This window comes from Delphinapterus leucas, chromosome 21 (genome assembly GCF_059928025.1).
Source record: "Delphinapterus leucas isolate spDelLeu-1000000601 "Yukka" chromosome 21, BTC_Dleu_Yukka2, whole genome shotgun sequence".
In the NCBI taxonomy this organism is placed as follows: domain Eukaryota; kingdom Metazoa; phylum Chordata; class Mammalia; order Artiodactyla; family Monodontidae; genus Delphinapterus; species Delphinapterus leucas.
In genome coordinates, this window is record NC_143149.1 from 28,350,144 (window position 1) to 28,638,501 (window position 288,358).

General features: G+C 41.4%; 1 protein-coding gene, 1 long non-coding RNA gene and 2 pseudogenes across 6 annotated transcripts; 3 read left to right on the top strand and 1 right to left on the bottom strand.

Moving 5' to 3' along the window:
- Window positions 1-49,006: 49,006 nt before the first annotated feature.
- On the top strand, window positions 49,007-184,277 carry KCNU1 (potassium calcium-activated channel subfamily U member 1). The gene is given in 27 exon segments (XM_089903756.1): window positions 49,007-49,177; window positions 52,381-52,497; window positions 63,047-63,108; window positions 64,212-64,302; window positions 65,814-65,925; window positions 66,881-66,956; window positions 68,670-68,745; window positions 75,175-75,345; window positions 76,288-76,379; window positions 78,874-78,984; window positions 90,298-90,403; window positions 91,451-91,533; window positions 92,638-92,707; window positions 96,004-96,156; window positions 100,178-100,290; window positions 100,661-100,729; window positions 104,198-104,287; window positions 104,427-104,524; window positions 115,573-115,687; window positions 157,496-157,592; window positions 160,861-161,085; window positions 162,599-162,623; window positions 162,626-162,781; window positions 168,514-168,585; window positions 171,561-171,700; window positions 179,636-179,830; window positions 181,864-184,277. Coding segments are annotated over 27 exon segments (3,069 nt in total). The 5' UTR covers window positions 49,007-49,030; the 3' UTR covers window positions 182,071-184,277.
- Window positions 67,279-113,109, bottom strand: LOC149744448 (uncharacterized). 5 transcript variants are annotated; one of them, XR_016391169.1, is made up of 6 exons: window positions 112,334-113,109; window positions 83,327-96,463; window positions 76,877-76,992; window positions 76,205-76,355; window positions 75,247-75,333; window positions 67,279-70,996 (listed from the first exon to the last, which is right to left on the bottom strand). It is a non-coding gene; the product is annotated as an uncharacterized LOC149744448 (long non-coding RNA). The 5 variants fall into 5 exon arrangements; XR_016391170.1 differs by having other exon boundaries at window positions 67,279-75,333; window positions 83,327-83,565; window positions 96,381-96,463; window positions 112,334-112,891; XR_016391168.1 differs by adding an exon at window positions 96,798-96,876 and having other exon boundaries at window positions 67,279-75,333; window positions 83,327-83,561; window positions 112,334-112,890.
- Window positions 184,278-191,548: 7,271 nt separating the features above from the next.
- Window positions 191,549-194,623, top strand: LOC111173614 (exocyst complex component 3 pseudogene; annotated as a pseudogene).
- An 80,260-nt stretch (window positions 194,624-274,883) lies between these two features.
- Window positions 274,884-276,782, top strand: LOC111173615 (MICOS complex subunit MIC27 pseudogene; annotated as a pseudogene).
- Window positions 276,783-288,358: the final 11,576 nt, after the last annotated feature.

Sequence of the window (288,358 nt, forward strand, 5' to 3'; positions counted from 1 at the left end):
CTCTTTAGGTTCGAGCCATGGGCAGGTAAAGATGTGTACTGAAAGCACTGGGCCAGGAAAGTCACCAGGAAGATCCCTGTAAGCTGCATCTTAGGTGAGTATGTGCAAGTAACTGTATTTGAAAGTGCGATCGAGGCTGAATGGTGAACTAAAAGACAAGGAGGAAAGTAAAACTCTACAAAGATTAGGCTTGAAGAACACTGGTGCTTTCAACATCACCAAGATTTTTAACTACACGACCCTGGTAACTTTCATCTTCATTATTTAACCTCAAGATCTTTTGCTCTCAACTTTGTCCTGGCTACCTTATACATACCCTCTATATCACAGTGAAGGGACAAAGGGGGGAAAGGGTGAAATTGATGTCATTTTATCTTTATCGGGTATGAAGTTTACTGCTTTTTGACACTTTCTTAGCGATGCTTTGAATGGAAGTTAAAAGAGAAGGTTGAATTCAGGTTGGATCAAATGGGATCCTTGTCCTGGTATCTACAAATAATCAAACAAAATGCAACTTCAATCAAGGCAGGGAAACTATCTGGTTCACCATTGAATCCCCAGGACCTAGAACATGTTGACCAACTGACCACGCTGTACTTTAAAGAGAAACAGAGACAAAATTCTATTTTACATGCTGTGAAATAGTTATTCATCCACCTCTATTTCAGAAATAGGAGAAATAAGATATAGACTGTAAGTGATTTTACAAAGAACAAAAAGCTGAAAAGTCACAGAGCCAATATTTTTATAAGGAAAACTTTTATAGAAGTATAACAAGTATACAAAAATGCCCACCCATCATTAAGTATCTAGCTGGATGAATTTCACAGATTGAATACATTTATGTGACTGTCACCCAAACTAAAAAAATTTAAAAAACACCTGCACCCCAGAAGCCTTTCTCAGCAAATACTTTTCCACCAATTAACCATTATTCTAACAACTAGTATCATAGATTACTTTTCCTTACTTTTGAACTTCATATAAATGAAATGATATAGTATGTTTTTTTAAGACCAGTTTCTTTCACTCATCATCACGTGTGTGAGATTCATACATGTTGTACGTGCAAGTTTGTTCACTATGCTTGTTGTCTCATATTCTAAATATATCACCATTTATTTATCTGCCTTACTGCTGATGGACATTTAGATTTTTTGCCGTTTGAGGCTATTACAAATAGTGCTACAATGAATGTTCATGAACATGTGTTTATCTCCTGGGTATGTAACTAGGTGTGGAGACGTTGGGTCCTGGGATACACACATATACTCAGCTTTAGTAGGTATTGCCAAAAAGATTCCTAAAATGATTGTTCCAATTTACACTTCTACCAGAAGTGAGAATTCTAATTGTTTCACATTCTTGTTAACACTTAAAATGTTCATTTTAGCAATTATGGTGAGTGTGCTATGGTACTTCTTTGTAGTTTTAATTTGCATATTCATGATGACTCATGAAGTTGAGTACCTTCAGATATATTTATTGGCCATATGGATAACCCCTTTGTGAATTGCCTCTTCAAGAGCATTCCCTATTTTTTTCTACTGAACTTTCTTTCTTATTGATTTGTCTAGCATCTTTATATATTCTGGATGTGAATCTTTTGATGAATTTATGTATTGCAAATATCTCTCTCCACTCTGTGACTTGCCTTTTTATTTTCAAACATATATTTGACAAGTAAAGGTCTTAATTTTAATAGGTTTTCTTCTATAAATCAATTATTTTATGATTAGTACTTTTTTGGTCCTATTTAAGAAATTTTTGCCTAGTCTATTGTATATTGGTTTTCTACTTCATTAATTTCTACTCTCACATTGATTGTTTCATTTTTTCTATTTTCTTTAGGTTTATTAAACTATCTTTTCCCTAACATCTTGATTTTGAGTCTAATTAATTTTTAGCCTTTCTTAAAAAAAAAAGTATACATATACTATGAATTACACTCTAAAGAACATCTTTAGTTTCATTCCACAAGTTTTGGTATGTTGTATTTTTATTGTCATCCACACAGAAGGATTTAAATCCAGAATTTCTAATTTTAATCCAGAATTCTTTCAACTCAAGTATACTACTCTTTTATTTCTTTGTCATACATAAATGAATGGTTTTCAAATTTCTATGTGAAAAACTTAGATACCAAAAGGAATACAATTGCCATTTTTAGTTTGCATAGTCTGTGCTACTAAGTGGTCAAGGTTTTTCTTTATTTATATTTTTATATTTAACACTAACAGTAGCTTGGGGGTATGTACTGTTATCTCCTCTCTACAAATGGAGATTCAAGGAGATTAAGGAGTTGCGTCCATCTAACATGTAGTGGAACCAGGATTTGAAGATATCCAGGATAAACTTCGCTACCTCTAAGGTCTGTGTTCCTTTTCTTTCATGCTCTCCTACTCCATGCTCCTTCTACACACAGACCATGCATTCGAGTCCTGGAATCTAAGAATTATAGCTAGAATGAGCAAAGTGTATCAGACCCTTATATTTTGCAGGTAAGAAAACTACATTCCAGGGAAGCTGTATGGCTCATCCATCCAGATTTCTAGCACAATGATTTTTCTGCCCTTCCAAATTGCTTCACAGCTCACCTTTCAGGATAAGTCAACAGTGCCACACCATCAACGATACTTACATGAGCAGTCAGTTCACTTGGCCGCAAAACTTGAAAGGTAAATTTGTCAGTATTAGTACAAAAAAAAATACAGAACCCTGATACTAGTCCCCATTACACACTTAAAAATATTTTCGTAACTTCTTTAAAAGTTTTCTTGCCTCTCACTGGTTGTCACTGAGGGGAGTAAACACGGAGAACAGAGAATGAGAGCTCCCAAGCTGTCAGCAAGAGTACTTCCTGGGCATGCTCCAAACTGTCATCTGGGTTTAAAATTGACTTTGGGAACAGAGTTCCGGTGTGTGGATTCTATTAAGGCTGATTGATAAAACTCCATCTGCTCGTGTTTTGTTTGTGTGTGTGTGTGTGTGTGTGTGTGTGTGTTTATCTCTTGGCCTCTGGCACTTTTAGCAGCTTACCCCCTTGCTCACCAGGGAATTCTACTAAGGGTACCCAGTGCTTTGATACGAGGTCCCTGTGGGCTGTGATAGGATAAAGATTGTACCTGCATGGTTTAATTTCTCTTCACTATCCAGACTCCTTGCCAGAGAGAATCTCTGTCACATAGTCTAAAGGCAGAGATAAAGCCCATGAGAGAAACTATAAGCTGTAATACCCTATTCTGAGAAAAGACATCATTCCCATGAATGCCTTGTAGCTTTTGCTGAAAGACAAAAAATGTTACTGCTCTACAGTAAGGAGAAATGAGAACTCCTATTCCCAAGGGAGAGAAAATACATCTCCGTGTATGACAAGTAGTTGACATTCTGGATTGCATCTGCCTGGGCTCTTATCATGATGTGAATTTGTTTTCTATTCACTGGCTTGAATAGTAACAAAGTCATACTGAAATGGGAATGAAGCACCAGCTACACACTTTATTACAGCTTCCATGGTAGTCTGACTGGGGGGAAGTTTAGGAGAGCAAAAGCAGAGTAGTTAATCACCTCTAGTATCTGTGCCCTGCACTGGAAAGCCAATCTGTTCACTAGTAACAAGCCAAATGCCTCTTGAAATGAATAATCTTCTAAAGCTTTGCCAACATTATACAGTCGGAGTTTACGTAAAGTTCCTAAAGTGCTAACAAGTACTAACTTGTCGACAAGACTGTTTACCATCCCTTTTGGATGAAACATAAAATGAAGTCTTGGCCACAAGGCTCATAAAAACTAACTTATGCCTGTTTTTCCCCCCCCCCCAGGAGTAGATGTACTAGTTGTGAGGTTCTGGATAAACCTACTTCAGATTTATTCTTCATATTAAACTGCTCAGAGACAGGACTCATAGTTCTTATAAACCTAGTATAGCACATAAGTTTAGGTGAGTTTGAAGGTGTGCACTGACAATGTATGTCCTGGGGACTTTTAAGACTTACGAGATGATAACAAAACTCCTTCTTGAAGTGAACTCTAGCATTTCAAGTGGAAATGGGAGATTTTATTAATTATTTTTAATATTTTATATACATGATTTCCTCAGGCGATGGCCTGACTGTTAGAGAGCTGCTCATTTTTATCATGGGGCTAACTGCTTTTAAGAAGTGGAGATACATGTTTACTCACTGCTAGATTAGATGCTTACCAATCCTTACTTGGAAAAGGAAAATATTCGATACATGACAAAGCCTGAGAAGTGAGGGCACTGGATGAGAGAAATGAACATTCCTAATGTTTCTTCTAAGGATATATCAGAGTCAACATGTCCTAAGGAACTGTAATAAGACCTCTGTATACTGGTGAGGAATATAAGCAAATACTGCATATTTATTTAATATTGTGTGGCAATAACAAAAATCATAATTTCAAGTATTATTCTCCTTAACATATTCAGTTTTTTAAAAACTGGGTGCTGAAAGGGATACCAAATAATGTAAGGAAGTGAGAACATATTATGTTAGGAAAGTCAATACATTTACTGGAAAAACAACACTTTTAAGTTGTTGGCATGAAAAAGGTCAATCCTGAGGGAACCTGAGTGATGGTGGCATCGGGCTGCATGAAACATAAGGAGGGATGAGGTTGTAACACAGGTAATGGAGAGAAGAGCAGAGAGAGAGAGAACAGAGGGAGACAGAGAGACAGAGAAAGAACAGAGGGGGAGAGAGGGAGAGAGAAGAGACAGAGAGAAAGAGAGACAGAGAGAGAGAAAGGGAAGAGAGAGAAGAGAAGACAGAGACAGAGAGACATAGAAAACTGGGGAAAGGACAGGAATAGTAGAGGACTTCAAATGACAGTCAGCCCTGCTATTGGAATTTGGGCAGCTTCACAGATACGCATGATGGCAGGGCGGGATACAGCTGACATTTGGACCATGTGTGTGCAGTATAACAACATTGTACAATTTTGTGGAGATCTCTCTCTCTCTCTCTCTATATATATATATAAATATGTATATATATATATACACACACACTCTCATATATATACATTATATAATCCCTTCACAAATATATATGAAGGGATTACATACATAAGGAAATTACATATATATATATGTTAAGGAATTATATCAAATATTGATATTTTTTGTCTCTCTGGGTGACAATGTTATATGAGATTTTCATTTCTATATTGATCCATTCTTTATTTTCCAAATTTTCTATAATAAATATTTATTATTTTAAAATACATAACTATAATTTTCCTAACAAAGTCTAAAGTTATTGAGTATCTGTAACTAACTTCTGAAAAGGTAAGAACGTGAACACACTTAAATTACATTTAAATCAAGTATCTCGCCTCCCTGCATCTTGCTAGGTGTTTAGAGACTGTACTGCTAATTTTTAATGAAAATAGTAATTTTTACCAGTTAACCAAATTTATTATTCTATTTTATTTATGTCGCTGTCACTGTTATTTCTTGCATTCTTGCTTTTTTTCCTCAGCATTTCCTTTCCTTCATGCTGAAGTATTACTTTTAAAATATCTTTCAGAGAGAGATTATGAATGAATGGTTAACTTTCTTAATCTTTGTCTATTTGAAAATGTCTTCACTTTACCCCTTATTTTTTAAATGATAAGTTATAGGTGGGTATAAAATTCTGAGTTGTCGAGCATGTTTCCTTCAAACTAGAAAGATACTACATTGTCTTCTGCCTTTTATTATACTGTTGAGAAAACTTCAGTCTACTTTTTTTGTTTTTAGTTAGAAATCTGCCATTTCTGGTAGGAATTTTTTAAATTTCCACATTTAAAATATTTCGGATATATCACACATTCAGAAAGGTGCATTAAATATTTATACCTTGTTTAAGGAAGGTAAGTACCCATATAACTACTATCTCAGCCAACCCATAAAATATCACCAGCATCTTAGAAGCTAATGATGTGTCCGGTCCCAATCCCCGTCTCGTCTCTTCTCTCGAGAAGTAACCAATATCTTGACATTTAAGATTGTCACGTTTTGAGGTTTTTTTTAATTAGAGGAGTTTTACCAGGGGTATTATACCTCTGAACAGTATAGTATAGTTTTACCTATTTATGGAAAACATAATTAAATACCACCAAATAGACCAAGACCCCCTTCATCTCCGTTAAGAAGAGAGCCAATTCCCTCTCTTTTCATTCAGTTTTCTGGTAGCTTTTCAACAGGCCCTCTTTCCTTGGTGGTCTGCAGTTTCACTGCATTGTGTCTACAGATTATTTTTCTTCATCCTTCTCATCATACAGAACGCAATTTCAATCTGAAACTCATCTTATTTTAATATGGAAAATCCTTACCCATTATGTCTCCAAATATGATTTCTTGGGAAGCTCCTCTATCCTTTTATTATTAAAATTCTTTCATATATATGTTGGTGTCTCAACATTTGTGCCCCATGCCTCTTAAGTATGCAGTATGTATTTTTGAAAATCTCTGTCTCTCCACATATTCTACATAGTTCCCTTAGTACTACCTCTCAGTTTACTAGTTTTATGCCTGTGTTCAGTCTAGAGTTTAGCTAGTTTTAAAAAAAATATGTACTTCAGTAACTACATTTCTAATTTTTCTACTTGTTCTTGTTTCATGCCTGTGTTTTTTTCTTTTCCATTGATACTCACTATACAGTTAACTCCCTGATTATGTGAACATTTATAGAAATTTCTTAGAATGTTTTATTTGTTTAATATCATCTAGAGAACATTTAGGTTCTGGTTATTGACATTTCGTATTTTTTCTTAGCGTGAATTGTTTACTTGTGTTTGGGATTGTGGTTTGCGGCTACATGTGGAGGGGAGAATATCTCCTTTTTACTCTTCACTTACGCCTACTCTCTAGTTGGCAGTCTCTGTCTTTACTCAGTTTCTTCCAAGCTCTCAGCTCAGAACTTAGTCTTATATTAGTGATCTTAAGATATCATAGATCTCATAACTGTGCCCATGGGTGGTTTGTCTCGAATTTGGTCTTAAGTCTACATCTATGTCCTTTCATCCCCTCTCTAAAGATACAGCGTCATGGAAGTCACAGATTCTGGTAACCATCCGCAGTAGCTTTTCCCAGCTTCCTTTCACAAATGAGTTTGGGGAAAGGAACACTACTTCCCTAGTTCCTAGTTTCAATTGGTAATTTTGTGCTTTAACCGTTAGTTTTAAGTGTTTGGATTCCTAGAGATGCTTTTTTTTTTTTAACATCTTTATTGGAGTATAATTGCTTTACAATGGTGTGTTAGTTTCTGCTTTATAACAAAGTGAATCAGCTATACACATACATATATCCCCATATCCCCTCCCTCTTGCGTCTCCCTCCCACCCTCTCTATCCCACTCTTCTAAGTGGTCACAGAGCACCGAGCTGATCTCCCTATACTATGTGGCTGCTTCCCACTAGCTATCTATTTTACATTTGGTAGTGTATATATGTCCATGCCACTCTCTCATTTAGTCCCAGCTTCCCCTTCCCCCTCCCCATGTCCTCAAGTCCATTCTCTACCTCTGGAGACGCTTATTTCTGAAAATCATGTATTACTTTTATAAAATAATAATAATAATACTATGATTTTGTTTCAAACACCACTGAATGTGGGATGCATTGGCCAATGGTAGTGAAAGTCAATTTTAGGATAACCTAAATACAGAAAGATGATATCAGGACCTTGAGAACAATTTCAGAGATGAAAGTGTCCACAGTTATCATGGGTTCAACATCTTCATTTCAAAACAGTAGGACTGAGACCTAGGGAAACTGTGAGTCGCTTCTCCAACATTTAGATCCCAAGCATGTGGGAAAGACGGACAGAGTGAGATTTTATTCTTTATTCACCAAGGCAAAGTCTATGATAAGACTTCTTTAAGATGAGCTGTTCTGCCTCTTGGAAATGCTGCCCAAGGGCCAAGGGAAATTGTCTGCACTACAGAAGGCAGAAACAAAGAAATCAAATTTTTCTAATCTGCACCACCATACAAACTGCGAGGCTGGAGGAGCAAGGTCAATCAATATGTGTATTATTGCATTTAGTCCTGGCTGGAACACTGTTACAGACAAGCCTTAATTCAGCTTGCTGCTCCTTCTATCTGCAAAAGTCGGCCAGGTCCTCTGTGTTGAATTCTTATTGGTAAGTCTTCCCCCTGCTGGAAAGTATCAGCATTCTGTGTATGGACAAGGCTATTCACATCTATATATTGATTCCAGGATCCAAGTGAGAACCCCTTTCAAGTGACAAGGTCAAATTGACTTAAAATACACACACTGAAAGGATATAGTAACTGGAAAAAAATACGAAGATCTTGCTAAACGCTCTGGGTTTCTGGTCCACTTCAATAAGGAAAAAGTTACTGATAGGAATAATAGAACTTTCCAAAAAGTAAATTACTTAATAGATTTAGATTTCTTCTCCCCCAATCCAGTAACTAAATGTAATATTAAAATCTTAATAATGCTTTCTGGGTTTTACATAACTTATTCTCACTAAGACTATGGGAATTAGTTATTGTAATAGCTGCTGTGGTCCCCACTCAGATCTCCTTGTCAGGACCCATCACCCACTCCGCAGCCACAGGGGAGTATTAGTTCCGGCTGCTCATGGCTGCGCTCCTCTTGCGGCATTGGCCTTGACCTCAGGGAGCTTCCACACCTAAGATTTTGCTTCCTTCCAGAATGTGGCCTGTGGCCACCTCCAAAGAACATCCATGCTATTCATCTGGCAAATGCTTTATTTTTCCTCTTTATCAGAAAAGAGGTTCAGAAACAGATCTTGCTCCCCTGGGATTGACTGACCACAGAATACATTTACACTGCCACTTGTCATCCCTTCCACCCTCCAAATGGCCCTGGACTATCTGGCCTTTTCACAGAATACTACATTGGTCCATTCTATTGATATAATGTTAATTGATCAAAGAGGGACAAAAAATGGCAATGACATTGGGGGCCTCGGTAAGAATGGGCTTCAGGGGATGGAAGGTAAACCCTGTGAACACTAAGGGCTCCCCTATTAGTAATGTTATTAGGGACTTGGTGGTCTGGGTTGTGTTAGGATATTCTCTCCAAAGTAGAAGAAGTGGTACCTTCTATCACTAAAAAGGAAACACAATGCCTGTTAGATATCTTCAGGTTCTGAAGCCAGCGTATTCCCACTTGGGAATACTGCTCCTAACCATGATGGGAACCTAGCAGACCCACTACGAGCCAGGCCTGGGTCAAGATTCCACATATTATCTGAACCACTCTAATGGGGGGCAGGATAACTTTGTACCCCAGATATCAATGTCAGCATGGACCCAGTATCTAACAGTTCTTGAAAGGCCTACGTGCTATTTCTCTTTCCTCTGCATACATTTACCTGAGAACATGGTGGTAGGTCCCTCCGGGGAAGATTGGGTAATCCCTAAGGTATGTTCTTGCCAGTGTTGAGAATCCTTCATTTCGACTCACCTCTTCTCCATTAAATGGATTCTGGACCCAAGAACTGGCTCACATCTGGAAACTGAGCAAGGATGCTGACCATTTAGCATCATATGGGGTAGCTTTCCTCAGCCTCCCGATCGTCTACTCTTGACTTATTTGTTGTATAAAATAGGTATTGTTCTTGGTGGCTGCCTGTCTATCTTGCCCCTAAGAATACTGTGTCCTAGTAACCATTTTCAGAACTCCCCACAGGCCAGGCCTCTCTGCTACTGCTCAGACCTTGAAACTGATAACAACAATTGTGCCCACTTGACTGTACTAAGTGCAGCCACCTGGACTCCACAACATCAGATCCTATTATCCCATTGCTATCAAGGAGCCCAGCTGTGTAACATCTCCTGCTCTTCTTCCCTGGCCTGCAGAAGGCAGAGTACCACTCAGCTTTCCATGAGATTTTTGCCCAATTCTCCAGTGTATTCCTTCTTGCTTTGGGAACTGTAGTGTCTTTCAGACACTCTAGAATGCAGTTGGCCTTCCTCCAACATGCTCATTTCTCTGGGCATTTTGATCCCTCCTTCCACTGTGTGCCATGGAAGTTCTAGTATTTCACTTTAACTTAGTGTGGGCCTTAGCTTTCTCCAAGCTTTCAGGAGCATCCTATCAGGATATTCGTGTCACCTCCTATGGTCCTCACCAGGGCATTAACTACTACGTGTCCATGTCTATAAATTCTTCATAAAATCAGATAACTCTTAAGTCTGCTCCTCTGATATAGTACCTACTGTGTGTGTCAGTCCCACATGTATGCCCCGTGCTCTTGCCAACAAAATCCTTAGCTCCTTCAGTGTATAGGCCCTTTCCTCCCTTACAGTATCCACTTCCTGGGCAGATATCTTATGACTTGATCCTAGTTATTCTACCTCTACCAACGAGGGCTATCAAGGGGCATGACGGGAGATTTTAAGGGGGAGGGGGTGTTGCCATGAAAGACAAAGGTCTCTGTACAGTCTTCAAACAAATGGGGAGCACTAGTCTTCAGCTGAGGGAAGTGAGTCACTTCTGCAGTCTCGGAGCTTTCGAGGCAGTCTGAGGAGTCAAGATTTTCTCTTTCTTATTGAAGTACAGCTGATGTACCTATTATCTTAGTTCCAGGCATACAGGCACATTGCAGGTTGCTTCTCTTCCTGCCCAGTAATGCTTTTTCACTTCCTAAAAGGTATGAATTCCAGGTGTTACTTCCCAGTGAACCTTCAGCATTCAACTGCACATCTCACAGATTGTCTCCAGGGATCCCAATCTAAAAAGTTATTATTATCTTTCTCATTTATACAGTGAGGCTTGCCAGGGGGTAGTCAGCAGAGCCAGACCACTTATCCAATTTTGTTAACATCAACTCAACTCATATCCTGGTCTACCACAACGCTAGCATTTGCCCCCCGCCCTGCACTGTACCTAAGGATAGGATTGAATTTCCCGTTGGCTTTTCTTTGGGCTGTGATGGCACCGAGAGAAGACATTACCTTGACAGATGGAGTAACATGCCCTTCAGAGTAACTAATAACTAACTAACTAACTAGCAGAACACTCAAGAAACCTTTCTGCAATGGCATGAGCCATTCCATATTGATGCATGAATTCACCGTCTTCCTTAATACCTACTGGTATCCCACAGAGGTTGAACACCCAGTTTAAATCCTCAAAGCCTTTCCTAACTGTTCAGGTCACATTTTTCGTTCTCCTTTAACACAGTCATCAAGTCCTCAGTGGTAAGATAAAGTGCCAAGTGTCATTTTTTAGTAGATTCTTGGCGGGGGAAAGGTTTCAGGTCATGTTCAAATTTTGACTCCACTCGTTATTAGCTATGACCTCTTAACAACTTGAGCATGTAATAAGTTCTCTGTGTCTCGCTCACCTCATCACCCATGATCAATCCTGACATCATAGATAGTGGGATGTCAAGCCCCTGACACGCCCCCTAAAGTGTTGTACTATGATGTATAACTTCCACAACAAATAACTGTTGTCAGAAATAATTAACCTGCCCATCGATCCATGTGGTGATGTCCTGCTCTCCCAGGCCGGACGAGGAACGGACGTTCATGGCCAACAGGGCCGCTCTTCGTCCTGTCCGCCGTGGAAGGCGGGGTGTGGCATCCGGCCGGACTCTCCGTCTCCCGCCCCTGCCTCACGGCGTGGAAGGGGCCGGGGTCCTCTGAGCAGCAGGCACTCTCGCTTCTCAACTCCTCTTCAAGTGCCTCGCAAGCGGTCCTCCCCGCGGTGGTGGGCGGGGCGGGGCGGGCCCGCCGCCGCCTGCGCGCCCCCGTTGGTGCGGGAGCGTGTCCGCCCCAGGCAGTGCCCCTAGCACGGTCGCCCCTCTGGTGCCGGGGGCTGAGCGGTGCCTTCGTCCTCTCGGGAGCCCGCTGCGGTGAGCAGCTCCCTTGTGGGGTCGAGACGGTAAGGGAGGCGCGCCTGTCGCTCTGGCGGGGCGGGTGCCGCCTCACCGCGGCCGTCCTCGCCGCGTGCCGCGGGGACTGGCTTGGCCAGGCGCGCGCCGCGTGTCCCTCCTTCGCCGGGTTGCACGCGGGCGTTGGAGCGACCGCGGCGGCCCGGTGACGCGAAGGGGGCCGTCCGGCTTTCCGGACAACCTCTGACCCCGCCCCCGACCCCGGGGCGGACGGAGGAGCCTGAGGCTGCGCAGGCTTTGCCCGGCCCTGACCGTGAACGCGCACGTGGGCCCCACGCTTACCCATGACGCCCCTCATTCACGCCCGGCCGGAGCTGCTTTGGACGGTGTGTATTTTTGAATATCACACATTTTGAATATTATTGGGAACATTTTAATGTGAATTTGATATTAGATGCTATTAAGGAAATATTTCTATATTTTGGTACTATAGTGGTATTGTGAATGGTTATTTCAGGAACTATGCACAGGCTCCGGTCGCGCAGGCTCAGCGGCCATGGCTCACGGGCCCAGCCGCTCCGCGGCATGTGGGATCCTCCCTGACCGGGGCACGAACCTGTGTCCCCTGCATTAGCAGGCGGACTCTCAACCACTGCGCCACCAGGGAAGCCCTATCCTTTTTTTTTTGAGATGTAACCTAAGGAGTTTGGGGTCAAGTGTCATGATATCTGTAATTTGGTTTTAAAAACCTAGAGCAAAATAGATAAAGGCAAAATGTTAACAAATTATTAAACCTAGGTGATAGGTACGTGGATGTTCAGTACATTATGCTGTCTACCTTTTTACATGTTTAAAATTTTTCATTATAAAATCTTTAAATAAATCTTGCCATCTTAATGAGTATAAAATTATAGAGAGGGAGGACTAATAGGGTACAGTGTAGGGTACATAGAAAGTGCTCAGTAAGCGCTATACAATATTCTCCTCCTACTGGGAATTCTCTGTTCTAGAGTGAGGACCCATGTGTTCACTCAGAGTAAGTGATGTGGTCCCTCTGAAATTAGTTTCACTTAGCACTCACCTTTTAGGGTAATGAAGGGGAAATCAATGTTGTTTGTCAAACAAACACTGTTAGCATGAGTACAGCATATGTTAATACTGTTGCAGCTTGATGATAAATGATCGATAAGTGAAGTAGACACCTACAATACCAAATCATCTGTGACTTCCCTGCCATTTGGTATGCATCCATTAAGTGATTGATGCTTATTAAAGGATTGACAGGTCAGCAAATATCTTGATTTTCTGTGCTTCAGAGATGTTCCAGTCCATGAAGATATGATTTCAGGAGGTTAATATGCATTTAGCATATAAATAGCTCACAAAGAGGAAGTTGCATGTTTTCTTACCACCCCATTAGGTTATTTGATAATTTTATATCCTGCAAATTGCTTTCAAAATCTACGAGAGTATAGAAATTATTTGGAACAATTCTCTCATTTCAAAGATGAAGAAACTTAAGTTCAGGGAAATCTAAGGGTTTCCCAGACCAGAAAATAGGACCTTCAGTTTTCAGTTCTGTGTCGTGATATATAAAATGCATACAAAGGGTGCTTTAAAACAAAACTTTGGATGGGACTTTAACATAACGTGGAAATTACTCTGTATTATATTCTCAATTTTCGTTCCATCAAATACATACTAATTGTTTACCATTGTTGACAAGCGATCAGGATGCTATAGGAAATGCACTGTGTTTCTTGCCTTCAGCAAGCTCAGAACCTACTGAGGGAATTAAATGAACAACAGTAAACAAGTCAGCTGAGAGCTGTGGTGACATCAAATAGAGAGGAATGGGTTATGCCAGAGTTGGCCGCGCAAACAGAGTAGCTGTCATGGAGGAACTGGATTTAATCCAGGTCGCAAAGACAATAAACTTTTATTCACTGGATGAAGTAAGAATGACAAGGGACAGTATGAGTAATGACACAAAAACGTAAAAGGGCTTGGTGCCTTCAGAGAAAAAATGAGGCATGTGGTGCAGTTTGGTGTGTGCACTAGGAAGGTGGGGTATCAGGAGATGAAGTTACCTGGGAATGGTCCTCAACTATGGCTTTGTATTAGAATCACCTGGCAACTTTCAAAAAATACTGATGTCCAGGCCCCACTTCCAAACCAAATGATACCTGGATACTTGAGGGTGGCTGCAGGCCCGGGTATTTGAAGTTCCCCAGGTGATTCTTGTGTACGAGGTTGAATACTAGTGAATTCAGGTGAGCTTGCTATGAAAGGAAAGGTTTTTAGGTCAGTAGTTGTCTGGATCATGCTGATCTAATCCAAGATCGGATCCTGAATATTAAATGCCTTTTTGTTTCTGAGCAAGCAGTCTCAACATCAAGACAGTAGCTTGGATGACTCAGGGACCTGACTTTTGCTGAAACTACTAGTCTTAGTTGTTAAAACACTTTCTAACTCTCCATAATAAAATAAAATCTCAGAATCAGGGTGAGATACTCAAAAATTAAAAGATTCTATTTCCTCAAATTTAGTTCCCACTCAGATAACTAGGGACACTAGTATCAAAGAAAGCCCAATGTAGGATAATTTAACTTTCCTGGATTTGCCAGATTCTCATATTACAAACCCAACCCAGAAGTTCTCCAGTGTTGTTTTAATTCAATCATTTAACTTTCATTTATTTAAAAAAATATTTATTGTGTATCTGTGGTGTGCCAGGCACTGACCCAAGCCCTCCAGGCAGAGCTGTGAAAAGACACCCCAGCTCTGTGTCACAGAGCTCACATTCCATCAGAGGACTGCTTTCTTTCATTTCACTTCAGCACGTCTAATTCCACACTCTACTTCTTTGAACAACATAAGCAACTCAGAACAAATTTTGGGTTTGATTAAAATACGTAATCATTTTTTCATCCCTCTTCCTACTGTCCCTCTTCTCCTTTTCTTATTAATCTCTTAAAAACACCACTGTCACTACACGTCACTCCCAGTTCAAAGGCCTCCAGTAGATCCCCCTGACTTATGGCAGTGAATCTGTGGTCAGTTTTTAACCTCCTCTCCCATCCTAGCCCTTTTTTGAGGACCACTGTTATGTCTGCTTCTGTTATTGAGATGAATAGGGCACATTCCCCTGGTGTATCAGGTTGGAGAATAAAGTACAAATCCCTTATGCTAACTTCAGCCACACCTGACCCCACAACTTGATCAACCTTTGATACAGGAACATTAGTGCACTTGGTGTTACTTATTTTCTACATCCCTGCCTGGAGTCTCTTTCTTTGCTCTTTTTCTTCCACTGTAAAGGCCCCAGTGCTTTCAGCATTTTCCACTCTTCAGCAATTACACCTTCTGTTTTCTTCAGATATTTTTCATGTTATTATTTTCATCTCTATTTACTTCAACAAATGAATAGCCTCATGAAGGGTCAGGACTGGAGTTCATAAATACGTGCATTATTCATAGCCCATGAAAGTGCTGGGCACACAGAGGCAGTATAGGATGAATACAAGAGCTTTGGGCTTAGAATCTGACAGACTAAAGAAGAGAAGGAAAAACTATATCGTTTTTAAAAATTGCACATCTGACTCTGTTAACTTGCCAACAAGGGAACGTACAGCAGTGAAGAAACTCACCTAGTTGTTCATCGGATAGAAAAAGAAATAAAGGGATTTTAAGTGCCTGAAAGTCACAGTTAATGGTGGCTGTGTCAGATACTTGTTAACTGAAGACTAGCATTGTAGATAGAACAGAATGAGCCCGTGGATCTAGCACAATTGGTTGAAATAAGCCTCATTGTTCATTTTTATGGACAGTGTCTTCAGTTAGGTCTGTAAGTATCTAGAACACTGGGGACATTCAAAGTTCATATCTTCTATTTGATGCAGCTGTTTAAGAGTTCGGCGTTAGGACACACAACAGTGAATTTTGATACCTCCTCCCGATTTATTACCTTAAGTGGCAAATGTCCTCTATGAAGGTTTGTTTAAAACTTTTAAAATAGTTAACATGTATACATTGTCTAGCATGTTGTATACACTTAATACAATTAATGTGACATTTCTATCAAATAATACTTACTAATTGATTAATTTTTAAATCAGTCCCAAAAGGCATGTCCTTAATTTTTATTATCTTTGGAAGGAATTTGGGGAATGAGGAGAGCTAAATATATTGATTTTAATAAGTATATTAAGGGGTTATATATAATTCATTTGTAGTTGGACAATGCAATCTGAATTAATTTTTCTTTAAATTTATTGATGCTGGATTTATGGCCCAAATGTGGTTTATTTTCTATGAAAATGGATTCTATCCTGATCGTTGGTCATGTTGAGTTTTTCTACATTCATGCTGATTTTCTGTCCAAGCATTTTATTCATTATTAAAAGAAGGGTGCTGATTTCTCCACGTATAATTATGTCTTCTATTTCTCCTTTCAGTTCTATCAGGTTTTCTTAAAATAGACTTTATTTTTTAGAGCAGTTTTCAGTTCACAGCAAAAGTGAGTAGAAGGTACAGAGATTCCCATATATTCCTTATCCTGACACACGCACAGCCTCTCCCTTTATCAATATCCCCCCAAGAGGGGTACATTGTTTACAGTTGGCAAACTTACATTGATACATCAGTATAATCCAAAGTCCGTTGTTTACATATAATTACATATAACACAAAGGTTTTTAGTTGTACTTAGGGGGAATAGGGGAAATTGTCTAATTTATCTTCTCAGAAGTGGGAATCCCAATGCAATATTTAAAAAATCAAAATGTATGCCAAAAATCCATGTAAACAAAATGTCAGAACTTTTAAATAAAGACAGGATCAGTATTACTGAATTTCCTCTTATTTCAAGCTCCAGTATGACCCTTCACAGCACTGTTATTGACATTCTTTATATTTAAAATTTAGGATTTACCTTCATGTAGCAAACAACCAACCAGTGGCTTAAATAAGAGAGAAATTTCTTTCTTGCATAGAGAAAGTCCTGAGTCAGCAGCTCTGGGCTGGGAGAGAGTTCCACGGCACTATCAGGACTTTGGTCTCCTGACTTTTCATCTCACCATTTTCAGCCTATGCTTTTTTTTTCTTGTTTTTTTTTTTTTCAAGGTCACCTTGTGATGTGCATGACTGTGTTGAGTAAGAAGAAGGAGAAATGACAGAAGAGCGCAGAGGGGTCCTCTCTCATCTGAGACAGCACTTTTCAAGTAGCCATTCCACACATTTCCACATACATCTTCTTGGTAAACATTCATCCCTTTGCCATTTCTAGCTGGTAAAGAAGGTTGGGGGTAGAGCCTTTTATTCTGGGCTGCAGTGTGCTCAGCTGAAAATCAGAGTTCCCTATTTAAACAAGAGGAGACCAGATGTTGGGGGAAGGGAATTAGCAATCTCTAACAAACATATAATACCATGCTAGATCCCAAAGTATGAAGGAGGCTGACCCAATTCCTGTTTATTTCATAATGCCATAAATATTGGTAAATAGTGATAATTTTCTTCGGAGGAAAAGGCAAAGTCAGATGCACTAAGTATAGGTTCAAGAATTCTAAGGTACATGCATACTGAGAATAGTTGGGAAATACCAACACTAACAGTTTCGCTCACTATCTTCTTAGGGCTGATTTGGAAGTTCTGCCTTATCATCCGGGTCAGTGTGAATGGGTGTGATTTTAGATCAAGGGGTAATTTGTCCCATTTACTGGGAAAATATATGTGGGTTTTTTTTCCCTTCATGTCAGGCCCATTGCTCTGAATATTAAAGAGGCAAGTTCTCATCAGCTTCACGGCACTGTGGTTGATGTCAATATGTTCTCGCTTCCTGAGCTTAAATCCCCTTACTTCTCACTGCTGACAGCTGTCTAGCAGGGCTGTAAAGTTTTCCAGGGCGACTCTTCAGTCTGGAGCAGCATATCTATTTGAGGAAGAAACTTATATTGTAACAATTTTGAACAAGGTTAATAGGTTTTTTGTTTTGTTTTGTTATCGGGCTGGGAGCTCCACACCAAGTGCTAAAAGGCAGGATTTTATTAGATCTTTAAAGGAAAACACAATAAAGCCATGGATCTGCAATAGGAAAAGTTTTGTTTGTTTAAAGCCCAAAATACATCAATCAATCCATCAGTCACAGAAAAAAATATAAAGCACACATGGAGTAAAATATACCATTTTAGTTTCATTGCTTATATTTACCTGATTTATAGATTTTGATGGAACAGAGCATGTTAAAGACGAATTCAGAAAACATTTCAGTATACCTCAATTTGGGGGAACAAGGGCAGAAAGGAAAGAAAGAACTATTAAAAAGACTTGGTTAATCAGAAAACACTATTCAGATGATAAGAATAGGATGCCGATGTCTCCAAAACATAAGTGATGAACACTTGGTACCATCTCTCAAAGAGACGAAAATGGTCCCTTAAAGGTACACATTGGGAATGAGTCAGAGGCAGGGCTGGAACAGATCTACACCTTCTAACTACAGAAAAACATGCTGCTGTCCAGGTCGGGGGACGTAGCAGGCATGAAAAGTAGTGAGGCAAATGGGCAGCCAGGCCCATGCTTGAGAAGAGCAGAGAGGCAGGAGGGGGCAGCTCAGGGGTCCCCCAGTGTCGTTAGGTCACTGACATGCGCCCTGCCGTCCACTTGAGCTGAGGGTCCCAACATTTCTTTCACCTCTTACCACAGTTTTCTGAAATGTGATATTCCTGCATCACTGTTCATAGTTCTTCAGTTCTCTTCTACTCTTAAGCCACTGAAAGTGCCCACAGTGGTGAATTAGGAGGAACTTGTCCATGGGATTAAACAAAAATGGCCATATCCTCTTAACCCTGGAAGAAAATGAAATTAAGGTAAAGGCCCTTTCCTCTCCTAGGCTGATGGCTTTGCCCTCTGATTTATGGGCTGGTAGGAAAAAGCCATTCTGCACCCCACTCCACTTTACACAAACATCACATGCGTGCAGCGCACAGCCCCATGGAGGGGGCAACAACCGCCCGATTTGTCTTTGGAAAGTTTCTGTCTCTCCCTCCTCTGACTGGCTCATCTCCACTTGCCGATGCTGTCTGTGTGCGGGTCACCTGTACCAGGGCCCTCCTGAGATGGTGACACAGGCTCCTCCACTCAGAATCCATCACTCTAATTTTCCCTTTATCTCTGTTCTATAATTTCCCAGAAAATAGCTGTGTAATTCATTGGTGACTTGCTAGTATTGAGTTGCTGCAATTAATTCTTACGGGAGATGTTAAATTTAAGAAGGGAACCCAGGAAAGAAATCTCTTAGTCCACAGGTACTCGCTGGTGAATAAAATGTCATGGAGAAAATAGTTAGGGCTGTTAGGATTTCAAGTCACTCTCTAGAGATTTCTGCCAGGATTAACCTACTCCCCAGGGGAGAATCAGGAGCTCCCTGGCTACCAACAGCTCCCTGGTTGTCCTTCCAACTTGAAGGAAATGCATGGACCATGGTCATATTCTGTCCTCAGAAGCTCCACTGGACTCTCTAGTCACCTCAGAGCCCAGGGGCTGAGAATGGGAAAGAAGAAACTTACATAATAAGGAGAAATGTCTATTGCTGCAACTTCAGCCTCCTGGATTCCAGAAGATCTGTTCCGTGTTCCACATTGTAATTCAAGACTGCATGAGTAGGAAGAAAATATATGTGGCATAGAAGAAGCGTGAAGTAAAGTTTAAAATAGTAAAGTAATATATATTCAGTCACAACTCTGTAGATAATCCTGTTTAAGGAATGTTTCTTTCCTTTGTTTAATTTAGTCCATCAGATGTCTGTGGCATCATCGTAAGATTTTAAACCAAAGAGATGAGCTCCCTATGTTAAAGGGGAAAAATTCTCTTCAGAAATGTTAGCAAAAATGGGTTGAAATGTTGAATATCATTCTCTCAGATAAATCTGACAGAATACAAATCTCTCTTAATAGGTCTTATCGTCTTTTAAAAAATGCACCGGGAAAAAAATGGTCTCTTCTCTTCACATGCTTTGAATGGATTTAACCCTCCTCATTTGTCTCCTGACTTTGAGCTGCAAAACAAAGGACATGGAAGACCAAGGTAGGAGCTTAGATTCTTGCATAAAATGGGATTTGGGATTTATTCAGGATGTAGCCCAATCCAGAAGAAATCATAACCCAGAACAGTTGCCAAACCAGAAGCCAGTTTTGAGTTTTCCTGTCACCTGATACTTTCTGATCTTGCATATTGTTCAGACTCGGAATTCATTTGGACTTTAATCACATTTGTAGAGTAGTCAAGCTCACAGCATCAACAAAATGCAGTGTATATAGATTTTCTGTTCCTCAGAACATGGGCAGCCCCTACCAGGAGTCGATTCTTGTATTTTTTTGGTGGTGGCGTGAAGGGACTGAATTCAATGATTTCTTCTTTATTAAAGAAATAATACTCAGAACTTTGAGATCACACTGTCTTTGGTTGAGTTATAAGCTTTTATAATGCAGTATCCCTTAATGTTGACCAAATTAATAATTATGTTTACCTCTTCCTTAAGTTTTCTGAATTCTGTTTTTCTAGCTTTATTGAGGTATAATTGCCATAATGACATTGTGTGAGTTTAAGGTGTACAAGGTGATGATTTGATACATGTATATATTGCTAAATGCTTACCACAGTAAGGTTAGTTAACAAGGTTAGTTCACGTAATTACCATTTTCTTGTTGTTGTTTCTGTTGTTATGGTGAGAAAATTAAAGCTCTAATTTCATAGCAACATTCAAGTATCCAATACAGTATCGTTAACTATGGTCACCACGCTGTACCCTGGAGCCCTGGATCTTATTCATCTTATAACTGAAAGTTTGCACCCTTTGACCAGTGTCTCGCCATTTCCCCAACTCCTCAAGCCCTGGCAATCACCATTCCCCTGGTGATATTTATTTAGTTAGTTTTATTCCCGTGGTAATATTTATTTTATTTTATTATTTTGAAACTTTCTGTTTCTATGAGGTCAAGGTTTTTAAGTTCCACATATAGGTGAGATTATACGCTTGATAAGAAGAGTTGGGAACCCCCGTTCATGTCCAAAACAACGAACTCTTGGTTTAAAATACATACATTTTCCCAGAAAAAAAAAGAATTTGCTTTAAGATATTCTTCACTTGAAGTTTAAAGCAGTAAATATTGAAAAGAACAAAATTCCTGAAACCTAAAATGTAAAATATATTTTAACAAGCCAAGGATTCTACTGTATTGATCATATAAGCCACTGGAATAAATCAAATGTGATTCCCTTCTCAAATTAGAAACACTATTTCAGCAAGATAGTCATTGTTGGAGTCAATGTTTGGTAGAGGCCTGTGCTTGCATGTGCGAGTGTTACTGAACCAGTATGATCCAATCACTTTAAAAATTTCTTACATTCCCAGAACTAGGCAGCTTGGGCTCAGTGAGGATTCATGAGAATTGCTCCGTCAATTAACAGTAGAAGAACAGAGAGAGTTTGATAACCTAAAGCTCAGAAAATCTTTAGGACTCACAATGCTGAGATATTTTAAGGTAGAAATCAATCATGTGGATTTCAATTCTAGATTCCTAAGAACAGGTGCAACAGAGGATGTCAGGTGTGGACTGATGAGCCCTTCTTCTCACGGGTTACACAGCGAAACAGGTTATTGAGAAGTAGGGGCTACCCTGAGACAGAGTTATGGTGTCCTACAGTTCATAAGTATGTGTTCAACAACAGGCACTCTGAGTAACACGAAAAAGGCTGAAGATTTCTGGAGAAAACGTGGAATACTTCATGGCTAAGCTAAGTCTGTATGAAGTTTACTAAGAGATGTCACAAGAGAATCATTATAGCATCGTGCCTGTAATTAACAATACTGCATTATACACCGAAACATTTGCCGAGAGGGTAGAGCTCATGTTAAATGTTCTTACCACAATTTTTAAAAACTGATAAACCTATTTTAAAAAGAAGTACAAAGAAATCTTAAACTTTATTCAGTAGTTTTAGACCCGTGGTAATATTTATTTTATTTTATGATTTTGAAACTTTCTTGTGAATATTGTATTATGCTACAAATAGTCATTTCCATATTATATGTCATGATTTCAGTGTATGGGAAAAGAGATGCAAATCTAAAGTTCAAGAAATTAAGTTAACTCTGTTGTTATGTTAAACTTGAAATGAAAATTATATAAACTCAAGATTTAAAAAAAAAATAATGCATTCATGGAAGGGCTGATAAGCAGTAATATCCAAGTAGAACTGAGTACCACTCATATCCAAAGTTTGTTTTCTAAATACTCTTCTCCTCTAAAGGGGACAGAGTTCTTTTCTTAAAATGGCTGCCTTCAGATCTGATAGGGAAAGTACAAGGTATTGGGACATATTTTTGTACCGGAAAGCAAAGAGGCGTTCAAAGACCGATGGAGTTCTGTCACGAGGACCCAGGACCCAGTTGAAAGGGCTTCTATTGACAAAACTTGAAACAATATGAGCAAAAGTAATAATAATAAATGCATTTCATTGCAGCATGTTGAACATATACAGTTTCAGTCCACTGAAACACACACACACACACAGATAGGTAGATAGATATATAGATGTATCTATATTTCATTGTGGATTGAAATTTGAATTTGAAATTGAAATCACACACATTAAAAAACTTTCCCTGCAGATGACAGCTACACCAACTTCTTTAAAAGTAAATTAGCAAGAAAGACTTAATTAGGCATTTATACTTTTAGTGACTATGAAATATCACCAAGTGGCCCTAATTGGTGAGGAAACACTATTTTATTATAAAAGAAAATCAGCAAATGATTATAGATGAAACGACAGGGAGAAAAACACCACCATTGAATAGCTCCAGATAGATACTCGAGTCAGGCGAGGATCATTGGTGAATGCTAAAATCATTAAGTGAAAAGTGGGTGTGCTGAAAATACTGCCACCCTGATGAATTCCCAGTTGTAAAGGAGAAAATGCACCTTTACAATGGAGAAATCTGTTTGTCACTGTCATGAGTAATGAGGCAACTAGTCATTTTGTGCCTCCTGATATGATGCAATATAAAGCACTCAGCATCACCAATGAGTTATTTTGTTAAAATTGTGATAAAATATACATGACATAAAATTTATTGTTTTAACCATTTCTAAGCACACAGTTCAATGGCCTTAAGTACATTCAACATCGTTGTGCAGCCATCACCACCACCCATCACTAGAACTTGCTTGCATCATCCCACACTGAAACTGGGTAGCCGCTAAACTTGACTTCCCGTTCCTCCCTTCCCCAGGACCCTGGGAACAGCCATACCGCTCTCTGTCTTTAAGAATTTGACCATTCTAGAAACTTCATATGTGTGGAATCATTACAATATTTGTCCTTTTGTGATTGGTTTATTTCACTTAGTATAACGTCATCAAGGTTTATTATCCATGTTATGGAGTGTGTCAGAATTTCCTTCTTTTTAAGGTTGAATAATATTCCTTTCTACATATATAAAAACATATTTCGTTTATCCACTCACTTACTGACGGCCATTTAAATGTGAGACTGCCAGTCATGCTCTTCTCTTTCCATATTGTTTTGGGTATTCAGGGTGCCTTAAGAATCCATATAAAATTTAGAATAGATTCTTCTACATCTGCAAGAAACATCATTGGGATTTTTATAGGGATTGCGTTGAGGCTGTAGATTGCTTTGGGTAGTATTGGCATCTTAACAATACAGAGCCTTCCAATCCAGGAACACAGAATATTTTTCCATTTGTTTTCTTTCATGTCTTTCAGCAGTGTTCTGTAGTTTCAATGGACAAGTCTCTTAACTCCTTGGTTAAGTTTATTCTTAAGTATTTAACCTTAGGGATGCTCCTGAGAGTGTAATTGTTTTCTTGGTTAAGTTTATTCTTAAGTATTCTATCCTTAGGGTTGCTCCTGAGAATGTAATTGTTTCTTAATTTCCTCTTTGGGTTGTTCACTGTCCACATACAGAAATGCAGCTGGTTTTTGCATGTTGACTTTGTATCCTGCAACTTCACTGCATTAGTTTATTAGTTCTAACAGGTTTTTAAAAAATCTTTAGTGTTTTCTACATATAAGATCATGTTGTCTGTGAACTGAGATATTTTACTTTTTCCTTTCCAATTTGGATGACTTTTCTTTCTTTATTTTTCTTGCCCAATTTCTCTGGCTAGGACGTCCAGTCCTGTGTTAAATAGGAGTGGCAAAAGTAGGGCTTTTTGTCTTATTCTTACTGCAAGAGGAAAAACTTCGCATCTTTCACCATTGGGCATGATGTTAGCTGTGAGTTTTTCATATATGAATTTTATTATTTTAAGGTAGTTTCCTTCAATTCCTAGTTAGTTGAGTGTTTTTATCATGAAAGTGTGTTGAATTTTTTCAAATGTTCTTTTGGAATAATAATTTTCTTTCTTTATGTTATTGTGGTGTTTCACATCGATCAATTTTTGTATGTTGAACCGACCATGCCTTCCAGGTATAAACCCTTGTTAATCATGGGCATATCTTTTTAACATGCTGTTGGATTCAGTTTGCTGGTATTTTGTTGGGAATATTTGGATCAATATTCATTAGCAATATTGGTATGGAGTTTTCTTTCCTTGTAGCGTCTTTGTCCCGCTTTGGAATCAGGGTCATTCTGGCCTCACAGAATGAATTAGGAAATGTTCCCTCCCCTTCAACATTTTGGAAGAATTTGAGATTCTGTTAATTCTTTTCAAACGTTTGGTAAAATTCACTAGTGAAGCCATCTGGCCCGAAAGTTGTTTGTTGCAATTTTTTTTTAATTGCTGATGCTATATCCTTATTTCTTAGTGGTCTGTTGAGAGTTTCTACTTCTCGATGATTAGACTTAGTAAGTTGTACGCATCTAGGAATTGGTGCGTTTCTTGCAGGTTATCAAATTTGTTGGCATGTAATTCTTCACAGTAGTCCCTTGTGACTACTTTTATTTCTGTAAAGTCAGTATTAATGTCCCCACTTTTGTTTCTGATTTTATTTATTGGAGACTTTTCTCTTTTTTTGTTAAGTTAATCTAGCTAAAGAGTGTTAATTTTCTGATTTTTTTGAAGCAGAAACAAGGATCTTGGTTTCATTGATTTTCTCTGTTGTGTTTCTATTCTCTATTTTATTTCTCTCTGCTCTGATATTTACTATGTTCTTCCTTCTAGCTTTGAGTTTAGTTTTTTCTCCTTTTTCTAGTTCTTTAAGGTATAAAGTTAGGCTGTTCATTTGTGACATTTGTTCTTTTTTAATATAAGCACTTAGAACTATAAATTTCTCTCGGCAGAAAATGTCTGATTTTTAAAATTTGTATATGGATTTTATGTTTTCTAATAGTATACGTATATCTACGTATGTGAGCTGTGTAGCATGTATATATGATACAAATATGGCAAAATGTTGACAATTGTTTGATTTAGGTGGTGAGATATGGAGGATGCTTGTACCGTTCTTCTTGCTTTTAAATATGTTTAATATTGTTAGAAATAAAACGCTTAGGGACTTCCATGGCGTTCCAGTGGTTAAGACTTCACCTTCCAACTCGGGGAGTGCAGGCTCGATCACTGGTCGGGGAGCCAAGATCCCACATGCCTCGCAGCCAAGAATACAAAACAGAAAACAGAAGCAATATTGCAACAAATTCAACAAAGACTTTAAAAATGTGCCACGTCAAAAACAAAATCTTTAAAAAAACATGCTGAAAATTCAAGAGGTTATCTAAGTTGGGTGGGACAAGATTCAAGAGGATTTGGAAAAACCCCTCAGAAGAGCGTAGACTGTGGTGGAAATAAACAGGGAGCTGAAGTAGCTAAACAAAGTTCATTGTGGTTCAGATGCTCCCCACTTCCAGTAACCTCGCAGTCACGTCTCTCTAGCATGTGTGTGTCTGATGGTTATAAGCAGGGTGCTGAAGTTTTTCTTCCCAGTAGATTATAAGGAGCTTGAATATAGCAACCTGATACTCCCTGTAGCACCTACACATTCAGGTACTGCAGTAATTGTAAGTCACCAAGAGACTCATGAAAACTGCAAGAGGGAGATGCTAGATTACCAAAAAAAATGCTATACCCCTCCACTTCGACCTTTATCCATGCCTCTTTGCAATGTGACTTTACAGGACTTCCAGCAAGTGGCAGAACCTATTCCTCAGTCTTTGCATCTGGACTGTACTTGCTTTGACCATAGAACATGACAGGAATGTTGCTCTACCAGTTCTGGGCTTACTTCTCAAGAGGCCCTGCATGCCTCCTTCTCTCCCAGAACCCTCCCAGCCACCGTGTGAACTGACAGAGGCTGGCCTGCTGTGTATTAAAAGATAGTTTCTCTATTGTCCCCAATACCTCAGCTAAGAAGCAGCCAACCCTCAGAAGCAGAGCCTGCTCACTGGGCAAAAGCTGACCACAGGTGCATTAAGGAACCGAACTGAGTACAGACGTGCTGATGCACAGAACTGTAAGCTAAATAAATGTTTGTTGTTTTAAGTTACTCTATTTGGGGTGCTGTTTTGCACAGCGAAAGATAAGTGATGCGAGGGAAGAAGGGGAGGAATAAGAAAAAGAAGAGAGAAGGAGGCAGGAAGGGAGAAGAGAGGACCTGAACATATGGCTGACTTTCCTCACGAAGTCCTGAATCCTGTATTTTATTTAATCAGGGTTGCTGCTGCATTGGTAGCATTCAGCAGAGTCACAAAAGTTATGTTGCATTCCTTCTGTTTTATCAAACTTGAGATTTGAAATATTCATACAGATAAAAGAACACATTACGATTCAGGAGAAATTTCTTCATTTGCCATTAGCTCAGAAGCAGCATCTGGCTTCCAGCAATGGGTAGGTACTTAGTCTCACCGAACAATTTTTCCTTCGATTAAGCCCACATACCAGAACATGATTGCTTTCCTGTGTCTGTTAGGATACTGATGCTTTACTTTTTCAAGGCTGTTGATAGAGGTTTGAGTGAGGTGATGTTTTGTAAAGACATTGACCAGATTCCCGAATCCACAGGAATTCTGGACTCTAATCAGAAACCTCTAATTTCTTTTTATCCTCTCCTCCTTACACCTCCTCTGAGTGCAACAAATATGTACATCAGGAAACACATGTGGGACATTATCCAGTGAAAGCTACTGATAAAGACCTGAAAAGTATTGAGTTTATCAAAGTTTATAATTATCTATTTGATCTACGATCGGAATGTCAGTGTTCTATCTTGATGCTATGCAAAGACCTCAAAGGATATCTGTGGACAGAGGAGCTTAAAGAAAAAAGTAGAGGAGGTAAAGTTAGAGAAATATCAAACCGAATAATCACTCAATTGCTTACCTTCCTGCTGAGGGTTTTGAAAATTTACAAGAAGCTTGGGTAACTAAGAAGCAGAGGTGCTTGTGTTATCAGAGAATAGATTGGAGAAAACAGAGGAGACCTGGGACAGAGACACCTGAGCTGCTTTTGCTTCTGTAATTTTGGCTTCAGCCATCTTTCTTTTAGATCTTGATCTTTTCATTCAGTGGACTCCTCTAGCAGATCAAAAAACATTACTAATGCCAATAAATTTAATTTTATTTATCAGTATTCCTGGACCTGTTAAACAGTCACGTCAATGCACTTCCATGCCCCTCCCATCCCTCCCTCACTCCAGGGTAAGAAGGGCTGGAGGAGACCGATGGTTCCCAACACGTTTGTGCAATGGAATTGTGCTAGATGTTTTAAAACATATAGATGTCCAGCTAGATGGACATCTCTGAGGGCAGGAGCCTGGTCACCTAAATTCAGAAAACTCCCCCAGTTAATTTTCCTGCAGCCATCCAGGTGCTGGTTCATGACCAGATTTTTGGAAACCACTGGACAAGATGAAATTATGGCCAAGAGTCTACGATAAGGTATTTGTAGAGCTTTTGGTAGATTGATTTCTGTAGCATTAGTTTGGGCACTTACGTGAATACGCCATTTGAGTGAGGTTCTAAATCAGAGAATACAAGCATAAATACCTACAGAATGAAGTGGGCAAGTGGAAAGTATAAAAACCTGGAGACCGATGTCCCCTCTAAAAGTCATAGCCTATTCCTGCCATCTAGGAATGAGGGTGCATTTTTTTAAGACATCCAGAAACCCGGATATTTTAAAGTGAAATTTCTTGATTTAAAAAGGTTAAGAACTTATTTTTTACAGCTTAAAACACTGCCTTTGGGCCCAACTTGATATTTCTCTGGGCTTGAACATAACTACCCTATGAGCTACCTTAGGGTATCTGCAAATGCGATGTTGCCTCTGCAGGTGTCGACTCTACTAAAAGTTCTGAAGTATTTCAAGTATCAGAAGACTTTAAGGACAACAAGGAAATTACAGCAGATTGAATGATGACTAATCTTTACAAAACAGAATTTTTTCACCTTGGTATGCATTAGTGAAATATGACCTCATCCTAAAGACAGACTGATGGGATTCCGAAACATCACTCTCCCCACACATAAACTCAAGCATGAGGACTTATTTCTCTTTCAGTGTCTGTTTGTGTGAGTTTATGTACATGGCTTGTTTGTTTTTGGCTGGAGGAAGTCATGTTATACAGAGGCATTGGGTGTAAAAAGGTAATGGAACAATGGCTCCCAGTCTCAGTGTTTTCTGAGCTGCAGTTTTACAGTTCTCATGGAGAATGGTGTTAAAAACCACAGATAAAATCATTATTTCCTTTAGAGATCTTGTGAGGTTCTGAGCCCGGAAAGCACCCAGGGGAGAACGTCTACACAGAGTCAGGAAGATGGTCATTCCCTCTGTTGTTCTCCGGGTTATCACATGGGTCTAGCGCTTGGAGGACTCAAGGACAATACAGCTTCATTTGGCATCTCAAGGATGTGGAAGCTCTTAGTAGGTTGGGTCAGGGGTTCAGCATCTTACAAAGGATGGCACTGAAAGTGACAAATGACCTATTTTGAGACATTTGGAAGCAGGCACCATCCACAAGGAGACAGAGTTGACATAAGCCAACTCATTCCTGCAAATCAGTGAAACCATCCAGGGAATAACCAGAAAATTGACCCCTGCCCACTATAAACCCACCACCATCACCATCTGTGGCCCTACTGAATGCATTATTCACCCTAATGTTATCTTTATTAAGGCTGACCTAGGCTAATCCACTATTCAAGTTGTTAGGTTCTTTTCAGTGAATATTGGTTGCCTCTGGTGATGAGTGATGGTTGGAGCCATTTGTTTTCTCTGCAATGTTATTGCCAGATATTATGTTTTAAAGAAAGCAAAAACTATACCTAAGCACCAATATCGATTAGTGAGCTGGCATCAAGACATGTGAATAATGAGGTCTTGCAGGTCAGGTGAAGTCCACAATCTCCATCCTCTCCACCCTGTTCTCTAGGCACTCCACGCGTCTCTTGAACCAAAGGCTCATCCAGCCACAACAAGTATTCTGATGGCAGAAACAGCTATGTTCCTAGTTTGAGTAGAGCAAAGAATTCTCTCTCAAGTGGGGAACTCTGGAATGAGTGGAGTTCTCAACCTAGGATACTACTCAAAAAATAGGCTGCTGGGATTGTCAGAGTGTTAATTCTGCAAGTGTAGATTCTTCTGTACACATCTTTCCGCCTGACACATACTGACACTATGCATTTCTCCAGTGACATAATTTAATATCCTTTACATTAATTAATAAACCCTCCAGTGCCAAATCAGACTGATATGTGTAAGGGGGACTATACAATAAGGTTTTCAGATTCTAGCCAACCAGTTCTGATATATTCTGAAATGCAAGTTACCGAGCAGCTGACTTCACATGTTATGTGACCATTCCTGCACTCTAGATCAATGTTAATTTAGATATGCACACCTTACACTGCCAAACTGAAGCACTTCAAATAAATTTTAGAAAATAGAGTAATATTCCAAGGAACTCACTTTTCAGTGAATTCACTTTACAGTGAAAGAATGCAAGCCCTTGGGATTCACTGATCTTACCCTCCAGTCCAACATCTAGAAGCAGCTAGTTCTTTTTTTTTTTTTTTTTTTTTTGTGGTACGCGGGCTTCTCACTGTTGTGGCCTCTCCCATTGCGGAGCACAGGCTCCGGACGCGCAGGCCCAGCAGCCATGGCTCACGGGCTCAGCCACTCTGCGGCACGTGGGATCTTCCCGGACCAGGGCACGAACCCGCGTCCCGTGCATCGGCAGGCAGACTCTCAACGACTGTGCCACCAGGGAAGCCCTAGAAGCAGCTCGTTCTATAAGTCAGTAGAATGCCTTGTTAGGACCCAGTGTTAACTAGGGGAAAACACCAAACAAGATAGGGGTGTTGTACACAGAACTGGAATTCACTCCACACCAGCAACCAGAAATGGGGCTCTTGCTCCCTGAAGGCACAAGTGTGGGATCCGAGAGGTCAGAGTGAAAGGATCCCCTCTGCGTTTTACACACACAATAACCATCTCACAGATTTCATCTTGTGCAGTAGCACAACGTATTAATCAACACCCGTGTTCTTGATCGATATTCCTATATCACAGACAGTTCTTTTTGTTTAGTCAGTTGCTGGAAAAGCTCAGGGTAGCCAGGTGTGTTACAGCTTCAGATTCAGTGGGACCATTGCTGAGTCTTTTAGTGGAAGCAGTATTCTCCTGAAATATTGAAACCATAGGAGCCCAGGGTCTGTCTTGATATTGGATAACAAAAGAGTGGTATGTAGCAGTAATAACACTTTCTTCCTGATTATAATTTGAATCTCCTTTCAATATTTGGGGAATTTCTCATATTATGAGTGGAAGAGACGTAGAGCCTACCTGTCGTTCTAGAAGCCCAGGTACTCCCTTTCCAAGCCCCCTTTGTAGTTAGCGCATGGGCACATGATCGCAAAGCCAGTAACAAGCACTCACTCTGGAACTTGAAGAAGAAACTGGTAAAGCAAAAAATCAAGACAGGAGGGAACTTCTCTGAAAGTAGATGTGGGACGCATCCAGTTTCCAAGAGCGCCAACATCTGAAATGCCAACAACAGCATTCAGTTGAAGGTCCTGACTGTTCTGGCGTTTAGAGCTCACATCCGTGTCCTGCTGCTGTGTAACACGTTACAGCCATCTTAGCACCTTAAAGTAATGCAAATCTATTCTCCTTACAGTTCTGTAGGTCAGAAGTCTGGGTAGACTTGACTGATTGCTTCACTCTGGGTCTCATGAGAAAGAAATCAAGGTGGTGTCCCGCCTGAGGCCTGATCTGGAGGCTCCGAGGGAGAATCCGTGTATGGAAATGGCTCTGCCATGCACTCTGCTGATCCTGCAGGTTTCCAGGTAGACCAGGCAGGCAGAGGCTTGAACCACAGCTCATCCGAGCCTTGGCAGAATGCCTGGGATCCTCCCAGAGCAGGAGAGCACGGGAGGGTCGTAGGGAGCTTCTGTGAGGTCATTTCCCCTGGACCTGTCTCCCCATGAGACATTTCCTCAGCACCTCCCGGGTTATGGTGAGGTATGGGGCTTTCTTCCCTGTCTCTTGCCCCCATCAGAATAGATTCGTAGGATATAAAGCTGCTGAGCTGTCGCCTGGAATTGGATCGTCAACAACGAGATGTTGCACAGTTGGCGTTAGAGTCACCCGGCCCCTTTTGCTTAGTGTCATCTTTCTGGTGTGTGGGACGAGGACGGTGGGCAGCCGGAGCCTTTGACTAGTCTTCCACGTGCTGTTTATGTAAGTAATAAACTGTCTGAATCCAAAAGTGGCTCACTGTAACTTTGCCAGGCGAAGCAGTCGGGTCTTGGTCTTGGCCTTGCCTTTTCTTGGGTGTGATTGATGGTCCACTTCTCAGGCTCGTCAGGTTGTTAGCAGAATTCAGTTCCTTGTAGTAGTAGGTTGAGCCCCCCATATTTTGGCCAGCTGTCATCCGGGACCCCCCCTCAGCTCCTCAAGGCCACGTGCACTCCTCACCACGTTGCTGCCTCCGATGGTGTAGAGTCTTACTCATGCTTCCAGTCTCTGTGACTCTTCCCTGTGCCGTATCTCTTCTGCCTCCAGTCAGAAAAGTTCTGTACTTCAGGGCTCATGTGATGAGATGGGACCCACCTGGATAAAATGAGGTCGTCTCTTTATCTTAGAGTCCATTACCTTAAATACATCTGCAGAGCACCTTGTGCCATGTGAAGTAGTACATCTATAGGTCCTGGGGACTGGGATGTGGACATCTTCGGGGTTCCATTTTGCCGACCACAGTTGGCCATGATGTTGGTTTCCCAACAGACCAGATTTGTGGTGCTGTTTGGACTATTGCTTTGGCTGTGTGGTCCACAGGCTTACTTGTCCAGCATTCTCAGCTACTCAAGCTACTGGGAGCAGCTAATATTCTTATATAAATTTATTTTCTTTTTGTCAGAGTCGTTTTCTGTTTCTTGCAACTAAAACTCAAACTGATAAAGATACACGTGATCTTCAGCACTGTTGACGAGTATTGGATGAAATTTCTTGGGACTTAAAATTCTTTTCCAAATTATTGCAGCTCCTAGTCTGGCTTACAGATGACTTCTTTGCAACTCTTCGGTGAAAAATAACAGCTTCCATGTCCTTTTGTTTGTTGAGACAGTTTCACTTAAGACTTGTGCTATCCATGTCTGTAACTCTAGCTTATAAAATAATTCCTGTATTCATGATTGTCTGTTAGAATAGAAAATGACTGAGAAAATACATACCCAGAGACCAGCACCTTGCTTCTCAATCCCAAGGAGAATCTTCCAGCCTGCTCCCGCTCCCTCAGTCCTAGCCCATCGTGACTGTGCTACAGACATCACCTGGAGTTGCAGAGGACAGTCCCTCCACATCATTCCGTTAATTTCTTGGGACTATAGCTGGAAATAAGCGCTCCCCTTCCTTTAGGAGAGCACCAACGATAATCCCACAGCGCCCTGCTTCCCCGCTTACTTAAGCACCATCTCTACTCTGATCTTGTTACTGCTGTCTCCGCTCTCATCCTCTTCCTGTTTGGGACGTCTCATCATCTGGCACGTTCCCCATACCTCCCGGCCCCTGCAGAGCCTCTGCTGTGCACCTTGGATCCCTTTTTCTGGAAACAGTAAACCTTCCTCTAACTCTTGACCTTTACTGAAATCTGTCTCTCTCTAGAGAACTCTATTTCTCCCACATTTACTGAGTCAGAGGCCTCTTATCTCCCTCTCATCCCCGACCCTGCAGGGCAGTGGGGCAGTGTGAGTGTCCTTCCCACTGCCTCTTCCACACCACTCCTCCCTCCTTCCGCACGATCCCAGCCCCTCTGATACTCAGGCCATCAACACAGACCAGAGGTGCCACCCGTCCTGACTGCTGCCCACCCGTCCTGACTGCTGCCCACCCGTCCTGACTGCTGCCTACCTGTCCTGACTGCTGTCCCCCTACAGACCTCTTGCTCTTTCTCATTCCTTCACTGAGGAGGTGACTCTTGTGGCCTCTGCTCAGACGCCCTCTTCTTAGAGGAGCTTTCTAGGACCACCCCATCCGAAGTCAATCTACTTCCTCCCCATTTCTCCTCTAACTTATCACCTTGCTCCTTTCCTTCGTAGCATTTATATTGTAAAACTGTTTATGATTTATTTTTCATTCATTTAGTGTGTGGTTCTCTTGCTAGAATAAATCAGAGTTTTTGTCTACTTATTTCACAGTTGTATCCTCGATACCCAAAACAGTATCTGACACTTTAAGTAAAATTGCCTACCTGAAATTGGGTTAAAATAGCTATACACAAACTTCATAGTTATGTGAAGCTCTACTTCGGTATTTTATCTGAGTAGCCAATTTTCTATACTATTCATAGACTAATAGGCTTCCTCCTCACTCACCTGCAGTGTTTTCTCTATTACACATGACATGCTTACATAAGGCCTATTTTATGATTTTCTACTCTGTCACTTAGATGCATATGCCTGATAGTTTCACCAAAGTCAGTCCATTTTAATCACTGTGAATTGATAAATCTTGCAGCAAATGAGAGGGGCAAGTTATTACTTTTTCCCTTTTAAGCTTTTCATAGAAAAGCTTTTCCAGATGAACACTAGAGTTCAGATTTGGGGGCACCTTCAAGGTAGAATGAAATGGAACAAATCATGAAGGAAAAAACAATCCTAAATTTGTTTATGTAAAAATATGAACTCTGTACACTGGGAAACATCAGTAATGAACTTGGGAAAAGTATTTGCAGGATACATAGCAGTAAATGGGTCGGGGTCAGACTGATGCTGTGATTCCTCATGACGTCGGGTTGTAGCACCCCCTCCAGTGCTCTGGAGGGAACAGCCTTCTGACAAGCTACCCAACTGCCACGGCACATTCAGGAGGGGAAGGGGATGCTCCAGATTGCCTTGCACTTGGAGAGCTTTAGGAGCCAGCCTGAAAGAGAGAATGTGAATATTGAACACGCTGAAATGTGTCTGCAGATCTGACAGATGGACTGGCCAGAAAGGGGGAAATTGTGGAGTATGTCTGGAAGAAAGTGCCAGAACCTAGAGATCAGCGGGGAGTCGGGTTCCAAGAAAAGTGTGAAGGTGGCCTGGCCACCGCCTGCCACAGCACCAGCGTCACACTTGGAGCACCTGTGCTGCCTGCGAAGGGGACACCAGCCTGCAAGATAATTGAGGAATCCGACTACCCTGGTGTGGAAAACTCTTCCAAAGAGCTGGGTAAAAACATAGAGGAACCTGTCAGCTGGCCGGCCAGAGAGAACAGCCCCGATGTTGGCTCGGGAATATGGAGAAAAGCATCAGGCTGGGTGTCAAGGACTTGCAGACAGAAAGAGCAGCCATCACGGAAATGTGTGGATGTCTGATCTTTACGTGAGTTCCTCTCCTTCCCTAACCAGGTTCCTAAAGAATAATGTGGACCCCAGAAGTGCTTGAGTAAAGGGGGAGGCTCTGAACATTAAGACTTGTGGAATTGCAGAAAATCTGTAATCACTGGTAGGTGAGACCAGGACATCTACGGATTACCAACAAAAGAGACAAAGGGTTAATAATATCATTAATATAAAAGGTATTCCTGGACTTCCCTGGTGCTCCATTGAGTAAGACTCTGCGCTCCCAATGCAGGGGGCCCGGGTTTGATCCCTGGTCGGGGAACCAGATCCCACATGCATGTCGCAACTAGGAAGTCTGCCTGCCGTGACTGGAGGATCCTGCGTGCCGCAACTAAGGGTCCTGCACACTACAATGAAGATCCCGCGTGCCATGACAGAGACCTGGCCCAGCCATAATTAATTAATTAATTAATTAATTAAAGAAAAAAAGATATTCCTAACGCTGAAACAGAGATAAGGCTGTCTTTCCAATGGAAAAATTGTCAATGAATGTCAACAGATAAGTTATTAGTGAATAAAGGAAACCAGAATATGTCACCCCAAAATATGCCTCTGTGACATAAAAATTATTTTGAGCTGAAGGCAGTTACGCAGTAAACACAGAAAAAGCCCCCCCCCCTTTTTTTTTTTTTGCCTAAAGGAAGGATATAAATTCTCCTTTACTGGACACAGACTCTTATCAGCACAGAGATGGCACCAGTGGACTCTTCAAACAAACCTTTGTTAAGCCCTTAGCTTCCTAGTTACTTCTCCACCGTTTACTACCTCTGGTCCAAACCCTTTTGTCTTGTCATTTCTTTGCAAATGTATTGATTCTTTGTCTAAAAGGCATAAAAGCTTCCTGCTTTGGTCACTTCTTTGGGTCCCTTCCTTTCTCCTGAAGGCTCCCTTGTGCATGTAAAAATTCAATAAAATCTGTGTGCTTTTCTCTGAACATCTTTGTCAGTTTAATTTTCAGACCCAGTCAGGGACCATAAGAAGGTTGAGGAAAAACATTTTTCTGCCCTGCATGAAGAACTGTGACTTAAAAATGCACGTGTACAAACATTCAATTTAAAAATGAAACAAGAAATAAAAATTAAAATGATAAGATACAGTAAATTATCAACTGAACAGACACATGAAAAATGTTAACTACAACAATGTGGGTGGAAGAGAGAAGACCCAGGAGCTCCGGTGGGAATATAAATGACAGAGCTTTCTAAGAAAAGGTTTGACAATAAATATCAAACATTTTAAAAATGCTCGTGTTGTTTGACATAGTAATTTCATTTTTTAGGATTCAATCCAAGGAAGTCACTCGAGTAGGGGACAGATATATACAAAGATAGTTATTGCAGCATTTTTATAATGAAAAACATTGAAAACCTGAATACCTAGGAAATGGCTAAATAATTAATATAATACGTGTTACACAGTCATTGAAACATGTTTTAAAGTCATTTCAGTGACATGGAAGATATTCACTATCTAATGTACAGTTGAAGGAGAAAAAAATAAAAAGATGCACAGCTGTATATAGTATGATTATCTATGAGCCATAAAATCACTGAACTGTATCTCAGGCATCACCCAGGCCCCTGCAGTCACCTTATGGATAAAGAAGTGTAGGTTCAAAAAAAGAAATTAAGAATCAAAGAGGATAAATGACTTCCCCAAAATCACAGAGTTAGCCAGGAGCAGACCAGGACCAGAATTCTAGCCCTAATTTCAGAAACTCCCCATTATAGTTCCTGGAGTTGGATCACATAAATTTCCTGACTCATGCCGTGCGTTTTTAGGGGTTTCCAACCTCCCACCTGCATCAGCACATTTCTGTCCTTTCGTCAGCATTACCCTTATCAACCTGTTGGGACTCGAGTACCTCAAACTCTCCTGTGTCCAAATCCATAGCTGACAGTGTACAGGGAGTTCTTTTTTAACTGCTTTGCATCCTCTCTTCTCTAAATTTTTTTGTTCTTTTCTGTACCATATCATCAATAATTTAAGAAATACGCATTCCTGTGGGAAAAGGCCTTCTCAAGTCCACAAATTTGAAAATACCACCGTTATCTATCATTCTCTCCATAAAATGCCATAATGTGTAACTTAAAATTTTAAGTGACTCCCTTAGACAATTAATGATTCTATAACTTCAGTACTAAAGTCCTTTATACAGCTATTCAGATTAATCCTGGTGGAAGCAATTGCAAAATAGTTTCACTGATGACCTACTCTTGTCTCTCTGTGGAATACATCATAGTTCGGAGGTGAACTCACCATTTGACTTCTTAATATTTTCTGGCTGAGAAACATAACCCTTGGAGCAGCTTAACTTGTATCCCAAACTTAGTTGATTTTCTCTCAAGGTAGTTTTTCAAAAGATCTAAAATTGTCGGGTTTTTTTGGTCTTGTTTTACTTTGTTTGGTTTTTTGTTGTTGTTGTTGTTTTACTTTTTAAACTTAATCATGAGCTGTAGTGAATAGGTAGGGCCAAGCAGACAACAGAGTTGAGTCAAAGATTAGATATAGGGGAGCCTAGTAAGCTCACCCACCAAGAGACTTGGCATTTAGCCAATTCTAGATTGTCAAGTTCAAATTCATGAGGCCTGCAGAATTACTAATGACTACTGCATGTTCCCCAATAATTGAAATCTTAAATGTTATTCACAAAGGCCAAGAATCCATTGTTTTGTTTTCTTACGGTTCTTGATTCCCAGTAAGATACTTTATCTATAGTCTTTTTAAGTTATTGTTATCCACGACCATCTTATTCCCCTTCCAAATAGCTTAGATAGAAGTCAGTGTTTGGGGATCTCACCATTTTCCAGCCTCTCCATTACAGTAGTCCTGGGTGATGGATGTTCTGATACCTAATTTACTCAAGGATGCTAGTTACCTTGTCTAACATCATAGACCTAGTCAGGGGTAGAAGCCCCGATCTTTAGGTCCCAAAGCATGTGTTCTTTCCTTTAAACTATGTCTCCTCTTAATTTCAGTGCTCGATTCTATAAAAGAGAAACGATATTTTACAGATAAGTTTCTAAAAAAGAGGTCAGTGGGGAAGGGGGGATTCATCATTTTTAAAGCATCCCAGATGATGATAATATGCAGACAGAGCTGAGAACCAAGCTTCCCGAGTGGTCTGGGTCCGCTTACCTTGTTTCTGCTCCCTCTCCCCTCTGCGTACATGTTCATTCTTGCATTTCATGACATGTTCTCATCTGTTTCCTTCATCCTCTAAGTTCTACCCGCTCCTGCTTAAAAATCTTATCCGGTCTCATGTCCCTCTTTAGGGCTGCACCTCTGAGGTTCTAATTAAGTACTAAAAGCCTCTTCATAGTTTCTCACTGTTTTTTCCTTTGCTGCACAGCAATCTCCTCCACTAAACTCATCTTTTTTTTTTTTTTTTTTTGCCGTACGCGGGCCTCTCACTGTTGTGGCCTCTCCTGTCGCAGAGCACAGGCTCTGGACGCACAGGCCCAGTGGCCATGGCTCACGGGCCCAGCTGCTCCGCGACATGTGGGATCTTCCCGGACAGGGGCATGAACCCGTGTCCCCTGCATCGGCAGGCAGACTCTCAACCACTGCGCCACCAGGGGAGCTTAAACTCATCTTTTGAAGTGTGAACAGTTTCTGCAAGATGCAGTGGAGGAGACAAAAGAAGATCTATAAATCTCAGCTGATTTTTTTTTTCATTTATCAAAATGAAATGAATACCCAAGAAGTAAATGCCTACTGCTAGCCTGACCCTAAACAAGGAACTTGCACCTTCAAAGTATATAATTCCAGCTACAAACTTCAAGTACTCAATGGCAGGTGATGTATTGTAGGTTTATATGCCCTGCCCGGTACATTTCAGCGCACTGGGGCTTTTTCCCTGTTCTGAACAGTTTCCAGCGTTGAGACCTCAAATTGAAGTATTTCTACGTGACCTGGGCCAGCCGCCCAGTGTCCTCTCCTTCCTGTCTCCCAGGAGGTGGCCATGCCATTAAAGCATCACACCATCCTAGTCTGACTTCTCCTTAGAAGAGCTGTCCTCCGTGCAGGCTGCAAAATGCTGCTAATTAGGTGTGACTGGCCTCTCCCTTTCAGTGTGCCTTATGTTCCCTTTTCTCCAACCCCCACCCACTTCTTTCCTCCTTAGACTGAAGAGCTCCCCTTAGATACAACATGATTTAGAAATCAGAGCGGTGGAGGCAATCAGGATAGTTACATATTACATAAGGCCATTAAAGATCCTTCATTCACATCGAGTGCCCCTTTGTAGTGAACGGTGAGGCCCTGGGGAGGAGGTTTTAACCTCTCTGCAGGGAAGCAGCCTCAGAAGCTGAAGATTTCCCCGCCCAGGATAAAGGCAGCAGCCTGTATGTAACAGACCAGTCTGTAAGGCAGCATTGCTTCACAGTGATGCAGAGGGGGGAAATGTTTGCTCAATCTTCTTAGGGTCCCTGGCTTGATCTGAAAATTAAACTGACAAAGACAGAGAAAAGCATACAAATTTCATTGAATTTCTACATGTAGATGAGAGAGTCTTCACAAGAAAATGAAGACCAAGAAAGTGACCAGAGCCAGAAGTTTTTATACCTTTTCGACAAGGAAATAGTAAATTTGTGAAGAATTGGAAAGACAAAGGGGTTTGGGCCAGGGGTAGTTAATGGTGAAGGAGTAACTAGGAAGGTGAAGGTTAGTTTAGCAAGGTTTGCTTATACAGGCTGCTTGGCCCTAAATTTTCTATCTCTGGTGTTAAGAAAGTCTTCTTTCTGCCCTGTACAGGGAGGGTAGCTTTCACAGGGGAGTTTTATGACCTGTTTCAGGGAAGAAGGGTGACAAGGCAGGGAAGAGTGACCTTCTTGCTTCTGCCTGTTTTTTTAAAATTCCTTAAGATATTTAATACGCCAAGCTGCCATATTTGGGGGTGACCTGTCTTGAACCCCATCAGTGAGAACACTGATTCTGGAGTCAGCTGGACTGGGGACTGGGCTTTGAATCAACATCACCACTTGTTAGCTTCGAGACCTTGGGCAAATTGCTGAATTTCTCTGGACTTCAAATCTTTCATCTCTGAAGTAGGGGAATTTATATCTATCATACACAGTTGTATGATTTAGTGAGACAGTCTGCATGAAGTGTTTAATATGGAGCCTATGTTCAAAAAATGACAGCTATTATTATTGAGTGTCCAAAGTGCTGTCCCACTGAGGGCTTAATTCTTTAAATTTACAAGGTGCTTTTTCTCATAGTACCTAACGTGACCCTCATGCAATCTATGAGATAGACATTTCCAAGGTAGGTATTTTATCTCCTAGGAGACTTTTTTTCCCAGATCTTGTAAGTAGCAAAGTCAAGACTCAAAGCCATCACTTGAGGGTCCAGGGCACTGACCCCTGGCCACAAAGTACCTCTTGACTCTCCAGGGGAAGAGCCAGCATCTGCAGAGACTGTGATTCCCCTGTGACTAATGAGTTTCTAAATGATGTGCAGTGGTGTGTTGTGGTTGTTTTCATTCCATCTGCTTGATTCAACCAGGCAGCATTAAAGCTGAGAACTCCGGCTCTCAACATGCTGTCAATTTGTTTAATGATTATTCTAGGAGCAGGTGATTTCTATTAGACGGCAAGTGACAGATTGCCTATTAGAAAGAAGTGCATGTTTTTCAAACTAGGGACCCTCAGCACTCAGGGGAGCAGAGCTGGCTCTTGCCAACCTGGAGCTCAGTAGCCAGGTTAATGATGTGATTATCCGAGTGTTATTTGGCCAGGCTGGGGTACTAGACTCTGAGCATCCCTATTGCCAACTGCTGTTTCACTCCAGAAGCAGGTGGGAGACGTAGCATGAGAAAGAATAACAACCGGTGTGTGGCAGGTTTAGAAAAAAATCTGGAAACCAAAAGGGCTCCCAGAAATTTATTTGCCGGTTAGAGAAGGGATTAGGGGAGGACTCACAGAGCCAAGGGAGAGTGTCCTGGGCCATCTTTCTTACAGCACCACTGACTTTCTAGGGGACACTTGTTGAATTTCTTCTACCTTTCTGTGCTTTGTTATCATCTCATTAAATGGGGACATTTTTAAAGATTCCCCTATTTCTTGATTTCTGGGGTGGACCTGGATTGTCTGTGATTGAGATCACTCTTATAAAATGGTCTTTGCAGCAAGGACAGCCCAAGCGGAAGACAGCATTTTGAGCGGAGATGCAATACAATGATTTACTGTTTGGGTTCTTTCATTGTATTTTCTAATCCAAGGATGGTGCTTCAAGGCAAGGATTAACTTTGCAAACATAAGTTACAACTCTCTGATGTATGAAAGTCCAGAGAGGAAAGATACCCAGAGCAACCTTTCCCAGACTACTGAGATTCCTGTGCACAGCCCCAAACATCTGTCCCCCCTCCAGCTTCCAGGAGCTGAGCCGAGGCATTTGCAGACAAAGAGAGAGAGATAGGTTCTCCTTTACCCCCTGTTTCTCAGGACTCCATTTCTTCCCCCTACTCAGAGCAGGAAACTGCAAAGGTGTGATTTTAGAAGGTTTTATTCGTATGTGCCCCAAAGCAAAAAAAAAAAAAAAAAAAAGCCTAACTTTTCCTTTAAAAGAAAAAGGATAGGGGTGCAGGGGGGGGACCTTCAAGGCCAAAGTTAGTCAGTGTTGCTCCCTAGTGGCAAGATTTCCAAAGAGCAACCTTTGCTTTGGTGAGTACAGTAGTCCCTGGGGTCCGGGAATGTTGGTTCCAGGACCACCTCATTACCAGAATCCCCGGATGCTCAAGTCTCATATAAAATGGTGTGATAAAGTTGCCCTCCATAGCCGCCAAGTTCCACATCTGCAGATACGGAGGGCTGACTCTAAGTGCAGTGACACTTGTCACTGGCCCTTGGCACTGGTGATTATAGACGGTATAAATGAGGAGGGGGAGGGGTCCTTGCTCAGCGATGGCCGTTCCACGGAGTTTGGCTTTCTCAACCAGCAAATAAAATCTTGCCACCAAATTGCTTTCTCCTTTCACTGCCTCTTGGCCAGAAAGGACGTGACCCATATCCCTTTTGTAGCACTTCCCGTGCCTCACCCCCCTGCCCAACCAGCAATCAGTTCAATGCTTGTTAGAAGTGAGATCAAAAGGTTTTTTAAAATACTCAGGAGGCCCAGAGATTTTACCGAAGAAGCTGACCATTAGTGCTTGATGACTGCTCACCATCCTAGGGTTATCTTTTTCCTCCAAAACGCTGTGCATTTGGATGGGCGGGGGGCTCTGCTTTCACAAATTGAAGCATATATTCCTCTGCCTTGATCTCGGTTTCCTCATTAAAAAAAAAAATAAGTAGAACTTGGGGAATGAACAGATTTAATGCTCAGTAATTCTTGTACCTCAGTGCTTATCTACATAGTTTTTACATATTCCGAAAGGCCCTTACTTCAAGGACATACTGAAAGAAGAAAATAAGTGTATTCATGCAGTAGCTACGTTGAAACTGTGTATCAAGGGTATTGCTTATAGAGGCAGTTTTTCGACAAATGCAATGAAAATCACAATGCTGGTGAAGAGAGTCAGAAATACTAATAAAGAGGGCAACATTACCCTGTGATGGGAGAAATAAGAGAGCTACGCGAATAAGCCAAGCTCTGTTTTAGCAGATGTTAACCAGTCTCAGAGCATTTCATTTGCTTCGTGCGTGCATATCACTTGTTTGGATTTTCTTTAAAAATACGTAGATAAAAAGAAATTTGGTTTCTAGGAAGTTATTTTGTGTCTCTAGAGATTTCATTTCTCTCCTGACATAATTGGAAAACTGCTGGGTTGTTCCCCACACCAAAGATGGAGCTAAAATCCAGTCCTTGCATCTCCTGCCAAAACTCGCAAGGAGACGGGTATTTGGAGAGGGGTGTTTGGGTTAGCGTGCCAATTAAGCGGGAGCTGATACAGAAAAGATGGCTTTCATCTCCTCTGCTGTCGGTGACAGCTCAGTTTTTCCATCTAATCTCCAAGTTGGATATGATTGCCTGGAGACTCCGACACACAGTTTGTTGAAATTGGGATTTTGGAAACACACTCACACAGCACCCAGAGGAATCATGCAACCAGCTGCTGGGACAATGCTTGGTGATCCACCTTAGCTTGTCCATGGTAGACCAGTAGTTCCAAACAGGAGCAGTAGACAGAATGGGCAAAGCAGTGGCCTCGTGATTCCTGCATTGGAACCACAGCCAGAATCGCTGGTTGGAGCTGCCAACATGAACCTCCCCGTTGTTGCTCTCACACCACTCTTGCTGGTGGGCATTAAGCATTCCAGTGAAATCACCAGCTTCATGTTCAGCTGGGCTGATTGCTGAAGAAGCTGATTGCATTATTCATTCTCGTGAAAAGATTTTTCGGACTCTCAAGGATCCATAGAGATTATATTGAAAAAAAAAAAACCCAAACTCCAGAGTTATCAACAGTCTAATTTATCCTTCTATTCTTTCAAAAGGGACAGAGTCACAGAGGATACGTAGAGAAAGCCTGAACAGAAAATGGGTTTTTGGTGAGTTTAGAAGCCCTGTATTTTGTACAATTTGTCTCTTGGTTTTTGTTTTTCATTTCTCCTTTCTACTTCTTTTCCGGACAATTCTTCCATCTTCTTAAAAACAACAACAAAACCAGAACCAACCAAACAAACAAAACCCTGCTGGTTGCTTATTTCCCTATGAAATACTTCCATCTACTGGCCAAATGGAGAAGGCTCATGTCTCAACTTTTTTGTTCTACTTGTACGAGGATTTATGAAGACCACCCTCCAAACATCTAGTACAGTAATCAGAAATCACAAATCATAAAATTAAGGAGGTTGAGGAAATTCTTCACTTTGAACCTAACAATTCACCCAAGTAAACCTCCATGTATTTGACACACATATGCAGTTTGCAATCACCCAGAATGACGTATAACTCTGCAGTATCACAGAGAGCAAATTAGTGAGAAGAAGGGCTGAGAGGCCAGGCAGAGAGATGGGAAGAGTTGGCCTCTCTGGCAAAGCAGTTAGCATCTTTCTAATCAGATTGCAGGGAACGAGGCTCTGGGTTCAGAAATGGAATCAGAGATTATGGTCTAGGTAACCATGATTCCTCTATGAAGAAAAGTAATTCCGTGAGAGCTGAAAAGAAAGAAAGTTGTGTTCCAAGTTAACTTATCAGAGGGGACACACTTTCAATAAAAAACCCTCAGAAATGATGCTTCTTCCTTCTTGTTCTTTTTTTTTTTTTACATTTCATACCTGTGCTTCATTTATTGTATTTTGCATCTGGAAGTTTGCACCTCTTAATCTCCCTCACCTATTTCTCTTTTCCCCCATCACTTCCTCTTTATCCATTCCTCTATTGATGGGCACTTAGGTCGCTTCCATATCTTGGCTATTGTAAATAATGCTGCAATGAACATAGGTGTGTGTGTACCTTTTCAAATTAGTGTTTTTTCGTTTTCTTTGGCTAAAATACCCAGGAGTGGAATCGCTGGATCATGTGATAATTCTATTTTTAGTTTTTTGAGGTATCTCCATACCGTTTTCCGTAATGGCTGAACCAGTTTACATTTCCACCAACAGTGCACAAGGGTTTCCTTTTCTCCACATCCTTCCTGCTTCTTTTCGATGACAGCCATTCTGACGTGTGTGAGGTCGTATCTCACTGTGGTCTTGATTTGCATTTCCCTGATGATTAGTGATGTTGAGCATCTCTTCATGTGTCTCTTGGCCATCTGTATGTCTTCTTTGGAAAAAATACCTATTAAGATCCTTTGCCCATTTTTTAATTGGGTTGTTTGGGGTTTTTGGATGTTGAGTTGTATGAGTTTCTTGTTCATTTTTTAAAAAGAATCCATATGGGAGATGGAATCAGACAGTGGAATGTGGAAAGGTGTTTACAGTCTATTAGAGAACTAATCTGGGCTTATAGAATCAGAGATTCATAATGTGTCAAAGCTGGTAGGAATCTCAAATACCAGAACAGCCTCCTCGTTTTACTGATGAGAGAATTAGGATTGGAGGAGCATAAGAATCCTGTGGAAAGACTTCTATTTCAGAAGTAAACCAACAAATTCAACAAAAGGTAAAAATAAAACTCAAGGTTTCTGTATGGATTTTCAATACAAGTACATTGTTTGTAATACCAGCCTCTCCAGAGCCGATAATTTCTAAAAAACAAACCCATATGCTCACCAAAGTAGCATGGACGTTCTTCTGGGCTAAAATAACTACCACAGTGGACCATCTTCGGTGCTTTGTCCACTTAGAATAAATGGGGAATGACAGAGCGAAGAAAAAAGTACAGTGCCTTTTTTAAGTACGGTGAGTTTCAATAGATCACGGATCTAAACAGAACCTGTACTAAATCATATTCCCTCAAAAGAAATCTCTCTTTAAAATGGGTTCATCTACTATCTTTCCTATTCTGTGCAACTTTAAGGAGAGGAATTAAACCCAAATTGAAAACTGAAGAAGGTGAAAGGTAAAGATCTGGTGCCTAAAATAGCTTCATGGAAATACCTTGAGAGGCAGTGCAGCATTTCCAAAGTGACAGACATATTAAGTCAACAAGAAGATGCTTACCTCAGACGCAGCTTCCACTGTGATATGAGTGTCCTGGGGAGGTAAAACCATCTTCATCCTTGACTTGAGACCTGATTTTGTCATTGACTAGCTGGCTGAACTGAGGCCTCCCTCGTATGTCTTCACCAGTGTGTTTGACCAATGGTGTAGATGTCCATTGGGGTATGAAGTAAACCCCTGCTTTTTGAAATAGAAGAAGGTAGGGTTAAACCATTAACTAGGATGGATGGTTTTAGGCCGTTAAAAGATACCATTACCACATTACTCATTACTTTCAGAAGCATTCAAAACACACACATTCGTGAGTGCTACTCTGTACACTTTAAAAATGAAGTTCTTACTTTCTCAGATACGGCACGTTTCTTGAAGAGAGCAAATTTTTGAAATGAAACATTTATTTAATCTCATTATAAAGTATAATTTTTCCAGAACATCTGAGTGCCCAGAGGTAAATTACAGAGATGTGTACAAAGTGAAGCTGTTTTTCTAATCAGATCACTGGCATGTTAAAAAATTCATCTGAACTGGAAAATAAATAAATAAAAAGTTCATCAGTAGCAGAGTCTTCATTCCTTAAGCCTAGTCTTAAAGGCACAGCAGTGAAAGGCCCCAATGACCACCGGGAAGTACCAGCCAGAGGGCGGGGCCAGCCTTGACGCCGCCTCCTCCCCACATGCAGACCTGACCCCCTGGACGGACTTCCCTGACACCTGCCCACTCGACTCCACCCAGCAGCACCTGGGTCTCCCCTGGACTAGCCTCCACTCACTCTGACCAGTGTCTTCTCTGTATGGAAGCCAGGACCGTCCTTTCAATCACTTAGCTCCCTTCTTTAAAGTCCTTCAGCTGTTTCCTCTTAAGATAAGAATTTTTTTTGTTTGTTCGTATTTCTTTTTATCTTAAACTGGAACACAAAGGTTCCCTTCTGACACTGCCAGCCTTCTCTTGGGCCACTGCTTTCCAGCCAACCAGCATCTCCAGAAGTGCCATTTCCCTTCCCACCTTCACCCACGAGAATCCCCCAGCCTCACAAGGTTTGTCCCAGCTTCCCGAAGCCCACCGGGGCTCCGGGCCCGGGTAGCTTCTCACGCTTCAGACCCCAGCTTCAAACACGACATACTTGAGGCAGCCTCCTCGCCACCTCTAGGGATCCTCACCTGGGTGAGGGGCCTCCTTCCACTGCTTGGCTTCTTCCCCAGACACTTTGCAAGTTTCTAATTGTAAACGTCTTCCTCCAGTAACTATATCCCCTGGGAGGGGATGAACTAGGTTTGTTCTGTTCACCACTGTGCTTCCAGTGCTTGGAACATAGTAGTTGCTCAGTGCGGATGTACACATGTGCATAGACACACACATCATGTCACCGTGTACACCCACACATATACACACCACACACCACGCCCTATGCATATACACACTGCTGATGGCACTTCCTTCGGAGGACAGTTTGTAGTGAGACGTGGGAAATATGGAGTAGAAAAGTGTGATTAACTTAAGATCCGTGTATCAATAGATTCAGTATTTCATTCAGCTAACAAATATTTTGAAAGATCTATGATTTATCCATTCGGTCACCAGTTATTTACTAAGTTCATGTGATTTGCCTGGTATGTGCTGGGTGTATGGTTGGACACAGGGTACTTGGTGAAGAAGACAAGAGTTGGGATCCCCAAACTTGTGGAGCTTATGGCCTGGCGAGGGAAGATAGAAAATAAACCAGGCAACGAGGAACTAACAGAACTGTAAGTGCTATGACGTGCTAAGGAGGACGGGGTTGGGACGCCGTAACAGAATCCTGGGGCACAGGGCTGGGCCCTCCTTTTGGTAGGATGGTCAGGAGGTCGTGAATGGGCATTCAAATGAAGACTTGAAAGTAGCAGCTGCTAGAGATGGGAGTGGGTGATCCAGGCAGAGAGAACAGCGTGTTGTAAAGGCTGGAAAGAGCAAAGCCTGCGTGTTCTTGTAGCCAAGAGGAAGCAGTGCGGCTGGAGCGCAGTGTGGATGAGGCAGCATCCACAGTGTGAATGGGGTGCAGGGTGATCAACTAGCCCAGTTTGTCCAGGACTGAGGTGTCTCCCAGGGTGTCGGATTTTCACTACTGAACCTGAGACAGTCCTGGGGAAACGGGGATGGGTGCACAGCCTAGGTTCAAGATGAATTTGGAGACTGATTTGAAACCATCCACACATTTTCTGACTCACCACAGAAGCTAATAATATTATCACAATAAAAGAAAATTAGAGAAACAGACTACCTGTCTGTTTAAATTGAATTAAATATTTTTCTGTTCTCATAGGTCGGTTTCCAGGAAAAGGGGAAAAGGTGCCTAGACAGCATCTTGGAAAGAATTTGTAATACTTTGACAATATTCAATCACAAAAGTTAGGAAGTGAGAAAATTTCATTGATGGTGACAGCTATTGTGACTAAAGTCAATGATGTGAATGAACTTTGACTTGGAAACTGTGATCTTATTTTCCAAATACCTATAGGTGTATAGTGTGTATGTGATATAAACAAATAAATCCATCCCTTCCTCCCTCCGTCCCTTCCTTCCTCCCTTCCCTTCCCCTCCCTTCCCTTCCTTCCTTTATCCTCCTGCCTCTTCCTTTCTTTATGATCAGTGCCATTCAGAAAAAGAACTCTAATAGCTAACAGTACCTTTTCTTGTATTGAGTTTTATACTTTTCTAAATATCCCACTACCTTATTGAGTCTCAATGATTCTATCAAGTCTGTATTGTCATAAAATAAGACTATGAAAAATTGAAGCGACTTCATAGGCACCACATAGTAACTTAACAGAAGATAGCTTAATGATGGCATTTTGTGAAAATTACAGGTAAACTTAAAGGAAGGAAATATACCTGTGGTAGCCTTTCTAGGAAATGCTATCGCTACGTCTGCCACTGGTAGCAGAGTCATGACAGACCCCAAAGGACAACAACATTTCTCCTGGGTCTCATCAGCTCATGTCAGGTCATCTTCACAATAACTAAGAGGAACTAGCCCCTCCCTCGGGCACTGACATTTGCCTGCCACTCGTGCACACTGAAAGGCGTGACATTTCTTACATCTTTGAAAACATCAGAGGAAATAAAAGCTATTGCTCTCATTTTGAACTTTACCTCCGCTGGACTAAAGGGTTTGCTGACAGGGTGGGGATAAAAGCAAGAAAGGGGAGGATCCCATAAGGAAGAGATAAGGGGAACAGATTCCTGAGCTCAAAAGCAACCAACCAACGTTCGCCCGGGTGAAATTGCTTTCTGCAGCTCCTGCAGTCTGTACCATGCCTTTCTGACTGAGAGGATATGCAAAACTCCTGAAGTGCTTTTCTCATCCGTCCTTCTGTGGTTACTGAGAATGTGGCATCACTTAGAAGAATCAGCACGTTGACACACGTGTGGTTGGAAGTCATTTCACTCAAAAAGAGTTGTGCTGAAGTTGTTTGCACAAACCAAATAGATGACCCTTTGACCATGGCCACAAAGGATACAGTTTCCGCAGGGTCGTGGAGAAAGTCAGTAACAGCATCCAATCTAGAATTCTGGTCTTCGAAGACCGATGTCGTGGACCTTCTGCCGTTCATTCATTTGCGTCCTGTGAGTTGGCACCTCGGTTGTTACTGGACCCTCTCGCTGTTACTGCACGGGTCTCAGGACTCTGGTACACCGAAGTCCAATTCCTGGAATCATTACCGTGTGATCATGACATCATAGAAGAAGCAGCCCGACAGTTCTGTCTCCTGTTGTGTCTAACCAAGTCAGAGGACGATAGTGGGGAAGCCCTGGGGAAAATGTCTTGTACAGCTGAGATCCAAGCAGCGTTTATTCTTTCCTCCCTTGTGACCTTCTTCAGTGGACTCCTCATCTTATTAATATCCAGGCTGATCTGGAGGAGCATTAAAAAATGGCAAAAGAGCGAGGGAAAAGGAATTTTCTCAGTCAGTTCCCCTGTATGAAGATCGGAGACAGGTTTGGCGTGCGTTTGTGTTTAGAAGACCATGGAGGCTTCACTCAGTTTTCCCGGGTTAACAGCCAGCTCTGATGTGGTGACTTAGAAACGGGTCCATCTTGCTCAGGGGTGGAAAACAGGACCCCAGGCCGCCATGCCAAAGGGTGCAGCTGCAGGGCCAGGCCTCCTCTCCCACCACTGGGAGAAGCAGTGCCTTGTGTGGATGACGATGCATGTGAGCTCTGGAAGCAGATGTCATTGTTTTGAACAAAACACCCGCTAACGTGAGGTCTATGCCTCTATTTCAAATTTTAAAATGACAGTTGTGTTAGGTACCATGAGGAAGGCAGAAAGGAACGTCAGTGTCAACCTCACCTTCATGAATCATTCACGCAGGATGCTCATATACTCACAAGTATACATTGCCTTTTATACACGTTAATACAACACACGGAGTTGTGCACACATGCCGAAACCCATGCATACGTGCACACGCCATCCAGCCACAAACTCAGGGACACTTTTTTACACCCAAACAAGCTTTGCAAGGGTGGGCACTATTGAATAACAACTGGAAAATGATGATGGTAAGAATAATGGTATCCTATCCAGATAAGACTCTGCTTAAGAGAATAAAAACGCTCAAACGTTACATAATGGCTGTTCTGGTACCAATGGTTGAAAGCAAAGATCTGTTCACAGTTTTTCTTTCCCCAATTTTATTTTTCTGATTTCCATAACAGAACACATCAACTGTGTTTTGTAATTAATACTGAAAAGTTGCTTGAAACATTGCCTCTTGATGCTAAACATTGACATAAAATAAAAGAATATATAACTCGGTAACTTTTTAAGGTCATTGCCAGTGTCATCATATGAAATTCAGGTGTCTGCATTCTAGAAGTGCCCAATATGGAATTCTATAGATTTTGTCGCTCAATGAGTTTATGCTATTACTAATTATTTCTAGATTAAAGGCAGTAAGCAGCGGCATAGCGATTGGGGAATGAATCCTGGGGTTCTGATTTCTTAACAGCACTGGCGGTGCGTGAATGGGTACTAGATGTGGTGACTATGCCTTCTGCCTGTTTTTTTCAGTGCACAACTGAATTGGTAGAATTGTTTAATCTCCTTTGACTTCTGCTCCAGGAAATGTATCTTCTTCCCCATTATACTCATTTTTTGTGTGGTTACAAAAATGTGAGAACGCATTTGTCCATAAACATTTGCTGTATTTTTCATTTCATTCTTTTGATATAATTTATATCTGCCCTCCAGTCCAGAGGTACCTTTTCATTTCGAATAGGAAGCAGATGTTACAAAATGTTAATAAGCAGGGTCTGCTTTTAAATCTTGACGAGAGAGTTTCATAATAGTTGAGTGACTTCTTAATAATTTACCATATCTAATTAAATTGAGAGTGTTGTATTTTTCTCTAAGCCTTTGGGAAAGTTGGCCTAATGCAAAATTGTCACAAATCTAAGTACTGTGGAAAGTTCTTTTAAAAATTATTTGGAGGGCTTCCCTGGTGGCACAGTGTTTGAGAGTCCGCCTGCCGATGCAGGGGACACGGGTTCGTGCCCCGGTCCGGGAAGATCCCACATGCCGCGGAGAGGCTGGGCCCGTGGGCCATGGCCGCTGAGCCTGCGCGTCCGGAGCCTGTGCTCCTCAACGGGAGAGGCCACAACAGTGAGAGGCCCGCGTACCGCAAAAAAAATTATTTGGAGAGTCATAATTTTCTCCTTAAATGTGCATTTTAAAAGATATACTACATTCATAGGTATGATTTTATTATATCTTAGGGCCAGTTTGTTTTGCCACAAAAGGCACCTCAGTTTTATAATGGAATTCAAATGAGTGTTCCATATTCATGCCATTGAATATTTTTTTAAAAAATCAATGCCCAGACCACTTCCCAGGCATGCACAGGATGAGCCATAAGTATTAGTGGCAATCATTGATCGAGATATAAACTCTATCAAATAACCATTTAATGAGACTTCTCTTCTTACCATTCAGAAAATACGAATAGAAAAATTAAATCATTTCAAAAACCTGGCTCCACATAAAATGAGCTTTTCTAAAAGTCAGAGAGGTCTCAGTCTGCATGGTGTGGTCAATCCCGGTTCACTTGTGTCTTTCTCAGGGGTAGTTCAAGACTGTCAACAGACACAGAGGCCAGTTCAGACTCCAGACTGTCCTCATTGCCTGCCCACCGGCAGGTCATTTAATTTCTCTGTACCTCGGTTTCCTTATCAATAGAAAATGGATTTAATCTGACTTACTTTGGCTACCTCATAGGATTATTATAAATTTCAAAGACAGTGGTCCCTTTGTGGTTGCAGGACACACCCCCAAAATCTGAGGATGCTCAAGTCCCTTATATATAGCATAGCATAGTACTTGCATATAACTTGTACACATACTCCAGTACACTTCAAATCATTTCTAGATTAGTTATAACACCTAATACAATGTAAATGCTGTGCAAATAGTTGTAAATATAATGCAAATGCTATGTAAATAGTTGTCAGCACCCCATAAATTCAAGCTTTGTTTTCTGGAACTTTCTGAAATTTCTTTTTTTAAATATTTTCTATCCGACGTTGGTTGAATATGCAGTTGCAGAACCCGTGGATACAGAGTGGGAATTGTATAATAAGTAAAGATAGTTTGTAAACTTGAGGAAGGATCATAATTTCAACAGGATGTGATACCAAATAAGGAATAAAATCAACATAAAATAGCAAAAAGTTTTCTTCTTCTTTCTCACTCAAAAAAGCAAATACTTAAGTATCACCTGGAAATCCATTTGTAATTTTTTTTCTTTGTCTGTGTATCTTGACAGAAAAGGATAAGACACTCATTCCCAGAACAGAGAGAAGCACGCTGTTCCCGACCTTGATCATAACAGTAGTGTCAGTGTGAAGGGTCTGGGGCTGAGAGTATGTGAGATGGGCATGGTGAAGACTGCAGAATTCAGAATGAAAATACTGCCGAAGCGCAGTAAAATACAAACCCAGGAAAATTCATCGTGTGAAGTAGGGAATAAGTGAGTCCAGGGTTCCCGGCCTTGGGCAAGGTGTAGTGCGTTCTGCCTGATGCTCCAGCAGGAGACACCATCAACACACATAAAACAGATGACCTTCCCTGAGACCCAGCTTACTCTCTATTTCTTTCTCTTGCTTCTAGGAAGAAACGTCACGTAGCATGGACCGTAAACATTCAAGAAGTCTCACTTTCCAGGGAGTCTTTCGTGATCGTGTAGAAATGTTGCTCTCGGCACAGACCTTTGTGGGACAGGTGTTGGTGAGTACATTTCCAGTGCTCACTTGCTAACGATCTTTAGCCACGAGTGTGATGTATGGTCAGTGTGAAAGCATCTGGTGGCCTTTTCTAAAATACCACTACCTCCCAACGGCTATCTCCTTGTGTCTATGCTCTCTAGTGATGATCCTGCTTGCTTTTCCTTTGGAGTGAATATAATTACTTGGCATTACATTTTCTATTTGTTGTCAGCCTGTCCACTAGAAGAAAGACTTTATTAGGGCAGAGGTTGTGTGCCTTTCATTCTCCTTGCGTGTAGATGGATGTCTGGCATGCAGCTGTTGCTCAAAAAATGTTGGTTTTCAGTGGATTCTCTGCCTTGTGAGGTACAACTATTTTCCCCTCCTTTGATTCCAACAGCTTCCTTTCTTCATTTTACAAACTGGTCTTTTTTGCCCCTCTATGATATTTATCATTTACTTCCTGTTTTAATCTAGGTAAACATGGACATATTAAAACTCAGTCCAGGCATCATCTCCTCAGGCAGATTTTACCTTATCTCCATATTAAGCTAAGAGTCCCCTTCTCTAAGTTTCTATCATTTCCATTGAACGCTGTTAAATTAAAATTATCTGTGCATAAGCCTGTCTACCCTAGTGCACTATGGACTCCTTGAGAGAAAAGACCGTCAGGGAAATGTTCACACCCCATTGTCTGGAAATAGCAGATGCCCTGTAAATGAATATTGCCCCATCGTCATTTCAGTAGCATCGTTTGATCTGACACATTCAAAAACAATCTGTAATTTGAGGGTATGCTGCCATCCCATGGTGGCATGGTGGAAGGGGACGTATGTGAGCTAAAGATTATCCTCTGCTTTTTGTAATTAGTACAAACATCGTTCTTTTCTAGTTAATGTTGTTTAATTACGATCTAACTAATTTTTAAAACTTATCTTAAAGTACATAAGTAAAACTGCTTTGATAAACTCTACAGGGAATACTGAATCATCTGGAAATGTGTCTCTCCGTTTTTTTCCTTCTAAAGCTTTGGTCTCTTTTTTGAAATCCTTGTGCCTATGACCTGTTAGAGAAGGATTTTGTGACTCTCTCTGATTTTTATCAGGGATTTGTTAGTTAGGATCTCTTCAAGTGTTCAAATCATGTTGGATTATATGTAGATAATGTTGGAAATAAGGTAGTAAAGGACCGTGGGGTGAGGCAGAAGAGAACTTCCACCATCTACCATGTAAGCACTGCATATAGGGATTGGGTGGGGAAGAAATGATCATTGACTACATATCAATAAAAATTATTTCTTTAATGATGGAAAAATTGTTCTTTCAGTCTGTTATAGCTTATGATTAAACGGTTGGAACAACAGGAAGCGTGGAGGAAAGGTTAAATTAGAATAAATAGTCTAGCATTGAAACACAAAATTGAGACTCTCAGTGAGGGTTCCAAGCAAGTGTTTTATGAAAGGATGAGAAAGAAAAAAAGTGGCTTATAGATTTCCTTCCTTCCATCCATCCTTTGTAATTTCCTTCCTTCTTTCTTTCAACAGATATTTACTGCTTGCCAACTACACGCAAAGCATATATACTCTAGACATGATGAAATATGCAGGCAAAAGTCTTGCACTTATGGGACTTAAATTTAAATTCTAGTGGGGGTAGAGATGATGAATGTGCACATAAATAGATGAGATAAATTCACATGGTGATCAGTGCTGTGAGGGAATGACGAATGACGTGTTTGTGAGTTTTGGTGGTTTTGGTGTTAGATCACATTAGATACAGTGATCTGAGAGGAAATCTCTGAAAAGGTAAGATTTGAGCTGAGACTTGAAGAATCAGAAAGATAAAAGTGATTGAACAGTGGAAGGAACAGGTTTCCCAATAGAGAGAAGAGACTTGTGGATGTAAAGGGCTCAGATTACTGCAAGTACCGAATGAGGTTCCTGTGCTAGAGGCCAGGAGGGCAGAGGACTCTGCGGTCTGAGTGGAGACAGAACCATGCAGTGCTTTGCACTTTGTAGCAAGGAGCTAGGCTATTCAAATGGAATAATTTTATTCTAGTGCAAAGGGGAGTCACTGAGGGGTTTTTAAGCATGGGTTGACATGGTCTAATTATGTTTTAGAAATTCAAGAGGCATTAAAGTTTGAAAATAAAGGAATTGTCAAAGGCATACTAGGCAAATGACAGTAGTGTGAATTCAAGGCAAAAAAAACAATAAACGAAGCCAAGTAGCCTGTATTAGTTTCCTAGGATTGTTGTAACAAAGTACCACAAACTGAGTGGCTTAAACAACAGAAATTTATTGTCTCACAGTTTTGGAGGCTAGAAGTCTAAGATCAGAGGTTGGTTCCTTCTGAGGGCTGGGAGAGAGAGTCAGCTGCATGCCTGTCTCCTAGATTCTGGTGGTTTGTGGGTAATCTTTGGCATTCCTGGGCTTGTAAATGCACCCAGGTCTCTGGCTTCATTTTCACATGGTATTCACATCATGTTTCTTCTGTTCATGCCTGTGTCCAAATTTCCTCTTTTTATAGGGACACCAGTCCTATTAGAGTCCATCCTTATGACCTTATTTTAGCTTGAATACATCTGCAAAGACCCTATTTCCAAACTAGGTCACTTTCTGAGGCACTAAGGGTTAGGACTTCAGCATACCTTTTTGGGGACACAATTCAACACATAATTTTGTAATGAAAATTTGTAACTAACTTCAACCAAGATATAACATCATGAGTATCATTATACCAAAAATATAACTTCAAGATAATTAATAAATAAAAAATTACAAGAAATAAAAAAGCAATATTAAAGACACATTGGTAGTATGAACTTTTAGTTCACTTATTTTATATCAGGAGACACTAAATAGAAAAGAAGAAGAAGAAGGAGAAGGAGAAAGATAAAGAAGACCAAAGTAAATTAATTAATAACAAAGAACTGACTGAAATGATCAAACCCATATGGTAAAAACATAAATTAAACCTACAAATGTCTACAAACTATTTGTAAAAATTCAGTATATATTAATAGGCCCCCAAAAAACAATCCCAATTAAAAAACTTACGAAGTAGAGGCAGAGGACATAAACTGAACACAGTACAATAAATGGACAGGAAAATAATAAACTCAGAAAAAACAAATAATTTACAGCTAAAAAATTGTAAATATCTCTTTCTAAAATGACTCTTGACTCAGAGAAATCAAACTTAAAATTGCAGAATATTTAGAGAGTAAAGACGATGAAAACATCACATATCCCTTGCACCTACATTATAAGTTGGGAATTGTTCTAAGTTAAATGCATAACATTAACAACTTATCTTGATAAATAAAAAATAATTAAAGTAAATGAATTATCAATGTTGAAAAGTCAGAGAAAGAAAACACATTAAATCTAAGGAGAATAAATAAGAAAGCTAGAAATTAACAAATTATAAAAGAGCTGATTATTTGAAACAAACAGTAAAATAGAGAAGTCAATAGGTAGCCTAAACAATCCAAGAGGGGAAAAGCAAAATATATGGAATAAGACATTAAAATGAGAAAATAAATACAGATAAAAAGGAAATTGAAAGATATATGCACAATTAAGTATGAAAACCAAATGATTCCTTAGGACAACATAAATAAGCAAAACTGACCATGAAAAAAAGAAAAAACCTTAAACAGACCAAATAACTGGAAGATACAAAGATATTGTCAAAGACTTTATCAACATCACCGCCACTACCCTTCTGCCCCTCTGCCTATGGGAGACCCAGACAATTTCAAGGTCCAGTCTGCTAGATCTTAAAATAGTGAATCTCTCTAATGCTAATTAAATAGTCCCAGGGCATAGAAAATACAAGAAAGAATCTGATTTTCTTTTTCAATGAAGGCACAGTATCTATATCAAAACCCACAATGATGGCAAATTTAATAACATCTGTAGACTAATGTCTTAAATACGTGGATACGTGGCCAACAACACAGTGTAAGAAGGAAAAGGAAGGAGGAGGATGAGGAGAGGAAGTTGTTGTTTAAAAAAAAAAAGAAGGATGAAAAGAAAAAGAAGGAAAATGCAAATAGTCAAAGAGAAAGAAAATATCTCCAAAACCAGAGACCTTCTGAGATCCTTCTAGAGATAAAACAAGACAATGTGCTGCTCACCTCTGCAGCATCTTTGGGCTTGTTGCTTTAGTTATCACAAGCATGTTTTTACAGCTACCTGCAGGAGATTTTCTACTGAATTTAGTTCCAAAGAGTCCTATTCCTAAACTGTTCCTTTTTTTGGGTGCTATTAATTGTGTAACTGTGTTTCTCTGTTGTTTTGATAGCTAAAACATTTAAAAACCAAAAATATGGCTCATCTTTAGTAAGTGTATCTACTTTTAGCATCATCCTAGGCACTACTTTATGTCCATCTTCTATTTTTCTGTCTTCTCTGGCAGGATGAGTATAAGCCCAGGTTTTTGCAGGTTGTCCTGCTGTAACTGTTTAATAGAGTCTCTTTCATTCTTAAAAGTGTTATGTGTTGTGACAATAAATGACATAACTGCCTTAGCTTTAAGTGAAAAGTTTTGTTTTTCAAAGCCACAGGACATTTTCCAGGGAAAATGAGCCGTTAAAGAGAATGTAACTTTGAAGTTCTCCTCGACTGCTCCATAGATTCAACTCCACCTTTCTCCTTTGACTAGAAAGTATGATTTTCTTTTTCCTCTCTCTACTCCTAATTGACACCATTCCCCTCTCATGATGGGCCATCTCCCTCCCTTTTGGTCACATGTAGCCTTGTTGGAGATTTATACATTTCATGATATACATATATATATATATATCGTGTGTAATTAATATCACATTTATCCTTCTTAATTTCAGTATCCTGTTGCTAGCCAACCAGGAAGCCACCGCACTGGTTGGCTAGCATCACAGGGACCTGGTAGGAATGGGCACCTTTGAGGACGGGTCCCCGCCCATCCCAGGCTCAGTTTTTCAGTGCCCCGTGGAAGAAGGAGTGCAGGAGTTATATTAGATGGTTGCCTGTTCCTCTGCAGAAGCAGCGTGCTACTTCTCAGGCTGCTTCTTTTTCAGACCTTCCTCATTCTGTCAGAGGGTCCTGGCCAGTACTTCGTTTCCTCCTAAATCATCAGGTTGGTCAATTTCCTGATCACTGGGTTTATTTTCGTCGCTGGGGCAGCTTTGATGAGCTGAGTCTTCCCGAGCTCGCACTCACACTTTCTCCCAGTCAGCTCTGTCGAGGGCTGCCACTCATCTCCCTTGTCAACCTGGGGATACCTGTATCCAGGATCCCGGAGGCTCCACCCAGCCGGGCTCATCCTGGAAGCCGCCGGACAGCACTGCGCCTGCCCAGCGCTAGGTCCCTCCAAGCCTGCGCAGCCTTCACCCTGGACAGCCCTCTGGGCTGGCCTCGTTTTAACAGATTTTTCAGTTGAATTTCATTTATAAAATTTTTTTCCTCAGAGCGCTTCTTTGCTCACATCTCATAGACCTTGGCAAGTAATGTTCTTATTTTTAGTAATGCCCAGTTCGTCTTTAGGTTGTTTTAATTCTGACTTCTTGGTTGATTCATAATCAATTGTGAGGAGTGTTGTATGTTTTTGTTTCCTAGGTGTTGGACTGGCTCTCTTTTCTACTTTGGTGAAATTTATGGCCCAGGAATATCACTGCCTTTATGATCTCTAGTTTATGGAATTTATGGGGAAATTCTTTGTTGCCTAGTACATGATCAATTTTTATTACCGTGTAATGGACTTTTGAGAGAATCTGTGTATATTTTCCATACCCTTAATTATTTGCTGACTGATTGAAAAGGGCACGTCAACATTTTTCATTTATGATTTTATAGTTTTATCAAATATCTTACATTTCTAACATTTTGAGTTATATATTTTATGTAACATCAGTCAATGCATAGAGTTACCTATTATAACTCCTTGGTCGATGGTGCCTTTTACTGATATGAAGTATCCATTTCTGTCATATTGAGTGGGTTGTTGTTGTTGTGTTTTTGTTTTTGTTTTTGTTTTCTTACCCAGGGGATACTTTAGAACATAATGTTAGCCGGTAACATTGCTTTCATTTTATTCATACTTGATTAGAATGTCTTTGCCCAGCCCTCTTTCAGTCTTTCTGTCTTGTTTCCTCTTAAGTGTGTCTCTTTAAATATCATGTAGCTGCACTTTTGTGTTTATTGATTTAAGAATGCATTTATTTGTTCATTTACTGGAGAATTTAATTATTCTCCTTTATGGTGATCTGTTTCATTGGTCTTTATAATATTTAGAGATTGAATTTACTGCATAATAGACTATCTAAATTTCTGTGGCTTAAACCAACAAACAGGGTGTGTTGGTAAAGAAAGGGAGAATGGGTATTGGATAAACAACTAGGACCTTTGTGACATCTTAGTTCCTTATCTTACTGGAGAAGTGGAATGACGTGGTGATTGAGAATTTTGAGAGACATGACCTTGAGCATTGGCTTCTCCACTTCATCTTGAACAAGTTAATCTTCCCAAATTGCACTTCTTTTGTATAATGTGAATAACCTCCTTAAAATACTGTAGGGAGTATTGTAAACCCTTCAAGGGTGTAGTAAGTACTGACCATTCGCTGATATTTGCATTCCTTATTTGTTCCTTTTTGTTAATTTTATGTATTTTCTTTTGTTTCTTTTGACTTGGGATTTTCCATTTTTAATAGAATATCATAGGTATATCAGTAAATGAAATTCAGAACAAACTTCCCACCTGTATTTCTCTCTAATAATATCTCTGCATGTTTTATATCTATATACTGCTCTCGCCTGAGACCTTCGGCATGTTTTTCCTCCACACTACCCCTCCTTCCTTCCAGAAATTGTTGAATTAATCTGAACACTCAGGTGTTTTTTAGTTTTTTTGGCTTTTAGCATTGTACAGATTTCCTTCTTAATATTTGCTTTAGAGTTAAAAATTCCATTAATTTTACCAGTTTTATTAGGCACCATTTTTTCTTACGTAACTTATTTTATCTTTCTAATTTTTTTTTTCTTGAGTACTTGCCATATTCACTCGCAAGGGAAATTGTGGGTGGTACACTTTCCGAATTGTTGAATGTCCCCCAGTTTTTTCCCCTTGCTCTCATAAGTGAACAATAATTTGGTTGGGTTTAGAATTCTTGGCTTGTAATCCTTTTTCCTAAAACCTCTGTAAATGCTGTTCCAAAGTGTTCTGGCTACTTAAGGATACCAAACTCTTGTCTCTCAGCTCCAAATCCACCCTCTCTCCCCTGCTTTGTGATGTGAGGCTAGTGCACAGCAACCACATGTCTCTTTGGTCAGCTCCCTTGTGCTCTAGAGGAGGGGAAGGAACTGCCTTCCTGTGTTTTACATCTAGTTTTTTCAGCCTCACTTCATCAATGGCTTTTTCTTCCAGTAGCAGTGCTTGGTTTCAGTTTCCAGGCTTTTCCAACAGTACCAGGACCAAGCTCACAGTGTCTCTTCAGATGTACCATTACCAGCCAACCCAGGACCCCTCCTCCCAAGTCTGAAGCCCCCTTCCAAAGGGCACCTCTTTGATGCCCTTTGGCATCGAATGTTTTTAAATGTTGAGAATCCCAACCTCCCTTTGTTGATCTCCCAGCCAGTCCTTGGGGGTGCAGCTTCTTGCAGTGACTGCCTCTGTGTCACCCCCATGTTCCTTGGTCTTCCCAGTCCTCCAGTACTATTTAACAGCCTTTTAGAATCTCACCAGGAGCACTGATTGTAATTCTTAGATGTTTAATTACATATTCTATGCTCACTCTTTCACTGGACGTTATTTCACCTATTCTGTGTGCCCGATCCTCCTGTTTTCTTATACCTCCCGTATACCTGGCAGTTTTCTGGTGTCCTCTCATATGTGTGCCCGATCACATCTATTCTGTGTGCCCGATCCTCCTGTTTTCTTATACCTCCCGTATAACCGGCAGTTTTCTGGTGTCCTCTCATATTCACAAGTGAAGATTTGGAGTATTCATAGCGCCCCTTGTTAACTGCGCTGGTGGCTGTTTGGATTCTGAAGACACCCATAACCATCCACCAACTAAACGGGCTTTAAGCCCCATTGTAGAAATCACAGCTCAGGTGGCGGGCTTCCTACCCCTCCTGAATAGACTTTGCCCCTTCCACCCGAGGGAAATTCATGAGTCCTCTCAGAATACCTCCCATTTCTACCTGACTCACCAAACAGCCTTCACAAACTGTTAGCTCCCAGTGCCTTATTTTGGTTTGGTACACATTTTGTTGCTTATTATATATAATTTCTGGATCATCCTTCTAAGGTTTGTGGCATGAAGTTGATTTGTTCTTAGATCGAATAAAACTACATTTTTCTTCTTTTATTTATTTATTTTGTTAACTTTATGGTGTGGAGGACTATAAATATATGACCTTGTTACCATAGTTCTGGAAGCCTGTCAATACATGATTTATAGACGAAGAATCACCTATGGGATTTAGTAAGAGAGAAAAAATATGTAATCATATGTAAGGAGAAGAAAAAAGATTTCATGGAAACTATTAATAATTATCAATCTACTGATATAAATATATATATATGCACACGCATACGCATATCCACTCCCAGCATTTTTCCTGAGCTTCAGACTACATTTGTAACCAAATATCTTCATGAGACCCACAGTCTTAGTGATATCTCCATCGACACTTGATTCAGATGTTAAAATGGAACTGACAGTAAGAGTTGAGACCCCAAGAAAAATAGATGCCACTAACTCCCATTAACCTGCATCATTGCCACTTACAAAGCACTCGGAAGAAGACTAGTTGAAGCTCTTAGCATCTTGACCAACCCCATGTAAATTTGGGTAAGCTGGAAATTGAAGAGGATTTTGGGACAAGCTCTTATTGTGGCAGAGGTATTGGGCGGGGGGCGGGGGGTTCCTCCCCTGCCAAGCGAGGGACCACTTAGAAAGGTCAGCTGGCACCTCTTGGAACTCTGGGGACACAGAGAGCTGATGTCTGGCTCGTTGGTGAAGAGGGATGGCCACAGTGAAGAGAATCTGTCCTTCTAGTGTTTGTTGGGGCAAAGAGTGCTTGACCTGGTCCGTGGGCCAGATGTGGGTCACATGTGAGAGTCTTCTCGAACCTGCCCAGTTAGGCATCCGGAGGGGGAAGAGTTCCAGCAGAATACACGAGTGCAAGGTGCACTGAGAAAAGAGTTGTGAGCAACCAGCGAGAGAGGACGCTTTCACTCAGCTTAAGGGAACCGCAGAGGGGACGCTTAGCAATTAAATATTATCAAGCTGCAGCCTGTCTGCCCCCTCCCCTTGCACTTCTGATCCGTTTAAGCTGCTCTCCTTTATTTTCCTAGCATGCATCTTCTCACATACCACCTAAGGTACATATTAATTACTATTTATTGTCTAGACCATAAGCTCCATAAAGGCAGGGATATTTGTATATGTTGTTGAATGATGTTTCCCAGTCAGCAGAATAATACTTGAGTCATGATAGGTACTAAAGAAATATCTGTTGAATTTGAATATGAATTGAATTGGGAATCTCCAACAACCCAGGAAAATAAACAGTAAACACCTCCCGTGCCTGGAGAGCCCAAGGGTGAGAGCGTAGTGATCTAACACACCAGTCAAGTCCAACATTTCCTGCTATTACCTCCCCTTTCTGTTCACCGCCTGACACTGACTTACAGTTCTCAGAGGCCAGAGGTACCCTAGTCAGTAGGCAGCTAGGACTAAAAAAACAAAAAGGGTTAACAGAGAAGAAACTAATCTCTTTTTGCATACTAGTAGCCTGCTCAAGGAACACCTGAACAGGAAGGGAGTGAAGCTTTAATTGTAAATAAAATACAGTTTTACACAGGACTGAACATATTTTTTTAAATGTTTGGAAACTAGAAATAACTGATTACCTACAGTTGACCTAAAAATTCACCGAGGCTGCAAAATATTTCATCCAAATGTATTGAGGGTTTTAAATGGGTAAATTTCTGATTATATTCCACAGATTCTTATTTTACAGACCAGATATATTGGCAAGTTAAAGCGCTCATTTTCTCTTCTCACTTTATAGCATGTTCCCTCCTGTCAGAATTCTGCCCATCCTTTAGATGGGCATGTTTGGGACTGTTTCTTCTCCAACATCATAGGCAATTCAAGTTCAGAGTCTGTATCCCATGGCCCTCATTTTCTAGCATGTAATAAAGTGCATAACACATATTAAGCACTTAATAAATGTTTGATGAGTGAGTGAATGAATAAACAAAGGACTTCTTGAGCTCAGAAAACCTTAGGAGCAGCAGAAAGGACAAATTGTTTATTCTGAAGTGTGTGAAAGTTAAAATTAGGTAGGTAAAATGGGTAGGTACATGTTCGTTTATTGAATACCCAGTAAAGGTCCAGTCAGTTTTTGTTGAGTGAATGAATGAATGCTAACATAAATAAATGTGTGGGAAAAAATGGCTACAGATATATAGGCAAGGGAAAAAGGTAAAACACAATTTTGTTGGTATGTTTATTCATCTATGTTCATGCTAATAGAATGGATCTGTACATTTGTCTGTGATTTTTTTTTTTCAGGTGATCCTTGTCTTTGTCCTAAGCATTGGGTCTCTTATAATCTATTTCATCAACTCCACTGAGTGAGTAAAATCCCCAGTCAATCTTGTCTGCTCATATCAGTAGCTTACCAGCTAATTTGGAATATTCTGTCAGGAATAATGCTTAATATACTTTCACGTAAACTCACACATGCAAGCTCATAAGAAAAGGATAAGTGTTTAGTTTCCCCTAGGAAGTACTAAACCCAGCTCCACAAACAAACGAAAAAATGCATGAGTTTCTCCTGTATCCTGTCATTCTGCACTGCTAGGAGCTGGGGTGCTGTGCATATGTCTATTCTAGTTTCTGGGACTACAAGCTTCCAGCTGTTGTCTCCTCCTTTGGACCGTTTATGTGGGTCTTACGTGCCTTTGGATTCCTTAGGTGTTAAAGCAGAAGTTCTGTAGTCATTTCAGGGTTTCTCATAGGTTCTAGACAAGTTTGGATGGTCTGAAGAAAGAAAATGCTAGACCTCACCGGGGATGTAGGAGCAAACTATCCTCTGTTCTTCTCTGAAGGCATTCCCTTCTCCTGTGCCAAAGTTAGGACAGCTTCTTGGACACAACCCAACCTAATCTGAACTCCATGCTGATCCTCTGGGAATTTTATTGGATTTCCAGCTAAAGTAAAACTGGGATTACAGGGCCACACAAGTCAGGCAACTTTAGAGATCCTACAGAAACTAGAAGTCTTCATTTTGTGGATTCCTTACTGACATTTTAGGAACATTTCCTTGGAATTTGCTTCAAATCAGTTCATTGGACACACAGTAGCTCTCTATCAGAAGTATACTGAAGCCAAAATTTCCTGGCTGGGTAAGATGGTCTTGCACCAAAAAGAGCCACATAACCTCTGTGCCTCTGAATCCCATTGATAAAATGAAAATGGAACCAATAAACTCTGAAGAGAAGAGCAGGTAATTCTTCTGTTACTTTCAGCTACATTCACGGCCCAGTGGTTTTGTTCATGCATACCTCTACTCCCAAGAGAAAAGTAATTTCCTTGAGATGTGCACATAAGTGTCTGGGTTGGCCATTCATGGTAAATAAATAGAAAATTGCCCACCCGTTCTCTTTATTTGGCCCTCTGTAGCCACAGCTTTTAAAATGTCCACCTTTATAAGCTGTCTTTGTTTCTTTTCCAGCCCTTTTGGAAGCTGTTCTTCATACCAAGACAAAACCATCCCGATTGATTTGACTTTCAATGCTTTCTTTAGTTTCTATTTTGGATTGAGAGTAAGTACCTATTGAACATGGGAGTAAACAGGGGAATACAACCGGCACACTGTAAAGAGATCTGTGTTACACAAAGAGATGCCTTCCTTAGACAATCTGCCTATGCTTTCAGGCTCTAAAGCCAGAGGGTCTGGGCCCTCAATTGTCAAATGTATAACGAGACCCCCAAACTCTCTCCTGCACTTGAAACTGTAAACCAGGTCAACAATTTTAACACAAATGAAAAAGATTCCTTGTTAAGATATCGTCACTCTATCACCCTGTCCTTCTTATTGGCTTCCCACTTGCCACTCAGAAGAGTGACTGGTAATCACAAGAGAGCAGAACCTGAGTAACAAGCCTCTGAAAATGTCATCGGCTCCACTGATGGCATATGTGCCATATAAATCTATAAAATACTCTTGTGTCTTTAATTTTGTTGCATTCATGTATTCAATAGTTCTCTCATTCCACAAGCACTTTTTGAGGGCCCACCCTAGATCTAGATTCTAGATTTATCTATCTCATGTTTGTGAGATAGATATATACACACACACACACATATACACACACACACACATATATACACACACACATACACACACAGGCACATACAGACATGTACGCACACATATACACACATATGCACACGTATACACACATACATACCCATATATACACACAGACACACATATACACACACGTACATATACACACATATACACACGCACACATATATGCACACACACACACACATATACAAACGTATATATACACACACATATATACACATGTATACACACACATATATATACACACATACACAAACATATACACACACAGAGGTATATATATGCACATGTAAGTGTATATGTAATATGTATGTGCGTATGAAAGGTATGGTATGTATGTATTTCTGTGACCTTCCTTCAGACTTACTTCAACCACACTGGCCATCACAGTCTTATTTTTACAGCAGCCCCTCCCTTCTGGAAGCACCTGCTTTCTTATTCCAGATAGGGAAGCTCATAAACACAAGCCTTGGCCAACCAAGCTTCTAGACCTCTTCCATTGAAGACCATCCTAAATCTCGTATCTTCATTGCTCACAAATAGGGGGTTTTACCTATATAATTATATATATATCAGGAAGCTCTAGGAGCAGTAGGAAGGTCAAAGTGATTATTCTGAAGTAGGAGAGTTAAGATCTGGTAAGTAAGGTGGATTCACGTTCATTCATTGAATACCCCCTAAAGTACAATCTTATTATCTATATGAATATATAGGTATGTGTGTGTGTGTGTGTGTGTGTGTATATATATATATATATTTTTATATATATATATAAATGTGTATTTACTTACATAGCTATATAAATATACATGGGCGTATGTATGTATACATTGTATGTATGTAATGGAATGCGGTCAGAGCTTCAGTTGGTGGGTGAAGTGTGCCTGGATAAAGCCGCTCTTGGGCTCACTGTAAACTTTTGAGGGTAACAGTTTGGGGGCCTCTGGTTTCATTTCGTAGCTTTTGGCAGCTGACGACAAGGTCAAGTTCTGGTTGGAGATGAATTCGATCGTAGACATCTTTACCATTCCCCCAACCTTCATTTCTTATTATTTGAAGAGTAATTGGCTAGGTAGGTGAGTTGTGGGAATCAGAAGCAATCTCAGGAAAAACCCCTCAACATGCATCTGTAAGTATCCTTTCATTTTCCTTTAAAGCCTAAATGGCGTTTAAAAAAAATTCCTCCCCATGATTGTATGGTTTTGTAATACATTTTCAGAACCCATTCTTTTTTTTACCCCAGTCCCTGGCGATGGGCCTGATGCCAGTAGGTGTCCGGGGTTGTTTATTGTTTATGGATTATCCGCACCTGAGGGCAGGGCCCCAACATCCTAGCCCCCTGTGGCACCTTTGTGCTGAGATCCCACATGGCTGGGAGAAGTGAAAAGCCTCCCGTGGTCTTTAAAAAGTGTAAATCATCATATCCAGACATGAGGTGACCTGTTAGAGATTTTCTAAATTAGTTACTTTGTCTTTAAGGTGGATGTATTGCCAGTACGTGGGCATTCTGTGGCTTTTGTCAGTTTTTATGTAATCTTATACTATTATTTATTATCTACAAAATATTTTTTACTAGTGTTACTATCAAACTACATAAAGGCAAACAACATGCAAACCCTGGGGAGCGTATCACAGAGACTCTATAGTCAGGAGTTAAAGTGGTTTATGGATCACTTGCTCTCCATTCTAAAGAAGAGTTAAATAGAGTAAAACGTGAGTTGTGCTTATTGCATACTTTGTAATAATAATGCTACTCAGCAACCCTTCGAGGTAGGTATCATTACAATTCCCATTTTACAGATGAGGAACTGGAGAAGCTAAGGGCGTTGCTTTAGATTACGACAGCCATTAAGTGAACCAGAATTTGAACCAGTGCTCAGGTCTTAAACTGATGACATTGTAAGATACTATATTTGAGCATTTCAGGGAAAGAAAGAACGTGAGCAGTCCCAGGTGTGGTATAATTCAGACTGCTCCCTCTGTGACCCTCATCTTTCGTCAGCTTTCTTTCTTTGATTGCTTTGTAGGTTTAAGGTTCTTAAGAGCATTGCGGCTGCTGGAACTCCCTCAAATCTTGCAAATTCTGAGAGCCATCAGGACCAGGTAAATGCCAGCCCTGCCTCAAGTACTACTTACTCACTCATTCGGATTAGGAAATTCAAATGTTAACTGAACCTTCAACTCAGCTCATTTCCCATCAGAAACTTCAGTGCAGAAGTCACAGAATCCCTTACTTTCCAAGATACCATTCGCTTACTTTTCTCTCACTGCGTTAACCTCACACACAGGCTGGAAAGTTTGCAATCATCTTGAAGAGTTTGTTTCTTCTCTGTTTCTTGGACCTACAATGTGTCAGTCCATTTAGGTTTTAATTCTCCCCCCCCACCGAAAAAAAAATTTTTTTAGTCAAAGCAATTCAGACAAAATAGACTTTATAAAGACTGTTACAAGAGATAAGGAAGGACACAACATAATGACCAAGGGATCAATCCAAGAAGAAGATATAACAATTGTAAATATTTGTGCACCCAACATAGGTGCACCTCAATACATAAGGCAAATGCTAACGGCCATAAAAGGGGAAATAGACAGTAACACAATAATAGTGGGGGACAGATCGTCCTGACAGAGAATAAGGAAACGCAAGCCTTAAATGACACATTAGGCCAGATAGACTTGATTGATATTTATAGGACATTCCATCTGAAAGCAGCAGATTACACTTTCTTTCTCAAGTGCACACAGAACGTTCTCCAGGATAGATCACATCTTGGGTTGCAAATCAAGCCTCGGTGAATATAAGATAATTCAAATCCTATCAAGCATCTTTTCTGACCACAACACTATGAGATTAGAAATCAATTATAGGAAAAAAAAACTGTAAAAAACAAACACATGAAGGCTAAACAGTATGTTACTAAATAATCAATGGATCACTGAAGAAATCAGACACTTTGATTCTATACATTCGTTGTCGTGAATCGATCCTCTGCTGTCTAGGAATGTAAGACAATTCCTCCAAGCCTGAGAGCTGCCCAGCAGCAGCAGTGAGCTCTTGCTTACAGAAATAGAGCTACCTAAATATCTCCAAAAAAATAAAATTACAGTTAAAAAAAAATCCAAACTACCTTTAAGCAGAAATCCTGTTAAAGTTTTAGGCAATTTGGTCTAACGTTAGCCACTCACAATCTCCATGCCTCTGAAGTCTCACTAGAAGCGTCAAATAGTACCGGCCAGGTGGGTCTCACTGCTAAGGGTTGATGCTTTATGGAGCATTTGCGATCGGAAAGGGCTGTTCTTGTGTGGTCAGTAGCCTTGCTGAGAACCACAGAGATTTCAGATAAACTCTAGGGCTTTCCTTAGGAGACAGGAGCTTGTTTGATCCTCTTCATTCAAAGATCCCGGTGTGAGTTTAGCAATGTGGAACTACATTTCTGTGACCTACTCAGAATTTCATTTTGCAAGCCCACTCTCTGGATCCTTGGGACACTTCCTTTTTTCAATATAATATTAGGCTAGTGGAGCTCATCAGAACCTAAGCTTTTTGAACACGTGTGTGTGACGGGGTGTGCCTGAGACTTGTGCATCTCCAATTTTAATATGGATACGAAGCAAGCAGGGGATCCTGTAACAATGCAGATCAGTAGGTCGCGGCAGGTCGTGGGATGCTGCATTTCCAGTATGCTCCCAGGGAAGTGTAGCATTGTTCCTGGTCCGTATTCCCACACTTTGAGGAGCGAGAGTTTAGAGGATGAGGTATTTGTGTTGTTTGGGAACCTGTCAGAACCCAGCAGCTCTTTGTCTTTCTTCCCCTAGCAATTCAGTGAAGTTTTCCAAGCTGTTATCCATCGTTCTGAGTACCTTGTTCACTGCTGCAGGATTCATTCACCTGGTGAGCATCTCATCCAACTCCTCGATGTTGGGAGTGAGCATGAATGTCTTTTATTTGAAAAATGCAGGCGAACCTTCGGAGCTCCTGTCTCCATCACTATAATCAGTGTGAGGTTTATCTTTTCACCTCCTTTGGATGGGTTTTCTCCACCCCATACTTCTCACAGATACGTATCTTCTACACTCACGGTATCGATGTTCCTTCTTCCAACTTTCAAAACCTGCTCTTAGGAAAGGGTTTAATAAGTTTACTCTTCTAAGGTATAAGCAATAGGTAAAGTTTTTGTTTTGTTTTGTTTTGTTTTTTCTGCGGTACGCAGGCCTCTCACCATTGTGGCCTCTCCCGTTGCGGAGCACAGGCTCCGGACATGCAGGCTCAGCAGCCATGGCTCACGGGCCCAGCCGCTCTGCGGCATGTGGGATCTTCCCGGACCGGGGCACGAACCCGTGTCCCCTGCATCGGCAGGCGGACTCTCAACCACTGCATCACCAGGGAAGCCCTAAAGTTTATTACTGTATCATCATAGGGGTTCCAGCAACTTGAAAAAGAATAAAGGGTCAGAGAAATGAAGCCAGTGCGAGAATTTTGTACTTACAAAAGCTGGAGAGTTGGGTGAGGAAGCAGTTGCTGAGTTGCAAAAGGGAGTTTGGGGACTTTCTTGGTTCTCCTGGAATCAATCTGTATACATAGCTGCCTCCTTCGCCTACAAGAAAGGTTAGTTCTCGTGCCATATAATCAGCAACATAATAAATGGACTTCAACAATAGGAAAGAAACTCCTGGACTTTATTGCTCCAGGAAAGTTGAAGAGAAATCATTAGAAAATGTAGAAATTGAAGTGGCATGTTAAAAGCCTGCAAAGGCCTTTGAGAAAAGCAAAACTGAACAAAAGAATAGAGCAGAAGTCTTTTCCACTTGAGCCCTTCTCTCAAAATTAATTTAAAAATCACAAGGAAAAGGAAAAAAAAAAAGTTAAAGAAAGAAACTTAACCATGTTCAGTTCATCAAGAAAACTGTCAAACACCAAATTTGTTTGGTGTTTCAAGAAACAGATACAAACTACTATGCATAAAATAGGTAAGCAACAAGGATTTACTTTATAGCACAGGGAATTATATTCAGTATCTTATAATAACCTATAATGGAAAATAATCAGGAAAAATTACTGAATCACTATGCTGTACACCTGAAACTAACACAATATTGTAAATCAACTATACTTCAATTAAAAAAAAGAAAGAAATCTGAAACCAGCCACATCCTTCCTCATCATGCAAGCAGGAGACAGATTTTCTGGAGGAGAAACATCACTGCAGTAAAGGTAGATCCCTGCATCTGGAGGTCTAGCCCAAGGGGCATGGGTCTACACTGGGAGAAGCAGTCACCAGTGTTCCCGTAGAGACCTGTTGGCCATCACACAACGGTAGGCAAGAGGATGCTAAAGGAGAAACCGTGGTAACAGGTTTTGGGGGGATTTTTTTTCCTTTAATAGAGGTTCCAATGAGGGGCCCTCAGGCTGAATGGGGCCTACAGGCATATTTTATTGGACCTAAGATGTTTGTATTATCTGTTTGCTATTTTCGTATTGGTTGATAAGTTTTTTCAGAGAGCTCATATTAAAAAACCTGGATTTCTGGATTCTTTGCAAAAACACAAGGTTCTGGCAACCCACTCTCCCAAGGCCACCAACAGCCCTAGCTGAAGAGTAGCTGCTCCCTGTAAATCTCACAGGCTTCTGGTTTGAACACGGTCTCAGGCCCTTCTAAGCACGTGAACATGTGCTCCTATGGGACGTCCAGTCACCCTGGGGAGGAGACCTCCAGCGAGGATGCGTGCAGAGAAAGAGGGAGAAGCCACCTGATGGTTTTGGACTCAGGGCCATCTACTGTGGGTCACACCAACATCTGAAATGTGAAAAACCTAGAAAAGCTGCAACCCAGAGCAAAAAATTAGTAGATTTTGTTCAGAGGATATTTGAAGTGACAAACCGAAATAAAAGCTATGATTGTCCCAACGGTCCCAAGTCATTCCTTCCCGTACTTACACCGTCCTTCAGCTAAAAGTTGATACCGGGCTTCCCTGGTGGTGCAGTGGTTGAGAGTCCGCCTGCCAATGCAGGGGACACGGATTCATGCCCTGGTCTGGGAAGATCCCACATGCCGCGGAGCGGCTGGGCCCGTGAGCCATGGCCGCTGAGCCTGCGCGTCTGGAGCCTGTGCTCCGCAATGGGAGAGGCCACAACAGGGAGAGGTCTGCGTACCGCAAAAAAAAAAAAGAGTTGATACCATTGGAGGGTGAGTGTCCACCAGAAAGGAATCAACATGGTGCCTTTGCTAAAATTCTGCCCAAAACAGGGAGCGTGTTGGAAAGCAGAGACATCAGCATAACAATTACATCACATAAAGGCTGTCAGAGCTACAATAACAAGATAATTTGCCCAAGGGAACAAAAGAAATGTTAAGGAAAAGCCTTCCTTATACAAGGCTTTAAAAAACTGAAAATGATACTTCAAACAAAATACTTAAGGTTTTAAATAAAAGATTAGTAAACCGTAGCAGGAGTTGGTAAACGGCCCAAAGATACTAGAGAAAAAGAAGAAAAACGTTTTACAGAGCCAAAAACCACATTAGAGGGGACACAAATGTACTAAGTGTGACAGAAATATGCTCAGAAACATGGCGGACGGGATTGAGGCAAAAACATGCCATGGAACAGTACAAAGATACTTAAATGATATGGAGAAAAAACATGAAAGATGGGTCATGTTGATTTAACATACTGTAAAATTCATGCTCCTGAAGAAGGGGACACAAATATGGTATCAGAAAAATGTTTGAATATAAAGTATTGAATCTGTAGTTTAGAGGGTATACAGTATCCCAGGAGAAATAACCCTAAATGAGTCCAACCATAGTTTGGAACAATTACCAACCTTTAAGGGTAAGGAGAGCATCTAAGCAGAACAAAGAAAGGTCTATATTAGGGGGGAAATGAAACTAGCCTCAGATATCTTGCCAACATCAGTCAGTACAGGAAGGTGACAGAGCAGTGTCTGCCAAGGTTGTGGTGTAGCCCATCCGTCATTTTAAGCACATGGAAGAGAGAAGAGCATCATGAATCCCTTTTAAAAATGACCTTGATGATAAAATCCAGCCGCATAGGAGACGAGTCAAAACCAAGACCTCAAGAATGAGGAAACCATGATAAAAAGGAGTGAAGGTGATTACTGACTGAATTGAAAATAGAACAAAGACACGACCAAGGGAATTGTGGGTACAGACTAGAACACACATGTACCATGTAAAAATAATAAAACCAATACAAATAATGGAGAGATAGGCAGGGATGGGAGAGTGTCCTCACGTCCTCCGCCTCCGTAGCACAGCTTACCTAAGGTTGAAACGTAAGGTTTAAAAGTGTAAAGTTTCAGTTTTGAAATGTGACATTAAAAATAGGTAACAATTCAATATATTCACATTGGCCCATAATCCTTAATCTTTAAGTTATTTCCCATCTGGGGCTGAGGGTCGATGCTAACACGGTCCAGGGCAAGAGCAGCGTGGCCAGGTAGACCAGCAGGAGTGACAGGTCTTCGGAGTAGGGAGGGGTTTGAAGCACTAAAGCAGTACTTCCAAAGAGGGTGAGTTAAATGGGAAAGGGTTATTTACTGTGAAGGAGATTTCTAGGTTGAAATAAGTTTAGTTTCAGTTTGTAAAACATGTTGTACAAGGGTATGATGGAAGCCCTGTGCTAAGATGTTTACAAGACACTATGGGGTTTTAGCTTAAAGCAAACTGTCCCAAGCAACACTTCAACTCCTGGGAAAAAAAATATATATACACACATATGTATATACATATATATTATAGTATATATATATATATCATATATATGATTTTTAAAATTGAAGTATAGTTGCTGTACAGTATTATAGGTTACAGTGTACAATATCGTGATTCACAATTTTTAAAGGTTACACTCCATTTATAGTTATTATAAAATATTGGCTGTATTCCCCGTGTTGTACAGTATATCCTTGTAGCTTATGTTATACCTAATAGTTTGTACGTCTTACTCCCCTACCCCTATATTGCCCCTCCCCGCTTCCCTCTCGCCACTGGTAACCACTAGCTTGTTCTCTATATCTGTGAATCTGTTCATTCTTTGTTATATTCATTAGTTTGTTGTATTTTTCAGATTCCACATATGGTATCATTCAGTATTTATCTTTCTCTGTCTGACTTATTTCACTTAGCATAATACCGTCTGAGTCCATCCATGTTGCTGCAAATGGCAGAATGTCATTCTTTTTCATGGCTGAGTAGTATTTCATTGTATATGTATATACCACATCTTTTTCCATTCATCTGTTGTTGCATACTTAGGTTGCTTCCCTATCTTGGCAATTGTAAATAATGCTGCTATGAACATTGGGTTGCATGTATCTTTTTGAATTAGTGTTTTTAGTTTTTTTTTTTTTTTCCAGATATATACCCAGGAGTGGAATTGCTGGGTCATATAGTTGTTCTATTTTTAATTTTTTTGAGGAACCTCCATACTGTTTTCTACAGTGGCAGCACCAATTTACATTCTCACCAACAGTGTAGGAGGATTCCATTTTCTCCACATCCTCACCAACACTTGTCATTTGTGTTCTTTTTGATGATGGCTGTTCTGACAGGTGTGAGATGACATCTCATTGTGGTTAGGATTTGCATTTGATTTGCAACATGATTAATGATGTTGAGCATCTTTTAATGTGCCTGTTGGCCATCTGCATATCCTCTTTGGAAAAATGTCTATTCAGGTCTTTGGCCCATTTTTTAATTGTTTTTGTTTGTTTGTTTGTTTGATGTTGAGTTGTAGGAACTGTTTATATATTTTGGATATTGACCCCTTATCGGTCATATCATTTGCAAATATTTTCTCCCATTCAGCAAGTTGTCTTTTCATTTTGTAGGTGGTCTCCTTCACTGCGCAAAAGCTTTTAAGTTTAATTAGGTCCCATTTGTTTATTTTTATTTCCTTTGCTTTAGGAGACAGATCCAAAAAGCTATTGCTTCGATTTATGTCAAAGAGTGTTCTGCCTGTGTTTTCCTCTAGGAGTTTTATCTGTGTGATTTACACTTGGTTTTCTTACAGTACAGCAGTCTTAGAAAGCAGTAAAGGCTCCAGCTCCGTGGAAGCTGATGAGCAGACTTTGCAACCAAATCTACTACCAGCCCTGAGAGTTAAGCATAGACATGCAATCTCCTTATCTGGGAGTGGAGTATTAGAGGAGCCCACACTCTTAACCTACTCATCCAACTTAAGAAGGAGGCAGCAGTTGGCACACCACTTTAAAAAAGTGATCGGATACCTAAGCAAAGTACATTATTTCTAGTTTTCATTCTGGTTCTTAGCAACAAAACAAAAAACCTACTTTCCCCAGCCATCTCTAGCATTTTACCGTCTCTCGTGGAAAAATGGAAATGGAAAACATCTAGGAAATAAGTATTATTTTGGGAAAAATATCTAAAAACAGAAACATAAGGGAAATTTTGTATATATTCTATATAATTAATGTTTGTTATATATCATAACAAATGATATATATGTATAAATTTATATATATATTCTATAAAGTGTAATGCCATTGCCTAAGTTACTATTTTTGTGTAAGGTAAAAAAAAAAAAATCGGATAAACCTAGGTTTCTTAAAATGTGAAGACTTAGGGGGAAAATCAGAGGAAGATTTTTCCAGAGTTTGTCTTTTTTTTTTAATTGAAGTATAGTTTATGTACAATATTATATGTTACAGGTGTACAATATAGTGAGTCACAATTTTTAAAGGTTAGACTCTGTTTATAGTTACTATAAAATATAGGCTACATTTCCCATATTGTACAGTATATCCTTGTAGCTTATTTCAGAGTTTCCTTTTTATCACTGAAAAGATTTTTGCAGGGAGGGAGGAAAGTAATCTGGAAAACTTGTTTGCTCTTCCTGAGACTCCAGCGTTCATGCGCTTAAGCTCACTGAGATGAAGTGCCCATTTAAGTGCTGCTTTCCTTCATGATGATCCTGATGTGGTGTAAAATGAGGGTGAATAATAATTGCTCAGTCTGACAGCCTCTGAATCCCGTGGCTCCAGGATGGGAGGATGTGCCCACAGGAAAAGAGATGTTGTCAGCCATTCCCCCCATTGAGCATCTCCATTGTGGGCTCAAGCTACACACCCCTCAGATTTGAGTAGTAATCACCATGAAGGGAAACAAGACTTCACAATTACTACCCACAATTTGCAGACCCTTCACAGAGACCTGGGAATCATTTACTCTTTCATTTGGATTGAATTAAATGAAACAAATCGAAAGTTGTGCTTATTCTTTATAAACTTTTCCTTGGATTCAATTCAGAGACCTTTCCTGAGTCCTCTCTCTTTGGACAGGTGGAAAATTCTGGTGATCCCTGGCTCAAAGGTAGAAATTCACAGAATATTTCATATTTTGAGTCCATTTACCTGGTCATGGCAACGACGTCGACTGTCGGCTTTGGAGATGTGGTAGCCAAGACATCCCTAGGACGGACCTTCATCATGTTCTTCACCCTGGGGAGTTTGGTGAAGAATATTTTTATATCTTTTGAATATAGCTACATAAACCAAAAACATTTGTTAATGGTGAGAAACAAAGTGATATAGGTTTGAGAGTGAATGTTGGATTATTCAGAGCGGGTAACAAATGAAAATGAAGAGATATGTGTGAATCCCATATTTTCCAAACTGCATCCCCTGGAGCACATGATGGAATTGTTCGATTGCCAGGGATGAGGGTGGTAGACAAAGGAGAGCAGACGTTCCTAATTAGCCTCTGCATTGATTTGAGCAACCGCATCTTCCTTCATCTTTTGCCCATCGGATTATAGTCTTTCTTCCAAAGAGGAAGGGGATTTGAGATTTGATCTGCAGGAAGTTGTGTTCTTTCCAGCCCAAATGAGTAAACTCTCTCTAAACCAGCATTTTACTACAGATAAGTGAACATCTGTGCTTGGTTCATGAGTGTGTCAAGGATAAAGTAAGCCTCCTTTTCTTTTAGTGACTTTAATGGCAATTCCTTAATAACCATCGCCGAGTTCTCCACTCTACCTTTCTGATATCCCCCTGTCCACATCATTTTTACATCCCCTCATTTCTGTCATTTTCCTTTAACCCTACTCTGTCCCATATGCTTTATTTTTTCCCCAAGCCCCAAATAGTATCAAGTGAAAGCGTCAGAAGGGCAGTTAGAAGTGATGACAGGAAAAAATGGGTGGGGAGGTTGCCTTACTGCTTGTCTTTGCTTTCATCTTTTTGAAGGATGAAAAGCATTTTATTAAATTTTAACCAAATCCAAAGGCTGAAGTAAGGAAGAAAATTGGTCTCCCTTTAAAAGCACAGTTCCCAGTCATGCCCTTCTTAGAAGAGAGAAAGTTTTACGTACCTGCTTTCTCCTTTGTAGTCTTGGAATTTTGGAGTATCCTTGGAAGTAGTGAGACCTCAGGTTTTATTTGCCGATCATTTTAGGTTCTGTTTGCCAACTACGTTCCTGAAATGGTGGAACTTTTTGGTAACAAGAGGAAATACACCAGTTCCTATGAAGTGGCCAAAGGAAAGAAGTAAGTAGCTTTCAAGTATAATTTCTACAGTTTGAGGGATTCTACTAAGTCACTCTCCCTTTCGAAACACTATTGCCTGGCCTAGGTGGATATGTTGGCAAGGTCCTCATTCACTAAAGAGGGCCACGCTGGAATAAATACCATGAGAAGATATTTGCTACTTGATACACACTACCATCTAGATGCTCATAAGAGGATTAAATAAACTAATGACAGATATGTTGTCATTCGGTGTCACATGCTGATTGTGCCAATATTTGTACATTCCTTATCTCAGACTGTTCTCTTATATCCATTACTGATTGTCTTACTCATTTTAACCATGTGGTTGACTCATGGCTAACTTTACATAATGGATCCAATTAAAGTCACAGTTCGAATTTAAAATAATTCAATTCAGTTGTCTTAGCCCAAACTCCCCTAAAGCTCATCCATGGGAAGAGGTTTGCTAGAGTGAGGAGGGGTTTCAGCCTGTCCTCCAGTCCTTCACAGATCACCTGTTTTGTCCACGCCACAGCTGTTTGTTCCCAGGAGCGAAGTGGATTTGGAGTTGTTTTTACTCTACTTCTCTGTGGATGTATGTTACCTCCATTGCCATTATGATTTTTCATACCTAAGAAGAAGATAAGGAATTGGAAATCCCAAATTCAAAGCGATTCTTTTTTATTTAGCCTTTTACCTGCTGTAGAGGAAAGAGGCACAGTGGAGATAAACTCCTTTGGAGTGATGTCTTAACACAGTTGGATAAAAACCAACATTGATCCAGGAGTATGAAGAGGAAGGTAACAAAATGAAATGAATGAAAAACAAATATTGAAAACAATGAAATAAGCTAGATAAGCCAAAGTCTAACCCAGTTCATCTCACACATGCTAAATAGGCCAATAAGGTCTGGAAAATATAAGTTTAACTTAGGCTAAAATTACGCTTTCAGTTTTCTTACATGACTAATGGGAGGAAAACAGCTTCTTTATGTATATGAAGCCTAAGGAAATTGACGGCTATTTTTCACCATAGAAGTTACATGCATAGATTTGTGGACCTGTGCTAGATGTCTCTCCATTGGACTCACTTTTTTTGTGAGTACTAGATAATTTTAGATGCAGAAGATAAACCAAAATAACCTAGATTCTGGTGCTGCCTCAGCCATAGTATTTGACTATGGGAAAACCAGTGAGCCATTCCGAGCTCAGTCGTTCCTCACTGAAAAAAGATGACACCAGCCCATCAGGAGTCAAGTGGCAAATCAAGTGAAATTAACACACGTGCAACTCCATTATAAATTATAAATAACCGAGAAAAATCTAGCAGTTACGATAGTTATCCTTAAATGCCTGAAAAGCTATGTGTAATTCAAATGTGTGGAATCATTCCCTACAGAAATCTTATGCTCCTTTTGTATACTGGAGATGCAGTCCTTGGTGTTTCTAAGTTTAAAATCTAGGTGGAACTTTTTTTTCTTAACATCTTTATGGGAGTATAATTGCTTTACAATGTTGTGTTAGTTTCTGCTGTATAACAAAGTGAATCAGCTATATGCATACATATATCCCTATATCCCCTCTCTCTTGCGTCTGCCTCCCAGCCTCCTTATCCCACCCCTCTAGGTCGTTGCAAAGCACTGAGCTGATCTCCCTGTGCTATGCAGCTGCTTCCCAGTAGCTAGCTATTTTACATTTGGTAGTGCATATATGTCCATGCCACTCTCTCACTTCGTCCCAGCTTCCCCTTCCCCCTCCCCGTGTCCTCAAATCCATTCTCTACGTCTGTGTCTTTATTCCTGTCTTGCCCCTAGGTTCTCCATGACCCTTTTTTTTTTTTTAGATTCCATATATATGTGTTAGCATATAGTATTTGTTTTTCTCTTTCTGACTTACACACCTCCTAACACCATACACAAAAGTAAACTCAAAATGGATTAAAGACCTAAATGTAAGGCCAGACAGTATAAAACTCTTAGAGGAAAACATAGGCAGAACACCCTATGACATAAATCACAGCAAGATCTCATAGCATAGATCTCACAGCAAGATCCCTTTTGACCCACCTCCTAGAGAAATGGAAATAAAAACAAAAATAAACAAATGGGACCTAATGAAACTGAAAAGCTTTTGCATAGCAAAGGAAACCATAAATAAGACGAAAAGACAACCCTCAGAATGGGAGAAAATATTTGCAAACGAAGCAACTGACAAAGGATTAATCTACAAAATATACAAGCAGCTCAATATCAAAAACACAAACAACCCAATCCGAAAGTGGGCAGAAGACCTAAATAGACATTTCTCCAAAGACGATACAGATTGCCAACAAACACGTGAAAAAATGCTCAGCATCACTAATCATTAGAGAAATGCAAATCAAAACTACAATGAGGTATCAAATACCAACTTTTATTTCAAACTAAGTTTAAGCTAATTGTCCATCTCTAAATCTAGACAGGAAAATACTTCTGTTCCTGGGATGAACCACCTCCCATGTTTTCACTTTCTAGGTTCATTGTGGTCTGTGGAAACATCACTGTGGACAGTGTGACGGCTTTCCTGAGGAATTTTCTCCGCCATAAGGCAGGGGAGGTCAATACTGAGATTGTTTTCCTGGGAGAGTAAGTGTATCTGTATGACCCGTGGGCAGGGAATACTTGAAATACGTGTGAATATTTGTAATGGAAGAAAATTGCCCTTGCGGTATTAATTTTTAAAATTCGGAAATAATAGTAAGCAATAAGTAAGGAAAAAGCAGTTCATGACCAGAGTTAACCTCTGAAAATATATCTTGCCAGGTGTTTTTCCCAGTGAAACACTGGGAAATGCCTATTTAATACAAAAAGAGTTTTAAGTAGGCAGCATGGTTTCTAACTGTTCTGTTTTACAATTTTGGTTCCTAATGAGATTGAGCAATTTTTGTGTGTTTTGATGGTTTGTGGGTTTTTTGAAATGGCTCTTCATTTCTTTTATCCTCTTTTCTATGAGGAGGGTCCTCTGTTACTTTGCTGCCTTTTAAGCCTCATTATATTTTTATATTAGCTGCTTTGTGTCATATGTTGTAAATATTTTTTCCTCTCCCTTTGCTTTTTAATTTTTATGCATGCTTTTGTTGTAAATCGAATACAGAAGCGTCTGGTTTACATGAACTCTAATCCATCAACTCTTTCCTTTTGGCTTTCTGCTTTTCTGACATGCTTAGACCCCTCTGTCCTAGAATTAAGTAACTATCTCTCTAGCATTTTTAGTTTTTCATATTGAAATGTTTTATATTTAAGCTCTCTGGAATTGACTTTGTGTAATGTGTAGGGAACTAACTTCTTTATTTTTTTCCAAATGGTCTATCCATTATCCAGACATCGCTCACTAAATAAGTCACCCAGATATGAAGTGACATTTTGATTTTATCCAGGATTGCCTATCACATCACCTCGGCCTTCACGCATTTCATAGTTGAACACTGTACCCTCTTTACATCTGACACCTTCAACCCACCGTTACCTTGGGCTCTCAGGTGTGAGATAACCAGTAAGCATTTTGAATTTCTTTATGGTGCTGTTGACAGACAGCCAAGAGTTCTGCTTCAGGATCATTGTCATGCCTGTCTTTTCAATAATTTGTGTATGACTTGAATCCTTACTTAAAAAATAGTAAACAAAAAAAAAAAACCCAAAGTGCTAAAACCAGTGATAAGAGGCTAATAATTGTAACCCAGCTGAGACAAAGAGGAAGTCATTAAATGTGTGGAAAGTAACTTCTTTTATCTGCTGATGTATTTTCATAGACTGATGTAGGTTATTGTAGGTATTCGTCAAGGTAATGAATGAAATTTCTTAAATGGTACAAAATGTTGGAAGTGTCTATCTAGAATTTTGTCAATTACATCTATACTCTGAAGACTCCAGAATTGATGTCCCCCACTAGACATTCTCTGTGGCTTCATAGTCACACAACTAATTGCTCACTGGGTATTTCCACCCCTGTGTTTCAAAGGCCCCTCAGACTCAACATTTTCAAAAGTAAACTCAAGAGGGAAGAGATATGGGAACATATGTATGTGTATAACTGATTCGCTTTGTTATAAAGCAGAAACTAACACACCATTGTAAAGCAATTATACCCCAATAAAGATGTAAAAAAAAAATCTCAATTCTAAAGAAAAAAAAACAGGTAAACTCATGATTTAATGTCCAACTTTTCCATCTCACAAGGCAAATTAAAAAATTTTTAATTAAAAAACAAGAAGGAAAGGAAACAGCTTTTCCTGCCTCAGCAAGTGGGACCTCATCAATGCCGCTCCTTAAAACAGCAAACTAGGCATTGTCTTTGACTTTACTGTCTCCCTCAAACCCTGTGTACACGTTCATCATCAATAGCATCTCCTACATAAATCCTAATTCTACCATTTTGTCTCCACTCTCACAACCCTGTTCAAAGTTCCTATCTTGTCTCTCCTGAACTTCTGTAAAGGCTACTTTATTGATCTGTTCTTTCTGCTCAGAAGCTCTTCTGCTTTATGTGACTGATTTATTTTCATCTCCCAGCACTCAGAGTCCTTCCCTGGCAACTTATCTAAATTAATGTCTTCTAATCCTCCTATCTCATCACTCCATTTATTTGCTTTAAAGCAATTATCACAGTCTGTGATTGTGGTGGATTTTCCTTTGGTGCAGAGGTTCACATTACCTTTCCTTACTGTACATTCATGCTGCTCCTCTCAGTAAACCTGTGCTGGCCTTTGACTTAACTTGAGAAATAGAATTCAGCAGAAGGAAGACTGTGGTATATTGTTTTTTAAAAGATGGCTACTAGAAACCCCTCCCAAATGTTTACACATATTCTCCTCCTCCTATCAAAGGTGGAGTCTTCTAGCTTCCCTTCTATTGATCTGGGCTGGCCTTTTGACTCATTTTAACCAATGAAACATGTGTAAATGACTGAGCCAGTTAAAGGACCAACCCATAAAGGGCCTATTACCTTCTGTGTTCAGTGTCTTGAAACCCTGGACCACTATGTAAGAAGTTCACCTCCTCCTCCAGGGGGAGGAAGCCCATCCAGCTGTCAGCTCCTCCAGAAGCCCAGCTGAGGCAACAGACCTGTAAGTGATGCCATCTCAGAGGTTCTAGCCCACTAGAGCTCTCAGCTAAACAGAGTCATGTCTCCAACAAAACTGCATGGAGCAGAAGACTCACCCAGCTGAGCCCAGTCAAAACAAAGAATTTCAAGAAATAATAACTCATTATTTTAAGCCACAAAGATTGTGCCAGATTTTTTGCAAACCTAGGTAACTGATACAGAAATTGACACTTTTCTTTCTTTGGTTACTTATTATTTAAAGCAAAACAATATCCAAGATATTATATTATAAAATGTCATAAAGGTAAAATATTAATTTATGTTTCTATAATTCAGGATAACTAGTAGCATCCAACAAAAACTAACTATGGCTAAATTAACAGAAAAAAAAGTTGATATTATGTAGCTCTCAAAACATCCAGAAGACCAGATAACTAGGCTTAGAGAATATACAACAGTGAATAATGATGAGATACTTATTTCCTTGAGTAATTTGTATTGTTATTGTGCCTGAGCGGGTACATAAATATTGATTTATTATTCTTTATATTGAACGCATACATCCTATACACTTTGTATATGTGCAGTTTTTCACAATCAAATGAAAAGAAGAAAACTTTCTAGAGTTGAAAAAAAGATATCAGTTCTCAGATTGGAAAGGTGCAATAATGCTGATCAGGATAAATGAAAATCATGTACACACAGGCACGTTGTCATAACATGTAAGGCAGGGGTCCTCAACCCACCTGTACGCAGCCTGTTAGGAACCGGGCCACACAACAGGAGGTGAGCGGCAGGCGAGCGAGCGAAGCTTCATCTGCCGCTCCCCATCGCTCACATTACCGCCTGAACCATCCACCGCCCCACCTCCCATCCGTGGAAAAATTGTCTTCCATGAAACCGGTCCCTGGTGCCAAAAAGGTTGGGGACCGCTGATGTAAGGGTCACCTAATTCAGCAGTTGAGGGACGGGGCAGATCCGTGTAGGAATCCAGAAGATAGTACTATTCCAGAAAGTAATATAGGAACATAACTTACACATCAAATCGCAAAATACTTATCACCAAATATTTAACCCCTTCCTATTTTTCCAGTCTTACTGCTCAGAGATAACTATTTCTTCCAAGTTTAAATCTGTGTTTTATCACTCTTTTGACTCCTCAGTTGTACACAGTATTTATTCATCACCTGATATTTTGCAGATGTGTATTATTCATCCCTCTGCACCACCTTCCCTTCTTCAGTTGTTCCATTATAGTTATCTTCTAATTTGTAATTACAGCGACAGTGTTTATATCATTATGGCTGATAAATGTTGGTCTTTGATAACAGTACACCTCAAATTTTTTTCTGGTACTTAATGATCGCCTCCTTTTTATATGTCTATCATTAAATATTTTCCAATAGATATATCACATGCATAGCAATAAATATTTTCTAACTTTTTCAACATTAAATAATCTCATAAGAATAAAAGTTGAGTGAAAAATTCCCAAGAGTTGCACAGGAGTCACTGGAGCTTAGAAAAAATATCTTAGAACTTACATTTATTTTTAAAATAGCAAGGTAATAATTAAGCAGCATGTTTAAAACTCTTTATCCCAAATTATAACTCAGAAAGAAAATTACATAGAATTACAATGCACATTAAAATGAATTACTATGAAGTGAACACCCATGTCACTACCACCCAAATCAAGATATATTCTATTGCCAGCACCCCAGGAAAACCCTCCCCAATAATAACCCAATCTTTCGTCCCTAGAGATAATTATGATTTTGACTTTATATCTTACATTTATTAATTGTCCTATCTCCTATGTTTATTTAGAATATTTAAGTTTTTCCTGTTTTTAAACTCACATAAATGGAATATAAATTTACTTACCTCAATAATGCGTTTGTAAGATTCATCCTTGTTGCAGCTGGATGTAGCTGTACCTATTCATTTTCACTGCTGTGTAGTAGAGCATTCCATTATATGAATACACCACAATTTTTCTTAATCCATTCTACTGTTGGTTGACATTTCTCCTCAATTTTGTCTATTATGAAGAATGTTGCTTTGAAAATTCTTATATATGTGTCCTGGTCCCCAGGCATTAAATTGCAGGGTAGTAAATCTTCCTGTAACAGAACTGTCAGTCATTCAAAATGTTTTTTTCTGGTCTGCACTTCCACCAGCAGCCCTGAGAGCTCCTTTCACCATATACAGCCTTACTACCGCTTGGAAATGTAGCTTCCCATCCTACCTAACACTTAGAAACATCAGTCTTTTTAGTTTTAGCCGTTCTTTGGGATAGTGTTTTGCAAGACAGTGTATCTTATTGTGGTTTATGATCTCATTTTTCTGGTTAGTAATGAGGCCAAGCATATATTCATATGTATAAGCCATTTGGGTTCCCTCTTATGAAATGGCTGTTATCTTGCCCATTTTTTAAATTAGAATGTAGTTGATTTACAACATCGCATTAGTTTCTGGTATACAGTAAGGTGATTTAATATATACATATTCTTCTTCCTATTATTTTCTATTATGCTTCTTTTTGCCCATTTTTATCCTAAATTAAGTGCAGATCTGCCAGTGACAAGCTCTTTTTTTTTTTTAATGTAAGGACATCTTTATTTTCTTTTCATTCTTGAAAGATAATTTTATGGATATAGAGTTCTAAGCTGCCACATTTTATCCTTAAGAACCATGAAAGTATTATTCTGTTGATTTCTGGCTTTTGTTGTCGCTATTAAGAAGTCTGTTAAACTATCTTCTTTAATGAATTATCTTCTTAAAAAAATTATGTGTTGTACTTAATGTGAAACTATGTTATTTACTATGACGTGTGTAGTTTTGAATTTCTGATAATTTATTGTGCTTAGTATTCATGAGTCTTCCTGAGTCTCCGGCTTGGTGTTTTCCACCATTTCTGGAAGATTCTCAATTATTCATACATTGCCCTTGTCACTATGTTCTTTCTCCTCCTTTTCTGGGAATTCAATTATGTTAGTCCTTTTTTTACTGTGCCAAATATATTTCTTACCCTCTGTTTTGTATTTCTCCTCTTTTTTGTATCTCTGTATTACATTCTGGATACTTTATTCTGAACTACCTTCCGGATTCCTACTTCTCTCTTTATCTGTGTTTAATCTATTTACAAACTCATTCATTGAGTTTTTAATTTGAGTTATTGTATTTTTCAGTTCCAGAATTTATATTTGGTTCTTTAGCAAATATTCTCTGTTTTCATAGTTTCTTGTGTTTCCAAGGTTACCTTTTATTTATTTCAATAAAATAAACATCATTATGTTGTAGTTTGTGTCCAGTAATTCAATGTCTTAAGTCCTTGGTTTTTCTTGTCGGTTGTTTCCACTGGTTGTTACACATAGTATCTTCTTTTCTTTGTGTGCTTTTTTGTCTTAGATTATGTGCTTATTCTTCTATTAAAAAATATTTACAGAAATAACTTGTAGCCTAGAAAAATATTACATTCTTCCAGAGAGGATTTTTTTAAAATTTTTATTTATTTATTTATGGCTGTGTTGGGTCTTTGTTTCTGTGCGAGGGCTTTCTCTTGCCCCGTTGTGGCAAGCGGGGGCCACTCTTCATCGCGGTGCGCAGGCCTTTCACTATTGCGGCCTCTCTTGTTGCGGAGCACAGGCTCCAGACGTGCAGGCTCAGTAATTGTGGGTCACGGGCCTAGTTGCTCCACGGCATGTGGGATCTTTCCAGACCAGGGCTCGAACCCATGTCCCCTGCATTGGCAGGCAGATTCTCAACCACTGCACCACCAGGGAAGCCCCCAGAGAGGATATTTATTTACTTCTTCCAAGTACAATGGGGCATTTGTGCCTTAGGACCACGTAAATCCAAATTCAACGCTTGATGTTCACTGTACTACCCAGGTGACAAACTCAGAATGAATGTACATCTGAAAACTAATTTATTCAATTTTACACTTCATCTATGCCTGCATACCTTTGTTATGCCAGGTTAAAATTTGGAGAAGTTACTAAAGTCTTCATTTTGTGTGTCAGGGGAGCTGGAAGTTTTTGGACCCCTTACCCTATGACATCACCAGAATGTTAGGTCAGTTTGGTAGCTGTACCTTCTGAATTACTAAATGCTTTGTGGGGTGGGGGGACTGGACTTAACCTCTAAGGCCTTGATTTCTTCTAGATTTTGGCCTGGAAATTCTTCACGGTCTGGTTATATCTTTCATGATTTATTAGATGTTTTTATATTTCATCCAGCATTTTTATATATCCTTAGTAGAAGGTTGGCTGAAATTATCTAGTTTACTATGCCTGAAAACAAAGGCCCCAGCTCTAGTGATGTTTAATATATGAAAACATGCAAAGCTCTCACTTGTTCACATATGTTTTAAGGGAATAGGGGAAGTTTTACTCAAGAGGATTGACAAATTCAGAGAATTTCCAAATATTGCCGTTGATAGTGGGCCAGATAACAAAAGTATTGTATAGTCTATTATAAGGATTTGGCTTTAAGGAAGTTGCCTTTTCTCCGAGTCAGTCCTGAATTCTTGGAGGATTTTCAGCAGAGGGATGACATAACTAGATTTAGTTTTCTTCTTTAGTGTTGGGAAATTAGAATTGGATTTATCGTAATTCTTACAACAACCTTTGTACTTGACTTATACATAAGCACATTTTGGTTGTTTGTTTTTGTAAGTAGCTGTTTTTAATAATGCTCTAAGTACCAGTACATGAACTCACCATCGAGACAAAATTTAAGACAGAACCCGTATCTAACTATATGATCCTACCCACATTTCATACTGCTCTCAGTTGTTTTGTACATCATCATCATTCTTTATCTCTCCTGCAGTTTTATTGCAATTATGTACAGTCTTAAAATGTTTAGCTGTGTTTAACTTTACAGAAGGAAGATCACACCAATGGAATCTTGTGGTACTTAGATTTTCCTCATTTTATATTTCTAAGATACACTCATTTTTCTGAGTGTTGCTGTAGTTAATTGTTTACTGTTATATGATATTTCATTGGCAGAGTAAACCTTAGTTTATCCACTCTTGGTGTGATTTGCATTGTTTCTAGATTTTTCTATTGGAAATAATTTTATTATTAACATGGCTTATGTATGGCTCTTAGTGGACCTGTGCAAGAGTGTCTGTGTATGTGTGTGTGTGGGGAGGGTGGTTTAATGGTGTGAAGAATGTGAATGTTCATTTTTAAGAGACAGTATCATTTTTTACTAGTGGTTGCACCGTTTTTCAAGCTTATCAGCAATCTGTAAGGGACTTTGTGTAGTTGTACATCTACATTCTTTCTAACAGCTGGCATGGTCATACTTGTTAATCTTTGCAGTGGAATCAGTGTAAAGTGGAATCTCATCGTGGTTTTGATTTATAAGCCTCTTATCACTAAGTATGGAGTTTCTCTTCATGTTTATTAGCCATACATGTTTCCTCTTTCCGTGAAAAGCCTGTTCATGCATTTTACCTGTTTTTCTATTGGATTGTTTGTGGGGCTTTTCTTATTTAATTTCTAGGAGTGCTTAATGTATTCTTGACACTAACTGTTCATCAGTGATCTGAACTGTAACTATATTTTTCCAGTTTATAACTTGTCTTTTCACTGAGTATGAGAAGTATTTTGATATTCAAAAGTTTTTAATATTATCATAGTTCAAATTTTCAATCATTTCAATTGTATTTAATGATTTTTTTGGTTTTTGTGTAGGAATTTTTCCATATCCCAATATTTTAAAGATATTTAATTACATTTCCTATTAAGAATTTTTCATTTTTGTTGATGTTTAAATCTCTAATTATACTGGAATTTGTTTTTTTATGGCGTGACGCATGAATAAAACTTCAGCTTCTTCCATAGATAACCATTTTATCAATGCTAGTTATTGAATAAACCCTTTTCCCCTCACTGATCTGACATGCTACCAGTATAAATAGGGCTATTCTGTGTTTTTTTTAATCAATTTATCTCTTACTGCATTAATACTATGCTTTTTTAATTGCTAAAGATTCATAATTAATCCTTATACATCTTAGGGCAGGTTTTCCCTCCGTGCTCTTCTTTTTCCAATAGTTGACAAGCTCTTCTTGGCCCTTTATCTTTCATATAAATTTTATAATCATTTTATCATGAACTATGAAAAACCCTGTGGAAATTGATGGGAGGAATCTAATTGAAACTTTGGTTTAAAATTGATTTTTTGTGTTACAAATTCTTTCTAACTCTGACTATACTATGGTTGTCTACTTATTTAGATCTCACTTAGTGTCTCAATAATATTGTATAATTTCCCAGGCTTGCTGATGTTTATTATATATTATGTAATTTTACATATGTGTATATGTAATAAATATATGTGACATATATATTTATAAGTACTTGATATTTTCTGATATATTTGAAATAGTGTCTTATTGTATTTTCTACTTGTTTGCTTTTGGTATGAAAATCCAGAATTGACCTTTGTGTATTAATCTCCCATTCATCCATATTGTTAAATTAGCCTCTATTTATTTTTCTGTAGTGTTTAGGGGTTTCTATGTAGATAATCTTATTAGTTCAGATAAAGAGAGTTTATTTCTTCCTTTCTAACCCTTACGTGTACAGTGTATCTTTATTTTCTTATTGCTCTTGCTAAGACATCAAATATAATGTTGAGAAAAAAGCAATAGTTGTATCTCTTCTTCATTTCTCATTTTAAAGAAAACTTTTCTAATATTTTCCCACTAAGGCCATCCTTTTTATTTTAAAGATACTCTTTATTTGGTTAAGGATATTCTTTTCTCTTCCTAATATACCATGAGTTTTATTTCTTAACTGTGAAAAGATATTTTAATCAACTTTTTCTGTGCATCTGAGGTGGCTGTGTCAGTTTTAATTTGTTAATGTGATGAGTTAAATTAATAGTTTTGCTATAATGGTTATTTTGGCTTTGTAGTATTTGTTGGGGACCATTCTCTATTTTTAAGGTGTTTGAAAGACTTTGTATAAAAATGGGATTATTTGTTGCTTGAAAGTGTGGTAGAAGTTGCCTGCTAAACCATTTAGAACTGGTGGTTTTAAAAATTGTGTTTAGTGTGTGGGTCTATGTATGTGTTTTGTTCGTTTTTGTTTAGTTTTGAGAGTTTTTAATCTCTACTTTGCGTGTAGGTATTTTTATCTTCTTTCAATATTATGAGTCATTTTTGTCTTCTCTTTTTCTCCATCAATTTTACTACAGCTTTGCCTATTATATGAGTGATTTTTTTTTCAAAGAACCAGCCTTTGTCTTTGTTCATCTTCTCTCTTTTATTTTTCTTTTCTATTTCACTGTTTGCACTCCTGTGTTTATTGTCTCTTTTCTTCTTATTTCTTTGGGTTTATTCCAATATTAATGTCCAAAGCTATAACTTTCCCCTAAAGCAGGCTTTTATTGTATCCAAAGACTTAGATATTTAGTGTTTTCACATAATTAATTTCTAAGAATTTTATACATTTCATTATAATTTCTTCATAGCTCATGAGATTTTTAGCAGTCTGTTTTTCAAAATTTCCAACTATGATGAATATTTTTTAATTTTTTTGTTATTAACTTTTACTTTAATTGTACTGTGATCAGAGGTCATTATATGTACAGCAGCTTTTTTTTTTGCAGTGTGTTGAGGCTTTCCTTATTAGTCAAGTAAATTATCATTTTGGTAAATATTTGTGTGCTGTTGAGGAAAATTAAAATTATTCACAATAGCCATTATATGGAAACAACCTAAGTTTCCATCTATGGATGAATGAATAAAGATGTGGTATATATATATATATATATGTATATATATTTGAATGATATGAAATATCATTCAGCCCTAAAAAAGGAAGGAAGTCCTGTCACTTGCAACAACATGGATGAACCTGGCAGGCATTATAAGCTGGTGAAATAAGCCAGAGAGAGAAAGACAAATGCATGGTGTCACTTATATCTGGAATTTTTTTAAAAAGCCACACTTAGAGAAACAGAAAGTAGAAAGATGGTTTGCCAGGGTCTGGGGATTGGGGGAAATAGGGAGAGGTTGGTACAAAGAGTACAGACTTTCAGTTTTAAGATGAATAAGGTCTGAGGATCTAATGTAAAACATGGTGACTGTAGTTGATAACACTGTATTGTATAATTGAAATTTGCTAGGAGAGTAGAATTTAAATGTCATCACCCCCCCAGAAAGGTAAATATGTGAGGTGATGGATGTGTTAATTAAATAATGGGAGGGATCCTTTCATAATGTATACATACATCAAATATCACGTTGTACACTAAATATCTTACAATTTTAACTGTCAATTTTGCCTCAGTAAAGGTGAAAAAAATTTAAATTAGATATCCTAAATATTGTTTGCAGAATTATAAATATCAAACTTGATGATTATTTTTTCTCCTTGATCTGTCAGTAATTGAGAGAGATGCATTGAAATCTGTCATTACAGTGGGAGGTTCATGTATTTCTCTCGTTTTGTTAAAATTTTTTGTGTATTTAGAAGCTATTTTATTAAATTCATAGTTGTTTTAGAATGCTGTGTCTTTTTGAATAATTGAAATGTTTTCACTGGTCCTGAACTTCTTTGTTCTTAGTAATTACCCCCCCTTTTTTTTTGCATTAATCTGATTTGTATTTTTTCATGTCTCTGTGATTGATTGCCCCTGAGCTTCAGACCCATTTCTGGAATTAGGCTAGTGGTATCCACATCACCTAAGGACGTGGATTAATAATGGAGGATGGATGTTTTCCAAGAGAGGATTAGAGTTTTTATTAAATGCACTAAATAATATAACAGTCTCTAAACCAAAGCCAATCTTCCTTTTCCGTATCTGGCACTATGTTCTTTATCCAGGGTTCCTCCTTCTTTGGAATTGGAAACCATATTTAAGTGCTACATGGCCTATACAACTTTTGTTTCTGGATCTGCACTGAAGTGGGAGGATCTGAGGCGAGTTGCGGTGAGATCTAGTTCTTTTCCTCCTTGTCGTTTTCCTAAGCTGCAGCAATTAAGACGATAGTGTGTATTGCTCTTCCTAAAGGATTACTCCAGACTCTTGAATTGGGGGAAATACGACTTCTTCAACTTTAAAAACTGATCATAAAGAAATGTTAGTAATTGACCTCCAAATCCTTCTTGACAGATACCAAGCAGACCTCACTATTTACCTACATTTATATTAATTTTTTTTATTTCACTAAATTCTCTATCTAGAACAGTTTTATGTTATCAGTCTAAGAGATCTGAAAAAGTTGTGGATAGCAGAAGTGTGTTAGATCTTTCTATCCAAGTGGGATTCTTACCAGATGACAGATTTCTAGGAGTCTGTCAGCTTTTACCGGCTTCTCCTAAACACACTGATATGCCCTCTGATAGGAAAGGCATGAAGGAAAATCGCAGAGATCCCAGTTAGGCTGAGACTAAAAGAGATGAGCAACAGCCAACCCTCTAGACATCTTGTGTTTAAGATGAAGGCCAACTTCCTCTCATGTTTTAGGTTTCTCACAATCATATGGAGCAAAAGGTTCAGTTTTTTTAAAGCAGAGATCTATAGAGTCAACACAAAGAATTGAAGCAAAAATTGACAAACACAGTATAATCTTTCTCTTTCCTGCAACTTGGGGTTATAAGAGCCACTTCAATAATTTTTTTGCTATTCTGAAAGGTTAATAACTATACAGGAAGTTGCTTAAAAAGATCTTATTGCTCATCACTAGTCATAAATTGACATTTCTGGATCATAGGAAAAATATCATTGTGCACTTGTTCCATTTTAAAGCAATCTACATCTGTGTTGGAGACTCTGGTCCGTCTATGCAGCCCCTTTCAGCATTTGCTGGACTGTGATTCTGATGTAAAGACATCCTTATCACAAGTCCTTCCCAAGTGTGCTCTCTTTCTTTTTGGAAATTGTATGATGAAACCATAAGAAAACCCCAAAGGGGAACACGTAAGCATTTCCCATGTATAATTAACAAGGTGGCTGCTGTTTAATCTTGAAGAATAGGTGGCCTCTGCCGAAGCATGCCTGATCATAGCCGACCCTCTGTGCAGTGATTCACATGCTGAAGACACTTCAAACATTATGAGGTAAGAAGCTGGCACTGGGTCTTACATGCTCCAGTGCTGATCTTATTTTTGCCTCTTTTAAAATAAAGCCCCATGCATAGAACTAAACAGACGTCATGTATCACAGCACAGGGTTCATCATATTCCAGGTTTCTGCCTTATTTTTTGGCCCCAGAGACTCTGCAGATGTATGAAAAAGGAAGTCAAGATAGAGTTTACTGTGTGTCAGTGTGCTTCTCCACTTACTTTCCTGGAGTTCCGTAGGGATAATAGCTGTCTAAATTTAAAAAGCAAGCCTACGAATAACTGATAACTGTTCAGATAGCACCATTCTGACTAACAGCCCCTCAGAAATAAAGACGGCATTTGTGGTTTGTGAACCTTATTCGTAGACTTTATTTACTGGGGTTTTTCTCCAGTAGTCCTAGTGAAAGATTGTGCATGGTTCAGTATGATGTGCTTTTGACTATTGGCAGTATTTTCAAGATGGCTAGGGTTAGTGTTACCATCTTGAACTGTGAACTATCTATGAGCAGGAACTCAATTTGTGGTAAGAGATTCAAACTGTCATTGTGAGGGCAATGCCATTGTACCTAACCCAGATGAACTGTTGGCCCCCAGAGCAAAATAAATACACATAGCTGAAGGTGACTCTACAAAAAGCAAGAGAAGCCTGAGAACTTGTAACGTACAGTAAATATAAGATAGATCTTAGTTTCTTAAGTTGTATAAGGAACTTAAGAATAAGGAAATAAGGAAGTTGGATTAGGCAGTCTGTTAGCTACTTTGAGCTATAGATAGCAATTCAGTCTCTGTTTTTTTCTGTAATTAATGTGTTTGAGTTTGGAGACTAAAATATATGAAACTGATTATTTCCTCCTCAGGAATTGCTCCCAGAAGACCACTCTTAATACCAAAAGCTTACCTTTCCATAGATTTAATTTACTAAGTCACTAAAACCATAGCACTCTTCCATGTGTGTGCTATTAAAGATCATAACAATGAACTTTATAATGTGCTCTTTTCCTGTACTTACCCACACATAGACTTAACTTTGAATTGAATTATATTATAAAGACATTGGATATGGCACACCACTAATGAGCATATTTGTTATTTTTGTAGGGTGCTCTCTATCAAGAGCTATTACCCTAATACCAGAATCATCATACAGATACTTCAGTCCCATAACAAGGTATTGTAACATTATAGCCTGTTCTGTCTCCTCCCCTTTTAGTCTGTAGAACTAAATGAACGTAGTTCATCTAAGTAAGATATGAACTTATTACTTTATAATGAGTCTACACACAAAAAGCTTTTGCCAGTTGCAGGTGAAATTTGGAGCCCCATTAAGATTGTTAATTACATAAAAATGTAAATTTGGAAAGAGTTTTGTTTACATACTTTAAAAGCTATTGCCTGATGGCCTGGAGTCCAGTCATTCTGAATTTAGGTGCTGACTGAGATCCTCCCCTTGGGGCCGTGGACAGGTCTTGGCACACCCTTAAGTACTGGGAGCCACTAAAAATAAAGTAGGCAGATTGGACAATGACAAGGGTTTGAAAAACAGCCAAGGGCTAGGGCAGGGTTGAACAATAAGGTTCATCTACTACACAAGTCCACTCATTCAAGACAGGGAGAGTTGGCTTTTTTGTCCAATGCACAGAAACCAACACAGAGAGTCAAATAAAAGGAAGAAACAGAGGAATATATTCCAAACAAAAGAACAAGACAAAACCTCAGAAAAAGACCTTAATGAAAAGGATATAAGCTACTTTTCTGATAGAGAGCTTAAAATAACAGTCATAAAGATGCTCACTGAGCTCAGGAGAAGAATGGATGAACAAAGTGAAAATTTCGACAGAGAGAAAATATTAAAAAGTTCCAAGTAGAAGTCACAGTGCTGAGGAATACAATAACTGAACTGCAAAAAAAAAAAAAAAACATAATAGAGAGGTTCAACAGCAGACCAGAGGAAGCAGAAGAAGGGATCAGCAAACCTGAAGATAGGATAGAGAGTGTAGACCTCACATAATCAGAGCAGCAGAAAGAAAAAAGAATGAAAAAGAGTGAAGATAGCTTAAAGGGACTTATGGGACAATATCAAGTGGACCAACATTCACATTATAGGAGTCCCAGAAGGAGAAGGGAGAGAGAAATGGGTAGAGAACTGACTTGAAGAAATAATGGCTGTCAACTTTCCTAAACAGATATTCAGATCCACAAAGCCCAGAAAGTTCCAAATAAAAGGAACCCAAAGAGATCCATATCAAGCACATTCTAATTAAAGTGTCAACAGTTGAGGACAAGGAGAGAATTTTTAAAGTAGCAAGAGAAAAACAACTTGTTACATATACGGGAACTCCCATAAGATTATCAGCAGATTTTCAACAGAAACTTTGCAGGCCAGAAGGCAGTGCCACAAGATATTCAAAGTGCTAAAAGAAAAAGAAAAAAACTGCCAACCAAGGATACTTTACCCAGCGAAGTTGTCATTCAGAATCAAAGGAACGACAAAGAGGTTTCCAGACAAGCAAAAGTTAAAGGAGTTCATCACCAATAGACAGACCTTACAAGAAATGTTAAAGGAACTTCTTTAAGCTGTAATGAAAGGGGTAATTAGTAAAAGGTAAATGTATGAAAGTATAAGTCTCATTGGTAAAGGTAAATATATAGTAAAATTCCAAATATTCTAATGTTGTAAAGGTGATGGATTAATCACTTACAAAGCTAGTATGAAGATTAAAAGACAAAAGTAGTAAATAACTACAATAATTTGTAAAATGATACATAAAATAGAAAGATGTAAATTGTAATATCAAAAATAAAACTTGGGTAGTGGGGATAAAAATATAGAACTTTTGATGTGATCAAACTTAAGTTACTGTCAACTTAAAAGAGACTTGGAGGTTGTTTTATGCAAGCTTCATGGTAACCACAAAGCAAAAATTTATAGTAAATAAGAAAGAGAAAGGAATCTAAGCATACTGCTACAGAAAGTCATCAAATCAAAGATGAAGAGAGCAAGAGGAGAAGAAAGGAACAGTGGAATTATAAAACTTTCAGAAAACACTTGACAAATGGCAGTAAATACATACTTACCAATAATTACTTTAAATATAAATTGACTAACTTTTCTAATCAAAAGACATAGAGTGGCTGAATAGACAAAAAAAAAAATAAGACCCATCTATACGCTGCCTACAAGAAACTTAGATATAAGGACACGCACAGACTGAAAGTGAGGGGATGGAAAAGTAGATTCCATGCCAATGGAAAGCAAAAGAAATCTGGGGAAGCGATACTTATGTCAGACAAAATAGACTTTAAAACAAGGACTGTAATAAGAGAAAAAGAAGGGCATTACATTATCAAAAGGGTCAATCCCACAAGAGGATATAACATTTGTAAATATTTATGACACCAGCATAGGAGGACCTAAATTTATAAAGCAGATGTTAACAAATCTAAATGGAGAAATAGCAATACAATAATAGTTGGGGACTTTAATACCCTGCTTTCTTCAATGGATAGATCATCCAGATAAAAAAATCAATAAGGAAACATTGGCCTTAGACAACATATTATACCTCATGACTTAGACAAATACAGAACTTTGCATTCAAAAGCACCAGAATACACAGTCTTCTCAAAAAGTATAAAAAAAAATAAAATCTTGCCATTTGCAACAACACGAGTGGACCTCAAGGGCATAATGCTAAGTGAAATGAGTCAGAGAGAGAAAAACAAATACCATATGATCTCATTCATATGTTGAGTAACAGCAAAAAAGAAATCCTGAGCTCATAGATTCACAGAACAGGTTGGTGGTTGCCAGAGGTGGGGGTGGGCAAAATGGGGGAATGGGAACAAAAGGTATAAATTTATAGTATAAAAGAGTCATGGTGACTGTAGTTAATAATACTTTATTTTATATTTAAATGTTGCTAAGGGAATAGAATTTCAAAGTTCCCATCACAAGAAAAAATACCTTGTAATTACAGTAGTGATGGATGTTAACTGGACTTATTGTGGTCATCATTTGACAATATATACAAATATTGAACGTTGTACACCTGAAACTCATATAACGTTATACGTTAATTATATTTCAAAAACGTAAAGCAAGCGAACAAATTGATTGCAAATTCGGGGAACTTTCTTGAGGTATATTTCTTTCTAATATTTGACTTTCTTTTCTTTTACTGAAGTACAGTTGATTTACAATATCGTATTAGTTTCAGGTGTACAATGTAGTGATTCAATATTTTTATAGATTAAACTGCATTTAAGTTATTACAAAATGATGGCTATATTTCCCCGTGCTGTACGCTATGTCCTTGTTGCTTATTTACTTTATACGTAGTAGTTTGTATCTCCTAATCCCCTTCGCCTGTCTTGCCCCTCCCTCTTTCCCTCTTCTCACTGGTAACCACTAGTTTGTTCTCTGTATCCACAAGTCTGTTCCTACTACTTTCTACCATGAAACAGGTGTTTCTGCCAAAGATCGCCAGCTGGAACTGGAATACCGGAGACGACATCGTCTGCCTTGCTGAATTAAAGCTCGGGCTTATCGCCCAAGGCTGTTTGGTGCCAGGCTTGTGTACCTTTCTAACATCTCTATTTACTGAGCAAAACAAGAAGGTAACCTTGGAAACTGATGTTGAATCTTGGCTCTATCCCCATGTCCTCATAAATTAATATCAGAAATAGAAAATAAAAATTGAGGGAAGCAAGAAGGCCCCCAGAAATGAGATTTGACTTCTACTCGAGCTGGGAAGGGATTGTGACATCTAGATTGAAGAGTCCCAAGTACCACACTGACCTTGAAGAAGTTGTTTATCTTATTGTTGCCTAAGGATATTTACCTGCAAAATAGAAATCATAACCCTGCTTCCTCCCGGCAATCCATGACGTTATGACAGTAAACGTATTCATAAATGTAGAAGCACTTTGAGTTGTTGAAGGTAGAAATATAAATAAAGGTTATGTTATTAGTGGAGAAATCATACATTTAAATATATGTTACATACCAAGTAATTGACATAATAATAAATTATATTCATCAAAGAGAAATAATAATACAAATAATATTAAAATCTAATTTTCCGGGTTATTTTGGGATATTCTATGCAGTAATAATAATAGTGGCCACATGTCGAATGCCTACTGTGTGTCATGCATTTTAAGGACATTGTGTTTCCCTCAATATTTCAAGGTAGTCTCCCAGTCATGGACGCTAACTAATAATAAGTTAGTAAGTAGCAGATGTAGAATTGTCTGACTTACAGTCTCACCACTACGCCCCGTGCCTCTGGCTGTTAGATATCTTCTCCCAGTCTTCTGCATCAGGTCTTTTGATACCTTTGTTTGAGACAAAATAAATGGCTAAATGGACTATTGAGATGAAATACTGTAGCACGTAGTATGCCTTCCAAATGCCATCTCTGTGAAATGCTCTGGGAAAAATATTCTAACCCTCAGCTGGGCCTGGTATCCTGTTGTCCAGAGCCTCTCCAGAGAGTCACCTTTCTCTCCATTTAATTATGCATCCACCTTTGCCTCTTCTTGGCTTCTCTTTGCACTTTATTTCCTTTGTCCAGTAAATTTAAAAAACTCTGTATACCTTTTCTGGTCCCTTCCTTGTTGCTGTTAAGGAAAAGCAAAAGAGGTATAAGATTCAAGAGATACTCTGGTCAGCAAAATGCTAACCGGAAACCACAGCATTCTCTAGTAATATCCCCTGTGAATGCGAGGAGATGCCATATACAGAGAAATAAAATCGACCATCAGGCAGTAGGAATGAGCCTTGGTGATGATACAGCGAACATGCTTTGACCTTCACTTAGTGGTCACTGTGTGTAGCCCAGGAAATGGCTTGTGAGGACATTGCCTGTGTGTTGTAAGCTTAGAAAGTGCAGGATAACTGCAGTATGTGTTGTGAGGATTGTGATTTTTAATCTCTGTGTCTAGAGAAAATAGAGTGTGAACTCTATATGAAAACTTTGTCTCCTTCATGAAAATATAGAAGGTAAGAGATGTACAACCTGCCCTGTTGTGGTTTTATTGCTGTTGTTGTTTGTTGGGGTTTTTTTATTGTTTGTTTATCTAAAGTTGGAACCTCCTCAGTGATGATGGTCACCTGTCAAGATTCATAAGGTGGCTTTTGGAAGATAGGAATTAAGGGAGATTTGTGGTCATGAAGATTTTTTGGTGGGGGGGAGTGAAGTCTGAAACTCTCTTTCAGAAATTCTAAACAGGGCAAGATTTTTCCATGTTGTACTCTGCTCTGGTGATTTAGATTCTGTAATTAATTAAATTAATTAACTAAAATTAATTTAGTTACTTAAACCTACTAACTTAGGTTTAACGATCCGGATGCTAGTGTCTTATGTCCAGTTTTGCTCAGATTAGGCACTTAAACTTTCTCTATCAGTTTCTGCAACTATGAAATAAGACTTGCTAATCTACTCATAACCTGATTTTATCCAGGTATTGAGTGAATATTTGTAAAACTTCTGGGCAGTCAGATTAGAAAGCCTTGGGTCAATGCCATGTATTCTGACTCTGTTGATGTATATTGATTTTATGGTGAGAAATCGTAGTCTGAGGAGCATCTCCAGTTGGTTCTAGGCACAGAGGATTGCCTTAAGCTTAAATTTAGATTAGATCTAATCTAACTGATTTTTTCACGCTCCCGATTCTACTATCCAAATCCAAAATCCATCTTGTCATCCTGTTTCCCATTCTGATTTTAAAAAAACTGACTCAGGTCCATCCACCTCACTACAAGTAACTCAATTTTGTTTCTTTTTATGGCTGAGTAATATTTCATTGCATATATGTGCCACATCTTCTTTATCCATTCGTCTGTTGATGGACACTTAGGTTGCTTCCATGTCCTGGCTATTGTAAATAGAGCTGCAATGAACATTGTGGTACATGGCTCTCTTTGAATTATGGTTTTCTCAGGGTATATGCCCAGCAGTGGGATTGCTGGGTCCTATGGTAGTTCTATTTTTAGTTTTTTCTAGAGTCTGTCATACAGAGTGAAGTAAGTCAGAAAGAGAAAAACAAATACCGTATGCTAACACATATATATGGAATCTAAAAAAAAAAAAAAAGGTTCTGAAGAACCTAGGGGCAGGACAGGAATAAAGACGCAGATGTAGAGAATGGACTTGAGGACACGGGGAGGGGGAAGGGTAATCTGGGACGAAGTGAGAGAGTGGCATGGACATATATACACTACCAAATGTAAAATAGATAGCTAGTGAGAAGCAGCCGCATAGCTCAGTGAGATCAGCTCGGTGCTTTGTGACCACCTGGAGGGGTGGGATAGGGAGGGTGGGAGGGAGGGAGACGCAAGAGGGAGGGGATATGGGGATATATGTATATGTGTAGCTGATTCACTGTGTTATACAGCAGAAGCTAACACACCACTGTAAAGCAGTTATACTCCGATAAAGATGTCAAAATAAATTAAAAATAAAATAAGTCTTTATTGCAAAAAACAAAAAAAAACTGACTCAGGACATCTTCATCTCTATGGTTATTTTTTACCCTCTTGCAGAACCTGGAACAGTTGGATTAGCAGCACTAAGCCAGTTTCTTTGGTCACGAGGACTTAGTGACTTGAACTGCACAGGGAGAGGACTTTAAGAAAGGGGGAAAATGCAAGAGAGTCAGCGCATCTTGAGACAGTGATGAAGTGTATTGGAAAGAGGTGGTCCTTTTTATTAGCAGGGCAGAATTTTTTTTGTTTGTGTGTTTGTTTTTGTTTTGTTCTTCCTAAACCACAAGATGGCCATCTGAGGAGTGTTTCTGAACTGGCCTTAACTCTCCACTGCCGTGGTGTTTCTGAGTTCCTAGGAATTCCAGGCTTTCATTGGAGATTCTGGGCTTCAAGGAGCCCGTCGTGCCCATCGAGCAGCGTGGTGGTGATTCTCATGGCTGCGGATGGAGGAGGATGCAGATAGAGCAAAACAGAATCCCTGGGGGTCTTACACAGATGTCAGAGTGAGTTACTTAGCAACATCTGCCCCCCCCGCCCCCAGTTAGACAACATTTAGCTTTTTTTGAGAGAAATCCTCTTGTCACATCCCCCGTTTCTCTAGAAGCCTACCGCTGCCCTTGATTTTTACGTTCTCATTTCCATTGATCAGGATGGCTTTTTGAGTTTATTTAAACCAAGAAGGGTTCTTCTGATACTGAGCAGAAGTCATGAATATTTTCATCTTTGTGGTATGTGGTTAGTCAGTGAGTACAAAACTAATATGTTTTTTTAAAAAATCTTAAACAGCCATATCTAGGGGGAGACAAGTTAGATTCCACATTATCCTTACCATCTTATTGTTCCTGACTCAAAAACCAGTCTACCTTGCTGAAATTATTGGAAGAAGAATTAATTTCCAGCAGGAGGCGTGGATGCCATCTGGGGAGGAACTAAGTCATGATGTTCCTACTTCATTCTGGAACTAGTTGAGATGTTAGAGTTTTTGTTCTTCCTTTGACATTTCTGTAGTTAAGCACGAGGACAAATCTCCTTTCTGGGACCTGAATGCAATGGGTACTGGTTTGGCGCTGCACAGAATACACAGTTTGTATATTGAATACCCCATTTTCCACATCCCTGTGCCTCATGCGGTCTGACTGTGTGTTCCAGATCCGCCCTAAAGAGCCCTGGCAGAGACATTTCTTTAGCGGCCTGAAGAACAGAGTCCTGACTCAACGCCTCTCTGATGACTTTGCTGGAATGAGCTTTCCTGATGTTTGCCGGTAAGTTAAGGGAAACACTTTCCTCATTTTCGTGCAATGCATTCTTTCCCCAGTGTTCACAAAGGGCTCACTGTAGACCAGGCTCAGTGACAAACACAGAAGGTATAAGGATGAATAAGTCTGAGTGTCTGCAGCCTGGAGGTTTACAGTCTGTGCGGGACAGGTTCACCTCTGTCCCGGTTGGTGCACTGGCTCTGCGTTACTCCAGGATGGATTCACTTTCAAGCGAACGTTCCATGTTGGAGAGGCTCTCCCTCTGCGGAGGGGGTGGTGTCCTCCCAGGCAAAGAGCACAGAGTGTCCATCGTATTATTGTGAACTGGTGCTCTGCTGTCCTCGCTTGCCTCACGATTGCTCGTCTTCCTTCCCAGGCTCTGCTTCGTGAAGATGCACCTCATGCTGATAGCCATCGAACACAAGTCCGTGTGTCACGGTTACTGGTACCAATGAGACTTCAAATCACTTCAGAATCTTTGAGGAGAATCTTTATGATTAAGATTTTTCCAGACATACAGCCATAACTAAGCTTTTTGCTATTTGTTGAGAGCCGGCCTCAGGCTCTCAAGGCACCCAGGCTGCTGTGGTGCATTTAATACTGTCTCTAATGATTGAGGTTAGAATGGTTACCCTAGTGGGTGGGCAGGAGCTCTACCTTTGTTCCTGTGGCCTTGCCCCAGTTGTGTCTCATGATCAGGAGACAGAAGAAATGGTCACCTTCTCAGATCTGTTCCTCAGTATATTACCAGGTCTTGTAAGTCTTGACCATGAAACCATACCATGAAATAGAATTATTTGTGATAAAAAATGTTCCCACAAACTCTAGCCTTAGAAACTAATCCACAAAATGTGGTAAAATGGGAATTTGGCCTGCTGGGCAAAGTGTGCTGTTGATAAAGATAAGAGGTAACCTTATCAGACCATCAGCATTTCCTGAAAATGCGTACTGAATAATATAAGAAGTAAGAGAAGTTATCATATAATAAAAAAGAAAGTCCAGAATCAGCCACAATGATATAGAGATAAAAGATGCTGAAAGATAAAAAGTGAGGCTTACGTGGGATGGAGAACAAGAAACACTTAGGTTGGCTTCTGTGTGTTTTTTAGTGGAAAACTACCTTGAATTAACTTGGAATCAATAGACTAGATTCTGATCCTGATTATGATTTGCCAGCCCAGTGGCCGTAGAGAAGTGTCCATCACCTGTAAAAGGAGGGAGTCACATTAATTAATCCCTAAGACCCCTTCCAGCTCGAAGACTGACATTACCAGGAACCCTAGAATCATAGGGAAACAGTCAAAATTCAATAATTTTGAATGATATCAGAGGGACTACAAAGTATATGAAAGGCTAGAAAGAAGAAACAGTGTGTCAATTAGAGAGGATGTAGAAGGTATCTGAGCAAAAGGGGTCAGTGGGATACAGTACAGAGCAAGTGCTTAAGGAGAGTAAAGAATAGTACCATCTGGCTGGCTGAATCTTATTTAACAGTTCTGCCATGCTCATGGAAATCTCGAAATCGAAACCCATGTGCAAGTGCCCTTTCTACTGGAAATAGGTGAGAGTAAAGAAGATGGCACCTTAGCCTCATGAGCCGGGGAGTCTGGGTTTCACACCAGCCCAAAACGATCAGGTTTTAACATTTTGGACCTTCGATGACCTGGGTTATGCATTGGAATTATTTGCAAAGTTTGAAAGACATAGAATTCAAAACCTCACTTCTGACGTTATAAAACCAAAATCTATGAATTTTTTTGAGTCCCCATGATATAGTCATTTTATTCACTGGCATTCAGAAACTGTTATACCAAATGCTCTTAATATCCTTTCCACATTTAACATCCTAGATTTCTATAAACTTTATTAGAATGACTGTCAGGACATTGTGGACCAGAAACATGAATAAGCAACTAAGTTCTACATATATTCAAGAAGCTCTGGTGCTGTTTACTACCTAGCATACATCTACCTCCAGTAAATGAGGCAGCTGCTCCAACATAGATTTAATTTTGGTTTCTCACCAAAGAGTCAGATGCATCAAAAGAATTAAATCCTGATTTGGCAAAGATATTGGTAATAGCAGTCTTACATGATTGCTACTTCATGATCGACACTGCTATAGGCACTTCACTTACATTAACTCCCGAATCCTCCCAACAATGCTGTAAGAAGGGTATAATTAGCCCCATTTGTACAGAGGAGAAGCCAAGAAAAGTTAAATAATTTCCCCAAGCTTGCACCACACCCAGGGGCCAAGCGAGAATGTGAACTTACTCTGGGGGCACTTCTGATCACCAGGCTGTGCTAAATCCACCACAGTCACTGTACACGGAAGGAAATGGGGCATCTCAAAGCTGGGCTTCAGGCAAGTATATCGAAAAACTAGGTGAAAACCTATTTTTTCTCACCTTTTATTTTTTCTTCTAATTGATGCACTTGACTAGACTCTAAGATGTGCAAAAGCTCTGGATAATCCTCAGGATCTCTCTTAGGGAATAATTTGTCACCCGGTAAGAGGTGAAGCTGGATCTGACCCCAGTCAGAGAATGTTCTGAGTTAGTTCCAGTGGCCTGTGTTTGCTAACAGCAGCTGGCCGTGATTCATGAAGGGGGCGGGGGGAGGATCAAGCAGTAACTTCTTTGAAAGATGTTCACCTCTTCTTTCAAATGCAACCAGAGAGATTATTCTGGCAGTATCTTCGTAACTAAGCATTTAACGTGAGCTCAGAGGACCCTGCCTTTAAAAAAGAAGGTATGAAGATACAACTTAAACATATGCTTGTTAGGTAGTGAATATCAACCGGTGATACTGGGGCGGGGGAGGCACAAATCTGTCCTTTCCTTTTCAAAGTCAAAAGCAGTGATTCCAATGACATGTTAGCGTCAGTCAGTCAGTACTCAGAAAGTGACACACAATGTCTCATGCAGTCATCTGCTTGAACTCAGCTCTTCAGCATCTTTTGCTCTTGGCATAGAGCTGAAGATCTCTTGTTGCACAAGCTCTTTGTTTTTGTAAGGCTCTGACACCTTACTTTGGAATATCCTAACAACAGACTAAGCTTTGCCCAAAGGAAGACTTGACCTCTGTCCAGTGTGCATATGAAAGGAGGGGTGTGTTTTAAAGGAGGAAAGGAGTACTTTGACCACGCACAAATGAAGCGAGGGGAGGTGTAGGGTTGTAAGACCTCACCATGCTGGAGGCCTGAATGAAAGGAAATGAAAGTGGGAGATCCTGACCAGCAGGGAGAAATGTGAGGAACTCAGATAGTCATCATGGAGCACCCTATCAAAACATATCATGGATGAAGTTTATAAGGCAGCGTTTTCAAACACACAAAACCATAATAAAATAGACAATCAAAATATTCAAGTAGTGTAGAAATAGAAACAATTCACGTGGTTCCTGCTCTCAAAAATCTTGCAATCAAGATACACAAAAGTGAAGTCAGAGATAAACAAGTTCAAAAATTGTATAGGCAAATAAAAGGAACTTTCGAATCCAGCTAGTTAATTAGATGAATTTAATTTTAAAGGACAAATAGCCTAAGGATGTGCACCACTAGGATGACCGTAAGACTAGCAACCGTGTGGCCTTGGCCTGTTTGGCCTTGGGTAGCTTCAATTAGCAAGGCTTCCTGCATCTGAATTGGTTTGACCATTTCTGATGCAGGACACAATCCAGGGAGTGTGTGCAGCTCAGCAATTGGGCTATGACCTGACCCCCCTCAGTAGATTTCAGCAGCAGTCGATGAATTAAATGCAGTCAGATTCACATTTTCTACTGTAAATTTTGGCAGTAAAAAGGGATTGAGTCCTGTTAACTCTGCAACTTAGAGAATCCTTTGGTAAAAACAGATATTGCCCCAGAAATTGGAGGGGAAAATTACTGTATTATTATTTTCTGTTTCCAGTGGGCTGATACTAAATCCACCTGCTCAAGTTAAGCTCCGTAAGAACACACCAGGGTTCTTTATTGCTGAATCTGCAAAGGATGTCAAAAGGTAAATTTTTTTTTATTACTTTAACGGGGAGAAAGTCCTAAAGCGAATACAACTTAATGGCAGGTAGACTGAGTCAGCCCCGTGTTTCTTTAGTGTGAAGCCTCACATAAGTCATTCTTGATTTGCTTTCATTGTCCAGAGCCTTCTTTTACTGTGCCGTCTGTCACAGTGATGTGTATACTCCCGAGCTAATTGGAAAATGTAGCTGCAAAAGCAAGAATCCTCGACACAAGACAGGTAACTGCGCTTTCTGTCTGGCTGTCCTCAGCCCAGCTTCTGGGGGCGTGGCCAAGGAAAGGGGAGGGACTCTGTCTCTTAAAAGACAATGTCCACTTGAACTTGGCCAAGAAGTGGCAGATACTTCCCCACTGGGCATCCAAGACCTGAGAATCAGCCTTTTAGAGCTGGAAGAAACCTTACTGGTTCTCTGGTTCAGCCCCTTCACGGGCCATGCAGATGAGCTCCGAAAGAGGTTCAGTAATTTTGTCCAAAGTCACATAGCCAGCTGGAGGCACCTTCCAAGTCAATCCCAGACATGTCTACGTCACGCAGGCCTTCCCACCTTCAGTCTAAAAGTTCAGCCTGTATCTGACTGCTTCGTTGGGTATAAGGATACCCCCTCATGACCATTTCTGTTTTTTAAAATTTTATTGGGATGTCTTTGACATACAACATTGTATGAGTTTAAGGTGTACAAGATGATTTGATACATTTATATTGCAATACGATTGCCATTGTAGCATTAGCTAACACCTCTGTCACCAGCATAATTATCATTTCTTCTAGTGTTGTGAACGAAACCGTTCCTTGAGTACTCTGTTCCTTAATGGATTGTAGGGAGCTTAAAATTTACTCATTCTGGCATAGTGCTGAAGAAGTGAAACTTTCCCCCTTTGCTCAAGCTGAACTCGATAGCTCACCAACAACCCTTATCACTTAAAGCAGGAAGAGAAAGGTTATTTCGAGCATTCATGATAACTTAATCACTTCTGGTTTGAAACTTAGTCTCTTCCAGGTATGTTAAGATTGTTTAGGTAAAATCCCAGTGTTTCAGCATTTAAACTTAATTCAGAATTTGAATTTCCTATCAGGGCTCCCCTTCTCTCTAAGGTTCTTCCCCTCTCTTCTCTCCATTAGTATTCTATCTAAATGCAGGAGAAAACGTGCCTAACCGCATGGTATTCTCGTAGTGGACAGCCAAGCATCCTTTCATGAGAGTCCTCCTTACTGGTTCCTGAGGTCTGTAAGTGTCAACTTCTGTGACCTCTGCATTGGCAGCCAGTGACTCTGTTCCTCCTGGATTTAGGTCACCTACTGTCGTTTGTTACTGAAATCCATCGTCCCTGCCATTGCTTCTGGTCTTTTTTTTCAGATAGGATTTTCTTTTTTAAAAAAATTTATTTATTTTTTGTTGAAGTATAGTTGATTTACAATGTTGTGTTAGGTTCAGGTGTACAGCAGAGTGATTTAGTTATATATATATGTGTGTATATATATATATATATATATATATATATACACGCACATATTTTTTTTCAGATTATTTTCCCATATAGATTATTACAGAATATTGAGTATAGTTCCCTGTGCTATATAGTAGGTCCTCGTTTATCAATTTTATATATAGTTGTGTGTATATATTACTCCCAAATTCCTAATTTGCCTCTCCCCCCTACCTTTCCCCTTTGGTAACCATAAGTTTGTTTTCTATGTCTCTGAGTCTGTTTCTGTTTTGTAAATAAGTTCATTTGTATCATTTCTTTAGATTCCACATATAAGTGATATCATATGGTATTTGTCTTTCTCTCTCTGACTTACTTCACTTAGTACCACAATCTCTAGGTCCATCCATGTTGCTACAAATGGCATTATTTTGGGGTTTTTTATGGCTGAGTACTATTCCATTGTATATATGTACCACATCTTCTTGACCCAGTCATCTGTCAGTAGACATTTACATTGCTTCCACGTCTTGGCTATTGTAAAGAATGCTGCAGTGAACATTGGGGTGCAGGTATCTGTCTGAATTATGGTTTTCTCTGGATACATGCCCAGGATTGGGATCGCTGGATCCTATGGTAGCTCTGTTTCCTTTTTGAGGAACCTCCACACTGGTCTGCATAGTTGCTACACCAATTTACATTCCCACCAGCAGTGCAAGAGGGTTCCCTTTTCTCCACACCCTCTCCAGCATTTATTATTTGTAGACTTTTTGATGATGGCCATTCTGACCAGTGTGAGGTGGCACCTCATTGTAGTTTTTAGCCTCTGGTCTTGAGGTCTACAAAGTCCCCTTTTCCTTTACTCCTTGTCTTTTTATTCCATATGTTATTTTGGTCTCTCTGCTCTGTGGGATTTGTCAGTCTCCCCACGTTCGTAGGTGTGCATGTCAGGATGTGGGAACCTAAGTGGTGCCCTCAGGCCATCTTCTGCTTAAACACACACATGCCGCCATCTGCTCTTCTCTAGTCATCTTGCACTGTTACTAAGTACTCCTCTAAGTGCGCCCACCAGGATCCATATGAAGAGGGTTTTCCTATGGATTTTCTCCCCTTACACACCATAAAATTATCCTGTGTTCCTTGTCTCACCACCTCTCACCTTCCTGAGACACCAGGTGTGTGTGTTGGTTGGGAGGGACTAAGTGTTTTCTCAGGGGTCCAGGCTCTGTCATTTTTGGGTGATAGCTTTATCGAGATATAATTCAAATACTATGAAGTAAATACCAAATCCTTTTAAAGGGTCCAGCAATTCAGTGGGTTTTAGTATATCAGCAGATTTACGCAACCATCACCACAATCGATCTTAGGACATTTCCATACCCAGCAGCAGTCATCCCCCGTCCTCCTCTTCCTGCACCCCTGGCAACCACTAGCCTACTTTCTGCCTCTACAGATTTGCCTCTTCCGGCCACGTCATAAAGAGGGGGTGATTCAGTACGTGGCCTTTTGTATCTGGCTCCTTTCACATAGCCATGTTGTAGCGTGTATCAGTACCTCACTTCTTTCCATGGGTGAATAATGTTCCATTGTGTGTATACACTTCATTTTGTTTACTCATTCATCTGTCAGTGGACACTTGGATTGTCTCCAACTTTTGGGTATTGTGGATAATGTTGCTATGAATATTGGCACAGAGATATCTGTTTGAGTTCCTCTTTTAATTTTTGTGTATACATCTAGAGGTAGAATTGCTATATCAAATATTAAGTCTATGTCTAATTTTTTGAGGAACCACCTTACTGTTTTACATAGCAGCTGCATCATTTTACATTCCTACCAGCAGTGCACAAGAACAAGGGTTCCCATTTCTCCACATGCTAACCAACACTTATTATTTTCCTTTTTTTAAAAAAAATAATAACTGTTCTAATGAGTGTAAAGTGGCATCTTATTGTGATTTTTAACTTAATTTCCCTAATGGCTACAGATGTTGAGCATCTTTTAATAAGGATCTTATTAGCCATTTGTATATCTTCTTTGAAGAAATGTCTATTCAAATCCTCTGCCCATTTTTAAATTGGGCTATTGTCTTTCTATTATTAAGTTGCATTAGGTGTTTAAATATCCTAGATACATGTCCCTTATCAGATATGTGATTTGCAAATATTTCCTCCCATCCTGTGGTTTGGCTTTTCATTTTCTTCAAATAATTTGAAGCACAAACTTTTCGTTGTAGCACCTCTGGACACCAGGGGTGGTATTGTCGTTCCTTGTTGGATTAGTGGGTTAGTGGCTTGGCTGGGCTATTTCATTGAACTCTATTTCCCCTGCAGTGTGAAGCCTCTGGTGTTGCCCATCAGAGAGTATAGCCTTGGGATGCACATAGTCACCCTGGGATGACGGTGGTTTTAACTGGGCTCTGTTTAATTGTCTCCTTTCCTGACTCTCTGTTAAGCTCTCTGCCTCTGTTGGTATCACACCCAGCTCTTAGGCTACGCTCATTGGCTGCCAGAGACTCTATTATTTTTGACGATACCCTGAGGCAGATACTGCTTTACAATATTATCCAATTAAATTTGAGCCCCTTTGCAGGAGTAGTTTCTGAGGCTAGTCTGAGGTTTGTTCTGACCCTGAGAGAGCACTTATTAGCTGTCTCTTTCCTGGTTCACTATGGTAAATCCTCGCCCATGGTTTACCTTGTTGTTCTTGTGGAGCTACCAGCATCCACTTAATGATTTGCCACCAAAATCACCATTGTTTTCAAGAACATCCTTGGGCTTGAGCTTCTCCACACTCTACTCCAAGTCAAGGCAACTCCCTTGGGAAGAACATCAGAGCTCTCTATGGTAGTGGCCTGCCTCTCCCTCTGGGCAGAACCTCTGAGCCACTGCCCAGGAGCTGTGGGGTACAAACGGTCGTCTACCTCTCTGGAATTGACATATCTGCTTTTTGACCAGGTCTCTGGGCAGTGGCGCTAGCTTCTGGACTTGGTTTGCCTCTCCGACTGTAAAACCTCGGCCTTGGGCGCGAGCTGGGATGAGGCTATTCAGTGATCCATGGTTTTCACCCTGTGATGCTGGGGCAGGGCCTCTGCCCCATGAGTGAGGGCTGCGTGGAGGAAGGGAGCCTCCATCCTCTTGGTTGTACTCACCTGGAACTTAGCCTCTGCACCATGGGGCTGGGAGAATGAGAAATGCCGGTGCCCTGCCTCTCCCCGAGACACACCGTAGCCCTCGCCTGAAAGCTGGAGGGAAGGGTAGCTCTGTGTTTCCGGGCACACGTACCCAGAATGGAGCTTCTGTCACACTTAGTTGGGGTTGGAGGAAAGGAAGCCGTTTGTGGCTCAAGTGCCTGTGGCTCTTGTAGCTCTTCCTAAGGTTTGGTATAATTTTTGAATAAATTGTCCACATTTGCTACATGCCTGTAGGACAATTTCTAGAGATTTTAATTGGGCTTGTATGTGTGTGTGTTTCAGTTTTCACTAGTTACTGTTGTTTCATGGAGGAGCAGGCCCATGGAACTTTTCATGCTTCCATCCCACATTCCGAACTAAAGGCTCTATCTTAACCATATCTATTTTCTCTGACTCTTTAAATTTTTTTGTGAAAATCTAAGACAGTTTTAGGCATAGAAAGAAACTATTCCTATGCCATTTGCTGAAATCCTATTACCTAGAGGGCTTGCAACGGAACGCTTGACTCTGAAGAATACTGTTAATTAAATGGGCTTCAAGAGCCTATTTGGGATTCAGAAGTTAAACATTGACTCTTGCATTCTATAACAATATGAATCATTCTTTTTCTGTAATTTATTTATTTTTGGCTGTGTTGGGTCTTTGTTGCTGCGTGTGGGCTTTCTCTAGTTGCCGTGAGCGGGGGCTACTCTTCATGGCGGTGTGCGGGCTTCTCATTGCGGTGGCTTCTCTTGTTGCGGAGCATGGGCTCTAGGCATGCGGGCTCAGTAGTTGTGGCACACGGGCTTAGTTGCTCTGCGGCATGTGGAATCTTCCCGGACCAGGGCTCAAACCTGTGTCCCCTGCATTGGCAGACGGATTCGCAACCACTGCGTCACCAGGGAGGCCCAATATGAATCATTCTTGAGGCAATGGGTGAGGCTGACTAAATGGAGAAATGTCCCATTAAAGAGATGTGAATAAGAAAGAAAAAAATAATACATTAAGAGTATCGTCTCATTACACATCTTTATCCCATATGAAAATTCAGCATTGTTTCATGCAGTAGACATATCCCTGTAAACACAATGTACAAATCAAACTTTTGCACATAAGTTATACACTCATATGCATGCACTGCTGTCAGTCATTTTGCAAAACAAAAACTTTTATAAATTGAATAATCACTTAGCTGACTTTTAAGTGTGTTTTTGTTATAAATATTTTAAAGCAGGAAGTTAGTTGGTGTAGTATAAAGATGGAAAGATTTTTGTTTAAAGAAAAGAGCTCTGCATTCATATTTGTAGATACGCCAAATTTCTACCACTTCTATAACAGGTAATTTATAGTATCTAGGGAATCAGTAAGACTTTCAATTTATAATCTGGCATTTGATCTTCCCCGGAACCTTTCATTCTTCTCATAATAGAATCATTTTTTTTTCTTCTTGCTCCATACTGATCCTCCATCGCAGCTTCTACTACATCCAGGAGAACTCTAATTAATCTGGTACCAAGATTCTTAAATAGCAGGCTATGAGTGAGCCAGCTGTTCTTACTTCACTCTGCCAGACGATGGCAGCAGAGTACCATGAAACACTCAGGGTCTGGTAGCCAGGGGAGTGGACTTGCGTGTGAATTTGAACCTGGAGAGTTAGTTTTAGCCAAAAATGTGCCAAAGAGGACATCATCGTAGAAGGGGACTACTTGGCCTTATAGATTTAAAAGTCATGATAATGTCTTGGAAATTCTCCCAGAGAATTAACTTTCTAAAAGGACTAAGGAACTTACCAATAGATGACAGAATAGAAAATTTACTGACTTAAGAGTTAGTTCAGATTTCAGGTTGAATATTTTACATTTCAGAGTCAGATGAAATGTATCCCCGGTCCACTCCCTTTAAAGAATTATCTCTTCGTTGAGTTAATTAAGCTTGCTCAGCCCCACCAACTTCTTCCACCTCCTGTTCTCAATGAGAAGTCAGAAGACTTGAATTCTGATGGCGGCAGTGCCACTGATTGGATGCGGTTTAGGGAAGACACATCACCTTCTGGGATCTCAGTGTCATCCTTTTGAAATTCAGCAGTCCTCATCACCGCTATGGCTCTTTTCAGTTCTGATGTTCTATGATTTATAATCCCTCTTCTTTGATCACTTCCATTTTTTTTTTTTTTGTTCTGAATAGAACCATACCAGAGGTTCTCCCCTTAAGTTCATAATCTAACATTTTAGAGAGGCAGCAGGGTGCAGTGGTTAAAAACGTTGGATTCTGCATTGCTCACTTACTTCTTAGCTGTGTGATCTTAGGCAAACTATTTAAGCTCTCAGAGTGTTTCCGATTTCTGTAAAATGTTGGTGATAATATTACATATCTCAGGGGGTTAAATGAGACTATTAGTACATAAAGAGTATACAGGTTGAGTCTATTCATATAGAAAGCATTAAGAACAGTTCCTGGCAAATAGTAAGTACTACATATACCGTAATTATCATAGAACCCGTGGGAACACAGACTCAAAAAAGAATCTCGTTATTTTTCTCATCAGTGAAATTCAGTTGAAATAAGAATTGGCAGAGAAGTCCTGGTAGATTTTACTTATTTGAACCCATTCCCAATGTGTTTTGGATCCAGAGCATGAAGACCATGCATGGTAGGGCCAGCCTTAAGAGCAGGGGGAATCATATGTGATTAGATAAGTTACTGGGCAGAAACTTTCCCAGCTCCAACTAAACAGCTCGCTGCCTGCCATTTCAGCACTGAATTCTCTAACGCCTGAGATTTTAGAGCGGTGGTCCTCAACCAGGGCAGGGAGAAGCACACACCGGTCTCTGTACGTGATGGTGTGGAGAGTGGGCAGCGGGAGAGTGGCCTTAGGAAAGCTGTGTCCAAATTCCCCTAATCCTCACCCCCTGAGAAAGGCTTTAGATTCCTCCTTAAATGTTCCTCCTCCTTAAAATGTTAATGTTTGTGGTGGAGTCACGTGTAAATGAGAGGAGAATTATGAAGAGGAAATTGGAAAGAGGGCGTGAAAAGGGGTCGGGGATGGGCAGAAATGATAAGAAATAGTTTTAATAGGAGGTCTAAACTTGAATTTACTTCATAGTTTTCTTTAGGTTTTGACTTGGGTCATTTTTTTCATCAACATCTCAGACTAAGTGACCTCTTTAAGAAGGGAGTCAGCCCAGCCAGTGTTCCCTAGGGATGAGCATTCCAAACCTGGAAGGTTGAGCTCTAACCGCCGCAGTGAATCTACCAGCTCATCTCTCTAGCTTGGCTCTCCTCCTGCACCAATGGCTATAGGTAGGAGAGAGAGCAGAGGTGTTCCTAAATGCCTCTTCTTCTCTAAAGCAGGGCCAGGGACCACACGTCCACCCAATTCCAGCACAAAGGAAAACAACCCGGTAATAGTCCACAAAGACCATCCACCAATACCTTGCATTCCTGTATTCACGACAGTTGCCATTGTTCTTGTAGTCAGTCCCACCGTTGGCTGTGGGGCTTCATTTTCTCGAGTCCTTGGTGTCCATCTCCACTTTGGCCGTGGCCCTCTTTATTTCTCATCCCAATGATTAAAATAGCGTCCTGGCAGGTTTCCCCGCATCTAGCCTCTCTTCAGGCCAATCCATGCCATCTTTCATGGCTCTAAGAATTTTCTTGAAGTTCTGATCATGAACAGATATATAAATAAAAAAATAAATAGATGGATGAATGTTATCCCTACTTTCACAAGACGAAAGCATTGGCTTGATCTCTTGTCCTGCTGCTTCTTCAGCTCCTGAGAGCAGCGTTTCTTATCCGGAATACGTGGTATCACTTCTTAGGTGTGTCACAATGACTGGTAGATACTAAATTTTGCAACAGGTTAGCTACTTAGTAAACTGGAGCAGATTCAGGATCAGCCAAATAAGGCAGGAATTGTTTTCACTCATTTGGGCTATGATCATATTTCCTGAGGGAGATCGAGAGGAGTAGAATTAGTGCTCTCCATATGGAAATCATATACGAGGCATGTCTTAATATGCAATCCTGTCACGTGTGCCAGGAAAGGAAAATGGTTGCCTATAGCTGTCAAGGAAATCACTTCTTGAAGAAAAGAGAAAGATAATCAAATGCTGGCCGTGCATAGGACTTTAATTTATTTTTTTTCAGTCACCCACAGGTCTTAGATGCCATGTCTTTTTTGATGTCTAAGGCTTTATTCGGAAACCCTCTTTAGAATATCCATAGAGAAGAAGTCATAGTAAGCCATGGCAAGCCATTAACAGTCTGGTTAGGGCGTTAGGCAAAAATCCATTTCATTTTTCCCTTGCCTAAAATCTGAAAACGTAATTACTTGGACACTGTCAGCTGTAGCTAAATAGATCAAAATATAAGTAAATCAAATGATCAAGTGCTCTTAGAGTGAAATCAGAGAAACTTCAATTGCTTATCTACTGCCTTGAGAGACAGGGACTTTACTTCCTAGTTTTATTTCATTCTTTGGTTTTTCTCCCAGATGTTTGAAGCAGCAAAGAAACTGGGAGAAAGGGCAGTAAAGAAACTGGGAGAAAGGGCAGTCAGTGATTGTTGCACGTTCTTAACAGCCCTCTCTGCAACCTGGTAGAGAGGACACTTTTCAGACTTTTTTGTGAAATTCATTAGGATTATAGAACTTAGAGTTGAAGGAAGAGTTGGACCACGTGGACCAGTTCTTTTCCCTTCGGGCAGGCAGCACACGCAGCCGGAGCCCCCACCCATCCTCACAAGAGTGCACCTTCCAGCCCCCATATCCATGGACGTACTTCCATAATCATGAAAGCGTCCAACATTATGCAAATCATTCATGTGTTTTCAGGAGAGATTTTATTAAGAAGAAGGACACAAGGGAAGATTCAGAGCTTTATTGAGCAAAAATTTCTCACGGTTCATACCTAGCACTCACCTCACCCGCCTGTCCCCTCCCACCTTTTTTTAATACCTGGCAAATGTTGGCTGCAGAGTGAGGCTCTGAGAAGACAGAGACTTCCCGAAAGTTCCATTATTCCCAAGCCAGTTTAGGCATGTTGCGTTTTACATTCCGCAGCTCAGTTTCTATCACGAGTACTAAGCCGACTAGCTTTTAAAGACTGACAGTTGGTAACACGCTACTCCTCCCTTAGATTTTTCCTCAGAAGTTCCCTCCCCAAGCCATTCCCCCCAGGGCAAAAGGTAACCACAAAATAAGGAAACATCAATCAAGCTGAAAACCCCATCAAAATCCCATATGTAAGTGAGGGCTTCTGAGGATTACAGACAGGGAGCAATCTTCTTCCATACTTGGCTCTCGGTACACCTGTATGATGCCATTACTGCTGATTTAAACCGACAAATCACATATGCAAAGGATGTCCCTCTTCTTCCAAAAGTATGTTTTGACTCAGTTGATATTTTCTGCAGATTAAAATGGCTTAGAAAGAGTTACATCAAAAGAAGAGGGATACCAAGAGGTTTTTGTGGCTCTTTACGTCTGCCATTGTCCAAAACCTGGTTCAGTGTGGGTTCAAAGGCTTGTTCCAGAGCAACTCCCCATTCCGAGTAGTCTAAGTACAGAGAGATTCTTAAATTCACGCAGGAGGAAAGGTCTTGTCTCTTTTCTCCACTTAGGTGGGCAAGGAAGAGGGGTGGCAGTGATGCCTCCTCTTTGGCTCCGCCCGTCTCCTTGATAACTTCTTCCCAGGCAGTCTTTCCATCTCTGATCCCCTGGCAGTCAGGTTCAGGCAAGCAGATCATGCAGGGTTTTTGAATAGTGAAAGAAAAGCATTTGACTTCCAAAGCATCCTTTAGAATGTTACTTTTCATCACAGTACCGAGTGCCAATTCTTATTGAGCAAGGATGGCTTCCTAGCCAAGTGCGTTTAAAGGATTCCTAGGTTAAACCTCTGTTCTGGAATAAAAATGGCGTGATGGAGTATCAACATGTGGGCGCAGGAGGCTCAGGTGTCAGTTTGTTTCCATCTCAGAGCAGCTTCGTGTTGCTCATTTAATGTTGCTCACACATTCTTGCATTTTATCCTCGACCATCACCCTTTGAGGTCCCAGTCTTCTCCCTATTTTGCAGATGAGAAGATTATCTGCTTTTGTGTTATTTCCAGATGTGGAAATTCACAAGTGTTTTGAGACATATCCCAGGTAAGATCAAGATTCTTCAAAGGTTAAAATAAATAATAAAGGAAGCCTTGAAGGAAAAATGACGTAGAAGGAAGCAGTATCCAAGGAGAATGAATTGCAGGCTGACCGGTATCTGCAGAAGCGAGTAGGGGCCTTGTATAGTGATCTTTCCTTAGTGTCCTGTAGCGGCTGTAGACTCTGCTGGCAGCCGAAAGGCTCCCCAAATGCTATACTTCTGGATGAGATGGGAAGAATGATGGATGAGAAAGGTGCAGAATGGATAAGAAAGTACTCAGTAGGTACTTCTTTTAAGCATATCGTATGGTATTAACATCCTCACAATCATTTTCACCCACTCTCTTAACTCTGTAGAAGGAAATTAAAGAGTTTTCTACAAACCATCCTCTTAGAACTAGTCTGTAGCTGAGGATTCTCAGCCTCTCCCTAGTCAAGGGGCTAGAGCTCTCTCAGCCAATAGGAACAGTCCAGAAATCCCTTATGAACGGGTATTATGCCAGCTCACCAAGATGGCTATGACATTGCAGGGACAACAGTCACGGTGATGAGAAACAACGGAAGGGAACACTCTGGTCCAAAAACACAGGACTCCTGCCCAGCGACACATATGAGCATGGCTAGCAACTTGAGCTTGACCACCAGGTAAGAGATGCAGAGAACCCTGGTCCTCTATGTTTGTTTTTTTTTTTCTAAGAATCACTGGGCAATAAAAATTTGACTTAAACAGGAATATTTGCTTTATCAGCTCCTATACTGACTAATGCAGTTGTTCCTCACCAACATGAATTCATCCCAACTTCTCCCAATGTGACTGAAGCAAGCAAATATACCTCCCACAACATTGCTGAAATAATTTATACTTACGACAGCCAGAGGTTATGCACCCAGTTTTCTTTCAGATCACCCTCCAGGCACTCAGGAAATATGGGTGAGGGTTTTTTCTATTATTAATCCATGCCTTATTTCCAACAAATTGTTGATGAGATTGCTTTCGGTTTTTAAATCTGCAGAATAGGGCCAACAAATTCTTCCTCCCCTACTCTCTTTATCCTGCATCTCTCTACTCCAAGATAACCCCGATTAAGCAGAATGCGGGGTTGGAGGTGAAGAGTGTGATCTGTTTATTGAATAATTTTTAAATAGAGGGTTGATCTAAAACTTCTGTCACCCCAAATTTTATTGTGAATAACTCTGTCATGTGTTGGCAGCATTTCAATTTAGTAGCTATAAAATACCAGGAAAATCCTTCATGATTGAGAATTGTGATCGGCTATGGGTAAGTATTGTATCGTCTTCTCTGGCATGACACAATGTTCCATGCAAACGCTGGCCCTCCCTAAGCTGTGCCATCTTGGGCAGCTTGCTTTACTTCTAGGTGTCTCAGTTTTTTTGTTTTTTCTTTTTTGTTTTTGCGGTACGCGGGGCCTCTCACTGTTGTGGCCTCTCCCGTTGTGGAGCACAGGCTCGGGACGCGCAGGCTCAGCGGCCATGGCCCACGGGCCCAGCCTCTCCGCGGCATGTGGGATCTTCCCGGACCGGGGCACGAACCCGTGTCCCCTGCATCGGCAGGCTGACTCTCAAACACTGTGCCACCAGGGAAGCCCTAGGTGTCTCCGTTTTGATATCTTAAATGAGTATAATGGTCTTTGTAAGGACTGAATGAGATGAGGTATTTAAAGCATTTTGCTTGATTCCTCACTGACAGTGAGCATTCATTAAATGTTCCTTATTATTGCAGTGATCGATTCTTGTATCTAGGAAGATGTACGAGATTGGACCAAATATGTAGTAGATGCAGAGCTCTCCAAGGATGTGGATTTTGAAATAAATTCTTGATCCTGTTTTTGCTATAATTCACCTCTTTCTTTTAATGCATGAAGAATCATGCTTCTGTTTAACTGAGGATTCTGGATAGATGGGTCTGGTTAACGGAGGTTTTGCTGTACCTGTCCAACAGGTGAGGCAGGCGTCAAATATCTGAGCCACCAAAGGTGCCACCGCTTCATGTATGTGCTTTCTAAGAGGAATACAGAAATCTAGGAGTTATATTTTCTGCCCTTCCCTGCCTTCCATTCCAGGATTTTATGAAATCTGAGTGAGATAATCTGTGGGAAAGGAGGGAAAGGATTAACATCTGTTTGGAGGAAAGGTTCTATGGAATTTCAGGAATTTTGCCTCACTCTTAATGACCACAGAGCAGCTAGGGGTTAGCATTGAGATTTGTAGATTTTTCTTTCTTTTTGAAATGGTTGGTAAAGAGCTGAGTATTGAGTAGCTGTGTGCCAGGCAGGCACTGTGCTTAGCTGCAGAGGTCGCGTCTCCACCCCCATGCAGCCTGGTTGGGTAAACAGGACGAAGTCAGATAAATTAAATCAGAGGCCAAATGAGGCAGCATCCCTTCCAGTGCTACACTGATGATTCTGACAGCAGGTCAAAGAGGAAGAGGTCAGTGGGGGCTGGGTGGATTGTTCCAGAATGTTTCCTGTAGGAAGTGGGATTTGGAGAAAGGTAAGAGAATGCGAATCTCGGTTCCTGTGGAGAATGTTACAGGGGCAACGCGTGGGGAAAACATGGAGCCTTCCATGTACCGAGTAGCCCGACTAGAGGTGTGGATGCATGATGGAGCGAGAAATAACGTCTCAGATTTCTCAAGAATACGTTCTTGGTTGTTGGTATCGCGCGTGTGTGTGAATATATGCATGTATGTTATGTTTACGTTGATGCAAAGTTGTTGCAAAAACATGATTCCAATCTGAAAAGTGTTTTGAGACTATAAAGATAACATATGTGATAACACATAAAATGCTCCAACCATGTTTATGCTTTCATTTATTCTTTCCCTTGTCTTCTCTGTGGTAAGAGAGGATTAGCAAGTCATGGGTAATCAAAACCCACAGAAGGTCCTTAAATGCAATTTCAGCCATTGAGTTTCACTGACGTTTCCCACCATTCTTTAACACGGCTATACAAACAAAATCATTTAACTTACTGATGTTTCCCCATTGTCTTTAATCCCTTTATTGTCTATGATAAATAAGGAAATGGCCTAAAGCAGGCATCTAAAAGGAGAATTGGTCCAGATGGCCTGGTCCATCTGCAACCTGGACCCATCAGCCCTCTCTATGGCTGGGGGATCCCTGAATATGCTTTAAAGCCCCTAAAGAAGGTCAAAGATAGTGATAGTTTCCCATCCAGATCATCTCTAAAGATGATGCTTATTCACTTGTACCTCTTAATTCAAAAGCAAGACAGATTCTCATGAACTACAGAGCTTAAAACTAATCAAAGCCAGACTGCTGATGAGATGGTCATATGCACGTTGACAAATCAGTGCTATTTGTGAGTGAATTTCTGTGATATTTCATCAAGGGAGTGGTCAGCTCAGTTGTTTGAAATCCAGTGTTAATGGGATATATGACAGGTAATGCTCCCACTTGGGACTACAGAATAGGGTGGGTTTTGTTTTCTGCTTTTGGGGGGGTTTTTGTTGTTTTTCTTTTCGTAGGGCAAAGATATTCCAGCTAGCAAATTAGCAAACACATGTCCTGAGTAACAATCGCAAGTGGTAAAATAGACTTGATGGCTTAATAGAGACAAGTAGGTGTTATTGGGGAAAAAATGTAATATGTGTGGTAGGCGCTATTTGTGATCCATTTTTGATGTGTTAATAGTATTACATGCACACTCCAAAACCAGCCTTCGATTATTTATAGTTTTGCTGACAAGTGGGCTTGGTGCTTTTAAAGATGTAATCTTCAGGCCACTAGTGGGTTTTCTGGTAAGTTCAGAAACTGCTATCTTCTATTCTTAGTACTCGAAGCAGTACAGACAGCCCTAACTTACGTGAAAGTTATAGCCCGATATTTCACTGCATCCCTGGTATCTTTCTTTTCCCACAGAATAAGCAGCAACAAGCAACGTCATATAAATAGCAGTTTGGGTCTCAGACTAGCACACAAAACTCTGTTTAATAGGTGGTGGTTATGTATTCATTGAGCAGATAGACAAATACTAGTTCTCTTCACCAGCGTTCTGCGTCCTTAAATCAAGAGGTCATGTAATACAAGAGGGGGAAGATGAATATTTCCTCTGACTTTTTTCAGGGTGATAAGCTTAGAGCTACGCCTATGCAAAATGTGATGATAAATAAAAATGCCTCTCAAACCCTCTTGGAGCCCCTTTGCCCTCACTTCCAGTTTCTTTACTGTGCCCATCCCACTTTGGGTGAGCTTAGGAAAGTTCTGACCATTTTACTGTTGTACAGTTGTTGACTATCCTCTGTCTCTATCAAAATCCACTTCTTCAGGAAAACCGGATTTGATTAGATATTAGAAAGAAAAGATTTAGATACAACTAATTCATGTTGTGACTGGCCAGTAACACCACCACCACACTAAGCCATTCAATAGTTTGAAAAGTGGGTGTTTATAAACTCAGGTGGACGTGGGTAGATCGCTAATCAGTGAAACAAGGAGAGGCAGAAATTTCCAAGTAGTGTCTGATAGATCTGGGTCAGGAGAGGAAACCAATTCTAATAGAAAGGTTTGTCTTCTTTGGGAATATCAGCCCTTCGGTAGAAACTCTCCCTCTGGGTCTGCCTAATTCAACCCTTATAGACTCTGTTGAAGCCTAAATAAGTTTCCACACAGTTTCCCTTCCCAATTTATCTCTGTGAAACCTGTGACTAAGATTGTATTTATAGTATCAGCTTTGTCTTCATACTCCCCCATGTCCTTTTGGAGATACCAGAGACCATGCGTAGTATTTCGTTCTCTTTCCTGATGTCTAGCCCAGCCTTAGCTCTTTAAAAGGCAAGTGGCCCATCAGTACCAGCCATGAGCATTGCCCCACAGCAAGCATGAGCCCTAGGTCACCACCTTCCTTAGCCTTTAGGTTTCGGTTTCCTCATCTTCAAAACAGAGATAATATTAGAACCAAAATAATTGTAATGTTATTTGTGAGGATTCAGTGAGATAAAACAGATTAAATTCTTATCTAGTAAAAATCGAGCAAGTGAAAAAGGGTTCCCTGGTTGTGGTTCTGTGCCCCCGCCCACCACCTCTGCCATCATTCCCCTGGCTCATAGATCTCCACGCTTTTGCAGCCAATTTCTTTCTCATTCAAGGGGAGAGGGCTTGAAGTTTAAGACCTTCCAAAATTTCATGCACTGTCTACAGCCCACCATCCATGGAGTGTCAGCACTCACTTTGTTGCACCCAAGTCTGTTGCTTGCCATTTCCCCTCCAGAACACTCTTTCCATGGCGGTTCCAGCTCCTTCCTTGGCTCTTTCCCAGTGTCTTCCAACTGATCCCTCGGCAGTCTTCAGTTTCTGAGCAAATTACAGTCCATCAGAAGGACTGCCAGGGCATCCTCTGCCAGGCATGGCTCCTGGGACATCTGTTCCTACAAGTTCTCACTTTCGAGTACCATGCCCCTTACACACACACACACACACACACACACACACACACCCCACACACACACACACACACACAGACTGATGTCAGGAAAGGAAGCTGAGCCCTTCTTCTCTTTCTACTCTGAGCTCTTCACATTTATTGAATTCTGTGCCCCAGATGATCCAAGAAAGAGAAACACCATCTTTTAACCTCAGTGATGCCTGAGCTCCTACTGAGGACCAGCTTCCAGGGTCTTTCCAGGGGGAGAAGCTTGTATACGAATCACCATACGTGGTTCTTCTTTCTCCACATCCTATCTGAGCTTTCTGCAGAAACTAATCAAATGAGATTATTTGAGCAGGTACTTTTTTTTCCCCTTTCTTCCATATTAAGCTTTTAAAATAACTTTTCCTCTAGACAAGCATAGGCTTTTCTGTTTGAGTACAGTATGGCCCACAACCAGTAAATCAGAAGCAGTCTTTGATTTTTTTCCTTCATACATGCTTATTGAGTATTCTCTTACTGTAGGATTTCAAATCATGTTCTAGAAGTCCGTGTTTACTTAATACCGTATAGCCAGTATTTCATCTCCCTAAATTACCTTTCTCCGAGAGTCCAGGTAGCACTTATGTTCCCAGTCCTATGGTTTCCTACGTTACATTTCAGAACCTCTGAAGATGCCTTCCTCATTTCAGTTGGTGTTATTTGGATACATAGGAATCACTAGCAGGGGTGTATTTCGGTCATGAAGTTTTAGTAAGCATCTTCATCAAGTCTCAATTAACAGTTCAAAGAAAACAGTAAGGCAAATGTATCTATGTTCAATTATAGGTATAGATATGGGGATAGGTATAAAGATAGACACAAACACATCTAGAAGTGCTTTTTTTTTTTTTTTTTTTGCGGTATGCGGGCCTCTCACTGTTGTGGCCTCTCCCATTGTGGAGCACAGGCTCCGGACACACAGGCTCAGTGGCCATGGCTCACGGGCCCAGCCGCTCCGCGGCATGTGGGATCTTCCCGGACCGGGGCACGAACCCGTGTCCCCTGCATCGGCAGGTGGACTCTCAACCACTGCGCCACCAGGGAAGCCCTAGAAGTGCTATTTTTAAGTACCACGAGCCTGAGTTCCAAAGACAGATGAAAGAGTTAGGGTACCAGGGAATAGAAGAATAAAAGAATAAGGAAAGAATTAGTAGATGCTTTCTTTTAGATCCTCTAAATACCACCCTTCTAGTTCTTGTCCTGTACCTATAGGCAGAAATCAGATTTCTTGAGAAGCAGTGTGCCATGACTCTAGCAAAGTACCATATAGACAGGCGTACCTTGTTTAATTGCGCTTTGCAGATGCTGCATTTTCTACAAATTGAAGGTCTGTGGCCACCCCACGTCAAAGCAAGTCTGTTGGTGCCATTCTTCCAACAGCATTTGCTCACTCTGTGTATCTGTGTCATTTTGATAATTCTTGTAATATTTCAAACTTTTCATGATTATATTTGTTACGGTGATCTGTGATCAGTGGTCTTTGACGTTGCTATTGTAATTGTTTTGGGGCACCATGAACCTCACCCGTTTAAGACTATGAACTTAATTGATAAATGTTGTGTGTGTTCCGACTGCTCCACCGACCAGCTGTTCCCCCATCTCTCTCCCTCTCCTCGGGCCTCCCTCTTCCCTGAGATACAACAGTATTGAAATTAGGCCAGTTAATAACCCTGCAGTGGCCTCTAAGTGTTAAAGTGACAGGAAGAGTCGACGTCTCTCACTTTAAATCAAAACCCAGAAACGATTAAGCTTAGTGAGGAAGGCCTGTCGAAAGCAGAGACAGGTCAAAAGCTAGGCCTCATGTGCCAAACAGTCAAGTTGTGGATGCGAAGGAAAAGTTCTTGAAAAAAATTAAAAGCAGTGCCCCGGTGAACACACGAATGATAAGAAAGTGAAACAGTCTTATTACTGATATGGAGAAAGTTTCAGTCGTCTGGATAGAAAATCAAACCAACCACAACATTCCTTTAAAGCCTAATCCAGAACCCTCTCCCATTCTGTGAAGGCTGGGACAGGTGAGGAAGCTGCAGAAGAAGTTTGAAGCCAGCAGAGGTTAGTTCATGAGGTTTAAGAAAAGCGGCCATCTCCACAACATCAAAGTTCAAGGTGAAGAAGCAAGTGCTGATGTAGAATTGCAGGAAATTTCCAGAAAATCTAGCTAAGATAATTCATGCAGGTGACTGCACTAAAGAACAGATTTTCAGTGTGGATGAAACAGGCTTGTAATGGAAGAAGGTGCCCTAGGATTTTGGTAGCCAGAGAGGAGAAGTCAGTGCCTGGCTTCAAAACGTCAGAGGACAGGCTGACTCTCTTGTTAGGGGCTAACGCAGCTGGTAACTTTAAATTGAAGCCAGTGCTCATTTACCATTCTGAAAATTCTAGGACCTTTAAAAATTATGCTATATCTGTCCTGCCTGTGCTCTGTAAGTGAAAACAACAAAGCCTGGATGACAGCACATCTCTTTACAACATGGTTAGCTGAATATTTTAAGCCCACTCTTAAGACCTACTTCTTAGTAAATTATTCTTTCAAAATATTTCTGCTAATGGATAATGCACCTGGTCACCCAAGAGCTCTGATGAAGATGGACAAGATTAATGTTGTCTTCATGCATGCTGACGCAACATCCATTCTGCAGCCCATGGATCAAGGAGTAATTTTGACTTTCAAGCCTTATTATTTAGAAAATACATTTTGTAATGCTATAGCTGCCATACATGGTGATTCATGTGATGGATCTGGGCAAAATAAATTGAAAGCCTCCTGGAAAGAATTCACTATTCTTAATGCCATTAAGAACATTCATGATTCATGGGAAGAGGTTAAAATATCAATATGAAGAGGAGTTTGGAAGAAGTTGATTCCAGCCCTCATGGATGTCTTTGAGGGATTCAAGACTGCAGTGGAGGAAGTAACTTCAAATGTGATGGAAATAGCAAGAGAACTAGAATTAGAAGTGGATCCTGAAGATGGTACTGAATTGCTGCAATCTCACGATAAACTTGTATGGATGAGTTGCTTCTCATGGATGAGCAAAGAAAGTGGTTTCTTGAGATGGAATCTACTCCTGGTGAAGATGCTGTGAAGATGGCTGAAATGACCACAAAGGATCTAGAATGTTAAATAAACTTAGTTGGTAAAGTAGCAGCAGGGTTTGAGAGGACTGACTCCAATTTTGAAAGAAGTTCTGCTGCGGGTAAAACACCGACAAGCAGCTTTGCGTGCTACAGGGAAGCCGATGTGGCAGACGTCACTGCTGCCTCATTTTAGGAAACTGCCACGGCCACCCAGCCTTCAGCAACCATCACCCCCATCAGTCAGCCGCCACCACCATCGAGGCAGGGCCCTCTAGCAGCAAAACGATTACAACTCACTGAAGTTTCAGGTGATGGTTGGAATTTTTTTATCAACGAAATATTTTTAATTAAGGGATGTACATTTTTTAGACATAATGCTATTGCACACTTAATAGACTACAGTATAGTGTAAACGTAACTTTTACATGCACTGGGAAACCAAAAAAATAGTGTGGCTTGCTTTACTGCGATATTCATTTTATTGTGGTCGCTTGGAAATGAACCGGCAATATCCCTGAGGTCTGCCTGTATAGGAATAATTCATCAGATATGTATCGAATAAATGAGTTCTTTATATTAAAAAACAATATTTTATTCTCATTAAAAATAGAAGACAAAATAGCTTTAGGCTTCATAAAAGTGTCAGAGTAATACCATGGACAATTCAACATATTCCTTTCATTACTCTTGTCTTCCTCGCCCTGTCTGTTTGACTAGATTAGAAGGCTGTAATGAAAGAGGAACAAAAGCCCTTTTTAAACCTCTTTGTGTATATGTGGACAGGTCTTAAGGAAAATGAAGTCACACTCTCCTAGGACTTCACGGGTACAGAAATTTCCATTGATTTAGCTGGATGGTGAGATGAGGAAGCAGCCCGGGTAATACAGGAATAAAAATTCCTGTAGGACAACTGATTATTTACTGAGTGTATGTATTTATTTGAATTAAGTAGTTAGTTTTTGCATGTTTTCATTCTTCTCACTTAAAATCTCCCAAAAGGCAGGGATGAGACCTTGTCTGTTTAGGGTCATATATAAAAGACCAACTAACTCAATAAGACAAAGGTGAAGATTATGGGAGGCTTAGTCACTGTTTCTAAGTAAAACTCTATTCAGGGACTAAGGACATGCCTAGGGAAAAAGTAAATGTGACTTAGGCAGTTGCCACAGACTTTTCATTCTGCATTCTGTGCTCTCTGTTTGATGCCCACCATCACCTCTACTCAGGACTTAGAATTTCCAGCTACTTCCCATGCCCGTCAACATCTACTATTAGAACCATCATTTGCGAAAACAGAAGTTTACAATGTTAATCCTTCCAGGGGTAGTTCTGCTTTCATGAGGATCAAGGACTTCAGCTAAGGGACAGAGTCCTAAGTGGGAGATTTCCGAAGGGGAGGTGTTATTCTAGGCAACGTTTGGTAAGGGCTCCCTGGGTGCATCTAAAACCACACCTCAAAGTTTCTTGTGCACAGTGCTATCTTAGTTTTTAGGTTGAGGCAAGAGTGATAAAGAAGGAGGCTACTCAGTGCCAAGGCTACAGTGGGGACTCCAGAGATGGACAGGCCAGGGTCATATCTCAGCTTGGTGACTTCCATGCTATGTGATGGTGACCCAGTCACTCACTGCTCTGGAGCTTAGCTCTTCCATCTGTAAAACAGGTGGTACCAATCTCATAGGGCTGATGAGAAGACTGAGTGTTAGACTCTTGGCAAAGTTCCTAGCAGAGAGTAAGCACTCAATAAATTAACATTTATTATCATTATCATGACCGAGAAGACAAGATTGGTCCACACGGTAATTGAACCCATGGTCTGGAGACTCACCTCAAAGCAGCTCTCTGCTAAAATTGTACTGGCCTTCTACATTTGTGTTAACACCAATAGCATTAGTAGGAAAGACAGAGGCCTGAGAGATAAATGTGATCTTCATTTAAATCTGAGGGGTGGTAAAGCTGCAGCAGAACTCACCGTGAGTAACATGAGAGGTAGACCCAGTTTCTGTCTCCCCGTGAAGCAATGTGGTCTTTGCCTGGTAGGAGGGTTCTTTGTTTTTAGCCCGTTCTCTAAGGACCTGAGAATATAAGAATTTCCAGCCTGTGTTAGACCCATGCTGGGGTTCTGAAGACTACATGGGCTTTGACAGTGAAATTCAAGGACAGGACCAAGATTGGCCTCAACTTAAGTATCAAATATCAGGGATGTTGACCCAAGATATTATTGGCTTTCGTGCAGTTATTTATAACTTCTTATACAAACTTGCCAAGAACAAGTTAACTTTTGAGTCTGTAACAGCCCCCAAATAACTGGAAAAATCTTTCTTGCCAAAAGAGGATTCAGAGAAGACATCTTTAACAAACTCCTTCGCTCCCCACCCCAGAAGCCCTTTCTCTTTCCCTCCTGCTTTCTGTCCTGTTTTACAGCTGGTTGATGAAGGCAAACACAGGGCAGGCAAAACTTCAGGGTCACCGGGTAGCTTTACACCTTAGCAGCTGTCTTCAGCACATGCACAGCTATCAGGACAATAAAATATTGTTCATTGCTTCTGCCCCACAACCAATTAGGTCAGCTGTAAATATTGGAATTGCTTGGTAAACATGCTGGAAGATTGTGCTGACTTGTTAATATAAGTGAAAATGTAATTAGATTTATAACACTTTTTTTTTTCAAACCATAATTTACAACAACAGCAGCAGAAAAAAAATTCTCTTGCAACCTGCTGAAATATCATAATTAAAATGCACATGAAAAGTCAATTACGCCAGAGGGAGGTATTTACGAGAAGTGAGTTTCCATACCACGGGGATTACACCACAGGGATTACATATTTCTTATTTATTTTTTTTCCCTGTAATCTCTGTGGCTGCTAAATGAAAAGGAACAGATATTTTCCTTATTTTGCTCTGAAACATTGCTGTAGATAGTGCTAAAAAGTGAACTAAATAACCTGGCTCCCTGGAAACCTACTCAGTTCCCCTCAGCCCCAGGAAAGCCGAGTTGTCACCATTCTTTTTTACTTATGAGCCCTTCTCTCTTTAAACAATAGTCATGTTCCTTAAAACATGTAGACGTCACATATTTTTTCTTACTATTATTCTGTTTATTGCTCTAAATGAATAGTTATTTTATGTAACTCGATGCAGAATCCTTATGTAAAGACAAGAAATAACCCTCCCCCGCTTTTTTTTTTTTCATTTTAAAACCTGGAGTTTCTTCTACTCCCAGTGTTGTGTTGGGAACACAGCTCTGTCTTCAGACAAGATGGCACGGGTGTCACCACTGGCCTTCGCTGGGGGGCTTTCTCTGCCACTGGAGCCTCCGTGGGTCAGGCGAGGCTCTGCCCCTCTTCCCAAGGCTGTGATTCTAACCCCAGTTCCAATTTTAATCCAGACGGCTTGCTGCCTCCCTGCTTTCTAATCATAAAATGTAGCTATTATTATAGCCCATCCGTGTTTAAGGTGCCAGTGGGGAAAAGCTAGTTTAAAAAAAAAATCGTAAAGCAATTTATAAGTGTGAGAAGAGATGCCATTTTCAGACTTAAACTTCTCCTAAAATGTTCAGTTTAGATAATGGAAGAAATTTTTAATACATATCTTTTAGAATTGCTAACGCATATATTGCAGATAAATGTTGCTGTATAAGAATCAATCGGTAAAGTAAATCACATATATCTGTGCCTATATCTGTCTATGGTTCACTTTACACATTTATACTTTATACACTCCTGTACACACATATATTACAGATGTACATGTTTACAAGAAGATCTAGGAGAGATTGAAATGAGGAGAGGCAAACAACAGACTAATTCAAACTAGCACCTTAATCCATTGGTGAGGCTCAGTAACGGAAAGCAGTGCAAATGGTCTTCCAACATTAATAAATAAAACACTCTCAGTTTTTATTTATGTATTGATGTGATCATTATGATTAATACCTTTATGCTTGCATTTTGTTACAAGTAAAGGACATATTAATATTTCCAGTCCTTAAAATATTTCATAAAAAAACATTTTCATACCAATTAGCTAGATTTGCTTGTGAACTGAAATATTCCGTTAGATACTGCAATCAGCCAAGCCTGGTGCCTGTCTTTTACACTGCTTGGGCATAAATCTGAATATTCTTGGACCTTTCTAAATTTCCCTGGTTTTAGCTTTAGCCCACAGTGTAGGTATTCAGCTGCCAGGACCATGGGTGACATGTTTCCTTTTTTTCCCACTTCTGTTTTACTCCTTTGAGAAACCCTTGTGGGTCAGCATCCAAAACCAGTATTAGGAGGCTTAGAGATGGCTCAGACGTAAAGATAACTGGGAAGGATTTGTAAGGCCAAGTCAAGTCTCTGCTTGTCCTATGAGCTCAGTCTTCCAGGAGTAGTTCTCAGGACTCACACTCTACCCAAAGTAATTGATTTCCATTTGCATCCTGTAAGCTCACCCAGGAAGACACTCTGAAGGAAGGGGAAAAAAGAAAGGAAGGGAGGGAGGGAGGAAGGAAGGGAGGGAGGGAGGAAGGAAGGAAGGGAGGGAGGGAGGAAGGAAGGGAGGGAGGGAGGAAGGAAGGAAGAAAATCAATGAACCTAGTGGCACAAGGCTCTGACCTCTCCATGTGGATTCTGTGGGTTTGTTTTTTTTTTTTTTAACAGCTAATTTGTAGGGAAAAAGTGAACATACTAAAGAGTAAAACAGGCAGAAACCATCCTGGGTGAGCTTACATTCATCTGCCCTCAAAGTTAAAGGTTTCAGTCAGATGACCAGGAGAAACATGTTTTTATAATCCACATAAGCAGAGTGTCAACCAGATGGTTTTTCAAGGTCTACTTTCCCACCTAGAACGCTTTTCTTTCTTGGGGGGAAGGAGTGTAATGGAAAATTGTTCTTAATCAACCACTCTTTCACCAGGTACTCTCATCTCCACCTCCAGGTCTGTGGCATGGCCTCCTTTGCCTTGCTCCTTCTTTGCTCTTCTTCATTTTACCATTTCAGCCACTGAATCTTGTCATAGTATTTTTCCAGGTGTATTTTTTTCCCAAGCCAAGAAATAGCAGAAGATGGGAGGGAGGGAGACTCAAGAGGGAAGAGATATGGGAACATATGTATGTGTATAACTGATTCACTTTGTTTTAAAGCAGAAACTAACACACCATTGTAAAGCAATTATACTCCAATAAAGATGTTAAAAAAAAATAGCAGAAGAGTAGAGAAGGAAGGAAACTAATTCCCAGGAGAATGGGTGTGTATATGCGTGGATATATCAACTTTGGGGGCAGAAGGCTGCTTTGAAACGTCTCCCGACCCACACCCACGATCTAATAGCCGCCCTGGCTGGCTTGTCTTCACTCTGAGCCTCACAGTGTACATGAGGGATGTACAGTGAGGGAGTGCTAACGTTGAAAGGAAGAGGAGGCAAGAGAAGAAATAGAGATGTAGGAAAAGTAACCAGATTCTGGAACAATATCCCTGTGCCAAATTAGGGAATAAAATTATAAAATGAAAACTTTCCCCAAATACCTGCTTTCTAGTCTGCCTCTATTAACTGCACTCAGAAACACACGGTGAGGTAGGCAAACACGAAGGCAAAACAAACAGTGAACCTAGCCGGCTTTATCATCAGCCAACACCTGGGCTAGCAGTCCTGGTAGGGGTTGAAGAACCAAGTGAGGATGCTGTGAGACGGGTTTCTCACCTAAATTCCACCAAGTCTCATTGTTTTCTCTGTTTCACCTCTAAAAGTATCTTGCATCTCTATACCCTTTCCATCTCTAATTCTAATCCCAGGCCAAGCTACCATCTTTCCTTCTTAGGCCACTATTGAAATGGCCTTTGACCTGGTCTCCCCACATCTCCTCTGGTCCCTTCTTTTCTGTTCCTGTATCATACATAGAATGACGTATGAAAAATGAAAATATGACAATTTTGCTTCTCTTCAGTGGTTTTTCAGTGTCTTTAGGAATGAGCTCAAAATCTTTAACAGTGCCCTTCATGGTATGGCCCCTGCCTCTCACAGAAGTCCTCTGAATTTGAACAATATTATATTCTTTCACTTCTGAAAATACACATCATACTTCTTTTCTTGTGTTGGGCCTGTGCATATACCTAGAATGTGCTTCCCTTCTCATGTTTGTCTAATAAATTCTTCTGATGTTCCAAGGTCTCTCCCAAACTCAACTCAAAATACCGTGCATGATCAGGATACAAAGGGCTTCATATTTGATTGAAATTTAATAAATCCAGCTTCTCATTATAAAGTATGAACTCCTTACAAACAAAAGTGGTCTTTTATAAAGCTGATTTATCAATGAAATATAAACATTTTAATTAATGTCCAATTACTTGCAAGCAACAGAAACCCTTTTAAACTAAAGAAGGACAAGAACATTCCTAATACGAATCCCAGTGTCCCATTACTAGAAGAGAGCGTCTGATCGGTACAGCTCGAATCAGTTCCCTGACTTGTTCAATCAGATCCAGGAAGTGGCGTCATCAGGAACAAACTTGGCCATTGGGTGGGGGGATGAGGCAGTTCTCAAAGAAGTAGATAAGTGCAGATAACGGGCTGGATAGACACCTTGAAGGATTTACTCCAAATAAACATAAGACCGTAATCCTAATAAATAAATACATTTAAACAATATCATGTCAATTATGATATATATATGTGTGTATATATATGATACACATGATGCATATACATTTGTATGCATAGATACATGATACATATGTGTATATCATGCATATATGTGTATATATGTGTGTGTGTGTGTGCTACACATAATCCTACAGGGTACCCAGTGGTATAGGAAACACTCATGGTGCCCATTAAACACTAAATCTGTCCTCAAGGAGCATGTGTGTGAGAAGCCAGAAAAGAACGAGGCGTCAGTTAACTGTAGAACGAATCGAATAAATCAGTGCAATGCATATTAACATCTAATGTGTGGTGAGCACCTTGGATGTGCGTCGTGCTTTCACAGATTCATTCATTAGAAAGTTGGGTTGAGGGGTGTGTCAGGCACTGTGCTAGAGATCAGAAAATTAGTGAAATTAATAAGGAGGGCTTCCTGCAGGAGGCACATCTGGAGCTGCGTTTGAAATGCCAAATGCTTTAACAGCTGGCATAGTGTGGCCTGCATGAATGAGAAGTAATTAGCACAGAGCCCCTACGTGGCCACTGGTAAACCATGAAGTCACTCTCTTAGGTATTCTTGAAGGCCCTCCTAGAGTGGGTGTCGTAAAGATTGGTTTATGGCTCAGATAGCCGTTACATTTTAATAAGCCATGGAAACTTAGATGTTATTCACTGCAGCTGCCAATCAAGTACCTGCTTAGAAGCAAGACAAACAAAACAATAAATGCTAAGCACTCCGGAGTTCAGCAGCTCTGGCAGGATGCACTGCACTGCAGGCTTCATGAATGTGTGAGAGCGAATATACAGAAGCTTGGGAAAAGGTCATTGGTATTTTTGGAGCAATAAATCAAGTACGGAAAGATTTGCATTTTGGCTGTATAACATACAGGACTGGATTAGAGGGAGAGAATACTTTGAAGTAATATTTCTCTGCTGACTTGTTTTATTAGCTTCTTTTAAACATGTTACATTATTGCCTATAGAATTTCATTTACTCGGATTGACAGCTTGATAAATACGTCTATTGGCGATGATTTGGATTGCTCTGGGCATTAATATTATTAAAACCTGTCACAAGGAAATGTCTGAAAGATGACTTACTGTAAAGATTACAGCATGAAATAAATCATCCAGTGGTATTTGTTACCATTTATGGCCTCTTGGAGCTGAGTCAATCCCTTTTTATGTTGCATTATTTTTCAAGTTTTTATAGCCTTATATTATATATTGCTGTCAGGAATGAACAGATGGGGTGTCGAACACAAGCTTTCTGAATAATTCCCACCCTCCAGTTATTTGTATGAAGGGCAAATGCAAAACTGTGCATTCTTGAGCAAAAAAAAAAAAGGAGAGAGAGAGAGAGATGGAGAAGCTGCTGTTGAGGAAAAGGGATCCCTTTTGTCAGATGGTTTAGGCCAATTCCTCCAGCTGGTTGGAATCCCTGACTGGCAGTCACCCTGTTTGGGTTTCAAGCAAGAGCTGAGGTGGCTGCGTCTGGCCCCAGTGAGCCAACAAATGCCGTTTTCAAAGGCATTTTCTCGGAGTGCCTCTCGCTGAGACATCTCCACATTTGGAGGTGAATGTATCATATTTGCTTCCTAAAGAGCTGAGAAATTTGGAAAAAAAAGAAAAACTCAAAAAAACCCAGGAGAACAAAAAGAGAGACACATTGAAAGGATTTAATATGCTTTGAGTGAGTGACGAATGTGCAAGCATCCTGGGGGTGTGTGCACAAAGGATTCTGTGCAATCTGAATTGTCCGGCAGGGCCCTTGGAATCGATATAAAGGGAATCCAAGGAGCCCCTGGGCTTTCCAGGCCCTCATGGAAGCAGGAGCAGAGGTCTCCAAGGCCTTGTGCACTTTGAGGCTAGCTCCCCTCCTCCAATGACGATGATGATGGGTCAGGCAGCTGCCTGATTGTCACACAAGCCCCCTTCAGAGTCCTGAGGCTCCGCCACCATTGGAGAAGGTGAGAAAATGAACCCACTAAAAAACCCACCACCTTTTTAAGAGGAAGCACATGTGATTTTCTTCACTGACCTTCCTGCTCTCCACTATATCCATTCTGAGCAGCTGTAAAGTACCAGCAGTATTGTAGAGGAACACACGGTAGACACAGAGTCTGAGTGACTGGAACCCAGGCTCACCGCTTACCATCTTGCGACTTTGAGTCGCTTAATTTTGCACCATCCTAAATTGTGGATAAGATATTTTTCCTGCTCACCTCATGGCGTTGCTGCAAAAAGTCAGAGCAGACGAAACACATACACACACGCGCGCGCGCACGCGCGCTTTAAAGTTTACTGGCTCCTACATCTGTCAAAGGTGGGTATTTTAATCACCATGTTGCAACCAGACTCTTGCCTTCCCTCCTATAAAGCTCTCCATTTTCTTGAATTTATCACCCTCTTACTCATCTCCTCATCCCCAGATCCCTTAATGTCAAACCCTCCCTCCACCATCTCTTAAAATTGTTGCCTTACTAGGAGGGATTTGTAGACAAATAAGCTGAACTTCAGCGGCTGCTTCCCAAGACCAGACCCGTTCGCTCAAGCTGAACCTCACGCTCCTTTGTCCCCCTTCTCCTCTTCTTCTATGTCACCTTCCCAAGGACCTTCCATACGAATTTCTGTTTCTTGATTGGTCACATTTGCATGAGGATGCCATCTGGGTACACCCAGTCACACCTGAAGCGGGCAGGGCTGAGGACTGCTTCATTCTGGGCAAAGTTCACAGCTTTGCTGTCTTTCATTTCAGGTCTCTCTCTCCAGCAGCAAAGAAAGTTTTCTGCAGAGTTGAATTTCTGTACCCCTGTAAGAAGTACATATTTCTCTCCCCTACCCTCTGTTTTCCCCATTGCTCCCCACAAAGGAACGTCTGCATAAACTCCATCATCAATCCAACCAAACTGGCAATGCTGAACCTCCATAATCTGATACATAAATGTGTAACTCTTGAATCTTACATCCATCTATAAAGTATGCTTCTCTTTTTGTCTCTTTCTTCCTCTCTCCCTCCCCCCCTTTTTATATCCCTCCCTTATCTTTTAAATTTTATTTACTTTTGCTTCCCCAGAGATGTACTGAATCAAGGTTCTTAACCTCTTTTGGATAGGCATCATGATATCTCTGTTTCCATATAGTGCTCTCTTATCTCAGATGAGGCCGTGATTCTCCAAGCTAAACAGTCAGTGACTTACTTTTTCTGTTCTCTGCAAACTAAGTGTGGACCTGCCTTCCATGTTCTCTCACCCAGTCCCATGCTGAGAAAACCCTGATGCTCTCCAATTTCCCCACCAGTCAATGGAGCCTAGCTCTCTTATTCACTGGCAGCCACATAATTTCTCTAGGCTAAGTCCTCTATCTGTAAAATTAGATGAGATGAGACATGATCATCTAAAGCTCCTTCAAGATTTAAGTTATCACTTGCTCCTGTTCCAGCTGCCATAGCTTGAAACATCCTCACAGTAAATGATTTCTCCTTGTGGTGCTTTGCCTTTTCTGGAGAGAAAGGATTCCCCTGATGATAATCACCAAATCTCTTTCTCTAACTAATTCCAAGATAATACTCATGCAGCATTTGCAAATCCTTCTCCCCCTGGTTTTAGCTGTCATTTAAAAAGTTATCATAAATTAACTAAAACCATTAAGTCATTCATTAAACCATCTTATAGGTGTGAGTGAGTGTGTGTGTGTGTGTGTGTGTGTGTGTACATATGTATGTATTATGTTGTTGGGTGCAGGGTCAGGAAGAGGTGCAGTATGACCCAGAGCGACCTGACATAATAAAGTTTCATAGTAATGTCTAATTACTGCTGCTCACCTCTTTATTATTAATTCCAGAATTCCAGCACATAAAATAACTTAATCATTTTCAGAATTTGCATGACTAATGGAGTGAGTTCGGATAGAATAAGGATAAGCCTCATAATTAGGTTTTGCTGGGAACTTCTGCAAACCAGCCTGTTTATAATTTGGTCAGCTCTTGATTTTTAATGAGGGCACTGAGAGTGACTGAAGCCTTTGGCAGCATTCACTTCATGTTTTAATTACCCACAGTAATCCTGACAATTACATTCATGTCATAAATCACATCATAATGACCCAATAAGGGAAGTATATTCAATTATTGAAGGGGGAGTTCTCAGATTAGACAGGTAGATGGGATGTGCTGAGATGTGAACGATATTTGAAAACTGAGCTGCCTGATTCCATGACACAGAGGAACCAGACCCTGAAACTTGCATCAGAGAGAATGAGGAAAGACATCGCCACATCTCCAGTCTCAGCTCCAAGATGTAAAGGGCTTTGAACTCATCACTCCTGTCCTTACAACAGGAAGAAATTCAACAAACTGAAAATTAAAGACTTTTCTTCGCCCATCAGAGAACTGAGGTTTCAGGGCAAACCATCACCCTGAAATTTGGAGAGTCACAGCTGAGCTCTGCTTTCCTGGGGAAAAGGCCCCTAGAGCCATAAACTGGTAGGAACACTTAAATAGTAATTTTCGTTAATTCCTGGAGGTTGAGTGAGGTCTAGGTGAAGAGTGAAAGCCTTCTTGGGGCTAGAGGCTCAGAGGGACCGCCACACTTTGGGGGGTTTTACCTCCAGGGATACTACCAAATTCTCATACGGAAGAGGCAAGAAAAATTCCCTCAGTAACTCTGGCAGAAGGAGGGGAAGAGTAACTATACTGAAATACACCCAGAGGGTTCTCTGTAGCAAAGACCGACTCTCCAGGAGAAAAGAGTTTCCCAATGCCTTATCTCAGGTGAGGGAAGGGTGTTTCTCCCACTCTAGCCCCCTCTCACCTTCCTGTCTCACCTGAGGGGAACAGGTAGAGATGCTTAAAGATTACAACCCCAAGATACAGAGCCACTGAAAAACTGAGATTTCATCACAAAATTACATCGCCTTCCCTTCTCCCACACATTACTACCATACCAACAAGGCTCCAGTATAACAAGAGTGAATTACAGTTGAAAGAGCTTCAAGGTACAGACTATTCAAGAAAGAGTTTTTGAGAAATCCAAAGACAAGGAGACAAAAGCAAGGACGTTAGAGGAATTGGAAGCCTCAGGAAACTACAGCTACATTAAACATTAAACATAGTGCAACTGCTAGCCAGAATGACATAAAACCTCACACTACAGATCTGTTTACCTTAGTTCCTATTATCTAATGCATCATACCCCATTGCCAAAAAAATTACAAAGCATGCTAAAAGGCAGGGGAAAACACTGTATGAAGAGACAAAGCAAGTATTAGAATAAGACTCAGATAAGCCATCAATTTGGAATTATTAGGGAACATGAGTATGATTAATATGTTTAGGGCTCTAAAGAAAAAGGTAGGCAATGCAGAAAAACAAATGAGTAATGTAAGCAGAGAGATGGAATCTCTAAGAAAGAATCAAAAGGAAATGCTAGAAATTAAAAACACTGTAACAAATTTTAAAAATGTCTTGATAGGGTCACCTGTGGACTGGACAAAGCACAAGAAAGAATACGTAAGCTTGAAGATATGTCATCAGAAATTCCCAAGCTAATATTGAAGAGAAACAAGAAGGATAAAAAAATAACCCAGAACTATATTGAAGACATATGGGACAAATTCAAAATGTGTAATATATGCATAATTGGAGTATGAAGAGAAGAGAGAATGGAGCAGAAGAAATATTTGAAGTTAATATTGGCTGAGAACTTTCCAAAATTAATGACAACAAATCACAGATCCAGAAAGTTCAGAGAATACCAAGAACAATAAATACAAAAATATCTAAAACTATGAATATCATATTCAAACTGCTAAAAAAAAAAACAACAAAGAGAAAGAGAAAATTGTGAAAGAAGCCAGAGGAGAAATAAAAAACACCCTACCTCAGGATAAACAAGGTTAAGAATTACAGTGGTCTTTTTGTCAGAAACTATAATAAAGAAGAGAGTGGAGTGAAATATTTAAAGTATTGAAAGAAAGAAAAAAAAATTGCATCAACCTAAAATGTTGTATGCAGTGAAGTTGTCCTTCAAAAGTGAAGGAAAAATACTTTCTCAGACAGACAAAAACTTAGGGAATTTACATCACCAGAAGACCTGCCCTGCAAGAAAAATCAAAAGAAGGTAAGAAAGTAAGAAGGTCTTTTCAGGAAGAAGAAAATTGATATAGGTCAGAAACTCAGCTCTACATAAAGAAAAGAGCATTAGAGAAGGAATAAATGAAGGGAAAATAAAATATTTTATTTTTCTTCATTCTTAATTGATCTAAAATATAACTGTTTAAAGTAGAAATAGTAAAATTGTATTGGGTGATTATAGCATGTAAATACATGAAATGAATAACAATGTCATAAGAGATGGACGGGAGGAATTGGGGATACACTGTTACAAGCAGCAACACCACACAGGAAGCAGCACAGTGTTATTTTAAGATGGACTTAGATTAGTTAAAAATGTATGTTGCAAATTTGAAGGCAACTCCTGTTTTTTAAAGAAAAATGTGAGTAATATGCTAAGAGATAAAATGGAATCTTATAAAATGCTCAAAACGAGAGAAGGCAGAAAAAAAGGGTGGGGGAAGAACAAATGCCACAAATAGCAAACAATTACAAACATGGTAGACAACCCAACTATATCAATAATCACTTTGAATGAGAGTCATGTACATAAAATAACTAAAAGATATTGTCAGGGTGGATAAAGAAAAAGAACCCAATTATATACTATCGATAAGAAACCCACCTTAAACATAAATATTTGGATGGGTTAAAAATGAAAAGATGGAGAATGATAAACCATGTTAACCCTAATCAAAAAGAAAACTTGAGTAGCTGTATTCATTTTAATCAAAGAAGATTTGAAACAAGGAAAATTGTCATGGATAAAGAGGGACATTACATAGTGATGAAGAGGTTAGTCCTTTAAGACAACAATCCTAAACGTTTATGTACCTAAAAACAGAGCATCAAAATACACGGAGCAAAAAATTGTTAAAACCAAAAGGGGAAGTAGATAAATCCACTCAAACTTGGAGACTTCATGACCCCCTTTTCAGTAATTGATCAAGTTAGCAGAAAATCAGTAAGGATATAGTAGATCTGAACAACGTTATTGATCAACTTGTTCGAATTGACATTTGTAGAATACTCCAGCAACAGCAAAATGCACATTCTTAAGTGCACAAAATGGACTACATTCTGGACCATAGAAAATACACTAACAAATTTAAAAGCATTGAAGTCACACAAAGTATTTCTCAGACACAGTGAAATTAAACTAGAAATCAATAACAGAAAGAGAGCTGGAAAATCTCCCAAATACATGTAAGTAAACAACTTCTTAATAACACATAGATCCAAGAAGAAGTCTAAAGGAAACTTTAAAATGTTTTGAACTAAAGAAAAATGAAAATACAGATTATCAAAATTAGTGGGGTGCAGCAAAAGCAGTGCCTAGAGGGAAATTTATCACATTAAATGCATATATTAGAAAAGAGGAAAGAACTAAAATCAGTAATCTAAGATTCTACCTTAAGAAACTAGAGAAAGAAAAAATTTAATCCTAAGGCAAGCAGAAGAAAAGTAATAGTAAAATTATGGGATAAATCAATAAAAATGAAAACAGGAAAACAAAAGAAAATCAACAAAATGCAAAGGTAGTTCTTTGAAAATATCAATACAATTTATAAACTTCTAGTCAGACTAAATAAAGATCAGACTAAACTGACCTATGGACATTAAAAAGATAATTCAGGAATCCTGTGAACTCCCTGCAAAGAATTTCATAATTTAGATGATATGGAACAATCCCTTGAAAGAAATACCAAAACTCACACAAAGAGAAAAAAAATCTGAATAGCCTTATATTTATTAAACAAATTTAATAAATATACTTTTATTGATCATTGGATACCCATTGATTAAACCCCCACCCCCACCCCGCCACACACACACACACAAAGCACCAAGCCTAAAAGTTTTTACTGGTGAATTTGACCAAATATTTAAGATGTGATGCCAGTTCTCCACAATCTCTTTCACAAAATAGAAGCAGAGTGTATACTTCCTAACTCAAGGCCCACATTACCCTAATACCGAAACCAGATATATATATTACAAGAAAGGAAAACTATAGATCAGTATCTCACAGGAACATAATGCAAAAATCTTCAAAAAAATAAAGGCAATTCAAATACAACAATGTACGAAAAGAATTATAAACCACGACCATGTAGGATTTATTCCAGCTGTGCAAGTCTGGTTCAACACTGAAAATCAATGTAATCAACCACGTCAAAAGACTAAAGCAGAAAAATCATATGATCATTTCAGTCGATGCACAAAAAGCATTTGACAACATACAACACTCACTCGATACATTTTTTTTAAATCTCAGTAAACTAGGAAAAGAGAGGAACTTCCTCAGCTTGATAAAGAATATCTACAAAAAACCTACAGGTAACATCATACTTAATGGTCAGAAACTGGATGCTTCCCCCTTAAGAAAAAAATATAATCCTAAAGCAAGAAGAAAAGTAGTAATAAAATTACAGGATAAATCAGTTAAAATGAAAACAGGAAGACAAAAGGGAAAATCAACAAGCCCGAAGGTACTTCCTTGAAAATCAATGCAATTCATAAACTTCTATTTCTAGGAACAAGGCAAGGATACACCCTTTCCTCACTCTGATTTAACAGCACAGAATGTCCTAGTAAGTGAAATAAGGCAAGAAAAGGAAAATAAAAGTTGTACAGATTGGAAAGGAAGAAATAAAATTATCTTTTTTCATAGATGATATGATTGCCTCTGTAAAAATCCTAGAGATTCTACAAAAATATACCTGCAACTATTAAGTGATTATAGCAAAGCCACAGGATACAAAAGTCAATTGTTTTTCTGTATACCAGCCACTGGTATATAGAAACAACAGGAATTTAAAAATTTTTAAATACCACTTACAATAGCACCAAAATATTATGCATAAATCTTACAAAATATGTGTAAATCTATAAACAAGAAACAAAGCTCTGATGAAAGACATTAAAGAAGATCTAAAAATTGCAGATACATTCTGTATTCATAGGTTGGAAGACGCAGTATATTAAGATGTCAGTTTTTTCCAACTTGATCTGTGGATGCAACACAACCTCAAACCTCCAGTGAGTTGTTCTGTAGATACTGACAAACTGATTCTAAAGTTTATTTGAAAAGATAAAAGATCGAGAATAGCCATCACAATACTAAAAAAGAACAACATTGGAGGACTCATACTCCCCAACTGCAAGATTTACTATAAGCCTTCATTAATCAAGACATAATGGTATTGATAAAAGGATAGACACATCAATCAGTGGAAGAAATAATGAAGTTCAAAAATGGGACCACACAAATATGTTCAACTGATGTTTGAGAAAGGAGCAAAGGAAATTCAAGTGAAGAAGGATAGTCTTTTCAAGGAGAGGTAATGGAACCACTGTATATCCATACACACACACACACACACACACACACACACACACAAAGCCAAAAAGAAAACAAGCAAACAAAAAAAAGCAACATGGATGTAGATATTACACCTTTAACAAAAATTGGCTCAAAATGGATTATATATGTAAATGTAAAACTGCAAAAGTACAAAACTTTTATCAATAGAAGACATAGGAGACCATCTCCGTGAACTTGGGTTTGTGGATGAGTACAGAAAATATATTGTAATATCAATAATTTGGAACTGATTAAAATCAAGAGCATCTGCTCTTCGAAAGACTCTTAAGAAAATGCAAGGGTAAGCCAATGTTTGCAAAACACATATCTGATAAAGGACTAAATAAAGAACTCTTAAAACTCAATAAGAATAAATACAATAAAGAACTCTTAAAACTTAATAAGAATACAATTCAGTTAAAACATGGGCAAAGTAACTAAAAGGACACCTCACCAAAGAAGATGTTCAGGTGGAAAATAAACATGAAAAGATGGTCAAGTCATTTGTCATTACAGAATTGCAAATTAAAACAACAGTGAGGTACCACTACCTACCTATTCATTTAGAAAGAATTCAACAAAATTGACAATATAAATTGCTCCCAAGGATGCCTAGCAACAGGAACTCTCATTCATTGATGGTGGGAATGCAAAATGGCACAGTCACTTTGGAAGACAGGAGGTTTCTTATAAACTAAACATAGTCTTACCATAAAATTCAGTAATTGGGCTCCGAGGTGTTAACCCAACTTCTTTGAAAATTTGTGTCCACCCAAAAATCTGCATGTGAACGTTACAGCAGCTTATTCAGAATCACCAAAAAAGCTGCAGGCAACCAAGATGTTCTTTAATAGGTGAATTGATAACAAACTGTGCTATATCCACAGAATGGAATTTTATTCGGCAGTCTTTAAAAAAATGAGCTACCAATGTGCAAAAGACATGAATGAATCTTAAATTTTGTCTAAGAAGTCCGTCTGAAAAAGCTATATACTGTATGATTCAAACTAATGACCTTCTGGAAAAGGCCAAACTATAATGATGGTAAAAACAGAAGCCATTACCTACCCGTCAAAACTCAGGCTAAATGGTTGCTTATAAATGAGATCAAATTTGTATCTATTTTGAAACATAGCGTTACATCCCATTTGTTCTCCAGTGAATTCATTATACCACAGAAATGCATTTTTTCAAGGAATTTCCAATACTTTTGCCTTTCTTAACATTCATTCAGCACTTAAGTTGGAGAAGTTGGCAATGTTTGCTTGCTTTCAAGCCCTTTCATAGAATGGTATTCATACTGGTTATTTGCTACACATTAGAGTCTGCTTTTCAGCTTGATAGCCTCTGATTTGCCCTCCAGGAAAAGATGTGTACCAACCAAGCAGTCGTATGTTACTTTATGATAAAACCACATAAGAACCTAAATGCTCATGTTGGCCAGTGCATCCCTCCTTATTCACAGAGCAACAACAGGATCTTAATCAAGTTACCTAGCTTCTCCTCATCTGAAAATGAGGTAATTGCAGAGTTGCCCTGAGGATTAGCGATAATAAATGTGAAGCACCAAGTATAATGCCTTGCACGTGTGCTCATTCAATACATGGCACCTATGGTAAAACAGACTCTCATCTGAATTTGCCTGAAGAACATGAAATTAGAGCAGAATGACTTGGTTGAAGGACTCTTAGACTAATCACAGCCTGTTGCCTTTGCATGTCAGGATCAGAGCCACCTTCCCAGCCTGTTGCCACATGAGTTTGAGCCCAACAACAAGAGAACCTTTTCCTGTGGGAAGAGGTCAGATAGGTGATGTTGGCTTACAGTTTACTCTTTTCATTTCCTAGATGAAAGGGAGTTTATTTAGAGAACATTTCTTTGAAAATAGTATTTATTAAGTTCATTACTTAAATTACAATCACATTCAACCTGCTATCCTTTTTTACCCAAGGAATCTGAGAGCTTTAGATAATCCCTTGGTTTGTTCTCATGTGTATCCTATGGTATTCATCATGTGGCTTTAATTACTTTAAAATTCACCTGTTATTTCCCAGTTTGTGGGTAACAGGGACACATCTTGCTGTAATTACCATGTACCTACAAATAGATGGTGAATCTCCCTAAAATCATGGAAGGTGTAAACTATAAGGAAGCTTAATTTTGTTTTTGATTTTGAATTTCCTGATAGTAGGAGAGATGGCCTGGACTTATTATAGCTATCTTAAACCAGTAACATATGGCAACACAACTGGCCAAGTTTAGAGATACAATCAATGGCTTTCATCAGCTACTCATTCTCCAGTCAGTAAGTCAACAAATATTTATTGGGAATTCAGTGGATGTCCTCAATAATTGCATTGTGCCAAACACTGTGCTAGATGCTAGATCATACATATGATCTCTGTTCTCATGGAACTCAATCAAACATGTGGAAGTTCTCTGTAAGCCTTAGAGAGGAAATGTCAGTAGCTTCTTATAGTCTATAAATTTCAGTGTCATATGAGATACTCAAAATAGTTGGAAGATATTTTCAACTTCAGCGAGTCAAAAATCTTGGAACAAATCATTCTGGATAGCTTTGCCTAGAACTTATCTAAGCATCATTATTGTTTACATAATTTTAGATGGAAATAATCCTAGGAACATAGTAGGCCCTTTTCCTGATTCTTTATGGAAGGATGTATTGACTATAGTTCAACTTCTTCCAGATTATTCAGATGTCAATAAGTATATGTGTCATAATACACAGTACAGTTACAGCTAATTGAATTGGAGGAGAATTTGACCCTCCGGGAAGACAAATAGAATACCTCGCTTTGTCTCTTCTGTGACTACTTCGTTGTTGTTTTTATAATGAAGACTTACTGAGATAGAATTCACCTGCTATACAACCCAGTACAGTGGTTGTTAGTATAGTCACAGAATTATGCAGCTGGCACGTCTAAGTTCAGAACAGGTTCATCACTCCCAGAAAAAACTTGGTACCATTCACCCCTTCCCCCATCCTCCAAAATCACTAATCTACTTTCTGGCTTTATGGATTTTCCCATTCTGAGCATGTCATAAAAATTGAATTATGTAGTATATGACCTTTTGTGTCTGACATCTTTTATTTAGCATAATGTTTCTAGGTTTATCCATGTTGTAGCATGTCTAGTCTTCATTCCTTTTTAGGACTGAATAGTATTCCATTATATCAGCACACAACATTTTGTTTACCCTTTCATTAGTTGATAAACATTTGGGTTGTTTCTTTCCTCGGCCATTGTGAATAATGCTGCAATGGACATTCATGTGCAGGTTTTAGTACAGATGCATGTTTTCAGTTCACTTCGATATATACCCAGGAGTAGAATTGTTAGGTTATGTGATAACTCTATTCAAAGCATTTTGAGGAGCTGCTGAATTATTTTGCAAGGCTGATGCACCATTTTGCAATTACACCAGCCAGGTGTAAGGGCTCTACTGTCTTTACATCCTCTCTGACACTTTTTATTGTCTTTTTTTATTATAGCCATCCTAGTGGGTGTGGTAATACCTCATTGTGGTTTTTATTTGAATTTCCCTGATGTCTAATGATGAGAATTTTTTTATGTGCTTATTGGTTATTTGTATGACTATCAAGCCTTTTACCCATTTTTTAATTGGGTTGTCTTTTTTGTTGAATTCTAAGAGTTATTTGTTTTTCCTGACCAAGTTCTTTATCAGATGTATTATTTGCAAATACTTTCTCACATTCCGTGAGCTGTCTTTTTACATTCTTTGTGGAGTCCTTTGAACCACAAAGGTTTTTAATTTTGATGGCATCAAAATTGTCTATTTTTTATTTTACTGCCTGTGTTCTTTGGTGTTATATCTGAGAAACCATTGCCTAATCCATGGTTTTGAAGATTTATACCTGTTTTCTTCTAAGAGTTTAATAATTATAGTTTTTACATTTAAGTCTTTGATCCATTTAAGTTAATTTTTTATAGAAAGTGTAAGGTAAAGGTCCAACTTCTTTCTTTTCCATGTGGATATTCAGTTGTTCCAGCAGTATCTGTTGGAAATACTATTCTTTTCCCCACTGAATTATGTTGGCACCCTTGTTAAAATGAATTGACCATTAAAGTAAGAGTTTATATCTGGCCTCCATTCTGTTCCACTGATCTATATATCTATCTTTATGCAAGTAGCACACTGTCTTGATTAATGCAATTTGTAGTAAGTCATGAAATCAGGAAGTGTGATTCCCCAACTTTGTTCTTTGTCTAGATTGTTTGGTTTTTCTAGGTCCGTTCAATTTCCATATTAATTTTAGAATCAGTTTGTCAAGTTCTGCCAAAAAAAAATACAGCTAACTTAGAGATTGATTTGAAACTTCAGATCAGTTTGGATAGTGTTGCCATTTTAACAGTACTTAAAAGCCTTGAATCAGTAGGTCTCTCTGCCAGGGGGCTCTGTGTGCACGTTGGGGAATGCCTTCAACACTCCATCAGTTTCCATCTCTGCCTTAGCCTTTACTTCCTTCTTGCACAGAGTCTCAAAGTCACCCAGATGCGAGGAATTAAGGATGTCTCACATATTTCCTGGGTATCAAGTGCACAGCCTTTCACATGCATGTGGTTTTCTTTTAGATTCCTAGAATGAATAAAAGCTTTTCAAACCCCCCACCCCCATGGACTTCTCATTCTCCAGCTTTTCTGTTTAAGGATTTTGATTAGCCTCTTGTTTGGCACATGGTTATCTCTGCCTCAAGTATCTGCAATTTTAAACAATTGCTGCTCATCATTTTTGGAAAATTCCCCAGGGGAACCTGCTATTCCCACTGAGGAGGCTCGGAGTCAGGTCAAATAAAGACAAGTCCTGTGATTGGTGTCTCCAGGGAGCTGCCATAAAGCTAAATAATGATATTTTGTGTGAATAGGGCTTTGAGGGAAGTTCAAATCCATTCTTCCCTCTCCAGTGGATGCTAGCCTGCTGGTTTTCATGGCTACTGTGATTTTGAGGCTTTTGGACTTCAAGGCTACTGTAGAGCTGGGGAGAGGGGGATGGGAATAGGCAAGTTAAAATGCAACAAAACTTACTCCTCTTATCAAGATTCTGTCATTTTTCTTGAATTGAACACATCTCAGATTGCTTCAGGCATCTGGCTAATTTCCAGAGTTCTGAAATAGTTGATTTTGAGGATTTTTGTCAGTATTCTCATTGCTTTTATGAAAGAGTGGAGTTTTGGATGTCCTTACTGCCATCTGCAAGTGCTTTTCTCCATGGCTACTTTTTCTAGTTTTGTTTTTTATCTTTCTATTAAAATTTCAATGATTACTTAAGCTGGTGTAAAACTGTCTCTTTGCAGCAACTCCTCTCTTCAACTGTAATTTGCCACTTTTAATCTGCAAATCAAAAAACCAAGCATGTTAGAATTATAGTTAGCGCATGCAAAAATTTACCATGATGTCAGGGTGTGTTCTAGATCAGGGCGCTAGAAAATTACATGCTACAGGCCAAATCCCCAGCCCCCCACTTGTTTTTATATAATGGCTTGCAATGGCGAAGCAGTTGAATTTGCAGTGACAGTATATCTGTGCTAAATGAATGAAATATACATTGACAGTATCAGATTAGGCATTTATCACAGTATTCCTAATTCAAAAACCCTTGTTACAACAGTTAGAAAAATTTAAAAGACTATCTCATCACAACAGAATTTGCAAACAAAGTTTGTTTATAAGTGGCTCGTTTGGTAGCCAAGCAAGGGAAGTCATTTTCTGATGGTGAGCCAGTTACATTGTATTTGATTGCAGCAGTCAACAAATGTGTCCAGAGAAAATGAAATTGTTTACTACCATACCATTAATCTTTCAGCAAAAATGGTTGCTTGAATAGTTGACGTTAGAAGCCGTATCAGTAGTCATTTAAAAAATAAGGCAAATGATATTGAGTGGTTTCCCTTAGCTCGTTATGACTTGATAAATGTTACTGATACTGTTTAATTGTTGTTTATTAAAGAAGCCAATGCTGAATTTGAAGTAACTGAAAAATTAGCCTTTGTGAATGGTCTGCATGGCACAATTACCACATGAAAATATATTCAGAAAATGTGAGACAACAGTAATTCATTACAATATGAAGTAGACTCTACTAAGATGTATTGCAAGTGATAGCGGTAAAAATATGTGCAGCAGAAATTCATAGGCAAATTTACAAAACTTGTGAAATGCAAGGTGTGTACCGACTATGTATATTCATTACATGTATGAATATAATGTATGCGTTTTTCATCAGCTGGAATCTTGTGGAAAATATTTTAATTTATCCTGAGTTATTGGGCCAATAGCATCAGCAGTGAATTTCATTTGCTCTTATGGACTTCACCATTGTTATTTCTGTGAATTCTTTCAGAAATAGAAGCTGAATATCCTGACTTGCCCTATGGCAAAGCCATCTAAGACCTTAGCAGTGGTAAAGATTTATTGGCATTTTTTGAACTCTGGGTCAGGACTGAAATTTTTCTGAATGAGATCTGCCCTTGATCACTTACTGAACACTAAATGGCTTCAAAACTTAGCATTCACTGAAGGTTTGACTGTTTTCCTTAATGAAATCAACATAAAATTAAAAGACAAAACAGCTTATATATGAAACTCATTTTATGATAAAGTCACTAAAATGACAATTATTGTTCTTTGAATCACAACAAACGTCATGCTCTTTTATACATTTCCCATGATGTCGGAAGTTAAAACAAAAGGTGTTATCACTATTTCCATACATGTTTCCAATGGATGTATTTTCTGATCTCGGTTCCAGTAGTGTTTGTTTGTTTGTTTGGACTTTGATGCAAGTGCAAGGGAAATTTCTGTATTGTAAGTTCACTTAGCTGTTCAATTGAGGAGTTTCCACCTATCCTTCCATTGCAAGTGGTGAATCTGCCGTATAATGACATGCTAAAGGCAGATATCGAGAGAAGAGTCTAATGTCTTCTAAGCGATAAGTATACTCAACTAGAATCATATGTTCATGGATCACTATCAGTATTTGGCGGTACCTATCTGTGTAAACATACTTTTCCAAAGATGATAAATCTTTGAATTAAATCTCATTAACATTAACATGTGAACATTTGCAATTGATTTTGATGGTAAGAACACTAACTTTGAATGCCAATTTAGCAAAATACCTTTGAAAATTTATTTCTTTTCATTAGATCTGTAATATGAAAATATATTTATTATGATTATTACTATATTTTGAATATCATCACTAGGAAATTGTGAAAATTTATTTTCGCTCTTGTTATATATCTGCACAATATCGGTTTTGTGTCTTGCCCCGCAAGCTTAACATGTTTACTACCTGGCCCTTCACAGAAAAAAATTTTTGATCCTGTTCTAGATAGTTAGGTTGACCAGTATCACATCAGATGTCTGGAAATAAAAGGCAGAGGTTAAGTTCGCAAAGGCATTAATTCTCATCCCAAACTCTTACTAAAAGTTTTGAGTTTAGATTAAAAGGGTGTTGAACAGCTTGGAAAAGTAGAGGTGAATAAAGACTGCCGTGAAGTGCAATAGACTCCTTAATTATATAATCTTAGTTTCCCATTGAAACTAAAGAAATAATATAGAAGATAAAAGAATCAAAGAGTTGAATAAAATCAAGACATCTGAAATTTGTTGTGGTTTTGTTAGACTTTTGCCCTAGAATCCTGAGTGAAAGAGAATGGGTTCCTGGCAGATGGTCAAATTGAAGAGGTTGAGAGAAGATTTCACAAAACATGTGTAGTTTTTTTACTTTCACAGAGCGATGAGAGCTCATGCCTAACTTAGAATCTTTTTCCATGGATATTTTGATAGGGAAGAGAAAGAGATTATAAAAAAGAATTTGCATTCTTGCAAAACAGTCCAGAAATGACCCAGCAGGAAGTTAAATATTATTTATATTTGTGTTAAGTATCTGTATAATTCTAAACAGATGCCAGTTTACTCTAGTTTATAAAAGCCAGAGCTTCTTAGCTGAAAACCTTGACAGTGCATTATTTTGAGTCGCCCATTTGGTCTACAAGGGCAATGAAGCCCTCTTCATGCATGTACTTCTGCCTGCTGGGTGACTAGTGGTGGACCATGGGGTGATCTTGTTTGTGCTGTGAGACGTAGCAAGAAAGATGCAAGTCGCAACTCACTTATCAGCATACACCATGGTTCCATGGGACAGGAGACACTTAGGTGTGTGTATGTTTGGTGGTGATTTTTAAATTATAGGAAGGTTCCCAGAAAGGTTGTAGAAACTCTCTTTCTCACTCTCTCTCTCTCTCCCTTTCTCCCTCTCTCCCTCCTATAAATGGCTGCACCTAAGTAGACAATTTTGGGAAGGCAATGCATGACTCCCCAAAGTATCTTTCTGGACCTTAGGCAATAGGGGGAAGTGGTGGGGCATCCAGATGGCTTCTTTTTTCTTTTCTTTTTTTTTTTTAACATCTTTATTGGAGTATAATTGCTTTACAATGGTGTGTTAGTTTCTGCTGTATAACAAAGTGAATCAGCTATACATATACATATATCCCCATATCTCTTCTCTCATGCATCTCCCTCCCTCCCACCCTCCCTATTCCACCCCTCTAGGTGGTCACAAAGCACCAAGCTGATCTCCCTGTGCTATGCGGCTGCTTCCCACTAGCTATCTATTTTACATTTGGTAGTGTATATACGTCCCTGCCACTCTCTCACCTTGTCCCAGATTACCCTTCCCCCTCCCCATGTCCTCAAGTCCATTCTCTAGTAGGTCTATGTCTTTATTCCCATCCTGCCCCTAGGTTTTTCATGACCTTTTTTTTTTTTTTAAGATTCCATATACATGTGTTAGCATACGGTATTTGTTTTTCTCTTTCTGACTTACTTCACTCTGTATGACAGTCTCTAGGTCCTTCCACCTCACTACAAATGACTCAATTTCGTTTCTTTTTATGGCTGAGTAATATTCCATTGTATATATGTGCCACATCTTCTTTATCCATTCATCTGTTGATGGACACTTAGGTTGCTTCCATGTCCTGGCTATTGGAAATAGAGCTGCAATGAACATTGTGGTACATGACTCTTTTTGAATTATGGTTTTCTCAGGGTATATGCCCAGTAGTGGGATTGCTGGGTCATATGGTAGTTCTATTTTTAGTTTTTTAAGGAACCTCCATAGTGGCTGTATCAATTTACATTCCCACCAACAGTGCAAGAGGGTTCCCTTTTCTCCACACCCTCTCCAGCATTTATTGTTTGTAGATTTTTTGGTGATGACCATTCTGACTGGTGTGAGGTGATATCTCATTCCAGATGGTTTCTTGATGCAACAGACCTCAGCTTCAAGAAATCCAGAAATGAATGTCACCTATGTAGTCACACATACGAAAAGTCAAGTACTTGATGTGCTGCAGAAACTTAATCTCAGAGGCGAGCAAGGCAGTATGAGCATCCTCCTCCTTTCCCGTTGTTCTCATTCATCTTTAATGTAAAGACCTAAAACACAGGGGACATCTCAGTAACAGTGCTCGAGACCTTCCTTCCCTCTCACCCTGTGACTCCTGTCTCCCACCTAAAAACCCCAACTCTTACCTTTCACCCCTAAAAACAGCCCAACTTTAATCACTTCTTCTTGTTAAAGAACACTAACCACAACCATTTCCCTCCCACCAGAGACCACTAATTCTAACTTTTCACCTTTAGTCAAGGCAGGCCACTTTTAAAGAATAGCCATCTTGCAACACATAGCAGGGGAGGAGGGCTCCGTGTCACAACTGATTCCAAGTGGCGTCCATCTCCATTCTCTCCGTTGCTGCTTGACAGGTCACGGGTGCTAAGGGCAATGCTGTAGCACCCAGAATGCCTTTATTCCATAGGCTTCCCTCCAGAGATGGCTTCCAGATGTGGGGAAGTTTTTAAAGTCTGTGGTCCTCGACACATCATTAGGTCCTTCCAATGTTTCCAAAAATCTGTAATCACCAGCATACTAATAATTTGTCTCCATTTTGACCTTCAGCCCCAGGGATTTCAGAGAAACTAAGGAATGTGGATAAGAAGACTTCACAAATAACACCCTTTTAACAGAAAAAAAAAAATCCAGTAGTGTCCACGTATCCTGGAATTATGTCCTCTACACAGTTTGTGTACCTTTCGGTTTGATACCCTTCCCTCTCTTTCTCTTTCTCTCTGTCACACACACACGCACACCCAGGCACTCACGCACACACACACCTGTAACATTTTGATGGATTCTATGTTTTCCCCTCCTAGTGTCTTTGGTGGGGGGTATGCTTATTAGTAATTGTCAAGGCCAAGCCTCTCAACCCACCGCATAAGGAAAGCATTTCTGTCACCCTAATCTCTGACCCAGGCTCAATCCCTTAAAACCTTAGAAAGTATATCAATACAATGAAAAATGAACTAGTTTTCAGATATTTCAAATTCCTATCTCCCCACAAAAAGTAATAGTCTTTTGCCTGAAATTTGCATTTGTCTCATGTAATGTGTTTTTTAAGATCAAAAGTATTGGAATAAACTGACTTAATCGTTCATCTCCTAGTCCATTGAACAGGGAAGATTGTATCCCATACTGTCTAAGGGAGGAAAATATTTTTCATTCAGATCAACTTCTGTGTTCACTGCGTCGTTCGATATTTAGAAAGTGTTGGAAAGGGCACCTGAAAATACAACCTCATTCTGAAAAGATTGGCTGAGGAATTCTTTCCCAGGAGAGGTGAGGCTTGCCCTGTGCCCTGGGCTACCCTGCCCAGGGCACAGACTCCAGCCTTTATTAAAGTAGCTGCTGCTCCGGGTATTGTCTCATTTGTCCTCACATTGTAGGAAATCCCAAATGCAATATCCATAAAATATCAATATAAAGGGATTTAAATGAGGGTCCATCTGGGGGATGGGTGAGGAAGAGGAAATTGCCCTTGTTTATCTTTCTCCTCCATCTCCCGTCTGGTAACAATTTTAAGTTCTTAGATGCCTACGTGAATGCTTTCACAGAATACGCTCTGCAGAGAATCTGTCAGTTTACACCATCAGAAATAAAGCAAAACTTAGCAGAGAGATGTCACGTGTGAGCTCAGATTTGGGTTTATCTAATGGAAACACCCTCCCCTTCTTGCCTTAACCTGGGCCAGGGCCATTCTGACCTCGGGTCTAACTTCTAAGGCAAGAGGGTGGAAAAAATGTCTTTGCGGAGATTTCAAGTGGTAAACATGGAAAACAGAGGCCATGGATTTGATAGACTCCATCTGGAAAGCAGCATTTAAAGGCAAACAGAGCACCCTACTCACAGCTGATTTGGTTTACACTAGAACACAGTTTACATTCTCCTGTGTAGACTGAAATGAGATTACACTGAATACAATGATGTCCCGAAGTTTAACACCTCTCTTTTTTAAAATATCATTTTCAGATTTTTAAAAAATCATACCAACACTCTTTACCACTAAAGTCAATAATTCCTCAATAACTTAGGGAAGATGTTGTATATGCCAGGAATTAGGAGACAGGAACAAGAGGGAATCTGGAAGATACAATTTGCTGGAAGCTTCTTGTCATAAAACCTCCAGGGCTCCAGCCACCCAACTGTCTTTCCTTCCATTGAACATCAGCCAGAATTACCTATAAATGTGGAGGTGTGGAAGGTGTTCTGGGCACAGCGTTTCAAGGCTTTATTCTTCCTTCCCCCTTCTTCCTCTCTCTCTAGGAGCTTTTCAGATTATCAGGGAAAAGTATCCCCATTCTGGCCGTCGAGTGACCAGTGTTAGTACTGAAGTCTCTTGTCCGGAACACCAGAGTCTTAAGCCAACCAGCAGAGTCGGTTATCCTAGCTGCCCCACAATGGGTTTCCTTTTTTTTTTTTTTTAATTAATTTTTATTGGAGTATAGTTGATTTACAATGTTGCATTAGTTTCTGCTGTACAGCAAAGTGAGTCAATTATACATATACATATATCCACTCTTTTTTAGATTCTTTTCCCATATAGGCCATTCACAGAGCACTGAGTAGAGTTCCCTGTGCTATACAGTAGGTTCTCATTAGTTATCTGTGTTATATATAGTAGTGTGTATATGTCAATCCCAACCTCCCAGTTTATCCCTCCCACCCCCAGGTTTCTTATTCCCCTCCTTCCCTAAGGTTTCCCACATGACCACCAAGAGGGCTTGGAGCTTTGGAGATAACCAGCCTGCTGTCAACGTATGTCACGCCCCATGAGATTTTGTGGCAGCCTTTCTCACTTTTTACCCAGTAAAGGAGGCTCAGCAAGGAGATCTGGTCAAGCGGCGGGTGGTAGACGCAGAGCCTGGTGTTCCCTTTCCCCTTCTCGTCAAAAAGGACGTGATCACAGAGCCTTTTTTTTTGTGCTGTACGCGGGCCTCTCACTGTTGTGGCCTCTCCCGTTGCGGAGCACAGGCTCCGGACGCGCAGGCTCAGCGGCCATGGCTCACGGGCCCAGCCGCTCCACGGCATGTGGGATCTTCCCGGACCGGGACACAAACCCGTGTCCCCTGCATCGGCAGGCGGACCCCCAACCACTGCGCCACCAGGGAAGCCCCCACAGAGCCCTTTTTAACAGGGAAAGTGAGTTGTGCCCGTCACCCTCCTGAGCACCTTCCCCGGTTGCTTGGTCCTGAGGCTTCTCAGCGCTCACAGGAGCCCTTTTCTACTTGCCCATGCCCAGGTTCCTAGGCGAATGGGCTGCAAAAAATAATCCACATTTTTACGCCTTATGTTTCCCTCCAAAGTAGAAATAATGCTTTGTAGTGAGTAAGCGGCATCCAGGTGAAACCCAGAAAAATGAAATCATAATATGACCATAAAGACTCATATTCTGAAGTTTGACTATAGCGTGTGTGTATGTGTATAGAGGTGTGTGTATATGTGTGTTATGTGTATAGAGGTGTATGTGTGTAAGTCTGAGAGAGAGGTGGGGGGAAGCAGAGATTATACAGCGTGCCCTCACATTCCTAAATTTTAGGTGATTTCCTCTTTCCCAGAACACAAAAGGTGGTAGTCAGAATTGACGATAAATGACTACTTCCAGGTTAAGTGTGAACTGCATAGCCTTGTCACTACCTGTGCCAGAGTCCCTGGGGAGAAGGCAGTTGTAGCCTGCAAGATACAGAATCCTCAGCAGCGCCAAAGGCATCCTGGGACTGAGAATTTTCCCTCCATTTTTGGTGGGAACTTGATGGCTGCTTTCAAGAGGCAGTAGCAAGGGATTTTTCCAAAGAGTGAACCAAGAAGGGCACTGAAACTCCTGGAAACAGGCACACATCCCTCCTCTCCTCCCCAGCGCTCAGCCAAGGGACTTGTCCTTCTCTCTGTGCTAAGACTTGATGAAACATGTTGTTTTTATTCACCTCAAGTCTTGAGCAAAAAGTATATTGTTCTGCCTCCAGGCCAGAAAACTCTCTCCTAAGAATTTACAAGCCACCTGTGGAGTTTCAAAGAGGTTTCAGATGGAATGGTCACGCGCCAGGATTTCCTAACACATCCAAAAATGAGACCTGCGAAGACAAAAAAAAGGAACTGTAGGTGCTTTTTGAGCTTTCTAATAGATATTGTGAAAGGGAGGATCTCATCCATTGGATCATTTTCAAGAATAATCTGAGTCAAGTCTGTTTGTTGGAGGAAATAAGGAAGCAGACCTACACTCTAGGAAATCACGCTTCCTGACCTGGCACTGATACCTACCCCCCACCTTCTTAATGGAGGTTTCCCTGCATGGCTGGATCTCTGTCTCATCGGGTGCCACCGTTGGAAACAAAAGGCACATGGTGCTTCATTTTTATTTTCCTTTAACTGATAGGATTCATACAAGATAAGTTGCTATGGGCACAGGAGGAATAGAAGTTCTCTTCAGAATGGTTCCAGAAAGCAGAGAGGAAAGGAGCCTGCCTTCCTTAGCTGAGCTATGTCCAAGCTTGTGCTCACAAGACATTTGCTTCATGAATATCAAAGTAGCCTGAAGAAGGCAGTTGTCAGCAAAGAAAGCTGGTGGCTTCCTTCACATATGGCTCTGCCCATCCACGGGTCCTCACCCAGCACACTCAGCCTCTCGGCTTCCAAAGGTGGAAGGCAAGACCTGACTGAGGACATTTCAGGGTCCGTTACCACCTCGGTTCTCCCAGGGAAGGTACCACACTTTGCCCGGACAGTAAGAAGCCTATCTTGTGACTAGTGAACCAACCCCACCATCACCCCAACCATGTCCTGCTGAGGGCACTCTCTGATAACTCCCACCTTATTTCTCCCAGCCTGTCTTATACAGAAAGACCCCCTCACCCAAGAGGCTTCTCCCTGTGGTCAAGATGTGGCTTTTCTTCTTTGCCCTGAATGACCTGGATGGTGCCCTGTGGCTACCTTTCCCTCCAATAGAGTCAGCCTTTATGATACAATCCTTGTTTCCAAGTTCTAAGACCGCTAGTACTGCACATTCTCATAGATGATTTATTAGTCTCTCTAGGGAAGTATATTTCTGAAAGAATCATGTCGTTTGCAAGGCATATGGCAGAAGGGAGCTTTAGTTAAGGGATGGTGAGCTGAATCGCATCAGGTTTTGCTTTGGCAAGGACACTGGATGGATGCCTTTATGATGAAGTGGGTCTCCTCCAGCCTTTTCTTTAATGCAGGTCTCCAGCAGGTGTTTCCTCTAAGGCATATCTGTTTTCCATAACGTCAGAATGAAGAAAGATGTTTTCTGTGACATCTTGGCTACATAGATCATGCTTTTTATTATGATAGAAAAGTGTACAGTGATTTATTTGCTACTCTGAGTCAAGTTAAATGTGCTTGGGAGAAGATCATCTTCTATCTGCCAAAAGGGCCTTTCATTTCCAGACCAAGGACTCTTTATTCATTATGGGGGGTGGGCGTGGGGAAAGGAAGCATTAGAAGAAGTGGCAAAAGAGCTGAAGAAAGTGACCAGAAGAAAAGTAGGGGAAGTTATTGTAGACAGGGGTGCTGAGGGCAGAGAGCAGGAAGCCACCTCCTGAAGGTAGCTTGGGTATATTATATCAACACCTGAGGGACGGTGTCTAGGAAACTACACATGGAGAGAAACAAGCTGCTATGAATGAGCAACACAGCCAATTCTCCAAATCCTGATAAAAATCAAAACCAGACTAGGGTCTTGGTGTGCTCCCCTTAACAAGCTTGGCATAAAGCCATCACCGTGGTCCTGTCTAGCCATCACCATTAAGAGAGCCTGTGTGGCTTTTAGGATGCTGAGTTGGGACTCATGACTTATGGATATTTAAACCACAAAAAGCTGTTAATTTGAATTAGCAAGATAACTCATTTTGGTCAAGCTGACCTTGAGGCTTAACTTTACAACATCTTCTGCCTAGGTAGATGACTAGAATCCACTAACTTTGTAGGTAGGTCTCAAATGGAGAGGGAAATAAAGGATTGCACCTAGTCCTTGGCTGATCTCATTAGCAGTTAGCCTCTCTACTTTTCTAAACCCTTCTCCAGTGCCTCAAGTCCCCCACCCCAGCTTCTCTGTCTGGGTCCTCTCTCTGTCCCATTAGTTTAGGTCTGATGTTGGTCTAAGTTAAAGTTCCTTTGTCTGAAAAAGTGTGACTTCAGATACTAGTTTAGAAACTAACCTGGTTAAAGAGAGCAAAATACTTACGTTGGAGCTGAGTCTTTGAACCAGGTGTTGAATAACAAGCTGTATTAATTCACAGGGGAAACCCCTAACCCTTCAGCACAAAGAACAATAGGTCATATTAGTCCCAGGATGTATAGTAAAATCTCACGGGAGAACGCTGTCATAAGCTGCTGGTTACCGGGACTGAACCTATAGTGTGACATAGTACAGCACATCAGAAAAGGCATTTCAAGGCGTGGTAACAGATGTTTTTAAGTAGTAAGTACCTAAGTAAATAGTAAAAGTTTTTGTGAAGTGTGCGAAAAACACTGGATTACACAAATTTTAAAGGATATCTCTTTTGCAAGACTTTGCAGAACCTTTGATATACTAAGCTGTGGGGTGAATTTCAAAGAGCGGATACTTTTCTAAAAATTTGTTTGCTTACAGAAATCATTTCCTCGGGACTTCTCCAGCTGCTAATATTATGGAACGTGCATTTTGGAAAAGGTATTTGTATTAGGATAGGGCAGACTAATGCTGTGGGAGCAACCGTGAAATCTCAGTGGCTTAGCGCAACAACGGTGTCCTTCGTGTTCACGTTACATGCCCAGCGCAGGTCAAGGAGGCAGGGACTCGGCTCCACGTAGTCACTCATGTACTCAGGCTGGCCATTTCTGCAGCAGGTTGGGAGGGAGCCTGAAGAATCACATGAGGGCTTCTCCCTACATCAGCCATCACTTCTCACATGTCATTGGCCAGAATGAATCATGTGGCCCCACCTAACCCACCCATCTGCTAAGGCAGGAAAGGAAAACTGGGCATTGTGAGCACCAGTAATCTCAACCTCAGCATTGTATTCAAGTGTCAGCTTTACAGTCTGTTAGCTCTTTGACTTTTATCCGTAAACTAAGGGGTGTTCTTTAAAGTCTCTGAAAGAGACAGAAATGCTCAGCAGATATTTCAGATGCTTCCCATGTTCCTCAGCCCTGTAAAGTCAGCAGGAGCCATGTGACTCATTCTGGCCAATGAAATGTGAGCCATGTGACTGGTTCTGGCCAATGAAATGTGAGCCATGTGTGACTCTTTCTGGCCAATGAAATGTGAGCCATGTGACTCGTTCTGGCCAATGAAATGTGAGGTGCAATGACTTGTCAATTTGGGCCAAGGCAGTTAAATGCCTGGGCTCATCTCTCTCTCTTCTCTTGCCTTAATGACCAAGGGGGATGCATGTTCCAGGGGGTGTACCCTTAAGATGGTAGAGCCTCTGTCCCCCTAAGACTCTGAATGGCTGTATAGAGCAGAGTAAATACATAGTGTGGGTGAGAAATAACCTGTGTTGGGTTAAGCCCTTGAGATTTGAGGTTGTTTCTGCAGTCTATGCCTGGATTCTCTCGGCTTGAACAGGTCCTTTCTAACCCAAACCTCTCTGTGATTCTTGAAGGGTTTCCTTTCTTCTCTCACAAGCACATATATATTCCTTGGGATGGGAGTGGGATTTTTCAAAAGCTCCTCAAACCCTTTTGGTGATTGAATACATGACATGACAAGCATTGTGCCTGATGGCAATGTAGGGTGATTACATGGAAGGCTTTGCCGAGACTTAGACCAAGGTTTGAGCAAATTTTAGTCAAATGAAGGCCGGTCATGGAAGCTGTAAAGGATGCAAAATGCATTTAATAAGTAAGGATGTTTCAAAAGAGACCCATAAGAAAAGATATGGAAAGGAGACAAGAGGAAAACAGGTTAAGGAGAGAGGTATACCACTCATGATTCGATCTCACGGCCTTTTAAGTTCTGTATTCAGGTGCACAAAACACCTCTCATGATTTCTCCCAAGCAGCAGTAGCATCAGAACGGTAGCAAAATTAAGAACAGATGTGACCACCCTCAAGGCAGTTAATCTAAGTTAGAAAGAGAGACTGGTGTGTCTGTTAAACACACACACACACACACGTACACACACACGTACGCGCACACACACACACAGTTCTTGATGGCTTTTGCCCAAAGTGCTTAGTATGTCTTCAGCTGTGAAGACATTCAGCCCTTGGTGTCTGTCCTTCAGACATGCATCTCTATTTGGGGGTCTCATAGACCCGAGGTCATCTTCCTTATGTTATTCTTCACTTTGGGCTTGAGGGTCCAGTGAGTTTGACGTCATGCTTTGTTACACCAGAGCCCCAAGTGTTCCCAGGCAAACTTTCTACATTCTCCGTATCTAGGGCTTTTCTATACGAAATGGAGCGAGAGTCTGACAGCCTCGATAGCAGTGGCATGTTTCACTGGTGCAAAGCCACCCCTTTGGACAAAATGATTCTGGTAGGTGATCTTGTACCAAATCTCAGGTAAAATAAAGCTCCTTTAGGGTAGATGATGTCCTTCCACTAGTCATAAGCACCTGCCGTTTCTCTTTGTAAACGGTGAATTTTGAAGGAAAAACATACCTCATGAGCCACGTGAATGTACGCAGAATAACGGATGTGGCATTTGACAAAGGCCATGTGGGTAATATGATGCCGGGATTTTAAATAATTAGATCAGATTCTTCAACTACTTTTCCCCTCCTTTAATAGTTTAGCTGAGTCAGTTATTCAGAATAATGTTCTCCTGAAACTTTGCTGTTTTGCTAGTAAATCTAATTGATTTAAATGCACCAGGGGAACAGACTATTTACAAGAACTCTGTGGTCTTTCTTTTTTTAATTAAATAAAAATTCCCTTAATTAGTTTTTAAAGTTTGGATTTTCTATAGTATTTTTTCTTGAAGGTGGTTATACTTAAACACATTAGCAAAGGATGTATCTCCAAAATGCTCAGTTCTCCCACCCCACACAGCATGAGGGAATCCTTATAGATGCTAGAATCCTGTCCTTGTCTCTGTCCTCTTAAGGAGACAAACTAATTCAGCTCACTGAAATGCCAGCAACCAAGATGCAAAAAGCCTTGCATATTATCCCAGGCTCTGATACCTGCATTATGGATCCCCATCTGTTCTCATTTTCCAGAGTTGGAAACTCAAGGATAATCTCAGTGGTTTACCTTGCAAGCAGTAGCTGGTAAATTTAAGTAATAAAAGATGAATTTTTTAATTAAAAATAAACTAATAAAAGATGTCTGCATGTTGTAAGAACCCTATATAATTTGTTCAACTGTGACTAATGGATAATTTTGTATTTTTCTTGCTTTCCAAAAGTAGTTTAGTTCACTTTTTTTCTGTTAAACACACACACACACACACACACACACACACACACAATTTTGTAGCTCAGTGCCAATGTCCTGACAGAATATGTTCCAATTTTTGTGAAAAGCATGATCAATCATTTGATCAGAAGTACAAAATTGTCAGAGCTGTCATATCAACTGGAAAACTGTTAGGGCTGCTGAAACTCCCCATTTTAGCAAGTATGTCTTATTCTGAATGAAACAAAATAAACATCCGTTGAGCAGGAAGGCAAACATGTTTCCAGTGGGAGGGAAATCTTTAGAAAGGTTGGGAGGGGGTTGCAGATGGAAGCATCCAGGAGACCAAGAGATGGCAATAGCAGACATTTTCTTATACCCTATTTACTGAGCCCGCAGACAGGTTGCTCTGATAGAGCAACTCTATGTGGAATATAGTTCAGAACACCAGCTGAGTCTTCTGATAAATTTAGAAGGGCTTCTAGTTTAAGAAATCCTAAGAGTTTTGAAACTGTGACTATAGAGGAGAAATGTCCAGATTACAAAATTTGGGCCAACTTTGAACTTGGTTTGGTTTGCAGAAAAGTCAAATGGAAGTTGTCGATTTGTTACTTGGAGCAAATAGTGCATCCTCCCCTTCCCCCCAAAAGCCACCATCTTTCTCAATTGGGAGACAGTTTTATGCTGCAGTTCCTTGGAGAAATTACCTCTCTAGCTGTGCCCATTAATTGCACTCTGCCGTGTATCTCGTTCCTAATTGTTTAGGTCTACTAAAAAGAGCAATTTCTGGACTTCAGGCCTGTTACGTTAAATACTGTTGGAGGCTTCATTATTCAAGTTAAAACTAATCGAATTAGCCAGAGACAATTATTCAATAGATTTGGTTAAGATTCATATCACTCTCTGAAAGGCTCTCCAGACAAGTAGCTTCGTTTCCCACAGGGCCATTTCCTTTGGAATTTCCCAGTCTATGCTAATTGGACAAACTATGCTATTTCCCAGTCTATGCTAATTGGACAAACTCTAATTGTTGAGATGTCAGATGTGACTTATTTATCCTGTTAGATTTCAGCAGCCCCTGTTTCATAGAAGCTTGTCCTTTAACCCAGCAAAAAACTGGCATTAGGATGAATGATACATCCCTTTGAAATATCCTGAATCTTCATGTGCTCGGGAGGGTAGAACACACTCAAACAGGAAGTGCTTGTAAATATATTTAACAAGTTCTCTACCAGCTTCCAAGGGTCCTCCTCTGAAAATCTAGGAATTCAGTGAGATTCAGATTTGATTAAATAGTTTTTGGACAACTATAGGAGCCGAGCGCTGAACTTTCAATATATTATTTAATTTCCACAACGAATTAACTTTTATTTATTTTTAAACCATTTAAACAAAGAAATTAGGGGTCAGTGAGGTTAACTAGTTTGTTTATGGTCATACGCTAATGACTACCAGAATACAAAATCACTGCTTATTCTACCTATCCCAGCACAGTGAGAGTAAGACATTGACTCATTCCCTGAAATCAATCACAGAGACTTAAAATAAGTTTCCTACAGGACTATCATCCCTTTCTCTAAAGTTACACTTATTGTTTTTAAAAGTCTCTATGAATGTGGGGAAACCTAATCTAAATATCCATCACGTGTATTATTTTGTCTTCAACTTAAAATTATAGGGGAGATGTTAAAAATTGGCCATGCTGATAAGAGTATGAGACATATTGAAATGTTTGGGATCAAATGGAACTTTTGTAACCTTCACATTTACTTTGTGCACTTTTCATGATAAATTTCCTGAACTCTGGAATCTATTGAATCTGGGCAGTGTAGTCGGTGAGGCCATATGAAATTGCCAATATTCAACCATTTTTGACCCAGAAAAAAGGCAGTTTCATATGGTTCACGCTAATATGTATATTTTCATATGTATGAAAATCCGCTGAAAACTGCAGCACGTCGTACGGCTGGGGGTTTTTCAGGGCTCGCTAGAAGACAAGTTTAGCAATGGGATTTGGAATGTTTTCGTTTTTCAGTGAGTCGTCCTGTAGCACATACGAGGCTAAAAACATATAATGAAAATGAGAGCTGTTTTCCCCATTTGGTTCAATGATTTCATGCTTTCAATGATGCCGATCTGAGTTTGCACTGAGGCACTCCAGGCTAACAGAGAACTGGAAAAAGCGAAATAAGAAGGAACTCCCGGAAAAGATACATAGTTTAATTGTCCCATAGTGGATAAGTTCCATGTTTTTTATGAGTAATTTGCAAAATCCGATCATCCTTATGAAAGTGCTAGTGTGAATGTAAATACCAAGAAGAGTTGGGATGTGGGGAAGGAGCCCTCTTTAAAGGACTCTCATCTTGTTTCTAAAAATGACCAGACTCTGGCCTGCTTATACTTAGAATCGAACTGAGAAGTCAAAACATGAGTTTCGGAACCACATTGTAGCGTGTGTCTTTGGAGATGCCCACTCAACACTGATGGGGCTTCGGAATTTTGTAATGCCATTGAGAGCTAGCAGCTATACCCGTCAGGAGCTGAAGGACATTGTGTTCGTCGGGTCTCTGGATTACCTGCAGAGAGAATGGCGATTTCTCCAGAATTTTCCCCAGATATACATCCTGCCTGTAAGTGTCACAGTAAGGGATGGTGAATATTTATAATGATAATAATACTAACAGTACTGGGATTAATAATGATAATAATAATAACAGATCAGCAGTAGCTTGCAGTTACACAGTGCTTACTGGTACCAGAAACTGTTCTAAGTATTTTGCACGTATTGACTCATTTAACCTCCAAATAACCCCATGGTATAAATTTTAAAGATGCTGAACGTTAGGAACAGAGTAAGCAACCCGTCCAAGTTTACACGGCAGGTAAGTAGCAGGACTAGGATTTAAATCCAGACATATTTCATGTTTTATGTCACTAACCATGTTTACGGTCTTTATGTAATAGAGTTTCTTTGCATTTCTAAATCCGATTCTGACCTAATGGCTAAGCCTAAGCTGATACCAGCCAGCCTTTGTGCTCTAACTTTCTCATCTTTTCTGGAGACTCGCCTTTTATGGAACACATAATGCCACGTGGTCCTTGACAGATGTATGAAAAGGAGGAATTCTGAGAAATGGATCCATTATGCATATGTGGCATCGTGGTTGTATTTGCTCTGAACCTTCACAGGGCTGTATCTCATTATATGCCACCATTTCCGTGGATTAATATATATATATGCAGTGTGAAACGCACCAAAACTTTGGATTTTTCAAGAAATAATGCTAGCAACAGGTTAGGAATATTCTTCAAAAACGGTTGTCTCAAGAAACAAATTGTATTTGTTTTTTTTTTTAAATGTCACCATAAATGTCCCCGCACCACCGCTTACTTTAGTCCGTAGCAAAGGAGGAAAGAAAATTGACCAGGAGTCTCCAGATCCAGCTAGTGTTAGAAATTGCCAGTGTTAGCATCTCAGCCACCTAGTGGTGGGACCAGATCTATCCCTGTTTCTCCACCAAAGAAAAGAAGCAGCTACCACGTTGCCAATTAATCCGGGGTACAAATGCAGGCACCTACAAGCAAAACTGTGAGGACGCAGAATTGGCTTTTATTTATTTATTTATTTTTTTTGCGGTACGCGGGCCTCTCACTGTTGTGGCCTCTCCCGCTGTGGAGCACAGGCTCCGGAAGCGCAGGCTCAGTGGCCATGGCTCACGGGCCCAGCCGCTCCGCAGCATGTGGGATCCTCCCGGACCGGGGTACGAACCCGTGTCCCCTGCATCGGCAGGCGGACTCTCAACCACTGCGCCACCAGGGAGGCCCCAGAATTGGCTTTTAGATCTGGACCTTCTGTGGTGTTTTTCCCTCACCACTGCTACCCTTACTCTGATTCTTTTCTTCCACTTGAGTCACCTCAGTGGGTTTAGGCTCTGCTCTCTCCACTCCGCTTCGTCCCATCCAGACTTGCTCTCAGAAGGGATCTGCAAAATTTAGTCACGCTCAGATATTCATGAACGATAAGGATAAAAGTGTCAGATATCAGGTAACTAAGTCTTAAAACCAAGTCAGTGGAGGCTTTGGCTTAAAAACTTGCATCATCCACAAAAAGCCACCACCATGTACCCGGTTTTCTCTCAGTAGGGATCTGCGCTCTATTCTGGAGATATGCAGTCAACATAGAGGAATGTTCCATGTGTGCTGTCTTATCCTCCCCATCGAAGTCATCCAGCAGCCCGACCTTGGTGGACACGGAGCCTATCATGGCCACACTCAACATCGGATCACTTCGGATTAGCTGCTCAGCCCAGACACCCACAGAGCCACGTAAGAACAATACCCTGACGGGAAGAGGCTAGAGAGAATGGGATCAGGAAGAATTAACTCCTCTCTGAAAAACTTTAATGATGGAGAGGAGGAGAGGTTGGGCCAAATGACCTATAAAATCCCGTCCAGCTCTGAGAATTCTGTACTAGAATTAGTGGACAGTTGAGTCCTTGGGAATCCTAGTCAAATGAAAAATGATGTCCATCTTCTAAATGGAATGCACATAACACTGTTTTTCTCCCATCTTAAAGAAGATCATGGAGTTGTAAGTGCTGTTATTGTTATGAATCAAATATCAGTGAGCATAGCCATTGGTATTTTATTATCATTAACAACAGGTGTTACTATTGTTGATCGGCTCTCATTGGATCCTGTAGGTGTTCAAGTTACTATTCCTAGTTTTGTGGGTGGGAGGATGAAGCACACTGTGTTCTACCACACTCTTTGTGGGCTAGACTACAAAAAAATTAGTCCAGTCTTTGGTGGGTGAGCTTTGGTGGGTGAGCCAGCTACCTCACAGACCCTCACTAAACAACCAAACACCTCTCAGCACCCAGAATTTCAGGGTTTTTTGCAAATAAATAAATAATAATAATAGCAAAGCACTTCCTGAATATCAAAGGGCATTGAAAATCCCGACTAAGGAAGTGGGAGCCATACCTCTGCTGAGCTAATCTGAAGATGTATAAAAATGCCTCTGTGTTCTGCATGTCAGTCCTTAGCTTAGCAATTAGGGTCACTCAGATTTACACAAGATTTGTGTGTGGGTTGAGTGTGTGTGTGTGTTTGCATCATGCTTGCAACTTTCTAAAATTGGACAGAAAAGTATTCACTGTGTAGGCGGTATCATCAATGTAGAAATGAAAAATGCCCACTGAGTAAAAGCAAAGGGTAAGCTGACAACACCGTAAGCCACCTAGCTAATCATTGGGTGACTTGTCCTTCCTATTATCATTTTTTAAAATCTCACATCCTATATAGGCTAAAAAGATATAAACCTATGATTTTTTTTTTTTTTTGCGGTCCGTGGGCCTCTCACTGTTGTGGCCTCTCCCATTGCAGAGCACAGGCTCCGGACGCGCAGGCTCAGCGGCCATGGCTCACGGGCCCAGCCGCTCTGCGGCATGTGGGATCTTCCCGGACCGGGGCACGAACCTGCGTCCCCTGCATCGGCAGGTGGACTCTCAACCACTGCGCCACCAGGGAAGCCCTAAACCTATGATTTTAATTCTGGTTTCTTTTATATCTGGTGATTCTCATCCTTTCACTTATTCATTTATTCATTCAACAAGAATACATTGATTTTGTATGTGTCACATACTCTGCTAAACTGACAGGATTGGTAGGAGGAAATACAGGAGAGAGGGGAAAAGGGTTGGGAAGAAGGAAGAGAAAATGAAAGAATGTCACAGTATTTGAGTCATCATGCAGTGTGAGTAGGTGCTCTCCCCAACGCAAAAGGGAAAGTTTAGGGAAGAACATATTGTGTAGACCTGGCACCTTTCCTTGTGTGGATGTCATCGTACCCATTTGTGTGACAGGAAATAGAGGTCCAGACAGGCTCTCCTGTGCTACCTAACACAGGAAGCAGCAGTAGAGTTACATTCTGAGCACATAGGAATAGCCAAGGACCGTCACTCAGAAACCTCGCCCATTACTCCAGCATCACAGGAATCTACCTGGAGTTTGCATGTAGAAATTCCCAACCCTCAGGGAAGCCTGTTTGGTTCTCTTAACCATTCTTCCTATCTCATACTAATACTCCTCTTGCAGCATACCAAGCAGGTGGCAATGGGAATGCCCACCTCCAAGAATTATCAGTATAAAGGATTGTGAAATTCTGCCAGGAGGGAGAAAACATCTTCCACGCTGAGCAATTTTCTATCCCTTCTTCTGAGACAGTGGTTCTCAACCAGGGGCGGTTTTGACCCCAGAGGTTGTCTGACAATGTCCGGAGACAGCCTTGGTTGTCACAACTTGGCGGGATGCTGTTGGCATCTAGTGCGTAGAAGTCAGAGATGCTGCTAAATATTCTACAGTGCACAGGTGCAATATGTCAATAGGACCAAAATTGAGAGCTCTCACTCTGACATATCTGCTGAGTCTTTTGTGGGCTCAGCGGGCTTTCCCACATCTTCATGGTCATGACAAGGTTACACGTAGAATCCATCTAGGACCACCAAGGCTATTCCATACAGTGGTTCACCAAGGGATGTTGGAGGTGGGGGGACAGCAAGAAGGAGGACTCTCCAAAGGACCAGGCCTCCTGGACATCCCCACGGAAAACTTTAGGTTTCTCACTGATGCTCTAATTACTGCCCTGTCACGTCACAAGGACAGGTTGGCAAACCTAGGTACTGAACTAAATAATCTGTGGCATAATCTAAACATATAACAGTAATTAAGTCTGACAACTTAATGTGCTCTTGAAATTTAAATGTAAAGTAGTAATCTACAATTAAGCAATCTTTTGCTTAATAATAGCACCCTGCCAGCCTGGAAGAATTTCAGGTAAAATACTGTGTGCTACTAGGTAGCAAAAATATTGACACTAGTAAAATGTACCCAGGCTATGATCTGACACATATTCAAATTAACCGTTGCTCTACCAGAAAAGATGGAGTTAAGGCGGAAATTCTGTCGCTGTCCTCCAGCCAGTGTCGGAGCAGTTATGCAGTTACATCAGCTGATGTGAACCTGTCTCTACCCAATAAGCACATTTGACTCTGAAAGTCAGGATATTCCGAGCCCGTTATTAGAGGGAACTGAAATCAGAAAGTGCAGCTCAGAGGAGAAGTTTCCCCTTTGAGGGAAACTGATCTCAATATTTTATTGAAATTGTCAACCAAACCTTATGTATTTTAATATATATAAAGGGAATGGGCATGGGCTTTGAACTTGGTGCCAGTTTGGGTGTGAAAACCCATCCATCCTTTACAAACCATGTAGCCTTGGGCAAAGCATGTAGACCCTGAGTCAGTTTCGTCATCTTCAAAGGTGATCTAACTCGACTTAATTCACAGGTTTGAGGGCACCGTGGTGTCATTCTTACCTCCCAGCTCACAGCAGCCCGAGGGATCTTTTGCAAACATTTATTGGATAATGGCAGTTTTCCCCTTTAGACCCTGTAATGGTGACTCATGACAATTGCAGGAAAATCATGTAGGGTCTTGCAGGCCAGTAGGGAGCCTGAACTTCCTCCTTCGGTCTGTTTATACTGGCTCTTTCCTGCCTTAAGTTCCTTATCCCATTCCCTCTGTCTGGATGGCTTTTGCTCATCACTCAGGATGACATTCCAATGTCAGAGAAGCCTCTTCAAACTCTGTCTAAGGGCACCTCCCCAGGTCACTCACTGGCCCCTGAAAGTTGGGTTTTTTCACAGTCCTCATCACTATCTGAAAACATTTTGTGTTTGCAACATACGGTAACCGGGGCAGGGACGGTTCATAGTCCTAGTCTGCAGTCGATACTCTTTAAAGATCTGTGGAGGGAGGATAGCAAGGAAGGAGAGGTACCTAGAGCAGATAAAGCATCTTGCACGTTTCTGAGAATAAAGTAGAATCTCATTTCCCCCAAGTCTCCCTGCATTATGAAAATCCCAGAAGTTTGTTCAGGAAAAACAGTTGAAGGTATTCAGATCCCATCATCAGTAAGATTTCCCAGTGAGTTTGGAGATGTGGTCTCCAGCCACCACGCAAACCCTCCTCTTCAATAGATGCGTGGACGAGGTTAGCCCCCGGGGCCTCTGTTTCCTCACCTGAAGCTAAAGCGTTTTGCTAAAGTCCTAAGGCCATTTCTAGTTCTAACTGTAAGCTACACGTGTTGGGCTCCTCCTGTGGCGCTTCCGTGTTTACCGTGAATCTACCTGGAAGCATGACTCAGAATTTTAGTGGCCATCAGAAATGTATTCAGCTCTACTCTGCGTGAACAAGAAGCGGCACTTTTATGGACTGTTTCTTGGGGAGATGGGAGAGGTGATAAGTACAGGAAGGCGCCTACATACGCACCTTCAAGTTGAAAACGTCCGAAGATGCGAACGTGCATCTGGTTCCAGCAAGGAGCCAGATCCTGTGCCATCCGCGTCAGGCGTGAGGGAAATGGCAGCTTGCCCTCCATCTCCTATTGCTGACAATCCTTCAGCTCTACCATCTCCCACCTCCTCTCCCTCCTCCTGTCAGTAGCTCTTCTTGCCTGTTCACTCGATGCCAGCCCCCGTGTGCCAGCTGTTGTTCTGTACTACTGTACTTTTCAAGGTACTGTACTGGAAGATAAAAAAGGATTTCTTTATTTTCTGTGTTTTTTTTATGTATTATCTGTGTGAAAGGTATTATAAACCTACTACAGTACAGTGCTATATAGCTGATTGCGTTAGCTGGGCTAACTTTGTTGGACTTAACGAACAAATTAGACTTATGAACATGCTCTCGGAATGAAACTTGCCTGTATGTAGGGAACTTACTACATTGTAGAGCATAGCATTCTCTCTGGGAACAAAACCTCCCTTTGGATCTCCTCTTTCCCCTGTCCCCATCTCAGTGGCCAGTTTCCCCACCCCCGTCCCTTTGTCTGTCTCTCAGGCTGTCTGTCTGACCCACTGGCTCATCTCACCCACCCTCCCCTACCACTTACCTGGCTTGGGAAACAAAAGACCCTCCACATATTTCACCTTCTTCAAGGCAGCAGAGAATCTGAATGACAAGCAGAATGTTAACTTTCACAGTATTATTTCCCTGTTACATACATAGAATCCTCAGAAAAGTTCAAGAAAGGTAAGCAGTAGTTTTAAAGCATAACTTTTGATGAGATCATCATGTGTTTGGTTTGGTTTGGTTGTTTTTTTTTTTAATCAGGATCCTAGTTTCCTCTTTCTCTTTTCCCTTTTCTTTCTTTACCTTTCCTGGGGGTGTTTAACTTGGAGACCAAAACTCTGGGGTCATCCTTGTTTTTGAACAGGTTCAAAACAGGTTTTGGACAGGTTTCCTCACCTGTCCGCGCATGCTAGGGCTGTGTTCCAGACCAGAGCCGGGCATGGAATCTCTTTGGGATTCGAGGCTCGCAGAGGGAGATGAAGGGCCTCATCTCCTAAGGCAGGAGCTGAATGTGAAGACAGAGGCCCCATGACCTCCCACCCCAGTCTTTAAGGAACTCCCAAGACATTAGGGGTTGGGGAGGCCAGCCAGAGTTGGGAGGAAGAGACAATCTTGCTGAAGAAGAAAGAGACCCTCAGCCCAGAGAGGATCTCCAAGAGGCAGAAGCACCAGGAGCCAGTAAACCAGTCGCTGTGCCTCCACAGGCTCTCCTGGGGCAGCACCTCCTGTTTATTCAGTTTCTTGAAGGTTCTACAAGCAAGTGCATGTAGTTTGAGGCACTGCCTGCCTGAGCCGTCACCCGGCACTCCCAGTCGGTAGACAACAATTGGATGTAACTTAGGCTGCCGATAAGCAACTACAGGGAGAACGTCACCCTTTTTGTAATTCACTTGAAGTGCCATTTAGAAAACATCCTACACACACACACACACACACACACACCAAACTTCTGGAAAGGAGAGGCTGAGGCCATTTTTTTTCTAAATATAGAGAAAGATTTGGGATTTGGGCATGAGAGTCACTTTGCTAAGATAAAGCCTCAAGCGCCACGGTGTGCTTCCGCATCCTTGTCTGTGTCGCAAGCCACTTCGTTTGCATCTGTCCATCTCATCATCCCTCCCTTGTTGCTGTCTGTGTCTACAGGGTGTACTCGGTGCTTCAGTGACAATCCCGGGAAGTCAAAGTACCGAAGGATCCCCATCCTCACTGAACTGAGTAAGTTGTGTTTCCAGGACAGAATTCAAGGGAGAAGTCTTTGTATCTGTATTTGATGTCCCAAGGGTGTCTTTAGGATCCACAGTCAAAGGACTGAGGACCAGAATGGGGCCCAGAGACCATTATGTGTTTGACTGGCTGTTATATTGGGCTTTTACCTGTTTGGTGACGTTGACATCCTCCAGCAGAGCCTGTCATATCTGGGTGTCAGGGTGCAGGAGTAGCTCCTGCCTTCTCCGTTCTTCCAGGGGAGGGGATGTGGATTTGAAAACTGCAAGAAGGGCTCTCCCTAAACCAACTTCTCTACCCGTCAGACGTCTTCCTCTCCTGGGGTGCTACCAGGGCAGGCACTAGAGTGAGGCAGGTGAGGCCCCCAGGGTGTAGACTTTAAGGAAAGGCTCACTCTTGGGGGTCTTTAAATTTTGTGTCCCTTGTGTCTTCTTAATCCCAGCCCTGAGCGGTGCTCTTCTAAAATGGAAATACTCCATGCAGAAATAACAGGATGAGCTGTTATCTCTCATCAACACCTTATGGAAAACGCACGTATATGAAACTTTCCTAGACGTGAGGAGCCCTGGGGGCAGCAAGAAGGGCAGGGAAGGCAGGTGCCTGTGTGCATTGTTTGTGATTCACCAGGGTAGACACTGGGATTTAATACTGATAATAGTTGGTGAGCAAAAGGGAAGTTACCGAAGAGGGGGTTTTACCTTTAACACAGTTTGGACCAACTCAAAGATGATCTCTAAAGCTGCTCCTGGGCGTGAGATTTGACTCGATTCCGTAGCGTAGCAGACATTTTAGTGGGATTTTTATGATTCAGCATGTGTAAGCTGAGGGAGATTTATACCCAACTAGATGAGCAGACCTCATAGTCCCAGAAATGAAGCAGGCAGACAGAGAGAGGAGCCAGTAGGTGACACCACCAGATGATTTGGGAGTGGCAGTGCAGCAGGTGGGCAACAGTCTAGCCACCCTGGATCCCAGAACTGCAGCTCTCCAAATCCACCTTTGAAGATCTCAGATCCCTTGAGCTGACTTGTACCTGGCAGCCTATCTGTAACCACCCTAAAGCTGATGGCTGCAGTTCTTACTTATATTTCATTTTTAGTTTGCTACCATTCTGAGCCGTCTCTGACTCCGAGGTGACACTGAGGGCATTAATCAGAAGACTGCCATGTAAGTTAGAGTGGTCAGGAGGGACCAGCCAGCTTCTCACCGGCCTCAGAAATGCATCTGGTCACTCTCCAGGGATGTACAGCTTTGTTCAAGGAAAGACTTTCTGGCACCAGGCAGCGCCTGTCAAATTAGCCTAACAAATCACCTGCCAGCTCACTCAGTTTCCGTTCTTTGGCCACAGCAAGGAAGGGTCACAGTGACATGAGAGCTGCAGGTCTGCTGGCCAGCACTCTGGTCCAGAGTGTACAGTGGCCTGCAGGAAAATGTCTGGGGATGCTGAGCCACTGGTGTAGGATGACACGGCAAGATCTGGACAAAGGCTCCTGGGGTGTGGGTGTGCATGTGTGTGTGTGTGTGGAGGGTTGGCAGTGCAAGAAGAGGAATGTTTGTGCACATAGGAAATGTGGGTTGATACTAGTCATACCTCACTCATCTTTTATAAAGATGCGTAGTTCTCGGAAGAAAATGATTCCTTAATACCAGCAGTCTATCACTTCCCCCAAATGTACTAAGGAATAATTTTAAGAATTAGAGACTAATGCAGTCTTAGTTAGGAACATACTCTGAGTTGTATGTCCAGTAGATTTGCTTGGATCTGTAATATGACGGTCAAGAAGTTTGAAGGGTCTAAGACTTAAGGCTGCTTGCAAACTAACAGGTTCATCTGCCCAGTTTCACGGATGTGGACAGAAGATGAGAGACCACTGGGTCAGAGACGATGAACAGTTTATTACTCACGTCAATAGCAGTAGCCAGAGAATCATCACTTTTGTGCTGGCTTCCCAAGCCCTCGTTCCCACAGGAGGACATGAAAAGGTCCAGGTGATACCCGGACCCACCATGAATTGCTTTGTAAGAGAGGAACCCTGAGCTTCGGGAACCAGCATCTTTTATAATGGGCAGTAAGCATGCCTTCCCTTTGCTCTGGTAGGAGATATCACTATCTTCCAGTGCTATTCTCTATACAAACATTTTTGAAGCTGTAATCTTGGAACAAAGGCAGTCAGCGCCTCTGCTGTCCTCATAGAAATGACGGATTTCCCTGACTACAGAGGCTGCCTACAGGGGGTCTGAGTTGCAGCCTGGGGCCAGCATAGGTTTGCTAATGGATAACTTGGCCACTGCTGCACAGGTCTGACTAGGATGATTCTTGAAGCCCTTGCTGCTTAAAGTGTAGTCCATGAACCAGCAGCAGGAGCATCTGCAAGCTTGTTGGACGCGCAGACTCTCAGGCCCCACCTTAGACCCAGTTAGACCCAGAATCTAGATTATAACAAGATCCCCAGTTGATTCACAGGCACATTAAATTTTGAGAGGCACTGATTAACCCGTTCTGGGCCCAAATAACTCTTAAGGACCCAAGTGAATACCACGCCATCTGTGACATAGCGTACGGAGAAAAAGACAATAACGGGGGTGAGCAGATGTTCCTATTTATGTCTCTTGTCCCTGTGCGATTATGTGAAGTGTCCCCTTTTTCTTCCAGAAGTGTCCTGTCTTGAAAGTTAAATGATTAAGGGTGACATTCTGGACACTTGCTTGGAGAAACTGAGCCTGAGGTACAAGGATATCTCCTTGATGATGAAGGTCCCCAAGCGGGCTTCCCATCTTCAGGGGATGAAGATATTAATACTTGGAAAGAAAAAACTATATACTGCAGTTGAGGCAGGTCCCACTTTGACCCTAAAGTAGGCATCAAATCCTTTGAGCGATGGTCCCTCCTTGGCCTGCCTGGTCCGGAAGTCCTGTATCCTTCATCTTGTCTGCCTGCCTTTCCTTTTTGCCTCTTTCACTTGCAGAAAATCCTTCCAACATGCACTTTATTGAACAGCTCGGTGGGATGGAAGGAGACCTCTCGGGAGTGAGCCTGCACCTCAGCACGTCCTTTGCCACCGGCACTGTCTTTTCCGGCAGCTTCTTGGATTCCCTCCTGGCCACGGTAGGTGCGCTGAAGCCAAGGAGCCCCACGACCAAGACCCTGACGCAGGGAGAGTGCGTGGCTCAGGACTCGGGTGGATGATGCTAACTAACGCCTCGCAATTCTGCGTGCTTGTTGATTTTCCAGAAAAGCTTGTCCACGCACATAATTTCACCTTTGCTCATGACTACCTGGCAAGGGAAGCCAAATGCTCACATTTTAAAAATTAAAAACATGAAGCCCTTAGAGCCAGAACACTCAATCCCGGGAGGAATGAGCACATCACAGAACCCACCTTTCAGCTTCAAGTGCATCTTGGCTGACCAGGCTCTTTGGCGTCAGAGCTTGGGCGGTGATCCTGCTTTCTCTTCTCTCTCAAATATCCCCAAGCTATACAGAAATCGTCCATGAAAGGATGCGGGGTTCGAGGAAAGGGCTTTGTTTCTTTGGCCTTTGGTGGTGTGAGTTTTATTCAGAGCTGAGTCCAGTCTCCCTCCACGTTGCCCCTCTTGTGAGATGCATTTTTTTTTTTTTTTTTTTTTTTTTTTTGCGGTACGTGGGCCTCTCACCATTGTGGCCTCTCCCGTTGCAGAGCACAGGCTCTGGACGCGCAGGCTTAGCGGCCATGGCTCACACGCCCAGCCGCTCCGCGGCACGTGGGATCTTCCCAGACCGGGGCACGAACCCGCGTCCCCTGTATCGGCAGGCGGACTCCCAACCACTGCGCCACCAGGGAAGCCCCTGGGATGCATTTTTGCCTGCACGGTCATTCTTTCCCTGAGCAGTTCCCTTGCATGGATTGTAGGATTTCCATGAGTAGAATTTATTCATTGCGTGAATGCCTATTGAACACCTTGTAGGGTGCTGTCCTAGGTGCTGAGGACACAGCAGTGATGAAACAGACCAGTCTCTGCCCATGTGGAGCTCATGCCCATGGAGGAGGTTGATACACACATGATAAGCATTATGTCAGATAGATAGAAGGGTCACGGTGATGTGAGATAGGACGTGTAGGGTTTGCGGAAGGAGTTGAAAGTTCAATAAGGCGGCCTAGGAAGGCAGCCCTGAGGAGGCGGTATGTGAGTCAAGTCCTGGGAACAGGAGAGCACGTGCCTTTCTGATCTTTGGGGAAGAAACATTCCAGGCAGAGGGAAGGTCAGGTGGGAGCATTCCCAGGGTTTCAAGGAATTTGACTAAACCTTAGGAAATCTGTGCGTAGCCATTTGTGAATGGCTGCAAGAACTCCTGCGGGGGAAATGCTTGTAACCCACTCCCTCACAGATGCCTCCTACCCAGATGTTCCAAGAGAAGGGCTGCAAAAAGGCTGAACATCTATGCACAGATGCTGACACAGCACAAGGCTCTGAGCACAGTTTGCTAGACTGGCTGCCGTCTGGAATTCTGCATAGAAGAGGCATCATTCCTGAATCGTATAAGTGCCTCAGAAGTGCAGTTTGCATTTTAGGGGAGCGTGGTCAGGGCTCACGCATCGCCCTTATGGGCTCAGAGGATTCTGTTGCCCGGCTCGGCTCTGTCTCCCTAAGCCTTTCGGGAGAGGCTCCTCATAAACCCCGTTGAGCTCTCAGAAAGATAATACCGTGTCAGTGACCGTTTAACATTAAACAGGCTGATAGACTACGAATTTCCTAAATTAAGCAGGATTCAGCCTTGACTGAGCCAGAGAGAGAGAGTCAGTGAGGGAAGTCAGGTCACTTTCCTGGAAAGGTAGCTCTGTCAGGGAAAGGATTTTAAAACCCTGCCTGTCATGGATACTTCAGTTACCCTGCCCATAATTAGGGACCGGAGTGTCAGGCAGGAGGTGACGTGGTGAGCTGGATCTGTCTGCAGGACACATTTTAGAAGGGTTTAAGGTCCCCGTCCTCTTCAGAGATCCCTAGACAGCAGGCAGCTTTGTGACTTAAACTCCAGCCTCGGTTAAACTCCACTGGCTCACACAGGTAGGAGCAAAGTCACAGACTCTATTTCGACTTAGTGGGAGGAGCAGGCTGGGCAGTGAGGACCGAGAGAGTGTCCAGCAATATGCACATCCCATGAGCCAGCACGGGTAACACGAACTTGGTGATGAGGCTTCTCAACACTCACCTTATGAGAGTGACCCTGCGACCTCTTTGAGGAGTGCCCCTTCCTCCCAGGCTGCCTTCAGCCGTTGTGTCTCATTCTGCTGGAAAATGAAATTAGCTGTGTAAAAATTCAGGAGTCTATTCTGAGGCTCAATGGTGAAGTCTGTGGGAGAGAGAGAAAGCTACACATGGTGGCCTGGGATGGGGGACAGTCACATGAGGTCACAAGCCGCATTGGACCCTCAGCCTGCCCTTGGGGACTCCTGGGAAGTGCCTGGCTTTGGACTGGCACTTGGTCGTCTGACGAGGCCGTGAGGACGGCAGTGGAGCTTCAGGGTACAAGGCATCCTGTATGTCAAGGGGGCTGGCTTGGAACTTGAACTTCTTAATCTCTACCTAGTGACCTCCTGCCCCAGCTCTCAAATCCTTGATGACGAATGGCCCAGCAAAACGAACACACTTTAACACTGTTTGGAGCTCCAACTCCAAATCTCTGGCCCTGATGAGCTGAATTAGACCCTTGAAAATGCTCAGGGGATGCTGCCCACTTGTTTCCCTCCCCCTGGACCTGGTACTACTGGCTCCACTTGGCTTCTAAGGACGGGGGTGACTTTCTATCATATCAGCCACAAAGAAAGAAAGAGCCCAGGGGTCAGGGCTGAGCCTCCGGTTTCACTGTGTCTGCTCATCCAAGGACAGTTTGGTCTTGGCTGGCCTCCTGACCTTCCACCTGCTCACTGGTGGTGAGAGCAGTAGCCTCTGCGAAGAAGAGAACATTTATATCCTCTCGCACTGAAACCATCTGGGGTCACTGTGGTGGCCCCACAATGTGTGTGCAGCACACCACTTCATTCTCCATACGTATCGGAGCGTGTCCTTGTGCAGGCTTGCGGGAGGAGGGCCAAGGTCCCGATCTCCCCATAAAGCTAGGGTGGCAGTCACGGGCCCTGGGTCATCACTCCCTCCATCACATGCCCACGGCAGATACCACTGACACTCACGGGTCTCTCCCTCCGCATCACACCTGCGAGTCTTTACCAGCACAGACCTTGAGGCGGCATCTTCCAGCGGTTTCACTGTTGAGATAATAATTAGAGCAATATCTGGGGTAAGAACAATGGTAACATCATCTCTCAGGCACTTACTTAAGGTCTTTGCTGAATGCGTTACCTGCAGTTTAATTGTCCCGTCAACCTAACCAAGAGGATACAGTTGCTAGCCTTGTTTTACAGATCAAGACTCCGAAGCCTAGAGGGGTGACTAATGTGCCAAAGGTCACAGCACTTACAGATGACAAGTTGGTTTTCAGACCCAAATTCCTAAGGTTCCAGTGACAGACCAAATCCATTACGACCAAATCCACTGCCTCTCCAGAAGGCTCTTTCTGTGATTACGAGTGTCCTTTCAATACACTGAGGCTGAAGTTCTACTTGAAGGAATCCGCCTCCCGGGGTGCTCCAGAGTCCCTGAGGGATGAGCAGGGAGGAGAAGACCAGGGTGCACCCACCCTCCCCAGTGGCCACCCACCCCTTCCCCCCAGTCAGAACTACTCTACTCTCATCTGGGTCTCATACGAGGCTCCTGCATGAGATTTGATTCAAAGAAGGACTTCTGTTGTTGAGAAGACTAAAAACCACTGCCTAGAAGTTATAGAGAATCTGACCAACAGAGAGGCATAAAATAAGAGAGCCACATTCCTGTTCTCTGTCTTCCAAGTCAAGTCTCCAGCTCCCAGTTGGGAGTCTTGTCCGGGAGACAGGAGTCAGCCATTCCACCCCATTTTGCACATCCATTTTGTCCCATAATTTCCCTCCCCAAGAAACATCTTCCAGATTCGGGTCTTCCCACCTGCCGTCCAGCTTGATGCTCCAAGAGGTCTGTTTCCCATGGCTGCACAGTCAGAGGTTATGCTTAGAATCAAAATGTGTGTTTCCCTGGTGGCCATCCTCTGCAGAAGGGAAAGGCTGTGGACTGGTGCGTTCCGAACAGGCTCCCTCAGGATAAAGGGGGCTGACACCTCAGCAGCTTCTGGAACAGGATGAGGTCACCTCCTTGATTCGCGTCTCAGTGAACTCTGTTTCGACCTAATATTGCGGGGCCTTCTCTTCCTTCTCACCTGTCCCTGGAAAACTGCACTGTGCTTCCAGGTGGCCCGTTAGAAACACAAGGAGGATGAACTCACAGGTCCCGAGGAGAGAACAAAGCCTGAAAAATGTGGCGTGAACTTGTCACCGCCTGAAAGTACTGAAGTTCTGTTTTAGATTGTCATGTAGTTTTCCCCTTCTATCCCCTGATATCCCTGTGATTTTTTTTTCCAAGATAAAAATAATGGATTTTCCCTCCAAATCTTCTGATTCAGCCAACACTATGGCTTCAAGTATCCCCTGGAATACTACTGTAAACTCCTGGCCCAGGTGGAGAAACATGCCCCTAAGGTGTAATTCGGATTTACTTTTAACCCTCAGCTCAATGCTGTATAAAAATATGGAGGGCTCCCCTGGTGGCGCAGTGGTTGAGAGTCCGCCTGCTGATGCAGGGGACACGGGTTCGTGCCCCGGTCCGGGAAGATTCCACGTGCCGCGGAGCGGCTGGGCCCGTGAGCCATGGCCGCTGAGCCTGCGCATCCGGAGCCTGTGCTCTGCAACGGGAGAGGCCACAACAGTGAGAGGCCCGCGTACCGCAAAAAAATTAAAATTAAATAAGAATATGGAGGCGCACTCAGACCCCCCCATATGGGAGCAGGACTCCCATATGGCTTTATAACAATAGGATTTCAAACCTGGACATGAAGTAGGGAGCATTTTCCTTTACTTATAAGGGAGGTAAGGAAAATAAGAAAAGTTACCTGGCTTGAGATTTCAAGTTCACTCAGCTGGTTAGTGGCAGTTTTCCTACCATATAGCCTCATTCTCAACTTAGAAGTATTTCTCAGAAAATGTGGGCCTTAAGACTTTTTGAGATTCTCAGAATTAAAAGTAGTGAGTGGCCAGGATGTTAGTATCTATGTTATTAAGGAGTAATATGAGAGAAACCTCAAACTCCACTGTAGCTAAAAGCTAAAACACTTTGGGCTGCAACATTTTCAAGCATCAGAAGTTCGAATTCTGATTGAACTGATTACATTAGATATTAGAGATATTAGATATTAGATAATATAAATCTGAGTATATTAGAAACACTATTCAAGTTTAGAAGTCCTAAAATGTTTCATGCACATTTCAACTTTCATATTTTCTTGAGAAAGAATGAAAAACCGAAAAAGGAGAGAAGGGAGAGAGGGAGGAAAGGAGGGAGGAAAGAAAAAAGAGACCCATAATGGCAGTGCCATGGAACCCCAAATAATAAGAATGTAAGATGAGCTCAGAATAAGGGTGACATGTAAATCCCATAATTTTCCCCAATATAGAATTGCAAGCCTTTTGATGTCAAAACTGAAGAAATGATAGGGTCAAAAGCTAGCCCTCTCTCTGTTAAATATGTAAAGTACATGTTTCCCTAGAGGCATCGACACCAGGATAACCCTAGAAATTACACCTTTTTTTTTTTAATCAATGGAGAAATATTCTAACAGCATTATGTTTGATCATTCTACATTACGGCCACTTGTTCTTAAACGGATTGTGGTCCAATCTGGATTTACCTCCTCCACTCCCTCCTGGATTTCAGGGGGCCAGATCCATAAGACCCTTCTGGGTAGAGGATGCAACGGGGAGGGAATATACGGAGGTGACTGTCAGTCAGGAGGTTCGTTCTTTCAGTCTGGACATTAGGATGGAGAAGGTGTTTGAAGTCATCTTTAATCTGAAAAATATTGTAAAAGTCCTTTTCTTTTTATTTTCTCTTAATTTACATAGATTATATTATTTCCTAGGTCGCCTTCTCCAGTGGGCTCTACATTTTGCTAACAGTATTGGTTTATTTGTTAAAATTCAACCGCCAGTTGCACTCAATATTCTGACAGCTGTTTTTGCACTCAGTTTTTAAAAATCATTTGTAATAATTGTTTGCAGCAACCTTTGCACTGAATATTCTTACACCTGCCTGGTCCAATGTGCTCTTGAAGACGTGAATGTTAAGTAGACAAAGTCTGTCTGAAAGAACACATCATTTAAGGCCTGTTGCTCAGAGTGTAATTTGAGGACCACCAGTGTCAAAACTACCAGAGGTGCCCTTTAAATTCTGATTCCCACTCCCGTACATAAATTCTGATCCAGTAGATCTGGGATCCCAGAAATCGGGTCTCATGAGTATCACTGCAGGTGATCCAGGTACGTGAACACCAGTGTCGAAGACAGCACGATTCAGTGGTATGTGCTGTATATCTCATTGAATCCTGCAAACAGTGCTCAAAGGTGGATATTATCATGTCATCTTCAAAACCATAGAACTATGACTGAGAAAGAATACACGAATTGTCCAAAGGTGTTTCGGTCCGCTAGGATGTGCCAGTCCAAGATTCAAACTCAGGTGTGTTCTGTACAAACAACTAGCTCTAAAATGCAGAATAATAAAATAGAGTAAAAGCCAGTGGCCATGGGATCACAAAGAAAGGAAAATTTCATTGTGATGAGGCCAGTATAGGGTCTGCCAAGGGGAAAGATGAACCAGATGTTCTAAAGCAAAGGCATGAAGGAGTAAAAGTGTCACGTGAGCAACTGCAGATTGACTAGTGTGCACCGGAGAGAACCATGGCTCATGGAGGTGAGCTCAGAGAGGGAGCTGGTGTCAGATCTTGAGGGCTTTGAAGACCGTGGAAACGAGTCTGAGCTTGGGTTTACTGCAGGTTCAAGGGATGGGTGGTGGGATCTGATTTGCGTTTCTGGACAATCTCTCTGGAAGCATTTTGAGCAATGGATTGTAAATGAGAAAAAGAGTAGTAAAGAGGTGTGTCTCATAACCCAGACTTCAGAAGACAAGTCCCTGAATTGGGGCATGGAGAAAGTGAATGGTAAAATTTCTCAATAACGATGGAAGTCATTCCTATTATTTATAATGAAAACAAAATTACTGATTTTTATGTAGGTGCTATATAACCATGTAAATTCTCATTTCTACTGGAATAAAAGTTTGATTTAGATAAGACAAAGGGTAGGAAATTTAGGACATTATATAGATAATAATGGATTTAAGAAAACCTCATGGGCAATTATTACAATGATATTTCCATGTATGTCACTGCCTAGTCAACACTGAGTGTGTTGGAATCCTTTGGGAAAAGAGTTTAAGAAAATGGCTTGGCCTATTCAGACTCAGGCTACTTTCAAACTAAGTTGACCCACACGTCAAATCGTCAATCTCTGGCTTCATTTTGATGCCAAATATTCTGAAATTCCATTCATTTTATACTCCACACCTACTGTTTTCAAAGTACACCGTAACAACTGTGGGAGATTAAGTTAATACCTGTCCTCAAATAGGTCAGAATCAAAAGGAATATAAGTAGATTCATACCCGGAAGATTCAAGTGTAGACGCCAATAGTAATATAAGTAGCCCCCTAAGGAAACTCTCTAGAAGCCTCTATACATATTTTAAATACATGTTGATGATTATTAGGGTATCTGTGGCCTGATACGCTCCTCTGGTCATTTTTGGAAGCGGGGACACCCTTGGGGTCAGTGTCATGACCCCCTCTTCTCCTACTATTACAGTGTAAGTCCTCCCCAAAAGAGTAGGAACGGGGTCAGTGCTATTTTCTCTGCACTTTGCCTAACCCAGTGCCCTACCCAAACTGCCGGCTTTGGGATGATTTTAATGATAATGAGAGACACTGCTTTGTGCCATCAGATCCATTTCAAACAACGATGCCCACTAAATCGCCACGTCTCTCCACCTCCACCTTCTGACTTTGCACATGCCTCGTCCTTGCTTTCCAGGCATTCTACAATTACCATGTTCTGGAATTACTTCAGATGCTGGTGACAGGAGGGATCAGTTCTCAGCTGGAACAACATCTGGATAAGGAAAAGTTCTGTGGGCTGAATGACAGTTACTCTACCGTTTCACCTGGAAGAATGCGGTGTAAGCTGGGGCTCCTGTCCTTAAACCAAACCATTTTGTCAGACATTCAAGTGAGTCAACTCTTCTCGTAGTAAGAGCGTCCTAACCTCCCTGAGTTTTGGAAATTGATCCAACCTGTTTGGGTTCCTAGATCACCTATAGCATATAAATAATAATAATAATGACAAAAATCAATGTAATTTATATTCATAGTGTATTTACAATTTACAGTGCATTTTCACATGATAACTGTTTTTTGCAACAATTCTGAGAGATCAAGCCATTGTTAGTATCCCCATCCTCCGGGTAAAAACATGCACAGGAAGCATCAGAGAGGTCCCATAACTTTGTCCCTTGACAAGGATTTTAATAATAAGTGTAATGTTAATATTCACTGAGCATTTGACCTGGGCCTGTCTGCTTTGTTTGCTTGTTTGTTTTTCACTTAATCTCTCCAAAGGTTTACATGGTAGGCGTCGTTATTAATTCCATTGAACAGATTAAGAAGCTGAGGTGCAGAGAAACGAATACTTACCTGAGACCGTATTGCCTACCAGTGACCAAGCAGGGTCCCTCTAAGGCAGTCTGACCCAGGGCCTGTCCACTCTCCCTACGCTTGAACTACTAAAGAAATCTGATCCGGACTTCCCTGGCAGTCCAGTGAATAGGACTCCACGTTTCCAAGGCAGGGGGCACAAGTTCGATCCCTGGCCGGGAAACTAAGACCCCGCATGCTGCGGGGCATGGCCAAAAAAAAAAAGAAAGAAATCTGATCGTGTCACCTGAAATCAGGCAGAAGGATTCCACGTTTGGGCCTAAGAATCTGTCTGGGCTAGCCAGTGAGAAATGCTTGAGCTTTCTTAGTCCTCTGAGCTAACAAACAGTAGATTATAGCAAGGAAGAAAATAATTCTGGCAAATCCCAATGAGGCATCTGGGCATCTGGGGCTCTGTGTCGAGTCCAGGCTGCAGTGAGGAATCTACTGGTCAGCCTGCCTTTTGGTTTAGTTTTGAGTGGCATGGCATTTGATTCCCCGGTGTCACCGTCAGGGGCAGGCCTTTAGAGGGGCCTGAGCAGAGCCCCTTCTTCACAGCCCTCTTCCTGCCTCTGTGTCTGCTGTGTCTCGGCAGGTACTGCCAATAAGGGCGAACCCCACGCTCTGTGCATCTGAATTCCAGGTGCAAACAACATTCCAAAGCTCCCTCCATGGTCCGGTGCTTCGAATTTCTGTGGTCCTGGGTTCCTCATCTCAGGCTGACTTGTGAGTGATTCTAAGCCCAGGACAGCTGCCACTGGCCACTTCCTGTGGGAACCAGAGGTGGCAGCGGACTGGTCAGCCCTTTCTTCTCCATTTATGTCTGGTCCTCTGTTCTTTACCCTGAGGAATCACAGAACTAAACAGACAGTTCTCTTTTGACTTCCCTGAACGCACTGGCTACTGCTTTGGAGCCTGCAGTCTACTCAAGGTGCCTTGTTGGCAGTAGCTTGAGAGCAAGGTCAGGAGGAGGATGAGAAGGCCGCTCTCTCATTGTGTGCCTTAAAAACTGTTTTCCGGGCTTCCCCGGTGGCGCAGTGGTTGAGAGTCCGCCTGCCGATGCAGGGGACACGGGTTCGTGCCCCGATCCGGGAAGATCCCACATGCCGCGGAGCGGCTGGGCCCGTGAGCCACGGCCGCTGAGCCTGCGCGTCCGGAGCCTGTGCTCCGCAACAGGAGAGGCCACAACGGTGAGAGGCCCGCGTACCGCAAAAAAAAAAAAAAAAAAAAAAAATCTGTATTTTCCAACCTGGTGCTCACTGTGACTTCTTGATCGTTACCAAACCAGCAGTAGTAATAAAAACGAGCATAGCCCCTTGCCACACCACGCCCAGACAGGCTCCTGAAAGACCAGAGTCATGAAAACAGCTGCCGGTATTAGATGCTCAAAACTCATGGTCAACCTGATTTCCAGCCCACTTGCTACTGCCACCAGAGAGGTATTAGGAGGGAGCTCTTGGGTCTTCCAGACTTCCACTGGGAGAAAAGGCAAGTGACACTCCAGTAAGTGCTTGTTACAGCTTGATTCGAGTGCCACCAGACGTAAGTTTTTCTCTCTTCTCTCCCCAGCCAAGAAGGACCTTTGGGCAAATATTCTGCGGCTCGTTAGATAACCTTGGAGTCCTGTGCCTCGGCTTGTACCGCATGATAGATGAGGAAGAGCGCAACCCAGAGCACAAAAGGGGAGTGTATGCTGGTGTAGAAGGCGCTGGCCACCGCCCAAGCATGAGGGCCAAAGCGACGTCATTCTGTGTGAAAGAGACGGCCAGAGCTTAGGGCCCCCTGATGCAACAGAGGGTGCTGGGGAAGTAGATAACAGTGTAGGATCAGTATAAATAATATGAATGAACCCTGGTGATTGGGATCCAGGTAGTATTGGCCATGTAAGGAGAAGGGTTTCTCTGTCCCCAGTGAAATCTGAAATGCAGACCCAGATTTTCAGTCAGGGTTCTTTTGTAACTTACCCCTCATTGATGCCTGTGCGACTTTTTTAAGCCGAAAAGCCACTGTCCACACTGGAAAGATTTACTTGTTCACTGCCGGACTCGCTGGGTAAATATTTACTGAGTGCCTTTTTTCTAGCCACTGTGCCTTGTCCATGTAAGATACGGGAGTGATGTGTAGAGATTTCAGTTTAAAGAAGATCATTCTGGCAGTAGTGGGGAAGAGAAAGAAAATGTGTGTGGAGGGGAGACGAGAAAAGAAAGGGTACTGGGTAGCAGCTCCAGACAACACAGTAAGGTAGGTCCAGACTAAGAGTCTCGTGGTGGGAACGGGCAGTACTCGGTAGAGAAGGAGAAATTAAAAATAATAGAGTGGAAATGGATCGATGAACCTGTTTCAGGAGGAAGGGGAAGGAAGTCAAATCACTGAAAGCGGAGTAGTCATGAACACGAAGAAAGACAGCTTCTCCGCTCGCAGGAGAAAGGGAGGAAAAGAAAGGATGCCAAGGCAGATCTGGCTGTGGATGAGGGGTGCGCTTAGGGAATGTTTACGTAACACTAGGATTTCTTGGTGATGTGCAGGCATAGCCCTGGCTGAGAGAAAAGAGGGGGAAAGTCTCTAGGGAGTTGAGAAAGACGTAAAGGTACATTAGTCACTGAGGGGAATGGAAAAAGGAGTTTACTGTGCATCTGTAGAAGCAACAGTGCAAAGGGAAAGGACAGGGGATGGAAATAGCCTGAAGAGCGGATGTAACCCAAGAGTAAGGAAATGAGAGAAAGAACGAGGGGAAGTTGTGGTCAGAGACTGATTTATTGAAGGGTGAGATTTTAGAGGCAGGATGTGTCAGGAAGTTACAACAGCAGTATGTGGTCAGGAAAGTGGTTGGGAGATAAAGATCACTGGGGAGTGGAAATCAAAGAAATTGGTCTGCGTGTTGGAGTCGTAAATCACGGAGACACTGCAGGCACATAAGGTGACGGTGGCACTAGAGTTTGAAAGAAAAAGTGTCCCATGTGCCAAAGGCCTAAATAAACATGGAGGTGTGTGGATAACACTGAGGCGACTCAAGAGGAGGGTGGTAAGGCTGTAGAGCATGGACCACAACGATGCGGGGAGCAGGGATGCTCTGGAAGCAGCACTCGGAAGCCTGAAAGATGCTGACCTCCCACCCCCGTCTCTGTCTGTCTGCCTGTGACTGACCCCCAACACCTCTGGAAAACCTGTGGACCGTGGTAATTGGGAGAAGGTGTAGCCCATACTTGGGCGGACCTCAGGGAAGGAAATGATATTCCTGTTTGAAAGAGAGTATGTGGTTACAGCAGATCTTGTTTAGAATATCACAGAGGTTACAGGGGACTCAGTGGGCGAGAGGGAAGTGGGAAGATTATTCAGTGAAAGATCAGTGGTGACTTGTGATGGGTGCTTAGGGAAGAAGAGGTGATTATTCGGGGCAACACTGGAAGTCATGCAGGGTTCTGCTGCCTCAGCGTTCTGACAGGAACACTGGCGTCTTCATGAATCTGCCTCATGTTCTCTGAGGATTTGCCGTGTGCCTGATTTCCTGCCGAGACATCCTGCTTCTCTGCAGTCTGTCCGCGCAGGTCCAGGCTCTGGGTGATCCTTGAAACTCATTGACTCACTATTTGCTTACCCGTCAAGGTTTCAAATAAACCTTTGGTTACTTCTCTTTTTCCTCCATTGGGCAACCTACATTCTGTGGGAAAGTTGGCGGCAGAAACATGAAAATAGGCCTAACCCAGGATGGAAATATCTGGCATGCACGTAATCTTCCAGTTTTGATAAAGCTTGGCTAAGTGCTCAGAATTGTGCCAACCGAATTCATTAGGGTCGTGGATATTAAAAGCAGAGAAACATATAGTTGGAAAAGCCATTAGAAATCAGTTAGCCCAAACCATAGTCCCATCCGTCTCCCATTAAAATGATGAGAAAAGCAAGGCCCAGAAGGGAGGTGGCATGCCTAGGGTCAGAGGTGGTTGGTTTCAGAGGCAGGCGTGAGAACTAGTCTCCCAGTTACTAGCCTGGGACCTCTCCTGTTGCGCTGTGCCAGAGAGTTGTTCTTTTTGTTTGTTTGTTTATTTTTTACTATTAATCAGAAACTAAAGCAAAGCAAAACAAAAACGTTTCCTCTTTGGGCCCAGCAAAATGACTTTCTTGTTTTGGCCACTGCCTGCAGCCACACTGTCCCAGCTGCAGGGGCTCGGAATTCACCTTTGGCTCTTCTTACAGGTTTGTGATCACCCGGCCAGAAAACGAGTTTATGCTGCTGCCCTCGGATCTTGTGTTTTGCGCCATCCCTTTCAGCACCTCCTGTTACAAAAAGGATATTTCACCTCCAAGTCCGTGTGAAATTATAAATATGGTGCCACTGACAGAAGAGACGCTTACAGACATAAATTGTCCTCCTTCAGTTGACCAGGTCAGCGAGTCTGCAGCCCAGCCACCCAGTACATCAGTCCGTTCGCTGGAGCCAAAACCAATCCCCGTTGGTGATCCTAAGCAAGCAGTGTTGACTCCAAGTGGTAAACTCTCATCCCAGACACATCCAGGTGAAACCAGGAAAGAAAACGGAAAGGAAAACATGGAGGAAACCACAGTGGAAGATGCCTCTGCCTATCCAGAGTCAGACTAGACCTGCCGATATTTCCCAGGAGCTCCTGGCTCACTCCTTACGAGGCATCTCCAGAGGTGGTGACTTTGAACAAGGAAGGAAAAGATGGACGCCCACCATTTTTGTGGCCATTGCTGAGGGGTGGATCAGCAAGCCCACACTGTTTGGGAAGAGACAAAAGTCCGAGCTAATCCCACTGGATCTGGTGTGATAAATAAAGAAATAGATGATAAATGCCTCTCTAAGGGAAGTTCATTGCTCTGGGTCTCTTGAGCAGAAAACGTGATGGTTGGACCTGTGTTAAAGACATTGTTCAGTACTTGCTGGGTTCCTCCACACAGGGAAGATAAGAAGTAATCAAGGTAAAAACGAGAAGGATTTAGACATAAGAGACAAGAAATAAAGTGCCCCCAAATCAAGCATCCTACGTTCTTTATCCTCAAACAGGCAAGTAGTGAACTCGTATATTATCATCTTCTCTTTTTCCCTCATGCTTTTTCTTTCCTCATCTCTTTCTATAGGAGGTGAGGAAGACCAGATGGGGAGATACTTGTTTGAATTGGAAACGAATTTGTGTTAATTAAAACCTAGGCATACCCTAGGACAAGAATGAATCTTAGAGTATACTCAAGATGGGGTACCTGGACGAAGTCAGGTAGATTGAAATATACAGCCTTTCAAATTCCCTAATTCAAGAATAAAGACATCATCTCGTGAGAGGTAATAAAGCGTTTCCCCGCGTTCCAAAAGGAGCCAGTTCACTTCCCTGTAAGCCTCATCTTGAAGTCATTTCATCTCGGTATTAGTCTGTTAACACAGAAGCTCAGCACATCCAGGAAGTATTTACTCCCAATTGGTGAGCCTTGTAAGCAATGCCTTCTTGTGTTATAGATACAGCATAGGTAGAAGGGGGGAAGAAAGAAAGTAATAAGCCAGATTTCTTATAAATGGTTTTACATAATGTTTATGATATCCTTGACATTTTCCTCAACATCCTTGCTGATTTGGTATCACTATCTCCATTTTACAAAGGAAGAAACTATGTCACAAATAGGGTTCCCACATAAAAGAAAGGATACCCAGTTAAATTTGAATTTCAGAAAAACAACTTTTTTAGTATGAGTGTGTCCAAATTATCGCACTTAGCTAGTAAGTGATCAAATCGACATTTAAACCTAGTTAATTTGACTCCAGCACCTATAGACATTTGCCTCCAGGCAAAATAGAAGAAATGAAAGAAAAACATTCATCCACAGGAAATAAAATGTTGTATTAGTAAAGCTTTGGTTGTAATGAAATCAACTTAATATATGTGGAAAAAAAGAGTAATTGTGAGGAAAGTTGTCAGAGACCAAGGAAATCCTCGTTTAAATTTTTTTTAAGCTTACCTAGATCATCTTCATCCTTCTTTTTTGTACAGATTGACTTTCTTTGTTTTTCCATATACATGGCAAAATATATTTTCCTGCAATTCTAAATTTATAGGTAGAGTTATAGGCACATCAAAGATTTAACCGGTCCATCTCTGCCTCCCAGATCCTGATTTCTATAAGGAGGCATGTAGTGGGCTCAGCTTTGGCCACTCCATCCCAGCTGTCAGTGGATGAGGAATAGGGTACCTCTGAATGGAGGACTTGTCCTCGGGGAAGGGAGGATGGTTCATGGTCTGGGAGGACGTGCCACCAAACATCTACTGCAAGGACAGTACCATTCCTCTGACCCGTTCCCCGAGCCATTTTATACAAAAGCATGTTTGGTAGAACCAAAATATTCCTAGGAAGGGATGGACTAGCCCTATGCACATTCAAAATCCACAAACCCACTGCTATACATATATTGTCTAATCTCAATTTAGCATGTGAGCCTCCAGAGTCAAAGCTTGACCCTCGATGATCTCATTTCCAATGCAGCAGAGAAATTTGAATGAGAAGTTCCTTTATTTGCCAGTACATTAGGTGAACGGGTACCAAAAATATGGCTAAAGAAAGATTGAGGTATATGCAACTATAGCCAGTATGTAAGCATTCATGTTGCCAGTCTTGAAAAATAAAACTGACAGAGGACCCCTCACGTGCCAGGTGATTCCGTGAACCAAACCCTTTACACATAGATGGCAACATTTTAATACAAGTCATAACACTACATCCTTTGGTAATAATGGCGGATACTTAATTCATAATGATTGTTCAATTCTTATCAATAGAAGAACTGATATGAAGACAAGAGAAAATGTGCAAGGAAGTTAAGAATATGTGGCCCAGTGGTTTTTAAGATTTTTTAAGACTGACCTTTTTGAAATTGTATGGAAGCTACAGTCTACCTCGCCAGAGAAGAAGAATATATGCACGTATTACACAAAAGTCATTATATAGGTCAGAAGGAGGTCATGGACCACTCTACAGTTTCTCCATCACCTTCCTAGATCCCTGATGTAGGCCTTCAATAACGAGTGGAGTGATCACCAGAAAGAACACAGGGCAGGGGAGTCGGGAGACCGGAGTACTTGTTTCGGATACTTCATTAAACATTTGTGATCTCGGGCAAGTTCTTAAGTCTCTCTCAGCTACTTTCCCAGGTTACTTTTTTTTAAAAGCAGGAAGTTGAATTGGAAGATTCTGAACATTACATCCATCTTCATTCATTTGCACCTATATTTATTCACGACTTGCCGTGTATCAGGCACGGTGCTAGATGCTGAGGATAGAGCAATCATGAAGACAAAGTTGCTTTCCCCATGGAGCATAGGCACTGTCTGGAGGAGGGAGAAGATAAATGAATAAATAAATGAACAAGATAATTACAGATTGTGTCAAATACTGTGAAGAAAGTAAACATATTGATGTGACAGAGAATTGTGGTGGTCAGGGACCACTGAAGGGTGGCAGCGTCCTGTGGATAAACCATTTCAGGAAAGAGAACTTGGCATGACCAAGAAAAGAAAGCAAGTCAGTGTGGTTAGAACACGGCACATAAGCCAGAGGGATGTAATCTCTTAATCAGGAGAAACAGATTACATTTTACTCTAAGTGCAGTGTGAAGCTCTTTGATAATTTTAAAGAATGCAGTAATGTGTTGTCCTTTATATTTTCAAAGATTACTCTGGCACTTATGGTTTCAACAGTATGACTAACTGAATTCAACTGGATTTTCTTCCTCCTACAAACACTCAGAAATGGTAGGTAAATTATAACAAAAGAATTTTTAAATGTATAACACTACTGTACGGTACATTGAAAAATGGTTAAGATGGTAAATTTTATGTTTTTGACCACAATTTCAAAATTCGTGGTATACATATAAATCAGTACAAAGAAGTGAATTCGTAACCTTATATGCATACCTGGAAATAGACGAAAACTAATTAATTAAAAATGAATGAGCTAATTGCTCAATGTAGCAAACTGAAGAAATATTAGTAAACTAACATAAATCTAAAGAGATTTTACATCACCTTTCACATTTCCCAACATAGTTGTCTGGAACAGGGAACCGGAACACAAATCCAGAGTCTGCTTTACTTAATATAGCTAAGCATTTGCTATTTTGAGAGACAGCAAAAATGCCCCCTATCCAATGGATCTTTCACATAGCCTAGAGAGACACTGGAGCAACAATTAACAGAACTCAGGAGTGGGTTGACTAGGTTACCATGAAGAAGCTGGAGGGGAGTATGTGACACTCTCTTTAGGAAGTGCTGTTCAAAATGTGGTCCCCATCCCAGACCTGTTGAGTCGGAATCGGCATTTTAGCAAGATGCGTAAGTGATCCATACGTTCAAGTTTGAGAAGCAGGGCTTTCAAGGGGTATGTATGTGTCTTTGTATATATATATGCAATATAGGTATATGTAACATGTATCTGTAATATACATTACACATCCACATAGACACATACATATATACATATGTATACATACATAAATACACACATGGTGGCTTCTGGTAGGTTAAAAGATCTGGAGGTTTGGTTTTAATGAAAACTACGCCCTCCAACCTTTAGCTATTCGGCATGTTCACTTCTGTTTAAGACCTACAGTACATTCCAAACATCTCTAGTTAGCTATAAAACCCTTAACCTGACTACCTTCAAACCATAAAGGAGTTAAGGGAGGTTGGAGTTCAGTCAAGTTGGTGTCTATTTTCCTGGAGGAACAATGAATAACCTACAGCTCAAAGGCATGGGTTGTTTCTCCCAAGGCAAAGAAACAAAAAAGCCCACCCTCTAAAAACAACCCGCTTGGGTTCCTAGACTGGCATGCTTAGGGAGCACGGGCAAGACAGGAGAGGAAGCAGGAGCGGAAGGAGGGCTGCGGGGATGGGCAGGAGAGAGGGAGGGAAAGCCCTCACACTAATTAGGTTTGAAAGAATACAGGATGAGCCCAGCCACTGCCGCTGAAGAGCAAGGGACTGGGGTAGCTGATGCTAAATTCAGACTAAGCTAACCGCAAGTCCCCTGAGGACGCCACAAGGTAAACCTGATCGCCTCTGTCATTTACAGTCATTATCAGGCAGACTGCTTCTGTAATTTTACTGGGGCGCCAAGGAACAGATCCCTGAAGCTAGGGGGAAAAGGTCCCAGCCCTCCAAAGGTATTTGAAAAGGAAAACCCAGGCAGCCTCCGCGCTGCCATCCTCTGATTGTTGCCTCTGTCAAGGCAGGGAAGGGGGATGACTTCATACAAGGCGGGGCTGCTCAGGTCTGGTGAGTGGCTAGAGCCAGGCTTTTCTCCACCTTCGTTTTCTCTCTTCTCTAGCAACCTCAGTTAGCCTCTGGAGAGCCCAGCAAGCCTTATTTCTTTCTTTCCTGAGACAGGGGAGTGCTGACCAGCTTTTCCTCTTTCTCATCTTCAAGAAAATATCTTTGCAGCATTTCATCTTGTAAGAAAGTGGGGAAAGGCCAGCTGATGTACCAAGAAGGCAGCCAAGAAGGACCACTCATCTCTGAAATGTATTACTCAGCTCCCATCCTTCCCAACACCATCCTTTCTCTCGCCTTCCTGACACAGACTTTTTAACTAGTTGTCTACATCACCACTTTACTTCCACAGCTCTGATTCACTCCTTAAGTCACCCCAACCTCTGTAAACCCCATGATTCTGCTAGAAAGACTCTTTCTAAGATCAGCAATTCCATTTAAGTCACTCACTAGAGAATATTTAGTACTGGCCCAACTTGAAGGCTCGGCAGAATTCAGCACAGATGATCCCCGCTGCCCAGCTCCGTTCTGAAACATTGTCTTCCCTCGAGTTGCGTGATACAACAATCTTGTAATCAACCTTTTACTCTCCTGACTATGCACTCTCAACGTCCCCTTCAGCTCTCCTTTTATGCAACATGATTAGGTATTAGTATCACTCAAAGCTCAATTACGGACTTTCTTCTTTTTTTACTCTCGGGGTCACTGAGTGATCCGGATAATTAAACTGGAGAACATATACCTGAAATTAAAGGACAGGGGCTACTTACCTCTAGCCATTATTTCTATGCAAGAACGTGGGCCTGGTTTTGCTAGAATGTTTTATTTTTAAGAGAAAATGAGAATTCTGATTTCTATATAAAAATATGATGCATTTTAATTTATGTTTCTGGTCATGAGAGCGTAGCTGTAGCAGACCAAGCCTCATTCCAACAAAAAAGTTTAAAACTGGTTAAAAAATTTTTTTAAATACCTGTTTGAAGTAATCATAGAGCAACACAGTCAGCAAGAACTTGATAGTCTAAGACCCAAGAGAAAAGAAAGCCATTGAGGTGAGTTCACCATTCTGTGCTGTTTCTCCCTCAAGGCATTTGCCAATCGGTAAGTGGCACCAAACAAGCGGTCAAGTTGCATTTCAAGGCTAAGGGCTTTCAGCAGTTTCATGGGGGTAGGAGGGGAAAAAATTGGGGTTGAGTGTTATCAAGGCAGCTAGGAATTGAGAGAACTAAGTTTTAGAGAAAAGAGAACGGAAACACTGAGCATGACTCTGCGCAGCTTTTTTCGTTGAGGATATTATTTCTTACTAATATTTGCAACATAAGAGGCTGAGAAGACGAAAGAAAAGGCCAGCTAAGAAGCTAGAAAGCTAAGCAGAGCTTTGACCCGTCTCAGAGTGCTTGGGAGGTGAAGTGGCATCTGAGGCCTGGCAAGGGTGATGGGCCCAGGTTAACAACCTTTGCTCTCAGTTGAGATTCTTGAAAGGCCTTCCTTTAGGATTACTTCAAACTAGAAGTAGACCAGTTCTCACAAAGCCTGAAACCAGCTTTAATGCCTCCCATCCCCTGATTGTATCAAGGGGACCAAGACCTACTGTAGCTAACCTATGAGTAAACAAATAAATAGATTCCAATCTGCTGGAAGTTAGCATTATTCAGATTTTCTACACGTTTTATACACAGTATCCAGTACTCAATCAAAATGGCTGGATTCAGCCTCATCTCTGCCTTATTTGATGCTTTTCCCGAGCAAGCTACATTAGCCTCCAGACACACCAGCAAGCCTTGCTTCCTTCTAGTTCCTGAGATACAGCAATGTCGCTAGCCTCTTTTATTCCATTTTGCCTTCAAGAAATAAGTAAATAATTACCATGAATGATACTAGAGAGACTCAAATGACCAAATCAAGAGAAAAGAAATAGATAATGTAGACGACTCAAAGATGATCTAGATATAATACACAGGACATAGATTTTAAAGTAACTGTGATGAACACGTTCAAGAAATTGGATGACACTTCCAGTCAGGCGCCGGGTGGCAGTGCCAAGGGATATCGTTGCTCTCACGCGGGGAAGGGTGGCGGATTCCGCCTGCTTTTTAACCATGAAGGAGACAGACCAGGAGGATGTTGCAACAGAGATTCAAAAGGTCGCTGGGATGCTTCTGTGCCTGGACCAGCAGGGCAAGGTGGAGGGGAACCTCAGAAGAGAGGCCTGGAGAAAGGCGTCCGTGGAGGTCACACTGCAGGTCGCTATCCAGTCATGGTTGGACGGGGTGCTGTATGGGGTGCCACATGGGCCGGAACCAGCTCCAAAATGCACTGGATGATGTCAGAGACATCCTGCGGTCCGCGGTGGACATGACCCTCATCCACAGTGACTTTGGGAGCACACAGGGGCTCTCAGACGAGCTGGCCAAGCAGCTGGGGATGGTGCTGCAGAGGTCGCTGCTCACCATCCCCCAGGACCCCATTTTTCCGGTCTCTGTTGTCAGGATCATGGAAAGGGAAGAAAAATTGATTGGTGCATACTTGACAAAAAAAAAAAATGCAAACTAGCTTTGTTCCTCTTGAGAGGTCCAAGAATTGGAAGGAGGAAATGTTTGTCATCTTGGACAGAATCGTGAGTGCTAGAATTGAGGGCACAGAGGCAGAACCCCAGGGAGTCCAACAAGGTGTGGTTCATCTGCCACCTGGAAATCATGTGGAAGCATGTCCTAGATGAACCCATTGTTGCCAAAAACCTGATGGTTGCGTGCTTTTCTCCCCATTATGAGATTTTTCAGAAACTCCTCAACCACCAAGCCCTGAGAACCTGGATGCAGATCTTGTGGGAAGATCTAGTAGCAAGTGAGATTATGAGCCTGTTTGACCTGGGTCTTAAACACCTACACAAGCGCAAAGATGACTGGGAATGTGGAGCTGGTCCCAGAAGTGGACGTCAATGCCCTGGAGCTTTTACTTTCTTCAAATGTGGTGTCTGAGCTGCTCCATCTGTACATGTCAGCTCTCACTTCAAACATCATTGTCTGGCTGCAGAAAGCACTAGACACAGACACTAAAGACTGAATGAAAGAGACTGAGCCCAAAGCGGACCCAAGTGGGAACACTCCCTACCACTGTCTTCCAGATGTTCCATCAAAATTTTTAAATTGCTACTCAGATGAGTGAAGATTTGAAAACAAATTACCAGTTTGTGTCTTCAGCAAATGAATTCTTTCTTAAATAGACACAGAGTTGAGGCTCAGTTGTATATAGAACATCTGAAAAATTGGCAGCACCACACTGCTATGTTCAGGATATGATAGCAATCATCACAGCTGTCAGAGCTTTAAGGAACCCCTAATCAGTTTAAAAAGGAAGTATTTTTAAAATGAAGTGGAAGAGGGTGTGTCTCTGAGCCAACCAAACATGGATGGGATTTTAGACAACGTTGTTGCGAGGAGGCTGCAGCAGATACCAGGAAGAGGTCTTCCAGGATCTGGAGCAACATCTCGATGAGCTGATAACAAAGAAGTGGCTGTTAGGCTCAAATGCTGTAGACATCATCTGTGTCGCTGCGGAAGAATATTTCAGTGATTTTGCAGAAACTAAAAATCCATACAAAAAGAGGGTGAGAGTGAGTGGTGGTGGGTACCTGTGGGCCATCACGCAGAATCACGTGTCATCCTGGAGCACTAAGGAGTACGAGGAGGTGCCGAGAAGACAGTCAGGGAGGCTGAGCTGCTCCACTTCCTATTCCAGAAGCTGGCCTCTGGATTCAGCAAACATGCAGGTGAGCACAGTAACCCTACTGTCGCCCTTGCAGAAGTTGTGCCTGGAAGTTTCAACTCTGGTCAGCAAATACCCAGACATCAAGGATGGCCGCATTGGCACACTGCTGGCCACCCGAGGGGACGGCAGCCAGGACATGAAGCAGACCATCGTCAGGAATCTGGAGCAGGGTCCCCTGGCAGGAAAATCCAAACTATGTGCCCATATCTTCAAGGAAATCACAGTTCTGGGTCTGAACGTAGTGAAGCTTCTCGAGTAGCCCATCGGCCTCCAGCTTTGTGTGCGTTATCCTGCACTCATCATCCCCACCCTCAGAAACGTATTGAAGCAACAGTGACTCTTGATGGTTCTCCTCAGACGCTTCAGGTCCTCGAGCCTGTCTCCTGTCATGCCGAGCGTGTTGTATGCAAGGTGCCGGGGCTTGTGACTCCCTGAGGAACAAGCGTCCTGCTGGCTGTGGTTCCTCAGGCTTTCACATTTCTGTTGTAAACATCCTTTGCGAGGCAGGACTCTGATGGGAAATGCCTCATGGTTGATTATCATGGTGGAAAAGGTGTGTGGAGAGGGAAGAGGCCCTGTCTTCATTCACTGTGGGCCTTCGCTCAGAGACATGAAAACAAAAATTGGAGAAATTTACCAGAGAATGATGATCTATCAAAAAATTAGTTTAAAAGTACAAGAAGTAAAATTATAAATGTAATAGTTGGGTGTAACAGCTGTTTGAGTAGAGAAGAAGGTAAAATTAGTGAATTGGAAAACAGGTTAGTAGAAAAAAAGAGTAAATCATGGAAAAAATGCACAAATGTGTATACGAGACACATGGCACATGGTAATAAGGTCTAAAATGTACTTAAAGTTTCAGAAAAATAGGGGGGAGAGAAAGAGCACACGAGATAGAGAAAAATATCTGGGGAAATACTAGAATTATCCTAAACTGAAGACGTCAACACACACATTTAAGAGGAGTCTCTATGAACCCCAAGCATGAAAAGTGAAAAAAACCCCTAAACACATCATAGTAAAAAACTTTCAGATTAAACTAAACTAGAAGATTTTAAAGGCATCCAGAGGTTTAAAAAAGACACATTATATATCCAACAAAGTTACAAAAGGATTGAAGGTTGACTTTTCTACAGAAACAATGGAGCAAGGGAATAACACATTTAAAGGTCTAAACAAAGAAAACTAAAGACTTATCATTCTATACCCAGTGAAAATATCATTTATAAATAAATACAAAAATTACCAGACAAACAGAAAGTGAAAGAATTTATCACCTTCAAACTAATACTAAAAGAAATACTAAAAGGAATTCTTCAGACATAAAGAAAAGGTTCATAAAAGGAAGTACAGAAACGCAATAAAGAATGAAGAGCAAAAAAACGTAAATATATAGATAAATACAAATTAATATTGATTTTTTAACAACAGTAATATCATTTTGTGGGATTTAAAATAAACATGGGAGAGAAATAAATGGAATTTAAGATGCCTAACATTTGTACATTGCTGGAAATTGGTAGAAAACAGTGATGAAAATACTAATTCATAGTAACTTTATTAAGTGAAAGATGCACATTATAATCTCTTGGGTAAAGATTAAGAGACTAATACAAGGAATGCATAATGAACTATGAAAGAGCAAAATGGAAAAAAAAAAACAAAACCTCGATTAATCAAAAAAGAGGAGAAAAAAGTAAAAAAAAAAAAAAGGCCAGTAACAATCAACTAACAAAATAGTGGCTACAGCAATTTACATTGTTTGTGGTTTCAAACAAATTTGAGAATTGTTTGTTCTATTTCTGTGAAAAAATGCCACTTGAATTCTGATCGGAATTTCATCATATCTTTAGATGGTGGGGAGAGTTAATCAGTAATCAAAAACCTCCCAACAAAGAAAAGCCCAGGGCAAGATGGCTTCACTGGTGAATTCTACCAAACATTTAAAGAATAAGTAATGCCAGTCCTTATCAATTGCTTCCAAATAGAAGAAGCTAGCAATGCCTCAAAGCACATTTCCTCTGCAGGGTGTATTTGTTCTGCAGGGAAAGGGCCCTCCCAGAACACCTATCAATCCTAACGACAGAAGCAAAAGTTCTAGTTGATTTTTGCTAGAAAGCAAATGAGATGTTTTCATGCGTAACTTTGATCAACTCTGGCTAAAAGCAATGCTATGTAGGGGCCAAATGAAAGTATGACACAGGGGTGATGTAGGTGGATGCCAGTCAGTTCAAATATTTTTGAATTCCAAAACTCTCTCGCATTTGAGGAGTGACAGTTTGAAGGAATTAGGTCGGAAAAAGCACTCTTGGCGTGTATACTGGCATCTTTATGGAGGGCTTCCCTGGCAGAGACGGTAACATAGTGGCTTCACGAGTCAGATTGGATGCTCTCTGTGTGGGGGGAACATATACAGTTTATACTATAAAATTGTTTATTTGCTTCTATGGTTCTTAGATAACTCTCATATTTCTTTGCCCTTTCTTTAACTTTTCTTAAAATGTGACTTGAGGTAATCTATTATAGAACCAATGAAATTATACTTCCTCTACATGGATCTCCTCTGGGGCCTGCCGGGTTGTTGTCTCTCCATGGTGATTGAGTAGGGTTGGTACTGGAAGACCAAACTAGTGCCTTTACAACCAGGAGAGAGCTAAGCTCCTGTGTCCTCCTATATCTGGCTGTCTTCGACCACAGCAGGGACTGTTCCATTATTTTGAACAGAAAAGGCCAATCACCTTAATAGTTTAACAGTTCTTCTGAGTGGTCAGTCAGTTGTATACATGGATTTTACCTGGGTTGAATGCTTGGATCTGCTAACAGTAAAGAGCCTACACATAAGGACGTCCGCTGACTCCGAGTTAGGTGGTGGGATGTGGAGTCCATGCAGCACAGTGCTGCACAGAGCAACGATTAAAACCTGCTCCCATCTGACACGTGGGAATCGAGTGCACAGATGTTTGAGAGATGGTAATACTTGCTGTGGGGTGCCTGAAAGTCACCCTTATTCTCATAAAATACAAAGCAGGCAGGCCACTATTATCCCAGCTGACTGACTTCTGTTGTCCTGGATCCTAGAATAACCTTGAAGTAAGTTTTACTTTGATAGTAAAGCTAGAGAACACATACTCCATAAGCCCTGGACTTTTGCTGAAGGGACCAGAAGCTTAATCAGGGGCAGGAGAAGAAACTCTGATTCTTCTGCAACTTCTGTAGTTAGGGATTTGATTTAGAAATTTCCCTTAATAGATATCCACAAAGTAACCCACACTAAAATGGTCTTACATGTCTATAAAATTACAAGTACTGAGTTGACTGCTACTGGCATTGGAAATCATGGGTTTAAGCAGTAGCGCACTCTGAACCATGCAGATTACAGTCACCAAAACTCAGATTGGATGCTGTCTGTACAGAAGGAGTGGAGCCCTTAATCAGCAAACCCTGCCCAACATTGTTGGTGGTTACATCGTTGTTGACTTCTGCATGGGGCTAGAAGGCTGGTCACTTTGTAATGTACAAGGGAAACTAGGCTCACTTAAGGCAATGACTATTTATCAACCATCATGGAAGTATTTTAATAATACATCAACCATGCTTCTTTTTTACTAGAGCCCAGGGACAGGACATCCCTCTGCCCAGGATCCAGACAACTGGAGGACAATGAGAAATGGGGGAAATCTGAGGCAGTTGTAGAAAGTCTCACTCCTTAAATGAAATCTAGCCACCTGAGTGGACTGCAATCACACTGGAGACAATCAAGAACCTTTTCGGAATGAATTAATAGACAGAGATGGATGTTTTTTCTTCATCATTTACCTACTAGATGCATCTGGCCACATTTTCATCGGTTTGCACTGCTTCACAGGTAAGGAGCTCTTAGATTTGCAGGCTGGTACACAAAGGAGGGCAGCAGTGCCGAATGAACGGCTAGAAAACAAGAAGAAACGAGGCTGGTGGGGTGTTGTGAGTTAGGGGAAAGCAGAGATTTGATTCTGAAGAGAAAATCCTTACTGGGTCAAGGCCGCTTTTGCATAATTCTATTATCACCAGGAAGAGGAGAAATAATCATATTAGGTGAGTGCTATACTGCTTGACGTGGCTTGTCTTACGTTACTTTTGAAGTCAGACAGGTTTAATTGCTTTGTGTGAGCGAGTTGTTCGGAAGGCACCCGATCAATAAGGCAGGTGCTGCCAGAGCAAAGCAGGGAAGTTTTTGATGTTGACAATGACATACAATGTTGTGCAGAAAGGAGTAATCCATTCCGTCACAGTTATGAAAAAGTTACATGTGTGTTGCTTTGGGGAGCAGAGGCAGTGGCATCTGGGAGGGTGGCCTCCAGGCAGGCCAGCCACAGGGTATCAGCATGCTGGTGGGTCAGCCCATGAGCAAAGGGCAGACCTTTCTGGAGCCTCCCTGTCTCTGTGCGGGAAGGTGGGCATCCCCACCAGCAGCTGCACGGGATGCTCTCAACGTCCACTCCACCTCATCTTCTGTTTACAGAGCCCGGGCAGCTCATGAATTTGCATTTCGTTTCTGCCCACCATTGCCTCTCCCTGAAGTCCACCGCAGTCCCTAGTAAGGCTGTCTTCATCCAGGGCTTGGCTGGCTCCAGGTGAGGCTTGTCAGAAAGTTACCCACAGTGTACCAGAGGTGGACAGGGAAACGTTTTGGTTCTTTTTTTTCAACCTGGATCCCACCGTAGAGATACTCAGTATGAGGAAAGAGAACAAAAGCTGTGGTCTTGTGAGAGCCAGCTGCGAATTTCTTCCAAACTCCAGTGATGTTGGTTGCTTGAAACTGGCCCTAGTGGTAATATTTGCACCATGGAAAGCAGCTCACTCTACAAATAAGGGGTTTGTTTGTTTACTTGGTGAGAGTTGGTTGTTAAGCATCTAGTAGCACAATACCAGGTGAGGTGCAGAGGGCAGAAAGGGGAAGCCTGGAATTTAACATCCTTAATTACCCTCTGTACCCCCTCTCCCAGCGGCTGCTCAGATGGCTCAGCTGAACCTCTCCTCTCTAGCTTGACAAGCACCGCAGGCCATGGCTCTCCATAGAAGTTTCCATGTGCGCCTTTCTCTTCAATCAGATTTGTATTTTAGAAAGGTAACCCGGGCCACACTGTGTTGGGTAGACTAAAAGGCTATAAAATCAGAGATCATAACAGAGGCAAAGACATCAGATAGTAATCTAATTGCCCTTGTCCAAATAAAAGATGATGAGACCCGAATTAAGGCAAGAGAAATGGGAATAGAGAAGAGAAGACAGATCTAATAGAGGTTCGAGAAATAGAGCTGGCAGGACTTATTGATCGATGAGGTGTCAGGGTGAGAAAAAGACAAGAGTAGATGATAACATCCAAGTTTTGTATGATACTGCCATTCCCCAGGACAGAAGGAGTTGCAGATTTTGGTGGAAAATTGATGACTTTAGAACAAGTCGAGGAGCCTAAGAAGCAGGGAGATGGGGCTGGCGCTCATAGGAGCAGAGTTGACTTGAATGCATTTTGAATGTCAGCACATGGTGGTTAAGTGACAGCAGGTGATAAGAAGGGATCACTCAGTGACGGCATGAAGTGAGAAGAGTCCAAGGAAGAAACATACAAAGAAGAACACAATATGCAAAGACGCATGCAGAGAAATGAGAGCCCACAGAGGACAGGAGAAGGATGGTCAGTGAGGTAGTAGAGATCTAGAAGAGAAGCAAAGAGAGAAGAGAGCCAGAGAGTTGGACAGCCATTAATATAACATGTCGGGTCAAGGTCAGGAAACATGAAGTCAAACAAAAACTGCAGGTGTTTGAAGAACAAGTGAGCAGAAGGTGGAAATAACCGAAAACAGTGAAGAAGAAAGAACTCTAGGCTTGGAAGGTAAGGAAAGCCACTGCCAGTAGATTGTAGGTGACATGCAAGGTAAAAAACTATTTGCTCTTCCAAACCTAAGCACTAATGCTAGTCCAACGCAGAGTCAAGGGAGGACTTTACTTTTAAGGGAACCCACAAACGTGGTCATAATTGTATGCTTTGCAGAAGGGACCAATTGCGACAAAGTTGCCAACTTGGGAAGGAGAAAGGGAATCTCCCTTTCTCCTTCAGTAAGGTCTAGATAAGGCAGGAGAGTCCGTCAAGAGCACAGGTCTAAAAGAGCACAGGCCTTAACATGAGAAATTACATCTCCTTCTGCAAGACCAGAAAAATGGAGGTGAGAATAAGTGCAACTATAGATAGCTTTTGGATGCTGGGCATTGAGGGAGCTTATGCCTAATATTATCAGTTTTCTCATAAAATTCCCAAAGTTTGAGAGTGAAAGGTTTCTGATATAAGGGTGATGAGGAATGGGAGAGGACGTGGCACTCCATTGTAAATTAGTAAACCTACCTTATGTGCATTATATTTAATGCTCCAATGAACAGACACAGTTTTATTGTTCTGTGTTTTTTGTACATTTTGTGCCCCCTTTAGCATCTTACTATCACAGATATAATAGCACATCTTACCCAGCATTACTTTTACTCATTTGACTACCTACCTTTCTATCTAGAAATAAACTTAGAGTAAAAAGAAAGGCTTCTAGCCCAGATTGCCTGAAGTATAGTGGATGATTAACAAGTATTTGTTGAATTGATGAATGATTGAGTAAATGAGTAGATGTCTGAATATTAGTCGCGTCTTCCTAGCTAAACTGTCAACTGCGTCGTGTCTTAAATTTGGTCTGATTCCTCAGCGTTTTCAGTACATACAAGCTGCACGATCAGGAAAAATTAAAATGAACTGGGCAGCTTAACGACCAAAGTGTTGGTGTAAAAAATCAAAAATGCATTCTAAGAGAGAAGCTTGTGATGAGGGAGAAATGGAGTTCAAAACCAGCCTGACCTGCAGGAGAAAATACCATGATCTTCCCCCTACCAACAGTTTCAGTTATTGATTGTTTTTCAAGGTTTAAGGAAAGTATCCTTTGAGCCTCCAGAGCCTCAGGGTTTCCGTTTCTTAGTGGAATCAGCAGGTCATGTGGAAGGATTACCAGCATCCCTCACCCAACCTGTTCTCTGGCTTCTTGAATCATAGCCCCCATGGTCTAGAGACCGAGGCCCAGAGAAGGTAATCAGTTAGTGTCCGATGCGTCCCTGCGTCATGGATTTCCTAGCTCTAAACCTGTGCTCCCTATTGCCAGCCGTCTGTACTGACAGACAGAGAGAAACGCCTCGGGCGGGCAGTGAGAGGCGGCATCCCTCTGCCCTGCTCTGAGGTGTTCCATAGCAAATGATAGTGGCAGGGAAATGTCTTAATACAGCGTGTTGTTTAGCATCATTGATGTTCAGACGCAGCCTCGGTAGAAACAAGCCCCGTTAATTGGTCTCTCAACCTACATTAGCTTTTGCATCACAGCCAATTAGGTAGGGGCCATTAGAGCCCTCCATGCCGAGGCCGGGAAGGGGCTGGCAGTCAGGTGTAAAAGACTCTGATGTGCTGTGTGTACAGCTGCACCACAGCCCGAGCCATCTGTCCACTTAGGAAGAGGAGACCTTATACAACCAAGCTTAAAGGTGAAAAAAGGAAGGTGATGTTCGGGAGAGGGAAATCTGGGCTCTTCCAAGGGATGGAGTGCTGGATGAATCTTTGGAGAGTCTAGATCCGAAGGGTATAAACCTAAGACTAGTCCTACAGCAATCTTCCTAATGAACCAATAGCCCGTCTCTATTCTCTGAGCCTCAGTGTTATTGGAAATGCCCTGGACACAGAAAGGAAGGACATTTTCCAAGGAGACACTGTAGGATTGCTGCTCAGAGTGAGGTCCTCGGATCAGCAGCATCATTGACATCTGGTCAGGAGGGTCAGAAATGCAGATCTCAGGCACACTCCCGACCCTCAGAACCAGAATCTGCATTTTAACGAGATACCCCGTGTTCCACGTGCCCATTGAAGTCTGAGAAACAGTGCTCCAGGCCAGGGGGGAAGCCAGCGCGTTTCATTGGTACTCAGTGTGTCCATTCACTGGCCTCTTCATTAGGTGGCTTTCACACTACAGCCACAGTGTTGAGTAGGTGTGATGGAGATCTTGTGTCCCGCACGCCTAAAATGGTGACCCTCTGGTTCTTTATAAAAGGAGTCGGCCAACCCCTGGTCTGGGGGGAAGTCTCTGCCACCAACCCATGTGGCCAACATTCCTGTTAGTCCTCAGAGGGCAGGTGAGTATCAGATCATTGAATTTGCTCTATAAATATTGTCACGCGCATTAGGGACAGTGGAGCAAATATTAGATGATCTCCAGTCTAGGGGCTGAGGAGTTTGTAAGGTTTTACAGACACCAGCAAAAGGTGGCCAACACTTTGAACTTTCTGCTACCTTGACTGAGTCAAATGGTTTGAAGGAGCCTTTCTCTCCCTCATTCACAGACTATAAAGAAAAACTGACAAGCTGGCTCTCTGAATCAAACAATCACCGAATTTCTCTGTTGCATCCTTGAAAGCATGTTCATGGTGGCCGGAAAGAATCACTTTTTTTCTAAATATACCAAGGGGTTACATTAACTTTATGCCAGTGTTGGGGGATGACTTCCTACGCAATGAATTACCCAAAGAGCCTGCATTCCCCCCTTCTTGAATTTCACCAGGGTGAAATGTTAAAACAGGTGTGACTGCTCTGCTTTATATAAAGCAAAAGGCTTGTTGAAAATACACATTCCTTAGCGCATGTCATAAAGAGAGCTTATGCAAAGACTCCACAAAGACTGCAGTGATTCATGGTGAGGAAGAGGACTGCTCAAGCAACATTTCTGAAATTGCTGAGATATTTTGGTAGAAGATCCTGGCCTGAAGCTTCTAGACTTGCACTTGCAGGGATATTAAAAAAGCAACTCACGTTCTGGAAACCTTTGGAGGTTTTCAAGCTATTGCTTCCCAAGTCTGTCCTTCTATCTCTGTCTCTGTCTCTCTTTCTCTCTCTCTCTCTCTCTCTCTCTCTCTCCCACACACACACACACACACACACACACACACACACACACACACACACACACCCCATCAACAAAAGCCAGGCTGCTGCCTCAGACTCCAGACGCATGCATCAATCATAATTGCAGTAGTGCCAGCAGTCATGTAACTGCTTAAAGACCTCAACAGCCTTCTGGCACTTAAAGGAAAAAAAAAATCATCTAATTAATCACAGGTGAAACAGCTTGGACTGTCTCCAAAAGCCCCTGAATTTACTGCCAAGCTTTGATGCTAATTTTCTAAGTAACCCCCTAAAGAAATTTATGATTAGGTAATTAAAATAGTGAATAAAGAGACACTTAGGTGGAGGGGAAGGAGGACAGGGAAAAAGTATATGTCCATCCTGCAATAAACACATCTGGGCATGCATCATTTGTGAACCCCAACTTAAAGGTCCCCAAGTGGCTTTCTCTTGAAGAATATTTTAAAAATCAATATTTGAAATGCCAAAACAAAGTTTATAAATGAGGCTGGGAGCAAGTCACTGCTAGGATCTGTAGGACAGGGAAGGAAATTTGCCTTCCGCCACGTACTTGCTCTTGAATTTTTTAAAAATGCCACAGCTTGTGTCCTAAGGGGAGGTTGGTGGATTTCTTCTCCCTGTGAGCTGATTGGCTTGCATCATGGGGTTTAATGTTAGCCAATCCCCCCATGTCCCTGCTGGGATAGATTCTAGATTTCTGAGTTTAATTGGCTGGAAGGAAATTGCTCCCATCTCTTCGTCAGGAAGTGTTCAGGGGAGGGCCTTGGATTTTATCATCCCAGCCCCGATCCTTCCCTCTGTCTCTGACACTCAATATTGGAACATTCCAGGAATGAGAGCTTTAGTTAACTGGCTGCTTTAGGTTTCAGAATTAAACAGCAATACTCAGAATGAGTAAATAAATGAATCAGACAAGTTTCTGCTAACCTCCAAAGTGCCTAGAACTTCAGTCCTTGCTGAAAGATCTTGCTAGCAAGTATATTTTGGTCTTAATAAGTATAGTGTAATAAGCATAATGCTTTTTAAAAATAATCCAAAATCTTGAATTTTTGGTTGGAAAGCTCTTTGCTCTGATTTATATCTACCTCCAAGATTGCTTTTAAGTTTTTTGCAGATCGGATCAGAACGGGTCTCCATTTCATCTCTTCACCAAGTCTAGTAGGGTATGAGTACTAATTACCCACTGTTGCTTGCTTGCATCATAGGTTTATTTTAAGAAGGTGTGTATAGTAGAGTGTACTACATAAATACTGACTCAAAGATATACCCTGGAAATTTAGTTTTTGTTTTTTCACTAAGTTACCATATGAAGTTATGTGTTTACTTTTTCCCTCCTGAAAGGGGAGGGGTGAAAATAACAGAATCAGAATTTTGATTTAGAAGTGAGGTTAGAGATTTTATCATCTTCGGCTTCATTTCAGAGCTGAGGGAACGGAGGCTCAGAGAGGTAAAATGATTTAGCAAAGATGCACAGACACCTAGTAGGTAGTTAAGATTATAGACTCCGAAGCAAGATATATCTGCATTTGTAAACAGCTCTGCTACTTACCAGCTGTGGCCCTTGAGAAACTGCTTGCCTTCTGACCTTCTTTTTCTGACTTACATAATGAACACAATGATATTTTTGAGTTGTAGTAAGGATTAAATGAGCTAATATAGGTAAGATCATTAGCATCATGCAAATGCTAAAAAAAATAGCTCTTATGAGTTTTATTTACTGATTTTTAATTATCATGTATTTCATTGTAATTTTATTTTTATGGAATGGATTCTTTTTCATTATTTGCAATTCCTCACTGCTTTCCAAGGGAGGTACGGTCACCATCAAAGGTGGCCCTCTGGTTGCTCAGGCTGGGTGGTGGTGGGTGTACCTGTTTGAAGGAGCTGAACCAGAGCTCAATCACTCTGTATGAAGAAAAGTTACCCATTTAAGAGGTGTCTAATTCAGACCTTCATCTTCTTCCTAGCCAATACAGAATGATGTGAGATTTGAAGCTCATTCCTAACTGAGGAGTGAAATATCTTTTTCCCCAGAGAAAGCAATGTCAGGACTTGAGTGAACCCCAGAAGAGAGGTGGAGGGTGGATTGGGAGTCATCCAGGGATTTAGGTTCCTTCCCGGTCCTCTCGAATCAGCCATGGTTGAAGGTCATCATCTACTCAGCCCTCCGTCTCCCTGATCTACTCCCCACTCCTAGATGCCTCAAGGCCTAGTACTCCTCTGAGCCTTTATCTAGAAAGCCAGGGGAGTTGGAGAATCCTGCCAAGTAGGAATTAAAAATGACACAACAGCTGATTAGATCTGAGGTGGCAAGAATGAGAAATAAAAGCCATTAGAGCCCATTTGCAATGTGCCCTCAGCTAGTCAAGTTTCAAGGTGTTCCTCCGAAGATTATTAATGGCATGACAGTGTTTTCCGTGCGGGAATCTGATATGTGAAATAACACCAGTGTACACGCACTGCATTCTAGATGCTAAGAGGGGTCTGCCCTCATTTATTTAGCTTCACAGATTTGAAGAGACACCCTAATTTGGCTGTCACGGTGAGAGCTGGTGTAAGTACCTACCCAGTGCTCAGAAGAACAGATTCTCACAGTAAACAGTTTTCTTCTATAGCAGGGGTTGGCTGGCAAGCTATGGCCCTCGGGCTAAGCCTGGTCTGCTGCCTAATTTTTGTATGGCCAATGAGCGAAGAATTTTTTTTTTTACCATCTTTATTGGAGTATAATTGCTTTACAATGGTGTGTTAGCTTCTGCTGTATAAAAAAGTGAATCAGCTATACGTATACATATATCCCCATATCCTCTCCCTCTTGGATCTCCCTCCCACCCTCCCTATCCCCCCACTCTAGGTGCTCACAAAGCACTGAGCTGATCTCCCTGCGCTATGCAGTTGCTTCCCACTAGCCATCTATTTCACATTTGGTAGTGTATATATGTCCATGCCACTCTCTCACTTCGTCCCAGCCTACCCTGCCCCCTCCCCGTGTTCTCAAGTCCATCCTCTATGTCTGAGTCTTTATTCCTGTCCTGCCCCTTGGTTCTTCAGAACCATTTTATTTTTAGATTCCATATATATGTGTTAGCATACGGTATTTCTTTTTCTCTTTCTGACTTACTTCACTCTGTATGACAGTCTCTAGGTCCATCCACCTCACTACAAATAACTCAATTTCATTTCCTTTTATGGCTGAGTAATATTCCATTGTATATATGTGCCACATCTTCTTTATCTATTCATCTGTTAATGGACACTTAGGTTGCTTCCATGTCCTGGCTATTGGAAATAGAGCTGCAATGAACATTGTGGTACATGATTCTTTTTGAATTATGGTTTTCTCAGGGTATATACCCAGTAATGGGATTGCGAGGTAATATGGTAGTTCTATTTTTAGTTTTTTGAGGAACCTCCATACTGTTCTCCATAGTGGCTGCATCAATTTATATTCCTACCAACAGTGCAAGAGGGTTCCCTTTTCTCTACACCCTCTCCAGCATTTATTGTTTGTAGATTTTTTGATGATGCCCATTCTGACTGGTGTGAGGTGATACCTCTTTGTAGTTTTGATTTGCATTTCTCTAATGATTAGTGATGTTGAGCATCCTTTCATGTGTTTGTTGGCAATCTGTATATCTTCTTTGGAGAAATATCTATTTAGGTCTTCTGCCCATTTTTAGATTGGGTTGTTTGTGTTTTTGATATTGAGCTGCATGAGCTGCTTGTATATTTTGGAGATTAATTCTTTGTCAGTTGCTTCATTTGCAAATATTTTCTCCCATTCTGAGGGTTGTCTTTTCGTCTTGTTTATGGTTTCCTTTGCTGTGCAAAAGCTTTTAAGTTTCATTAGATCCCATTTGTTTACTTTTGTTTTTATTTCCATTTCTCTAGGACGTGGGTCAAAAAGGATCTTGCTGTGATCTATGTCATAGAGTGTTCTGCCTATGTTTTCCTTTAAGAGTTTTATAGTGTCTGACCTTACATTTACGTCTTTAATCCATTTTGAGTTTATATTTTGTGTATGGTGTTAGGGAGTGTTCTAATTTTATTCTTTTACATGTAGCTGTCCGGTTCTCCCAGCACCACTTATTAAAGAGGCTCTCTTTTCTCCATTGTATACTCTTGTCTCCTTTATCAAAAATATGTGACCATATGTGCGTGGGTTTATCTCTGGGCTTTCTGTCCTGTTCCATTGATCTAGATTTCTGTTTTTGTGCCAGTACCATACTGTCTTGATTACTGTAGCTTTGTAGTATAGTTTGAAGTCAGGGAGCCTGATTCCTCCAGCTCCATTTTTCTTTCTCAAGATTGCTTTGGCTATTCAGGGTCTTTCGTGTTTCCATACAAGTTGTGAAATTTTTTGTTCTAGTTCTGTGAAAACTGTCATTGGTAGTTGGATAGGGATTGCATTGAATCTGTAGATTGCTTTGGGTAGTAGAGTCATTTTCACAATGTTCATTCTTGCAATCCAAGAACATGGTATATCTCTCCATCTGTTTGTATCATCTTTAAATTCTTTCATCAGTGTCTTATAGTTTTCTGCATACAGGTCTTTTGTCTCCTTAGGTAGGTTTATTCCTAGATATTTTATTCTTTTTGTTGCCATGGTAAATGGGAGTGTTTCCTTAATTTCTCTTTCAGATTTTTCATCATTAGTATATAGGAATGCAAGAGATTTCTGTGCATTAATTTTGTATCCTGCTTCTTTAACAAATTCATTGATTATCTCTAGTACTTTTCTGGTAGCATCTTTAGGATTCTCTATGTATAGTATCATGTCATTTGCAAACAGTGACAGCTTTACTTCTTCTTTTCCAATTTGGATTCCTTTTATTTCCTTTTCTTCTCTGATTGCTGTGGCTAAAACTTCCAAAACTATGTGGAATAATAGTGGTGAGAGTGGGCAACCTTGTCTTGTTCCTGATTTTAGAGGAAATGGTTTCAGTTTTTCACAATTGAGAACGATGTTGGCTGTGGGTTTGTCATATATGGCCTTTATTATATTGAGGTAGGTTCCCTCTATGCCTACTTTCTGGAGAGTTTTTATCGTAAATGGGTGTTGAATTTTGTTGAAAGCTGCATCTATTGAGATGATCATATGGTTTTTCTCCTTCAATGTGTTAATATGGTGTATCACATTGATTGATTTGTGTATATTGAAGAATCCTTGCACCCCTGGAATAAACCCCACTTGATCATGGTGTGTGATCATTTTAATGTGCTGTTGGATTCTGTTTGATAGTATATTGTTGAGGATTTTTGCATCTATGTTCATCAGTGATATTGGCCTGTAGCTTTCTTTTTTTGTGGCATCTTTGTCTGGTTTTGGTATCAGGGTATCATGGCCTCGTAGAATGAGTTTGGGAGTGTTCCTCCCTCTGCTAAATTTTGGAAGAGTTTGAGAAGAGTTTGAGAGTTGAGAAGGTGTTAGATCTTCTCTAAATGTTTGATAGAATTCACCTGTGAAGCCATCTGGTCCTGGGCTTTTGTTTGTTGGAAGATTTTTACTCACAGTCTCAATTTCAGTGCTTGTGATTGGTCTGTTCATATTTTCTATTTCTTCCTGGTTCAGCAAAGAATGGTTTTTATACTTGAAAATGGTTTAAAAAAATCAAAAGAAGAACATGTTATGGCGTATGGGAAATTTATGACGTTCAACTACCAGTGCCCATAAATAAAGTTTTATGGGGATATGGTCACACTCATTTGTTTCCATATAACCTGTGGTTGCTTTTGTGCTGTAACAGAGACTGGGTGGACCAAACGCCTAATTTATTTACTATCTAGACCTTTACAGAAAAAGTTTGCCAACCCTTGTTCTCTAGGATTTCTCAGCCAAACTGTTTTCCTTTGCAAAAAGAAAAGTAGTCAGAACTTATCAAAATACTATGAGGGCTTTCTGTAGAAGAATATAGCCTCGTTTTAAGGTCATGGCATGAAGATCAATATATCTACCGTTCCCAGGGACAACCACCCAACCCCAAGAGAAGCACGTTCCAGGTTTTGTAAAAGATCACTGGAGTTGAGGTCCAGCAGGCCCCCTGTGGCCATCCAGACACATGGGGAGGCAGCAGTTCCAAAAAACAATGTCAACATCCTATTTCTTCAGAAATCCTCACAGGCTGTTGATCAGAAATGCTCTGTAGTTGGTGCCCTCACATTTTACCTTCATCCATGAAAGATAAGTTAGAGCCCAGGAAAGACCTAAATCCTCATTATGTTTTGTATCTGCCTCTGTGCCATCTTGCATTCCTATCTCATTCCTAGATCTACATGTTTTGCCAAGGTTTCTCCATGATTTACCTCCCTCCTCAAAAATGGTTGTGGTTCTCAGCTGGCACTAGTAGTTGTGTCCAAGAGACTTGTTATCCTAAGTTCTCAGATTGCTTACAAAGTCCTTTCCCAATCAGTTATTATAAGTGAGAGCAGATGCAGTGATCTTGAGATGGAGAACAGTGTGGCTGTTGTTTATAGGACGGGATGAAGGAAGACTGGCCACGAATGGCTGCAGAAATGCTAGCCTGGGAGCCTCAGATGCCACGTCTTCCAAGGATCAGTCATGAAATCCTTCACTCAAAGACGTGTTCAGAAGAGCTGTTAGGTGCCAATGACCAATGGGCTTATCATCCAGTAGGAGAGATGCACACAGACGTTCATAAACACCACAGGACACGTCGAAGAGGAGGGACAAACAAAATAAAAGGGCTTTGGTAGGGGCACAGCCCCTTGACAACTTAATGGAAGAGGGGAAGATGGAATTGAGTGGAAAAGTGGAGTTGGATGACACTAGTCAGAGAGGGGACTTCATGGAACTTTTACAATGAGAAAAACCCTTCAAAACTGAGTTATTTAATACCTTCCTGATACTGAAACGGTGGCAGAGCCAGTCTCTTGACTTCCTAATTGAATGCTCTTTCAGAAAAGTGAGGAGTAGACAAGGAACCTTTAGCCAGTGTCTCAAGTGCTTGAGTTGGGAGGTTTTGTCATTATGGTTTTTAGAACATAAAATGCTTCTTGGACAGGAGCCCTGTCTTTGGTGAGTTGGAGGGAGGACTGTGAGAAGGATATTGAATGCTGCCCTTTTATCGGAAGAGATAAAATATGCACAATCTCACTCCTGGACTAATGGAATCACAGTGGCTTCAGTGCTCAGGGCTCCTCTGCAGGATAAATAGTCCCTGGATTGAACTGTGGGGTGCAGGTCAAGTGCCACCCAAGGGAGTCCTGAGCCAAAGGTAGAAGTGGATGCTGGAAATGACTTTTCTTCCCCTTTCATTTCCAGAAGCTCTTTCTCATCAGTCTTCACAGTATTTTTTTCCTCCTTTCCATGCTACAGAATCTCTTGTTGATGATTCTGCACCATGTTTCTTTCCACCCCAGTTGGAAAAAAAAATTTTTGAATGGTGACCTCATAAATGTAGATGGGAGGAAGAGTGTGGGGTTCATTTAAATGACATCAAGGAGTCTTTTTTGCTTTTCTCTAAATTTCATTCTTTTAAAAATGCATCCCTGAGTAATAAGCAGGTACTGTCACATCCAGCGGGATGGGAATTGCGAGACACTCAAGTTAATGGTCTCGCAAAAAAGCAGGTCATAGAGGAAACTGGCAGAAATGGTGCCTGAAAGCAGGGACCGTGGCCTAGTACATAACTCTCAAATAATATCATCATCACAGCCGAGCATCACAGGGAAACAGGCCCTATGAGCAAGGGGCTCCACTTTAAGCAGGACCCCCTGTGCCTCCCTTTGGGGGCTACCGGCAGGTAGACAGTTGGAGGTGGAAATTTCACGGGGATGGGCCCCTGCCTCAGGATCTCTGTGCAGCTCTGCATATGCCGTCAAGTTTCCCGTCCTTTGAAGAATGCAGAAGACTGTGCATGTCAGCGGGTTATGTCCAGTGCTTCAGGGTAAATCTCCCAATAATTGAGACGCCTGCCGGCCCTCCCACCTGGTCATCCAGCTAATAGCAGGGCAGCTTCACCAGAGGCTCAGCAGTGAGCATATTGCCCTGCTTATTCCCTCCCAAATAGCCGAAATGAATCTTCCAAGAGGCTCGAGACCACCTCTAGCAGAGAAAATATCAACAGAGAAATGAAGGCAAGAACAATCGCGCTGTTTAGGCGTCAGTGGATACTTCTATCTATAGAAGGCAAGTACCCTTCCTCCACCACGTGGCCGGGAATGTATATGTGTCGCGTAGGGTGACTACCCTCCAGGAAAAAAACCCCACTAATTGGCAGTGTGCAATTGTTATAATTAAAATCCTCTTGAACTCGAACAAAGTTTGTTCCTGTTGAAACTCAGAGGAGGAAAAGGAAGCTGAGAGTTTCACCCGAGGAGTGTCAGCAGGTTTGAACTTGCGTCTCTCCTCTGCTCTCTGCTGCCAGTCACAGGGAGCCTGAATTTCAGCTCTGACACTCACCACAACGATGACAGATCCTCCCCAAAGCCTGGCCGGCCGCAAACACGCGCATTGTTCTCCCTGTCAACCCGCTGTTGAAAGGCGATCCGCAGCCAGCTGCAACTGGCCTCATTTGTTAGTGTTCGCAAGTAGGAGGCAGAAGCTCATTACCCGGAGAAAAGAAAAGCGAGACCGGGTTCCTGAAATCAGGGACCTGTCAGCAAGGCTGGGGTCTGAATGTACCACCTCTGCTGGGGCCTGTGTATCCCTGCCCAAGACCCCACTCCTGCCCATCTTGAACAGCCCATCTCCAGGAAGTGCAATCACAGCGGTGTTTGGCATCCAGAGCATGGATGTTTTGCTTTCTCATCCAGTTTTCTTCCCATCACTGCAGACTGCAAGGGAGTACCAGGGGCTGTGACTTGTAGAAGCACCTTGGACACGTGGCCTCAGGCAGAAGCGGTCCCTCTGTCATCCTCGTCCCCACGCACCTTTGTAATAAGTTGGCAATCTAGTGAGTGAACAGGTTTCCTGAGTTCTGTGAGCTGTTCTAACAAATGAATGGAACCCAAGGAAGGGGTGGTGGGAACCTGTGATTTACAGCCAGTTGGTCAGAAGCACAGGTAACAATCTGGGTTTGCAATTAGCATCTGAAGAAATGGAGGATGGTCTTGTGGGACTGAACCCTTTACCTATGGAATGTCTAGGTAGACAGGGTCGGAATTGAGTTGAATTATAGGACACCCAGCTGGTATCTCCAGCATTGCTTGGTGGTATGTGGGGGGAACCTCCCCTCCACACATTGGAATTGGGTGAAGACAGCCCTGGCAAACTAATACAGGGACGTCTGAACCAGAGCTCTTTCCATCCTAACAATCTAGGCTCGTGGTTTATAACTTTGAGGATCACACACCCTTCTGAGAAGGTGCTGGAAGCTATGGACTCTGGGAAAATGTGCGTACACACAGAAGTTTGCAAACTGTTCATGGCCTCAATGACCCACCGATGGGTTCTTAATGCCCTAAGGTCTCTGGAAGCTTCACTGATGACCTGATCTTTCAAGAGGCAGGAAGAGAAACAGAATGAAACCCTCAGGAGGGAATGAGACATTTCTGTAGAAGTAGGCTCTTAGAAAGAGTTAATATCTGGAATGAGAGGATGCCATTCTCACTGTAACCCACATTCCCTGAAAGTGACTTCACCCCTTCTTTTAGGGAGAAAAAAAATTGATCCTTGGATTTAAAAAAAAATATCTTTGCACATCAGAAGACCCCCTCAGAGCATTTTGCCCACTTTTCCGGCTTTGCTTGAAAACACGAATAAATGAGCTGAACTTAATATACTATGACTTCCAGGGAAATGTCCCTTCTCTGCCCAGATCTAAAGGATGAGAGCATTTGGCCAGGTCACTTATTTGAAGGAAAACAGGATGTGAAGGGCAAAGGGAGAGAGTGACCTGGGTTCTAGTTCTAAAATATTTAGCCTTTTCAATCACAGAGCGTTCATAAACCACTGAAGACTCCGATGTTAGCTAGAAAACTCTAAGATTTAGCACGTTTACCCTTATTCTTCCCACCTGGCTGGCCCACCCCTTGGTCTAGCACTTAGAATCACCACCAGTGTTTCTGGTTCTAAGCTCCCCTCCACGCTCTCCTTCTGTCTCCACCTCTACTTCCCCATCACATCAGGTAAAATCAGCAGATTGAAAAGATCTCAATGGTCCCTTCCAACTAAAAAAAAAAAATGCTAGGATTTTATGATTCTCTGAATCCCAGTGCTGTGGTAGCTCTAATTTCAGGCTTGTCTAGAATTCTTTCCTTTGCTTCACAGAGCAAGAGAATAGCTTATGTTGCAAAATGCATCCCAGAGAGCAGCACCCCAGAGACCAGAGCAGGGTGAATGCGGGCACAGCTAATGCAGAGCACAGCAGCCTGACCGGGTGGAGGAGGACGAACGGGTCTTGTGTGTGGATTGCAAAATGCTTTGCTTGGCAATTTGGCTGTGCTGATAATTACAGGGCAGGGTAAGTTGGGCGTGAGGTGATGGTGGAGATGCAGTTAAGAGAGCTGTTCCAGGGGTTTCTCTCTCTGTTGGTTCTGTTGGAGAATTGGGAGAGCTGGCAGAGAGCGAAGGATAAAGCTTGAAGGGAGCACGTCAGCTTCCTTACCTACCTAATTTTGGGAGAAAATCCACATGACCTGCGCACACTGCTTTTTTTTTTGACAGCCCTGGCAGGGAGCTTCCCTTGACATGAGATGAAAGGTCATTGACTTACCCTTCCACTCGTTGTAGTATGTCTTCTCGGACAGTCCTGTCAGACAGAACCCAGGATAAGTAATGCATAATTTAAAGAACTTCTGTAAGAATTACATGACATAAAATGGAGGTTGTCATATGCTAACCCAATGAAATAAGGTACAGAGGAACCACTAGCTCTTGTAGACAAAAGAACAGTTTTAAGATCTAGCTTTGCCCTTGGCACTTAATGAGACCTTGTAACCAAGGACCTTTTTAACTCACACTTTCTCTAACTTTAAACTAGTGTCGAATTGCAATTATAATAACAATAACCATGTGAGTTGGGGTGGTAATAATAATAATGATAATAATAATAGTAATAATTTCCTTTCAAAAGAAAAAGGAACCACATTCTCCAAAAACTTCAGTTTTATTCTTGATTCTGGAAGCTTTTCTCCTTGAAGTTCTCTCCCACGGAGTTTGCTGGGTCAACAAAGCTCTGGTCACAATAGCTACAGATAATATTTTCAAAGTTCTGAACCAAACCCTATGGCAGCCTTTTAAATCATCCAGTGAAGAATCATTCACCCTGGGCCACCAAGGAGTGATTTGACTTCTTGTCTCCAGAAGGCATCAAAAAGATGGTGAAACTAACTGGTCAGTCTTTTATGAGGCTGCCACAAAAACAATTCCAAGTGTAGCACAGGTGTAAATATTATATTTATGTGTTACGGTCATATATAAATACATGTTATAGAGACACGATGGATATCTCTGGGTGATGGAATTGTGAATGATTTTTGGCATCTCTTCTGTTCTCTTTATTTTCTAAGTTTTCTTCAATGAGCATGTATTTCTCTTTTGGAGGACGATATAAAGAACAAAATTGTCCCTAACAGTCATTGAGTTAGCCCAGCATTTTGTTCAAGCATAATTTCCTCTCTCAATAACAATTACAGCTCTTTTTCACTGAAAGGCTCCCGTGGTCCTTTAATCCAAAGAAGGGTTTTTCCCTGAGGTTCCCATTGCCTTAAAGATACCTGGGAGAGGCCAATTGAAAAGGCCACTCACTTCTTCCCAAATGTATTTCCCCTTCCTTTACAGACTCTTAACCAAAAACTATGAGACCTATTTCATGTCAAAAAGCAAACAAACAAACAAAAAACAAACCCAGCACCTACAAAATCAGAAGTGCTTAGCATTGGTATAAAGAGTGGGATTAACTCAGAGTTAGGGTTTTGCCAAGTTAATATCATGAAGGGGGAGAAGGCAAGGGCGATAGGGTGTATGCAGGAAAGGAACTGAGTGATGGGCCAGGGGATCTAAGCTGCTGGGTGAAGAATAAGATGAAGTTACTGCAGGTGGGGATCTGTAATAACAGCGAAAAAAGTACTAGGGTCCATAAATTGGTGATCCTTGTTAACCCAAAGATTTGTTGGAGTTAGTTTCTTGGAAGAAATGAGCAGAAATGTCAGGAAGTGGTGATCAAAGGGTGGGTTGCTAGAAATCAAGATTGGAGGTGGGGAGATTAGTACTATTATTAAGAATGACAAGATCTGAGCTATGACCAAGGGAATGTGTGGCGAAAATGAAGTAGAAGATGCATTCTTGCTGAGAAGGAGGTTAAGGAACTGAGAGGCCAGGTATTAGATGATTTTCTGATCTTAATGTTGAAGTTATCAAGAATGAAAACAAGAATAGTGGGTGGGGAGAAGGGGTAGGACCCGCCATAGTAGGGGAGGAAACGGTGCTAAACCTTCAGTGAATGCAAATGGCATCAGCAGCGTAGTCTGTAACTGAACGGAGGTAAAAGCAGGTGAAAGAGCAGGTGAAAGCCTGGAAGCTGCAAAGCTGGGAAAGGTGGGCAGCGCTCCACTCCAAGGCTCTGTGGGGAGAAAAAAACAGCCACCTCTTGAGAGCACAGCGGAGGTCAGTGTCCTGTAGGCACCCAGATCTCAGGGATAAGAGGAGAATGAAGAAATCAGAGAAAAATCTGAACAACTCCAGGTAGGTTTGCTGATGGCAAACAGCAGTAGGAAAGGATTTGAAGGCATGGAGGAGGGTGAAAGCCTGCGGTGTGTTAAAAAAGAAACTGGGCTGTATTTAAAATGCTGAGTTTATTTGAATAAAAGTCGATTTGAATCCGGCAGCACCAAACGGGAAGTGGTTAGGAGTGCCCCAGGGGCAGGAGCCAGGGGAAAGATTTTATAAGAAAGATGCAGAAGCAGAGTAAGGAAATGATTGCATTGGCTATAGCTGAAGCGTTTGCCTTATTTGGAAAAGGCTCGTTGGCCTTTGTGACCCGTTGTCCTTAGGCTGTGATTCCTTAACCTTGAGGCGTTTCAGGCTAAGTTTTGGTTAGCTTACTGGGCTAGTAAGCCGTGAATCCGCCTCAGTTTAATGGCCTCTTTGTTTAATTAAACAGGTGGGTTAATGTCCAGAGCCCTGTGGGATGAGAGTGTGGGCGTCAGGAAATGCCAGGGAGACTTCAAAGTTTCTTGGAGAATGAGGTACAGAGAGGAACATTGAACATAACCGATGGTCCCTTGTGGTGAGCTAGAAAAGTCTTTCTTGGGGTTGATCTCTCCAGAACACTGAAGCAAAGAGACGGAACCTTGTCAACGGGTGAGAGGGTGAGTAGGAAAAAAAAAAAAAGCCTGTGGTACTCTCACTGCTGTTGACAACTTCAAAGTCTGGGTGAAGGTCACGAGAAAGCCTGGTGTTCTTGGAAAGGACCTGCAATGATGTAAGGGCAAAGCATTTTTATCTTCCCCATTAAGAAAAAAATTAAGAAGACCTCAGAACAAGAAATAGGCAGACAAATTGAAAAATACACATCTGATCCATGAACCTGGCTTCAAATGCCTAATTTCTTACCTTTCCCCCAGCAGGCAGGGGAAAACTAAAAGCCCCACCTCCCAGGCGGCTAATGGCTTTTTCTTTTATTCTACACTTTTCGACTGATTTGATTTATTCTTTGGGATAAGAAAAGAGAGAGAAATAGAAAAAGGAAAAGGTCCATAACCATACCCAGGTCTACTTCCAGGGGCAACAGGACGCCTGACTTTTAGCGGAGGAGACATGTATGTGTCCAGTTCTTCCTGAAAGCCAGCCCTGTTTTCTGTTGCCTCGTGGCAGACACATGAGTGATTTATTGCTTCTAACGTCTCTTCGTTTGTAATAAAGTTTTCAGCAGCTCTTTTTAGCTGCTGCAACCTCTGCCCCTACAAACATTCTCACACACACGCACTGACCTCACTTTGTTCTTTCTTCACATAATGTCAATTCATAAAGCTTTCATCAAGTCAACCAGGTGGAAAAATCCCGTTGCTGAAAGAAGCGTTCATTCAGGGTGGTGGAAGCGAGCCGCTGGGCCAGAGAAGGGAGTGATAGACAAGGTGGGGAAGGGAAGAAAGTGTGTTGATGGGAAAAGTGTGTTGTGTGTAGGGAAGTGAGCATACGCCTCCCAGGGGTGTACCCTCCCGATGAAAGATCTTCTCTCCTTATACCCGCCTGCCAACATCCACAGAAGCTGACATCTGTCATTGCAGGAATGGCAGATAGAATTCATAATATACATATTCAAAGACGTGGAGCTTTGGACCTAATGCCCAACGATGATAAGAAAGCTTAAGCGTTTTCCTCCCTGCATTACAGCACAGCATCTTTGTGAGGCGGTTGGTTTCTGCTTCCTTCCTCCCATGACCCTGCTCACCACTTGGTTTCTATCTCCAGCTCTGATATAACCTGCCATGGTCATCCCAACCACTGGACCCCATCCCGCCCCTTAGAGTCTTCTCAGCCTCCTCATTTAAGATTGGTCATTACATGGCCTCTATTGATTGCCTTTTCTTTTAAGTACGGGTCATGTTACATGTTTAGTAATTTTGAATTGCATCCTGGACATTGTAAATAATAACTGTAGAGATTGTAGGTGCTTTTCTATTCCTCCTGTTCCTCCAAAGAGTCTTGATTTTTTTTTTTTTTTTTTTGCATGTGTGTTCATTTAATCAGTTAATTTTCAGGACTTGGTCTCCAAACTCTGTTTCTCTGTAATGGATAGCAGCTAATATCTGCATTTAGTTCTTTTAGACTTACCTGGACACTTGGAGTCTGTCCTGCACATGTGTAGTGCAGATACAAACCAGATATTTGGGATGTTTATGTACAGAAGTTGTGATTCTTGCTCTCTATATATCTCTGTTCAAAAATATGCCCCCTCACTTTCTGGCTTCTGTAGTCACTTTTATGGTTCTTCAGTCTGCAAAACTGCAAGGGTCTATCAGAATTTTAGCTACCCTACATGGGGCCAAACTAAGGCCTACTCCCAGCCAAAGAGCCTTAGAAATCAGAAAATTCACCCAATGCTATTCCCTTCTGCCAAGTGTGGACCTCCATTCTAGTTTCTGGTTTGGGTCATTCATAAATGTCTTTGGGTAGTTGTTTTTTGTATTCTGTCCAGAATTAATAGTTGTTACTTGTGGAATAGTAGGCCCAATAGGAGCTACTCACCATTCCTAGAAATAGAACCTTGCTACTGCTTTTTTAATGAGCTAAATATTTTATTTTTTAATTTTATATTGGAGTATAGTTGATTTACAACTACTACTTTTTAATAGTAGAAAAAAAAATGTCCACTGACCCTACTATTGCCACATTTTGAGTTGTCTAGAAAATAATTTTAAAACCGTAAAAACAAAATTCCATACTGTATACATTTAATAGAGCATGAGATTTCATCAAGAACTTGTTTTCAACATCTATGGATTTTACTGGGCACACCTTACACTTATGACCCTCTAATCTCCATCTGCCTTCAGAGAGAGATGGTCAAATCAGAAAAATAAGGCTTAGCCGTAACAGATAAGCAGCAGCATACCACAGCATAAATAGATTCTGACCAGGTGATGTGAGAATAAATACTGAACAGGAGGGGGCCTTAATGGGCTGAGATAATTCAGGAAGTCTTCCTGGAGGGAGGAAAAATTGAGCTAGCCTTGAAAGAGGAAGAAAGACTTGAATAAATGAATACATAATGAAATAAATTATCAGGAGGAAAATAAATAAAATCACAGTTTGATTTAGGGAAAATAAGTAGACCAGTTAGGCTAAAACAGACAGTTCAAGTATAGAAATAATGATATATAACATCAGAGGGTAAAATCCAGGACTCCAAAGAAAAGTTCTTTGGACTCCATGCTCTAATGAGCAATGGAACTGAAATCCATGATACAGGTTACGTGGTAAACTCAGGACAGGATTTAATAAGAGTGACCTGTGTTTCTACTTTTGGCTGTGTTCTGACATGACAACTGTAAGATATAGGAAGTAGCCCATAACCCTTTGGTTGAGGGTGAGGTCTCTTCCTGAAGTGGGTAGACTTCCTGAAGGTCAAGTATGTGTAAAAGAAGTGGATTTTAGAAAGGAAACTGGAACTAGTCTTGAACTACCCAGAAAGGAAACTTACCTTTTCCTGACTCTCACCCTCTCAAGTCTCCACTTTTACTGTATTTCTAGAAGATTGGAGAAATATGATCCCTTCCACAAAGGACAAGCTGGAAACGAGGTAAGGAGATAGTCGGATTGTAAGTTCCATAAGACCAAAGATACGCACATCCATGTGGTTCAACAGCCACAGGGCAAACAGCATCTGGCAACTAGTGGACACGGAACAAGTATGGGCATATGTTGAAGATGAATGAGCTAGACCATACAAGCTCATTGCATCTTACTCTTTATGCTTATTTTCCCCACTTCGCATTTTTTTTCTTTCTCTTTCTCTCTTTTTTTTTTTTTTGTCTTATTAAAAATAACTCAGCCTATGAGTTTAGGCTTAAATATTAATTCACAGTGAGCAGTGGTGCTGGGTGTAGAAATTAGTGTGAAATCCTCAAGGAGAAGGTAAATCTCCAGGGTCACAAATTTTGTCAAACATGGAGTCTCTGGGTTTGCTTGCATTAAGGAAGCTGAAAAATTCCCCAATGGGTAATTCAAAATATTCTTTATTTTAAATTTACTCCAACTGTGTGAATGTGGTATCATCATTCACCTATTAAAGATGGGGAGAATGAGATCCTAAGAGGTTAAATACCTCACCCAACACACACAGCTAGAAGGTAACAAAGCTAGCATTTAAAGCCAGAGACCTCTCAACTAGATCATTAGTTAGAACTAAAGGCTTGGGCTTATGGGTTTGGAGAGGTGTCATGTCAATGACAGAGTCTAGAAATGAAGGGAAATGCCCCCTAGAGAGGGATGCTAGGAGGAACAGGCTAGTGATGGAGTCCACAATGGGGCAGACTGGGGGTTAATGATGAGATTAATAACATCAAAACGCTTCCTCTTCTTGACACAATCCACAATAAACAGTCAAAGAGTAGAGTCTGGCTGACCAGATAAAATGTAGACCGAATTTTCTTGAATCATCTCAGTTATTAGAGCTTACTTACTACAGGCAAAACGAAGACTGTAAAGAGATCTTCAGCTGTCATAATGAGAAAATTACTATGTCCTCCCTCTTGGAAATTCAATATTTCCTATTATTACTTTCTCCCCTTCCCCAGTTATTCCAAATTAAAACTAAGTTCAGGCTAAAACACAGTTCAGAGCACCGAAGACCCAGAATTCATCTTCACTAGATTTATCTCCATAGAATAAACCCACTGAGGGCAGTTGAATTTGGTCCTAGTTCTTTCTCATTTAATTAACTCATTCAGCAGAATTTACTGAAGACTTACAATGTCCCAAGCATTTTGTTTTGTTTTGTTTTCTTTTGTTTTGTTTTTGCGGTATGTGGTCCTGTCACTGTTGTGGCCTCTCCCGTTGCGGAGCACAGGCTCCGGACGTGCAGGCTCAGCGGCCATGGGTCATGGGCCCAGCTGCCCCGCGGCATGTGGGATCTTCCCGGACCTGGGCACGAACCCGTGTCCCCTACATCGGCAGGCGGACTCTCAACCACTGCGCCACCGGGGAAGCCCCCCCAAGCATTTTTTATAGGCATGCAGATCATAAGACGTAATCCTTACCCTCAAGGAGCTCATAGTACAATTACATGATCTGAAAAAAATGACTTCCCTTCCTTAGACTCAGTTCATCTGCAAAACAGATAGAATAGTCCTCATCCTTTTGTGGGAGGCTAAATATTCCCTTAGGTGTCAAAGCAGCCTGTACTGCATTGCAAAATGAAAAGTAACCTATGAGAAAATTATTTTTACCTTTTATACACTGCTTCATTTAACAGTCAATAAGCTAAACCTAAGCTATGTGGATAAATTAGGTAATTTTCTGTCAAATGCTCTGAATTCCTATGAGACGACTAGCAGTGTAATATGAAATCACCTCCTCTTCTTAAGGATCAGGGAAGTGAAAGTACAAGAAAGGGTCTTGTTTCGCAGATTCAGTAAGGATAACATTATTTAGGATTGGGTTTGTCTATAAGTAACAGGGACCCAGAAAAGAGTAATTTAAATAAGCTTTATTTCTCTCTCACATAAGAGAAGTGGAAGGTAGATAACTCCAAGACTCAAACAGTAGTTCCAAAGTTGTCTGGATTAAGTCAAGCTCCTTCCACCAAAACCCAGGATATAGACTTTGTTCACTTGGCCCAAGAGAGTTGCCATCGTTCCAGACATCACATTCATATCCAAGTAGCAGGATAGACAAAGATAATTGGGAAAACATGCCCTCTTCCACATGACCTCTCCACTTGCAGTCCATTGGTCAAAACTGAGATAGATGGCCATGGTTAGCTGCAAGGGAGGCCAGGAAATGTATTCTTTAGTCAAGGGACAATGTGCCTAGCTAAAAATCAAATTTCCTTTGAGAGGGAAAATTAGGACAAGTATTTGTAAGGCAAATAGCAGCCTTTCCCACAGGGAGCATCAGAAAGACTATGGATGAATATTCATTGTCATCTCCTTTCCTGAGTGCTACCATCTGCTACTGCCTAGAAGAACACCAATGCCCAAGCGGTGGTTGTCAAATTTTAGCAGACATCAGAGTCACTTGGAGAACGTGTTGAAACACAGATTGCTGAGACCCATCCCTGGAGTTTCTTGTTCAGAAGGTCTGAAGTGGGACCAGATTATTTGCATTTCAGTAAGTTCCCAGGTGATGCTGATGCTGCTGGTCTGGGAACCATACTTGAGAATTACTGCTCTAAGCAAATGTACAGAGCAGGAGCAAAAGGAAAAAGAGGGAAAGCAAGAGATCGTGAGTATTACTGATGGGGTGGTCAACAGAGAGTAGAACTGTTGATAAGAGTAACATCAAGCCATGAAGATGGAACACTATACGTCAGCACCTCTAACCCACCTACCAAGCCTTGGAAGAGTTCTAGCATTCTAGGACATTTGGGCACATAAAGTAGCCCAGATACTGTGGCTCAAGAGATCCTGGGTGTGACTGTGCCCTGATCTGATCAACCTGCCTTTTTGGAATTAGCAGAGGCCACACTTTATTGCTCCAAATTGCTGAAATCTGATGTCTTCCTTACTTCTGACACATCATCAACAGCCCCACTGGAATTGCTGACCTATGACCTGCTGGGATATTTGACTCAAGTTTCCCCTCGGAGTGTAGAATGCTGACACTGAAATAGCCATAATCAGCATCCCCTCTCCTATAGTCTCATGAAATCCGTGACCTGGAAGATCCCACTTATCATCTCGCCAGAGTCCCCTAATCATGATCTCTTCCATTTGTGGGGCTGCCAGGATGCTAAGTCAGGAACTTAGCCCTTGGTCAAGAAGGACAACAACATTCTCCAGTTGGATGGGGCATCTTACTTTATCATTGACGGTTTGTCTTCCTATCTGTTTTGCATGTTTCCTCACCCTGAACCTAATTTTACTCATGGCCACGTATGCACACATTTGATGAGCCCTTATTCTGTACCTGCTATCCGCATACTCTAGGTGTTTGTGTATATACTCTCTCCAGCCAATGTGAGCGCCTGAAGCATCCAGCATAGTGCCTGACATCGAGGCAATATGGAAGTTTTGAAGGGTTGACACTGAGCCTGGGGTTTTTACACACACAGTTTGTCAACAAGGCTTTGAGATTCTGCTGACTTCCTTGCCAAAAGCTCCAGGCACTACCGGCACCTGTGACCACCACCAGATTGCGGTCTCATTCTCCTTCCCCCTCCCTCATCTGAAAAAAAGGCAGCGTGCAAAACAGCGGACACACTGCTTTTGGAAGAGTGGTGGGCCCTAATGCAGGCCTTTGGTAGGGATAGAGATAAAAGGGGCAGAATACAAATGCCTAAAGGGTTTCTGTGCAGGAGGAATGGCAAGTGCCTGGATGCCACCAAGGGGACCCCAAAGGCAGCAGCAATCTCATGGACTGATCCTGACCTATTGGGTCAGTCAGTGCATGGTTAATGAGAAGCTGGATAACACTGTTGTGTGTGTGCACGTGTGTGTGTTGCAGATAAAATGTAGAAGATTTACCAGCTTTATTCCCTCTCTGACTAATTCTGCTCCAAATCATCACCTCCCTTACAAGGCTGCCATGTCCAAGACCTCTTGGAAATGACTTACTGAGAGATCTTTGAAGGAGGTACAGGAAATCAGGAAAGTATTAATCCTCTAACAACTTGCTTCTTCCTCCTTCTTCCCTGTTACTCTATTTGGCGTTAGAAAGCTAAAGCTCAGCCAGAAAGCACAAATGAGTTTTTTAAATCACCCATATCTCAGGTGCCAGGCTGTCTGTGGAAAACAAAATTGATCTGTTTTAAAGACTTGACTGGGCTTAGGAAGACAGCTCCCTGAGCTCTGTTCATCTGCCCTAATGAGCTGCTTTTTTTTTTTTTCAGTCTCATTTAACTTTTCTTGCCACAGGGATAAAATGAGCGAGAACAATAAAAAGGGAAGGAGTGATGAAGGGGTAGGAGGAATTAAAGCCTCCTGTGTGAATAGGTAATTTGATTCACTGTTTACATTGCTGGTAGAGAGATTTAAACAGTTGACCTACTCATGACCCTTTAAATTGAGATTTCAGAGAGATTTTTAAAACCAAATAAACTTTAGAGTAATGAAAACTATTTTGTGGACTCTAAACTAATCCAGGTGGTCAGACTAGGAAGGGGTTGGGTAGGGGTCATTTCTGGGGAGGGATCTAAAAAGACAGTTTCTCTTCTTTGTGCTTAAAAGCTATTTGTTACAAACCATCAAAAATGTATGGCAACCTATTATGTGTAATGCATTGCATTGGGGAACTAAAATATAGAAGATAGAGTTTAGGGCACACAGAAAAATAGTGTATCTTTGTATGTTCCAGGTACCAAATGTTTTACAGCAATAATGCAGAACGTTGAAGAGGGAAACATTACCACAGGGTGTGATGTTCAAGAAAGATTGCACATAGTGGGAGAGACTCTTTTAGGTTTTTGCTTGATATGTAAAACTCAGACATAATGGAGGTGGTTTCTAGGAAAAGGAAAAGACATAAGATTAGATAAGGAAAGAGAGAAGGCACTAGAGATTATTGTGTTAATAGCTGATTAGCAAATTAACAAACAGAATTCCATGGAGAATTTTGGGGAAGGATGGTAATGTAAGTGAAGGTTTACAAAACTCCCATCATCTTATATACTACTGAAAAGAACCAAAAGGAAGCAAAATAGAGAAAGCTACTTTATTATTTCTGAACAGAGGGGATGATCCTTACTTTATATCATTAAGCCCTGAGAAATATATGTCAGATACAATCTGGTCCAAATTGAAATGAGTCATCAAAGGCTAGCAACCCATCTCCACTTCCTAAGAGATCTGTGCAGTGTCGTGGGAAGATTAAGAAATTCTGTATAATAATTTTTTTAAGACTGTGATCCTCAATTTATGAAAATGAAGATTGAGTATATGAATCAGCCATAAGCAAAATAGCAAACAACCTACTCTGATTTTCTTTCCTAGCTGAAGTCAGACGTACCCTGTAAGCCCAACAACTGGGATAGAAGTTTGCATAGTCGTGCCACATTTTTTTCTCTCTAGCATGACTTCCTAATGGTGGCACAGGCTGACTCTGCAGCAAAGACAAACTCTTCCTAATATGGAGAACATGGTTTGAAGCAGAAACATCCCTGGTAGAGTTGTTTCCACTACTGCAGAGAGACTGAATTTACACCAAGTTCTTTTAGCTGCCCATGGCTGCAGCTCCTCGACCTTTGACTACTGAACAACTGAACTAATCATTTCAATCCATCATCCAGGCCTCCAGATCAAATTTAAAGGGGAGATTAAAATGATATACAAGTAAACTGAAAATAGAAACAAGAAGAACTCACTTCAGTTGGGCAAATGGCAAGCCCAGAGTTTCTCTCATTAAAAAATGATGAATAGGAAAACAGCACAAGCAAACAAATGCAAACCTGTGCAAAAATCCTGCAATTATAAATGTACACCCCAAAATGAAAATGAGTATACATCATACATTTTAGATAGCATTCATCCTCTAGAATAAGATTTAATAATGAAATATAAGAAAATGTGAACTCCCTCACACTTTCAAGGAAATTAAAGAAAATAGACTATGAAACAAATTGAAAGAGAGGGATAATTAGTTGACTGAGTTTTTTAAAGAGCATTGCTAGAAATAATAAAACCATTTGATATGATAATGCCATTGCATTTAAATGTCATAAGATCCAGCAAAGATCAGAGTTAATAATACAACAATAGAATCAGGGCTATGGACTAGTGCTTGCAAAAAGAAAGCACCTAAACTATAGAGACAAATCACAAAACACTGAAAACAGTGATGTTTGTGTAGAATAGGCAGAAAACAAGTGTATAGGTGATAAGTGGGCTTGAAGAAGAAAACAGAACACATGAGACAGAAATAGTATTCAAAGACATAATAGAAGAAAATGTATCTAGAGTTAATGATTTCAATCTACAGAATGAAAAAAAATTACCTTAATTCATCAAAATTACCAGTAAACTTCAAGATATATCCTAAAGAATCTTCTGAATTTCAAAAATAAAGAAAAAAATGGTACAGGCTGCCAGGCAAAAAATAACTTACAAAGGAAAACAATGAGACTGGCCTCAAAGCAAAACCTCAAAAACAAAATATTCCAGAAAGAAATGGCACAATATTTATAGAATTTTAAAGGGGTGGGGGAATGTGAACCAAGAATTTTTATATCCAGCCAAATTTCTATTCATGTGTATTGATAATAAAAAGACTCAAAGACTGAAGCATTGTGCCCCCTGAAAAACCTACTTGAGGATGGAGTCTAAACAACTAAGTAACTAATCAAAATAAAAAGGCCATGAATAAAGAATATTTGGAAAAAGCAAATGTCAGACATTTAATGTATGTAAACACAGAGTTGGACCCAAGTAATTAGATACCTACAATCTTTTCCTTCAATATAATTAGCAAAAAGTTATATTGAAGGAAAAGACTGTAGATATCTAATGCTTCAAGGTCAAGGTATGTAATATAGAAAATAACTGAAATATAATTTAATAATTTAATGTAGTAATAATAATTTCACTAAGAGAGCCATACAAGGATAGAACAAAACCCAGACAGCAAAGTATAGAGGACCTAATTTCTGCCTCTTTAGTAGAAAGAAAACCAATCTATTATTTACTTTCTCACTTTCATTAACTAATAATTACAAATTTCGGCACAATACTTAAACACATCAAATATTCACAATCAGAAGAAACAGAGTGCAAGTCTCAAAAAACTGATCCACAAGGAACAAAGCATATAGCAAAGGATACACAAGCAAGCACAGATCACAAGGCAATAGGGAAATTATCCAGAATAAAAACAAATGATGTATATTATATAATTTTAAACTCTGTATATCAAGCTTCATATCTGATAAAAATATACCTACTTTTTACATGTAAGTGCTACATTAGTTTTAAAATTTGATTATATAAAATGTGAAGAAAATTTAAATAAATTCCAAGGATAATTTGACACCTTTTTTAACCACAATGCAACAAAACAGGAAATAAATAACAGAAGTACAAATAATTCACAAACAGAAATATTTTAAAATTTAATAAAAACCCCAGGTCAAAGAGAATGTCAAAATCTTAAACAGTAAATAACAATAAAGGAAACTTCACAATCAGACTTACTGAATGTGAACAAAATTGTACTCAGAGGAACATTCATAGCCTTAAACAACATCCTTACTAACCAAAACTGCTATACATAATTAATATTTAATTCAAAATGTTGGAAGTATAAGTAAGCATATGAAATAAATTCTCATGGATTAAACCAAAAGTCAACCAATTAGGGTGTTGTAAAATTTAACAGCAAAACAGATGAATCCACTAACTTGTCTATGAAGAAATAAAAAAGAAAACACAAGTATACAATACTGGACATTTAACGGAAATTGGATGACTTAAAAAAAAAACCCTTCATTTGCTACTACACTAGTAAAATTGAAGAATGGATAAAAATACAGTTATAAAATAAGTCACAGGATATAATATACAGCATTGAGAAATATAGTCAGTAAAGTCATAATAACTTTGTATGGTGACAGATGGTAATTAGACTTGTCGTGGTGATCACGTAATGTATAAAAACATTGAATCACTATGTGATACACCTAAAATGAACATAACGTTATGTCAATTCTACCTCAATAAAATTTTTTAAAAGAAAAAGAAAAATGGATGAAACTAAGGATTTTATAGAAAAATATAAATCTTACAAATTACTTCAAAAAGTAAGAACATTTAAACGATGAATGACCACTGAGGAAAAAAATCAAGAATACTACAAAAACAAAAATAACACTCCCTCTAAAAAAAAAGACAGAGTTCAGATGTTTCCAAATGTGATTCATAGGAGCTTAGTAGTTTTTGAATGAAATACCTAATTCTGAAAAACTGAGTATTCTTTCTAATGTTTGCCTGAGGCTGTAGCCCTGGGAATAGCCTGGACTCATGGCCAGCTAAATCAGAAATAAATTTTAAAACCTTTATTTTTCTAGGCAGCATCAGGAGCCAGGAAAAGGTGGACAGTTAAATAAAACATCAGTTCACAACTATTAAAAGCAGTCGAGGCAAGGTTCCGTGCCAAATTGGCTTGAAGAAATAGTGTGGCAGGTATGCTTTTAATGAAGACCATTTCTCCACCTTCCTGTTTTAATTTGATTTCCCTGGCAGACTTGTGCTTCCTTGGCTTGGAGGAAATCTGCTTAACTACCACCATCTCAACTGGGAGCCAGACAGCTGGATTCCTTCACCATTTTTGTAAATAGTTTGCCTTTTGACATCCACAGGGATCACCGTGTTGCCTCCACCGGAATCCTGGAGCAGGTCCAGCAGAAAAGAAAAGGCTGCTCCATTTGCCTGGGACAAGCCCCACGATGTCAGTGGCAGAGGTTTTGCCCATTTTAAGCTAAATTATGAACTATATCCTCTTCCTAGATTCCTGTTGGCTATGTAGACTCTCTTTGTTAATGGCTCCAAACCACCCAGCAAAGTGCCCCTCAGGCTAAGAGCACAGCTAAGGCCCAACAACTGTTAGTTTCAGAGCAGGCTGGCGCTGCCTTCTTAGCCAGCCTCCAGGGCTCGCCATATACAACCACACTTTCTTTATAGATTACATAAAAGTTTCACGGCCATTGCACTGTTTTCCAAATAGGTTCGAAATTCTGTCAGCCTGCAGAATGTCCCACGAGGCCTTAATCCAGGCCTGAGATGAGACTGTATTTGTTTCCTACTGTTGCCGGAGCAGATGGCCACCAGCGTCATGGCTTAAAACAACACACATTTTTGTCTCACACTTCGGGAGGTTACAAGTCCAAAATAGGCCTTATGAGCTAAAATTAAGGTGCCAGCAGAGCTGCATTCGTTCCGAAGTTTCTAGAATATCTGTTTTCTTACCTTTTCCATTGTCTAGAGGCCACCTGTATTCCTTGGTTCACAGCCTTTCCTCCATCTTTAATGCCCATCATGCCAACCTCTGCTTCCTTTGTCACATATTCTCTCCTGAATATACCCTCTTGCCTACCTCTTAGAAAGACCCTTGTGATTACACTGGGCCCACGCACATAATCCAGGGTAATCTCACCATCTCAAAATCCTGAACACGTCTGCAAAGTCCTTTTTGCCGTGTAAATTGACACCTCCACACGTTCCAGGGAATAGGATGTAGATGTCTTCTGGGGCCAGTTTTCTGTCTGTTGCAACGTCCTTAATGGATGGTCCATCCTGGCCAGTATAATTCACACAGCTAAGAGCTGCCACAAGGTTCTATGTGATTAAGATCCAGTGAAACACGAGAAGTGTAACAAATGCTAAGATGTCAAAGGAGAGAGAGGACATCTCATTTGGGAGTTGTCAGATAAGCCCTCATGGAAGGAAGGCCAGGGAATTGAACTGGATTGTGAAGGATGAGGGGAAACTTTGCTTCCCTGGGTCCCAGAGGGAACCTTGATGGACAGCAGACAGTTAAGAATATGAAATGCCAACACTTTCATCACACTCCTTGTAGAGGCATTTTCAGACACACAAACACCAAATAAATTGCTCTTGAGAGAGAAAGAAGTCAGAGTTTATCTTGGGAGCCACCCTTATCACTCCCATCTACACCCTTCCTCAGCTTCCAGGGAAATCTGTCTTTATCCCTCAGAATACACTGGGAGTCACTGGGAAGGAGTTATGCACGAATGGAGCATAACCTTCCTCTTGGAAGAAGGCTCATCAATTCCTCTATTCAACAGGAAGGGGTTGTGTCCTGATTTCCTCACTTGGAACACAGAATCCCTTTCTTGCTGAAGCAGTGTTTATAATGAATGTAAGATGCTGTCAGATGAGTCACAGGTTCTTGGTGGGAAACGACTTCGAGAGCCTCTAGTCCAAGCTTCCTCAGACAGCCAGCTGGTGGCACAAGGTTTAATTTTCCCAGCTACCCCAAAGTGTGTGGAATTTCTGTTCTGCCCTTACTATCCTATTTTTTTTAACTTTATTGGAGTATAATTGCTTTACAGAGCTCTGTTAGTTTCTGCTGTATAACAAAGTGAATCAGCTATATGCACATGTATATCCCCTTATCCCCACCCTCTTGCGTCTCCCTCCTATCCTCCTTATCCCACCCCTCTAGGTGGTCGCAAAGCACTGAGCTGATCTCCCTGTGTCATGCAGCTGCTTCCCACTAGCTATCTGTTTTACATTTCATAGTGTATATATCTCAACGCTACCCTCTTACTTCATCCCAGCTTACCCTTCCCGCTCCCCATGTCCTCAAGTCCATTCTCGAAGTCTGTGTCTTTATTCCTGTCCTGCCCCTATGTTCATCAAAACCATTTTTTTCTTAGATTCCATATATATGTGTTAGCATATGGTATTTGTTTTTCTCTTTCTGACTTACTTCACTCTGTATGACAAACTCTAGGTCCATCCACCTCATTAGAAGTAACTCAATTTTGTTTCTTTTTATGGCTGAGTAATATTCCATTGTATATATGTGCCACGTCTTCTTTAATCATTCATCTGTTGATGGATATTTAGGTTGCTTCCATGTCCTGGCTATTGTAAATAGTGCTGCAGTGAACATTGTGGTACATGACTCTTTTTGAATTATGGCTTTCTCAGGGTATATGCCCAGTAGTGGGATTGCTGGGTCATAGGGTAGTTCTATTTTTAGTTTTTTAAGGAACCTCCATATTGTTCTCCATAGTGGCTGTACCAATTTACATTTCCACCAACAGTGCAAGAGGGTTCCCTTTTCTCCACACCCTCTCCAGCATTTATTGTTTGTAGATTTTTTTTGATGATGGCCATTCTGACTGGTGTGAGGTGATACCTCATTGTAGTTTTGATTTGCATTTCTCTAATGATTAGTGATGTTGAGCATCCTTTCATGTGTTTGTTGGCAAAATGTGTATCTTCTTTGGAGAAATGTCTGTTTAGGTCTTTTACCCACTTTTGGATTGGGTTGTTTGCTTTTTAGATATTGAGCTGCATAAGCTGCTTGTATATTTTGGAGATTAATCCTTTGTCAGTTGCTTTGTTTGCAAATATTTTCTCCCATTCTGAGGGTTGTCTTTTCGTCTTGTTTATGGTTTCCTTTGCTGTGCAAAAGCTTTTCAGTTTCATTAGGTCCCATTTGTTTATTTTTGTTTTTATTTCCATTTCTCTAGGTGGTGGGTCAAAGAGGATCTTGCTGTGATTTATATCACAGAGTGTTCTGCCAATGTTTTCCTCTAAGAGTTTCATAGTGTCTGGCCTTACATTTAGGTCTTTAATCCATTTTGAGTTTATTTTTGTGTATGGTGCTAGGAAGTGTTCTAATTTCATTCTTTTACATGTAGCTGTCCAGTTTTCCTAGCACCACTTATTGAAGAGGCTGTCTTTTCTCCATTGTATATTCTTGCCTCCTTTATCAAAAATAAGGTGACCATATGTGTGTGGGTTATCTCTGGGCTTTCTATCCTGTTCCATTGATCTATATTCCTGTTTTTGTGCCAGTACCATACTGTCTTGATTACTGTAGCTTTGTAGTATAGTCTGAAGTCAGGTAGCCTGATTCCTCCAGCTCCGTTTTTCTTTCTCAAGATTGCTTTGGCTATTCAGGGTCTTTTGTGTTTCCATTCAAATTGTGAAATTTTTTGTTCTAGTTCTGTGAAAAAATGCCATTGGTAGTTTGATAGGGATTGCATTGAATCTGTAGATTGCTTTGGGTAGTATAGTCATTTTCACAATGTTCATTCTTCCAATCCAAGAACATGGTATATCTCTCCATCTATTTGTATCATCTTTAATTTCTTCCATCAGTGTCTTAGAGTTTTCTGCATACAGGTCTTTTGTCTCCTTAGACAGGTTTATTCCTAGGTATTTTATTCTTTTTGTTGCCATGGTAAATGGGAGTGTTTCCTTAATTTCTCTTTCAGATTTTTCATCATTAGTGTATAGGAATGCAAGAGATTTCTGTGCATTAATTTTTTATTCTTCTACTCTACCAAATTCATTGATTAGCTCTAGTAGTTTTCTGGTAGCATCCTTAGGATTCTCTATGTATAGTATCATGTCATCTGCAAACAGTGACAGTTTTACTTCTTCTTTTCCAATTTGTATTCCTTTTATTTCTTTTTTTTCTCTGATTGCTGTGGCTAATGCTTCCAAAGCTATGTTGAATAATAGTGGTGAGAGTGGGCAACCTTGTTTTTGTTCCTGATCTTAGAGGAAATGGTTTCAGTTTTTCACCATTGAGAATGATGTTGGCTGTGGGTTTGTCATATATGGCCTTTATTATGTTGAGGTAGGTTCCCTCTATGCCCGCTTTCTGGAGAGTTTTTATCATAAATGGGTGTTGAATTTTGTCAGAAGCTTTTAGTGCATCTATTGAGATTATCATATGGTTTTTATCCTTTAAGTTGTTAATATGGTGTATCACATTCATTGATTTGCGTATATTGAAGAATCCTTGCGTTCCTGGGATAAACCCCACTTGATCATGGTGTATGATCCTTTCAAGGTGCTGTTGGATTCTGTTTGCTAGTACTTTGTTGAGGATTTTTGCATCTATGTTCATCAGAGATATTGGCCTGTAGTTTCCTTTTTTGTGACATCTTTGTCTGGTTTTGGTATAAGGGTGATGGTGGCCTTGTAGAGTTAGTTTGGGAGTGTTCCTCCCTCTGCTATATTTTGGAAGAGTTTGAGAAGGATAGGTGTTAGCTCTTCCCTAAATGTTTGATAGAATTCACCTGTGAAGCCATCTGATCCTGGGCTTTTGTTTGTTGGAAGATTTTTAATCACAGTTTCAATTTCAGTGCTTGTGATTGGTCTGTTTATATTTTCTATTTCTTCCTCATTCAATCTTGGTAGGTTGTGCTTTTCTAAGAATTTGTCCATTTCTCCAAGGCTCTCCATTTTATTGGCATATAGTTGCTTGTCGTAATGTCTCATCATCCTTTGTATTTCTGCAGTGTCAATTGTTACTTCTCTTTTTCCATTTCTAATTCTGTTGATTTGAGTCTTCTCCCTTTTTTTCTTGATGAGTTAGGCTCATGGTTTGTCAATTTTGTTTATCTTCTCAAAGAACCAGCTTTTAGCTTTATTGATCTTTGCTATTGTTTCTTTCATTTCTTTTTCATTTATTTCTGATCTGATCTTTATGATCTCTTTCCTTCTGCTAACTTTGGGGGTTTTTTGTTCTTCTTTCTCTAATTGCTTTACATGTAAGGTTAGGTTGTTTATTTGAGATGTTTCTTGTTTCTTGAGGTAGGATTTTATTGCTATAAACTTCCTTCTTAGAACTGCTTTTGCTGCATCCCATAGGTTTTGGGTCGTTGTGTTTTCATTGTCATTTGTCTTTAGGTATTTTTTGATTTCCTCTTTGATTTCTTCAGTGATCTCTTGGTTATTTAGTAGCGTATTGTTTAGCCTCCATGTGTTTGTATTTTTTACAGTTTTTTTCCTGTAATTGATATCTAGTCTCATAGCATTGTTGTCAGAAAAGATACTTGATACGATTTCAATTTTCTTAAAGTTACCAAGGCTTGATTAGTGACCCAAGTTATGGTCTATCCTGGAGAATGTTCCATGAGCACTTGAGAAGAAAGAAGTGTATTCTGTTGGTTTTGGATGGAATGTCCTATAAATATCAATTAAGTCAATCTTGTTTAATGTATCATTTAAAGCTTGTGTTTCCTTATTTATTTTCATTTTGGTTGATCTGTCCATTGGTGAAAGTGGGGTGTTAAAGTCCCCTACTGTGATTGTGTTACTGTTGACTTCCCCTTTTATGGCTGTTAGCATTTGCCCTATGTATTGAGGTGCTCCTATGTTAGGTGCATAAATATTTACAATTGTTATATCATCTTCTTGGACTGATCCCTTGATCATTATGTAGTGTCCTTCTTTGTCTCTTGTAATAGTCTTTATTTTAAAGTCTATTTTGTCTGATATGAGAATTGCTACTCCAGCTTTCTTTTGATTTCCATTTGCATGGAATATCTTTTTCCATCCCCTCACTTTCAGTCTGTATGTTTCCCTACGTCTGAAGTGGGTCTCTTGTAGACAGCATATGTACGGGTCTTGTTTTTTTATCCATTCAGCCAGTCTATGTCTTTTGGTTGGAGCATTTAATCCATTTACATTTAAGGTAATTATCGATACGTAGGTTCCTATTACCATTTTCTTAATTGTTTTGGGTTTGTTATTGTGGGTCTTTTCCTTTTCTTGTGTTTCCTGCCTAGAGAATTTCCTTTAGAATTTGTTATAAAGCTGGTTTGGTGGTTCTGAATTCTCTTTGCTTTTACTTGTCTGTGAAGGTTTTAATTTCTCTGTCGAATCTGAATGAGATCCTTGCTGGGTAGAGTAATCTTGGTTGTAGGTTTTTCCCTTTCATCACTTTAAATATGTCCTGCCACTCCCTTCTGGCTTGCACAGTTTCTGCTGAAAGATCAGCTGTTAACCTTATGGGGATTCCGTTGTACGTTATTCGTTGCTTTTCCCTTGCTGCTTTCAGTATTTTTTCTTTGTATTTAATTTTTAATAGTTTGATTAATATGTGTCTTAGCGTGTTTCTGTTTGGGTTTTTCCTGTATGGTACTGTCTGTGCTTCCTGGACTTGATTATTTCCTTTCCCATGTTAGGGAAATTTTCAACTATAATCTCTTCAAATATTTTCTCAGATCCTTTCTTTTTCTCTTCTTCTTCTGGGACCCCTATAATTTGAATGTTGGTGTGTTGTCCCAGAGGTCTCTGAGACTGTCCTCAATTCTTTTCATTCTTTTTTCTTTATTCTGCTCCCTTGCAGTTATTTCCACCATTTTATCTTCTAGCTCAGTTATCTGTTCTTCTGCCTCAGTTATTCTGTTATTGGTTCCTTCTAGAGTATTTTTAATTTCAGTAATTGTGTTGTTCATCACTGTTTGTTTGCTCTTTAGTTCTTCTTGATCCTTGTTAAATGTTTCTTGCATTTTCTCCATTCTGTTTCTGAGATATGGAATCATCTTTACTATCATTACTCTAAATTCTTTTTCAGGTAGGTTGCCTATTTCATCTTCAATTATTTGGTCCTCTAAGTTTTAACCTTGCTCCTTTGTCTGTAACAAGTTTTTTTGTTGTTTCTTTTTTTTTTTTTTTTGACAGATGGTGCTGTATTCCTGTCTTAATGGTTGTTTGGCCTGAGACATCCAGCACTGGAGTTTGCAGGCAGTTGGATAGAGCTGGGTCTTGGTGCTGAGATGAGGACCTGTGGGAGGCCTCACTTTGATTGATATTCCCTGGGGTCTGAGGTTCTCTGTTAGTCCAGCGGTTTAGACTCAGCACTCCCACCACAGGAGATTGAGCCCAACCTCTGGCTTGGGAACCAAGATCCCACAAGCCGTTTGCTGAGGGTTCCTCCCATCCCCTTAGGTGTCCGTGGTCCCCCACTGGTGCCTGGTGGGTGCCCTAGTTGTGAGGAGACGCGAATTCCGTGTCCTTCTAGTACGCCATCTTGACTCCACCCCCTATCCTGCTTTTTTTAATAGTCATTTTTAGTTTTATTCAAAGCCATCTTAACTCTACCATTTATTCAACAAATATTTATTGAGCCAGACACACACTTATTCACAAGTCTAAGAGAACATGGCTGGAGGAATGTGTTTCCTCTACTAATAAATATAGGTAAATCAAACATGTCCCTTAGCAAGCCGGCCCCAATACCATCTCACTGATATGCAATTACACTCATCCTCCTAATTTCTCATTGAGATTGTCAATCCCCTCCTAGTTCATTATCTGACACATTAATTTTACGTTCCATGCCGTCTTTCTCCAGATTTACCTACCAATGCCTACGTCCATTCACTCTTCAATCGCAGCTCAGCCCTTCTCAGTTTTTTGTATCTATTCTCAGAGTTCAGCATGAGTGAACAGTGTACACCTGGACCACAGCCCTCTTGCTATCATCGACTAGCACGCCACGAGAACAGGGATGATGCTACAGGGCTAGACACTGAATATGCAGGAGAGAAAAAGTCAAGCGTGGTCCCATGCTTGAACCATGCATCCATGGTCTCATAGGCATCCTAGTCCAGCTCAAGAGATAAACAAATAATCATGCAAATGAACACATACAGTGATTCCATATTTTCATAAGTGTTATGAATAGAGCATGTGCTCTTAGGGAGGAGAATGGTCAGTTGGCAAGGTTTTTTTTGAGGGGGGTGGTGTCAAGCATGGCTATACAGATACCTGAGAAATGACTATTGAACAGGAGAGGCTCAGTCAAAAGCCACCTGGGAGGGAGAGAAGCATTCCTGGCAGAAGGAGTGTGTATGTGAGGGTCATACAGCAGGAAAGAGCTGAGTTGTTTGAAGACCTGAACAGAAACCAGTGTGACCTCAGAAATGTATCTGTCAACCCTCTCATATTTCCACCCAGTAGAAGTTCATTTATTTATTTTTTATTTATAACTTTTTATTTTATATTGGAGTATAGTTGATTAACAATGTTGTGTTCGTTTTAGGTGTACAGCAAAGTGATTCAGTTAGACATATACATGTATTTATTCTTTTTCATATTCTTTTCCCATTTAGGTGGTTACAGAATATTGAACAGAGTTCCCTGTGCTATACATTAGGTCCTTGTTGGTTACCTGTTTTTAAATATAGCAGTGTGTACATGTCAATCCCAAACTCCCTAACTATCCTTCCCCCCAACCCTTCCCCCAGGTAACCATGAGTTCCTTCTCTAAGTCTGTTTCTGTTTTGTAAATAAGTTCATTTGTATCATTTCTTTTTAGATTCCGCATGTAAGCGATAACAATATTTCTCTTTCTCTGTCTGACTTACTTCACTCAGCATGACGATCCCTTATTTATGTTCCTCATTCCCACGTGAAAGAGCTGCTCACTGCAGAGTTGCAGATAAACCAACCGACCATATAAACATATGTCTCATAACCGGCTGGTCCCCAGGTCGTGAGCTCCATGGTCCCAGGGAAGTTGCCTTCAGAGGCGGAAGGCTCTTACCCTTCAGTGCCAACAGCCCTAGTCCAGGTCAAGGCTTCACCCCACTGCCCCAGGGAGGGCAATGCCAACCCTCACTTGGACAGGACCTTGTATCATTCTGCCTCTGGACATTCCCCTCTACACTTTGAAGGTTAGGGACTGGGGGGAAATACTGCAAGGCAAGGCCCTGGGCACAGAGCACGTTGGGAGAGCTGGTTCGAGGGTAGGATGGGAAAGCCTGGAGGAGAGGAGGTGGAGGAGAAGGGAAAAAGGAAGCTGTACCTACCATGTGTAAGTCCCTTTACACCACTCACTTCATTAAGTCCTAGACAACGGGCATGTCTGCTTCAACCCTTGTTTTACAGAGCAGAGGTCCTGGGGGTGGGAGTGAATGGGTAACTTTTCAAGCTCTCAGTTAGTAGATGACTGTGATTTTGAACCCAGGACTGTTTCCAAAGGTCTCGCTCTTTCCATTACATTGAATACAGTGGATCCCACCCACAGCAAGTTGTCAAGTCCCGATCAGACTCGTTTCTGCTCCCTGGAAGTTCTCATAAGCACTGGTTCTCTCTTAAGGTGGGGGCAGTATGTCAGGATAGATGCTTCTAGGCTACAGTAGATTCATGCTTCAGAGATCTGTCAGCACCACATTCTAGGGAGAATTGTTCAAGTTAAGGTGGAGTCTGGCCAGTGAATATCCAGAGTGAATCTAACCTCAAAAGTAGGGCTGAGGGCTTCCCTGGTGGCGCAGTGGTTGGGAGTCCGCCTGCCGATGCAGGGGACACGGGTTCGTGCCCCGGTCCGGGAAGATCCCACATGCCGCGGAGTGGCTGGGCCCGTGAGCCATGGCCGCTGAGCCTGCGTGTCCGGAGCCTGTGCTCCGCAACGGGAGAGGCCACAGCAGTGAGAGGCCCGCATACCGCCAAAAAAAAAAAAAAAAAAAGTAGGGCTGGAAGTTATCAGGCAGAAGGTCAAGGTCACCAGCTGAGCAGGCAGGCTCCATTTCCAGCAAGAACCAGGATCCAGACTGTCAACGCACAGGGGACCATAGCCCCATTCTCAGTCGGCCCTTGGGGCTACGTTCACCTGCAGACATTCCCCAGACTTTCACTCCAGTAAACAAGATGCTCCTGGAAAGGTCTGCCCTTCAGTGGCTCCAGAGAAAGGGATTTATTATATTCAGAAGCTGGGCATGCTAAAAGGCAATGACTCCAGCTGAGACCAACGTCTGTTTTTGGAAATCAGCTGTGCTCCTTTTGCTTCCTCCTGAATAGGATTCTATTTTCCAATCCAGGTAGTTCCCTCAGCAAAGAGCAGAAGAGATGCAGCAGCAAGGGGCACCAGGTATGTGAGAGCAGGGCAAACTGAAAGCAGTGTTCAGCTGGATTAGTGGGTGGCATTCTGAAACGTTTGAGAAATTCTCAAGTCTTTGCGGAAGATGAAGGCCATTTCATGTGAGTTCTTTTTCTCTTCACCTTCTAAATCTGAGGAATAGATCCCCACCCTGTCAAGGCTCTTTGTTTATGCTTAGGACTTTCTGTGATGATGGAAAGTTTCCATACTCGTGCTGATAGATATAGTAGCCACTAGCCACCTGTGGCTGTCGAATACTTGAAATGTGACTAGTGTGACTGAGGAAATGAAGTTTTAATTTTATTACATTTTAATTAATTTAAATGTAGATGCAAATAGCCACGTATGGTGAATAGCCACTATCGTACACTACAGTTCTAGATATTCCAGCTGTGTAAGAACAGCAGTCATGGTTTATTCATCCTCTATTCCCAGGGCTACCACAGTGCCTGGGACATATTTCACACTAAATATTTCTTAGTGGACCAAATGAAGAGAGGAAAGAAGAAATAATTAAATGATCCTACTGGACTAACATGGAAAGGAGACAACAATTCTTTGCTTGAATTTTGTCGCTACCTCTTACTGTGGCAAGCTATAGTTTACAAATGACATAATAATAATATTAATACTTATTGCTAATGTGTCAAATGCTCAGTGTGTGAAATCTCTTATGAGCATTAGTTTGTTTGATGCTTTCAACAAGCCCCTTTTTCAGTTCAGGAAGCTGAAACTAATGAGGGGTTAAGTCAGGGATTTTCAAACTTCAGGTCATGACCCATTACTTGGTATAAAATCAATCAGTTTGATTCCACCTGCTTAAATGTGTACATAAAATACCTATGCATACATGTATGTATATATGCACATATGTGTGTATATGTAATGTACACACACATGACATGTGTGCATATGCACGTTCAGAAGCGTTTGAAAGCCACTAGATTAAGTAACTCTGTCGAGGCTCTTCAGCTAGCTCATGGTGAGTTGGGATTTGCACCCAGACTACCTGACTCCAAGTCTTATACCTTAACTGGTATACTCTATGGCTTCCTCTGGTTTTGTACGAAATGTGTTTAAACTTTAAACAGTTGACTCACGCGTAAATCCTAAGAACTTCATCCATCCACTAGGTATGGAATGTACACGTGTGTCCATGTGCACACATGCTCACATCCACTTGCCTTGAGTAATGCCCACTATCTTTTAGATAGAGTCTATTGCCAATGGCTATGGACCAAGCAAAATTGATCCTAATTCAAATGTCTCTAAATGAACCTGTACGATTCCACTTTGGCAGAGCTTGCTAGGGCTCACCGATATGTGTATTTCTCCCTTGTGTACTAGGTGTACCCCTGGGCTACATTTCCCTTTTGCCTTAGAACTAGGTGAGGCCATGTGCTTGATTTCTGGCCAGTGGGGTGGAGGTGGAGGTGATGGACACCATTTCCAGGACTGGCCTCTAAAATCTCCCACATAGTCCTCTGGACTGTCTCCTTTTGCTCATCAACAGGCTGGATGCATAGAATGAAGTGGAAAGTTCTGAGGTTCAGGGCGATGGCAGAGCCACAGGATGGGAGGAGCCTTGACCTTGAATGACTGAGGGGAGCTCAGCCCCCAGCCCTCTCCCTTCACCCTGCTTTGGGCTGAGGCATGAGTGAGAGATAGTCCCTTGTTGTATTAAGCCAACTGAGATTTGTTGTTTGTTACAGCAGCTATCCCACCCTGACTAATGCACCACTCTAGTGGGTGCGATGCACAAAAGAGGACAAATCTGACACGTGTCCTTCTGCTCCCAGCCCAGGTCCACTGTCACACTGAGTAAAGGCAGAGCACAGAACTGACCTGGGGTCAGGTTGGGCGAGAGGTCTACATCTGATAGCTTGTCTTGGTTTTTTGGGTATCCAGAGAGAGGGACAATGGGTATTCAGTGATCTTAATAACATGACCTTCAATTTGTATAGTGCTTTGTCATTTCAAAAAGGGCTTTCTCAATGCATGATTTCCCATGATTACATTGAACAGGGACAAGAATCCCCAAGCTCCTGATGCAAGAGCTTAGGTTCGAACAGAGTAATATTCACCTGCAGTCTCACGCACATTAAGAGCAGGGCTATGATTCATACCTACGTCTGCAGACTCTAAATCCAGTGACTTGCTGAGGAGAAGGTGGAGTGAGAGGCAGTAGGTCTCCCAAAGCCAAGGTTGAAGTCGGTCTACATAAAGCAAGCTCAAGCTCCTGTCCGCTTCCTAGAAGAAAGGCCCACAGTATCTGTGGTGTTTCAAGCTACCCCAAGTATTTTCACAACTATCATCCCCTTTGAGCCTCACAATAACCCTGTGAGGCAAGCAAAGCTGACACTATTAACCCCATTTTACAGATGAGTCACCTGAGGTCCACAAAGATACAGTAACTTTCCCAGGTATGTAACTTTTTAGTGAGGGAGTTAAGATTAGAATCCAGGTCTCCTGATTCCCAGGTCTAAATGATTGTTGCTGGATTGTGCTTCTTCTCAATCCCTGACCTTAGAGAATCTCTTGCCTAGAATAATAATTCATCACCAGCCAGGGTTTTATTTTCTAGGACTCAATAGCTCTGCATGAACTGGACATTTTTCTCACGTTTCTTCTGAAGCATTTTCATTCAGGGGAAATCAGTGGTTTAAAGGAAGATGGAAATGTCCCTTACTAAACTAGTTGCTTCTTTTCTTAATCTTTCTCGATGTTCCTCATCCAGGACTAAGGAAACTTTCAGTATAGTACTGTAATGTTTGATGCTGCTTGGGTGGTGTTGCTGTGGGAAGTTGCCATTGTTCTGGTGGGACAAAGCATGGGATGGGCCAGGGAAGGGGAGACACAGTGCATCATAGGCTCTTAAGCAAGAGACCGTGGGCTTATTTTCCATCTTGGAATCCGGCAGCTGATTGACAAGAAAGAAAAAAAACTGAGACAGAGAGAGTGGCCACCACTGTCAGGTGCATGTGTGCACCATTGCCCTTAGGATCTGAGAAGATGGAAGATCATTCTTGGGGCAAAAGATCATCCATCATTTCAGTGATGCAGCTCAAGAAGGAACAGACATTCCATGCTGCAAGGATTGATGGCAGGAGATGGGGAAAAGGCAAGATGTGGAGATGGTGTAGCGGGCAGAATGGTGGCTCCCACCACCTCCCAATCCTTGGAACCTGAAAATAATACATTATACAGCAAAAGGTGTAATTACGTTAAGGACTTTGCGAGAAGTTTTCCTGGGTTTTGGGGGGTGGACCCTAAATGTAATTGCATGTATCGTGATAGGTGAGAGGCAGAAAAAATTTGAGACAGATGCACAGAGAAGATGATGTGAAGATGGAGAAGAGAGAGATCGGTACAAGCCAAGGAATGCCGACAGCCATCAAAGGTTGGAAGAGCCAAGGAATGGATTCTTCCCCAAAGCCTCCTGAGAATATGTGGTCCTTCTGACACCTTGATTCCAGGCTTCTGGCCTCCAGAACTGTGAGAAAATAAAATTTCTGTTGTTTTAAGCCACCAAAGTTGTGGTAATTTGTAGGGCAGCTCTAGGAAATGAATAGATGGGTTATATTAGCCTGTCAGTCAAGCAGAGAGGCAGACCCTGGAGGATCTAACCCTTGCCTGTTTCCAGAATGTGTAGATAGCAAGAGAATCCACTATGCAAGACCCAGAAGACATCAGCCTCGAACTATTTAGCTCAGAAAATAATTCCAAATTGAGTTCTACTTTGAAACTACAATGAAAAGTGGAGTATGAAAACTGAAATTCGAGGTTCCTTTGGAAGCTGAGACAGCAGACAAGTGAGTAAATGGTTATAAAAATAAGCTGATTATTATCTCTACACACCCCTCACCCCCGCAAAGACACCTCCCCGCCTTTGTTACCCTCTTCTGCAGCCAGGGGAGAAATCCAGGAATTTGGGAGAAGTCAGATTCATGGAAAAGGATTTTGAAATTTCATTCATAGTTAGTCATATGTGTGTGTGTGTGTGTGTGTGTGTGTGTGTGTGTGTGTGCATGTATGTGCATTCCCTTTGCAGAAGGGGCTGGCCAAGGACATATCTAGAATAGGGAGAGTATCGACCCCTCCCTGCCCTATGGGCTGGAGGTGGGAGGAGGGTATCTACCTACAATGGACAGTCCAGTGAGAGAGACCGTAAGGTTGATCCTTCCAACTCCTCTACCCAGAAAACACCATAGAAAAGGTGGTTACATATCTTACCTAAAAACCACAGTATTTGTTAAACCCCATCACATTTTCCCATGCCCTTTGGGAGGGATAACAGAAAGGGAAGAGCATTGTAATCAGACATATTAAGTCCCAGCTCTAATACTTAGCTGTGTGTCTTTAAGCAAGTTACTTTATCTCTCTGAGCCCCACTTTCCTCTCTGTAAGTAGGGCCAGTGTCTACTTCACACAGTTGCAGAACAAAATAAGTGATATATGTAATTCATTTAATATATACACTCAGTCCACGTTAGAGCCCCTTGAAAGCAATATTGGCTTCAATATTCGTGGAACCTGGTATCTGAAATGGCCTTCTTTAAATGGGGAATTCAGAACTGACCCTGCTTTTCTTAATCAGCAGCAATGACTTACTTCAGACTTCTTGTTCTCCATGGAAATCTAAATCTAAATCTGATCTATTCCCCTCCTAAATCAGATCTCATGGAACGTATTTCTTCGCGCCAAAATATCTCAAGATTTAAAACTGGACTTTCTGTCCTTTCATCTGATGCCTTCATTAAGTTTTACATTTGCAAAGACCCACCTACCATTTATAGCCATTTTCTTTTATTACCAGGGGTGGCCACAGGGCAGTGAAAACCTCCTGAACAGGGACTCTCAGCAAATCGGGCAGAAAACATGAGAGAACTCAGAGCCCAGAATTCACGCTGTGGGTGCTCCTGGCCCCTCTCTCCAAGCTTTCTTGCTGCCAGGGGAACAAGCAAAGGCCTCAGACCTCAGCTCTCTGCTGCAAAGAGAAAAACATAATGAAATCACCAGCTTTTGCCTCCTGTCTCTTTCCATTTCTTTAGGCCAGTGAAAAGTAGAACCAGCAGAAAACCATTTTTTCTCTTAATTTTAATATTGTCAACTATAGTAAACTCAACTAAGTTTCACTAGCAAACTGTTTTCTGTTTGTTCATGGGAATTAAGCTGTAGTCTTCAAATCCTGCCCTAACGAGGTACTTGGTTTTGGAATAAGATTAGAGCCTCTCACTACACTGATGAAATCTGCTGGATGCTGAAGATCTGGAGCCGATGCAGAGCTTGTGGGGCTATTTGATTCATTTACCACATGTGATTCACTTAATACAATATGTAAACACGAAGGGACCTACCTTTTGAGGCATGGGAAGCACTTATGGCATTACTTAAACAGGGGCCCAGTTATCTTTGCAAAAACATGCAATGGAGACTTAAGTGTTAGGTCAACAGTTGAGATGAACAAAACTTTATTAAGTTAGGGCTGAGTGTGGGGTGACCCTGGACAGCTGAGGCAGCCAAACCAAACCCCAAGGAGGGAGTGTCTTGGCTCCAAGGGGTCCCCTGGTTTCTTCCCAGGACCTCCTGATCCGAGTGTCTTCTTTCACTGGCAGCCGTGGGTGGGTGTCCTGCTCACGTCTGGGCCAGAATGACATGGGAGAAACAAGGAAGTTACAGAGGAATCTGAAGGCAAACCACAAAGCCACAGGCCTACTAAATATCTTAAACCTGAGTAAAGAATAGGAACACATTGGCCAGTAGGACTTGACAATTCTCCTCTGTAGTGAATTTCTGACCGTGCTTCTGGGTTAGAGAGTTTCAATGGTGTCATCGGAAACAGAGACGCTGACAAATTCCTTAATACAAAGGGCAGAGCTATGGTTACATTCCTGTCTGTTTCTCCACTCGTGCTCTGCTTCCAGTTCTATTTCAAACCTCACTGGCAGTCTCTCAGCCCCTCTACCCACCAGCCTCCCTCTTCTGAAGGGTCTTGAAGAACTACCCTCTCTGCCAGAGTATCACCCTTCTCCTGACACGTCCTGTTCACTCCGGCTTCAGGGGTTCCCTCATCCACTCTCTTTGCCCACGTCTGAGTGAAGTGCTACTGCGACGGTGCCCTCGGTTTCAGTTTCCTGCTTCCTTGTCCTTGTGTGTCCAACTCCAATCTGAGTTTCATGAGGCGCGGGTGCGGGGGGGGAGGCATGTCTACCTCATCTACTGCTGTAGCCCTGGTACCAGGCAAGGCTTACGGCACACGCGTGAAATATTTGCAGTCTGAGTAGATAACAGAGAAGCTGTGTGTCTATAGGTGTGTTTGAGCCCAAGGGTGGAGGTAGGGAAGAAGAAAACGACTCCAAATCAAACTGCTGATGGTTTTATTTCCTGAGAACAGACCATTGCTGCCTTTACCAATAGGCATTTGAACATTAGAGATATAAAAACCAAAGAGGCGCTCTGGTTGTTTTAACCATCCTTTAAAAATGAGACAGGTCGGGCTTCCCTGGTGGTGCAGTGGTTGAGAGCCCGCCCGCCGATGCAGGGGACACGGGTTCGTGCCCCGGTCCGGGAAGATCCCACATGCCGCGGAGCGGCTGGGCCCGTGAGCCGTGGCTGCTGAGCCTGCGCGTCCGGAGCCTGTGCTCCGCAACGGGAGAGGCCACAACAGTGAGAGGTCTGCGTATCGCAAAAAAAAAAAAAAAGAGAGACAGGTCAGTATGCCTCCAATCCTCATAACCTGTAAAATACTTAGATGTTCCCAACACGTCTCCCTGGGCTCAGGCTACCCCTTCTAACACACCACTGCATCCCTCCCTCCATGCTGGGATCGTTTCCTCTGTCCAGTTAGCCTGATTTTCTCATTAGGCTCAGCGCCTGGGTCTTGGACGTGGGCTCCGTTCTTTGGCTGGGGCTGAACCTGCAAGATTTTCCCTTCATCAGGCTAATGAAGTAAGAGTCTTATGTCATCATTAGCGCTGGTGTTAATCCAAGCAGAACTAATATTGGTGGTGTTCCCAGTAGAATTAACAAAGCCCAGCCCCCCACAAGACAGATGTTTGTCAGGCATTTCTTACTGATGTCAATGAAAACTCCCTTGCGTTTCACAACAGCTGAGTTCACCAGCTGAACTTCAGGGTCTCAGAAGAACCGCCTGCCTAATAGAAATTGGTCCTCAGAGGTACCGAGGGCTTAGAACTTCCAAGCTGAAAGCAAGAAAGAGTTCCCTTTTCTGCAGAGAAAATGATCACAGCACTTTCAGCTGTCCAAAGAGCAAAGAGACGGCCACATGGAGGCAACTAGCTGGCCCCAGAGGCCACTTAGGGAGTGCTTCTTTGCAGCTCTCTCTTCTTCTGTGCCAGGCTCCATAGGGGTTACGTGTTTGCGCATTTATTCCCTCCACTGTGGGTGCAAACACTGTGTCTTTCCACCTCTGCGTCTCTGCACCAAGTAGAGAGACTGGCTAACTATTGTGTGGAAATAAATGATGGTAGAAGGTCTTCCTGAGATGGTTTGCCTTATTGTCCAATTCCACGTGGCTTTCCTCTCCCTTTCCACCAATAACATACATCAGCCCTAGACTTTCCATTTATACTTGATCACTGCTTGATCATAGGAATGTGATACACCAGTAAGAATATAAACCTTTCGTTGCTTCCATGTCCTAGCTATATTGTAAATAGTGCTGCCATGAACATCAGGATACATGCATCCTTTCGAATTATGGTTTTCTCCCAATATATGCCCAGGAGTGGGATTGCTGGGTCATATGGTAGCTCTGCTTATATGTAGAATCTAGAAAAAATGGTACAGATGAACTTATTTGCAAAGCAGAAATAGAGTCACAGATGTAGAAAACAAACTTATGGTTACCAAGGGGGGAAGGGAGGGATGAACTGGGAGATTGGGATTGACATATACACACTACTATATATAAAATAGATAACTAATAAGGACCTACTGTATAGCACAGGGAACTCTACTCAGTGCTCTGTGGTGACCTAGGTGGGAAAGGAATCTAAAAAAGAGTGGATATATGTATATGTTTAACTGATGCACTTTGCTGTACAGCAGAAACTAATACAACATTGTAAGGCAACTAAACTCCAATAAAAAATAATTTTTAAAAAAAAACATTTATTGGAAGGGCGAGAAATCTGTATGCACTTTTTAACAAACCATGAAAGCAGTATATCAAGGTATTAAAATATATGACCAATGCTTGGGGACTAGGTGGGGTGGGCTGAGAGGTTGCTTAAATGATGTGCTGATTTGCTTAAGGTCATAGGACTAGTCCAGGGCAGATCCAGAGTGGCTGCTGACACATCTGTCCATTCCACTAATAGTTGGGTGACCTGATCAGCAGGAAGTTTTCTACCTACCTCACCTGGAAAAAATGGGGCAGGTGTCTGTAGTATTTCCTCCCCAGGCCGTCAGATCCCCATAGTAGAAGAATTTGTAAATGAGAGACTTAAAATATTATGGGAAAAATTGAAGGGGCCAGGGGTAAATAGAAGCCTTTGAGAATATTTTTGGGTTTGCTAAAATAATGAAGACAATACACTAATGAGACTGTCAAAAAACTATGCACAGATGTCTAATTATATTCTCTTGGCTACTCTACAGTTGACTCCCATTCACTCTACCACTGTCCCCATGCCAGAAGTTTTTCAGGCTCTCAGTTTCAGTGAGATGTATATAAATGTCTTAAGTGGTAGATAATACGGATACCAAGAGGATTCTTCCCTCTGTGGCTGCTTCTCCATCCAAATGTTTACAGTCTTATCTACAATGACTCAGCTGTTGACTCCCTCCTCTGGGATCCCACCATGAACCAGAGATGAAGAAGAACTTGGACTCCTGCACTGGTAAAGGGGGAGCTTAATCAATCCATCACCCCCTTATACTGAAACCCTGCTCCACCCTTGATAACGTAATACTGTAGAACCCTGACCTGACCCTAACCCTGACCAGCTCTGCCCATCTTCTCACTCAAGTCTCAGCTCCTGCCTTGCTGTGAGAACAAGAATGTGTCCCAAAGGCCAGGTTTAGTTTGTCTCCATTGCCTTTTCCTCTCTTAAAGAGGCATTGTGGGAATCTCTGTGCCTATTCTTTCTATTATCTCTTCTACCTTGAGCCCTTTCTTTCTGCCCAACCTACAGGTTCCCCTCTTTCTAATTATCTTTGTCAAGAGTGACTAAAAGTTTCAGAACGCTCAAACTTAAATATATCAGTTGGAGGACACGTATATAAAAGCACATCTATTTATAGCAGGCTTTTCTTAAAAGACACTGGTGGTTGGGGACCGTTACTGCCTATAGATTCTTTCCCTGGGTCAATGCCCAGTCCATTTGTGCAAATCTGTTTTCTGAGAGCCAGGCTATGACAATAAAAATAGACCCACTTATTGAACACCCAACCCTGTGCTCCAAGCGCTGTGCTGGGCTGGGCAATTTCCAGACAATATCTGTAATTTAATGACCCTCTAAAGAAAATGTGGTCCTCACCATGCTGCCAATGAAGAAACTAAAGCCCATCCATGTTAACTGATTTGTCTTACAGGTATGTTGTGGGAGATGAGTTCACCTCTCTTCCCTTTGTTTATGGAGCAACTGTTCATGGCAGAGAGGGGGAAGCATGCTGGTGTGCCTAGAATAGCGAGCTCCAAACTTCTGCAGGGAACCCCTGAGGGCAGCCTCTGTCCTGGAGAGGTGAAACTTCAGAGCCCCACGGGGCCACCGAGAGACACACCCCACAGTCTGTCCGTCTGTGCGCTCCCGTGTCAGTGTGCTGCTCTCCGTGATCTGAAGTATAACGCGATGAGGTGTTTCCTAACAGATAAAATGCCGTGTTTAGAAAGCTCCACTTTGTACCTGGTTGTTTTTTTTGTTTTGTTTTGTTTTTTTGTTTTTTGGACCTGGTTTTTATACTTACCCACAGGTCATTCCATTTTCTCAGCCCTTTCAATCCTTAATTTTCTAGTTTCAAATCGAGACATAGTTCATAAGCCTGTATGACACTTTACAATGATAAATGAAAGATCAAGGTAGTCTTTCAAAGGAAAGGTTTCCCAGATGGGCATAAGGAACTAAAGATATCAGCGAAAACTTTAGGAGGGAACTCTGTTCTTTTGAGACCCATAGATCCTTTAGTTTGAGATGTTCCTTAAGCATGTGCTCTGTGTCAGCACTTTTGTTGCAATGTACACACGCTGTCACCTTTAACCTTTATGTCTCAAAGAAGTAATTATCATTATCCTCATTGTATCCATAAGGACATCGAGAATTAAAAAACTAAAAAGTGAAGGAGCTAATATTAGAACCCAAGGCTGTCTGACAACAAAACCAGCAAGTGGGGTGGCTTGGAAATTCTAAATCCTTGTCACAAAGGGTAACTCTTCTTCCCAAGAGAATTCTTTGACTGTCATAGTTGTCCCACTTAGCTCGGCAGTTGACATCAACTTCTTGACTAGCCAACTGTTGGTCTAATGCCTGTTACTTTGTCTCTAACCAGCTTGTTCATTGGAATGAGGAGCACGTGATCCCATCCTAAATGCTGAAGGCTGCTGTTACCATACAGTCATTTGTGTTAGACCTTCATCCTGAACTAAGCCCTCCCTTTAAGACTAAATTTAACTCCAACTTGAAGTAGTCTACCTTGCAGCATCTTTGCTCTCTGATTCCATGCCATCTGTATATTCTCAACGTAAGGTATATCAGTGATCTCTGACCTCCCCAAGATCCTCCAGGGTCATGGCCTAGAGCTGCCAACACCTAGAAGGATTCTAGCAAAAGCAGAGCTGGTGAGCAGGAACGCCATAGATCTCCCTCCAGGAAAAAAAGGGAGACTCAGGGGCAGGAAGAACAGCTGATGGTTGGGCTGGAGGCTGATGCTGGGCCCACTTGAGCTGCAGGCTTTGTCCCCTCTGTGGCTCATGAACCAGGAGCTGGGCTTTCTTGCCTTGCCAGTGAATGCCATCAGTGCTGCAGCTGCCCAAGGGGACCCCTCAGGGAGAACGTTTGGGGTGCCAGCATGGCCAGGATAAAAAAAAGAAAAGAGAGAACAAGTCAAGGACTGGAAGTTTTTTGAGTTTTAATTTAAAGCAAATGATGCATTTTGGCTGGTGGTCTGTGGAAGTAGCCAAGTGTAAGGGATTTAAGAGCAAAGAGTTATAACTGAAGGTTATAAATAGGCCTTGCTGTGATCAACAGTACTATAGTATATACTTGAAAGTTGCTGAGACAGTAGGTCTTAAATGTTCTCACCACAAAAAAGCAATGGTAATTATGTGACATGATGGAGATGTTCACTAAAGCTATGGCGGTCATCATTTTGCAAAATATAAATGTACCAAATCAACGCATTGTACACCTTAAACTGACACAATGTTATATGTCAATTATATATCAATAAAGCTGGGAAAATAATTAATTAGTTAATTAATTAATATGTATTCCTGTAATCTCTTTGTCATATCCTTTATTCCTCTCTCCCCTGTGTCCTACTCTAGGTCATAGGAATGACACAGACTGTGAGAAATTCATGCCACAGAATTGTTTATCCCCTACCCATCTCTATGACTTTCATATACTCAGACACATTCACAGGTCCAGCATGGTGGTTTAATGAATGGAATTAGGTAAATTACCAATACTTGCTATCCAGAACTCAGTGGGTACTGGATGACAGCGTCACCAGTTACATTTATGAAGGTCCAATTTCAGGCAATGCTCTAGTTTTGGAAATAACCATTGAAAGTTTATCCACATGTATGTGTGAAAACATATTCCCAAGCCTCCAGTGTATTTACCATTTGCCTATTTTCTCAGCAAAACCCCATTCATCTCAATAAAATGATTAACGCATGCCGAATGCAATTTCAAAGCCCCCAGAGATCCAGTCCATCCAGACACACGAGAGCCACACCTACGCACACCCACCCACATGGCAGCATCCACTGCCCACCTCTGTCTGGTGGATCCTGGGACTCGGCACCCGCTCTTGTCTTGCAGACTGTCAAATCACCAGCCTCCTCTGATCCCTGCCCTCCTTTGCCTCCAAATTAAATTTCAACTTTTTGTAAACCTCTGTGAAAACGACAAGCCAGTGCCAGAGCTGTCTTTTAATACACAAAAGCATAAATAATGCCATCCATCAGTCCTGTCACTCAGAAGGATAGATTGCTAGTTGTCCAGACCCCGGAATGACACCAAAGCCAAAGTTAGAAAGTGTCTCTTTTCTTTCCCGGAGTCGCTCTCTCACTCACATGCTCGCTCTCTTTTTTATTTGCCGGACTGCTTGATTCTGATTAATGGTCCTGTCAGGGTGGGATTCCACTTGCCCGGATAATGAGTCAAGAATGTATTCCCTGTCACAGACGCAGCAGATGTCAGGGGCAGAAGGGCTCCAGGATGCCAGAAACAATATACAGTTTCTTCCTAGTCCCCTGACAGGCCAATATGCTGCACAAGGTCTAATTTATGTAGACAAAATGCAGGCGGGGCCACAGCAACGGGAAACCTGCCCCCAAGGCCCCAGCTCCAATGCGGCTCGAGCGCTGGGGCTGATTGTCGGCTGGGCCGGCTGGAGGTGGGCTGGTAATGGACACCAGCCGCGGACTCAATAGCCCTGCCTTCCAATGTCTGAACACACCGAGAGGCCCGGGACCCCTCTGACTTCATTAAACGGCACTTCATATCATTATGGGAAGAAATCAAACAGGGCAGAGGGCTTCTCTTTCCCTGAATGGCTTGATTAGGTGATTCACCGCTGGGCTTGGGCGTTATTTTCCAGGAGCTGCTGGAGGGGCTGAGAAGTGTCAGCTGGCCTAGCTGCCCCAGCCAATCACCCTCTTTGCTTCGATGGGACTAATCTGATCTCAGAAGTTTGTGCACCCACAGAGAACATCAGAGCTCCCGACGTTCCAGCAGGGCTCCAGGAACCAGAGCTGCCCCTTGGCTAAAATGTAGATGCTTGGTCTCAGCCCAAAGGTGGACACGCTTGCATCTAATCACCCTGTCCACATCGATTTTGTGCATATGCACACATTTCTTTGTTGAGAAAAATCTCTAGGAGTGTTCCTTGAGTTGCAACATTAAATCAATGTATATTTCCCTTAGAAATTAAAATATAACCACATTCCTTTGACAAACAACTCAAGTAGTTAAATGTTAAGGACACACTGGAATTAGACAAATCAAAATCAGGCAGGGGGACTGTCACGTCACCAAGACTGGGAAGGTAAAAGTCATGTTTACCAATCTCCATTTTAATCTTAAACCAGGTCACAAATATCTTCCATTTAAAAAGAAAAATTCAAAAAGATGGCAAAACTCTGTGTATTAAGCGGGTATTGTTATTGCATGGCTTCTAGACTTCATTTCTGTGGGCCTGATAGGGTCTGACGGTGGACTCACCTGATAGGGCCTCTGGCATCTGGTACTAGGTTGAGCATCGGCTGGTTCAAAGGCAGCAGGCAAGGGCTTCCCTGGTGGCGCAGTGGTTGAGAGTCCGCCTGCCGATGCAGGGGACACGGGTTCGTGCCCTGGTCCGGGAGGATCACACATGCCGCGAAGCGGCTGGGCCCGTGAGCCATGGCCGCTGAGCCTGCGCGTCTGGAGCCTGTGCTCCGCAACGGGAGAGGCCACAACGGTGAGAGGCCCGCGTACCGCAAAAAAACCCAAAAACAACAACAAAAAACTGTCTTAAAAGGCAGCAGGCAGCGTGAACTTGAAAGCCCATTCAAAATATTATAAGCTCAGCTGTTTCGTTCTTAGTAATGGTGTTTTTCCTATTTTATGAATGTGGTTTTCTCCTTCACAAAGACTTGTTTGATTTTAAAAGGATGTCGCCATCATGGGAGCTGAAGGGACGCGGCAGAAAGAGTGTGGATTCCAGCGGTGGGCAGGCTGCGGGCTGACCAGATAGCAGTTCACGCGAGGTTTGAAGGCTGTGGGCGAATCAGTTAAGCTCTCTGAGCCTCACTCCTGTTAACTGCAAAACGCAGCTAATGACAGCTACCCGTAGGCAGCCGGGTTCATGCATACACAATGCAGAATATGTGTTAGGTCTCGTATGAGCATTTTCTGAAAACCAGGTGGCCAAGAAATGGTAGCAATTATTGTGATATATCTTGTCCCCGTGCCTAACTTTGTACCAGGCAAAAGCTACTGCATATGCAGGTCTGATACCTTTCCCACTATTTAGTAGGAAGAAAAGAAATTAAAATGGGCCCCTGCGGTCATCATGCCCTTCATCTGAGTTCAGATCCACCAATCTTGAGTATAATGGTACCAGTCTCATCTTTACTCACACCCTCCAAAGCCCATCCGTGTTCTAACCACAGTTCCCAACTTCTGCCTCTTAACCTACACATTGAACCCTGTTCCTTCCTGGTCCTGAGTCCTAGCTGGGTTTCTCCTAATTCCATCCACATACGTTTCACCACCTGAAATTTTCACAAGAGATACAATGGGAAAGGAAGGCAAGCAGAAGGTTCTGAAGTAGTTTCCCTCCACTAAGGTGAAAAGATATCCTGTTTAAATGGGAAAAAAGCTGGTTGCGGAAGGGTATGCATAATAAAATCCAATTTCTATTGAATATGTGTGCGTTTATTTAAATTTACTTTATTGATGTTCTGGAAGCATACATAAGAAATTTAACAGTAGTTACCTCTGGGGGGTAGGTGGGAGGTCAATTTTTTTTTAACTTTTTATTTTATATTGGAGTATAGCCGATTAACAATGCTGTGATAGTATCAGGTGCACAGCAAAGCGACTCAGCCATGCATATACATGTATCCATTCTCCCCCCAGACTGGGAGGTCAAATTTTTTGTCATGACTCTCTGTTACTTTTATATTAAAACCCAATTTTAAAATTAAAAAAAGTAGTGGGAAGGCCAAATTAAGCAAACCTCCTTGCTGAAATCCCCCCAACATAGAACACTGACCTCTCTCTGATGGTCTAGAATTTACTAGAGAACCATCAGGCCAAAACAAATATCCTGTTATAAATGAGTCCCACTTTATGAAAATTCAGTGTTTAAAAACCCAAACACCAGGCAATGCTCCAGCAAGAAGGAACTACCGCAAAGAACCTGCCTCTGATGTGGCGAGGAGGGAACGTCGGATGGTGGGAAATGAAGTTGACAGTGGACAAGGGCAGCCACGGGCAACAGGGCTACACCAGGGTCACAGAACAGAGGGGTGTGTGGGGGGGTTTAATGATTATTGGAGGGTTTGCATGTTACAAATGATTCTTTCAACGGCGAGCTCCTACAATATGTTTGTAAGATTGCATATGTCACTCAGGGGCTGGAGCGGGGCAGGGCAATTAACACTTGCAAGGCTTCAGGGCCGTATCACCAGATGATGGACAATCAGTTGGCTAGGTTAGCAGATAGCACCTGCCTCCTCCAAAAAATAAGCCCAGAGAAGCCATTTACACTTGTGGGAAACAACCGATTGTGTAAAATGAGCTACATTTGCACCGGCTTGACCTTCAAACACACCTATTTTGATTGATCTGAGTGGCGGTCATTCATCACAGACTACAAAATCCCAGAGCTGAGGCACGAAGCAAGGCCACCAGAAAGATGCCAGGGTGGGCACCTTGGAACAAAAACTGAGAAGAAGAGTGGAATGGAAAATTACTTTTAAATCCCAGTTATTGAACTGTTTCCAAAGGCCTGTCTGTTCCAGGTGAGGGGAAGTGTGGTGTGTCTACTGGCCCTGGCTGATTTTATGTCCCCGTCTATGGCTTTACTAAAGTGTGCTGGGACCAGAGGTCAGCCCCGCAGGCCTCTGTAAAGACAACCGTTGGGAACAGTGATGTCGTTGGCTGAGAAGGGTTAAGAGCTGCAGAGATGAAGGGCATTTCCCTTATGAAGCTGTCTTCCTCCAGGCGTTCCCTGAGACGTCCCTACACAGTCCTAACTGGGGGGAAAGAGCCGGAGCCGAAGGCTGGTTCATCTAAGGCCACACACATGGTATTTCCTGCCTCAATGCCAACACCCGAGTTTTTCCACTTCCCAGGGGGAGGGGGTGGGTCCTCACTTTTCCTTTCCTTCTTAGTAAATTACTTCACCCATGTTGCCTTCATGACCAGTTCAGATCCCACCTCCTCTGCCTTTCTTGGTGCAAGATCCTGAGTTCCTTTTGGAAGCAGACTCCCGGATGTGACATCAAAGCTGTGTCAGAAGCCTTCCTGGGCTGTCCCTTGGGAGTCACTCTGCAGGGGGAGGTCGGAGGGACTGGCTTTGCTCTTTCTACAGTCAGAGAAGCACAGGTCATCTTTGGCAGGTGCCATAGTGCCTGGCGAGGCTGCTGTCCACGGGATGACGCTGGTATTCATTGGGGGGTGAAAGGTGGTCATTAACCCAAATCTGGAAGTTACCGTCACAGTTATCTTTCCAGATAAAAAAAGCACATGGGGCCCTGATGACAGTTTACACAGTCTTCCTTGAAGAAGTTAGTGATCATCCCAATGTACTTACCATCTCCTCAGGGAAGCCTCTCTAGTTAGAATAGTTCCCTCCCAACTCCTAGTCACCATATTTTTTATTTCCTTCATCGAGAGTGTCTTAAGTCTGGGTTTCCTTAAAAGCAGAACCTGAGGCAAGGTAAGTCGTTTAGTTGGCAGGTGATCCCAGGAAGCAGAAGTGAGGAAGGGGAAAAAGAGGAAAAGCCAACATAAACATGTATCTTCATGGTCCCTGATGTAGGCAAGAGGGAGCTCGATTCCACTCAGACTCCTGAGAAGATGAGGAAAGTTTAGAACACAGCCTGGCGCCATGCCCCTAGAAGTTTGGGAGACTAGGGCACTCACGCATCCATCCCTGGTGTCCCCTGTGAGTTGAGGCCTACCCCTGGAAGCATGGACCACCCCTCACTGCTGGCCCGCTTCTGGTCAAGGAGCTCCTAGGGGGCATCTGAGAAAACCCTGTGGCAGACAGGGAGACACAGGATGTAGGCTGGGAGGGGAACCCTGGCAGCTCTAGGAAAGTCTGTCCACCATGGGGACAGGCTGTAATCAGAGGTGGGCCAAAAGGATAGGGTGGGGCATCAGAGGTATCACCTACGGCACTTCTTACGACGTTCTCTCATTTACAAAATGTCCACCCATTGAATGCCTCTGTCACCCCACTTGAGAGCAAGACCCCTCCATGAGAGCAAAGACCACCTTCGTGACCTCTAAGGATGCATAATAAACCCTTGTGAGAGTTAGAAAATGGCTCTGCCCCACCCCCACTCAGGTGGTCACAGCTCCTCAGGCACAGACTCGGCCAGAGGAGCTCACCTTGCAGGTAACCACCCACTTCATCCCTCAGTGGACTGTTCCTGCCCAAGGCAAAAGCCTCACAACCACAGGAGGCGCCCTGAACACTTCTCCTGTCCTGTTTACTGGTAGCCACTGCACCGGGGATAGTAATGTTACAGAACACAAGTTCCTATGCCCAACTCACAGTAAAGCCAAACACACCAAAACATCGGAGTTTGGAGCAGAGAAAGGTTTATTGCAGGGCCATGCAAGAAGACAGGTGGCTCATGCCCCCCAAACCCCGAACTTCCCAAAGGGTTTCAGCAAAGCATTTTTAAAGGCAAGGTGAGGGAGGGGTGTGGCTGGTAGTTCCAGACTTCTTGGTGTCGGAATCCTTTGTTCTGGCAGCTGTCCATGTAGTTCAAGGTCACGATGTTCCTGTAAACATCCAAAAACACAAATGTTATTCTCCGTTCTGCAACTTTTTCTCTCTCTATGAATGGACTCTTAAAGGTCAGAGCTTTGAGAATAGGCTATCCTGTATATTTCAGACTATAGGCAACATTCTTTTACAAAAGGTGCAGAGTCAGCATGACTAAGCACAGGCAACAACAGGGTGCAAAGGTTAAAGAAAAAGGAACAGATCTAATCTGGAGACAGGCTTGTTCTTCCCTGTTACAGTAACTGCCACACAGAGGTGCTCCGTACATTTGTTGGATGAAAGAGTTCAAGTCACCTTGGCCAATCTCTCCACGCGAATCACAAGTTTTAGAACCTCTTGCATCCTTTGAACATCAGAAGCAGTTCCCTTCTCTGGACTTCCGGTGGTCCCGTGGAAAGGAACCATGTGTTCTGACCTCAGGGTCTGCTGACTCCACCAGGGCTCAGGGGAAGGATGAGGTCTGCCATGAATGGTCCAGGAGCCCATCGTGCTCCACTACAGGCTACAGTTGGATTTGGGTCTAAATCATCTGAATTTAAACACACTTCCAGAATACCCAGTCCGGCACACATACTTCTAATTCTATTTTTTAAATATGTACCTCCTGCCATTTTGACTTAACTTTGATCATATTTCTTGCAAAATCCTGGCTCTGGCTTTATGACCTACCTAGGTAGCATTGAACCCACCCTGCTCCGAGTTGTTTCATAACGATAGCTCATATCAACTGCAATGAACGGTACACTCAGCTGCTTTAAAAACAACACAGACTTTTCTCCTGACCATAAGGCAGAGGCCACAGGGTGAGTCCAGGTTAGGGTAAAAGCTGGATTTCACCGCCACAAAAACAAACAAAAGGCCCTGTATTTTCTATCCTCATTTGTGACTTTTTCGTGAATTTTCTTAAACTTTGAAAGTAGACAAGATGAGCAGATAGAGTCCTAGTATCTGAGAGACACGGGAAATACTTGCTAAAGCAGGGGGCATCACGAGGGCTCTCAGATACACATGTATGTCTTGAGCTCATATATGTGTATGCATAACCTCCAAAGAAATCATTAGGAGTCAAAGTGCTTGTATACCATGAGCTGAAAATCAAGTCACAGTTATAGGCGGAACTGTATTATCTTGGACCCCTCACTGCGTAGCATCCTGAACTCCAGCCCGGTTCAATTACAGGCCTTTGTTTTACATAAGGGTCTGCCTTTTCCTCCTGCTTGAAAGGTGCTTCATCTTCACCCGATAAACTATGCGTGCTTGTAGATTCAGCACAAACTTCCCCTCCTTTGTAAAGACTTTCATTGCCTCCCCCGCTACCCCAGCTGTGGCAGAAGGAATTTTTCCCTCAACTGCCTTCCCGTAGAACTTCAAAAACAGTGCCTACCACACTGTGTTGTGCTTATCTGGCTATGGAACATTTTGCCTCAAGAGACTGTCTGTTCCATGAGCACCTGTTGGACCACAGTGTCCCAAGGCCTGGGGTCAGGTCTGAAACGTGGAAGGTTTTCAATAAATGTTGAAACAATGAAAGATACATGAATGAGAATAATGTACTCCCAGCTCTATAGCTTACCCCCATGGTCCCCACAAGCTGGCCAGATGTCCTCCATCTGGTGACATTTCCCAAACCCAGAGGAGAAATTCACCTGATCGTTGGACATGACTGCCATCTTCCCCCCTGCACATCTGCACAGGGCTCTCATCAAGTTCAGGGTTGGCTTCAGTCGAGGAAAAATAATAGGCTCCCCATTAAACACTATAGAGCCGGCTCATTTATATGAGAAGGAGATTCCAGGCACCCCGCTTCCTGGCCTGAGCAGAGAGCAAACTCACGTCCCAACGTGAGTTCCTGCACTCAGCCTGGTCCTTTCTAACTTCAGGCCCTTATGCTCCTTTGACAAAGGTTTATATTCTAAGTCATTAAGGTTTCCTGCCAAAACACAATGTGTTTCTCTTTAAAGGCCCTTGTTCCCACTCTGAAGTTTCTTAATCAGAAAGAGTGACTTACTGTTAAACTCCAAATAGAGGAAATGAAATTAAATGTCCCTGTTGCTTTTTGCTGATTTGGGCTTTGGTTTCATTTTATTATTTTCTTTACAAGGCTTGGGCTTATGCAGGAACTCCCCGAAGCCCAGCTCCCCACTCTGCTGTGGAGGGAGAGAGGTGTAATGCCCGATGTGACCTGTGAATTACAGTTTCTTTAAACGATATGCAAACATTGATGAATAGAAACGTAAAGTGCCGACGTTTAAAACTCGCATTCCTGGGGCTTCCCTGGTGGCGCAGTGGTTGAGAGTCCGCCTGCCGATGCAGGGGACACGGGTTCGTGTCCCGGTCTGGGAAGATCCCACATGCCACAGAGCGGCTGGGCCCGTGAGCCATGGCTGCTGAGCCTGCGAGTCCAGAGCCTGTGCTCCGCAACTGGAGAGACCGCAACAGTGAGAGGCTCACGTACAGCAAAAAAAAAAAACAAAACAAACCTTGCATCGCTGGTGTGTGGTTGGGAGACTGCTGTGGAGCCCTATGTGCAAAAGTCTTGGGGCATTTCTAGAGCCAAAGAGACAATGGTTCAGGAGGCAAGAATGGGATTCTGTCAACTTATACCTCTTGGAATGGACGCAAGGTGCCTTTCCTATTTATGAAAGACCATTTGTCGCTGGCCTCCTTTACCTAATCATGGAAACACTGGCAATATGGCCATTCAGGGACAGTCTGTAGAAAAGCCCAGAAAAGAGGGAGGCGAGTCCAGAGAAGAAAGAAATAATAAGAATGAGAGGAACTGGGTAGAGAGACTTAGAATCATTAATGTTAGGACCAGAAAACATCTATTTCATTGTCTACAGTGTACAAATAAGGAGTGTGGGGCCCAGAGAGACCTAGACTCCCAAAAGGGAGTGTAAATTTTTCTATGTCATCCTATCTTTACTGGATGAAAGAAAGAACGAAGGAAGAGGGCAGATCAACGTCTGAAGCTTGGCATGGTTCCTGGCACAAAGTGGGCAGTAAATACTTCATAAAATAATATTAAATAATAGTTCACACAGGGGACAAAATAATCCAATATTTGCATGGTCTCTCAGGCAACAGCCCACAAAGAAAGGCTGGAACATATCTCGGAGATATTGCAAGTGTGGTTCCAGACCACTGCAATCAGTAAATAATACAATAAATTCAGTCACAAGAATTTTTTGGTCTCCTAGTGCACATAAAAGTTATGCTCACACTCTACTGTAGCCTATTAAGTGTGCAACATCATTATGTCTTAAAAAAGCACATACTTTAATTGAAAAATACTTGATTGCTAAAAAGCGCTAACCATCACCTGAGCCTTCAGTGAGTAGGAGTAGTAACATCAAAGATCACTGATCACAGACCATCATGGCAAATATAATAATAATGAAAAAGTTGGAAATATTCTGAGAATTACCAAAATGTGACACAGAGACACGAAGTGAACAAATGCTGTTGGAAGAAATGATGCCTATAGACTTGCTCAAGGCAGGGTTGACACAAACGTCTAATTTGAAAAAATGCAATATCTGTAATAAAGTGAAGCACTTTTCTGCTCCATCGGTTGCTGAACCCACACCTCTGGGAAGAGCTAAACTGAGCTTACCAACACCCACAAGCCAGCCGTTGTAACGTCAGTCAGAATCTCTCGGGCCCTCACTGACCAGGGTGTTAATGGTAGAACTGAAGAAGCAGCATGGCTTAAAAGGAAGCTTTTCTCCTTCCATCCTTCCTTACCTATGTCTACCTCCCTAGGGCTCCCTATCCTTACTAGGAAGGTAGGGGAGATAAAGAAGAATAAAAAAAAATAAAATGAACAACTGAAAGTGGAAATTCTATTTGCCAAGTGGTGTGTTAGTTGTTTCATATAATTTCCAAGATAAATAAGGTTGATGTTGTATTTCCATTTTATAGATGAAGCGATGGAGGCTTAAAGGACTCAAGTGAGGGTCTGATTTGAATGAGTGCGGGTCTTCTAATTGGACACTATGTGTTCTTTTAATGGCACCAGACTGTCTGCAGGCAACACACTTGAGGTTGTCTCGTATATTAGGGGTCCCCAACCCCCTGGGCTGTAGACCGGTACCAGTCCATGGCCTGTTAGGAACCGGGCCGCACAGCAGGAGGTGAGCAGTGCGCAAGTGAGAGACGTTTCACCTGCCGCTCCCCGCCGCTCCCCGTCGCTCATATTACCTCCTGAACCAACCCCCGCCCCCGCAACCCGTCCATAGAAAAATTGTCTTCCACGAAGCTGGTCCCTGGTGCCAAAAAGTTTGGAGACCACTCTCCTACATCATGATTCGTTTAAAAATCTAACACAAACTTAGCAGGATTCAGTGGAAGCCCATTGTCTAGCCCAGGTACCATTAGATCCATGTGAGATTTCTTGAAGTCCATAGCTTGAAAGTCAGAGCTCATCTACCTGCCAAAAGGTGTACCTGAGAATGACTGAGAAATTAGCTGCGGCCCAGCCCAGCCCAGGCTCCCAGGGCACCGTGCATGCCTGCATGAGTGTCAGTGAGCACCTTCGTGGATCACATGTCTAATGTGAACAGGAAGAGTATATCGTAAAGATCAGCCCCATCTCAGCTTGTGTGCAAATCAGAAATGCCAGAGCATTCTTCCATAGTCTTCTATAATGTTCATTACACAAGCGTCCCCAGATGGCAGATGGCTATTAACTCACCATGACCTATATAAATGTCAAACGTAAAACTATTGCTCCAGCAAAAATCTCAAAATAAATAACAAGAGGAGGGATGAGATTCTGTTGTCATCAGTATTTACAGTTATGCATTTGGGCTCTTCCGTTCTCAAGCCAGCTCAAAATGCTTTCATCTCGCTGGGGAATTCAATTAGCCAGAGAAAAACAGGAAGTGGAGTCCCACAAGGATAACTGGCACAGATGAAGAATGGCTCCCCTACAAAGGTAAGCCAGTGGCTGGGAAGAGTGCGATGGCTCGGGGGAAATGCTTAGCCCACATTTTAAAGGTTTATCACCAGGTCTTTATCCTTATGACGAGGCTTACTAAGGCAAAAGAACGGTTGGGTTTTCTAGCTTTACTCCTGGATAAACCAGAGCAGGGGCATGATTTACCATCCAAGGGGAGATTCTAGATTGTAAGAAATACAGAATAAGTTATTTTTGTACAGGGCTTAGAGGATCAACTTCTTTCTTATTTGAAAGTCACAGGGTCTCTGCCTACCAACTGCCAAATCTTCAGAGACCTGTTCTCCATCATGATGCGCGTGTGTGTGTATGTGTGCGTGTGTGTATACACACTATATATATATATATATAAATCTATATCTCTATATATGTATATAGATTCTTACATATACATTTTTATATATATACATTTTTAACATATCAGTGTTTCTAACACAACACGATTTAAATCTGGTTCCCCAGATGAACAACTGGAAAAAATTTCACTCAATCTGTTCAGTGAACTAAAATCAGCTTGCATTGCCTTGTTGGCTTTGTGGTGTAATGATTCTGTATGGATTTTTCTCTTGCATTTATGAAGATCTAGATGATCTTAGGGACTAAGCCATTAAGATTAAAAAAAACAAAAACAAAAACAACTACCCCTAGGGCTTGGACAAAGGATTCACCAGGAAGTAACCGAATAAGCAGTGTGATCTACAAGTCCAAAGAGAGGGTGACCACATAATTTACCTTCCAGACTGGGACAATTCTGAGAGTGAAAGGCAGTGTTATTAATAATTTCACCAAGGCAACAGGCATAATCCAGGGGTATCCATCCAGGGCAAACCAAGACATAAGATCACCTTATTTAAAGATGATTTATAAACACCACAGTAAAGCTTATTTAAACAGTGCATGTATCTGAGGAATAAAAGTGTTCATTATAAGAAATAACCAAGGCAGAAAGACAGCAGGATGTAGTAGAAAGAACTTAGTAATTTGACAGCACTTTGTTCTGGAACTGGCTCTCCTTCCTAACTAGCTATGTGACCTCAAAGCCTCTAATTTCTTATTTGGAAAGTGAGAATAAGATACCTTGAAAAGCTGTTGGCGGAATTAAAAGAGACAAAATATGTGAACTGTCTAACACATTGCCTGGATAGAAATAGTGCATAATACTTTTTATTTCTCATCCTTAGGAATCTGCAGATCCTACTTCGAATCTGTTTCATTTCATTATTCCCTGGTTTTAAATCAACAACTATTAAAAATGCACTTGAAAATTAATTTCCAGCAAAGCTTTTTCTAACAACTGACAGCTGGCAGACTGCAGCGTGGCTCCACGTATATTTCTGCGAGTCCCGTTGTGAAATAGAAGTCTTTGATCCAAATATTTTTGCTTTTACTTTTTTTTTTTTGCGGTACGCGGGCCTCTCACTGTTGTGGCCTCTCCGTTGCGGAGCACAGGCTCCGGACGCGCAGGCTCAGCGGCCATGGCTCACGGGCCCAGCCGCTCCGCGGCATGTGGGATCTTCCCTGACCGGGACATGAGCCCGTGTCCCCTGCATCGGCAGGCGGACTCTCAACCACTGCGCCACTAGGGAAGCCCTTTGCTTTTACTTTCGAAAGAAACATGCGATGATACAAATAACACCTCAAGCCATGGTGTCAAACCAAGGCCTAGACCGGAAGCAAAGATGTCCATTTCTAAAGAAACCTCTCAATTCAGGGTAAGTGTCTGATGTGCAAATCATGGATGGATCGTGAATCTCATCATGCACCTCTTCACGTGGGATGATGGCATTTTGGTGTAGTATTCCAAATACATTTCATAAGATGCAGAAAGTAAAGGTTTTATCACAAACATTCAATTTATATTAGTTCACTTAACTTCAGAAAAGCTCTCCAAATGGCCAAGGAGTCCCAAACAGCGGGTGGCCCATCTTCCATGTCAATGCCATATCTCCTCCAGCTCCCATTTGTCCAATTCAGGGATCCTGCTGGTGGATACTTTACGTGCAAATTCCTCATAAAAGCAAACCTGCAATTGTTCCATTGGAATCACATGCCAAAATTACACTCATGCCATGGAAAAAAAATCTAGAGAAACATTTGGCCCTGACGGTCTTATTACTAAAGTTGGACTCACACTCTGGAATGAGTTTTGAAGTGAAAACATTTCTTTATTATTCAGTAAGTGCTTATAAAATGCCCATTACATGCCTGCATCATGGTAGGTCCTGAGAAGACCAGACGAAAAGATTCAATCTAGACGTTCAGGAAGCTTAAGGACTTAGGGGAGAAAGCAGCAATTAATTACAAGACACCAAGAGATTGCTTGAATGGGATTATGAACAAGCTGAATTGCATGGAGGAAGAAACATCCAAGTAGATGTGGGGAATAAGGGGAGGTTTCAAAGAGGGAGTGATATTTAAACTGGGATTTAAAGGTTGAGTTTGGAAAGTGGTCAAGATGGAAGAAGAAGAAACAGGGCATGCAAAGGTACGAGGAGGCTGGGGAGAGGCCGGGGGGCTCTGGAGGTGACATGCATCACTGTGGCGCAGGCAGTGCAGGGGCGGTGGGAGCCCACGAGGCTGGCATGGATGAGGACCTGGTCAGGGGAGACTCTCTGAGTTTTTGTAAAGGTGTGGATGTGTTTCTTTCCCAGACGTGTAGTTTTCCGACAGTGCCCCGGATCTGCACCAAAACGCCACCTCTCACCCTTTTCTCTCCTGCTCAGGCTACCAGCATCTCTCGCAGGTGTTCAGGTCTGTCTTCTAAATGGTCTCTCTGCTTCCACCTTTGCTTCCCCATTGCCTACCACCAACAGAGCCGTTTTATTTTTAAAACCTAAATCACATCGTGTTGATCTTCTCAAAACTCTACACTGGCTCCCTGCTTCACTCAGAGGACGGGGGTATCCGAGTCCGCACAAGGACTTTCCACGCCCGGTGTGGCTGCCCCGCTGTCCCTGCACCTCTCTGACCTCACGCCCTACCCCACCCCCTCATCCACTCAGCCACACTGGCCTCCTGGCTTTGAGACCTCAGGGTGTTGGCGCTCCATCCCCTAGGCCTGGAGGGCTTTCGAGCAACACATCCACGACCCTCTGTGTCACATCCTTCAAGTCTCTGACCAAAGATCAAGCTATTGGAGAAGCTGTTCTTGGCCACCTTATCTTAAGTGACAAACCAACCCCCATTCCAGCTTTTCCTAGTCTCTTACTGTGAATAATTTTTCTTATCACCGTCTGATGTTGTATACGTTCACTTATTTTTTGTTTTCTCACCCATCTCCTTACATGTCTACCATAGCTAGTATGTAAGCCCTATGAAGGCAGGGGCACAGTCCTATCTTTGCTCACTGGTTTAGTCCCAGTGCCGAGGACAGGGCTCGTGCAGAGCTGGCACTCAGTCAACACACACCCATGAGTGTGTGAAGGAAGACACTAAGGGAAGCGGGAGGGGGCCAAACAGGTGAGCTTTAGTGCCTCCTTCCCTGCTTCTATTGGTTGTATTTTTCAGGGTTTCTCATAAGTTTTAAATGCAAATAGGAGTCTACTGCTGTAAAAGAAAAGAAGGAAGGAAGGAAGGAATGGAGAGAGAGGGAGGGAAGGAGGAAGGAAGGAAGGAAGCTACTGTGCTAGCCCTGAAGAATTCAATATGATGCTACACTAGATATTGAAAAGATCACAACGTGCAGATTAGATAGAGGTCCTCAAGCTAAAAGGCAGGAATGCAGGTAAGGAGAGTCCTGAACGGGCTAAATGGGAGAAGCTGGGAGTCTGTATTCAAGTCCAAGCCATGAGAGCAGAGAGCAGAGAAGCGTGAGAGAGATTCAGAAGGATTCTTCTAAATATCCTGCCTTGTATGTGAGCAAGTCAAGAGAGGGAGGACGCTAAGGACGCCTCCCAGGTTCTAACTTAAATAATTGCCTGAAAGGTGACAGCCTCAACTGTGACAGGGAGAAGACAGAGGGAGCCGTCTGCAACCTGTTGAGTGTGAGGGCTCTGGGGGGTGTCCAGGTGACAAGGTCCATCTCGGCAGCTGGACTCAGGGTCTAGAGCTCAAGAGAGATGCAGAGTCATTGGCGTTTAGGAGGTAGAGGAAGGCATGACCTTGAGTGAAATTACTCAAGTGTGTAGAGTGAGAAGAGAGGAGAGTACAGTATGTCAACAGGCACAGGGATCCCAGCCAACTTGTGATTAGAGCCTGACGACCTCAGCTGTTATCCTGGCTCCACAGTTTAGTGGCTGCATCACTTTATTCCATTTATGAAACTTTTCAGAGCCTCAGCTTTCTCCTCTGCTAACTGGTGCTAATAATAATTACTTCATAGATGGACTTCCCTGGTGGTGCAGTGGTTAAGAATCCACCTGCTGATGCAGGGGACAACGGGTTCGAGCCCTGGTCCGGGAAGACCCTACATGCCGTGGAGCAACTGAGCCCGTGAGCCACAACTACTGAGCCTGCACTCTAGAGCCCGCGAGCCACAACTACTGAGCCCACATGCCACAACTACTGAAGCCCATGCACCACAACAAGAGAAGCCACCACAATGAGAAGCCCACGCACCGCAACCAAGAGTAGCCCCTGCTCGCCGCAACTAGAGAAAGCCCACGCCTTACAAAAAAATAAAAATAAAAAAATATATTTAAAAAAATAAAATAATTACTTCATAGAGTAGCTCTGAAATTTAAATGAGAGACAAGGTACAGTATTTAGAACATATTAATAAATATTGTTATGAATATTACCATTTGTTATAATTATGTCAGATAAAATGAAGCCAAAGAGGTCGACACTTTTGGAAGAATACAGCCACCAAACTTCAGGAAGGAGAGTTTCAGGAAGGGAGTGAATGGTCAGCAACATGAAATACTACTGACAAAAGAAGGAAAATGTTCAAAAATGCTAGTCAAATGGGGCCACTAAGATTTTTGGTGACTCCACCAAAAGCAGTGTAGACAAACAGGTGAGTATTAAGGCCAGAGGGAGTCGAGTGGGATGAGGACAGAGGAAGGAAGATAGACCTGGTTTTACATCAGGCTCAACCTCTCTCTAGAGGTGCGGTCTTGGTGAAATTACTTAACCTCACTGTGCCTCAATGCCCTTATCTATAAAATGGAAACAAAAACGATAAAGTGTTATTTACAGTATCTGGCCAATGGCAGGTGATTAACTAAATATTAGCTCTCTTTCACTGCCTCTTCTCTTTCCTCTGATGGTGCAAATACAAAAAGGACCAGAATTGTTTTAGATGCTGCCTCAAACTCTCCAGCACAAAGATGCACTGATGTTATAAGGAGTAAGGACACTGGAAGAGCACATTAAGTAATGTAATTATAATTTGCATATGGTATTCAGGTAACCACTTCAATCACCCTATCCCATGTTTTTCTCTTTCCTTATACGAGATTTCCTCACTCAACATTTACTTTCAGATATAAGTATTTGTAAAGCACTAAGCATAATGATTCCTAGATAGACTTTTAAAATGGCTACATTCCCTTCCTTTTATTACACACACGCGTACCCCTTACATATAAATTCCTTTTAAAGAAGATATTTAGACAGAGGTTTTATGTGAACCAGTTTTTCTGCCTACTCATTTCAAGACAATTTATATTATAGGAGTCCAGGATAACACGACGTTGTACCGTGCTTCAGCTTTTTGTTTTTATCATGAGATTGACTGGTACACGATATACCACATATAAGAGGCAGAAGTGAGTTCTAAGTATTTTTGTATCTATGAAATTCTGCTAGTATTTTTATTTTTGTACGTAAAAATGGTTAATTTTCTTATAAAATTCATATTTGTCTGTTTTTCTTCTCATTGCTTCACAAAATCAGGTACCTCTACATAAAACTCCTGGTATTGCCATTCTAGTAGCAATGCCTATAGCAAACTAGAAATTCTTGCAACTAAAACCAGAAGCCCAATGATCTCCACACATACACCTTTTGAAAGTCAAGATCTCTATTTAACAATGTATGAATAATATGTATGAATAATACAAATAAATACTTGTGGTAAAATTAAAAGAAACATTACTCTCAGCTTAACCAAATGTAATCACACGGGGACTGGATCAACTCTCCAAATGTGTTTTCCTAGCGTTATGTATCAGTGACACCAACTAGCCTGCTCAGAGCCATTACTCAAACGTAACTCCCTCCACTTCAAAGGACCCTGTTTTGAGTTTGGCTGTACATTTCTGTGTTGCCCTAACGAGGAAGTATTTATAAGGTTTCTGGGTCCTGCTATTAAATGACAAGTCTGCTTATTTTCTTGCTTAAATGACCTCATTTTCTCAGAGGGAAAAAAAAAAAAAAAAAGGCTCAGTAGCCTCCCTTCCTTTCTTAAGCATCCTGCTGCTCCAGGGAACCTAAAGAGAAAGGGTGAGAAACTACATCTCCCTAATTTTGGAGCAGAGTCTCAGAGTATTCATTTCCTGCCCAGCCTCCCTTCGGGGAAAAGCAGATCCCTTTGTTCTTCTGTTGTTGAGGACAGAGCAAACATGACCCAGAAGAAACACAATAAAGGCTACCCCGACCCCGCCAACGTCATTCTTCTGGCGTGCCCACTCGCCTGCTCTTTGCTTCAGTGTCTATTTGCACCGTCATAAATTCTAAACTCAGGAGGATAATCCCAGCCAAAGCCTACATGTGCCGGATACCATAATGTAAACTGCATATGTTGTGAGAAGCTGTTAAATGGAACCAGTGAATGAAAACAGGGCCAGCTCCATGCTTGGGCCCCTGGATTTCCTCTCCTCTGTAAACCAAGGCCTCTCCCCTCAATCCTAACTTTCTGACACGCCCATAAATAAAAGCATTTTTGGCTACCAGATCCCCTTGAGGTATTTAGGTACAGCCTTAATTCCAGTTAAAGTTCAAGTTCTGCTCTAAAATGCAAAGAGCCAGGCCTGGAGCTCCCTCCATCCTGACTGCGACCCACAACAAAATGCAAAAGGCTGCATTTCCATTTCTCAGAAGCCTGCTGCCACCGTCTTCTCCCCTCCAGCTCTGCCCTCATTCCAGTGTAAGGAGACCCAGCTGATGGGCAGACTGATTTAGCTGGAAGGAGTCTACGACATCAGTTTAATAGCAATATGCACCCCCAGTCAGCCTGAAAGCTATAAACTCATCATCAAATGAGTCATTTCAACTCTTCTTCCCCTTCCTCCCTGGGGTGACACCCAAGTTCAAGTCTATTAAGGCTAAGGCCTTTGGGACAAACATCTGGACCTTCATGTCTTCTGCCTAGAGGGGCATCAACTAAAATGCACATCTCCCTCCTGGTCCTTGGCTATTGGTCTGTGCAAGGTGATACTAAGACATCTCTATAGCCATGTGGCCCCTTGTGCACCAGCCCCAACCCTCTTAGCTTCATGTGTGCTACTATATTTATGATTTCTTCTGCCATCTCCACGTCCTGCTGGGTTCTCAGTTGCTGTAAAAATTGCCTTTATAGACCTGTGTTGCTTTCCTCAGGCCTCTGCCCAGGAAGCAGAGGCCAGGCACTCCACGACCTGCTAGCTTCTATACTCTCATGGCTTTTCCCTCAGAGCCACGTGTTCGGCTCTGTAGTTATTGCAAAATGGCACTCTGTAGTTCAGTACAAGTTTTGCTCAAGAAAGAAGGAAAAATTACACTCCTGGAGGCCGAATGTAGATCGCTCTCAGAGCTGGTAGTCTGTGTTTCTATGGTACACTATCCCCAGGAACCATCATATCTCATGTCACGTTCTCTTTTGCAACACAGGGTCTGAAACAAATTCAGTTAGATGTGTCTTTGAGCAGCAAGAACTGAGATAACGCCTGACGCTGTGAGTGCAGGGCTTCAGTGTCCATTGTTTAGGGACAGGCAACCCTGAAAGATTGCACTCAATGGCCATTCCACAAAACAAGAAAAATAACTAAATGGAAATATAACCATAATGATCATTTTAAATATTTCATTCAGTATGAAATATAGATCTTCATTCATTAATATTTAATTGGAGAAATGAGTTACTGCAGGTCAGGCAGCCAGTACACACCAACATACACCAAGAGAGGAAAGTAGAAAGAATCTGGGTTCATAATACTGGGGTTCCATAGAACAAATACTAGAATCATATTCCACAGTGCCAGAAAGCACTGGCTCCTCTAGGGCTTCACCATGTAGGCTCCAGAGATGGTAGTTTCTGTATCTTTAGCCCCACCCTATCACCGAGATCCTAGAGTCCATGTTCAAGTGATACCTGGATGTCCCATTATCACTTTACCATGAAAAATTGAAATCACCCTCTGCCTCTCCTCTCTCAAGACTTCCCAACTCTGATCATCCCACTTTGGTCAAATGAATGAGAAGTTAAGTGATTAAGAGCTCAGTATAACAAGGATAATAGAATTAATAAGAAAGTAAAACATGTTCACAGCAAAAACAAAACAAAACCAAAAATAAAAATCACCTATAATCTTCAAACTCAGATATACCTGCTCCTAACACTATGGGTTATATTCTTCCAGTTTCACTGGTGAGTAACCACCATATTCTTCCTGTGTTGAAAATGCTTATTTATTATGCTTCTTGCCCATTTTCTACTATGGAATTTAATATTTTCTTCTGGATTTTTCAAATATATTCATAGCTTCATATTTATACACTTGTATTTATACATTTATACCTTTGTCTATATAGGTAGTGCAAATACGTCTCCAATTTATCATAAAACTTTTAACTTTGTTTATAGCTTTTCTGGTTAATATGAGTTTTCATTCTTTTCTGTTTTAAAATCTATTAATATGTTCCTCTATATTTTCTTATTTTGCTTTTATGTGCTATCAGATAGATGCCCACCTACATTTTCTTCTAAGCCATTCATGATTTCATTTTTTTATGTTTATCTTTTTAATCCGTCTAGAAATTTCTTTGGCAAACGATATGAAGCAGGTATCTAGATGTTTTCTCCAACAGTTAGCCAATTATTCCAACACCATTTATTTAATAATCATCTCCATTCACTGATTTAAAGTATTAACTTTCATTTGATTAATTATACATCCTCTTAGAATTTTGTATTAGAATTGCATTAACCTTATCAACTCATTTCAAAACCCAAGCAAATGAGTTCCATTTACACATTTTAAATGTTGGTAATTTTTTAAGTTCTTTTTTTTTCATTTTTGATGACATGTATTGTTTTCTTTCTAATAGTACAATCAATTGTCCATTACAGGCATCTAGTGAATGTTGGCATTTTTAAACAGGAACGTAAGTGTCTAGATTCTGGCAGGAAGATAGATCTAGGTCTGAATAAGGGAAAATTCTTCTTAAATCCCAGATTCCATCAAGCGTGTCTAAGGTATTATTTTTATTCACTGCTGGTAGTGCTCTGTGAACTGTCTCAAGAAATTTTTCTTATATGGTTTTGCTGCTTGCTTTAATTTCTTAGGCACGCCCTGCTACGAATATTTTGGATTTCCCAGATCATTTCACAGTTCCCTAACCTCTTTCATTTATTATTTGCTCCTTTGAATTCTGGCAGAATGTCTAGAATATGCCTTTATTTTCACATTCAGCTTGTTGGCAGTATCCACTGAGCTGTTCACGCCACATGGAGGTTTTAAACTCTACAGTTGCATTTTTTAAAATTTCATCCAGTCTTTCCTGATTTCGTATTGTTACTTCTATGACATTGCTCAAATTTCAAAAATGTAACATCTACTTGAGTGTTATAGAGAACATACATTAGAAATGTTCAGTGATTTCTCCATTTATTGCAGCAGTTTGAGTTTTATAGGAAGAATCTTGCTCGTATGCGGCAGAATGGTATCGTTTTAAACTGTAGAATATGTTTGTGCTAGTGGTTTTTCTCCATTTGTGCATTTTAAAAAGAGTTATATATAACAAACTAGCCGTTACCAGTAGGGAGAGGGGTGGGAGAGTGGCAAGGCTGGGAAAGGGGATTAAGAGGTACAAACTACTATATACAAAACAAATAAGATACAAGGATGTAATGCGCAGTACAGGGAGTGCAGCTAATATTTTATAATAACTTTATATGGAGTATAATCTGTAAAAATACTGAATCACTGTGTTGAACACCTAAAACTAATATAATATTGTAAATCAACTATACTTCATTTCTTAAAAATCGTTGCAAAAAAAAAAAGAGTTGTGTTAGTTAAGAGTTGAAGATATTAAGGTATTATGAGCTGACATGGTTTCTGTCATCGATGTTGTACCAAAAACAATCTTTTTAATACTTTCAGTCCCCCCAAAAAACAGGGAATTCACTAGCACTGGAATTCACCAGCATTAGAGAAATATGGAGGTACTGGCTTGGAGGTGACTTGGTCTTTTTGCAGGTGAATTTGTCTTAGGGGTGGTGAGGCAGTCAGAAATTGTAGGGACCATTCTCCATTCTCTGTTGCCTGTGCCAGGATTAAGAATCGCCATTGGCCACCTGCTTGGTGCAGCCTCTGGAACCCAACTGGTACCAAGAACAGCTGATAGGGTGCAGATGTCCTTCCTGGCCACCCCACAGCCTGTCTATTCTCAAACTTCCACTTGCCCAGAACCTTTGGTGGGTGGGGAATTGAAGGGATTTGATTGGGTCTCTTCAGCTTACTTCCCAGGCAAACTGTTCTTTCACATGCAGAAAAATGCATGTCTTCTTGGCTAGACACAGTAGATTTCTACCCTCACTTGAGCCAGTAAAATTTCCTCCAAGTTTCTGGAGCTTGTCTTGCATCCTTTCCTAGTTTCCAATGCAGAATAAGCCACACTATTATCTCTTGGTAATTTCTACAGGATTCTAGAGGCAAGAGGTTAGATGTATGTAAGTGATTATCTTTCTTGAAAGTTTGAAAATGCATTTTAGAAAATGGAAAACACTAATAACCTATTCCAGTCAGTGTTGACCCCAGTCTAGCAGTCATCCAGGTTTGAAATTGGTGGAGTCACTTTTGACTCCTTCTTCTTTTTCCTCCCCATCTCAACACAGCCCCCAAGTTTTTAAAACACTACTAGCAGGTCGGTTTTTCTTTTCAAGTGACAAAGCCCTTCTCTCTAGTGGAATCCCACATTGCAATGTGTCCCCAGTCCTTGTCCCTGACCCCAGTCTCTCCTACACGCCCATGAAGTGAATCCTAAAACATCTCAAACTACCAGCAACTCCCACTTTCAATTGGATACAATTAAAATGCTCTTAGGTTTCTCACTATCTGATTTCTTCATGTAGAAACAATCTTATTTCAATCACTCCCTGACACAAAACGTCCTCACCTTCCAACATGAGCCCCAAGACACACGATGCTCAATTTCAACACCAAACCTGCCTCAAATGCCCTACCCACCCCCCTGTGAGACTATAAGTACCTGGAAGTGAGGGTCAAGTCCATTTTCCTTCACAAGGTCACAATATTAAACAAATACGTATTGAATTGTACTGATTGCTACCTTTCACATCTTTTCTAATCCAGCACCATACCATCATCAGTGACATCTGTTACAAATATTCAGGCTTATCCATTGATCCAAGTGTCTGCTTTTTATAATTATTTTTTAAGTTTTTCTTTGAGACATAATGTAGATCAATACTTCATAAATGTTTTATTAGTGATGAAAACAAAGAGTATTCTCTGCAGGATACAAAGATCAATACATACACATTTACACGTACTGCCTTATTAATTATATTATTCAGGATTTACATAACTTGGTTTTTTTTTTTCTATTTGGTCGAAAAAAAAGTACAGATATGTGTTACAGTCTTCTGCAGTAATTCTGTGAACTTCTCCCTTTCTTTCTAAAACTCTTTTCTTTGTCTCTTCCAATGATAACTGTGTCAATCGACATTCAGTCACATAAGCAGAAAAACTATGAGTTGTGGGATGACGCACTTGGATATGACACAGTTATGGGAGGAGAGGGGAGTGCATGTCTGAAAGGGGATGTCGAGGATCAGAGGAGTCGGTAATAGGCTACTCTGAGAAGCGAAGTACCTCCAGCCACTAAAGTGAGGCCGTCGGAGGAGAGAAATCTTGGAAGATATCCGTAAGTCCCAGCGATGCACCAGCTGAAGAGAAAAGCTGGAGTCTGACCATGGATGAGCTGAAGAGAAAAGCTGGAGTCTGACGATACACCAGCTGAAGAGAAAAGCTGGACATGGAGTTGAAGGATCCAAAGACAAGCTGGAACCCTCTGGCTCCTCTAAGTCTGTCACCACAGCCAAGCCACCATAACCTTGTACTTCCCCAGTCTCATACTAGTACCTCTTGTGGCTGTCTCTAACTGGGAAGGGGATTCTAAGAAACGTTAACAAAGTTGACGATGAAACAAACCAGTACAGTCCAACCCTTGTCAATGTGGACTCCCTGTATACATCTTTTAACCATATTAAATTTTAAATAAAGGTAATAGATAAATAACACTCCACCCAAGATGCAAACATATCCCTCATACAACCTAAAGAAATCCCTCTCCCCAGAAGAGGACACAAATATTCCATGTCATTTCATTTGGAGATATATATATATATATATATATATATATATATATATATATATATATCCAAGTAAGGAAGAAACGATGCTCTTTTATGTAACTGGTTATGTCATCATAGCTAGCGTTTATAAACTCTTTCTTCCTCTATTCATTCCATATTCTCTTTCCGTCAGCTAGTCATAGTTCCTTGCCTGGACTCAAATCTTTATCTCTGAAGCATCTATACAGTATCAGCCCTGCCTTTATTATTTGCCACTGGTTATCTGTCAGTGTCAAATTTTGGTGGTGGCATGAGGTTTTTAAAAATCTTATTGTATACATTAATTGGTATTTCAGTAAGAAGTATCTAAGTAAGAGGCTACAAAAGAAGCTTAAGCCAAACACCATTTTGAATCAGAACTGATATTTACTGATATAGACAAACACGTTTTTTTTTTAAAAAAACAAAAAAGTTTTATTTAATGGTCACTGTCTTCCAAGAACACTGCTTGTCTTGGGGAACACTGAAATGTTCTCCAAAGAGCTCAGACTCAGTAGGAGGCATTGCAATGTAAAGCAGTGATTGTAGTAGAGTGGAATCTATTATAATCTGTGGAAGCACAAAGCTGAAATAATTGGCTTGGCTGAAATGCTGAATGAAAACATCACCGAGCAATGGGTATTTTAGCTGCATCTTGGAAAAGTGAGAAGGAGTTTCCCAGAAAGACGTATTGGGGAAAGGTAATCAAGGAAAAAGAGTAGCAAATTCACAGATAAGAAGAAGTAAAGTAGCAGGTTGAAAAATCAACCTTGATGATATAAAAATAAAAGCACACCAAATGCCAGTTAAGAGGTAGAAGAGGATGTAGAAATGAAGGGAACGATGGGATATTAATACCATTGCAAAAATGGGAAGCCCAGAAAACTATTCTTTTTTTTTTTTTTTTTTTTTTTGCGGTACGTGGGCCTCTCACTGCTGTGGCCTCTCCTGCTGCAGAGCACAGGCTCCAGACGCGCAGGCTCAGTGGCCATGGCTCACGGGCCCAGCTGCCCTGCAGCGTGTGGGATCCTCCTGGACCGGGGCACGAACCCGTGTCCCCTGCATTAGCAGGTGGACTCTCAACCACTGCGCCACCAGGGAAGCCCCAGAGAACTATTCTTTACAGAATATCTTTTGGATGTTTAAAGTTGCAGACTGGACAGAAGAAGAAACTTAGGATTCTTACTTAACTATATTGGGAGAAAGGGTGGGAAATCAGGAAGGGTGTGAGCTACACCAACCTCTAGAAAGGTAGGAAGTCAGTGGACTCTATATAACAGTGATAAATAAAGAAGATAAGGATATAATCATATTATTTAGACATTGGCAATAACAAAATAGAAGAAAGAAATGGTTAAGATTAGTTTGACTGAAATCGTCAAATCAAGACACTTTTGAGAGTAAAAGTAGATGCCATTAACAATTATGCTGGGGAAATGAGCATAAACCTGGAATGAATTGGACAAACTGGGAAGTACAGTCACCGTATAGGGAAGGGACCAGTTGCTTAACCTTTCTGTACTATTTTTTTTCTAACTATATGTATGCCTTTATATATATAAAAAAATCCTTCATAGTCTTGCCTTTTTACTTTTTCATAAGTCCAAATGATGTGACTCCTTGTCTGTCTGCCTAATATGTTTGTGAACTCCTAGAAAACAACAGTCACGTCTGACTCACCTTTTGATAACAGCAGGGCTTGAGAGACAAGTTGTCATGCCTGTTGAGTTAGCAGACTAACCTACTCCTTCTGAGTTCCTTATATGGCTTTCACATTTTACTGCATGTATTTTTCAATTAGTCAAAAATATCTAGTAGGTATGAGCCCTGGAGATGGAAAACAAACAATTCCTAAAGGGATGATAAGCATCCCATGAAAGGAACTCTGCTTTCTAACTGTCCAAAACATGAGGACACGGGTTATTTTGTTTGATCTTCATGAGAACGTTCCTTGGAGAGACTGTACTGTATTTATCTTGCAGATGAAGAAGAGGAAGTTCAGAGAAGTCAAGCAGTTTGTCAGGAGTCACACAGATTTTTAATAGGAGAGTTAAGCCCAGATCACAAGAATGTTAATTGCCGTCCTGATTCTCTGCCCATCACTAGCACCGCCTTTCCAATGAATCATTTTCCTATCTTCACTGAAGAGTCCTGGCAGAAGGAGGATTTCTGACTGCAAACAACAAACTCTGTATTCTCCTTTTCCATTTTCTCCTCCGGTCTGGCTCCTTTTCATTCTATGCTGCTGGTTCCTTATGATTGAAATTTGAAAGCATGTAACTGTTAATCTAGGAGTGATGAAAGAGTTTCATTTCTCAGAAGAGTCAGTACTCATCATCAACTGTGATAAATGAGCCCCTAATATCCCCTGATCCCATTATATTGTGATTAATTGTGCCAGTTTAAGTCAATAATTCATTTGTTAAAAATAGGCCTGCAAAGTATCATTTGTCTCATGGGAGATATCAGAATAAAAAAAATTCATTTGATACTTCTCATTAAATTAGTGTTGGAAGTTATATTGGAGAGCCCTGTTCATCAAATACTTATTGCAGGCTGATTTGATAATAAGTTGTATTTGTCTAAAATTATGTCTGCTAACTGTCATAATGGTCTGCATTTTCCCCGTGTTAATGAAGGAATAAAAATCTAAATACGTGCATGACTGGAGAAAAGGATGGGACTTGAAACTGGGATTAGAATAATTCCTAAATGGTCTGGCTTTCATTGCATTAAAATTAAAAAAAAGAAAGTGAGAGAGAAATTGAGCAGAGTATCCTCCTCCTGGGCCTGGGACTGTCCAGGGAGGTGCTAAGCTGGTTTCCTATGAGATGGATCTTCCTCATTGTCTCTTACCTAGAAATTATTATAAATGGTGCAGTCAGCCTCATTGGGCCAGTAAGACATTTTCAGCTATAAATGATTTTAAAGAAGATAGAACTGAAGAGCAGATCCAGTGCAAATGATAATGGTCACCATCAAATGAGACACAGGACTCACGTCTTATTATTTCCAAAGCAATATCATAGCCACTATGGAAAGATGGCTCAAATGCTCCTGGAATATCTGGATATGAGATGGGGGATGATGACTTATGTGACAGATGCTTCTGAAGGTGAGGCTGCTTTCTCAGAACTTGGGGTGTTTGGGACTGGGTTGAGGCAAAGGAAGACTGAAAAGTGGGGTGATTCTAACACAACAGGGCAGAGCAGCAAGGGTATGAGGCCACGTACCAGGCACATATTGGGAATTTCATATCTGATGGATGAAAAGGGAAAGAGAGAAAAAAGCAGAAGGGAGAGAGGAGGCAGGATACATATGGGGGAAGGGAAAGAGTGAAAGAACAGAGGAAACTGGACTGACCACAGCGGACCATCGTGCTTTCTGAGAGCAGCTCTGAATGGCCGGTCCTGAGACCAGCTACCCAAGCATAATATGTGAAGAGTTTGAAAATTTCAGACTCATGGGCTCTGAACTCAATCAACCCCCCTCCCCAAATCCTTCTTATTAGGCTTAAAATGGTACCCAAAATAATGCATTTTTTAAATGCTCCTCAAGACACTCTCCGTGCGAATACCTGGCCGGAGAGGGCCAAAGCTATGGCGGCTGTTAGGATGGGAAAGGAGACAACCATGCCAGCAGGTCTGATATGTGCATCTGTAAGTGTGCGTGTGGCCAAAGAAGAGGAGTCCAAGGAGCAGCTGGTGAAACCAAAGCAGCTCCCCATATATACTGTGCCACCTCTCCAGTCTAAATATGTTGAAGAACAGCCCGGTGATTTACAAATGGGCTTTGCGTCCATTCGCACTACAGCTGGTCATTATATTGGCTGGTGCAAGGGTGTTTACGTCTTTGTGAAAAATGGGATAATGGATACAGTACAATTTGGAAAAGATGCATATGTCTATTTGAAGAATCCACCTCGAGACTTTCTTCCGAAAATTGGAGTGATTACTGTTTCAGGGTTGGCAGCCTTCATTTCAGCGAGAAAAGGTTCTAGGTTTAAGAGAATTACTTATCCACTGGGACTGGCCACTTTAGGAGCAACTGTCCTCTACCCTGTTCAATCAGTAATGATTGCAAAGGTAACTGGGAAAAAGGCATGTGCTATGAGCCAGCAAATTTATGAAGCAGTTCAATCATTGTGGACAAAAAACAACAAAAAGGAGTCATTTCCTGAACCAAAAGAAAAAACTAAGCTAGGAAGCTCTGATGAAATAGAAATACCTGCAAAAACAACTCACAACCTTTGTGCCTTGCCAACAGAACTCAGCTCTGAAACAAAGACCAAACCAGAATGCACCTCAGGTGCTACACAGTTTATGCCTGACCCCAAGCTCATGGATCAGGGGCAGTTCCATCCAGAGACGTAGATATGTACGGCACTAGAAGCTGAAGTAGCCTGCATAGAGAACTACAAGATGTGTGAAGTTGCGAATAATGATGAAAAAAATCACGTAATGGGTAACTGTGATGCATAGAGTATAATTTAAACCAAGTCCCCTTATATCTTTGAATGTACAGTTAGACAAATCATGTAAGTGATTAAAGCACAAATTGAATACAATCCAAACAATATTAAATGATAGATGAAGACACAGAGGTAGAAGCATTAGGATGCATTTGGTGACTTTTAAGGGTATTTATAAAAAAAATAAAAATAAATATATGAACACAGATGAGACTAAAATCTGAAAGAATATGTATGTGTATCTATAAATATGTATACATTTGCACATATATATTTGCTTTAGCTTTTCTGATTTAATGTCAGCTAAATTAGAATAGTGTGTGGAAGGATGTGTTCCCTCCTCCTCTTTGTTTTTCATTTCCCAGAGCTGGAATAAAATATCCATATTTTATGACAAAAAGAAAAGAAAAGAAAAGAAAATGCTCCTCAGGTGACACTGCTATATGGTCAAATTTGGAGAGGCAAAGGGAATACTTGTATGCTCAGAGCTGCTTGGGTAGTCACAAAATATGACTCAGGCCACTTCGGATGACAAAAAAATGACAGCATTATGAAGACAAGTATAAGGGGTTATATATACATATGTTAAGCAAGAGGAAAATGCCATTTAGAAAAGAAAGTATTGAGGGGATGCTGGTCACTCAGCCTCTCTGGACTCTTCTGATTATGCAAAAGTAACAGAAGCCTAATGATTAAGGGAAATCCCACCCAGAAAACTTCCACGATATTCTCTTTGATGCCTCAGAAGAGAATGGAGATCCTGAGATGGAGAGCAGGAGAGGAAATGAGACAGTTCTAGAGCAATGGTAAAAGCCATCCCAACCACTGGCAGGACCAAGGTATTTCTGAAAACTTTTCTATGGCAAGAAGGCTGAAAACATGGCTTCACGTTACATGTGCATCTGTACTATCCAGCAGAGCTCTCCATTACACCCCAAATATCACCAAGTCTATTACACACAATCGCATTGGCTTAGTGATGTTTGATGAATCAAGAAGGAAGGTGTGTCCATACATGAGGAAAGGTCCTGTAGGGAAGGGACAGCAGAGGTGGGGACTGAAAGAGAATATAGAGTATAATCTGAAAGAAAACATATATAGATGTATAACTGAATCGCTTTGCTGTACACCTGAAACTAACACAACAGGGTATGTCAACTATACTGCAATTAAGATAAAAAAAAAAGAGAGAGAGAGAGAGAGAAAGTAGAGGCCCATGATTCATTCCAGAGCAGGAACTTGGTGCAAAAAGTGACTGGACAAATCAAGCCTTACCCTGCACTTCTTTTTAATCCTGGAAACTTCTGGATTCTTCAAAAAAATATTTGGAAGGGTATTGGAATTCCTACAGGTAGGCTTCTATTATCTTCAGACAAAGGATTTGTACAATAAAAGCAGTTTTACTTCTTCTACTCAAAATTCTTTTCAAGTGGTGACTGCAGTGGGTTAGAGATATAGCTGAGAGAACTAGCCTCTGTCTTTCCTATGTTTCTTCTCTTCCTGAGGTGTTTCATTTGTCACCTCTTTTTTCTTCATAATTGACTCAAAATCTCTTCTTTTCTGATCTTTCTTAAAGGCAAGTAAAAAAAAATGGTAACATGTGAATCTAGTATTTCCCTTTAATGACTATTTATACCTATCCTAACCACATTCACTCATTTTTAATATTTGACAGAGGGGAAAATCACTGCCAGTATTCGTATTTCCCTCTCTCTAATTTTAGCCCTAGGCACTGAATTATTAATGCATAAATGAACAATGCAGTTCGCATTACCTACCACAGAGAAAGATGTTAAAATTCTTAATGGGCCTTAGGAACGCCATTGACTTAACTTATTGTAGGTATTTCTTGAGACAAGCCCATAACTTCAACTTTATTGTTTCCCTTATATAGTAATTTGTACAAAACCGACCCCCCAGATATCTTGAAATAGGAAAAAGTATCTTAGAATATTGGAGTGAAAAGCAACTTCCAAAATCATTTAGTAAAAGTCCTTTTGTTTTTGAGACATAGAATTAGATGCTTATAGATATGAAGAGATGTGGCTAAGGTTATATATTTCTTCGGTGTCATGTCTCAAATCAGAATACATAAATTTCATTCATTCATTGATAAATATTTGTTAAAGAAATTCCATGTGCCAGGTTCTTTCTGAACCTTGATTTTTTTTTTTTTAGAAAAATGAAAAGATATAATCCCTGGCTCACGTTGCTTTCTAGAGAGGAGACCAATATGCAAAGAATTACACTTTCAGAAATGCAATTTTCAATAATATGAATTCCAGTAATTTAATTGACCAGGGGATGCATGAGGAGTGGGACAGGATGATGGCTTACTCTCATCCCAAACCTCTTTGGGGTGCTAGTGTTAGTAATTTGTAAGTATACACTTCTGTTTCAAATATAATACCACGCTCCAAAGATTATCCTGATAGTATGTTGATGGCATCGTGACTCACTTCAAAGCGATACAGGCACTTGGCAATAGTTGCATTTCCAAGGTCATGAAGGTGTCCGTTTGACCTCAGTCCAAGAGCAAAAAGTTCAAAGGAAACATGGTCCCCGGGGTCCTGAGCCCGGAACCTCTGCAGGTTGGTAAAGATGCAAGGAGAGGATAGGAAGTCAAAATCAACTTTGGAAACACCGGGCAGGGTAGGACTACACTGAAATCACCATCAAGTTACTGAGGAACTCATATCCTAAAACCGGGAGGGAAATGAGAACCCCAGCCATGCTCCTATGGAGCCAGTCTGCAAATCCGGTGCTTCAGTCTCTCTCTGAAACCTGGATTCCTCTGGCACATCACGATAGTTCTGCAGTGCCTGGCAGATGTGTGCATCTCCTAAATCAAACCGCCTGGGATCTGCCCCAGCAGGCTCTCTTCTACTCCACAGTAGCCTCATTGTCTGGAGGGGACCTGCTGTGCACTGACAGAGCCTCTGAAAACATAGCTCTCCTTCCCCAGTTTCATCATGAAACCATAATGCAGTAAATCTCAGGCCCAAAACCTATTAGTACCCAAGAGGGGTTATAGGAAAGAGCTTTTTTGATGTAAAGTCAAGTTTCATCTGTCAGGAGTGGAACAATGGAAATGCACTGGTCCAGAGTCATGGCAAAGCATGAGGAGTCACTGTCCCACTGTGAGGACACAGGGACCTTGATTGTGACTATCTGGTCAACTTCTAGGAGGCATTCAGCCATATAGTCCTAGCTCCTCGCCCCTGTGCCAGAGCAGAGATGGTCTGAGGTTTCAAGATGTTTCTTGAGGTTGTAGATCACTTTAGCCCATAGGTCATGTTCAACAAATCTCATGGGCAAAGGAATGTTGGGATAACTGTCATGATCAGAGTAAGAAGTAAGTGTGAGAATGAAGTTATCTAGTTCTCTCCTCCATTAAAAGCAATCTTTCCTCGAATGGTTAAGATTTGGAGAAGCAACAGAAGATGTACGTTACAGAATATATGTTTTGTTATGTGTAGGACCACACACTAGCACCCCAAAGTGGTTCATTGTCCTTTTCAAGTTAGTGTTAGAAGACCCTACAACTATACTTTCAAAATAATTAAAGGTTAACTTTGCTTGTTTCACATGGATGCCTTTTAGGAGCTCTGAGACACTCGATTGGCTGCCCCAGACACAGACCATCTCTTGGACAGAGTTCCCATAAGTAAATATCATGCCTACTTCATTAAAGTCCACCATCTGATAGTAGCTGCAGGGCTTCTGCATGCCCGTGGCCTTAGACTAGGATACAGGGTGTCTTGCTTTCTCTCCTTAGATATCATCTATTCCCGCTCTGTCGTTTTACAAACAAGGAAACCGAAGCTAAGAGGAATGGTCTGACTTCACAGGTGGCAGAGACCGAGCTAGAACAACACTCCAGACCTCCAGACCCCTGGTCCAAAGTTTTTCATGTATGACAGTGATTCATTTCGGGGCATGATTGGATCACTGACTGACTCCGTTTTCAACAGCATTGGTAAAAAGCTTAACAAACAGGGAGATGAACAATGTAGAAAAGTGTTGATAAATAGCATTCTACCCATAGTTTAATTTAGAATAAATGTATTGAGGTCTTGCACACCCTCCACGGGATCGGCCTATTCCAGGGGAAGGACAGGGAGTGGGGAAGCAGGGTTATGTGAGCGTATGTTCGTGCACAGGCTGGGGAAAGAGTGGGCAGAATGGGAGACAGACCAAAACCACAAGAGGGGCCTTTCCTCATAGATTCTGCTTTTCTCAGCCTCCCACAGAGCCTAACAGGCAGAGAGAAGGCCCGTGCCTTTGCTGTGTGTTTACTTTCCACTGAACTGTTTTACTGCTTCCTGTTTTCCTCCCCCTCTATTTATTCAGGTTAGGTCCATGCTTGGGAGATGAGGGTGGGAGGAAATCCAGAGCCATGTGCTGGAGCCTCGGTGCCTCCCCTGAGACTTCCAGGGCTGGGTGGGACGTCTTCCTGTTTGCCAAGCTTTCCACGGATGCTGTAGAGTAGGGAGTGGCTACAGATCCAAACGTGTGCTTAACTGTGCTCTCCTCAAGCTCTTGTACCTGTTCATTTTGAGGAGTGAGTGGCTTTAACAAAGGTGGTGCAAGGGGAAACATTTTAAAACCTAGCCTGGGAAGGATGCCTCATTGAGACGTCCTGACCACTGACAAAGCAGGAAGATCTCTACGTGAGCCTGCTCTTAAGTTTTCCAGTCGTGCACAAGATGTTTCCAGGTCTCCATGAGCATAGACCCAGTCTTTTCTGCCTCTAGGAGAATAACCAGGGTACCTTCTTGTGGCCATAGAGTTTGGAGAGAAACATATCAGTACTGAGTACCTTTCTTATGCCAAGCTCTGTTCCTAACATGTTTACATGTATTACCTCATTTTATTCTCACAGAAAGTCTAGAAGACATGAACTCCATTGATGTTCAGAATCCATGCTTGAATTAGCGTGCTTGTCTGTGCATTCACCAATAAAATGCCATCCTTCCAGAGCGAGTGACATGACGAGAAAGTGTGATTGAGTAAGTGGATCCAGCATTATCCACGTACCTAGAGAGGTGACCTAAAGCAAGTCATGTAATCTCTCTTTATGTCAATTTCCTGAGCAAATAATAACAGTGACCTGGATCTACCTCATGGGGTGGTCTTGAGAACCAAATGAAATATTCTAAATGCAAATGTTCAGTAAAACATAGAACATTAAGCAAATTTTAATTATTAGGAGAAGAGTTTTTTGGTTTTATTCCAACAGATATGAGGATATTAGAAATGGATGAACTACATATAAGCTCTACTCTTCAAGTCCATGTAGTAGAATCAAAGGCTAATTTTGTCCCGACATGAATACAAATGTAATCTTCTATGGTCAGCTTCTCATGAACCCCTTGATTCTTTACCTCAGTGGATCTCAACCCAATTATATCTAATGTCCTTTTTATATTATTTTAAACAAACTCCATTTGTTATTCTAAAGTGAAATACATAAATAATATAACCTACCTATAGACATAACTTTAAAAATCATATGACATCCTGCTTGTAATAATGGAAAGGAGAAATCCAAGGAGAGCATCTGAATATGTAATACTCAAGCATGACTAGAACACAGCAGGTAATACTCAGATACCTGCTCTTCTACAGGTAATCACCAGAGGGTACTGACCATGAACGTGGACTTTTATTGTGATTCAAACAATGCAATGGCATTGCTGTTAGTGATGTATTTTCTAAAACGAAGAACAACTTTTGGTGACGTTCCAAGTACAATAAAGTACTGCTTTCTGTCAATTTACAGAATTGATGCTTTACTGAAAACTTCAGTGAGTTTTAAAACAGGGTAAAAATGTGTTCTAGTGTTTTATAGACTACAGACTCCCAAGTTTACTGATTTAGGGTCAGATAATTCTAAACAGGGTTTCCACCCAACTATATGTCCAGTGGGGCATCTGAAAATTATGTGTGAAACATGATAATTCTTTGATGTGTGGGGCTGTCCAGTGCATTGCAGGAGGCCTTGTTGTCCTTGGCCCCATCCAGCAAATCCCAATTATTATGATGATGAAAAACACACACTGATGAATTCCTGGCTACACCAGGGGTGGCAGTGCCTCCACTTCCCCACCAGTACTGGGAACCTGTGCTTTGCAAGCTTCCTCACACTACAGGGGCTAACCATGCCAGAGGGCAACTCTCTCCCCAGATTATCCAAGATCTCTCTCCTTTGTTCTTTCTCTATCTTTTATAATCTCATGCTTCAACTTAACTAAGCATATCTTTCTCTGTTGAATTAAATTGTTAACTGGGCTCTCTGTGAATTATTTGCTTCCAACCTAGAGCCCTAGGGATGTTCTTGGAGTAGTGGGCAAGGCATGGAACTGGTTCTTAGAACCAGAAAGTAACATGGAAGTCATTTAGATCAACTCTATAAACAATCAAGCTGAAGCTTAAATATGTGCAGTGGTCCCACAGCCAATGCGTGGTAGAGTCAGGACGAGAACCTGAGTCTCTCTCACTATCCCTACACCATCCTCCATAGGTCATATACAAGATACCCTGTTAGGAATGTCTGAGACTTCCCGAGTTCAAGGTAGGATTGGAAAGACAAGAAATGTCAATGAAAAACAAGGATTCAGTTTAACGAAGCTTATGTCTTTTATTCCAGTTTTGTTCAAGACATCGTGCTCCATGTTTCAGGACATACAAAAAGCAGCCGTGGCTTTAGCCTACACTTCCTCTCAAGCACGTGGTCTGGTAATGAGCTAAGGCCTTATTATAATACAAGATAAAGTGAAAAATGTGCCTTACAAAGAGGTGCAAATGCTTTAGAAGGGGGAAGGAAGTCAGGGAAGACTTCACGGTTGCATCTGAAATGGGTCTTGAAGGAATGGTGGGACTTTGTCAGGTGAAAGTGTGATGGCACAGAAGAAAAATCTTAGGGAAACTCATAGGCCCAGAGGGGAAAAGAAGCCCATGTGGGCTTTAGGAGCAAACAGTTGCATTTAGAACACAAGGGATTTCTAAGGAAGTTAAACTGGGCAAGTTCTCTTGGGGCTAAAGTTGGGAATTTCTTGAAACTCAAGCTCAAACCTGCTCTTAAGTCAGTGGGTAATGGGTGCATTATATTTCGATTGTCAGTTTATTTGACTGTCCTTACAAAACTGTATATGCGCTCAGTGTCACAGCTGCTCGGCCTCACCTATATCTCTGCTTCTTTTTTTCTTTTAGCAAGTATCAATAGACTACGTTACCCAGCCCCACGCAGCTCTGTCTGTGAGATGCAGATAGAAATGTGGATAGAAGTGATGTGTACCACTTCCAAGCCTGGCCTCTGAGCCGTCTCCTGCACCGTTTCATGTGCTCCCTTTTCTGCTGACCAAGTACAGAGGATCCGGGAGAGGTCTCCAGAGCTCTCTCTAGAAGATGATAGAGCCACTGGGTGGAAGAGCTGGACATCAAAGGCATGTGTGAAACAGCCCACCCTTCCTCCTGCCTCATATCTGCATGAAACTGTGACTCTACCATGTTGCACCACTGACATTTTAAATGTGTACATTTTAGCCATTATCTAATAACTCTTTATAAAAACACTGTGTCTTATTTTATCTATCTGTAAGGCTTTGTGCAAAGAAAGAACTCAATTTTAGAAATGAACAAATGATTGAGTGAATGATTGAATTAATGAATTGAGTCATGAACACAGTTGACTTTAGAAAGTAACGTACAAACAATAGTATAAAGATAGGATGTGTTGGAAGGAAAAGAATCTGGAAGTGATGACATAGGCAGGTATTATGACAGTCCAAGAGGATGAGACCCTGAATCAAATTAGAGGCAGTGGAAGTGTAAAGAAGGAGAAGGAGATGAAAGACATCCTGGGTAGAGACTCTAAGGAAAATGATAACTGATTAGATGTAGTGATTATAGGAAAAAGAAATTTCGACATTGACTCTGAAGTTTTGAGTCTATAAAAAAGGGAGAAGAGTGGTACCATGAGTAGAAATATGGAAGAAAGAAGGGAGTTGGAGGAAGGTGGGCTGGTGCTTGGGATATGAGGACTCAACACAGATGATGCTCAGGTCAGATGGTAACTGGACACATGAAGTTTGTGCCCAACAGATAACTGGAGATGTGCACCTGATCTTCAACCTGGAGCTAGACATGGCTGTGAACGACATGGATATGCAAGGAGAATTAGACACCTAGAAGGAGAGGAGAGCACAGAAAGTAAAAGTCAACAGGCAGAGCCTAACGAATAGCTCACAGGATGGGGTGAAAAGAAAAGGAGGAGATACCAAATGAATCTTTTCAAATAGGAGGGGCAGAAGAATCAAGGGAGGAGACAGAATTGGGCAGATCTCTGGAAGCTACAGAGGAGAAATTCTCATCAAGCCTGGCTGAGTAGCATGACGACTGTGCTGGGAAGACTTGTGGGATCACAGGCTTAGAGATGGTAGGAAAGGATGGAGTTAAGAGCACAGGTAGAGAGACTCGCTGGAATGAGGAAAAAGGGCAGAGCTCCCTGCCTGTGAGAAGAATGAAGAAAGAGATGGTGAATAAAACAACACAGAAGAAGCAGAGGTGCTGAGCATAGAGGAGAGACCTTGAAGGAACTCAGGTAGGGGAGACTTGTCTTCAAGAGAGTGAAAGGAAAGGCAATCCACTGAGAGGGAAAGAGGCTGAGAAGGGGCTGGGGGCCTGAGAGGGGAGGGTGGTTGTGAGAAGTACTACCCAGAATGTAATAGGAACCCAATGAGTAATGAATGATGGGCAAGAGCCCAACGAGAATTAAGAGTTGCTTTAATGAAATGAAGGGGTCAGAAAGGTAAAAGCAGGGAGGAGCTTATGGTCTTGGAAAATGTTACGAGTTCAAGGTCTAAGTAGTGGAGGAATTCTCAGTGATGATGATAATAATAATAATAATTCCAGCTAACGTTGATTGTGGTGTTAAAGTGTCAGATAACATGCTAGGCAATTTCTGTGTACTATCTCATTAAATCTCCATAACACCGCGGTCAGTAAGGTATTATTATTAGCCCATTTTACAGATGAATACATTAAAGCTACCGATGGCTGTAGATTTGCTCCGAGGCACACAAGTGACAGGCCCAGAATTCAAGCCTAGTCCCATTAGCTTCAGAGAACTTAATGCCAAGCTGCCCACGGCGATCTTTACTTTCACCCAGCTGAGCAGCTCCGCGGAGGTGAGAGCGAGCTCCCCGAGGATGTGGAACTCGAACTGTGCCTGAGTAGAGTTGGCAGGATGATCGGTTTTCGTGTTGGAATCCCTCGGATCTGAGCAAGAAAAGGAAGCCTGTGAGCCAGGTTAAGGAAAGAAAGTGTCACAGATTCTGGTGTGTGAATCTCAACTTGGCAAGGTCGTTGGATAAAGGTCACGAAAGGATGGTTGGGGGCAGTGGTGGGGAAGCACAGACTTGCCAACCCACCTTCTGTTCAGTTCAGGAAAAGGAAGGAGAGAAGGATACGCTAGAGATGGTTACAAGATAAATGGAGTCTTCAGAGAAAAGCCAGAGGTTGCTTAATGCTAGGAAATGGAATGATGCACAAAAAATTTTGGGGGGAGATCTGTGAGGTTTTTTTGTTGTTTGTTTTTAATATACAGAGTCCCAAGGGATAGGGTGCATAGTTTCAAGTTAGATATCAGACGAGAGTTTAGGGCTCTCTGGAAAGAGATAGAAGTATGGGCTAGGGTGGAAGAAGGATGAAATTTGGGATTTAAGACTATCACTTTAATGGCCAGGGTTTGGAAAGAAGAGATCCATAATAATGGAAGAGGAATGACAATTAGGCAGGAAACCAATTAAGGCAGGAACTGTTGGTTCTGCGCGATGACCACGAGGGGGAGCTCCAGCCTATTCCTCACCTAATAGTGCCGAGGTTAGGAGCACAGGTTCAAATTCTAAGCAGCTCATGCAGCTCAATATCAAAAAAAAACCAAACAACCCAATCTAAAAATGGGAAGAAGACCTAAACAGACATTTCTCCAAAGAAGATATACAGATTGCCAACAAACACGTGAAAGAATGCTCAACATCATTAATCATTAGAGAAATGCAAATCAAAACTACAATGAGGTATCACCTCACACCAGTCAGAATGGCCATCATCAAAAAATCTACAAACAATAAATGCTGGAGAGGGTGTGGAGAAAAGGGAACCCTCTTGCACTGTTGGTGGGAATGTAAATTGATGCAGCCACTATGGAGAACAGTATGGAGGTTCCTTAAAAAACTAAAAATAGAACTACCATACGACCCAGCAATCCCACTACTGGGCATATACCCTGAGAAAACCATAATTCAAAAAGAGTCATGTACCACAATGTTCATTGCAGCTCTATTTACAATAGCCAGGACATGGAAGCAACCTAAGTGTCCATCAACAGATGAATGGATAAAGAAGATGTGGCACATATATACAATGGAATATTGCTCAGCCATAAAAAGAAACGAAATTGAGTCATTTGTAGTGAGGTGGATGGACCTAGAGTCTGTCATACAGAGTGAAGTAAGTCAGAAAGAGAAAAACAAATACCATATGCTAACACATATATATGGAATCTAAAAAAAAAAAGAAGAAGAACCTAGGGGCAGGATGGGAATAAAGACGCAGACCTACTAGAGAATGGACTTGAGGACATGGGAAGGGGGAAGGGTAAGCTGGGACAAAGTGAGAGAGTAGCATTGTCATATATACACTACCAAATGTCAAATAGATAGCTAGTGGGAAGCAGCCGCATGGGACAGGGAGATCAGCTTGGTGCTTTGTGTCCACCTAGAGGGGTGGGATAGGGAGGGTGGGAGGGAAACGCAAGAGGGAGGAGATATGGGGATATATGTATATGTATAGCTGATTCACTTTTTTATGAAGCAGAAACTAACACACCACTGTAAAGCAATTATACTCCAATAAAGATGTTTAAAAAAAGAAAACAGACGTGGGATTTGGATAAGCCACTTATCCTTTCTGTTAAACATAGATAACAAAATGGAGATAATTTTGAGAATTAAATGAGATACTACCTATAACAGGTTTTTTACTTAGTATGTGCTGAAGACAGGCAGTGGTCAGAGTCCTGGGTGGAGGGAATTCCCTTCCATCAGAAAGGAGGCTGTGAGCACTACTGGGCAATGGTACCAAGGGCCTCGTGGTCAATATGGCAAGGGAAACCATCAACAGCTGTTGACACTTCCGTGCTCTTTAGGGATACTTTCCCTCCAGTAGAGCCAAGTGGCTCATGTGGCGAAAACAGGGTGAAGCTGTGTCAAGTCTAAGAAGAGTCCATTAACAAGAAATCCAGAACTGGAATTTCTGAGCCTTTCTAGGTCTTCAGATGAGAGCGTCTCCTTCCTTGAAGGCTTGCTTCACCCTTCCTCGCCTCTTCTCCACAGTTGGGTGGTGAGATGTTGGAACGGCTGAGGGCCGGCGGTGGGGAGGGAGGTCTCCCGGCTCAGGCACCGTCCGGCGGGCTGTGAAGCCTATCTGATTACACC